Genomic DNA, 288,358 nt, shown 5'->3' with positions numbered 1-288,358 from the left:
TTCTATTTTAATGTGGTATGTTTTCTCTCAACCAGTGCTTGGAGAACTGGCATTTCTTGATCAGGCTAGAAAAAATGAATGTGAATAGAGTCTCAAGAAACAAATTCTCTCTAGTAAATCAAACATAAATAAATGTAACACTTTGCAATTTGGTCTCCAAAAGCTACCTGAGCATATGTAGAAAGGTTGAGAACGACATAGCTCCATAGATGCGTTTGTGAAAAATGTTTAGTAGCTTTAGTTACTCTTGATTTTAAGATATGTTGGTAATGTGACAGTGTAGTAAATATCAGCTAGGGTGATTGTCTGACTGTCACCTCTACTTTCTGGGAGCAGAAATAATACATAGTTAAACCTAGGTTGGTCATGTTGAAATGAATTACCCACAGCCAACTGGCCCTGATGGTACCTGACAAAGACTGATCAGACAAAGTCTGTTCCCGGGATCTGCCACAGGGAACTGTGAGAAGAGACAGTGGTTTTTGTTTTTGAGATAGGAGTACAGCACCTGATGGGGCTTCCCAGGTGGCTCAGTGGTAAAGAATCTGCCTACCAATGCAGGAGATGCATGTTGGATCCCTGGGTTGGGAAGATCCTCTGGAGTAGGAAACGGCAAGCCTTTCTAGTATGCTTGCCTGGAAAATTCCATGGACAGAGGAGCCTGGCAGGCTGCAGTCCACAGGGTGGCAAAGAATTGGACACACTGAGTGCACACACACAGATGCACGTATGGCACCTGACAATGCCCGTGTTTCGTGTCGCAAGAGTCCCGTAAGGAGCTAGTCTTTGTCTTAGTTGTCTCTTGGGACTGTTTGACTTTTCACCGTGGTTAAATAAGATTTTTAATCCCAGTTATTGTCCTCTGCACAAAACCCCTTACCTTTGCAGTGAATTTCTTTTTGCTTGAGTTCACGTCACTTGACTTTCTACTACTTGCAACCAAAGTTGAGATTAAATGCTGTTTTCAAAGGAACGAATGAAATCTTAGTTTACAGTATTTAGGACTGTGAGGATTTAGGATAAGAGAAGTGATATACACATTTTATTCTAAACTGTAGTGTTATGTTGATTCTGGATAATAAAGAGATTCAAGGTCACATCATATAAAAGAAGGTTGAAGGAACTGGAAATTTAATTTAGAGGAGACTCCACTGGGACAATGATTGCCTGAAATATGTCTGTTAGGTTTGTTTTATACTATTTCAAAGGCCCTTAAAAATTATTCAAAGTCCAACATGCTTTCAATGCCTAAATCTCTCTAGGATTCCTGCCTCTAAGACATTGGTGTATTTTTGACACATCCAGGAATTCAACAATTATTTAACAAATAGTCATTGTATACCTACTATGTGCCAACCACTATACTATAAACTTGTGTTTTAGCAATGAGAGTGATGTCTGTGCTCTCAGGGCAACTAGAGTCCCATTGAGAATTTAATTCCCATTTGAAATATTCTATCAGAAAATTCTTGCTGGGCCCAATGGAAAGAAATTGTGGAAACACACGATTTGAGTTGTTTGAAAATGGCCAGATCTGAGTGAGAGTAAATATTTAGATACATTTAGATAACTTTCTGGTTTTGAGATTATATGGGAATAACAACACTCTTGATATCAGTAGTTTCCAGTCTTTGGACTGCAGACCATGAGGGTTTCAAGGAATTATTTCAGATGGTTTAGGAACCAGGTGGCGGCGAGCCGGCGCACTAAGCGCGGCTGAAAGGAGCTACCCCACGTCCGAGGTCAGGGGCAGCAGCCTAGAGTGCCAGGCTGCGATGGCGCAGGAACGGCCGAGAGGAGCTACCTTGTGTCCGAGGTCAGGGGCGGCCGGGAGGAGACACCCCGCGTCCGAGGTCAGAGGCAGTGGATGAGAGGAGCTACCCTGCGTCCAAGGTCAGTGGTGGCCGGGAGGAGCTACCCCGCGTCCGAGGTCAGGGGTGGCGGCCGGGAGGAGACACCTCGCGTCCGAGGCCAGGGGCGGTGACCCTGAGGAGCCACCCCGAGCCCAAGGGCAGGGGCGGCAGCTGAGAGGAGCCACCCACACCCGAGGCCAGAGCCGGCGGCTGGGAGGAGCATCCCGAGGAGCGGTGGCTGCACAGGCACAGGAGGGCCTAGAGGAGCCATCCCACGTTGAAGGTCAGGAATGGCGGCGTAAAGAAGATACCCCTCGTCCAAGGTAAGGAGCAGCGGCTGTGCTTTGCTGGAGCAGCCGTGAAGAGATACCCCATGCCCAAGGTAAGAGAAACCCAAGTAAGATTGTAGGTGTTGCAAGAGGGCATCAGGGGGCAGACACACTGAAACCATACTCACAGAAAACTAGTCAATCTAATCACACTAGGACCACAGCCTTGTCTAACTCAATGAAACCAAGCCATGCCTGTGGGGCAACCCAAGACGGGAAGGTCATGGTGGAGAGGTCTGACAGAATGTGGTCCACTGGAGAAGGGAATGGCAAGCCATTTCAGTATTCTTGCCTTGAGAACCCCATGAACAGTATGAAAAGGCAAAATGATAGGATACCAAAAGAGGAACTCCCCAGGTCATTAGGTGCCCAGGCCCAGTATGCTACTGGAGATCAGTGGAGAAATAACTGCAGAAAGAATGAAGGGATGGAGCCAAAGCAAAAACAATGCCCAGTTGTGGATGTGCCTGGTGATAGAAGCAAGATCTGATGCTGTAAAGAGCAATATTGCATAGGAACCTGGAATGTCAGGTCCATGAATCAAGGCAAATTGGAAGTGGTCAAACAAGAGATGGCAAGGGTGAACGTTGACATTCTAGGAATCAGCGAACTAATATGGACGGGAATGGGTGAATTTAACTCAGATGACCATTATATCTACTACTGCGGGCAGGAATCCCTCAGAAGAAATGGAGTAGCCATCATGGTCAACAAAAGAGTCTGAAATGCAGTACTTGGATGCAAACTCAAAAACGACAGAATGATCTCTGTTCGTCTTCAAGGCAAACCATTCAATATCACAGTTATCCAAGTCTATGCCCCAACCAGTAATGCTGAAGAAGCTGAAGCTGAACGGTTTTATGAAGACCTACAAGACCTTTTAGAACTAACACCAAAAAAGATGTCCTTTTCATTATAGGGGACTGGAATGCAAAAGTAGGAAGTCAGGAAACACCTGGAGTAGCAGGCAAATTTGGCCTTGGAATGTGGAATGAAGCAGGGCAAAGACTAACAGTTTTGCCAAGAAAATGCACTGGTCATAGCAAACACCCTCTTCCAACAACACAGGAGAAGACTCTACACATGGACATCACCAGATGGTCAACACCGAAATCAGACTGATTATATTCTTTCCAGCCAAAGATGGAGAAGCTCTATACAGTCAACAAAAACAAGACCAGGAGCTGACTGTGGCTCAGATCATGAACTCCTTATTACCAAATTCAGACTCAAATTGAAGAAAGTAGGGAAAACCACTAGACCATTTGGGTATGACCTAAATCAAATCCCTTATGATTATACAGTGGAAGTGAGAAATAGATTTAAGGGACTAGATCTGATAGATAGAGTCCCTGATGAACTATGGAATGAAGTTCATGACATTGTGCAGGAGACAGGGATCAAGAACATCCCTGTGGAAAAGAAATGCAAAAAAGCAAAATGGCTGTCTGGGGAGGCCTTACAAATAGCTGTGAAAAGAAGAGAGGCAAAAAGCAAAGGAGAAAAGGAAAGATATAAGCATCTGAATGCAGAGTTCCAAAGAATAGCAAGAAGAGATAAGAAAGCCTTCTTCAGTGATCAATGCAAAGAAATAGAGGAAAAGACTGTTCTGGGAAAGACTAGAGATCTCTTCAAGAAAATTAGAGATACCAAGGGAACATTTCATGCAAAGATGGGCTCAATAAAAGACAAATGGTATGGACCTAACAGAAGCAGACAATATTAAGAAGAGGTGGCAAGAATACACGGAAGAACTGTACAAAAAAGATCTTCACGACCCAGATAATCATGATGATGTGATCACTAATCTAGAGCCAGACATCTTGGAATGTGAAGTCAAGTGGGCCTTAGAAAGCATCACTATGAACAAAGCTAGTGGAGGTGATGGAATTCCAGTTGAGCTGTTTCAAATCCTGAAAGATGATGCTGTGAAAGTGCTGCACTCAATATGCCAGCAAATTTGGAAAACCTCAGCAGTGGCCACAGGACTGGAAAAGGTCAGTTTTCATTCCAATCCCAAAGAAAGGCAATGCCAAAGAATGCTCAAACTACCACACAATTGCAGTCATCTCACATGCTAGTAAAGTAATGCTCAAAATTCTCCAAGCCAGGCTTCAGCAATACGTGAACCATGAACTCCGTAATGTTCAAGCTGGTTTTAGAAAAGGCAGAGGAACACATGTAAGAATTAAAGATTTTAAAATTAAAAAAAAAAAAAGAAAGAAAGAAAAGGCAGAGGAACCAGAGATCAAATTGCCAACATCCGCGGGATCATGGAAAAAGCAAGAGAGTTCCAGAAAAACATCTATTTCTGCTTTATTGACTATGCCAAAGCCTTTGACTGTGTGGATCACAATAAACTGTGGAAAATTCTGAAAGAGATGGGAATACCAGACCACCTGACCTGCCTCTTGAGAAATCTGTATGCAGGTCAGGAAGCAACAGTTAGAACTGGACATGGAAGAACAGACTGGTTCCAAATAGGAAAAGGAGTACGTCAAGGCTGTATATTGTCACCCTGCTTATTTAACTTCTATGCAGAGTACATCATGAGAAACACTGGACTGGAAGAAACACAAGCTGGAATCAAGATTGCTGGGAGAAATATCAATAAGCTCAGATATGCAGATGACACCACCCTTATGGCAGAAAGTGAAGAGGAGCTAAAAAGCCTCTTGATGAAAGTGAAAGAGGAGAGTGAAAAAGTTGGCTTAAAGCTCAACATTCAGAAAACGAAGATCATGGCATCCAGTCCCATCACTTCATGGGAAATAGATGGGGAAACAGTGGAAACAGTGTCAGACTTTATTTTGGGAGGCTCCAAAATCACTGCAGATGGTGACTGCAGCCATGAAATTAAAAGACGCTTTCTCCTTGGAAGAAAAGTTATGACCAACCTAGATAGTATTGTCAAAAGCAGAGACATTACTTTGCCGACTAAGGTCCATCTAGTCAAGGCTATGGTTTTTCCTGTGGTCATGTATGGATGTGAGAGTTGGACTGTGAAGAAGGCTGAGCACCGAAGAATTGATGCTTTTGAACTGTGGTTTTGGAGAAGACTCTTGAGAGTCCCTTGGACTGCAAGGAGATCCAACCAGTCCATCCTGAAGGAGATCAACCCTGGGATTTCTTTAGAGGGAATGATGCTGAAGCTGAAGCTCCAGTACTTTGGCCACCTCATGCGAAGAGTTGACTCACTGGAAAAGACCCTGATGCTGGGAGGGATTGGGGGCAGGAGGAGAAGGGGACGACTGAGGATGAGTTGGCTGGATGGCATCAGCGACTCAATGGACCTGAGTCTGAGTGAACTCCGGGAGATGGTGATGGACAGGGAGTCCTGGCGTGCTGCGATTCATGGGGTCTCAAAGAGTCGGACACGACTGAGCGACTGAACTGAACTGAACTGATGTGCTTCATTAATTGTTTAAGATGAAGTCAGTAATACTGCCACTGCTATTGTGTGAGAATCCACTGAAATTTTCATTCATTTATGCATTCATCCATTCAGTGTATATTGATGACCAGTCAGGTCCCAGGGACTGATTTAAAAGCTGAGGGAAACACAGAACAAAAAATATTTAGAAAGATTGGGAATCACTGCTTGGAGGTATTTGTAATATTCAGTTTTATGTACTGTATGCTTTCATCAGAAGAACAGAAGGCAAATCCATGATCCTGTTGGCTTTATTTTGGCAAGTGGGGGTGCTTCACACACTATATACTAGTTATTAGGATATAAATGATACTCTGCAAGCTGTGTGATCCAGGACAATTTGATAATTTTAAGAATTTTATCATGACCTTTGGTTGTGAATAAAATTTTATTTGACTGAAAGTCACATTATTTTGCTGTGTTCACAGAAAAAAGAATTTCTTCTTTTTTATGGCAGTTCCATTGAAGCTGACGTGTTAAAAAATAATGAGATATCTGTTTCCATGGTAGTAGTACAAGAACAGCCCACAAAGAGGAGGATTTCAAAGCTCCTGTAACTGGAATCCTTGAAAATCTGTAATTGCTTAATAATCTCAGGACACCCTGGAATCTTTGGACATCTAGAATCAGCAGAGGGAAAACAAAACATCAAGCACCATTCTTTGCCTCTTCCTTTACACAGTGCTAGCATGTGAGAGTAAGATTATAGAGACCCATTAACCAGGTTGCATCCTAGAAAGAAGGTAGTTAAAACTAGTGAATGGTGCTGGTTATCTTAGTGCTATGTGGTGGTCAGAATACTATTGAGTAACTCTGGTTTAAAACATTATATGTGTCATGTGAACAACATTAAATTTCTACTTCTGTATACCGTATAGTGTGCTTACCACCAAAAATTTCATTTCCATCGGTCACCCTACCAATTGATCCCCTTTACCTACTTTGCCCACCCGCCACTCCCTTTCCCACTGCTAACCACTATTCTGTTCTCTGTATTTACATGTTTGTTTTGTCCATTTATTTTGTTTTGTTTTTTATACCCCACATATGAATTAAATCATGTGGTATTTGTCTTTCTCCATTTGACTTATTTCACTTAGCATAATACCCTCAAAATCTATCCATGTTGTCACAAATGGCAAGATTTCATCTTTTTTATTTTTTTTGGTTGGGTAGTATTCCATTGTATATACATACCACATCTTCTTTATCCATTCATCCATTGATGGGCACTTAGGTTGTTTTGATACCTTGGCTGTTGTAAATGATGCCATGATGAACATGGGGCACATGTATCTTTTCAAATTAGTGTTTTTGATTCTTTGGATAAATATCCAAAAGTGGGGTAGCTGAATCATAAAGCACTTATATTCTTAACTTTTTGAGGGCTGTCCATACTGTTTTCTATAGTGGCTGCACTAATTTACATGTCCACCAACAGTGTATAAGGACTCCCTTTTCTCCACACTCTCACCAACACTTTCAATTTCTTGACTTTTTGATTATAGCCATTTTAACAGGCAAGAGATGATATCTAATTGTGGTTCTGATTTACATTTCCTTAATAATTAAACATCTTTTCATGTTCCTGTTGATCCTCTGTGTGTCTTCTTTGGAAAAATTTCTATTCAGATCTTCTGCCCATTTTTGGATCAATTATTTGTTTTTATTGTTGTTGAGTTGTATTAGTTCTTTATATAATTTGGATATAAACACCTTATGAAATTGTTTGCAGATATCTTCTCCCATTTGGTAGGTTGTCTTTTTGGCTTTCTTTTTACTGTGCAAAAGCTTTTTAATTTGATGTAGTCCCATTTGTTTATTTTTACTTTTGTTTCCCTTGCCTGAAGAGACATGTCTAGAAAGATATGGCTAAGACGCATGTCGAAGAAGGTATGTGTATTTTTTTCTAGGAGTTTATAGCTTCAGGTCTTACATTCAAGTCTTTAATCCATTTTGAGTTAATCTTTGTTTTTGATGTATGATTGTGATCTAGCTTCATTTTTTAAATTAGGTTTTACCATGACTTGAATGAACTCTCTCTCCAATTTATACAGTTCCTGTGCTTGCCATGTAATTTTTAATTTCTAAATTTGCCCCTTGATTAACCAGCTGCCAAGAAGCATACACAATATACTATTCATGGTGAAGGTATACACTCTATTGCAAATTAGTAGATTTTTATGAACTTAGAAGATCTTACTGTGCTTCATAGCCATGGTTTTCTACTATTATGTATCATTCTTTAAGAATTTGAGGTCCACCAGTTTGGATTCATAGATAAAATTAAACCAGGAAAGGAAACCAAAATCTTGGACAGTATTGTTACTTTATGAGAGTCTGCATAAGCAGCTAGTTTTTAACCCCAGGTGCATTCTCTTACACCCCTTTCCAAAGTAGTCCTTTGAACTAGAGATAAATCAGATTCTTAAAAGAGTGAAGAGTAGTCTTTATTTTTAGTTTCTTACTAAAAACAAAGCAAAACTAGAAAAAGATCCTTCTGTTTGGATATATGGTTTTATTTCTACCCCATCTAGTACTCTTGACTGGAAACTCCCATGGACGGAAGAGCCTGGTAGGCTGCAGTCCATGGGGTCGCTAAGAGTCGGACACGACAGAGTGACTTCACTTTGACTTTTCACTTTCATGCATTGGAGAAGGAAATGGCAACCCACTCCAGTGTTCTTGCCTGGAGAATCCCAGGGACAGCGGAGCCTGGTGGGCTGCTGTCTATGGGGTCGCACAGAGTCAGACATGACTTGAAATGACTTAGCAGCAGCAGCAGCATCTAGGTAAATCTAATTCCCAAACTGACATCTATCTATGTAGAGATGATTCAATATAGTATGCATTTCATTGAAGAGAATTGCATTTCTGCTTTGTAAATGCCAACTTAAAAATTCTCAGATTTTAAACATTAATCTTGAATGAACTTTAGAAACTTTGTTGTTATTGTTAATACTCTACGTGGTTTAATTAGAGGAATTAGGATCAATGAGTGAAAATGTTTTGAAGATTGTTCTCAGGCTTAAATTCAGTTGCAAATATGGCTTAAGCTGTGTTGATCACAACAGATTATCCATAAACTGAACTCTGGCTATGACAAGCTGTGTTGGATCAAATGATACACTTACAAATAGCTTTTAATTTTAAACATTTAATAAACAGGGTGAGGAATCCAGTACAGAGTGGGTTGCATCAACCAGGAAGCCTGGGGGTGCTCTTTTTATTGAATGATTGGTATATGATGTAAAGGAAAGTTAATGGCAGAAAAATCTTCATACCAGCAAGATGCTTTGAGTGTCTTATTATATCTAAATGTGATAAAAAAATTATGATAGCCCATTAATTACACATTCAGAAGAAAGCCATATTGTTCAGTGGAAAAACCCATTTCCTGGAATTGGAGTTACTGTTAGATATATCTTTTAATGGACTTTATTTTCAAAAATGAAAAAAGCTTTTTGTTTGTTTCTGATTATACAAGTAATGGGATTAATGGGAAAGATGGTGGTCTAAGTGTTCATTTATCCATGCCTAATGTTTACTGAAAAGAAGCAGGAGAACGAACTAAGAAAAAGAAAACTTCATTAGTGCTGAAACTAGAGCAGGCTTCATCTTCATGATATAATGTCTGGATAAAGGATGCCAAGAAAGGAACATGATTCTCCTGCTCAAGAGTATCGTGGGCTGGGCTGAGGGAGTGGGTGGAGATGATGCAAAACTCCTGTGGTACTTCTCACTAGAAGAGCAGATACCTGTGGTATGAGTGGGCTGCAGGAAGGACAGCAAACATCTTCTTTGCGTGGAGGGGATGCTGGAAGAGAACCATATGACTAAATAGTATCATTCTGTTTTTCTGACCTAACTTCCTAAGCCGTCTATGGGGTCGCACAGAGTCGGACACGATTGAAGTGACTTAGCAGCAACTTCCTAAGCAGTAGAAATCTACAGATGAACCTTCATTGAAGGTAGACCAGAAAAACAGGTTTCCCTGATGGCTCAGATGGTAAAGAGTCTGCCTGCAATGCAGACTCTTTACCCTGGTTCAGGAAGATCCCCTGGAGAAGGAAATGGCAATCCACTCCAGTATTCTTGCCTGGGAAATCCCATGGACAGAGGAGCCTAGCAGGCTATAATCCATGGGGTCACAAAGAGTCGGACAGGAATGAGAGACTAATACTTTCATTTTTTCACAAATTTAAATGTACACTAATCCTTTAAAGAGAAGTCTCAATGTTGAAAATAGATTCTATATCAGAAGCAATAAAATAAATATACATTTTAGGAGTGCCCTCCATAGAATAGGTAATATTCTATGAAATGGATAATAATGAAAGATTTTTAATAATTCAAAAAGAAAATACAATTTTCTTTCCCAGACTCTAAGTTTACATAGACACAGACCTCTACCCACCCACACACCTATTTGCCATAGGTAGCTAAGTAATAGAAGAGGGAATATTTACTGTAAAATCCATCCATTTAGCTCAAGTGCTAATCGAAAGATTAGTATATTGATGAATAAATAGGGAGGAAAGTCAAGTAGATTCTATCCATATTAATCTGGAACAAATATTAGACATATTATGAGATAAATGTTCAGGAAAATACCAGCTTGTGAATAAAAATTTTATAGCAAAAATGATTAAAGGGACATTTATGCAAAAGGACAAAAATGCATTTTGGTACATTTACTGTAGGGAACAGAGAAAATTTCAACTGTAACCATTTTGTGCTTGTGGTTTCAAGCAGGAGATTGTACAATAGTGTGAAATGAAAAAGCTACTAGAAAAACTAAGAAAAGAAAAAAAGGAAGATAAAGATCAACTTCTAGACAAATATTATACCAATGTTAATTTCCTGTTTTTGATAATTGTACTATTTATGTAAGTTGTTAACACATGTATTACTAACAAACAATGTGTCTAGAGTACTGCGAATAGTAGGTACTCCATAAATATTTGTTGAATGAATGAATCAATTTCATCCATAATGGTGTGCCACAGTAGTAAAGAATGATCATTAGAATTATACAGGAAGCTATTTAAAAGTACATAAATCTAGGTTCCACCTCATATCTATTTAATTAGAATCTCTGAGAAAGTGACAGAAGTTGATAACACAATAGTAATAAGAGACTTCAACATATCTTAGTTCTTGACAGATTTTGTAATTAAGAAAAATCCATAGAAGATCTTAATCATACAATTAACAAGCTTAATCTAACATTTTTAAAGCTGTGGAATTTTTCTTCAGAATATAGCTTATATTAAAGACTCTCAAGGATTAAAAGATATAATTCCTGTTTTGAAAAATTAATTAATTTTTATTGGAGTATAGCTGATTACAATATTGTTTTAGTTTTGAGTGTATAACACAATGAGTCAGTTATACATATACCTATATCCGCTCTTTTATCCACTCTGTTAGATTCTTTACCCATATATGCCCTTCCAGAGTACTGAGTAGAGCTCCCTGTGCTATACAGTAGGTTATTAGCTATATACCTTATATATAGTACTGTGTATATATCAATCCCTGTCTTTCAATTTATGCTTACCCTATGGTGACCATAAGTTTGTTTCCTACATCTATAACTCTATTTCTGTTTTGTAGATAAGTTCATTTTTACCCTTTTTAAAGATTCTACACATAAGCAATATCATATGATATCTGTCTTTCTCTGACTTACTTCACTCAGTAGGACAATCTCTAGGTCCATCCACGTTGCTGCAGATGGTATTATTTAGTTCCCTTTTATGGCTGAGTAATATTCAATTGTGCATGTGTGTGTATCTATCTATCTATTTATATATACCACGTCTTCGTTAACCATTCCTCTGTCAGTGGACACTTTGGTTGCTTCCATGTCTTGGCTATTGTAAATCATGCTTCAGTGAGCATTGGGCTGCATGTATCTTTTAGAATTATGGTTTTCTCTGGGTATATATGGAGTGGAATCACTGGGTCATATGGTAGCTCTGTTTTCAGTTCTTTAAGGAGCCTCCATACTGTTCTACACAGTGGCTGTACTCATTTACATTTCCACCGACAGTGTTGGAGGGTTTCCCTTTGCTCCACATCCTCTCCAGCATTTATAGTTTATACATTTTTGGATGAGCAGAGGAGCTCAACAGACATTTCTCCAAAGAAAACATACAGATGGCCAAAAAGCACATGAAAAGATGCTCAGCATCACTAATTATTCCGTTCAGTTCAGTCGCTCAGTTGTGTCTGACTCTTTGAGACCCCATGAATTGCAGCATGCCAGGCTTCCCTGAGAAATGCAAATCAAACTATAAAGAGATACAGTTCTGATACTTGTTATATAGTTATTGATTCAACAAATGCAGTATTTTCAATGCCCTTAAGTAAGGAGTATCACAAGCAGTTTTCATTCATTTGGGATGAACAATCAGTCCATATTTATGAATTTATTCTATGATCTGTGACTGCCCTCTGTCACAATATAGGAATCCAAAGAGTGTGATCATCTGGACATTGTACAGAAGATCACGTTGGTTTGATATATTGATGACATCGCATTATTTAGCCCTAATGAGCAGGAAATAGTAAGTGTTCCAAATGCCTGTCCCTGCAGATGGTGACTGCAGCCATGAAATTAAAAAATGCTTACTCCTTGGAAGGAAAGTTATGACCAATCGAGACAGCATATTAAAAAGCAGAGACATTACTTTGCCAACAAAAGTCCATCTAGTCAAGGCTATGGTTTTTCCAGTGGTCATGTATAGACATGAGAGTTGGACTATAAAGAAAGCTGAGTGCCAAAGAATTGATGCTTTTGAACTGTGGTGTTGGAGAAGACTCTTGAGAGTCCCTTGGACTGCAAGGAGATCCAACCAGTCCATCCTAAAGGAGATGGGTCCTAGGTGTTCATTGGAAGGACTGATGTTGAAGCTGAAACTCCAATACTTTGGCCACCAGATGTGAAGAGCTGACTCATTGGAAAAGACCCTGATGCTGGGAAAGATTGAGGGCAGGAGGAGAAGGGGACAACAGAGGATGAGATGGTTGGATGGCATCAATGGACATGGGTTTGGGTGGACTCCTGAGAAAAAAATGAAGAAAGAAAAAAGTTAGGAATTCTTGTGAATGGGATGGAATTGAATTTGGACTGACTGGGCAGACACAATGTCACTGAAATGTGAAGGACTAAAAGGAAAAGAAAGAGCATGTCCTGAGGCTACCTGGGGGAGGGGTGCCAGGTGGAATGGCCACAATATGCACCGGGCGGAGGTGGGAGTTTGTGGAGATAACTAGCAGGGCTGAAAAGAACTTTGACATGTTGCGCGCAAAGGACACCTGTGGAAGGTTTTGAGCAGAGAAGTGACGTGAGTGCTCTATATTTTAACAATGCACAGAACAGACAAAGTTCCTGCTCTTGTGAAACTTTTATTCTAGTAGAGGAGGCCTACAGTAACAAAATATAATAAATAAAACTAGAGAATGAAATGTGATATGTGATACAGATGTGATAAGAGAGAATGAGGCAGAGCAAGAGGACTTTCTGGCTGCAACATTGAAAACAAGTTGTTGAGGGGCCCTGGGGAGGGTGTGAGGGTGGATGCAAGGAGAGAAGTTAGAGGTTATGATAGTAGTCATGGCAGGAAGTGCTGAGAGTGAGTGGTAGCAATGGAGAACATGGGCCATGGCAGATTCAGGGCATATTTAGGAGGCAGAGTCAACTGGAACTTACTGCTGGATTGGATATACGGTGTGTATGAGAGAAAGAATTCCAGGCTGACTCCAGGGATTTTGGGCTGAGCTACTGGAAGGATGGAGTTGTCATTAACTAGGATGGAAAGACCATGAGAGGAGCAGGTTTTGGGGAAACTATGGGAGCTTGCTTGCTTTGAGCCCATTTGCAAGGCCATAGAGATGTTGAGGGGGAAGTAAAAGTTGGTGTGAACTTTTCCTTTTCAGCTCATACTTTATCTTGAAAGATACTTTCTCACTGGGAGAAAGTTTTATTATATATAGTTTAATTACTTGGGCTCAAATCTGACGCTAAGACTCACTATCCCTGTGCACCCTGTGCACCAGTTAGCTGGTGGCAGAGTTAGGGTTCAATTCCGGGCAACTTGGCTCCAGAATCCAGGTGTTTTGTACTCTCAAAACTCTCAGAACATGTTAAATATGGTTATCATTTCCCTGGGTTTTTTTTTCCTTGTATCAGGGCATCAATTCTTAATCTGCATCAATTCTTAATCACGCTTAAAATTCATTTAGAGTCTGATATTTGTCAATTGTACTTCTAAGGAGTATTGTTACTTTCGATATACTTTGTAAAGTGTAATTTCTAACTGCACTAGGAATGACCTATCTTTGCACTGGCCAGGCCCTGTGGTTTCTTGCCTTTCTCTAATTTGAGCACTCTGTCTTATGTATCTAGGTGACCAGCATTCTGCCAGTTACAGTGACAACACAGGGATTCAGTTCTGCCTGCCTTAGTGGGAAGAGTTGATTCCTGGTTGAGATTCGATCTCCCATGACTGCTGCCACGTGGGGGCATTCTTGTTTTATCATTTCGTGTTCATTCTTATGTGGACAATAGTTGAACAGTTGGGTTCACTTATGTTATATCACACACATCATTCATACATTGCAAATATTATTTGTAACAGTTGTTTATAAGCTCTCCACCCAGGACCTTGTTTGGTAAAATATGATATTTTAATAATTAGGAAAATCTTTTTTGACAATCAAGTAACTTTTATTTTATCTTTACTTATTCCTTCTTTGATGCTTTTTTCTTTTATGTAGATATGAGTTGCTTACCTGTATTATTTTCCTTCTAAAGAAATTTCTTTTACCATTTCTGGTAAGGCAGGTCTATTGGCAACAAGTTTCCTCAATTTTATTTATTTATTAAAAATATTTATATTTACTTATTTATTTGACTGTGATGGGTCTTAGTTGTGGCACATGGGATCTTCAATACTCATTGTGGCATGTGAGATCTTTAGTTATGGTATGTGAATTCTTAGTTGCAGCATGTGGGATCTAGTTCCCTGACCAGGGATTGAACCCAGGCCCCTGGCATTGGGAATATAGTATCTTAGCCACTGGATCACTAGGGAAGTCCCTTCCAATTTTAATTTGTCTGAGAAAGTCTTTATATTGCCTTCACTTTTGGAGAATAATTTCAAAGGGTACAGAATTCTAGGTTGATGGGATTTTTTTTTTTTCTTTTTCCCTTAACACTAAATAGTTCATTTCCCTCTCTTCTTGCTTGCATGGGTTCTGAGGAAAAGTCAGGTGTAATTTTCATCTTTTTCCTCTATAGGTAAGATGCTTTTTAAACTCTGGCTTCTTTCTTTATCTTTGATTTTCTGTAGTTGAAAACTATGTGTCTACTTATAGGGGTTTCTTTGTTGTTAATATTTGGTTGGTTAGTTTTCGGTTTTTTGTTTGTTTGTTTTTTTACAAGTAATAAAAATATATTTTATTTGAAATAAACAAAAATACTTACACAAATCAACAGGTCACTTAAATATAAACTCTTGCTTGACTGTATTACTCAGCAAAAACAAAGCCAAAACACAAACACCCTTCTTTTTTGACGTGTGTTTGGAGGAAGACACTACTCGGTTTTTAAAAAACTGACTTTCCCTTAAGGCCTGGTCATAGAAGTGTAAACAATGTAAATAAATCCACCATTACCAGTTGTCATATCATATCTATGTCACCTGTGTATTCTGAGCTCACACCTGTACCTGCCAATAAACCTGGGAAGGGTTGCTATATCACAGTTATATTTGAGTTGGCAGGCAGGACGGAGGAAGAGTAATTTGGAATAAGTATCACATCCTATTTAGAACAAATCACTAGTATTCCCTTAAACAATAGGTTACAATTGAAAGATACTGCCTTAAAGTTATCCTTTTCACTTTGGTTCATTTTTAGTTTTTTGTTTGTGATTAACATAGCTGTTTGATTCATTCACTTATAGTACAATCCTGCCACAAAGTATTAAAGCACAGGATACCTATTATTCCTTCAACATCTGCATTTCTTCAAGTTTTATACTCTACTATACCCCTAGTATGTCAGCAGTTTTCAAATATTAAAAAAACAGTAATAAAAATGGATAACACTCTTCTAAAAATGCATGTCTATAACTATAATGGTACTAGGTGGGAAGGAGACAATGAGGGAAAGGGAAAAAGCAAACATGTTGATGTAGGGAATGTGGTTCAAGTCTTTGGATTTAAAAACAACTTCCCCAGAGAAGTTGGCTATGATGGAATTTCCAGAAAACTTCCTTGGCCTCCAAAATGAACCTGAAAAGCCCCAATCCAAAAATATAAAACTACAGTTAAGAGATGTTATAAATGATGATCAAAGCAACTGGAGGGAGAAGGATGAATGTATCTTCCATTCAGCTACAGTTTGCAGCACAGCCTCTTTAGCTGTTGGTTAATCAGTATAAACCACTGAACAGCAGAAGTACTTTGAAGGATGGGGTGGAAAAGTATTGAATATATTACCTGTCTATGTCAGTAACAGGGCTTCATGGCTAGGAAAGTGTTCTAAACAGTAAAATGACTCCAGGGCAGGTATCTCTCTCCATCATTAAATGTGGCAGAATTAAAAAAGAAAAATTTACAACTAGATATAGTGAAAACAAAATTACAAGGCAGAAAACACAAAAGAATCAAGACAGTGCTCTAGGTTCAACAGTATTCTAATAGGCTAGAAAACCTGTTAACTTTTGAAAGCCCTAGCAAAATATCACTCTTGTTTATAAATCACTTATTTATCATATGACCACACATTGAATCCTTTCTTTCCATGTACTGAAGAATCCTACATTCAGCCTTTAAGTATTCTGCATTTCTTTGCCAATCTTGTAGCTGAGTATCTTGTTCCAGTCGACTTTGGTGTGGGTAACAGGAAGTTGCCGGCGCAAGGCTTTGAATGTGGTGTCTGACATTGTTTGATAGTTTTCACTAATTGCTGTCTGATACTCATTTTCTGCATGCTCTATGATTTTAATAAACTCCTTGGCAGTCTGGGCTTCATTCGAAACAGTTACTGAATCCTGTACATCTTTATGACTAACCAACTGAACATTGCCATCTTCATAATAGTGAACCTGAATCTTAAGTACTCCAACCACCTGGGCTGTAGATGGTGTGATGGTGAACTTCCATTCTGATCTCCAGCGACCATTCCAGAAGTTTTTAGGCTGAAACTGGTGGCTTTCAATACATGCAATAATGGTCTGTTGCCCATCTATAGTTTTAGCATAAACAGTACAAAAGCCGTTGGAATAATGATCTTTCACATAGGCCCTTAAAGCGTTGTCACAGGATTCTCTCCAAGACTTCAGACCTCCGTCTACTTCTTCTGGCTGGGGGTCACTTGCTTCTTTCCATAAGTGATCAAACTTAAAGGAAATTTTGTTTCTTGGATCTAAAAATCTGCTATTACCCAGGTCACCGTGTTCTGTAATTAAGACCTGATCTTCATATCCTTCTATCTTCACAGGCGTGAACTGATCCATGTTATAATGGGCAAATGCATGTGCTGCCCCTTCCCTGAGGAGATTATCATTATTAAGTAGTAGCCAGATATCGTTGAACACTTCATTGAATTCCCCTGGGGGTGCATGTGTGATACATTTAGCAGCTATGCATACCTTCTCCTCATCCGACACCTGATCCTTGAAGTCAGCCATCTTGGGCTGCTCCCTGGATTTTGTTTTTTTGCATTTATTCTGCTTGATATTCTCTTAGCTTTGTGGATCTATGGTTTGCTGTCTAACATTAATTCATACTAAGTCTCAGTCATTATTGTTTCAAATATATCTTCTTTCCCTTTCTCTTTCTCTTCTTCTAATATTTTTATTACACATATGTTACACCTTTTGTAGCTGTCCCCTAGTCCTTGGATATTTACTTTGTTTTTTTTGCTTTTCTGTTTTGGAAGTTTCTGTTGACATAGCCATGATTCTAAGATTCTTTCCTCAGCCATAGCCAGTTTACTAAGATCATTAAAGGCATATTTCATTTTATTACAATGTTTTATATCTCCAACATTTCTTTTTGATTCTTTTCACCTCTCTACTTAAATGTCTCACTATTCTTGCATGCTATCTACTTTATCTGTTAGTTCAGTTCAGTCACTCAGTCATGTCAGACTCTTTGTGACCCCATGGACTGCAGCATGCCAGGCCTCCCTGTCCCTCACAACTCCCGGAGTTTACACAAACTCATGTCCACTGAGTTGGTGATGCCATCCAACCATCTCATCCTCTGTCATCCCCTTCTCCTTCTGCCTTCAATCTTTCCCAGCATCAGGGTCTTTTCAAATGAGTCAGTTCTTCACATCAGGTGGCCAAAATATTGGAGTTTCAGCTTCAACATCAGTCCTTCCAATCAGTATTCAGGACTGATTTCCTTCAGGATGGACTGGTTGGATCTCCTTGCAGTCCAAGGGACTCTCAAGAGTCTTCTCCAACACCACAGTTCAAAACCATCAATTCTGCACTCAGCTTTCTTTATAGTCCAGCTCTCATATCCATACATGACTACTGGAAAAACCGTAGCCTTGACTAGACAGACCTTTGTTGGCAAAGTAATGTTCTGCTTTTAAAATATGCTGTCTAACTTTTCTTCCAAGGAGTAAGTGTCTTAATTTCATGGCTGCAATCACCATCTGCAGTGATTTTGGAGCCCAGAAAATAAAGTCTGTCACTTCTTCCCCATCTATTTGCCATGAAGTGATGGGACCAGATGCCATGATCTTTGTTTTCTGAATGTTGAGTTTTAAGCCAACTTTTTCACTCTCCTCTTTCATCAAGAGGCTCTTTTGTTCTTCTTTACTTTCTGCCATAAGGGTGGTGTCATCTGCATGCTGCTGCTGCTGCTTCTAAGTCGCTTCAGTTGTGTCCGACTCTATGCGACCCCATAGATGGCAGCCCACCATATCTGAGGTTATTGATATTTCTCCTGGTAATCTTGATTTCAGCTTGTGCTTCATCCAGCCTGGTGTTTCTCATAATGGACTCTGCATAAAAGTGAAATAAGCAGGGTGACAATATACAGTCTTGACGTACTCCTTTCCCTATTTGAAACCAGTCTGTTGTTCCATGTCCAGTTCTAACTGTTGCTTCCTGACCTGCATACAGATTTCTCAAGAGGGAGGTCATTCCCATCTCTTTATGAATTTTCCAGGCATCGAGCAAGATGGCAGCCTCCCAGACGGTTAGGCTATGGCTTCAATTCTTTACCCACCGCCCGGCGCCCTGTACTGCACGTCTTTCCGGCTTCTCATCGACCTGAACGGATGCCAAGTCATCACAGACCTCATCAGTCTGATCCGCCAGCGCTTCAGCTTCAGTTCCGGGGCCCTTCTGGGCCTCTACTTGGAGGGGGCACTATTGCCCCCTGCCGAGAGTGCGCATCTGCATTAAATTAGAAGAGAAAGGAATTGCTGAGAGTCCTGTAACAGTTAGTAATGGGAATAGTACTCATTTATTACCTAGAAAAGCAAAGAAGTGGGCATTTAAGTTGGACGAAGGTGAAGAAACTGATCTAGACTACAGAAATTCAAAGAAGCATTGGAAAAGGCATGAGAACAATAACAGTGAGAAGACCTTGGATTTAGAACCGAAGGCCGCCACAGACCAGAGTATGAGTAAAAAAAAACGAGGAAAAACAAAGCCACGTGTGATGCAGTGGAGGTTGATGATGGAGAGACTGCAAAAAAGTCGCCAAAGAAAAAGGAGAAACGTGAATATAAAAAACATGCCAAGACTCCCAAGTCTTCTAAAGCACAGTCTGTGAAAGAGTGGACCCTCCAGAAGTGCAGCCCTAAAGCTCTTCCTGCTAGAAACAGCCTTGTGGAAGCCAACAGGAAAGGTGGCCTGGTCGTCCGTACAAAACACAGTCCTGATTCCTCCTCGGAGTCTGAGTCTCTTACCATGAGCCAACCAGTGATGGTCTCAGCAACGTCATCTTAGAGGTCAGAGATTCCTCAGAGAAAATCTCGACTGACGTGTCAAAGGACGGATCCTCTGTGAAAACCACAGCTACAAACAAAGTGGTTCGCAAAACTGGTTTTACCTCTGTCCCTGTCAAGGGCAAGACCTCCAGAACATCATCTTCTTGTTCAGACTCTAGTTCAGAGTCAGACGATCAATGCGTGATGCTAAAAGCACCCCAGAGTGTACTGCAGAGTTCTTAAAGACTGTAGTCCTCTTTGTAGGAAGAAATCGTCCAGGGCCATCATCACAGGCTCCAAACGCCTCTGGATGGAAGCAGTCGGACCCAAACAGTCCTCTGTCCTCCTCCCAATGTGACTCTACCTGCTAGTCTGGGAAGAGGTTGGTGCAGAGGAGAGGACCTTCTTTCCTGGAAGGGAGCGAGGGGGCAGGGTTTGCGGGGCAGAGGTCGAGGAAGAGGGCATGCTGTTCCCTATGTTTTAAATAGAAACGCCGACTATCAGAAGCAACAACAGTTGAATGAAATGGTGACAAACTCATCTACCATCATCCAGAATCCCATAGAGACACACAAGAAGGACTACAGTCTCTTACCACTGTTAGCAGCTGCTCCTCAAGTTGGAGAAAAGATTGCATTTAAGCTTTTGGAACTAACATCCAATTATTCTCCTGATGTCTCTGACTATAAGGAAGGAAGAATATTAAGCCATAACCCAGAGACCCAGCAAGTAGACAAAGAAATTCTTTCATCCTTACCTGCTATGAAAGAACCTGGGAAATTTGATTTGGTTTATCACAACGAAAATGGAGCTGAGGTAGTGGAGTATGCTGTGACGCAGCAGAAGAGGATAACCGTTTTTTGGAGAGAGTTAATTGATCCAAGACTGATTATCGAATCTCCGAGAAACACATAAAGTGTGGAGCTTCCCCGAGTATGACCTCTCCACCTCGTGGTTTATAAATGTCTTGTGAAAGTGACTAAACCTGAACTGTTTTTTTTTTTTTTAAAGATTTGTGAGTTGGAAAAAAAACAAAAAAAAACAAAAAACCAAGAATTTTCCACAGTTTGTGGTGATCCACACAGTCAAAGGGTTTGGCATAGTTAATAAAGCAGAAATAGATGTTTTTTCTGGAACTCTCTTGCTTTTTCTATAATCCAACGGATGCTGGTAATTTGATTTCTGGTTCCTCTGCCTTTTCTAAAACCAGCTTGAACATCTAGAAGTTCACAGTTCATGTACTGTTGAAGCCTGGCTTGGAGAATTTTGAGCGTTACTTTACTAGCATATGAGATGAGTGCAATTGTGCAGTAGTTTGAGCACTCTTTGGCATTGCCTTTCTTTGGGATTGGAATGAAAACTGACCTTTTCCAGTCCTATAGCCACTGCTGAGTTTTCCAAATTTGCTGGCATATTGAGTGCAGCACTTTCCCAGCATCATCTTTTAGGATTTGAAATAGCTCAACTGGAATTCCATCACCTCCACTAGCTTGTTCGTAGTGATGCTTCCTAAGGCCCACTTGACTTCACATTCCAGGATGTCTGGCTCTAGGTGAGTGATCATACCATCGTGATTATCTGGGTAATGAAGATCTTTTTTGTATAGTTCTTCTGTGTATTCTTGCCTCCTCTTCTTAATATCTTCTGCTTCTGTTAGGTCCCTACCATTTCTGTCCTCTATTGAGCCCATCTTTGCATGAAATGTTCCCTTGGTATCTCTAATTTTCTTGAAGAGATCTCTAGTCTTTTCCATTCTATTGTTTTCCTCTATTTCTGTGCACTGATCACTGAAGAAAGCTTTCTTATCTCTCCTTGCTTTTCTTTGGAACTCTACTTTCAAATGGGTATATCTTTCCTTTTCTCCTTTGCTTTTCACTTCTCTTCTTTTCCAGCTATTTGTAAGGCCTCCCCAGACAGCCATTTTGCTTTTTTGCATTTCTTTTTCTTGGGGATGGTCTTGATCCCTGCCTCCTGTATAATGTCATGAACCTCTGTCCATAGTTCATCAGGCACTCTGTCTATCAGATCTAATCCCTTGAATCGATTTCTCACTTCCACTGTATAATCATAAGGGATTTGATTTAGGTCATATCTGAATGGTCTAGTGGTTTTCCCTGCTTTCTTCATTTTAAGTCTGAATTTGGCAATAAGGAGTTCATGATCTGAGCCACAGTCAGCTCCTGGTCTTGTTTTTGCTGACTGTATAGAGCTTCTCCATCTTTGGCTGCAAAGAATATAATCAGTCTGATTTCGGTATTGACCATCTGGTGATGTCCATGTGTAGACTATTCTTTTGTGTTATTGGAAGAGGGTGTTTGCTATGAGCAGTGTGTTCTCTTGGCAAAACTCTATTAGCCTTTGCCCTGGTTCATTCTGTACTCCAAGGCCTAACTTGCCTGTTACTCCAGGTGTTTCTTGACTTCCTGCTTTTGCATTCCAGTCCCCTATAATGAAAAGGACATCTTTTTTTGGGTGTTAGTTCTAAAAGGTCTTGTAGGTCTTCATAGAACCGTTCAACTTCAGCTTCTTCAGCATTACTGGTAGGGGCATAGAGTTGGATTACTGTGATATTGAATGGTTTGCCTTGGAAATGAACAGAGATCATTCTGTTGTTTTTGAGATTGCATCCAAGTACTGCATGTCGGACTCTTTTGTAGACTATGATGGTACTCCGTTTCTTCTAAGGGACTCTTGCCCACAGTAGTAGATATAATGGTCATCTGAGTAAATTCACCCATTCCCGTCCATTTTAGTTTGCTGATTCCTAAAATGGTGATTTCACTCTTGCCATCTCCTGATTGACCACTTCCAATTTGCCTTGATTCATGGACCTAACTTTCCAGTTTCATATGCAATATTGCTCTTTACAGCATCGGACCTTGCTTCTATCACCAGTCACATCCACAACTGGGTATTTTTGCTTTGTCTCTGTCTGCATTCTTCCTGGAGTTATTTCTCCACTGATCTCCAGTAGCATATTGGGAGACCCAGGGAGTTCATCCTTCAGTGTTATATCTTTTTGCCTTTTCTTTTTTTAAAAAAATTTTATTTTTACTTTATTTTGCTTTACAATACTGTATTGGTTTTGCCATACATTGACATAAATCAGCCACGGGTGTACATGAGTTCCCAATCCTGAACCCCCCTCCCACCTCCCACCCCATATCATCTCTCTGGATCATCCCCATGCACCAGCCCCAAAGCATCCTGTATCCTGTATCAAACATAGGCTGGTGATTCATTTCTTACCTGATAGTATACATGTTTCAATGCCATTCTCCCAAATCATCCCACCCTCTCCCTCTCCCACAGAGTCTAAAAGTCCATTCTATACATCTGTGTCTCTTTTACTGTCTCACATACAGGGTTATCATTACCATCTTTCTAAATTCCATATATATGCATTAGTATACTGTATTGGTGTTTTTCTTTCTGGCTTACTTCACTCTGTATAATAGGCTTCAGTTTCATCCACCTCATTAGAACTGATTCAAATGTATTCTTTTTAATGGCTGAGTATACTGCATTGTGTATATGTACCACAGCTTTCTTATCCATTCATCTGCTGATGGACATCTAGGTTGTTTCCATGTCCTGGCTATTATAAACAGTGCTGCGATGAACACTGGAGTACACGTCTCTTTTGATTCTGGTTTCCTCAGTGTGTATGCCCAGTAGTGGGATTGCTGGGTCATAAGGCAGTTCTATTTGTAGTTTTTTAAGGAATCTCCACACTCTTCTCCATAGTGGCTGTACGAGTTTGCATTCCCACCAACAGTGTAAGAGGGTTCCCTTTTCTCCACACCCTCACCAGCATTTATTGCTTGCAGACTTTTGGATCGCAGCCATTCTGACTGGTGTGAAGTGGTACCTCATTGTGGTTTTGATTTGCATTTCTCTGATAATGAGTGATGTTGAGCATCTTTTCATGTGTTTGTTAGCCATCCATATGTCTTCTTTGGAGAAATGTCTATTTAGTTCTTTGGCCGATTTTTTGATTGGGTCATTTATTTTTCTGGAATTGAGCTGCATAAGTTGCTTGTATATTTTTGAGATTAGTTGTTTGTCAGTTGCTTCATTTGCTATTATTTTCTCCTATTCAGAAGGCTGTCTTTTCACCTTGCTTATAGTTTCCTTTGTCGTGCAGAAGCTTTTAATTTTAATTAGATCCCATTTGTTTATTTTTGCTTTTATTTCCAGTATTCTGGGAGGTGGATCATAGAGGATCCTGCTGTGATTTATGTCGGAGAGTGTTTTGCCTATGTTCTCCTTTAGGAGTTTTATAGTTTCTGGTCTTATGTTTAGATCTTTAATCCATTTTGAGTTTATTTTTATGTATGGTGTTAGAAAGTGATCTAGTTTCATTCTTTTACAAGCGGTTGACCAGTTTTCCCAGCACCACTTGTTAAAGAGATTGTCTTTAATCCATTGATTATTCTTGCCTCCTTTGTTGAAGATAAAGTGTCCATAGGTGGGTGGATTTATCTCTGGGCTTTCTATTTTGTTCCATTGATCTATATTTCTGTCTTTGTGCCAGTACCATACTGTCTTGATGACTGTGGCTTTGTAGTAGAGCCTGAAGTCAGGCAGGTTGATTCCTCCAGTTCCATTCTTCTTTCTCAAGATTGCTTTGGCTATTCGAGGTTTTTTATATTTCCATACAAATTGTGAAATTATTTGTTCTAGCTCTGTGAAAAATACCGCTGGTAACTTGATAGGGAGTGCATTGAATCTGTAGATTGCTTTGGGTAGTATACTCATTTTCACTATATTGATTCTTCTGATCCATGAACATGGTATATTTCGCTATCGATTAGTGTCCTCTTTGATTTCTTTCATCAGTGTTTTATAGTTTTGTATATATAGGTCTTTATTTTCTTTAGGTAGGTATATTCCTAAGTATTTTATTCTTTTCATTGCAATGGTGAATGGGATTGTTTCCTTAATTTCTCTTTTTATCTTCTCATTATTAGTGTATAGGAATACAAGGGATTTCTGTGTGTTGATTTTATATCCTGCAACTTTACTGTATTCATTGATTAGCTCTAGTAATTTTCTGGTGGAGTCTTTAGGGTTTTCTATGTAGAGGATCATGTCATCTGCAAACAGTGAGAGTTTTACTTCTTCTTTTCCAATATGGATTCCTTTTATTTCTTTTTCTGCTCTGATTGCTGTGGCCAAAACTTCCAGAACTATGTTGAATAGTGGTAGTGAAAGTGGGCACCCTTGCCTTGTTCCTGACTTTAGGGGAAATGCTTTCAATTTTTCACCATTGAGGAAAATGTTTGCTGTGGGTTTGTCATATATAGCTTTTATTATGTTGAGGTATGTTCCTTCTATTCCTGCTTTCTGGAGAGTTTTTATCATAAATGGATGTTGAATTTTGTCAAAGGCCTTCTCTGCATCTATTGAGATAATCATATGGCTTTTATTTTTCAATTTGTTAATGTGGTGAATTACATTGATTGATTTGTGGATATTGAAGAATCCTTGCATCCCTGAGATAAAGCCCACTTGGTCATGGTGTATCTTTTTAATGTGTTTTTGGATTCTGATTGCTAGAATTTTGTTAAGGATTTTTGCATCTCTGTTCATCAGTGATATTGGCCTGTAGTTTTCTTTCCTTGCGGCATCTTTGTCAGGTTTTGGTATTAGGGTGATGGTGGCCTCATAGAATGAGTTTGGAAGTTTACCTTCCTCTGCAATTTTCTGGAAGAGTTTGAGTAGGATGGGTGTTAGCGCTTCTCTAAATTTTTGGTAGAATTCAGCTGTGAAGCCATCTGGACCTGGGCTTTTGTTTGCTGGAAGATTTCTGATTACAGTTTCAATTTCCATGCTTGTGATGGGTCTGTTAAGATTTTCTATTTCTTCCTGGTTCAGTTTTGGAAAGTTGTACTTTTCTAAGAATTTGTCCATTTCTCCCATGTTGTCCATTTTATTGTCATATAATTGCTGAGAGTAGTCTCTTATGATCCTTTGTATTTCTGTGTTGTCTGTTGTGATCTCTCCATTTTCACTTCTAATTTTATTGACTTGATTTTTCTCCCTTTGTTTCTTGATGAGTCTGGCTAACGGTTTGTCAATTTTATTTATCCTTTCAAAGAACCAGCTTTTGGCTTTGTTGATTTTTGCTATGGTCTCTTTTGTTTCTTTAGCATTTATTTCTGCCCTAATTTTTAAGATTTCTTTCCTTCTACTAACCCTGGGGTTCTCCATTTCTTCCTTTTCTAGTTGCTTTAGGTGTAGAGTTAGGTTATTTATTTGACTTTTTTCTTGTTTCTTGAGGTATGCCTATATTGCTATGAACTTTCCTCTTAGCAATGCTTTTATAGTGTTCCACAGGTTTTGGGTTGTTGTGTTTTCATTTTCATTCATTTCTGTGGATACTTTGATTTCTTTTTTGATTTCTTCTGTGATTTGTTGGTTATTCAGCAGCGTGTTTTTCAGCCTCCATATGTTGTAATTTTTAATAGTTTTTCTCCTGTAACTGAGATCTAATCTTACTGCATTGTGGTCAGAAAAGATGCTTGGAATGATTTCAATTTTTTTGAATTTACCAAGGCTAGATTTATGGCCCAGGATGTGATCTATCCTGGAGAAGGTTCCGTGAGCACTTGAAAAAAAGGTGAAATTCATTGTTTTGGGGTGAAATGTCCTATAGATATCAATTAGGTCTAACTGGTCTATTGTATCATTTAAAGTTTGCCTTTCTTTGTTAATTTTCTGTTTAGTTCATCTGTCCATAGATATGAGTGGGGTATTAAAGTCTCCCACTATTATTGTGTTATTGTTAATTTCCCCTTTCATACTTGTTAGCATTTGTCTTACATATTGCAGTGCTCCTATGTTGGGTGCATATATATTTATAATTGTTATATCTTCCTGGATTGATCCTTTAATCATTATGTAGTGGCCTTCTTTGTCTCTTTTCACAGCCTTTGTTTTAAAGTCTATTTTATCTGATATGAGTATTGCTACCCCTGCTTTCTTTTGGTCTCTATTTGCATGGAAATCTTTTTCCAGCCCTTCACTTTCAGTCTGTATGTGTCCCTTGTTTTGAGGTGGGTCTCTTGTAGGCAGCATATATAGGGGTCTTGCTTTTGTATCCATTCAGCCAGTCTTTGCCTTTTGGTTGGGGCATTCAACCCATTTACGTTTAAGGTAATTATTGATAAGTATGATCCTGTTGCCATTTACTTTATTGTTTAGGGTTCGGGATTATACACCCTTTTTGTGTTTCCTGTCTAGAGAATATCCTTTAGCATTTGTTGGAGAGCTGGTTTGGTGGTGCTGAATTCTCTCAGCTTTTGCTCCTCTGTAAAGCTTTTGATTTCTCCTTCATATTTGAATGAGATCCTTGCTGGGTACAGTAATCTGGGCTACAGGTTATTTTCTTTCATCACTTTAAGTATGTCTTGCCTTTCCCTCCTGGCCTGAAGCATTTCTATTGAAAGATCTACACTTATCCTTATGAGAATCCCCTTGTGTGTTATTTGTTGTTTTTCCCTTGCTGCTTTTAATATTTGTTCTTTGTGTTTGATCTTTGTTAATTTGATTAATATGTGTCTTGGGTTATTTTGCCTTGGGTTTATCCTGTTTGGAACTCTCTGGGTTTCTTGGACTTGGGTGATTATTTCCTTCCCCATTTTAGGGAAGTTTTCAACTATTATCTCCTCAAGGATTTTCTCATGGTCTCTCTTTTTGTCTTCTTCTTCTGGGACTCCTATAATTTGAATGTTGGAGCATTTCATATTGTCCTGGAGGTCTCTGAGATTGTCCTCATTTCTTTTAATTCGTTTTTCTTTTTTCTTCTCTGATTCATTTATTTCTACCATTCTATCTTCTATTTCACTAATCCTATCTTCTGCCTCCGATATTCTACTATTTGTTGCCTCCAGAGTGTTTTTGATCTCATTTATTGCATTATTCATTATATATTGACTCTTTTTTATTTCTTCTAGGTCCTTGTTAAACCTTTTTTGCATCTTCTCAATCCTTGTCTCCAGGCTCTTTATCTGTGATTCCATTTTGATTTCAAGATTTGGGATCATTTTCACTATCATTATTCGGAATTCTTTCTCAGGTCGATTCCCTATCTCTTCCTCTTTGTTTGGTTTGGTGGGCATTTCTCCTGTTCCTTTACCTGCTGGATATTCCTCTGTCTCTTCATCTTGGTTATATTGCTGTGTTTGGGGTGGCCTTTCTGTATTCTGGGAATTTGTGGAGTTCTCTTTATTATGGAGTTTCCTCACTGTGGGTGGGGTTGTATCAGTGGCTTGTCAAGGTTTCTTGGTTAGGGAAGCTTGTATCTGAGTTCTGGTGGGTAGAGCTGGATTTCTTCTCTCCCAAGTGCAATGAAGTGTCCAGTAATGAGTTATGAGACGTCTATGGTTTTGGAGTAACTTTGAGCTGCCTGTATATTGAAGCTCAGGGGTGTGTTCCTGTGTTGCTGGAGAATTTGTGTGGTATGTCTTGCTCTGGAACTTGTTGGCCCTTGGGTGGTGCTTGGTTTCAGTGTAGGTATGGAGGCGTTTGATGAGCTCCTATCGATTAATATTCCCTGGATTCAGGAGTTCTCTGATGTTCTCAGGATTTGGACTTAAGCCTCCTGCTTCTGGTTTTCAGTCTTATTTTTACAGTAGCCTCAAGACTTCTCCATCTATACAGCACTGATGATAAAACATCTAGGTTAAAGATGAAAAGTTTCTCCACATTGAGGGACACCCAGAGAGATTCACAGAGTTACATGGAGAAGAGAAGAGGGAGGAGGTAGTTAGAGGTGACTGGAATGAGATGAAGTGGGATCAAAAGAGGAGAGAACAAGCTAGCCAGTAATCACTTCCTTATGTGTGCTCCTCAGTCTGGACTGCTCAGAGATGTCTATGGAGTTATACAGGGAAGAGGAGAGGGTGGAAGTAGACAAAGGTGGCCAGGAGGATAAAAGAGGGAAATGAAAAGGAGAGAGACAGATCCAGCCAGTAACCAGTTCCCTAAGTGTTCTCCATCATCTAGAACACACAGAGATTCACAGAGTTGGGTAGAGAAGAGAAGGGGGAGGGAGGAGACAGAGACAACCTGGTGGAAAAAAAGGAGAGTCCAAAGGAGGAGAGAGTGGTCAAGCCAGTAATCTCGCTCTCAGGTAAAATTGGGTACTGAAGATTGGGTTTTTAAATGTACAAAATTGACAACAAATACCAAAAAGCAAAGATTAAAAATCTAGAGTAGAGTTCGGATTTTCAAAAATACAACATGAAAGAAAAGAAGAAGAACAAGAAGAAAAAAAAATCATGAGAATTATTAAAAAACAACAAAAACAACCACAAAAGTATATATATACGGCGTTTGCTTTAAAAATAGGGTCTTAAAAAGATAATAAAAAATAAAAATAGGGTCTTTTTTTGGAAATGTGATAGTAGGTTATAAAAATTAAAATTAAAGGAGAAATAGAGGACTTAAAAATTTTTTAAAGTTTAAAAAAAAGAAGAAAAAGAAGAAAAACAATCAACAACATCAACAACAACAAAAAAAATGAGAATGATCGTAAAAATAGTAAAGATATTTCTGGGACTTTCTCTGGTGTTGTGGGCAATGTGGGGTCACTTCCAAGGCAGTTCCTTCTGTTTAGCTTCTTCTGTTTGCTGGTCTCTTCAGTGTGTGACTTCTGCCCTGACACAAGGGGGGCGGTGGTGGACACTTTTTTTTTTTTTTTTGGCTCACTTGTTCAGTCACGCTGTGGGGAGGGAGGGATGCTGCAAACAAATAACACTGGCGTGTGCTTGCAGTGTCTCAGCCATGCTGGTATGCCCCTGCACACGGCACACACCACTCAGGCTCTATGTTGCTCTGCTGGGAACCGTCTGAGGCCGGCCCTAGGCTGCTTGGACCTCCCCGGTCTAAGCCACTCAGGCTCGGCTCTCAGGTAGCCTTTAGAGGCACAGATTCGATTGGGCCTGTGTTTTGTGCCCTTCCCAGGACCGAGTAGCTCAAGTGTTTGGCGAGCGCGGTCGCTGCGACTTATCACCTTTCCCTGCAACTTATCGCCTTTCCCTGCTGCTCAGTTTTCTGGGTGTACTGCTGGCACCCCTTGTCAGGCAGATGGTGACTGTCCAGAACCCCAAGAAGTCTTAGTTAGCAAAGAAGCTTGCTTGCAGTTTGGTAGGTAAAGTCTCTCCGGGGCTGCGATTGCCCCCTTCCAGCCCTTGTGGCTCTGGCTGCCTGTCACTGGCAGGGGATGGTCTGCAGCTGGCTATTTCTGTTCCATCCTTTGTTCTGTGCGCGGTCCTGGCAGTGTCTTATGTTAGAGCTTTTCGCGTGGTAGCTATCCCACAGTCTGGTATGCTAGCCCTAGTTAGTTTGCTCTGGTTACATTCGGGGCATTCTGGCCTGATTCTTAAAAAGCACTGCAGGCTGCACCTCCCTGCCCAGTCCCCACTTGCTAGTGGTGGATGCAGGCGTCTGCGCTGCTTCTCCACTGGGGGAGTTACCGTTGGGCTCATAATCTGTTGGTTTTAATTATTTATTTATTTTTCTTCCCTGTTATGTTGCCCTCTGTGCTTCTAAGGCTTGCCACAGACTCGGCAGTGAGAGCGTTTCCTGGCGTTTGGAAACTTCTCTCTTTTTAAGACTCCCTTCCCAGGACAGGACTCCCTTCCCGGGATGGAGCTCCCTCCCTACCTCCTTTGTCTCTTTTTTTGTCTTTTATATTTTTCTTACCTGTTTTTGAAGACAATGATCTGCTTTTCTGGGTGCCTGATGTCCTCTGCCAGCATTCAGAAGTTGTTTTGTAGAATTTACTCAGCGTTGAAATGTTCTTTTGATGAATTTGTGGGGGAGAAAGTGTTCTCCCTGTCCTATTCCTCCACCATCTTAGCTATTTCTCCCTCTTTTTGCCTTTTCATACTGTTCATGGGGTTCTCAAGGCAAGAATACTGAAGTGGTTTGCCATTCCCTTCTCCAGTGGACCACATTTTGTCAGAACTCTCCACCATGACCAGTCCATCTTGGGTGGCCCTACACAGCATGGCTCATAGCAGCATGTAGGACCACACAGAGTGGTGGCTGTGCTTTGCTGGAGTGGCCGTAAGGAGATACCCCACGTCCAAAGTCAGAGAAACCCCAGCAAGAAGGTAGGTGCTGGAGTGGCTGCGTGGCATTGGAACAGCTGTGAGGAGATACCCCACACCCAAGGGCAAAGGTCTAACCATTAGAGCCCTTAGCATATTAACCACAGGTGTTTTAAATTCCAATATCCCTGTCATGTCTGCTTCTGATGCCTGCTCTGGATAGCCATATTGTGTCTTTCAACTCTTAGTATGCCTTGAAATTTTTTATTGCTAGCTAAACATATTGCTAGCTAAACAGGCTTCCCTGGTGGCTCAGTGGTAAAGAACCTGCCTGCCAATGCTGGAGATACATGTTTGATCCCTGAGTCTGGAAGATCCCTGGAGAAGGAAATGACAACCCAACTAGTATTCTTGCTGACTGAGCTATTGTATTTAAAAATGATTCCTTTTCAGAATTTTTTCTTTAGTATTTACAATCAAACTTCTGGAAGTAAATCTCACAAAATTGAGTTCCATGCCCCCTCCCACATGCATGAGACCCCCTGGATTTTTTGGAGTTGTCCACATGAATCCTCCAGCAACTGATCAATTACGGTTAGGTTTTCCCACCCCAGCCCTGATTCCCAAAGAGGTTATCCTTTCTTAGTCTCTGTTTCAGTAAGCCATGACTCCTTGCCTGCCTGTCTGTCTCTCCAGTTTTGGAGGCAGCTGTTGGCCCTTGTCCTCAACTATCTTATGGATACTAGAGAAGCTATTGATTTTTCAGTCTGTTCAGACTTTTATTTGTTAGTTTGGAGTGACAACTTCCACACTCATTTTATGCTGAACCAGAAACTGGAAGTGGCAATTAATGACTTTAATGTAAAGATTTTAAATATTTAGGCATTATCATAGATTATGTACAATAAAAACCTAAAGCAGTGGCTTTAATGTGTGTTTCTAAAAATTATAGAACTATATTTGTATAATGAAAACTCCATGTTATGTGTTTAATTGAGAATAAAAACCTACTCATTGAACTCTATAAAATGACATAAACTAGAGATTGGCAAAAGATGAATGGTATTTTGTGAAACATGAAAATTACATATAATACATGCCATATGTAAAATAGATAACCAGTGGGAATTTGCAGGGAGGTCAAAACTAGTGCTCTGTGACAATCTAGAGGTGTGGGATGGGGTAGGAAGTGGAAGGTAGCTTCAAGAGGGAGGGGACATCAGCTTATGGCTGATTCACATTAATATATGGCAGCAACAACACAATATTGTAAAGCAATTATCCTCCAATTAAAACTAAATTTTTTAAAAAAGAAGTTTACTATATGTATAAATAAAGTTTTATTGGAACACAGTCACACTGTTACATCTTGTGGACAGAGCTGAGTAGCTATGACAGAGATTGTATAGCCTGCAAAGTCTAAAATAATTTACTATCTGTCCTTTGCAGAAAAAGTCTGCTGACCCCTTAAATAAACTAATACAAAGATAATGGGGCAGGCATTCTTGGTAAGACCAGGGTCCTGCATTGCTTGGTCAGGATCTGTTTGCCCATCTTTTCACAATGTGCAGCACTGTCATGCAACAGTGGATGCTGACTGCAATCAGAGGAGACAGTCAGAGAAAAACATTTAGCCTAATCCCATATAACATTCCATTCTTATCTTAATATGTATTTCCTTTGAAAATATGGTTCTTGTAAATTGTTGGTTTGTTTTCCAGAAATAAAACCATCATTGAATGTAGAATTGTATTTTGAAAGCCTAAGTAAGAGAGGATTTTTTTTTTCCAGAATGAAAATTGTTTTATTTTTCTCATTACAAAAATATGCATTTAGTGTAAAAAATTATAAAAACAGAGAAGCATAATGTAAAAGTGAAAATCCCACCTCTCAGAGATAACCACCATCTGACATCAGTTTATCCTATGTCTTAAAAGAAAGAGGTGATATTTATTTTTCAGCCTGCCAAAGACCACTTGATACTGGTCTGGATGCAGTTAAAGAGCCCTTTCCAAGGTGAGGGGAGCAGGTGGCCCAATGTCCTGCCCCAAAGGAAGCCCATTGGCTTTTGCAGTTGTCCAAAGGTCAGGCAGGAAGCCAACAGGTAGCTGTTTATATCAGCAATAAAAGCAGGAAAATGCTATGTAGAAAGCATTGGATATGCATGCTTTCATTTAACCATTCAATCAACCAGTGAATAGTAGGCATGCTGCTGCTACTGCTGCTGAGTCACTTCTGTCGTGCCTGACTCTCTGCAACCCCATAGACGGCAGCCCACCAGGCTCCTCCGTCCATGGGATTCTCCAGGCAAGAGTACTGGAGTGGGTTGCCATTACCTTCTCCCGAATAGTAGGCATACTAGTTCCCTATTGCTCTTGTGACAGATGACCACAAACGTAATGGCTTAGAACGACACAAATTTATTATTTTATAATTTTGGTGGTAACAAGTCTAAAATCAAGGTTTTGGAGGGCTGTGTTTCTTCCAGAGGCTTTCGGGAAGAATCTGTTTTCTTACCATTTCTGACTTCTTTCTAGAGGTAAACTGCATTCCTTGGCTTGTGCCTCTTCCTCTGTCTTCAGAACACATCACTTTAACATCTCTTTCTGTAGTCACATCTCCTTTTCCCTTGGTATCTTGCCTCCCACTTATAAAGACCTTTGTGATTACCCTGGACCCACCCAGATTACCTGGGATAATTGCCCCACCTCAATATCCTTAATTTAATCCCATCTGTGAAGTTCCTTTTGCCATGTAAGGTAGCATATTCACAGATTCTTGGGACATTTTTGAGAGATTATTATTCTGTCAACCACAATATGTGGGCACCCGCTTTGTTTCTGACACTGCTCTGGGCTCTTGGAAGTCAGAGTTGAATGAACACAGCTCCTCCCCCTTGAAAAGCTGACTTCCAGGTCCAAAGAAAGAACTTGGGGAAAGATATAGAAGAGTGAAGTGAATGGTGTAGCTGAGAGATGGTGATTAATTCAACATTTGGGAAATCTTTATATTGGTCAGTGCTCTTTGGCTGAAGCATTAGAAAGCAACTTGATCAGGCTTAAACAAAGGTGATTTTCTTAAATAGATGTACAGTGACAAAAGGAACCCAAGGGCAAAAGTGCAGCTGGGGCCCAGGAAGGCCTGAACCAGAAACTGGAAAATGGATCAAAACCCAGGCAACTTCTCTCCATGTGCCTGCTCCTGATGTCCAGTCCATATGGCTAAAATGACTACACCATAGCTTCTAAGCTTTTCTTTTCTCTTTTAAAAAAATGGTCACTTTTCTCACTATTCAGATCCTCAGAAGAAAATCCAGTGTACTGTTGATTTCTGGTCTAATTCTTTCTGACCTTGGCAATATCACATAATAATGTCCACAGGGGAATCTCTGAAAAAGTCTTCACCTTGGGTGTTTGAATATCATAGTGCACTGCCATATAATGATATTTTTTTTTCAAGGGGAAGTAGGTTGTTAATTTATTATCATTATTCTTAGATTATTGAAGGCCTAGAAACATAGGACAGATGTCAAAATAACATATCTGTCTGATTGCTCTGAGAGAAAATGAATAACATATCCTAATTCCTTTCCTTTGTTTAGTAATTTTGCTAGCTTCCTTTATTCAATGTGTATCTCTCTCTTATCCTGTGGTTCCTAACCCTGGCTGCAGAGTCACCTGGGAAATTTTTATAAAATATTTATGCCTCAGACCAATTGAATCAGAATCTGGGATGGTAGCAGACGTCTGTGTTTTTAGAAAATACACTGGGTGAAATGAGCGCATGTAACAACTGGTGAAAATTGAATAAGGCCTGTAGTTTAGTTAATAGTATTGCACTGATATTAATGTCCTGGTTAGATCATTGGGGGAAGCTACTGAAGAGTACAAGGGAATTCTCTGTACTGTTTTTGCAACTTCTGGTAAGTCTGAAATTATCAAAAGAAAAAGATAAAAAAAAAAAAGTCCACAGAGGCTAACACAATATTGTAAAGCAATTTTTCTTCAATTAAAAATAGATAAGTTTGAAAAAAAATCCAAATGAACGAAGAGCCAAAAGAATCCACACTTCCCCAAATAAAGAGTTGTCAATTTGAAAAATTCATGTTTGAAAGTATTAAAAACAACAACAACATGCCCTAGGTGATTCTGAGGAGGATTGGGAATGTTTCCCTTAATGTATTTAGTAGACCTGAGTCCCTTTGTGTAAGATCAAATTGGATTCCCCTAATGAGAATTTCAACCAAACCAAGCTTCAATGGGATTAAATTTGGGAGAGTTTATAGGTAGAATTTATCTTCTGTTCCCAATCTCAGGGAATGTAGTAAAAGGTCAGAGCACCTCTTTTGTAATGCTGTAGAAATGACTCAGAAATTTCCTGTAGAAGCTCAGCTGTAGGCTTCTGACACTCCAACCAATGTTATTTGTCCCCAGCATAAATGAGCAAACAGGCTTGGGGTTTAGGCTTCCTGTATAATTGACATTTTCTGCCTCCAGGCAGTGTGCTGAATGCTAAGAATGTGATACAAAAGGATTATTGAATATTATATTTAATATGGAGTAAAAGGAACATGTGAAACTCTCTGCCCTTTTGTTGTTGTTATAGTGTCCTGAGATTTTTATCTCAAAGAAATTTAGCAAGTCAGAGTGTAGTCAGGCCTGAAAAGAGCAATCATTTTTGATCTAGGGCAGATCTCAAATAGAGGGAGTTTTCATGGGTGAGAGAGATATTTTAGGATGTCACTTTGATTTCAAGAAATAATAAATTTCATTTCTAATAGAGCTATCGGTATTAGGAAGGTTCATGTTTTGTATTATTAATAGATTTCAGGCTTTATAAGCCACAAGTAGTACAACCATTTAAGTGCATTAGTGAGGAGTCTTTTTGTTTATAAGTGACAGTAGTTTAAAGGAAAAGATTTATTGACTCACTAAGAAGTTGAAGGCATCCGTGCCTTCGGTTATGGCTGGCATCCCTGCCTTTAGTATTGAAGCAATGTTATTGAATTGACTCCATTTCTCTCCTGTGTTTCTCTCTATGTTAGCTCATTTCTCAGGATATTTTTTCCCAATGTGGTGGCAAAAAATGTATGCCAGCATTCTCAGGCATACGATTTCCTTTTAGCTAATGACTCTAAAGAAAATGAGCTCTGCTTTCCCGGTGGTGTGTGCTAAGTCGCTTCAGTCGTGTCCTCCTCTTTGTGACCCTGTGGACTGTAGCCTGCCAGGCTCCTCTGTCCATGGGATTCTCCAGGCAAGAATATGGGGAAGTGGGTTGCCATGCCCTCCTCGAGGGGATCTTCCTGACCTAAGGGTTGAACCTGCCTGTTTTACATCTCCTGCATTGGCAGGTGGGTTCTTTACCACTAGTGCACCAGGGAAGCGTCTTTCCCAGTGGTGGTGGTGGTGGTGGTGGTGGTGGTTTAGTCACTAAATCATGTCTGACTCTTGTGACTCCATGAACTGTAGCCCGCAAGGCTCCTCTGGCCATAGGATTTCCCAGGTGAGAATACTGGAGTGGGTTGCCATTTCCTTCTCCAGGGGATCTTCCTGACCCAGAGATTGAATCTGTGTCTCCTGCATTGCCAGTGGATTCTCAGACAAATTCCTAGGCACAGCTCTCATTGCACTGGCTTAAGTCACATGTCCATCTCTGAATCAATCACTGTTTTAACAGGAATCGGACTGCTGTTGGTCAGGCCTGAGTTGTTGGCCTCTTCCTCAACCGAGATGAAGTCAGTTCTCCAGATTACCTGTGGAATGAAAATGGAGCAGAGATGGTTTCCCAAAGAGCTGCTAGTCAAATAGAAGGTGATGGTTCCCATTGAATGAGGTTCATCTGTGGGCATTGGCTATAGCAGTAGACATAACTAGATGGGTGACATTGGGGAGTGGTGATGATGCCCTGTGGTAACTAATACATCTTATTTGTGAGCATTCATGAGAAACTCACATTCATGAAACGCACATGGAGAAACTCCATCCCAGCGTCCCAGCAGTACCATGCTCAGGGCGGACATTGTTGGAAGCAGAAGAGATTGTCCATTAGCAGGTAAAGAGTCTGTGAAGCATGGATGAAACATGGGTGAAATCCTAATGAAAATCAAAGTGGGAATTCAAGGCCAGGCATTGTATAGCATGGCTTACAAGGGAACTGACTTTTTATGAAAAGCCTTATTTTGAATATTAGTCTATCTTATGAAGTTTCTTTTATACTATATACACTGCTGTTTGGGAAAGTGGAAACTAATTTCTTATGATGCAGAAGCAAGTTTTGGGGAAAAGAAAGAAAGAGAGAGTATCGAAGGAGCTGAAGAGAAGAGGAACAGAGAAATGATGTGTATTTAGATCCAATTTAATGTCAGATTCATGAATATTTATGAACGAACATTATACAGCAATAAAAGCTTTTAAAATATTAGTCTTTTTCAACTGACCTCACACCTCATTCTGGAGGAGGCATATAACTCAGGCCTGGCCAATAGGAGCCTCCAACCCTGTTAAAACAGTGGTTGCTCCAGAGATGGAGATGTGACTTAAGTCAGCACAATGAGAGCCATGCCTGGGAGCTTGCCTGGAACCCCTGGGAAAGTAGTGCTCCTTTTCTCAGGGGATAATGGTTTCCCCATAAACTGTCCATAGGCTGAGAAATTTCCAGACATTTGAAAAAGGGCCCCCCCCAAAAGCATCATGTGCTACTGCTGTTAACATGAACATGAAATGAAGGGAACCTTGGAGATCTGAACCATTGAAGAACATGCAGAAAGCCAGCAGCCACAATTTGATCTCCAAAAAGAACTTTAACAGGACGTGCTATACCAGATGCTAGTCCATGCTATAGGCTTGTAATATCTGAGAAAAAGTTGTTGTTGTTGTTCAGTTGCTCAGTCATGTCTGACTCTTTGTAACTGCATGGACTGCAGTACATCAGGCTTCCCTGTCCTTCACCATCTCCCAGAATTTGCTCAAACTCATGTCCATTGAGTTGATAATTCTATCCAACCATCTCATCCTCTGTCACCCGCTTCTCTTCCTGCCCTCAGTTTTTCCCAGTATCAGGGTCTTTTCCAGGTGGCCAAAGTATTGGAGCTTCAGCTTCAGCATCAGTCCTTCCAATTAATATTCAGAGTTATTTCCTTCAGGATTGACTGGTTTGAACTCCTAGCTGTCCCAGGGACTCTCAAGAGTCTTCTCCACCATCACAATTTGGAAGCATCAGTTCTTCAGTGCTCAGCCTTTATGGTTAGGAATTTTTAAAAATGGAAAGAGCAGTCTTTTGAGAAAGATGTAGAGAGTTATTGCAATCCCTTTCTAGGATCAATTACATATTCAGGTTTTATAAAAAGATCAAACAACTCTTTTGAGTACTGTGTGTTGGGTTTTCTTGGGCACTGAATTAGACCCACTTCCCTACCAAAATGTTCTCCACCCTTTTTTTATAGGAATCTTTGAAAATATGTCGTATATTTATTTATTTTTGACTGCACTGGCTCTTCATTGTTGCATGTGGGCTTTCTCTAGTTGCTGTGAGCAGAGACTGCTCTCTAGTTGCAATGTGCTGGCTTCTTTTGCTGCAGAGCATGGGCTTCAGTGGTTTTAGTGCATGGGCTCAGTTGCCCTGCAACATGTGGGATCTTCCTAAACCAGGGATCAAATCTGTGTCCCCTGCGTTGGCAGGCAAATTCTTAACCACTGGACCACCAGGAAAGTCCCTACAGGGGTCTTTCTGAGCAGATCCAGGTAAGTAGGTAAGGAGAAAGCTTATTTCTGGGAAGGTTTTCTGTTAATTAGTAGTGCTGGGGTAACTCTTGGATTTAATGGATACTTTTTAAGTACATAATCATTTGGCTACTTCTATGTTTTAAACCTTTGGTTGATTTATGAAACAGATGGAATTGGTGAAAAGAGAATGGAAATGGAATGCAAAGATTAAGAGTTCCTATCTTGGCTTTAGCTTGTACTAGATGTATATCTTTGGAAAGTTAATGTGTTTCAGCTTGGCTATTTCAACCTATAAAGTAGATATAATACTACCTACTGCAAAGGCTTGCTTTAGACATTATTAGATATTAAAGGAGGTGAATAATCTTTCAAGATGCCTGGCATGTTTTAGGAAACAAACACCTGCCATGGGATCATAGGAAAAATATCTCACATTTCAGCTATAACACAGATCTGTCTGTGACCTGGTCTTTTTGATGAAATTTCCGTAGAGCCAATGATTTACCATGTAAAGCCTCTAGGAGTGGTGATCTCAAAGTGGCTTTCAGGAAATATGTCCACCACAGGAATTTTAGTAGATTGTCCCAAACCTATTTAGTCAGGGTTAAAGATGCTGGACCATCAATCTGAATATAAATACATACTTCTTTTTAAAAACCCCAGAGACAAATTACAAATTATGACCTATAAATGAACCCAGGGCATTTATGCTTCTTCTTGGAAGATTTCCAAGATGCCATTAAAGAGATTTGCTGTTAGTTATTGGTGGATTTAAGCATTACCCTCCCCCAACTCACCATGCCAAGGAATAGTGGTTAAGAATTGATCTGCTTGTTCCAGAGGGACCAGCAAAAAATACTGTAAAAACTGCACAGGAAATATGCATATAACAATGTGTGTGATCTTATTGCAGGTGGCATTTGACTTAGTCTTTTTGGGCTGCCATAACAAAAAAAAATAAACTGGGTAGCTTAAACAATAAAAATTTATTTCTCATGTACTCAGTGATTGGAAGTCCAAGATCAAGTTGTTGGCAACAAAGATTTCATTCTAATGCCTTTCCTCTTGGCTCTTAGGCAGCAGCCATCTTGCTGTGTGCTCACATGACCTCTTAATGTGTGGAGAGAGAAAGCACTAATCTCATCTTATAAGGACACTAATCCTTTCATGGAGACCCCATCCTCATGACCTCATCTAAACCTAATTCCCTTCCAAAGGCCTTATCTCCCATACGAACACACTGGGGGGTTAGAGCTTCAACATATGAATTTTGGGAGGATACAAACATTCAGTATTAACAGGATTTTGAGTGTCAAAACGTGAGAGAAAATATGGCCACAAATCCAAAAGGCACATGATCTCTCGAATCTTGACACTTTACCACAAAAGTAATTGACTGTCTCATGAAGTTATCTTTACCTTCTCCCCTACCTATTTAAGTAATTTAAAAACCTATTCTACCTCATACCTGGAGGATTATTTTTATTTTAGTTTTATATTTGGGTGCACTGAGTCTTTATTGCTATTCACAGGCTTTCTCTCATTGCAGTGAGTGGGGGCTACTTTTTGTTACAGTGCCCGGGCTTCTCATTGTGGTGGTGTCTCTTGTTGTGGAAGTCTGTAGGCTCGAGGGCTCAGTAGTTGTAGTCCACAGGCTCTAGAGTGTGGGCTCAGTGGTTGTGGTACATGGGCTTAGTTATCCAGGGCATGGGATCTTCTCAGACCCAGGATTGAACCCATGTCCACTGCATTGGTAGGTGGATTCTTATCCACTGTACCATCAGGGAAGTCCTGGAGGATTATTTTAGAATTTACTCTATTACACAACCATCACTTATCACCAAGTATTGTGATTTTGACTAACAATACTACCTTGTTTTGGCGGGGCGGGGGGGGGGGGGGGGGAGCAAATGTGATATTTGCAATAAGTAAAAATTTGCATAAATAAACATAAACTTTGCAGTCTGTTTGAAGTTCTGTTTTATAGCCTTATTCCACATGAAGTCTTTAAAAAGGAGAACTGGAAGATCAGAATCAGTTCAGCATCTGATTCTGATCTGATCAGAATCTGATCAGAATCAGTGTCAGCATCAGTTCAGCATTACCCAAGGAGCACCAGCTGTATCTGGCAGAGAATTCTGACCAATGGATTTAAATATCCCTGTTAGGCATCAGATTTCTTGCACCTCAGTTTTTTCTGTGTTCTAAGAAAGATTTTGATAAATTATTTAGTTTCTCAGGTATCTTAATGAGGAAGAGTGACCTTCAGAGAGTGACAAAATTCTAGTCCTTGGGAAGAGGAAGTCATGTATTTCATTGTAAGTTACATTGTAAGTCTTTGATGAATTAATTCATGAGGGTTCTGGGTTAGTTCCCCAAGTCAATTCTGAGTATATTGAAAAAATATTTGAGTTTCAACACTTTAAAGATTACAATTAGAGTGTGTATATAAAGACTTCCCAGGTGGCGGTAATATAAAGAACCTGCCTGCCAATGCAAATGTAACAGATGTGGGTTCAATCCCTGGGTTGGGAAGATCCCCAGGAGAAGGGCATGGCAACCTACTCCACTATTCTTGCCTGGAAAGTCCTGTGGACAGAGGAGCCTGGTGGGCTATGGTCCATAGGGTCACAAAGAGTCGGACACGATTGAAGTGACTGAGCACATACACACCTGTATATCTATACACTATATAGTATACAGGTACACTGACCACAGTGAAACCTTGCTTAAATTTCTAGCCAGTGTCTCCATGTCTCCTATATCTTTTAACTTGACAAGTCTGAATGGGCATGTCATTTGCCACCTGCCAGCTGTTGTCATCTTCATAAACACAGAGATACCTCCCACTGCCAAGCCCACAGAACAGCTCTGCCCCATGAATAGAATATTTGGCAGAAGACACATGTAACTGTGCCAGAATTCTACAGGGCACAAAATAGAATTGTATTGTCAGGATCTGTAGTTAATTTCTTCATATGCTACATCTCACTTTTCCAAACAGTCTGCACAACAGCCCAGTTCTAATGGGACACTGTTTATACCAAGAACCAGTGAAGGTTTTGAGAAGCTTTAGGAAAAAAAAAAAAACTTCTATAAAAGTTTGGCGAGTCATGTATTTCTCCTTTGAGTGGAAGTTTATACATACTATAGTTATGCAGTGAGCCAAACAGGACCTCTCTCCAAGCATAGTAACACTTGAACTTATAAACTGTGTCCTGGGAGAAGATTCTGGCTAAAAACTTTGAGGCAAGTTAAGTAAAAGGTATTTGATTCATTCATATTGCAAATTAGACATCCTGGTAGCTTTTTGGCTACTAACCCATTTAATATAGACATTCTTATTTAGGCTTTTTGCTGGCACTTAAAAAATTTTTCTTTTCTTTAACAGAATCTTACTGTAGGTTCATTTTTATAACTCTTCAGGATACAAGTTCCATTGAATGGCATGCATTTATATAATCCTCTAACTTGAAACAGACCTTTGTCTTTTGAGCAGCTGTCTTTATGAATATTTCATTAGTGACTATATACTAGTAACACTTTTCAAACTTTCCTCTTATTTTTAAACAAGTTCCCTGTTCTTTGTTATTATTAGATTTATGTTCTTTTCCCTTATAACTCTTGCCAGAGATCATCTTTCAGACATCCTAGGAATTTATAGGTATAACATCCATAAATTTTCTCTAAGTAGAGATGTCAGTGGCATATAGTGTATGTTTATTGACATAAAATAACTCTACAAAAGAATAATTCCTCAAATAATGAAATAATGATTTTTTAAAGTACAAAAGGCAGAACTTAAGAATACATTTTCCAGACAGAAGTTGGGGTCCCCAAAATTTCTTTAAATTATAAGCATGGTGATTGAAGCACTGGTTCTCAGGTTGTTCACCATTCTCTCTTAAAAATGTCAAGCTAAAGTTCATTCTGGTTCCAACATCATCTATTAATCTGGTGATAAATGTTCACCCATTTGATAACTAGACTCTTCTGAATACTTAAATATTTCTGTCAAATAAGTTGTTCAATAGATATACCAAAAGCATAGATCGAAATGCTCGTAACACCTTTATGGCAAAAACAGCTTTACCACAAATTTCTCTCCAGCTTGATATCAATCAATCAGTACCCCTCAGATTTTTCTGTTTATCCAGTTGTCCTTCTGACAGTCCAACTGTCTAGTTTTTATTCTTCAGGGTTTTTTGAGATATGCTGCAGAGACAGGAAGCAAAATTTCTACAAGTTGGTTGCTGGGAGAAATGGCAGGAGGTGTCAATCCTACTTCCACCTCTTTGCTGCATTTCCTAGCTAATGAGGATACAGCACAATGTTGGTTTAATACATGTGTTGCATTCTGGAGGACAGCTCCCAACATGGCAGAAGGTCTCTGTGATGCTGCCTTAGTTCCTCAGATCATTCCACCATTGTGTGATACTTCTGGGAATAGGGGATTGTCTCAGCCAATACTGTGTGAGACACAATATCAAATAGATGAGGCCTTCTTAAGTCCTTGAGAAGAGGTGCTGAGCAGGGAAGGGAAACCCATATCCACAGTATGTATCCATTGTGATGAGGACAAATAACTATCCCTTGTAGGGTGTATGGTGTGTTCTCTAGACTGTAAAACAGGCCAATCCCATAAGATGAAACCAATAAAGTGAAGCAGATACTTGATCATCTCAATATTCAATTTCCTGCTGTTCTGCATCTTAGTTAACCACAACTGGAAGGCAACCTCAGTGATGTTGATGACCTACATTGCAAGGGTCATCACCACTCTGTTTACCACTACAATGCAGTTCCTGTCGCCTTTACATCAGTGAACAATCCAACTCCAAATCCCATTGTGAGATTTGTTTCCCCAGGGCCACTGCTGGGACTGTCTTAGCCTGGGTTTCCTAGAAAACAAGATCTGAGGCAAAAACTTAACATTCCTAGCATTTTAGAGAGGTGTTTAAAGTAGAAATGAAGGGAAACAATAAATGAGACAAGGGAAGGAGAGGGGACAAACACACAGGGATGTGCAACTGAGTTGGTCACTACCTCATGGATAACAAACCCAGGGGATTGCCTGGCCCACACAATGTCTTCAGAGGAGCCAAGTAAGCCCATGCTGCACCTTTGAAACAGTCCATGGTGTGGGGCCAAAGGAGGGTAGAGAAGAAAAGGCAGAGAGACTTGTTTGCTTTCTCCCATCTTCTCCCATGGCTTTAAGCCCATCCCAGGTGGCATTACTTGTTCTTTACTTCTCCAGGTAGCTGCTGTTCCCAGAGCAGCTGCAGGACTGCAGGACCCTCCTTTTCTATCAGCCCTGTATTATCTGGGGGCTCTTGATCTGTGTGTGTTGTGGCAGCATGGGGGATCCTGAGCAGGGTCCTGCTCTGTGACCATGGGAATTGAGTTAAGGCTACTTGGTTGGAGCACAAATAATGAAAAGTGGGTATGGCCATAAGAACAGGGTCTTGCATGACCTGGGTCTGTTCAGGAAACATGGGTGTGTTCAGAAAATAGTGATTTTCCCTAGACTCATACCCTACAGGATCCTTCTCTGCCTGGAAAATTCCACAGGCATAATCAAGAATACATTTCCAGCATGAATTCTTGTAAAACATTTATACTTCTTGCTTTCCTTAGGGGACCTAGCAAAGTGCCTGCCACAGAAAAGGCTCTGGGCAATTTGGCTTTAGAAGACTTACAGTTCTTACAAAGCCATCTCCAGTGTCTGATGGACCCAGAAGACAAATTATTGCATTTGTCTCTGTAATTAGCTTCTCACAAAGTGTACATATTAGCAGGAAAATGAAAAAAAAAAAAGCTCACTATTTCTGACATTTAATTTAATTACCTGAGTCATTTCTATAACTTAAATCTCAACCTACTGGAAATGATTTTTATCCTTTCTTGAACAAATCAACTGTTTTTTTTTTTTTCTTTGAACACACAGGCATTAAACCATTTTTATCAGTTAGGATGAAACATTTGAATTGTTATGTCTTTTTATAATTCAAAGCTGTTTAATATTGTAAAGTAATTAGCCTCCAATTAAAATAAATAAATTTATATTTTAAAAAAAGAAATTAAAACAAGAAGGAATACCCATTAGCTTAGACTATGTGTTTAGTAGGTGTATTTTATGTTTAGTTTCTGGGAAAGAGTGGGGATGGGAGGGTGGCCGAAGAGAAGAGGAAATCCAAGGAAGTCTAGAGATATATTGATTGGCATTTAGAAATGAGAGAATTGATTGTTTTTTGATTATTTTATTGATTGTTTTTTGATTGTTTATTTATTTGTTTTTTACAACCAGGAAATCCTGTGTTACAACCAGTTAAAATATTGAGATTTCTTATCAGCATTGGTAAATTAGTTTTCTCAATCAATATTTCATGTGCTTGAACTATCACTTTGTGAAATTCACCCAATGCCAGTAAGTTATATCTTTCAAGAATTCATATATTAATATGACAAAAACTATCAGTCACTGGGATCGTTTAGTTAGACAATGCCAATCACTTGCAAAAATTCATATTCAATAAAGATCTTCACTGTTCTTTCAGAGGTGAGGAGATGTATGGTATGGAAGGGAATGTCTCTCTGGTCTCAGACCACTGGTGAGGGAACTAAGACTTCAGTTAGTCCTACTTCAGTAACTCTTTCACAGTAATTTGAAAGGTTTAAATATTTTTTTCTTATTAAAGACACCAAGGCAGGGATGGCAAGGATGAACCATATGAAAATGGAAGCTATTTGGAATTTGCTTCCGTGTTTATTACATATATCCATATGTCCCATATGCATGCATGCTTAGTCGTGTCTGACTCTTTGTGACCCCACAGAAGCCTTTAGGCACTATTGCCTAATCTGTACAATAAGACAACATTGGAAATATACACAGTATATCTTATCTATAATATAAACTACATACAGAATATATTATAAACAAACGTATGTAATAAGGTTTCCCAGGTGGTAAAAAATTTGCCTGCCAATTCAGGAGTCATGGGTTTGATCCCTGGATTGGGAGGGTCCCCTGGAATAAGAAATGGCAACCCACTCCAGTATTCTTGCCTGGATAATTCCATGGACAGAGGAATCCGATGGGCTTTAGTCCATGGAGTTGCAAAGAGTTGGACGTGACTGAGCAACTGAGTACGCACACGCAGAGTGTATTGGGAGTAACCACTAACACCTTCCCATCAGGGAACTGAAGAAGCCTTTAACCAAAATTGTATGAATTTTAGATCCTTTCTAACCCTTCTTGTTTTTACCAACTAAGTTAGGAATCTCCATCCCATGCTCTGTCACCCAGACTGATCTTCCTAAACTGTGTACTCCTTGGCACTACTGATAACCTGTTTAACTACTGAAAGCCCATTACTGAGGATGTTCAGCCTGTCTGCCTGCAGTTGCCTCAGGTTCCATCCCTGAAGCAGAGTTTGTCAGAAACAAACTTAGGAGATGGGGTTTGGGATATACTTCCCTTCACATACCTGAGAAATGCCCTTTGCTGTGTGCTACCACTAAGGGAGTTGTTTCCACAGTTCCCCTATTCAACACTTGTTCACTTATTTACATTTGTCAATTTTATTGAGTTATAATTTTTCAGTTTTATTGAGTCTCAATAAGATTGTGAGATACTTAAAGTATATATCATGGCGACTTGATATACATAAATTGTGAAAGGATTTCCTCCATCTAGTTAATTTATATACCCATTACCTCACATATGTATGTATTTATTTATGTGTTGTGAGATTCAACACATATTCACTTTGTGCTTACTTTGTGCCAGGGGTTCATGACAGGTGCTAGGAATATAGACATGAGTAAGATGTGTCTGGGCCCTGGCCTCCCAGACCCCACACTTTAATAGACACTAGGGACAATTTAATAAGCAGTTTCAGTAGTGAATGCTGGGCCAATATGCAAATGACACCACCCGTTATGGCAGAAAGTGAAGAGGAACTCAAAAGCCTCTTGATGAAAGTGAAAGAGGAGAGTGAAAAAGTTGGCTTAAAGCTCAACATTCAGAAAACAAAGATCATGGCATCTGGTCCCATCGCTTCATGGGAAATAGATGGGGAAACAATGGAAACAGTGTCAGACTATTTTTTTGGGCTCCAAAATCACTGCAGATGGTAATTGCAGCCATGAAATTAAAAGACGCTTACTCCTTGGAAGAAAAGTTATGAACAACCTAGATAGCATATTGAAAAACAGACATTACTTTGCCAACAAAGGTCCATCTAGTCAAGGCTATGGTTTTTCCAATGGTCATGTATGGATGTGAGAGTTGTACTGTGAAGAAGGCTGAGCACTGAAGAATTAATGCTTTTGAACTGTGGTGTTGGAGAAGACTCTTGAGAGTCCCTTGGACTGCAAGGAGATCCAACCAGTCCATTCTGAAGGAGATCAGCCCTGGGATTTCTTTGGAGGGAATGATGCTGAAGCTGAAACTCCAGTACTTTGGCCACCTCATGAGAAGAGTTGACTCATTGGAATAGACTCTGATGCTGGAAGGGATTAGGGGCAGGAGGAGAAGGGGACGACAGAGGATGAGCTGGCTGGATGGCATCACTGACTTGATGGACGTGAGTCTGAGTGAACTCTGGGAGTTGGTGATGGACAGGGAGGCCTGGTGTGCTGCGATTCATGGGGTCACAAAGAGTTGGACACAACTGAGCGACTGAACTGAACTGAACTGAACTGAAGGGAACTATAGAGTGCCTTGGAGTTGAATAACAGGTTGGAGGGGGGGGGGGCATCATGGTAAGCTTCTGTGTAGGAGGACCAGTGTGTGACATGTGAGGGAAGAATGTGTAGAGATTAGCTATATGTGGAATGTTTTAGTGTTCTCAGAAACTCAAGTGATTATTCAAAGTTGGATTGTGTTGTCTGAAAGAACCCCCCTTTATTTAAGATTGTCCCTGTCTCCCCCAAACCCCAAGATAATTGCTGGACTCCAAGTCAGATGAGCTGGGGTTTGAATCCTAGCTCTCATGGTGAGTTTTCAGTTGTAGACCACAAAATTCCCTCTAACTCTAAGCAGAAAAGTATTTGTTCTGGGAGATTAGGTAGGTTGAAGACACCAGGGAGGCCAAGGAACCACACCTGGTTACTGCACAGCTAAGAACACAGCCACTTAGGGAAACACTCAAGCATACTACAAGTCTGTTTTGGGGATCCCCTGCCTCTAATGCTACTGCACCTATGATATTGGGGACCAGAAACTAAGTTCCCCCTCAGTTGCTCTGGAAGAAACACATGAAGAAACACCATGTACAGTCTCCACAGAGGGAGGCTGCTCCTTGTCACTTCTGCCTCTGGGTGTTGCTCATGAGAATCTAGGCTCCACACGGAATCTAGTTTCAATGCCTGGGTAATGCTGTTTCTCATTTTCCAGCCTCTGTGATGGCATATTATACACAAGACGAATTGTGTGTGTTGAATGAGCCTGTTTTCTTTATATGTCACATCCAATTACTAACCATCTAACCTTAGAGAAATTGCTTAATCTTTCTGTGTCTCAGTTTTTTTTGTTTATAAAATGGAACTGGTAAATGGACCATATCTCACAAGATTGTTGTGAAGATTAATAAAATATATAACACATGCTGTAAAGATTACACAATAGATAACAAATGCTAGCACTTAGTTTAGATATATGATATTACAAAATAATGTTATTTTCTATTCCTGCTATTATTATTTTTATTAGAAGTAGCCCTACTTCAAAAGGTACTGCATGCCCAGGGAAATAGCTGAGTCCGACTGGCTTTACTTTGAATTACCTTTTCTGAACATACGTATATTAGGTTGCCAAGCCCAGGGACTAAGGTACATTATTGATAGACAGAATGGATGAGATTGGGGATGAAACAGGAAAGGCTGGGCAAGACTTAACAACACCTAACAAAAAACTCCTGACTGCCTGTTAAACACTCTAAAATTCAACCATGAACTTTAGTCTTTTGGGTCTCTTGTGTTTTCTAGAGTTCTTTAAGAATTGCAACAAAACCACTGTCAGCCCCTGTCTTGTATTTGCCTGCTGCTTATTTTCATTATGAATCCTCCACAGTAGGATAGTCTCACCATGGAAGAATTCATCTTAATGGTGACCATCCTACCACCTTAGAGGGCCTGGAATTGTCATAATCCTCAAAGCACTTGACAGCTGTTTAGCTCCAATTAGGGTCCTTTTAGATCCTCTTGCTGGAAAGCATCTTTTTTTTTTTTTTGCTAATAGTTGTATCTAGAAATCTATGTTTCATCCAGTACCAATTAGTGCTCTCCCTACTTGTCTTATAACCTGACAGACACTTAGTCGTGAACTGTGTTGGTGTCCACAAATCAGCTGCCTAGCTCTCTACTCCATTTCAACAGCTTCAGGGTGGGAGGGGGAATTTTCATTTCCAAGTCCTCCAATTTTCTGGTTGGATGTTGGGGTGAGATACATACCCTATGATTGAAGAGTGACTCAGATTCCTGAGTGATCCTTCCCCTTGTGGAGTCCTGATCACTGTGTTTCACCAATGAGAGATCTGACACTCAGTGCTGATTGCTTTTAGGATTAAAAATCTGTCTTCTCAGATACTACCATGCTGGACAACATAGCCATCTTCAGCTAGTCTCTGTATTTAGGTTGTATTTCTCCAATCTCTGTATAAAAGTCTTCTACTCCAAGGTCCCAGCCCAGGTCCACCAGAATTATGACTAAAGTGAGATCTTTATGAGTTTCCTCTGGAAAATCCTATGAGAATGAGATGGAAACAGGGTAGATACATTTGGAAGAAAGGCCAGCAAGCACTATCTGATCTTTGTTTATATCCTTTGTCTGCATGATCAGCCCTGGCGACAACCATTGTTCAGAATTTGATGTACAGAGCAATTTGTATACACAGCAGCCCTTCATTTTCAAAAAGGATTTATTTTTATCCCCCAAATATCCTTCAATTTATTTATCCTAAAGGAGCCCTGCTTCTTTGGCAGTTTTCCTCTGGCTGCATTAGTTGGAAATCTCTGTGAGCACCTATCCTTGGCTGCTGATCCCTGTCTGACTGACAGCACCTAGGAGATGACCTCTCTCCGGGAAAAAGCAGAGGGATTTCTCAGGAATGACTAAAAGTCTTTTTAGAAAACAAAGCCTTCTTCCAACCACTTATAATTTTCCTCTGAGTACTCAGCAAAGAGAAATATCTCATGGAAATCTCCCTTCTTGCATTTACCCTTTGAAGGGCAGCAAACCACTTTCTGCCCATTATATAGGGCTCTTTGGCCAGAACAGTAACTTAGAGATGTCACCTTTTCATGGAAGGGTCCTGTCTTTAATATGCAGAGTAGATGGAAGTCTCTAGAAATGTGAGCACGATGTAAAAAGGATTTTGCATTGCAGTGTGAATGATGACAATATTTTTAATCGAGAAGAGCATTGCTGTGCATGAGCCAAGAGACTCTTTCTCTGGCTGTTGGGAGCCATTTCCTCCAGGACTCATCCCACCAGTCCGTCATCAGGTGAGAGTGTTTCTTGGGCTGCACGCCAGTTCTTGGATGGCTGAAACACTTGCCTGGACTTTGGCTACTCGCCCCATAGTGCTCTCTGAACACAGTCACCCCCAGTGACTCACAGAGAAAGCTGTTACCTCATTGTGTTGACTTCCATTGTGTGGGCTGAAGGTTGAGTTTAGTTGGAAGAAAGGATAATGAGAACCAGAGATGAGGTGGCTAATTGACAATCTCAATCACCAAATGACACATGAAACCATAGAAGCTCTTGGTAAGGAAGGAAAGGTGAGAGCTTTGCCCTCTACTAGATTTCTTTTGCAATCAGCTACTTGTGAGTCACTGATGATCTGGGGGAGTGAGTTCAATGGGGTTTGGGCAATGGAATGAAGATTTTTCAGTGAACAACTCCCAGTGGGGCCTCACAAAGGAGAAGGGTAGAGGAGGACTCACATTTCTACTAAGTGGAAGGTAGTAATCTGGAGAAATCTTTCACTGAGTGGCTGTTCCATGCTCGTGTAACCCAGATCTGAGCTGAAGTCTACCAATCTCTTACAAGAGAGTCAGTTCAAACCCTTATTTCATGCTTTATCATCTCTTGGTTCCAGTTTTTACATGTGCTGTCTTTGGTTCTGTGTCATGTGGACTCTGAGATAAAAAACTCAATGCCTTCTTTGATTTCCTCAAAAATAGTCCAACAAGATAGAAAAGATTATCATCAATTTTATTAAAGATATGGGGTAAAGGAAGAAGTCACAACACAGCTTGACAAGTTAATAAACTAAATTTTCATATTAAGCATTTTTGTTATTTTCCGTTTTCTGTCCCTTACCTCATCCCCTAACCACCAAGAAGAGTTTCTCCCCTGCTGTTTACCCTTGTGAGTTCTGGGGCTTCTGTTGTTTCCTCTTTCTCCTTTCACTTCCAGACTGCTCTATGGGAACTTCAATTTTTCATTCATCTATGCAAAACAATGCTGTTTCCCCTAACTCCAGATCACAAACTTGGATGTCCAAACATATCAACGATCTAACAAGGTGGTAGTGATGATGAAAAAACAAAACAAGCAAAAAAGCAAAAAAAAAAAAAAAGTTGTTATACCACTACTATTCATTTAACAAATACATGCTAAGTGCTTACTATATGCCAAGCATTGTTCTGAGCATTGTTTATCTCTCAGTAGAATTTGCATAGCATCTTTGCATTGTCAGGATTGCTACCTGATTTCAGTTGGAATATCACATTTGTTGCCCTAGGTCAAGACTTTGGTTAACTCTGACTCATGCACCTGATGGTTCATTCATTCCTTTAATTATGGAAGACAGATACCACGTCTGACCTATGCAGTCCATCCACTGTGGAGAAGTCGTCAACTAAGGAGAGACTAGGCTCTGGTCTTGGTTCTGGAGGCTTCCTCTCTGAAAAGTTCTGGGGTGTTGCCATGGTCTTCAGATATATTGGAAGGATGTGTGATGATCACAGGAATGTGATGGTCTATAAGGGAGCTGATTTGGTTCCCCAAGAGCCTTCTATAACAATTATGGCTGGGGCTGCCTACAGTTCATTCTGCTCTCCAGGCCCCTTCTATACAATTGAGCTCATAAGACCATTTATCAAGTGCTTCCTGTTGGTTGTTGTTGGTTGGGTCAGTTGTGTCCGACTCTTCGTGACCCCGTGGACTGTAGCCCACCAGGCTCCTCTGTCCATGAGATTTTTCAAGCAAGAAAACTAGAGTGGGTTGTCATTTCCTCCTCCAGGGAGTCTTCCTGACCCAGAGATCAAACCCGTGACTCCTGCATCTCCTGCATTGGCAGGTGGATTCTTTACCACAACGCCACCTGGGAAGCCAAGAGCTTCCTTCTTCTCCTTCAATATCTACAGTTGACTTGAAAGAGACAAATAAACATAAATATTTAAGTGTGGGCTCTGGAGTCAGGCTGTCTATACATAAATCCTGCTCTTAAGACTGGATATGACATTGAGCTAGTACTTAACTTTTCCATCTTTATTTGTTTCCCCAGATGGATAGCAAGCATACAAATATCTGCTTCATAACGTTGTTATTAGATGTGATAGTTAATTTTATGTAGCAGCTTGACTGGGATACAGGGTTTCCAGATATTTGTTGTATATTATTTCTGGGTGTGTCTGTGAAGGTGTTTTCTGGATAAGATCAACATTTGAATTTATAGACTGAGTAAAATATATTTCTTTCCCCAATGTGAGTGGGCTTCACCCATTCCATTGAAGCCTAGAAAGAATAAAAGGCTGAATAAGAAAGAATTCTTTCTTTCTTTCTTTCTTTCTGTCTGTCTTTGAGCTGGGCCATAAGTTTTCTGCCTTCAAACTCAGACTGAAACTGTCATCTGTTCTCCTGGGTCTTGGCTTGCTGACTGTAGATCTTGGACTTCTCAGACTCCCTAATCATGTGAGCCAATTTCTTATAGTAAATATGTATGTAGTTTCCTATTGATTCTGTTTCTTTGGAGAAGCCAGATTAATATATAAGGATTATGTAAAATGGTCTAAGTAGAGCTCTCAGCATCCTGTTAAGTGTTGTATAGTAAGCATTCACATACTTAGCGATTCTTCAGATATTTATCACATCCAACTTTTGTGCTGGGTACTGTTCCAGGAACTGGAGATACAGTGGTGAACAAGGTATTCAAGGTGACTGCTCTCAAAGAGCCTACATTCTAGCGAAAGAAGACAAATAATGCACAAATAAGTAGATTGCAGAGATAATTTCAGAGAGTGGTAAGTTCTGTAAAGGAAGTAAAACAGGTTGATGTCATAACGAGACTGGAGGGATTCCTTTAGATAAGATGGTTGTGGAACGTCTTTTTTAAGTAGGTGATTTTTAAGTTGCAAAATGAACAGTGATAAGGAGCCAGGCATCAAAAGTGGTGGTGATGGTGATGGTGGTGGTGGTGGTGGGGTGTGTGTGTGTGTGTGTGTGTGTGTGTGTGTGTGTGTGTGTGTGTATTGTGTGGTGGCATAGAAGGGGAGGATTGACAGATAAGAAAGACATTTCTAGCCAGAGGAACTAGCAAGTACAAAAAGTCTGTAGTGGAAAAGGTTTTGGTGTGTTAGATCTAAGACTTCCAAAGAGTCCAGTGTGGGTATCTGGATGAGGGGAGACTGTCATCAGAGGGTACTTCTGAGATGGATAGGAGCTAGACCATGTCTGTCTTAAAGCTATGGAAAAGCATTTAAATTTTTATCCTAACTATACTGGAGCACTGTAAGAAGAGAAGTAACGCAATATGATCTATGCTTTTAAAAGATCACTCTGCGCAGTTCATGGAAAAGGGATTACAGAGGCAACCGTCAAATCCAGGAGATTAGTTAGGAGACTACTGAAATTGTTCAGGCAAGAAATGATGGTGACTTGGACTATGGTCCCAAGTTGCCATGGTCTGAATGTTTGCATCCCTGCCCCCACCCTAATTTGTATGTTGAAATTCTAATGCTCAGTAAGTTAGTATCAGCAGTTGGAGTCTTGGGGAGGTGATTAGGTCATGAGGGCAGAGCCTTCATGAATGAGATTAAGGCCCCCGTAAGAGAGACCCCAGAGAGCTCCCTTGCCTGCTTCTGCCATGTGAGGATACTGTGAGAAGTCTGAAACCTGGAAGAGGGCCACCCCCTGACTATATTGCCACAACAATCTCAGATTTCCAGCCCCTAGAGTTGTGGGAAATAAATTTCAGTTGTTTATAATCTACATAGTCTGTGTTATTCTGTTACAGCTGTCTGAATGGACTAAGATATTGATGGAGACAGGGGTAAATGGATGGATTTGGTATGTTTGGGGGGCAGGGAGAGTAAATAGGAGTGGAGTAATTAGTTAATATATCTCATCAATGGATTAGATGTAGATGAAGGAAAAAGAGGAGTTAAGAATGATACCTACATTTTGAGCTGAATCTACTGATTATTAGTGCTACCATTTACTATGATGGGTAAAAGTGAGGGAAGGACAAATTTGGACAGAAAAAAACAACAACAAAATTCTATTTTGACATGGTTAGATAGACTTATTAGACATCCAGGTGAAGGTTTACATGAATTACTCAATCCTCAACCAAACCCCTTCTTGCAAGCCTCTCTATAAAGGTTAGAAAATTAAAGACATTTCTTCTCAGGTCCTTTTGGGGCTAGAATGCACACAAAGCTTGGGATCTAGCTATCAGAGGCATTTCTAAAGACTCGGAGGGCAAGCGTGAACATTTTGCAATAATGGCTGTATGACAGGAGAATGGATATTCTGAGGCAACCGTGGAAATTCCCTGGAGTCAAAGCTGCTATCGGCGAGCAGCAGTGGACTTCCTGCTATGACATTTCCACGGTGTGACTGGTTTTTCTCTTGGGTGTGTGACATCCGCACCTGATCCTCTGGCTCTTTAAAAAAATTGTGTAAGCTACTCAATACCTCGTAACAAGTACTGTCCTGTTTAAATTAGCTTGGAGAATTCTGTTACATACAACTAAGCACCCTAATGAACATAGTATCCAACGTTAACAATTAGCATTATTGCTATCAGTCATTCTGCCACCTCCCATAATCCTCCATCCTTTCAGGTATGTGTATGATAAATTAATTTTAACCCATCAAGATGGAGAGCTGAAAACACCCATTCATGAAAAAAGCCTGATATGATTATCTTCCACAATAAACAGAAGATATGCCCCAGTAATTTCTTGGCCAAGGAAATTTCTAAGCTGCTAGGTTTGAGAAAATAGGGTCTGTTCAACAAGAAGTAACAAATCAAGTCATGAAAACTAATAAATCAGGATTGGATTTATTTTCCTCCTACCGCCCCAAGCTCATCCAGCATTAATGAGTCTTTGGCAGCGTATCCCTTATATTTTCCTTTGAGTGGAAGTTTCTGTGTGTGTGTTTGAGTTATTGCTGCAAGAGACTAGAGGGCACTGATTTTTCTGGTGTTTGCTTACTGACGAAATGGGCACTGAAGATGATGGACCCTAAGACCCAGGGACCACCAAAGGCTTTCTAAATACTCTGAGCAAAGACCTTAAGAATCAAGTGAGTGGGAATAGTCAACAAAGTGACATCAGCATATCACAGCCTGTTTACTAATCTTTCAGGACACAGTACAGACAAGAAACGTATTTCTGTCTGTTTTTAGGGAGAGTCATTAAGCAGTGGCAGACTCTTTATAATAATAACATGGCTATAGCAGATTGTCCTAGAGCCTCATCAGTTTTTCCTATTGTATTTAACTATAGCTTTCTACTGCAAGCACCTGTGACCTGGGAATTTTCTCTGGCCAAGGACCCTGGCCATGCAGGACTGGCTAGATGTGCTGGGGAGTTGGCACCTGTGGGAGCAGTCCTAAACTGGTGATGGACTGGAGTTGGTGAATAAATAACTTAATCCTTCTTTGAGTGGAATAATTCTGAGGCTTTCTCTTTAAGTGTTCCAGAGGATCTCCAGCAGGATCAAGTTGCCTACAGCTGCAACCTGCTTATTAGCATACTCTGTAATGGTTATCTTCCCTCCCCTGTCTCATTTCCCTGTTCCCTTACTGGTACAACTCCCAAATAAATGGTTTGTCTTGAGTTCTGCTTCTGGAGAAACCCAATGTAAGACAATGGTTAACATGTGTATAGCACTTACTAGTTACCATACACGGTTCTAAGCACTTTAGGTTTATTACCCATTTAATCCTCATAGTAGCTGTGTTAAACCATATTAAATAAGTAATATTATCCTCATTTTACAAAGGAGAATCCTGAAGTACAGAGTGTTTGAGCTATTTGTCTATGATGAAACAGCTAAATAAGTATGAGAGGCAGAATTTGAACAAAAAACAGTCTGTCTCCAGAATCTATGCATCTAACCACTGCTCTATACAGTGGATTGTCATCTACAGTACTCTAATCACTAGCTAAATGAGGCTATTTACCTTTAAATTAATTAAAATAAATTAGAATTCAGCTCTTTGGTTGCACTAGTTATATTTCATGTGCACAAGAGTCACATGTGGCTTGTTGCAATTGCTCTGGACAGCACAAATTTGGAACATTCCCATTTTTGCAGAAATTTCTATTGGACAACACTGTTATGCAAGATCCATTTTAAAACCTATGGTCTAACTCAAACTTCCTCATTAGAGAAACACTCACTTATCCAGAAACAGGCTTCCCAGGTGGTGCTAGTGGTAAAGAACCCTCCTGCCAGTGGAGGAGATGGTAAAAGACCTGGGGTTGATCCCTGGGTGGGGAAGATCACCTAGAGAAGGAAATGGCAACCCACTCCAGTATTCTTGCTTGGAGAATCTCATGAACAGAGGAGCCTGGTGAGCTACAGTCCATAGGGTCACAGAAAGTCAGACACAACTGGAGTGACTCAGCACACACATATAGAACATATAGTTGAGGGTCAGAAAATACATCAGATCTCTCTGCCATTTCTCACAAGAGAGACACTCAGATCTTTCTCTTAACCTTTCTTACTTCTGATTTGCTCTAGCCAGTTCTATTAAGCATGCTTCTATTGTTTTCCTGATGATATTGAATTAGCAGGTGAAAATTCTGGTAAACTGGCCTGAGGCTAGAGGCAGATATATGAACAGTGACCAGCAGAAACCATCAAGAACCAAAAATGTGATCCTGAGATACTGACTATGTGGGTCTCATAGTCAGCAAAATATGAATAACTAACATGCTCACTGTAAACAATGGACCAAGAGCTCAAAACCACAGAAGTTGGGTTCAAAAGGTGTGGAGGTAAACAGTCCAACTAAGTCCAGCCCTCACATAGGATGCAACACTGTGACGGATGTTCTCTTGATGATGCCTGTGAGTCATTCAGAGAAGGTTAAGAGGAGAATGCCATGCATTTTAAAAGAGATTCCATCCAAAATGACTTTTAAATGCTTGTTTTCCATTTAAAATATGTTTCTGTTACCTGGGAATTTACTTTAGCAAAACCCCTCATTTTTCTGAGAGTGTTGAATGCAGGAAATTTTTCTCTAATGAGCTTAACAAGAAAGCTTTACCTGTATTTCTACTTCCATTGCAGTATGGAATAATGCTTTCAGACAGGTAGGAGATAGTCAGTTTGGGTTCAGTGAGTCTGAGCCAAGAAAGAAGCTTAATCATCTCAGAGGAACCCAACCTGAGTAATTCCTTGACGTCATTCACTGTCTATCTCTCAGAGTGTCCAGCTTGGGTCTGGGCCACCATGCCTTGCTCATTCTCTGGCAGACACAGACAACCCTAAAAATAATCTCTAAGAAAGGACTTCTGCAAGTTAGATGTTTGCATCTCTGTTTCTCTGGGATTTGGAGGAAGAAGCCTCCCAAGCAGGTTGCCTGTGATGGGGAGTGGGACTCCATCGAGGTCAAGTGCCCAGTGAATTGAATATAACTTGAGGGCTCTGCAATTACTGTATCTGCTACCCTTCAACCAGTCTTCTTAACTGGTTTAGCAGAAAAGAAAGCTGTGTAATGACATACATTTCTAGTGCAAACTACTCTAGTAGGCCAGGGAAAGCCATCAAGAAGCAAGGACTCCAGACAAGCTCTAGGCTCTGAGGAATTGGTTGCCTCTGTTGGTGGTGTTATAGACTGGGTTGAAAACTGGAGTAATTTCAAGCCTTTAAAAGGAGTAGTTAGACCCAAAATTTTCCTTGTATCCTATGTAGTTAGATGACTGGGTCCCAGAAAAGACTGGAGGATTATTATAATGAATGATAAAACTCTCAGTCTCCTTCTTCATTACTCATCAGTTTATACTCTATCCCCCAAGCCCCCATCCCGGTAATCCTTGCAGGATCTTCTTAGGTGATGAAGAGCCAAGAGGAAAGTCTTACAAGTTATTCTTAGTTTAGCATCCCTCTCCCAATAGAAAGGCAAGGTTGCTTCTTATCTAATCATTTTATTATATTCAGGTCTATTGATGGACAATTCTGCCATTCTCATTTTCTGAATAGCATATTATTATCCCTCTTAAATGTAAATCAGCAGCTAGGGAGAACTAGAAATATGAGGGTAATCTCTAAAGTGAGAAAAACAAAACAAATAACCTATATTTAACAGCTGCAGAGAGCTAGAAGATGATATTGTACCCATTAAATAAAAACAGGAGGATGTAAAAAGTAACACAGGATTTTTAAAAAGTTATTGCAAGTTAAAACTATGATCAAAAGAATTTAAAAACAATGTAATTTTAAAAAAAGTCTCCCAGAAAGTTAAACAAAAACAACAAAAAGATAAAATTATCAAAGAAATAAAGCAAGAAAATATCCCTAACTTGAAGAACATGAATTTTCTTATTGCAAGTGTTATTCCAGTACTTAGAACAATAAATAAAAATAGCCCACACCAAGACACAACATCATGGTATTTTAGAAGACTGGAACAGAGTGGGGGAGAGAGAAAGAGAGAGAGAGGTCCTAAAAAAATAGGAAATGGATTTCTCAACAGTCACACTGGGTATAGGAGACAAGTAGAGACTGCTTTCAAAATCTCTGGAAAATCTATCATATAATGGTGAGTTTGCTCCACCAAAGTGAGGTAGTAAACCAAGAATGAGGGACAAATGTGACACTGGAAAATGAAAAAACAGGTGATGGCAGAAAAAAAAATGAGACAAATGAAAAGAGAGGGAATTACTAACTAAAAGTAAGACACACAAGAAAATATAATCAAAGTACACTATGGAGCTCAGCTAGTCTGTACATTGTCTTAATCATATAAACCCTGAATATCTGTTTGACAGATAGATGATATGACTATATTGTGAGGATGTGCGTGGAATATGGGCTTCCCTCACAGCTCAGTTAGTAAAGAATCCACATGCAATGCAGGAGACCCCAGTTCAGTTCCTGGGTGAGGATATGTATGTGTTCCATTTGGGTGGAAGGTGATATACAAGGACTCCTGTTAAATACATCACTGTAATATAAGTATCAGGAGGGCAGGGGTTTTGTTTTGTTCACTGTGAATTGCTAGTGCCTGTAACAATGCCTGGCACATAGTGGGTTCTCAGTATTTGTTGCATGAATAAAACTTTCCCTTAAGGGATGTTTCTCCAAGAAAATTTGTAAAGAAAACAGAGAGTAAGTTAAAGTAAATAAAAATAAACTTCAAAGGCTATAGTACATGGAATCTGTTTTTTCTAAAAATTAATGACTCATTTTCAAAATGTAAAAAATAATTACATTAAAAAGTTAAACCGAGCATGGAAACATTTGAGACAATTTAAGAGCAAAAGATTATTCCTGGGAAACCATTCGCTGTAAATCCTCATGCTAGTTGGTTTGATTGGGATGCCTTGAAGCTCAGAACAGTTCCAGGAAAATCAAAATGTAATTTTCTCGATTTAGAAAACAAGGCATTTTATTGACTTTTTTCTTCCATTCACTCACAAATATAATAAAGGATGAGTTGAGGAAAAATGCCTTATTTTGCTTTTCAAGCTGGAGTTCGGAACCATTCCTCTCACGTTATATTCCAGAAAGTTTCCACCAGGACATCAGGATTCCTTTCATTAAATAAAAAGAGGTACTTCTTTGGATCAACAATCTGCTTTTCCATCTAATGGATCTAAATTGGGTGCCGTTCAACTTGGCTTCGAATTTCCTGCTGACTCTTACTGTAATGAACCCTTGGAACTGTTCATTCATTCATCCCCTCGCTCACTCCCCTGTCACCAAAATTTTGCTGTGCACCTGCTATGCTCCAAACACTGTGCAAAGACCCTAGTGGAGGAAGATTAGGGCAAATAATTCTGGGTACCCAACAAGATACTGAAAGTGAGGAACCGGGACTACTTGTGACAAGATGGGCCTCCAGGTAGGGTGCGCACTCCTCTTTCTTGACAGAGCACAGGGATTCGAGCCTCTGTGGCTTTTACAGAAACTTTCACCGACTTCACGCAGGCAGGAGCTCTGCTTGGGTTCTGGGCCACCCACCCTATGCGGAATGGAGGGCTCCCCAGGTATTGTATTGTGCTCAGGGCAGCCGCAAGGCAGTGGGTCCTAACACTTCAGAAAAGTCCAAGTGACACAGTCTCTGGAGAGGATGCCAACTTTTCAGCCCTTAACCCTAAGAGTTCAAAGTTTTCCTAAATTCATATTTTGGGGCCTCTAGAGAGGCAGAACCCCAAACCCGATTCCTCCTGCGCTCTCTGCGGGCTTCGAGCTTGGTGGACGCTGGGGAGCCCGGGCTCCAAGGTGAGGGGGCTTCCGGGTCTTTTCTCGTCCCCTGCGCTGGCCCTCTCTGGGGAGCAGGGGTGCCCGGGACTGCTGGGCGGGCTACACTCTGTCAGACCTCAGTGGTCCGGGATGAAGCGGGGAAAGGGGCAGGTATAGTCAGCTCCCAGCGACACCTGTCCACCTGGCAGCCCCCTTCCCCTGCCAGAATCCCGGAAAGGGACGCAGAAGTACATCATCTCATTTGCAGGACTCGTGCAGAAGAGCCCCCAAGTAAAAGGCCGCTTCGGTGTCACCGGTTACGAAACCGAGCCTAAGAACTGGGGCGCAGAGAGACAGTCCCTCCGGATCAGCCCCCCGCCACCTTCTCGGGGCCGCTCAGGCTTCCCGGGAGCAGGGGAGACTCCGGGTCCTGCGCCCTGTGCCTCCTCCCGCCGGCATAGCAAGCCCGGCAAGAATCGCTGTTTGGCCGACCTGATTCTTTGGGAGTTTCGATTGCCAAGGTGTTGGAGGGCAACCGGTCTTGTGCCCGCAAGCAGCGTTCTGTCCCAGGAAACCCGGAGGGTCTAGACTGACGTCCCCTGTGCTCCTCCCTGACCCGCAGAAGCGGTGGTCACCAGCTGCGGGTCTTCGGCGGGCCTCTGGCTTCGCTCCCGGCCCCGCACCTCTGGGCGAGGTCTCCTGAGAGGCTTCGCGAGCTCAGGAGGGCCCGGCGGGCGCGTCTGGTGTCGCCGCGACCACGTGGTGCGGGGCTAGTGAAGGTGGGTGCCTCCTTCACTTCTCCCCCACTGCCTCCCCCCCAGCCCCTATGCGACCCTTCCAGAGCCAGGATCTCCTCGCTGCGCCCGCGTGTGTCGGGCGCCCGCCTCGCGGACTCCAGACCCGGCTTTCCTTAAGGAAAAAGGAAAGGGCAGATACAGTCAGCTCCCAGCGGCACCTGTCCACCTGGCGCGCGTGTCTATATGCGTGCTGGGGGCGGGGGGTGGTGGGGACAACGTGCACCCCTGTGTACATAAAATGTGCCTGTTTCCGAAAGCAGAAACTCGAGGTGATACTTGCAGATCTGGTCCAGGTAGGGTTGGGTGGATGCGCGCTCCCTCCTTAGCGAACAGCGGGTGAGGGCGCGTCTGTTGGGGTGAGTGCTGGCGGTCTGCGGAGTGTCCGTTTGTGAGTGCGAAAGGAGAACGTGTGTCTGGGGTCCAGGTAGGTGAGTGCGGTGTGCACCTTGCGCGAGGCGTGAGTGCGCGCTCTGCCAGCCTGGGGCTTCGAACCTCTGTGTTCGAAGGTTGCCCTTTGGGCTTGCAGCACCCGTGGGTGGACGCTGACCCCCTTCAGCTCTGCAAGCTAGCGCTTCAGGAAAGTGGGGCGGGGATGTGGGGCGAGACGGGTAGAAACCCGGACACAGGCGTCCTGGCCCAGCAGCTTGGCAAACAGAAGGCAGAGGAGTGGGACAGCTGTGTAAACCAACTCCAGCGCCGCGGTGCAGATCCGCGGTTAGAGTGGGGGATACTGAACTAGCAGTCGAGAATTCGGGAGTACAAGAGGGGTGTCTAGCTCTCTGTGCAGGCTGTGCCAGCTTAGCCCCCTCCCCAGTCCTCTCGTCCACTCCCACCTCTGTCCCAGAGGAGTGAGGCAAAAGACGCGAGGTTACCAGCCTGGAAGCAAAACTACTTCGAGGGGCGGTTGAAGGAGAGTAGGGAGGAAGAATATACAGGATCACCCCAAATGGTCCAAAGAGGTGAATTTTTCAAAGACCCTTTCCTCTCACCATCCCCTTCCTCCAACGCGGTCTATTACATCTGAGATCCCTTCAGAATCTGAGTGACCCGGCCGGGGTCCCTACTGGAGTGGATGGAGGGGGTGCGAGGTCGGAGTTCAGGCGCAGAGAAAGCGAGAGGCACTCTGACCCTTCACCGTCAGTTACACCAGTCTCTCCCCCAGTTTGCTCCCACTTTCTGGACGTCGGACGCCCTCCACTCCCTCCCAGCCCTCCCGTTCCCCAAGCAATGACCTCATTGCGAATGACAGCCAGAGCGGACGGTTCCCCTCCCTCGTGGACCGGTGTGGGAGAGCGGGCAATGACGCAATCGGAGCTGGGTCGCTCCTGGCCACTTTGGATTGGCCGTGCGGACTCCTGGGGCCCTCCCCGCCCCCTATCACCCGCATAAGAGCCGAGAGCTCCGCAGAGAAGACGCCCACAGCAGGCGTTGTGTCTGTCCCCGGGACCCGCCGCTCGCCCTCTCCTGAAACTCGAGTTGCCAGGTGAGAACTTCCTATGCTGCTCACTCTGATTACCAGCCTCTGGATAGTTCATCTAATTTGCTCCATCCGCTTGCCTGCTTGGTTCTCCTTTACTCCTGAAGGCCATCCTGGCCCACCTATAACCAGGTGCTCCTAGCTGCCTGTCCCGCTGGGAAGAAGGCAGAAGGTTGTGGCTGACAGCTCATTTTCTTCTAACTAGCGCCAGTGAAACCGCAAGCATCCCCAGGGCTTCGCCTGGACGCTGGAAGCGCCGTGCGCCCAGCCCTAGCTTCCTAGCCTAACCTGGTCCTCGACCCCTGCTTTGGTGCCCATCCTTTGCATGCAGGATCCTGTTGGAGTTTGTTCTGGAAGTGCCCTGAGCAGTCTAGGTCCCAAGGAGAGATCGTGTTTGGTTCTCCAGCCGGTTAAGCCCTGAAGCTTCCTCTAAGGCGTTTGCAGCTCAGCTCGCTTGCGTGCCTGGGGCATTGGCATGGACTTGGGGCAGTGCAGTCAGCCGGCCAGAACGTGGAGCTCATCTCGGGGAGCTGGCGCCCAGCACCTGCTGCTAAACCGCATTTTAGCAGAGAAGGGATGCGCTGGCAGAGTCCAGGCATGATCCTGCACGTTAAATTACTCCCAAACCCAAACCCACAGACTGAGAGGTTAACGCTCCTTTCCAATTTACCCCTCCTGCCTTCCTCTCCCACCCGTTGGCAGCGAAGTCCAGCGGAGGTGAAGTGGTCCTAGGTTTCTCAGTCCCTAAGAAGATAGGCACAGTCTACAGCAAGGGTGGGTCCTCGCTTGGTTTCTGCCTGGGGCAAAAGGTGTGGCTTTATGTGCGCGTGTATAGCTTCTCCCTGGCTTTTCACAGAACAAAACCAGAACCCTCCCCCACCCCTCCCCAGCACACCTATTTCTACTTACCAAACTATTCAGTGTAACGTGTATTTTGAGATTCAAAGCAGCCTATCTGGCAAATGAACTGAAAAGAGGCGTGGGGAGGTGAAGTAACCTGCCTGAATTCTCAAGGCAGTTGTGGCCGGACTGGAACCTGGGTCTGTGGGCTCCAGACGGTGCCTGGTCTTGGTGCAGTGGTAACGTCATTCTCCCTTTACAGAGAGGCATCATGGGCTTCGGGAAATCCTCCCCCTTCCTGGCTTTCAGCATCTTGGTCCTGTGCCAGGCAGGCAGTCTCCAGGCGACACCACTCAGGTGAGACAGCCTGAAGCCACGAACTTATTCCCCTTCCACTGACCCTGGGATCAGGCAGTTTTTTGCCTCTGAGGTCACAGCAGCGGGAGGCTCCCAGTGAATCAACACCCTTAGGTGGACACTGGCCTTGAGCCCTGTGGGCTGGGAGTCAGGAGAGCCATGTCCTCTGGGAAAGCCACAGGGACTGGGTAGCCTGGGTGCTTATCCTGGGAAGGAGGCAGGCAGGGGCTCAGAGCCTCTTTGCAGGGGTTGCTTCCTCTCTCCAGGTCAGCTTTGGAGACCCTCCCCGATCCTGGGGCACTCAGTGAGAAGGAAGGGCGCCTCCTGCTGGCCGCACTGGTGAAGGCCTATGTCCAGAGGAAGACCAACGAGCTGGAGCAGGAGGAGGAGCAGGAGGAGACAGAGGACTCCAGGTAAGTCTCCCCTCCCAGCTCTGGCCTATTCAAGAGGGTGTAGCCCAGAGAAGCAGGAAAAACAACATCTGGCCAGAGTCCTGCAGGTTGTCCCTGATCACCAGGACGGCACCCAGTCATTCTCAGCCTCCATGGAAGACTGTGATCCGTCCAGATGCAGCTGGAGGAACTGTGGTTAGTTAGACACATTGAAAAGATCAACTCCTGAAAGCTGTTAGGAAATGAGATGGGGAGATGTGGAAGCACTTATTCTGGGAGTTGGTCTTGCCCTACTGAGGAGAACGCTCAGCACTGGATGAGATAGGACTGGTAAGTGTGGAGCCAGGGGATGGGCCTGTTGCAGCTCAGGATGTCTAAGGAACTTAACCTGTGTATGTTCTTTCGCACCTGCAAGGCACCTTCATTGCCCAGTTGCAGAGGGTGGGGTCAGGTAGAGCAGTGTCTGAGGTAGGTCTGGGGCCTTTAGACGTGTAGAATCTGTGGACACGTGCACGTTCTCACTGGGCCAGACACCCTTCCCCATCCCCACCTCCCTGTGCACCCTGAGCTTTGAGTTCACACCAGCAGAGCCATGTATTGCACGTGCATCCACCCTGAGGACCTGTCTGCAGAGCAGGAAGGACTGAGCAGCATGTGGAGTGCCAGCAAAGGTCACCCCTTCCCCACCGCAGCCCTTCCCCACTCTGACCTGGCTCAGCGAACCTCTGAGATCTCCTAGTGGAGGGTGTGTGAGCTGTGCCTCCTGCCTGTCCCTTCCACCTCTGCTCCAAGTGCCCCCTCCCTGGTCTAACCTTGTGCATGACTGCCCCCAGGAGCAGCCCTGGTGCATGGTATTGTCTGGCATGTCTTTTCCCTGCAGCCTGGACAGCTCCAGAGCTAAGCGGTGCAGTAATCTGAGTACCTGTGTGCTGAGTGCGTACTGGAAGGACTTGAACAACTATCATAGATACTCTGGCATGGGCTTCGGGCCTGAAACACCTGGCAAGAAAAGGGACATAGCCAACAGCTTGGAGAAGGACCTCTCCTCCCATTTTGGGGTGCCCCAGGATGCCAATTGAACTCCTTCCACTGCTTCCTGATTTCCTTTCTTGTTCCCATGGATGAAATTAATGCATGTGGATTTCACTCTGATTGCTCTTCAAGCTCGTATTGGTAGCTTTGCTTATGACAAAGAATGCCAGGAACCTCAGAATGGAAGGAAAGACAGCAGGACTCACAGATAAGGTTAGAGATGAGAGAGAGTGAGGGAAGTTTCTGAGATCCCAAGGGTATCATGGCAGAGCCCTCCAATTCCTGCTCATCCCTCACGCCTCGTCATTGATGAATAAATCTATTTTCTAAAAGGACTGACACTTTGGTGGTCATTACTCTGGTCCCCGTCCAAGGCCTGAGAGTGCCCAGGGCCTATGCTTAAAAGTAGCCTTCACCTTAGGGTAAGTGGGTTACAGGGTGTGGTAAGAGTCCTGTGAACCAGCTCCTGCAATGAGAACAGGTGTGCTGCAGAGCAGGTAAGCACGGCTGGGGGAGGATGCTGCAAACCCGGTGCTCTGAGCCTCTTCCAGGTAAGACTTCAGAAAATTTTCATTTTCCATATGAAGTGGTTTTGTTGGTGTTTTGGGCTGGGGTGTGTCCTCATATGCTCCTCGAGTGTTGGGGTGGGGAGAATGTAAGGGATGGTAAGTGTAGGGTTTTAGCACTTGTCACATGGCCTTGAAGTGCATTTTTTGTGAAAACTTTTAGGCAGGGCTTCTGGCAAAGGCTGCTAGGTCATTTCCCCTAACAGCCTTGATAATTGCATTTAGGAGAAATACTTATATTTAAGTGATATGTCGAAGAGCTACAATGCTCTTTCTGAAGGCCTGATGGGGTAGGCTTCTGCTGCAGCCTCTCACTGACAGGCCTTCTCTCCTTTCTCCATCCTGCAAACCAGCATCACTGCCCAGAAGAGGTCCTGTAACACCGCCACCTGTGTGACCCATCGGCTGGCAGGCTTGCTCAGCAGATCTGGGGGTGTGGTAAAGAGCAACTTTGTGCCCACCAACGTGGGCTCTGAAGCCTTTGGCCGGCGCCGCAGGGAACTTCAGGACTGAGCAGAGAAATGACTCTGGGAAGAAGGTGATTGCCTTGTACTGTCAGAAGGGAGGAGAAGGGATTTGGAGGTTAGGACTCGCATTTTGAAACCCGTTGGACATGGGTTCAGATCTCTTCTCTCCAATTACATTTTTCCTCTTGAGTTAGTGAGTTCCTACAACTTAGCTCAAAATCTGAGCACTAGAACAGGCTGTGCTCTTCCCTGGTGGCTCAGGTGGTAAAGAATCTGCGTGCAATGCAGGAGACCCAGGTTCAGTTGGGAAGATCCCCTGGAGAAGGAAATGGCCACCCACTCCAGTATTCTTGCCTGGAAAATTCCATAGACAGAGGAGCCTGGTGGTCCATGGGGTCGCAAAGAGTTGGACATGACTGAGGGAGTGATACACTCTTTCACGCACACAGGACAGGCTGTGGAGATGCAGTGTCATCTTTCTCAGAAGAGAAAAATAGCTTGCTGAATTCAGAAAGGGAAGGCCTTGCAAATCTTCGCCTGGGTCACACATCATTAATTAACCCAGTTTTGGAAAACCCTTCAACATTGATCAATGTTCACAGATTCAGACAAGAGAGCTATAACTGTAATACCGCTGCTAGCATTAATAGTGACCCCTGAATTGTTTTCTCATCCTTTGCCATAAAAGTTTTCTCATGTCGCATATCCATAATTTGTAAATAGAGTTCAGTTAAAGAAACATTTCTATAAATTTGTGTTCTTTCAGTAGTAATTGTGATTATTTCCTTCTTAGTCTCTTACTTCTCTTTCTTTTTCTTATTTTCCTCTTCCTACCCCTCTTCTTCTTTTTAATTTTATTTATTTTTTCATCTCAGGTTACCATGAAGCTAAACTCACCACTTCTGTTAATTTCTGTTGACAACCACTTGGTGAGGAGGCACCATGGAAGATATACATGTTTGCATCCTAATAGATATTGAAAAAAAAGCACCTTTATCACTTTAAAGGAATGAAACTGAATGCAAAAATAAGCTAATTCCATATTTGTTGTGCATCTTTTTTATATTTGATTCTATATGCAGTAAATGTGATGGCATCTCTCATTAGCTTATCTGGTAGCAAATTGGGTCTTTGAGAGATGTTCTGTTGACCATGGCATCTCTGCCAACTCTTAGGGGGACATTCAGTCACTGCCTCTGTGGCCTGTGGGGACACACGGTAATGGTGATGCTATGCTTTATTGTCCAAGAACATGATTGTATAATTTGTTTAAGGAAATGTCAATATTATGCCATTTGTGAACTTCATTAAGATTAAAAACATATTTTGGATACACTTGTTTCCCTGTTGGTTCATTTTAACATGTCTTCCTATTTGATGATAATAGTAATAATGACAATTATAATAGACATATTTTGGTTGCTTACTATGGGCCAGATGATGTTCTGAGATAGTGCTTCATAGCTATTAACTCAGTTAATCTTCAGGAAGACTCCATGGGGCTAGACCCCATTATCGTTTCCACTCTGCATGTGGGAAACAGAGGCATGAAGACATGAAGTCCAAGGTCACACAGGTGACCACTGTCTTGTGGCATACACAGGTGTTGATTTCCAGAGCCTATGGTTGAAACCATTGCAGCATATGCTTTTCAGCAATGGCTCCCGACATTTTCCAGAGGCCTGTGAGTCATTCTTTGCATTAACTGCCTCACACAGTGGATAGACGCTCAGATTTTTGAAGACAAACAGACATTTTAAAACATATAAACAATCTAGTCTTTATATAATAAAATGAATCCCTTCTATTTCTTGGTGCTATAGGCTGCATGTTTGTGTCCTTCTCAAAATGTTTATCTTGAAACCTAACCCCCAAAGTGATGCTGTTAGGAGGTGGGGCCTTGGGGAGGTGATTAAGTCATAAGAATAGTCTCTCATGAATGGGACTAGTATCATTATAAATAAGGCCTGAGAGAATGCCCTTGCTGCTTCCACATATGAGGTTGCAGTGAGAAATTTGCTGTGAATGAGGAAGTGGGCTCCCCACCAGATATTGAATCTGCAAGTGGCCTAGTCTTGGATTTCTCAGCTTCCAGAACTGTAAGAAATAAGTATTTACTGTTTATAAGTCATCCAGTTTGTGGTATTTTGTTACACTAGCTTGAAATGATGAAGACATTTGGCTTCAACAGTGATCAATTTGTGGCCAATGTTATTATATCTAGGAGCCATCTGCTTCCCCCAGACCTTCTCCCAGCACCCAATCCCAATATGTCCATAAATATTTCCACTTGTATCTCCAAATGTTTGACTCTTAAACATAAAACCAAAATTCAATTTAACAACTAAATGGTTCAAATCTCTCAATTACCTTATAGATATATATGATGTCATATATATTAATCATATATGAAATGATATATATTATGTAAATATATTGTGTGCATGTCTGTGTGCTAAGTCGCTTCAGTCATGTCTGACTCTTGGCGACCCTATAGACTGTAGCCCACCAGGCTTCTCTGTCCATGGGGATTCTCCAGGTAAGAGTACTGGAGTGGGTTGCCATGCCCTCCTCCAGGGATCTTCCCTGCCCAGGGATTGAACCTGTGTCTCCTACATTGCAGGAGAGTTCTTTACCACTGAGCCACCAGGGAAGCCCCATATTATATATATAAATATAAATCAAATTAGGTCTTCACTTTGCTGCTGGTTAATGTCTTAAGGCACTTTTCATCTAGAGGCTTCACCTCTATCATTTTTTTCCCTTCTTCAATTTATTTGTTGTAGAGACTAAGTTATTTGTCCAATAGAGTTCCCCATATTCTGAATTTTGATGACACTACACCCCTGTGGTGAAGCTTAACATACTTCTTTATCAACTGTATTTCTTGTGAGTCAGAGTTAGGGGAAAGAAAAGTAAAAGATGAGGCCAGAGATGTAATGGGCAGGATGGATCATGTAGGATTTTGTAGGGCATGGGACAGACCTGGGCTTTCTGTCAACCAATTTCTAGTCCATAGGACAGAAATCGCATCAGCAATTTTAACAGAAAGAATACTCCAAGACATTATTAAACAGGCAATAGAGTACTGAAGAGGCAAAAGAGAACGAGAAATAGTGCAAAGATTAAAAACCAAAGGAAGCAGTTACTATCCGCAGGGCTGGAAGAATAGGGGAACTGACAGGGAATTAGAATCTAGAAACTTTAAGAAGAATTCTCAGACCATTGAGAAGGGAGGTCATCTGATGCTGGTGTCTCTGAAGTGGTACAATAAGACTGTTCTAGGAGTGTGGAAAAACAAAGTAAAACTGGAAATAGGAACCAACTTCCCTGGCAGAATAAAGAAACTGGGTGATACTGACAGAGATCAAAATCAGATAGGAAGGAGCAAGTTTCTTCTTCAAGCTTTCTTGTCCCCTTTGAGAGCCTCCAATTGGCAAAGCTTAATGGGAATCCATTTGACAAAGAAAAAAGTAATTGGTAGAGAGTTCCAGCCCTGGTATGTCTTTTTAAGCATGTAACTTAAAATTTTTATAGAGAAAAGTCATTTTTGAGCATATAGTTCAATGGGTTCTGACAGTACATTTAGGTCGTGTAATCACCATCACAATAAAGGGGCAAAGCAATTTCATCACTGCTCAAGTCTGCCACTTCTCCTTTGCAGCCAATTGCCTCCTCAATCCTCAAACCCTAACAACCGCTATATTCTTTTTCTATAGTTTTTTTTAAATTTATCTTTTAAAATTGAGATCTAATTGACATATGACATTATATTAGTTTTAGGTGTCCAACAAAATGATTTGATATGTGTGTGTATTGTGAAATGATCACTACAGTAACTTCAGTTAATGTCCATCAGTATACATTGTTACAGGTTTTCACTTGTGATGAAAACTTTAAAATTTACCAGCTCAGCAACTTTACGGAATAGATTATTAACTATACTCACCATGTAATACATTACCTTCCCAGGGCTTATTTATCTTATACCTGGAAGTTTATACTTTTCAACTGTTTTCACCCATTTGCACCTCTGTACCCCCACCTCTGGCAGCCAACATTCTGTTCTCTGTTTCATGAGTTGTTTTTTTTTTTTTAATTTCATATAAAAGTGATATCATACAGTATTTATCTTTCTTTGCCTGACTTATTTCACTTAGTATAAACCCCTCGGGGTCCATTCATATTGTAAAACATGGCAGGATTTCCACTTTTTAAAAAAATGGTGAATAACAATGACTAAACAACAACCACAAATATTCCATTATATAGATACCAAGGGAACATTTCATGCAAAGATGGGCTCGATAAAGGACAGAAATGGTATAGACCTAACAGAAGCAGAAGATATTCAGAAGAGGTGGCAAGAATACACAGAAGACTTATACAAAAATGATCTTCACGACCAAGATAATCATGATGGTGTGATCACTCACCTAGAGCCAGACATCCTGGAATGTGAAGTCAAGTGGGCCTTTGGAAGCATCACTACAAACAAAGCTAGTGGAGGTAATAGAATTCCAGTTAAGCTATTTCAAATCCTGAAAGATGATGCTGTGAAAGTGCTGCCCTCAATATGCCAGCAAATTTGGAAAACTCAGCAGTGGCCACAGGACGGAAAAAGGTCAGTTTTCATTCCAATCCCAAATAAAGGCAATGCAAAAGAATGCTCAAACTACCACACAATTGCACTCATCTCACATGCTAGTAAAGTAATGCTCAAAATTCTCCAAGCCAGGCTTCAGCAATATGAGAACTGTGAACTTCCAGATGTTCAAGCCGGTTTTAGAAAAGGCAGAGGAATCAGAGATCAAATTGCCAACATCCACTGGATCATCAAAAAAGCAAGAGAGTTCTGCTTTATTGACTATGCCAAAGCCTTTGACTGTGAGGATCACAATAAACTGTGGAAAATTCTGAAAGAGATGGGAATACCAGACCACATGACCTGCCTCTTGAGAAACCTGTATGCAGGTCAGGAAGCAACAGCTAGAACTGGACATGGAACAACAGACTGGTTCCAAATAGGAAAAGGAGTACATCAAGGCTGTATATTGTCACCCTGCTTATTTAACTTCGATGCAGAGTACATCATGAGAAACGCTGGGCTGGAAGAAGCACAAGCTGGAATCAAGATTGCCAGGAGAAATATCAATAACCTCAGATATGCAGATGACACCACCCTTATGGCAGAAAGTGAAGAGGAACTCAAAAGCCTCTTGATGAAAATGAAAGAGGAGAGTGAAAAAGTTGGCTTAAAGCTCAACATTCAGAAAACGAAGATCACGGCATCTGGTCCCATCACTTGATGGGAAATAGATGGGGAAACAGTGGAAACAGTGGCTGATTTTATTTTGGGAGGCTCCAAAATCACTGCAGATGGTGACTGCAGCCATGAAATTAAAAGTCGCTTACTCCTTAGAAGGAAAGTTATGACCAACCTAGATAGCATATTCAAAAGCAGAGACATTACTTTGCCAACAAAGGTCCGTCTAGTCAAGGCTATAGTTTTTCCAGTAGTCATCTATGGATGTGAGAGTTGGACTGTTAAGAAAGCTGAGCACCAAAGAACTGATGCGTTTGAACTGTGGTGTTGGAGAAGACTCTTTAGAGTCCCTTGGACTGCAAGGAGTTCCAACCAGTCCATTCTACAGGAGATCAGTCCTGGGTGTTCTTTGGAAGGAATGATGCTAAAGCTGAAACTCCAGTACTTTGGCCACCTCATGCAAAGAGTTGACTCATTGGAAAAGACTCTGATGCTGGGAGGGATTGGGGGCAGGAGGAGAAGGGGACGACAGAGGATGAGATGGCTGGATGGCATCACTGACTCGATGGATGTGAGTTTGAGTAAACTCCGGGAGCTGGTGATGGACAGGGAGGCCTGGCGTGCTGCGATTCGTGGGGTCGCAAAGAGTCGGACACAACTCAACGACTGAATTGAACTGATATAAAATACTCCACACACACCAGCATCTATATATCCGTATCTCTATCTGCCTACATATCACATTCTCTTCATCTCATCATCCATCAATGGACACTTACGTTGTTTTGATGTCACGGCTATTGTAAATAGTTCTGGTATGAACATCAGGGTGCAGGTATCTTTCCAAGGTAGTAGTTTTACTTCTTTCAGATAAATACCCAGGAATTGAATTACTAGATCATATATTAGTTTCATTTTAAATACTTTTGAGGAACCTCTACACTGTTTTCCATATTGGCTGCACTAATTTACATTCCCACCAACAGTTCATAGTGTTTCCGTTTTTCTACATCCATGCTGACATTTGTTATTTTCTTTTTGGTAATACTACTCTGACAGATGTGAGGTGATGTGTGATTGACACTGTGGTTTTGATTTGCATTTCCCTGATAATTAGTAATGTTGAATACCTTTTCATGTACCTGTTGGCCATTCGTATGTCTTCTTTTAGAAAACATCCAATCAAATTCTTCTGCCTTTTCCAGAATGTCATATAAATGAAATCAGTACATAACTTTGTCTGAATTTTCTTTTACTTAATGCTTTTGAGGTTTACTCATATTATTGTACGTATACAGTTTGTTTCTTTTTCTTGTTGGGCAGTATTACATGTACTACAGTTGGTTAATCCATTTATTCATTGAAGAACATCTGGATTGCTTCCAGCTTTTGGCATTTATGGATATAAACTTTCGTGTATAGATTTTTGTGTGAAGATAAGTGTAATGGGCCAAACAGGAGCTCCCAAGAAGACATGACAATGTCTTGATCCCTGAAAACGGTGAATGCTACCTTATCTGAAAAAGGATCTTTGCCGATGTAATTAAATTAAGATTTTAAAATGTGCTCATCCTGGATTATCCAGGTGGGTCTTAAATCCAAGGATGTTCTTATAAAAGATACACCAAGAAGAAGAGAAAGTGAAATGAAGACACAGGTAGAGAGTCATAAGTCAAGGAAGCCAAGTCAGCCAACAGCTCTTGGAGGCTAGAAGAGACATGGAATAGATTCTCCCCCAGGGTTTCTGGAGGGAGTACAGCCTTCTGTCACCTAGATTTTGGAATGAGAGAATAGATTTCTGTCATTTGAAGCCGCTGAGTTTGTGGTAATTTATTATGGCATCTTTAGGAAACGAATACAATACATTCCATTTCTTCTGGATAAATACCTTGGGGTAGGATTGCTGAGTCATTTGACAAGTGTCTGTATTTTTTCCCTTATAAGTGTTTTATTTTTACAATTGTATCCTAATCTTGGTCCATATGTATTTGCATTCTTGATAATTTCTACCAAATAGTTTTCATGTGGTGTTATACATTATGCTTGTCACTGCATTCTATGTAATAAACATAATTGTATTGCTTAATTAAGTAAAGTAAGGAAAACTAATTACAGAAACTTTGAAAAATCAATATGTGGAGAATTTCATTTACAGAGGAGCCTGGTGGGCTACAGTCCATGTGGTTGCAGAGAGTTGGACACGATTGAGTGACTAACACACACACACATGATTTGCTTTTATTGTCTTCCTTTTGTATGCGTATTTCACTTAATTCTGAACTATATATCTCTTTAAATAAAAACATTTTTAGAGCAGTTTTAGGTTTGTAAAAAATTAAGAGGAAGGGACAGAGGTTTTCCTATACCCTTTGCCCCTACACAGCCATAGCTTCCTCCATTATCAACATCACTCACCAGAAAAATGTTTGTTTGTTTTTTAACTGAGGATGAACCTACACTGACACATCATAATCACCCAAAGTCCATAGTATACCTTAGAGTTCACTCTAGGTGTTGTATGTATCAGTTTAGTTCAGTTGCTCAGTTGTGTCTGACTCAGCAACCCCACAGCACGCCAGGCCTCCCTGTCCATCACCAACTCCCAGAGTTTACCCAAACTCGTGTCCAGTGAGTCGGTGATGCCATCCAACCATCTCATCCTCTGTCGTCCCCTTCTCCTCCTGCCCTCAATCTTTCCCAGCATCAGGGTCTTTTCAAATGAGTCAGCTCTTCGCATCAGATGCCCAAAGTACTGGAGTTTCAGCTTCAACATCAGTCCTTCCAGTGAACACCCAGGACCGATCTTCTTTAGGATGGACTAATTGGATCTCCTTGCAGTCCAAGGGACTCTCAAGAGTCTTCTCCAACACAACAGTTTAAAGGTGTCAAATCTTCAACACTCAGCTTTCTTTATAGTCCACCTCTCACATCCATACATGACTACTGGAAAAACCATAGCCTTTTCTAGACGGACCTTTTTTGACAAAGTAATGTCTCTGGTTTTTAATAGGCTTTCTAGGTTGGTCATAACTTTCCTTCCAAGGAGTAAGCGTCTTTTTAATTTCAAGGCTGCAATCACCACCTGCAGTGATTTTGGAGCCCCCCAAAATAAAATCAGCCACTGTTTTCACTGTTTCCCCATCTATTTGCCATGAAGTGGTGAGACCAGATGCCATGATCTTCGTTTTCTGAACGTTGAGCTTTAAGCCAACTTTTTCACTCTCCTCTTTCATTTTCATCAAGAGGCTTTTGAGTTCCTCTTCACTTTCTGCCATAAGGGTGGTGTCATCTGCATATCTGAGGTTATTGATGTTTTTTCCTGGCATCTTGAAAGCAGCTTGTGCTTCTTCCAGCCCAGCATTTCTCATGATGTACTCTGCATAGAAGTTAAATAAGCAGGGTGACAATATACAGCTTTGACGTACTCCTTTTCCTATTTGGAACCAGTCTGTTGTTCCATGTCCAGTTCTAACTGGTGCTTCCTGACCTGCATACAAGTTTCTCAAGAGGCGGGTCATGTGGTCTGGTATTCCCATCTCTTTCAGAATTTTCCACAGTTTATTGTGATCCACACAGTCAAAGGGTTTGGCAAGTCAATAAAACAGAAGTAGATGTTTTTCTGGAACTCTCTTGCTTTTTCGATGATCCAATGGATGTTGGCAATTTGATCTCTGGTTCCTCTGCCTTTTCTAAAATCAGCTTGAACATCAGGAAGTTCACAGTTCACATACTGTTGAAGCCTGGCTTGGAGAATTTTGAGAATTGCTTCACTAGCGTGTGAGATGCGTACAGTTGTGAGGTAGTTTGAGCATTCTTTGGGATTGCCTTTCTTTGGAACTGGAATGAAAACTGATCTTTTCCAGTCCTGTGGCCACTGCTGAGTTTTCCAAATTTGTTGACATATTGAGTACAGCACTTTCACAGCATCATCTTTCAGGATTTGAAATAGTTCAACTGGAATTTCATCACCTCCACTATCTTTGTTCGTAGTGATGCTTTCTAAGGCCCACTTGACTTCACATTACAAGATGTCTGGCTCTAGGTGAGTGATCACACCGTCATGATTATCTGGGTCATGAAGATCTTTTTTGTACAGTTCTTCTATGTATTCTTGCCACCTCTTCTTAATATCTTCTACTTCTATTAGGTCCATACCATTTCTGTCCTTTAATGAGCCCATCTTGGCATGAAATGTTCCCTTGGTATCTCTAATTTTCTTGAAGAGATCTCTTTCCCATTCTATTGTTTTCCTCTATTTCTTTGCATTGATCACTGAGGAAGGCTTTCTTACCTCTCCTTGCTATTCTTTGGAACTCTGCATTCAGATGGGTATATCTTTCCTTTTCTCCTTTGTTTTTTGCTTCTCTTTTTTTCACAGCTATTTGTCCTTTTAGAACTAACACCCAAAAAAGAGGGCTTCCCAGGTGGCTCAGAGGTTAAAGCATCTGCCTGCAATGCGGGAGGCCTGGGTTCGATCCCTGGAGAAGGGTCAGGAAGACCCCTGGAGAAGGAAATGGCAACCCACTCCAGTATCCTTGCCTGGAGAATCCCATGGACGAAGGAGCCCAGTGAGCTAGAGTCCACAGGGTCGCAAAGAGTCGGACACAACTGAGCGACTTCACTTTCACTTGCACTTTCATTATAGGGGACTGAAATGCAAAGGTAGGAAGTCAAGAAACACCTGGAGTAACAGGCAAATATGACCTTGGAGTACAGAATGAAGCAGGCAAAGGCTAATAGAGTTGTATGTATATCCATCATTATAATAGCATATACAGTATTTCACTGCTCTAAAAATTCTTTTGTGTTTTGCTTGCGCATTCCTCCCCACCATTCCCTGGAAAATACTGGTTTTGCCTTTTCCAGAGTGTCACATAGTTGGAATCATGCAATATGTAGCCTTTTCAGCTTGGTTTATTTCCCTTAGTAATATGCATTTACAATTCCTCCAAGTCTTGTCATGGCTTGATAGCTCATCTCTTTTTAGCGCTGAATAATATTCCATTGTCTCAATGTACTGCAGTTTATCAATTCATCTTCTGAAGGATATCTCATTTGCTTCTAATTTCTGGCAATTATAAATAAAGCTGCCACAAATATCTGCATGTAGGTTTTTGTGTGGACATATGTTTTCAACTTGTTTGGGTAAATATCAAGAAGTGTGACTGCTGGATCATACGGTAAGGGTATGTTTAGTTTTGTAAGAAACTACTAGACAGTTTTCCATAGTGGTTGGTAGCATTTGCAGTGCCATCAGCAGTGATGAGAGTTCCTGTTACTTCCTATTCTCACCAATATTTGGTATTGTCAGTGTTCTGGATTTTGTTCATTCTCATATGTATGTAGTGGTGTCTTGTTTTAATTTGCATTTCCCTGATGACATATGACTTGGATTGCCTTTTCATATGCTTATTTGTCATCTGTATATCTTCTTTGGTGGGGTTTATGTTAAGGTCTTTGGCGCCTTTTTAAAATTTTAAGAGTTCTGTGTATGTTTTGTAGAATAAGCCTTTACCAGTTGTGCATTTTCCAAATGTCATCTCCTAGTCTGCGGCTTGTCTTCTCATTTTCTTGATACCATCTTTTGCAAAGCTTTAAACTTGGTAAAGACCAGTCTGTCAATTACTTCTTTCATGGATCATGTCTTTGGTGTTGTTTCTAAAACAGCATCACCATACCCAAGGTCATCTAGGTTTTCTCCTATGTAATCTTCTAGGAGTTTTATAGTTTTGCATTTTACATTTTGGCCTATGATCTATTTTGAGCTAATTGTTGTGAAAGTTTTCTGTCTAGAATACTTTTATAACATGTGGATGTCCTGATCCTCTGTTGTCCCCTTCTCCTCCCACCTTCAATCTTTCCCAGCATCAGGGTCCTTTCAAATGAGTCAGTTCTTCGCATCAGGTGGCCAAAGTATTGGAGTTTCAGCTTCAGCATCAGTCCTTCTAATGAATATTCAGGACTGATTTCCTTTAGGATTAACTGGTTTGATCTCCTTGCAGTCCAAGGGACTCTCAAGAGTCTTCTCCAACACCACAATTTAAAAGTATCAATTCTTCGGCGCTCCGTTTTCTTTATAGTCCAGCTCTCACATCCATACATGACTACTGGAAAAACTAGATGACTAGATGGATCATTGTTGGAAAAGTATGTTTAATTTCAAATTCCACTTTCTCATTGTTGGTATATAGGAAAACAACTGACAGTATATTAACCTTGTATTCTGCAACCTTGCTATAATTACTTATTAGTTCCAGTTTTTTCTAATCAATTCTTTTAGATTTTCTACAGAGACATTCATGTTATCTGCAACAACAACAACAAAAAGAGTTTTATGTCTTCCTCCCCAATAGGTATACCTTTTATTTACTTTTCTTATTGCATTAACAAGTACTGAATGTTGAAAAAGGATGGTGAGAGGGAACATTCTTCACTTTTACCTGAACTTAATGGGACAGTTTTGAGTTCCTTTGTGGGATAGTTTCAAGAATGCTGTTAGCTATAGGATTTTGTAGATAGTTTATCTAATTGAGAAAGTTCCCTTCTATTTTACTGAGAATTTCCCCTTCTATTTCCTTATAGTTTTACTGGAAGTTTTTTTTTTTTTTTTAATCATGAATGGATGTTGGATTTTGTCAAGTGCTTTTTCTGTGTTTGTTGAAATAATCTTGTGATTTTTCTTTCTTACTCTGTTGATGTGATGCATTATGTTAATTGATTTTCTAATACTGAACCCACCTTGCATGGCTGGAATAAATCCTACTTCATCATGTTGTATAATCCTTTTCATACTTTTTGTTCCTGTGTACTATTAACTTACTGAAGATTTTTGCATCTATGTTCATGTGAGGTATGGTCTGTAGTTTTCTTTTCTTGCAGTGTGTTCATCTGGTTTTGGTATTAGCGTAATACTGGTCTCAGAATGAGTTAGGAATTTCATTTTCTATTTTCTGAAAGAGATTGCAGAGAATTAGTGTAATTCCTTCCTTAAGTGTTGGGTAGAATTCACCAGTGAACTCATCTGGGCAGGTAGTTTCTATTTTGAAATGTTAGTAGTTATTTACTCAATGTCTTTCATGGAAATAGGTCTATTCAGATTTGTTGTGTGCATTTTGGTGTTTTCGAGAAATGGGTGCATTTCATTTAGGTTATCAAATTTGTGAAAATAGAATTGCTCTTAGTATTTTGTTATTATCCTTTTAACGTCCATAGGATCTGTAGTGATGTACTTCTTTCACTTCTGATATTAGCAATTTGTGTCCTCTTTTTTTCTTCTTAGCTGGCCTGGCTAGAGGCTTATTGACTTTGTTGATCTTTTTGAAACAGCAGCTTTTGATTTTACTTATTTTCTCTATTGATTGCCTATTTTCAATTTATTGACTGATAGTCCAGTTATTATTATTCTTTTTCTTCTCTTTACTTTGGATTTAATTTTTCTTTGTATAGTTTCCTAAGAAAAATTTCAGAGAAGGCAATGGCACCCCAGTCCAGTACTCTTGCCTGGAAAATCCCATGGATGGAGGAGCCTGGTGGGCTGCAGTCCATGGGATTGCTAAGAGTCAGACACGACTGAGCAACTTCACTTTCACTTTTCACTTTCATGCATTGGAGGAGGAAGTGGCATCCCACTCCAGTATTCTTGCCTGGAGAATCCCAGGTACAGGGGAGCCTGGTGGGCTGCCATCTATGGGGTCGCACAGAGTCAGACACAACTGAAGCGACTTAGCAGCAGTAGCAAGAAAAATTTAGATGATTGATTTCAGATGTTTGTTCTTTACTGATATTTGCATTTAGTGCTATAAATTTCCCTGTAAGTACTGCTTTCACTGCAGTCCATGAATCCTGATAAATTTTCATTTTCCTTTAGTTCACAATATTTTTAAAATTTCCATTGCAATTTATTTTTGACTAGTGAATTATTTAGAAGTGTGCTGTTTAATCTCCACATAGTTTGAGATTTTCCAATAATCTTTCTGTTATTTGATTCCTAGTTTAATGGTGTGACAGCAGACACTGTAGGATTTTATTCTTTTAAATTTATTAAGGTGTGTTGTGTGGCCCAGAATATGGTCTCTCTTGGTGAATGTTCCTTGTGAGTTTGAAAAGAATGTGATTCTTCTATTGCTGGATGAAGCAGTAGCATATCAATGTTCTTTATATCCAGTTGATTGACGGTACTATTGAATTCAACTATATCCTTATTGATTTTCTGCCTGCTGGATCTGTTCATCTCTGATAAGGGGTGTTGAAGTCCCCAATTTTAATAGCAGATTAGTCTATTTCTCCTTAAAGTGCTATTAATCTTTGCCTTATGTAGTTTGATGCTCTACTGTTAGGCATATAAGTCAAGGCAAATTATGTGTTCTTGGAGAAGGAACACCTTTATCATTATGTAATACCCTGCTTTATCTTTGTTAATTTTCCAAGCTTTGAAGTCTTTTCTGTCTGAAATTAATATATCTAGCCCCACTTTTCTTTTGATTAGTGTTAGCATTTCCTTTTTTATTGTGGTATGCTTGGCATACGAAATTATTAGTTTCTGGTATACAACATAATGATTCGATATTTATATATATTAGGAAATGATTATTTCTAGATAACTTCTGTCACCATTGTTACAGAATTTTTTCTTGTAATGAGAAATTTAAGATCTACTCTCTTAACTTTCAATACATACTATTAATTATATTTGCCATGCTACACATACATCCATTTGTTTACTTTTAATTTTTATGCAACTTTATAGTTGAAGTGGGTTGCTTATCAACAACATACAGTTGGCTTTTGTTCTTGATCCATTCTGACAATCCGTGTTTTTTAACTGGTGTCTTCAGACTTGACACCAAAGTGGTTATCAATATAGTTGGATTCATATCTACTATATTCATTATGGCTAGTATATATTTAACTTTATAAGAAAATTCCAAACCATTTTCTGAAGTGGCTATACCATTTCAAATGTCCACCAGGCTTATGAGTGTTCTAGTAACTCCACTAATGTGTATATAGTAGTATATCATTGTGGTTTTAGTTTATGTTTCCCTAATGACTAATGACACTGAGTATCTTTTCCTTTGCTTATTTTCCATATATTTATGCCTTTTGCTGAAATGTCTCTTCAAATGTTTTGCTCATTTCATAATGGATTGCTTGCTTTATTACTGCTGAATTTTGAGAGTTCTTTGTATATTGTGGATGTAAGATTATTACCAGCTATGTTATACTGAAAAATTTTCCAGTCTGTGGATTGCATTTTCATTTTCTTAGCAAAAGTTTTTAATTTTCCTGAAGTCTAATTTATCATTTTTAAAATGGACTGTGCTTTGGTGTCATGTCTAAGAACTCTTTGTCCAACCTCAGATCCCAAGGTAGCAGCGGCTTTATTACATATGTTTTCCTAAAAGATTTTTGGTTTTATGTTTTACATTTAGGTCTAGGACCCACTTTGAATTAATTTTTGTATAAGGTGAGAGGTGTAGATTGAGACTAATTTATTTGCATGTAGATGCCCAATTGTTCAAATTGTTGAAGAGACTGTTAATTTAATTGCCTTTACATCTTAGTAAAAAATCAATTGATCACATTTGTGCAGATGTATTTCTGGACTCCCAATTCTGTCTCATCTATCAATGTAGTTATTCTTCTGCCAATACCACACTTTTTTAAAAAATTAATCTTTATTGGAGAATAATTGATGTACAATATTGTGTTGGTTTATGCTATATAGCAAAGTGAATCAGTTTTACATATACATATATCACTCTTTCTTAGATTCTGTTCCCACATAGGCCACTTCAGAGTATTGAGTAGAGTTCACTGTGCTATACAGTAGGTATAGTAGGTCCTTATTAGTTATCTATCTTACATATAGTAGTGTGTATATAAACATCAGTCTCACAATTTATCCCTCCCTCTTTTCCCCCTTGAATACCACACTGTCTTGATATACTTAGACACACTGTGGTGTTAAAGTAAGCATGGAAATCAGGTAGCATGGGTCTTACAAAATTGCTTATTTGTGTTATTACTTAAATATCTACAAGTCTATGGATCCATTCCAACTCAACTCTTACATAGTTATATACAAATACTGTTTAATGTGAGATGCAGGTGCTTTTAACTTAATGGGGGTGAAGATGTCAAAAATAAAAGTCAAGGGGCTGGCAGCGTCTTAAAATATCCAGTCTCTGACCCAGTCCCTCCCTGGGAGTGAAGCAGCCCCTTCTCCACCAGAGGGTGCACCAAGCAGGCGCTTAAGCTAGCTTTGCCAGGATCCCCTCTTCCCAGTCGGGCCCCAAGCTGGTCTCCCAGATTTACCTCTCCCTGTTTTCTGAGCCTGGGTTTTATATAGCTCAAGTATTTGGAATAACGACACCTCCCTCACAGGGGTGAGACAGTGTGCTACCAATGGCAGTCGGGATGCCAGGGGCAGATGGTAGTGCTCAGGGAGGAGGGAGGCTGGATGTTTCCTCTTGGCTGAGGGACCTGAGAAAAAAGCAGCCATAGTAAGACCCGCTTTGTTGCCTTCTTGATTCCCCTCAAAGGAAAAGGGCTGGGGCAGAGAAAGAGGAGTGGCAGGAGTAGGGGCATTCGAGACATGAAGAGGTGGTCTCCATGTTTTGACACAGTACTGGTCCTCTCGGGAGGTGAAAGTGAAACTGTTAGTCGCTCAGTCACGTCCTACTCTTTGCGACCCCGTGAACTCTAGCCCACCAGGCTCCTCTGTCCATGGAATTCTCTAGGCAAGAATACTGGAGTGTGTAGCCATTCCCTTCTCCAGGGGATCATCCCAACCCGGGAATCGAACCCATGGTCTCTGGCACTGCAGGCAAATTCTTTACCATCTGGGCCACCAGGGAAGTGTGCAGACAAAATAAGGGGGGTTTTTATGGAGGGGTTATTCTTGAACTCAAAGTAGAAAGGCCGATAGGGTTTGTTTTTTAATTGAAAAGTAACTTCTTTTTTCCTAATTGGGGAATTAAAATACTCAATATGGAAGATTTAGAAACTACAGGAAAGACAAAAAATAAGGCGTGTGTGTGGAGGGGAGGGGTGAGAATAGTAAATAGTATGTTTCCTAATTACCTCATCATCCAGAAAAATCCACCATTAGTAGTTTGGTGTGCTCTTATATATCTTATGTGTATATTTATAAAACTGCGTCACACCAAACTTACTTTGAAACTTGCCTTTTTCAGTGTCTTTCCATGCCACTCCATGTCCTTCTGCTATATAATTTTTCATGTCCATTTCACATTCTATTGAATAAATGTGCCTGCCAGAGTTTATTTAATCAGTCCCTATATACATGTAAATTATTTCTAGATTTTTATTCTTGCAAAAATGTTGTAGTAATCATATTTGGAGCTAAATTTTGTAAAAATATCCTTATTTATTTCCTTAGGGGAACTGTACATGGGCACAGTCTAGGATCACAATAATTTAATTTTAATCTAATGTGATACCATTTTTTATTCTTTCTTGCGCTGGGATTGTAGAGTCAGAGTAAGTGCATAATTTTGCTAAGTATAGGCAATCTACCATTTTGCATTCCCACCAGCCATGTGTAAGATTCTTATTTCTCCCAGCCTCACCAACTGGATATGTCATCAGCTATCTAGATGACCAGTCACAGGGAGACACAGACCAACATAAACAACAGAAAACAGAAACAGACCCAGAGGATCAAACATAGGGGAAACAAATGGGAAGAGAAATGCCAGCTCAACATGGGGAGATACTTTTTGATGGTGGAAGCTGCCTAATGATAGCAGGGGCTTCTTGGGATTTGATGGGCTCCCTGTCATTGGAAGCGTTCAAAGGCAGTCCAGATGGCCTTCCGTAGAGTGTGGTATAGATGTGCTTGCATTTGTATGCATGCTCAGTCATGTTCAACTCTTTGCTACCCCATGGACTGTACTCCTCCAGGCTCCTCTTTCCATGAATCTTTCAGGCAAGAATACTGGAGTGGGTTGCCATTTCCTACTCCAGATCTTCCTCACCCAGGGATTGAATTCACCACCCCCTGCATCTCCTGTACTAGCAGGCAGATTCGTTACTGCTGTACCACCTGGGGATCCATGTAGTACAGGAGACTTCAGCAACTTGGCTTCTGGATCAAGGATTTTTGACGCCTGAGAAAATTCACACAACTGTATTGATTGAGTGCCTCATTTTATTTTATTGGTTGAGTGCCTCATTTTAAATCCATGAGCATTAATTAAGCCTTTGTTGCTGACAAGAAATTGTATGTCCTTAGTCCATTCAGTCTTCCATTTACTTCTAGATCTTTATTCAAACCTTCTCCTCAAAACCCCAACACTTCCTCCACCATCCTTATTTCCTGACCCTGCTTTTGTGCATGCATGCTCAGTCACTTATCATGTCTGACTCTTTGCGACCCCATGAACTGTAGCCTGCAGGCTCCTCTGTCCATAGGATTTTCCCAGCAAGAATACTGGAGTGAGTTGTCAAGCCCTCCTCTAAGGGGTCTTCCCAACCGAGGGACTGAACCCACATCTCCTGCATTGCAGGCGAATTCTTTATCACTGAGCCACTGGAGAAGCCCAGGCTCTGCTTCCTACTTAACTGATAAAATGACATCAATTGGAAGAGAGCCTCCACAGACTCCACCAGAACACCTGTACACTACTGGTATCTGTTCCCAGGTACTTGTCTCCCACTAGTATTCATAGATGAAATTTCCATGCTCCAAGGTAGAGCCATTTCTTCCACTTGTATGCCAGGTCCCATCCCCTTTCCACTACTCAGGGCACTGCTCCAATAATCTCTATGTATCCCCTCCTTCATCTTCTCCTGTTCCCCCACTCCCTTGTTCAAACTGCTCTGCTTCCCTAGTCTCCTTACTCTTGCTCTAAGACACCAGGCACTCTTGCCTTAGCTTTGCTTTGACTGTTTCCTTTCCTTGGAAAGCTCTTTTCACAGAAAACTATTTGCATAACACATAACTCTTTTACCTCTAATTACATGGTGGCGCTAGTGGTAAAGAATCCGTCTGCCAGTGCAAGAGACAGGAGAGATGTGGGTTCAATCCCTGGGTCAAGAAGATCCCCTGGAGTAGGAAATGTCAACTCACTTCAGTGTCCTTGCCTGGAGAATCCCATGGACAGAGGAGACTGGTGGGTTACAGTCCATAGGGTCATCAAGAGTCGGTCGACTGAAGCGAAGCATTCTTCTCCTTCTAACTATAGGTGTCTAAAACATTCAAGAGGTATCTAAAACATAAGAATACAAAAAGGGCAAAAGCCAAAGAATGATCAATTTCCCCTGCAAACAGCAGCCAAAATAATGGTCGTATAATGATATTGATTTTGAATAAAGCTGACTTTAAGGCACAAAGCATCATAAAGATAATGAAGACCATCTTATAACAGCAAAATTTAAAAATTTCCAACAGATATAATAATTCTAAGTGTATATGCACCTCATAATAACTTCAAAGTATATAAAGCTAAAATGCACAATTATGGTGGGACATTTTTCACCTCTCTGATAATTATCTCCTAATATGAGATGGTGTATCTATATCTCTTTGTGCATCATTAGACTGTGAGCCTCCCAAGGTCAGAGATTGACTTGATCACTTGTATTCTGAGTGATGTGCAGAAGACTGGCCTTTATTCTTTTTCTTGCTGAACTAAACTTCCTTCCACAGTGATGAATAGCACATTCTTTCTTTGGGAATGCTCTTACTCTTAGAAGGGTCTTAGTTTTCTGGATTAAAACCTGTCCTTCCCACTCTCCCCAGGCTTTCTAATGTGGCCTAGGTGTGGATGGATTTTGGAAAATTTCCCTCCAGGAATGCGTATGTCTGAGGCCAGATCTTTTAAACCATAGGTGGGTGTCAATTGCAAGGAATTTAAAATTGACCAATTTTTTCTTTGCTACAAACTCCTGATTGGGCATTGTTTCTATTAGAAGAATCCTTTCTGGGTGGTTACCTACCAATCCTCAATAATGTATGTGGGGGTTAGTATTAAGCCTCCTCAGTTATTCAGATTGTCAGAATCTTTATTTCCTGGTGAAACTTTTCTGGAAGCTCTCATGGAAGCAAATTCATGTGCTCTGTGGCAAAGCTTTAGCTTTTGCCTTTGTCTCTGGCAGGCCCTTAGCCAAGGGCTATAAATCTAGGTTTGGATTTATTTGTAATGGTCTATCAAGACCATTATAACAATTCAGCGATTTTCTGGAGAGTTTAGCACTCTTATGGAGATTTAAATGAAAGGGAGGCTGTGAGGATTTAGAGGTTGCAGATCTTGGTTTTTCCCTGGTTCTAGTTATTATCCATGTGAACAGCATACCCTCCCCCATAGCTCCTCCATCCTTCTCTGCTCTGTGTCGGGAGGAGCTGGTCCTCAAATCATGTCACCTGGGCTACCTGGTTGGGCTTTGCCAATGGAGGCACTGGCTGGAGGTCAGAGGGAGGAGCGGAGAGAGGTTAGGGGACTTCTTTTCCACGTGGGTGCCATGGTTCTGAGATGACCTTGTCCATGGTTCCACCGGAGCACCAGTGAACTGTTTGCCCCCTCATCCCTAGACTTGGAGGTGGCAGCATCTTCCCACAGTCATCAGCACCTCAGTGCCTCAAAGTAAGTTGCTTCAGTTCTGTCCAACTCTTTGCGATTCTATGGACTGTAGCCCGCCAGGTTCCTCTGTCCATGGAATTCTCCAGGCAAGAATACTGGAGTGGGTTGCCATTTTCTTCTCTAGGGGATCTTCCCGATTCAGGGATCAAACCCAGTCTCTCGCATTGCAGGCAGATTCTTTACCATCTGAGCCACCAGGTAAGCCACTGCGGTGCCTCAAACCAGTTGTTATTATCTTAACCCTGACCATAGGTAACCTTTCCAATCTCTAAGTCCCACCTATATGAACTTCTTTTCCTGTTGGGACCTGACTAGGATATAAAAATATACAGAATATGCTTTCTGCCTGGAAGATGGCTCCTTCCTCTACTTTATGAGCTCAGAGTCCTTGTCAGATTCACCTGAAAGGACCCTTGGACTAGATCTCAGATGAGTGTCTGTGACTCAGAAAAGGAAAGACACTTACTTAGGGTCACAGAGGTAAGAGCCTCTGATCCTCCCGCGCTGTGCTGTGCTCCCCGCTAACTGCTGAGCTTCCTTTTGGTGCTGTGTTCACCAAGGAGACACGGGCATAGGGGTTACATCAGGACCTTTAACATGGTAGGCAAAAGAAAAAAAATTCAAGCCATTTTAAGAGAAATAAGAAAAACATTGTTAGAGTGTAGGAGTGTCTTTGAAGCAAGAGGGAAGGGGGCCGGACACAACTTTTAAAAGAATGACATGGCCACAGGACATGACAAGGACTGGTTAGAACCCACCGGGTCCAAGATTTGACTTCCAGTGGGCTTTGAGCCTCATTATGTGCTCATTGTAATATATTAGCACGCTAAATGATACACCCAGCAGCACCATGGCAGTTCTGAGGCCAACCGTAAAAGACCAAGAAGTGGGTGATGGCTGATTCCTGGAAATCTCAAACTCTTCCCCTAAATAACTGGAACAATCCTTGCAATTATTATCTGATGAAATGACCCAGCCCATAAAAACTAATCATGCCATATTTCAAGGACACTCTTGCCTTCTAAGCTGTGTTTGTGGAGTGTGTTTCTCTCTAAATAAATCCATTTTTTACCTGTCACTTCAGCTCTGAATTCTTTTGTGATGAAGCAAGAAAGTAAATTCAATGGCAACATCTTAAGGAATCTCAGGACAGGGAAGCTTTTGGGTCTCAGGAACCAGGGGTGCTAGTACCCTTCTTATGGGAAATTCTTGGAAATTCGAGTCCTCTTCCTTTCAGGTGCTGGATTTTCTGTCTGGCTCCCTTTACCTTCTTAGCCTCTGGTTCCTGGATGCTCTTGGCCACTCCTTTGTTACATTGTTAAAGGATGACTCTGGTGAATTTGTGGTTAAGGGGGTTTAGGTGGTCAGGGATTCAACATGGAGGTAGAGCAGAGAGGTCAGACAGACCAGTTGGCTATTGCAGGAAGGGGACAGTGAGATAAGAGGAAGGAGAAATGACTCAGGTCTTTGTTTTGATTAGCTGAGAAGAGGCGGTGCCAGTTAATGACTTGTCTTGATTTCAACCCAGAGCCAGCTCCAGAGCCTCCCACTCTCCAGCTGAGGAAAGTTCTTTCTATACCAGGCTTGCAGGTTCTGCCATGAATCCCAGTGCCCATCCTGACCACCTCTGTCCACTGGCCCTGCTGTGTTCGGGAATCTGGGCCATGTTCTACCAGAGCTGAGAAGGAAGTTCTTCAGGGCAGCACCAGGCAGTGTGAGGAGGGGTCCTAGCTGTTTCTCCCCTCACAACAGAGGGTGAGCTCCCTGCAGTCCCTGCTTGGAACACCTCTCAAACGTGGGCTCAGTGCTTGTCCCTAGACTCAGATCTGAGCCACTAAGTCTGGGTTGTGCGGCTGCTCTCATGGGTTCCATTTCTGATGAATGTTTTCAACTCTGGTCATCATTCCTAATCTGCTCATTGCCCTACTTCCCAGGGCCTCTGGGCAGGTCCTTCCTTGGCTCCTCAAGACCCTACTCCCATTTCTGGAGAGAAGGCAATGGCACCCCACTCCAGTACTCTTGTCTGGAAAATCCCAGGGATGGAGGAGCCTGGTAGGCTGCAGTCCATGGGGTCGCTAAGAGTCAGACACGACTGAGCGACTTCACTTTCACTTTTCACTTTCACGCATTGGAGAAGGAAACGGCAACCCACTCCAGCATTCTTGCCTGGAGAATCCCAGGGACGGGGGAGCCTGGTATGCTGCCCTCTATGGGGTCGCACAGAGTCGGACATGACTGAAGCGACTCAGCAGCAGCAGCATTTGCTTTGTGTTGCCTGGTCCCCTGCTGATGAAATGAGCCCTGCCCCACCCTTCCCCCAGCCCATCTGGCTAGCACCTGCCTTCCCCAGCCTGTCTCAGCTCGCACCTGGGCTCCCCTCTCAGCAGCAGGTGTGCCTCTGCACCTGTGTTCTTGGACTTCCCCCCCGGGAAACTTGTGGACCTACAGTCAGATAAACCTGGGTTTGAGTCTTCGATCGTCCAATCACTGGCTGTATGATCTCGGGAGAGCTACTTAATCTCTCTTGCCCTTGGTTCCTCACCTCTAAAGAGGGGATAGTAATAACTGCATCATTGCATCGTGGCGAGACACAAGCAAGGTAAATACATGGGAAGTGCTTAGTACATGCAGCAGGGCTGTGTACAGGAAGAAGTCAGTGCCTAGTAATGTAATAGTAATAGTTATTATTATTATTTTGTTCCTCTTCTCAAGACCTCACTTCTTCCATTACTCTTGAAGCTTATTTTTCTTCCTGAACCTGGGGAACACAGAAGAGGAAACAGATTCACGCTGGAGAGGCCAAAGTGGCTTCCAGAGCCAGGCCCTTGGTAGGCCTCCCTCCAGAAGGACACCTGAAGCTGTCTATCCCCAGGACCCCCTCAGAATCCAAAGGGCCAGGAATTTCCACTGTCATCCCCTTAATTAGACATGAAGACACTGACAGAAGTAGCATTTCTCTGCCATGTTTCTGGGGAGGTTGTCCAGATGTTTTTAGAAAGGGGTTGCCCCTTGGACTTTGGAAAGAAGGTCTTAATTCAGGATGCAAGGTCATACCTCGGTTGCCCAAGGTTCCTCAGGAGTATGGGGTCAAGGATGCTAGCCAGGAAGAAATGTGATTGGCCACGCAACTGGCACCCTGACAGCTGATAGCTTTTCCTCCCTGGGTTTTGAGTCATTGTGAGGGAGGCAGAAGCTACAGCCCCTCCTGCTAGAATGGTGGTCCTCAGTGTGTAACAGGTCAGAATCACCTGGAAGGCTTGTTATAACACAGCAGGCTGGGCCCTAGCCCCAGAGCTTCTGACTCAGTAGTTGCAGGAGGAGGCCTGAGAATTTGCACTTCCTGTACGATGCCAGGATATGCCGATGCTGCTGGTCTAGGACCACTCTTGGAGAACACTGCCCCGGAGAACTGTGTATCTGTATAGTCTCCTTCTGCATCCTATTTGAGGGTGGGAGACAGAAAGACAAAGGGGCAGGAATCTCGGGTTCTCATCTTCACTAACTTGCTCTGTGACTATGTTTCCCAAGGTGGGTTTGGTTGTAAGCAATGGGAAATACCTTGTTACTTTAAGTAACAGGGAACTTTTTAGGACAATACTCAGGAATCTTTCTGAATTTAACGAGAGTTGAACAATTAAGGCTTGGGGAAGGCATGGTAGCCCTAAAGCCCTCAACAGCTGGAGTTCACATGCCTGCTGTTCCAGGTGATCTGGCCACTAATAAGCTCTAGTCCAACCTATTCAAATTCCAAACGCTGACGAAAGGTAATCTGATTGGCTCACAAGGGGCAGGACCTCCCTGCCATTCTTCTCTTAGGCAATGAGCCACAGCCACCGTGTAGTGGAGAGGATGCAGGAGAGGGTCAAGAGGAAGGTAGGCTGCTTGTCAGCCCCCACTGTCCCGAACTGAGCAGCCACGATCCCACAAGGGGCCTACTACAGTGACCTCAGCCAAGATTCCTTTCCTCATCGGGCCCTAGTTTCCCTATCTGTCAAATGAGGGGTTTCAGTTAGAACCTAATTACTGGATCAGCATTTCTTCTCAAAAAGCCCTGCACTGTAATTGCTTAGGATCCTTGAAAATAGAGACCAACATGGCCCATGGTGGGAAGTCATCCGCAAGAGACTTTCCAAAGCAAAGTAAAACAAAACATAATGCCCTGATTTGTAGTACTTGCTCAATGTCTGTGGTGTAAATAAATACTCTCATCATGGTCAGTTTCAAGCTACCAGCATGAAGTCACTGAACACAGAACTGGGAAGGGAGGGGCACCCGGGCTCTGGCTCTCCCCCTACCCACTGAATCCGAACCTCTGAGGGAGCCTGATAACCCGTATTTCAACCCCCGCCCTCCCAAAGTGATTCTGGTGGGTAACAACATTTCAGAACCCTGCTCCCAGAGGTCTCTGAGGGCTTTCTGGTTCTTACATCCTTCATCCTAGTCACATTACAGGTTCTCACACTGGTTCTGGAAGTTGGGGGGAATTTTCCCTTTTGAGAGCATCGCAGAGGGAGACGTGGAGAGATCCATGGCCCAAGTGAGCCCATGGCGCGTCCTCACTAGCCTGTGGCCAGACTTCCCTCTCCCCGTCCTCCTTGAGTGCTCTGTCCCACCATCACTCCTGGAGGCAGGACAGCACCCCCACGGGCATGCCTTCAGGCTGCAGGAGGGGACTGCAGGACTTGAGGTCACGGCTGTGGGTACTGGGATCCTTGCCCATTGCTCATATCTCTGGGTGGACTGGCATTTCAGCTGTGATCGTCATGACCTTCTGATCTGATATCTCTGTCCCCAGAAATGAGAGCCTGTCTGGTCATCAGCTATTTTTGTGCAGGTCCCTCATCTTGATAACCTTCTCTGAGCGGGTGGAGGGCAGTGTGGAGGATGCCATGTCTTACTGGAGATGGACTGAGGCAGACAGGACCATCACAGAGCCCAGGAGAGACCAACAAACAGACAGCCGGGCCAGCGCAGAAGCTGGGAAGATAGAGGCAGATAAAGGAAAGTATAAACTGCTTACAGGAAGGGGCAGTCTTTCTCTAGGGGCCTTTCAGAAATCAGTTGCAATCTGAAGTTAGGCTGCACTTTTAGTTTTAGGTTGGAACATCTGACTTTCTCTTGTTCTGTAAAGCAGTGGTTCTCAGAGTGTGACCCCCTCACCCAGACAAGTACCATTCACATCCCCTGGGAACCTCTTAGAAATGCCAACTCTTGGGCTCCAAATGTCCCCTCCTCTTAGAGCCATTGCCTGGCTACATGATTCCAGGTTCAATTGTGCATTCCTCTGGAAAAATCCCTTTCCAATACAGATGCCCTACAGGGCTGCCACACTAAGCTGTCGTCAGACCACAGAGTGGATAGACTCTTGACAGCAGGAAGCACAAGGAATTGTGGGATGGGGATGAGATGGGAAATGAAGAGAGACAATAGAGATGGCCCTGGCTACTGTAGGCCTTCCAGAGCACTCTACTGGGGAGGAGGCCCAGGCCATCACTGCTCTGCTTCGAAATGTTTAGCTTAGCATGGAAAATTCCAGCAATGGACAAGTTCCTGGATTGCTAACTTCTTCTGTTCTCTTGTTTTGCAGTCCTGTTCCCCCAACTCCCAGGGCTGTGGACTTCATTACTTGTCCTATATGTAGCCCTGCCCTTCCTGTGCCCACCTCCCTCCCCACAAAGCCTTGCCATCTCTCTGCAGTATGGCATCTGTTCCCTTGGGCAGCCCGTGCTCTGTTCTGTCCGAGGCCAGGCTCCGGTGCCCTGCCTTGTCCTGAGAGTCCCGTGCAGCCTTATCTGGGCCTGGAAACCGGAGCCCTCCTTGGCCAGCCCCTGACAAGGCCCAGAGTCTCTGAGGAGCTCCCTGCATGAAGTTTGTTCATGATCCCTTCAGAAGAGAGCACCCGAGACTTCTTCCAGGGACCACAGAGGTGTGCTGGGCAAACTGGATTTGGATTTGGAGCTGAGGCTGGGGGTTGACGGTAGTTCAGGCTTACTGCCTGAATTGTAAACCTGAAATCTGCTCTCTGTTTAGGTTTAACTTGGCCTTGCTGAAGTGACTTGTGAAGTTGATGGGATGGACCATTTGGAAGGGAAGAAGAACATGGTGTCAGGCTAGAGGTTATCTTTGCCTGATGCAGCTCTGGACCATTTCTGTGGCTTCTCTATTGGTAGAAGAGTCTATCTGTGGTTGTGCCCCCTGAGAGTGTTCATGTATTTGTTTACTTGTGTTTACCTTTGTTCACCCATGAGGGCTCCCACACATATTTGTATAGAATCTCCCTTCATCTTACAATCTGTGAGGCCAAAGGCAGGTGATTGAAACCATCTGACCTCGATTTTCCCTGTCTGTATAATGGGAATAACAATAACTTTCACAAAAATGTTACTATGGTGGCAAAATGAAACCACATATCATGGTTCCTGGTGCTAATGTGTTAGGCTATTATTCAGTTCAGTTCAATCACTCAGTTGTGTCTGACTCTTTGTGATCCCATGGACTGCAGCACCTCAGGCTTCCCTGTCCATCACCAAATTTTGGAATTTGCTTAAACTCATGTCCATTGAGTTGGTGATGCCATCCAGCCATCTTATCTTTTATTGTCCCCTTTTCCTCCTGCTTTCACTCTTTCCCAGCATCAGGGTCTTTTCCAATGAGTCAGTTCTTCACATCAGGTGTCCAAAGTATTGCAGCTTCAGCTTCAGCATCAGTCCTTCCAATGAATATTCAGAACTAGTTTCCTTTAGGATTGCCTGGTTTGATCTCCTTGCAGTCCAAGGGACTCTCAAGAGTCTTCTCCAACACCACAGCTCAAAGGCATCAATTCTTCAGTGCTCAGCTCTTGTTATGGTCCAACTCTCACATCCATACATGACTACTGGCAAAATCATAGCTTTGACAAGATGGACTGTTGTTGGCAAAGTAATATATCTGCTTTTTAAAATGCTGTCTAGGTTGGTCATAGCTTTTCTTCCAAGAAGCAAGTGTCTTTTAATTTCATGGTTGGAGTTACCATCTGCAGTGATTTTGGAGCCCAAGAAAATATAGCCTGTCTCTGTTTCCATTGTTTCTGCATCTATTTGCCATGAAGTGATGAGACTGGATGCCGTGATCTTCATTTTCTGAATGTTTAGTTTTAAGCCAACTTTTTCACTGTCCTCTTTCATCAAGAGGTTGTTTAGTTCCTCTTCACTTTCTGCCATAAGAGTAGCTCATTTCAGTTCAGTTCAGTTCAGTAGCTCAGTCGTGTCCGACTCTTTGCGACCCCATGAATCGCAGCACGCCAGGCCTCCCTGTCCATCACCATCTCCTGGAGTTCACTCAGACTCACGTCCATCGAGTCCGTGATGCCATCCAGCCATCTCATCCTGGGTCATCCCCTTCTCCTCCTGCCCCCAATCCCTCCCAGCATCAGAGTCTTTTCCAATGAGTCAACTCTTCGCATAAGGTGGCCAAAGTACTGGAACATCAGCTTTAGCATCATTCCTTCCAAAGAAATCCCAGGGTTGATCTCCTTCAGAATGGACTGGTTGGATCTCCTTGCAGTCCAAGGGACTCTCAAGAGTCTTCTCCAACACCACAGTTCAAAAGCATCAATTCTTCGGCACTCAGCCTTCTTCACAGTCCAACTCTCACATCCATACATGACCACAGGAAAAACCATAGCCTTGACTAGACGGACCTTAGTCGGCAAAGTAATGTCTCTGCTTTTGAATATACTATCTAGGTTGGTCATAACTTTCTTTCCAAGGAGTAAGCGTCTTTTATCATCTGCATATCTGTAGTTATTGATATTTCTCCCAGAATCTTGATTCCAGCTTGTGCTTCATTCAGTCTGGCATTTCTCACGATGTACTCTGCCTATAAGTTAAATAAGCAGGGTGACAATATACAGCCTTGATGTACTCCTTTCCCAATTTGGAACCAGTCTGTTGTTCCATGTCCAGTTCTACCTGTTGCTTCTTGACCTGCATACAGGTTTCGAGGGAACAGGTAATGTGGTCTGGTATTCCCATCTTTTTAAGAATTCTCCACAGTTTGTTGTGATCCATATAGTCAAAGGCTTTGGCGTAATCAATAAAGCAGAAGTAGATTTTTTTTGGAACTCTCTTGCTTTTTCTATGATGCAATGGATGTTGGCAATTTGATCTCTGGTTTCTCTGCCCTTTCTAAATCCAGTTTGAACATCTGGAAGTTCTCCGTTCATACACTGTTGAAGCCTTGCTTGGAGAATTTTGAGCATTGCTTTGCTAGCGTGTGAGATGAGTGCAACTGTGCGATAGTTTGAACATTCTTAGGCATTGCCTTTCTTTGGGGTTGGGATGAAAATTGACCTTTTGTAGTCCTGTGGCCACTGCTGAGTTTTCCAAATTTACTGGCATATTGAGTGCAGCACTTTAACAGCATCATCTTTTAGAATTTGAAATAGCTCAGATGGAATTCCATCACCTCCTCTAGCTTTGTTTGTAGTGATGCTTCCTAAGGCCTTTATTACTTCCTAGGCTATTATCACTAGATGCCTAATGTACATTGTTGCTCCACGTGCCTCAGTTTCCCCATGTGTAAATTAGGGATAATAGCTAAGTTGCCAGCGAACCCAGTGTCATTGTGAGAATTAGGGAAGTTCATACCTATAAAAACTTACCACCATGCAGTAAATGCTGGTGATTATAATGCTTATTATTCTTTTGGGTATGTGTTTGGGTGAGACTCTCTGAGTTTGTGAATGATTCCGGGCATGTCCGTCTGCTGAGACTGTGAGCATGTATGTGAATCTGTGTGGATCTGTTTTTATATGGCCAGGGAGGCCTCCTGTCTCTGGGTGGAGTTTGCTGTTGGCCTAAGCCTGGACTCCCTGAGCCAGCCAGGGCCGGCGCCGGGGATGGAATTTCCATTAAGAATTAAGCAGGACAACACTGAGAAGCCAGGGAGGTGGAGGGGAGGGGGCGAGGGGGATGATGCTCCAACTCTGAGCTCCCCCCGCGGCCTCAGTTCTGAGCTGCCTTGGAGAAAGCCTCTGCCAACTTTGCCTGGATTTGTAGCTTTGCAGGGGCCATGGCCCAGAAGGATGTGCAAGGAGAGAGGAGCTGCCTGCTGGAGACTCTGTAGGAAGACCTGGAGCTGTTGCCAAGACTGGAGCCATGAGGAGACCCCCTGGGAATGGAGAGACAGTCAGCGAGGGTCCAGGCAGCTGGAGCCTATGGGGCCGACACGAGCCCAGGAGGCTGTGCTGTGCTGTATGTATCTGGGAACGCGGATGTGTGTGTGAGTGCAGGGTGGGGGACATACATACCAAGGGAACACAGAGAACATCTAGCAAACGAAATCTGTTCCTCTCTTGTCCTGAAACGCAGACCCAGAGTTTGGACCTGGGAATAAAAGATTTCTAAGGCTTTTTGCTAATATTTATCCTGTTCATGATCTAAGCTTCATTCTGTTTCTAGCATACTAAAAAATATCTTAGCTTTCCAGGTACTTTTACATAAATTCCTGATCTCATCTTGTAGTTTGAATAACGTATGAGCTAGGCAGAGATTATTACGATCCCCATTGTAAATATGGGAAAACTGAGCCTCAGAGAGATTAAGTGACTTGTCCGAGGACACACAATTAGAAAGTAGTCGAGGCAGGATGTGAAGTCAGGTTTCTTTGAGGATAAAATCCAAGCTATTTTATTTTTTTAATACCACTTGATCTACCAAAAGGGGCTTCCCAGGTGGCACCAGTGGTAAAGAACATAAGAGAAATAAGAGATGCGGGGTTCGATCCCTGGGTTGGGAAGATCCTCTGGAGGAGGGCGTGACAACTCACTCCAATATTCTTGCCTGGAGAATCCCATGGACAGAGGAGCCTGGCGGGCTAGTCCATAGGGGCTACAGCCCACAGGGTTGCACAGAGTTGGACACAACTGAAGCGACTTAGCACGCATGCACACGCGATCTACCAGAAATGGACACAACGATCCAGGAAACCGCCCATTTGAGGAAGTCTGTGGCTCCAGTGCTAATGCATAGCCAGGCCAATGGCTGGGGCTCCAAGCCCTGTCCCCAGGCCCTGAGACAGCCTTTGCTGAGATAGGAATTGAAGCGCCTCTCAAGGGTCTAGGGAGTAGAATCAGGCTGTCTCCAATGGACGGAAGCTGTGGTCAACGCTTGCTTGTCTGAGGAGGATGACAGAGCACCTGCAGAGCCTGGGGTCCCCAGAGAGCTGAGGGGGTGGAGCTAATGTCGGGAGCTGCAATGTGTCAAGGCCAGGGAGCAACTGTCATTTTAATCCAGGGCCTGAAAAAGGGAACAGGGATATTAGTATCAAGGAAGAGAGACTGAGATGGGACCTCGGTATGGTCATTGTGTCATAGAGACAGAGCTGGTTTTCCTGTCCTTGAACACAAAGGTGTGAGCATATTGACACAGTTGCACATGAGGGATTTAGGTTAGATGCCAAGGAGAACTTCCTGCCAATAAGTGGGTTCAAAATTGGGAACAGTGCCCTGGGGAGGCTAGGGTCTGCTGTTCCTTGGTGACCCCCAGTCCTCTCCAAAGTGGGTAGAGTTGGCCTACCCCCCCTTCCCAGCCTCTGGGGGATTCATGACAGGATGGAGAGAGTTGGATGGAATGACTTTGCAGCTTCCTTTCAGTTCAAGAATGTGACATTCCTGAGCTTTTGGGTAGGAATCAGCCTTCTTTCTAGACTTAGCCATCTGACACTAGGTCTGGAGGGGAAGTCTGACGTGTCCCCAAGTTAAAAGGAGCCTGTGCAACCATCTTCTGTCCTTTTTGGCAGGTCGGCAAACTTAGGGGAGTGACTTAGGTTCCAAAGGGAAGCACCTGCAGTAAATAAACCAAGTGGCCTTCCAGGCGTCTGGGGGGCTGCTCAAAGTTCAGAGCTTGCTCCGCAGAGCATGTGAACCGCACCCAAACCCCTCCTCGTTTTGTTTCAGCTTCAATGCATTCCTTTCCCTCTCCAGATGTTGGCATGTGGGGCACATGTGGGCACCCCCGCCAGGACGGCACCGAGGCTCCCGGGTGCTTACCAGCTCTGACTCGGCCCCAGCCCCGGGTGAGCCAGGTCTCTAATTAGACCTGACCACGTCCCCATTCCAGCGCGCCCCACAGTCCAGAGCGCGAGGTTTGCGCTGCCAGGGGCCCAAAATAGCCTCGGGCCGGCCGAGACTACGCGGGACAGGGGCTTGGCAGCGAGCGTGCCTTTGCCGGAGGTCCTGCGGCGGCGGCCCGGAGCGCGGGCGGGGGCAGAGCGGGGCGGGGGCGCGGGGCCGCGGGCGGCCCTCGGGCTGGGCCACCGGGCGGGTCACTCGCTCGCAGCCTGCGGATCCCCAGCTGCGCCTCCGCCGCCGGCCTGGCCGCCGCTCACAGGCGCTCTCACTCGCTCCGAGTCAGTAAGTAGACGGCGCTCCCCGCGCTGGATTCTGTGCCCAGCCTGGTAGGGGCAGAGCCTTCTTGTGATTATTTGGATAGTATGTGTCGGTGTGAGTGTGAGTGCTCGTGAGTGCAAGCGAGCTCCAAAGGGAGGGAGTGTGTCTGGGCTGGCATGTGAGCATATGGAAGTTTCTAGCATGCGTCTTAGGGTGTGAACGTGGGTGACAGGGTGTGCCTCTCTGTGCTTGTGGCCTTATGTGTGCGCGGACCTGGAGTGTGTCCGCAGGTGGCACACGCTGTCCTGTGTGGACTGGGTCAGTACTCTTGGAAGTGCAGGCTCAAGTGCGTGTAGCAGCCAGGCTCCACGGGGCTGAGCGAATGTGTGGATGGCTGGATGCCTGTGAGTGAGCAGATGAAGGCAGGGGCGGAGGATAAGGAGTGTTATCTGAACTCAGACTTTCTAGGGTGACCCGACTTGTCCCCAGCTGGGGTGTCTTCTCTGTGGGTCACGCTGCTTTGGTTTCTTAGGACTCTGAGCAGGGCAGGAGCTCAGCACCAGCACCAGAGAGAATGAGGTTCAAAGCCAGCTGTGGGGACAGCCCCATGGTCATGTCGGAAGGAGACAGGAGGACCAGGGCATGAGCAGACCACTCACCTATAGACACTCACAAGGCAGCCGCATGCTCACAGCTGCTCATGTGTGCACATCTTCCTACCACTCACATCACTCTCGCATGTGCTGCATCTCAGGACAGCCGTGCGAACACTCATGTGCTTTCAGCATGTACACCTAGCAATAGTGACACATATCCAACAGGTATCTCCATGTGTAAAACACATGTGTGCAAACTGGGTCACCCCAGTCTCAGCCTCTACAGTCCCTCTAGCCTCCATGTGGCACCTTGGACAAGTCTAAGAAACTGGGTAGGAAATATCTCAAGTCAGGGGCTTTGGCTGGGGGGTGAGGGCAGATGATACTTTCTCTTCCTTAGTGTTTATGGTTTGGTCTAAGGAGTGCCTGAGTTCTCATCCCACCAGCTTCTTCTTATGCAGGGGAGCAGATGGGCTGCAGCCATTTCCTGAGGATGTGCTGGAACCTAGCTTTCCCTGGCCTGGTCCTCCACCTGACCCTTGAGGATGGTTTAATACTGGCAGGCTGTGGTCAGTTGGGCAGCCTCTTGCAGAGTGAAGCTGATGGGGAAGGAGGTCTGTGTGCCTTCCTAGCCTTCTTGTTTGTGGGGGTCCCCAGCCACCTTAAAACTCAGGAAAAGACTCTGGAAAACTGAAGCACCCACCATGAGTCCTAGGCTGGTTCCCCAGTTTTTAATTCATCAGATACATACAACTAACAATCAGAATTTTAGAGCAACAGTTAGGACTCATAGGGCATCAAAGGCAGCCCTATTAAGTTAACATAGTTCCAACTTAAAGAAGAGAATTCAGACAACTACAAAAATGGTAATAGTAACAACTGCTATTAGTTGAATCTGTAATACATGCTTCATTTCATTTTCACAACAACCTTATTAGCTTAATAGTCCCCTCCCCCCTTGTTTTCTCTAACAAGGAAATCGAGGCTTAGAGTGCTCAAGAGATTTCTACAGGTCTGTGTGACTCTTGAGCTCATGACATAACGTGTATGTTTCCCTTCTTACACTGGCTTTCAGGAAGCTCTTAGTTCATCATATTTGCTTCATCCTAGTAAGTGTATTCACTGGAACCCTGGCTTTGACTTTTAATTTCTGCTTTAATAACTTTATACTACACCCATCTTTAACTGTAAACTCCTACATCCTTTGTAGAGAGAGATCAGAATAAATAAATGAACAATCAACAATTAAGCATTTTATTGGTCTCTGAGGATGAGAACCATGCTGCACAGAGTTTTGGGGGACATCTCCAATTTCAAATATTTCATCTGGCTTTCAAACCATATGTTTCAATTTTGGCTTCTATATTTTTGGCTTCTGATTTGTGACCATGTCTTGGGGCTTTTCTTCCTAGTGGCTCTGGGAGAAAATGTCCATCTCTGTGCTGGCTCAGACAATGGGGATTGTTGCGAATGAATTGGGCCATTGATAAAGTTCCCCTCCTTTGACTGCTTCAGCTGCCAGCTTCTCCCTGTCTCAAAAGCAGGAGTGTTTGGGTGCCCAAAGGAGTTTGACCTCTGCCCTCTGCCCAGCCCTGGCCCCATGGCCACCCCGCTCCTTATGTGATCCCGCCTAAGCCCCAGGCCCTGCTGGGAGGTCTGTGTCTGTTGGACCTGAGCTCTGCCTCCCTCGGTGTGGATCACATGGTCTCTGATCAGAGATGGCATTTCTGGAGCCAGAGCTCAGTATGAGGAATGTGGGCTTTGGAGTGTGGAACACACAAAGGGCCTCTCTGCCCCCTTCCCTAGATCTGGGAGACCATAGGCTAGTGCTCACTTATTTTTCTTTTTCCCCATGAGGGTCTCTCCTGTCTGCCACGTGGTCAGAAAGTCATTTGTCACCTCTTATCTGCAAGAGAAGTGTGTCACCAGAGTCATCTGAAAGCAGGGCAGGGCTCCAGTCACATTGTAAAGTTGGCAAAACTCCTAACTTATTTACTGTAAGACTGCTTCTTTTAGCCGACCTGAGACTATCGGCATTTGGAAAGGAAGGGAGTGGGAGTCAAGGCTTAGCACTAGAGATTACGGAGAAGGGTGCGACAGAAGATGAGATGGTTGGATGGCATCACTGACTCCATGACACGAGTCTGAGCAAACTCAGGGAGATAGTGATGGACAGAGAAGCCTGCGTGTGCTGCAGTTCATGGGGCCGCAAAGAGTCAGAACAACAACACCAACAGAGATTACTCGATAGGACTCCCGTGGTGGGCTTCAAGGCTTGTGTTGAGCTCTCACTTCTCAGTATGCATTAAATCAGCTGACGCTGGCATCTGTTTCCCACGTTCAAGCTGAAGTCTCCCAGAGGCACTCCCCTTTGTGTGGGAGGAATAGTTGCTGGCCTGGGGCTTTAGGAAGTGTCCGGTGCTGGGTGGTGTGCAGGTGGGTTGAGGTGGGTGAGGGGTTTATTCCTTCCCGGGTAAGTGCCGCCTCAAAAAGGTAAGACTTGGTTACATCACGACTGGGAATTTAAGCTAAAACAGGTTTAAAATCCAATAAGAGAGCCTCAGGTGAGGCAGGCAGGACTTCTGTGGGAGAAGGTTTGCTCAGTTACTCACATTCTTTAGTTTATCTACTAAAAGTCAACTCTCTTGTTAGGTTCTTTGCATCTTTTGTGAAGCGCAGCAAGGTTAAATGATTAGCCCGAAGGTAGAAACGGCAAAAGTTCCATCCCGGGTCTGTCTGATGCCAGGGCCTGTGGTGAAAAGTCTGTGGTCTGTGGTCCTTTGACCATTCCCCAGCTCCAAGACCCTGGAAGCAAGCAAGTCCGGGCCTTTGGACCTACTGGGGGAGAGCTGAAGGCTTGCCTTCTCTGGCTCTAGGACCTGAATATCATTGGTGTCATTAACCTTCCCAGCCTCAGATGGGGACTGCTGCTCTGTGGGAAGCAGGGGTAGGGTGGGGAAGGCCTCCCAGGAGGGTGGGGAACCCCCTGCCAACCCACCACCTCCCTGCCAACCACTCCCTCGGGGTGGTCTCCAGAGGCTTCACTTCTTCCCTGGAGCAATTTCTGTCTTGGGAACTGAGCTTCCACCCGGATGCTGTGATCCAGCCAGCCCAGTCTCCCCTCTTCCAGCTGCATGGTGCCCTCAGTGCCAAGCTCTGGGGGAGTCCTGAATCCTCTGAGGACGTCTCTGGGTACACCAGACCTCATTCGGCGTGAGGCAGCGTCTGTAGGCGTCAGCAGTTTGGCTGGGTAATTGTGTATAGTGTTCACTTTCTGCTGGAGAAATGGAGGTTTTGTCTTACAAACCAAATATCCTGGGTTTGGAAACCATGTGAAATGCATGTTGTCTGGAGGTGTGGGCTGCGTTGTGTGGTGCTGGTTTAAAAGACATGATCAAGGGATAGGCACTTGGCTCGGTGCTGCTTGTTGCCTCTGATGGAGGGTCAGAGGTGGGCTGCATATGCCAGCAATGTGCAGAGAAAAAGAGCATGGGCTTTGCTGTCAGATCTGACTTGGAGCCCATTTTTGAGTCTGTAAGAAGGGGTTCCTTATGACGCAATGGTGCTGCTAGAACTGGAAAGTTTATTAAAGCATGGTGTCCGGCATAGAACAGGTGAACTATAAATGGCATATTCTTCCTTCTTGTCCCAATTTCCTTCTGGAAAAGAACACTAGGCTGATGGCAAGAGATCCAGATATCAGCTCTAGCTCAGCATCTGGGTACGCTGTTTTATCTTACCCTCTCCAGGCCTCACTTTCCTCATGTGTAAAAAACTAAAAAGAACTTATTTCCCATATTCTTCTGTATTTTTTTGAGGATTGTGAAAGAGACTGAAGTCAGGGGCTCTCTTGGAAGATGCAGAAAAATTTGTCACTCTTGTTCTTGCATCTATGCTGCAGTATTAACTGAGATCCTGTGACGTGCTTGGACCCATGCAGAGCACCGAGCATGCAGGTGTCAGGAGTTTCCTGGTCCTCAAGTGCCAAGACAGGCTTGTGAACAAACAGTGACAGGCTTCTCTGTGGGACAGGATCATGGCAGGCACTGGTGTATCAGAAGCGGAAGCGTCTGTCACTCCCAACTGGAGCAATCAGGGAGGCCTTCCATGAGGTGAGAATTCCTGGTCTGGATCTGGAAAGATAATGGGAAGATTCCAGGAAGCTAAGAGGAGGGCCAAGAGACCAGCATAGGCTAAGGCACAGAAGCCTTGGCTTGTGTGGTAAAGCTCGGGGGATTTTAGGCAGTGAGGGTACTGGCTAGTGTGACGAGAAAGAGAGAGAGAGAGTGTGTCAGGGCTCGCTGACTGTACTGAAGTGTTCGGATTTTTATCATGACAGTTATGAGGTACTTTAAGCACGGGGAGGGTCATGGTTGGACATGGGCTCACTCGTTCATTCAGCAAATATAAAAATAATTTTATATCACCTTTAATTTTGATATTCAAAGTAGTGAAAATTTGCAAGACTGGTAAAAAAAAAAGATCCTTTATCTGCATCCTTTAATCAATTACAACACACTGCATTTACTTCATTTTTTTTCCTTCCTTCTCTAATAATATAAAATATGCTATTTTACTATTTATGTATATTTCAATTGGGAATTTTCCAGGTGGCTCAGTGATAAAGAAAATGTCTGCCAATGCAGGAAATACAGGAGACAAAGGGTTCCATCCTTGAGTAGGGAAGATCCCCTGGAGGAGGAAATGGCAACTTGCTTCAGTATTCTTGCCTAAGAAATCCTGTGGACAGAGGAGCCTGGTGCACCACAGTCCATGGGGTCACAAAGGAGTCAGACATGACTGAGAAACTGAGCATGCATATTTAAATTGTCTGTATAATTTATACTTTATTGTTCATTTATTATAATGCTATATATTTATGGTTTTATCATGTATATATGAATACATGTAACATATTCATATTTCTGATCAATTTGAGTAAATTGAAGACATGGTGCCTCTTTGCCCATAAATACTTAAGTGTGTATTTCATTTAAAAAAGGATATTGTCTGACCACAATACAATTATGTTCTAATAATGTCTCTATAGCTCTCCTGTCTTCCTTGCCCTGTACAGGGTCCAACCTATAGACTGCATTTAGTTGTCATGTTTCCTTATTCTCCTTTAATTTGGAGCAATTCCTCTGCTTTATCTTTCTTGATATTTGCGTTTTTGAATGGCACAGGCCAGTCATTATGTTGAGTATCCCTCCGTTTGGACTTATCTAATGGTTTTGCATGACTGGATTCAAGCTATGCATGTTGAGCAGGAGTACCACTAAGGTCAGGTTAGCATACCAGCCAGCACAGGCTGTGGGGACTGTCCCAGTACTGATGATGGGAGCTTTCGTCACTTGCTTGAGGTGATGTTCACCAGTTTCTTCACTGTGCAATTACTGCTTTCCCCTTTGTAATTGATAAGTAACTTATGGAGAGATACTTTGAGGTTATGTAACTATCCTGTTCCACATAAAATGTTTAGTCACTAATTTCATCATCATTGATACTTTTGAATCCGTCATTTCTTCCATACTTGTTGGCATTTTACTATAGGAAAAATCTTTCCCTTCTCCCTTTCTTTCTCTCTTTCTCTCCCCTTCCTTCCTTCCTTCCGTCTTTCTTTCATTACTATGAACTCATAGATTCTTAATTTATTCAGTGGGTGAATAAATTGTATATTTTATTTTGATGTTCAAACTGTCCCAGATTTAATCAGTGGGAGACTCTGCAAATTGGCTCCTGTTTCTTTCGAATTTCCCCCATCATTCTCTGAGCACTTGCTTACTGTTGCTCTGGCAGGATGTTCCAGGCTCATCTTGTTCTTTCCTTGCTCCAGCCCTGAAATTAGTCATTTCTCCAGGGAGTTCCAGGTCCTTTTAGTGGCGAATGGTATTTAGAACCAAAACCTGGGGCTGCATATGCTCCCTGTTACTCATGTGTTATTGCTTTTATGCCCTCTTAGGAAACAGAGCTAGGGTGTACAGTTATAATAAAAAATAAATCAAATTATTATGTATTTTTAGAAAGAAAAAACCCAAGTGACTGAGAGAGAGTGAATGAGAAGGTAGGGGTGCTTTAGATGGCTTTCCCAACCCAGGGGACTGAACCTGCATCTCTTGTGTGTCCTGAATTGTAGGCAGACTCCCTATCCACTGAGCCATAGGAGAAGCCCTAATAAACAATAAAAAAAAATTATTATATATTTTTAGAAAGAAAAAAATGCGAGTGACTGAGATAGAGAATGAGAGGGTAGTATTGCTTTAGGAGGGTAGGCAGGGAGGGACTCTTTGAGTAAGAAGGCAGTATTTAGAAAGACCTACAGTGTGGAATGGATGGATTGGAAGGAGAGAGAGCTTGGAGAATGTTTTATTTATCCAGGCAATAATCATTAGGACCTGAAATAAGTCAGGGTAGAGGGAAGGTAGAATCAGGTAACTGGTTGAATGCAGAAGGTAAGGGGGGTGAAGGAGGGAGGTTGACATTTCCAAGACCTCTCAAACTGAGCGTGTGCAAAATGGAAATTGTGCATTCTTGCTTGACACTGTCCTGTTCATATGTGGTCCTCTTCAGGACTGAGCGACTTCACTTCATTTCAGGTATTTCAGATCTTATGAATGGCTCCATCTATATATCTACGCGTGTGAGAGAGCTGGCCATCATCTTCAATACTTTTCTCTTTTAAGGCTCATATCCAATCCACCACCAAGTCTGTTGGTGTTCTCTTGAAAATCCCTCTCCAATCTGTCACTTTTGTCTCCATCCCCACCAATATGACCTAGTTAAAGGCACCACTTTCATCTTTCCAGAGTACTGTGAGAGCTTCCTAACTGGTCTACCAATACCCATGCTGGCTTCCTCCAATTTGTTCTCACACAACAGCCAAGTGCACTTCAAAACACAGCTCATGTCATTTCCCTCCTTGAAAGTACTTCAGTTGTTTCCTATTGATCTTAAGCTAAAGACCAACCTTATCTGTCCTGCAAAGCCGTGTGTGGCTAAGCCCTGCCTCCACTCCTGTGTCCTTCCCAGTTCTCGTTTTCCTCTCTCCTGGCCTTGTCTCAGACCCTTGGGCTCGTCAAGCCTCCTGCCACAGGCCTTTAAATTGGCTGTTTTTCCGCTTAGAACACTCTTCCTTCATGTCTTCACCTACTGAATTCCTTTTATGTCTCAGCTTTCAGTTCAGCTATCACTTCCATGGCCTCCATGATTAGGTCAAATCCCATTCTACAAAGCTTCACAGTACATGTGCTTCCTTCAGATGTATCGTAGTTGCGATTTTACATTTATTTACAATTATTTCATGGTAATTAATGCTTACTTTTCTTATTTGACGATGAGTTTTGCTCATTGCTTTGTTCTAGCAGTTAGCATGTTACTGACGCCTGCCACAAATATTTATGGGATAAATGAATGAGTAAAATTTTATCAGCCAAGCAATCAGATAGATGGTGGTGCCATTCAGTAGAATAAAAATTCTAAAGAAGAAGTAGATTTGGGGAGGATGATTATAATCCACTTTAGGACATGTTACATTTGAAGTACCTGTCAACCCATGGCTGCCTCCCAAACATCTTACTGTCTTTGGGCAAGCAAACTAGACTGCCGTTCAGGAGCTTTGAGAGGACTGGTGATAGATGGCGTCTAATTCCTGGATGATTTTAAGAAGTTCCTGGATAAAATAGCTAAGTCACATGGCCTCCCTAAGCTGTAGCTTACTTTCTGGGTTTGTAGAGGATACAGGAGATCTGAGAGGCCTTCGTGTGGTTTTATCTGTCTCCTTGCCCGCTACAAAGGATTTAACAAACGTTTATGAAGGCTTCTTGGAGACTGAGAATCACTTGTCTGATTCACATCAGTCAGGAGTTTCCAACCTCCTCGCCATCCCTGAGACTGCACTAGAGACAGGCTGAAAAGAGAATTCAGAGATAGGGTCTTGCCAAGCCCAGTAAGGTGTCCTTGCAAAGATGCCAATGGCACCAGGATGGAGAAGGCATTCAGTCACTCCGGCCCACCCACCGCTGCATTCCTCACTCACTCATTCTATATACGTTTCGCCTTCACAGTCACTTGCTCACCCACCCACCTAACCATCTGCAAACGAGAGTTTATGTTGGGTCTGCAGCAGTGCTCAGGGCTGGTGAGTTACCCTCACCTGCCTCTTCCATATGGTCCTCGAAGTCCAGGTGCCCAGGTGAGGCGACATCAGGGTGGGGGTGCATCACTGTGCTGGTGGAGGGGCCGGTGTGCTTGCAGGGTGTTAACAGCAAGAGAGGGAGATGTTGCCACACTGCCTGTTCCTCTTATTTCACTTCTTGCTTTTCTAGTGTCCCGTTCCCTCTATCGATGGTGATGACAGCTTAGGAATTAAGCTCCTTAATCAGATAGATAGGTGGTGGCAGATGGTTTCCGCAGAAGTACTCTGGGCTCAGGCTTAAAGGGGAAAGAGAGACACAGCTCCCCATGAGCCCCTTCATGGAAAAGAGGACGCTTTTGTTTTCTTCTTCATTTCCACCAGGATTGCCCTTTTAACCCTATGGAATTTGCAGAGAGGCTGGGGGTGGGGAGGACGGGACAGCAGGGTTTAAAATGTGGCATTTAGAAAGCAGGCAGTGGACTGATCCTGGCCCTGCCCCTCTAGAAGCTTCTCTTTCAGTTCTCTGGGGCTTGTCATTTACAAAGAGACCCCCAGAATGTGCGCTGTCCATCTGCCGCAACATCAGACAGGGCTGGGGCTGAGCAGACATGGGACAGTGGCAGCCACATCAGATAAGAGCATCTTGGAAACATGCCTGAAGGTGTCCAGGATCTAAGCTACAGACTCCTTCACTCATTCCCTCCCTCCCTCATTCATTCAACGATGATCTATCGATACTGTGCACCTACTCTGTGCCATGCATTGTTCTAGGCACTGGAAATATAACAGCAAGCAAAACACCTGCTCACAGAGAATTTGCTTTCTGTGGTGGAAAGACGGACAGTAAACTGGCTGATCTATGCCAAAGGGTGCTGAGTGCTGTGAGAAATGTGAAAGATACAAAGGGAGTTCCAAGGGTGGGACGGGACCACACATTTATGCTAGGTCAAGAGGCTCTCTCTGACATGTGGCTATTTAAACAGAGGCCACAAGGCAGGAAAAGGGCTAGCTATGTGAATATTGAGGGGGAGGAGCAGTCAGCACTTCAGTGTTCTGGGTACCCTGTGGTCTGGGTTGGGGTAGGGGGATCTGAGTAAGTTTCTAGGAGGAGACCGCATTTAAGCTGCATCTTGACGTGTGGGGACAGCGAGTCAGTCCTGAAGAAGAGCAGGAAACTTGCCTTGAAGCGTGAGCATAAGGAGAGGGTTTGGTAAGACCCAAAGAGGTGGGTGGGATGGAAACAGGACCCGGAGAGTGATAAGCACCAGGCTCAGGAGCTCAGATCTGAGATGAGAGACACTGGGGAGCCACTGCAGATTTTCAAGGAGATGATACAATGAGAGCAGTGTTTTAAGAGGCTGAAACTAACATTAGAATAGCGTGGGGGCTGTGCAACCAGCAAGAAGACAATTGCCTTGTGTGAGCCTACATGGTCTTATTGCCCACCAGGACCCTGAGATTGGGAGGAATATTGGGGTGGCCCCTAGATGCACAGCAGGTAGGGATGCAGTGATGTGGGGCTCTAATGGCCAACAGAAGAAACAGGTGATGAAGTAGGTTTCACTGGGTGTCCTGGAACTTGAAGTTATCTTTGAGCAAAGACCACAGAGAAGCCAGGGTTCTGGGCAGAGCAAGTTGCAGAAAAGACTTTGGGTCTGATCTCTGGCCATGAAGCTTCTGGGGAGGGGGTCCTTGGATTGTAGGAACATTATGTTAAGAGCAGAGCTTCGGAGATGGGAAATTGGAAGTCCAGAAAAGGAGCATAAATTATCCAAGGCCGTACAGGAGCACGTGTGGCAGAGAAAGGTCAAGCATCTTATTTGAACTCATCTTGGAGGAATTACTATGGCTTATTTAATTTTACATTTATATATATATATCTTTTAATGGAAGAGGAGATTCTAAGAAAAAGGAAATTGTTTTATGCATCTACTTCTCCATCATCTAGCTGCAGCCTGATACAGAGCAGATGCTCTCTTGACACAGACCAAGGCTGATGTGAGACTGCTCTCAGATGTGGGAGCAGAAAGAGCCGCCTGTGAGTCGGGGGAGAGCTTGGCTCTGGATCCCTCATGTACTTCATGGCCTGGCCATTTCTACCTCAGTTAGCCTCACAGCTCTTGGTCAAGGGGTCATGGATGTGAGGGAGTAAGGGGCTGTTCTCACAAGAGTGTCTGCTGAGAGGGAGAGGTGACAGGTGTGAGGGGCTGGGTGTCTTCTGTTTGAGGCCATTGCAAGAGAGAGAGAGAGGTCCTGCCCAGCTTGAGAGAACAGCCTTCAGGGGATTTCACAGCCTCTAGGTGGGCACCTGGGATGCATGTTTATATGTAAGTGCTGTGCTTGGTCTGGCCTGAGGCTGGGCTCCCAAAAGTTCACCAAACACACTTATCTGTTCCCCTCCTGTCCCAAGGAGCTGAAGGCCACACTTTTAAGAAGAGGTACTGTTCTTTGCCCACAGCATGCAGAGGTCTGACTTAACAGCAGGATTTCAGATGGAACTGTCCTCTGATATGCCTCCGTCCTCCCACTCAGGATCTTAGTGGGAAGGGATGAGCTGAGGACAGTTTCCTGAAAAGTCAGAGGGATTTGTGCTGTAGCTCTTGCCAGTCCAGACCCTGGGGTCTGCATCAGCTCTGGATGAGTCATTGCTTCTTAAGCTCTTGGTCAACACAATCTGTTTGTCTTGTACTACGGTGTTGACAGAGGGATTTCCACATGGAGATGAGTAATACACATCAGCAAACTGAACCTGTAGACAAAGGAGAATAAGTGCCCTGAGTCTGGCATCCCTCAGTGAATGTCCTGGAAGAGGCAGTGGGGTTTTCTTCAGCTGTGGGGTCATCACACTCTTGAAAGTAGTAGCATCATGAACTAAGACCAGGTTTTGGACAGAACCTGGGAGGAAGGGAAGAAGGAACTTGAATTCTAATCTGGGTTCAGCCACAACTTTCCCCTGTGACTTGGGCAAATCTTTTGCCCTCTCTCAACCTCAGTTTCCTTTGTCATGAACCACAGGGTTGGAAGGACCTGAGGACCTGTCCTATAACCTTCCCAGTTTATTGTTTACATAATGCTAAGGAATTTTGATTGACATCTTAACTTTGAGATTTCTATCCTGGCCCAAGTCTCTTACTTTGCCTGAAATTCTACCTTTATAAATTCATGCCTTTGGTTCTTTTAAGAGACTCATATCCATATTGACTACAAAATCCTTATTATTTTTATGACCTTGTATAAGGATATGAAGCTGTGTAATCTCCTTGTATTTCAGCCTTTATAGCAACTGTGCTGGGTAATCAAAGATACATTATTATTTCCAGTATGCACATGAAGCAAGAGGCCCCGAGAAGTTAAGTGGTTTTGACGAAGTTCACAAAGTTAGCTTAGATGAAGCTGCAGGTTTCTTGGCTGTTGGCTTATGTTCTTTGGTTCTACCATTTGGGTTTGGAAAGGGAGTTCTAAGGACTGCATGGGATGCGGGTTGTGTTTATCAGATGGCATAAGTTATCGAGATGACAGTATCCACCCCCACATACCTGGACCACATAAGCTAAAGTGTTCTCAGCCTGGGGCAGCCCCACCCAACCCAGGCACAGTAGTGAGGGGCTGTGCTGGCCTCTGTGCCTGGTTATGCAGAGGCAGGTCAGGGCAAGAAGCAGGTCCCCTGCAGCAGGTTTTGCACTGATGATCCTGTGCTCTTGTCTGCCAGACTATTTTAGCAGGGTGGTGGGTAACTGGCCAAGCTCAGGTCTGTCTTTCTATCCATCCCCCTGCCCCCTCCAGATTTATTGAGCTATAATTGACATAATGTGATGAGTTGATAGACATATTTATTGTGAAATGATTGCCACAGTAGGGTTAGTGACACATTTGTCTCCACACATGGTTACCTTTTTATTTATGTGGTGAAAATTTTGAAGATCTGCTTTCTTGGCAACTTTCAAACATATAATACTGTATTGTAAACTATAGTCACCATGCATACATTAAATCTCCAGGACTTATTCCTCTTATAACTGAAAATTTGTACACTTTGGTCAATATCTACCCATTTCTCCCAACCCCCAGCCAGCCCCTGGCAACCAACAATCTACTCTCTGTTTCTATAGTTCAGCTCTTCTAGGTTCTACATATAAATGAGGTCATTTGTCTTTCTCTGTATGACTTATTTCACTTTGCATAGTGCTCTCAGGGTCCATCTATATTGTCACAAATGGCAGGATTTCCTTCTTTTTACAGCTAAATAATATTCCATTGTGATATAGATACAGATACACACACACACATACACATGCACGTGTGTGTGTGTATATATTATTTTTCTTTTTTTCTTTATCCATTCCTTGAAGGACCCTTAGCTTGCTTCCATGTCTTAGCTGTGGTGAATAATGCTGGAAGGAATATGGGGGTGTAGATATCTCTTAGAGACAGTGATTTCATTTCCTTCAGACATATACCTAGAAGTAGAATTGCCGGATCACATGGTAGTTCTATTCTGAATTCTTTTGAGAAACCGCCATACCGTTTTCCACAGTGGCTGGGCCAATTTTCATTTCCACCAGTAGTTCCCACTAGTTCTCTTTTCTCCACATCCTCACCAGTGCTTCTGTCTTGTCTTTTTGATGATAACCATTCTAACAGGTGTGAGGAGATATCGCATTGTGGTTCGGATTTGCATTTTCTGATGATTGGTGTTAAACGCGTTTTATTTCTGGGCTCAGGATTCTTTTCCATTGGTCTTTGTGTCTATTTTTATGCTAGTCCCATATGGTTTGGATACTATTTGTCATTGTTTAGTTGCTAGTTGTGTCCGATTCTTTTCATGACCCTGTGGTCTGTAGCCTGCCAGGCTCCTCTGTCCATGGGATTTCCCAGGCAAGAATATTGGAGTGGGTTGCCATTTCCTTCTCCAGATGATCTTTCTGACCTAGAGATTGAACCTGCATCTCCTGCACTGGCAGGAGGATTCTTTACCACTGAGCCACCAAGGAAGCCCTTGGGTACTATAGTTTTGTAACATAGCTGGAAATCAGTAAGTGTGGTGCTTCTAGCCTTGTTCATTCTCAAGATTGCTTTAGCTATTTGGGGTCTTTTGTAGTGTAATATGAGTATTAGGATTTTTTTTTAAATTTCTCTTAAAATTCCATTAGGCTTTTAGTAGAGATTACATTGTCTGTAGATAGCTTTGTATAGTATGAACATATTAACAATGTTAATTATTTTCCTCCATGAACATGGGCCATCCATTTCTTTGTGTCTTCTTCATGTTCTTTCACTCATGTCTTATATTTGTCAGCAGACAGATCTTTCACCTCCTTGGTTAAATGTATTCCTAAATATTTTATTCTTTTTGATGCTATTGTAAATGGGATAGTTTTCTTTATTTTTCAAATGGTTCAAATGGTTTGTAGTTAGTAGCTGATTTTTTGCAAGTTGATTTTGTATCCTGAAAAAAAAATTTACCAAACTCATTCATTATCGTAGTTCCAATAGTTTTTTGGTGGGGTTTGGCAATGGCACCCCCACTCCAGTACTCTTGCCTGGAAAATCCCATGGACGGAGGAGCCTGGTAGGCTGCAGTCCATGGGGTCGCTAGGAGTCAGACACGACTGAGCGACTTCACTTTCACTTTTCACTTTCATGTATTGGAGAAGGAAACGGCAACCCACTCCAGTGTTCTTGCCTGGAGCATCCCAGGGACAGGGGAGCCTGGGGGGCTGCTGTCTACGGCGTCGCACAGAGATGGACACGACTGAAGCGACTTAGCAGCAGCAGCATACGTAAAATTATATCATCTTGCAAACAGACAATTTCACTTCTGCTTTCTGATTTGAATGACTTTGTTGTTGTTGTTGTTGTTTAACTGTTCTGGCGAGGACTTTTAGTATCATGTTGAATAGGAGTGGTAACAGTGAGTACCTTTGTCTTGTTCTTGACCTTAGAAGAAAAGCTTTTACTATTTCACCATTGAATATGATGTTAACTGTGAATTTGTCATATCTGGCCTATCATGTTGAGGTATACACCTTCTATATTCCATTTATTGAGAGCTTTTCTCATGAGAGGGCAACATATTTTGTTAAATGCCTTTTCTGCATCTATTGAGAGGATCATATGGTTCTTATCCTTCATTCTATTAATATGTATATTATATTTATTGATTTGTGTATGTTGAACCCTCCTTGCATCTCAAAGGATAAATCCAGACTTGATCATTCAGACTGAATTTAGCAGCATATTAAAAGGATCGTATACCAGGTCTTCTTAATTAACCTTCCATTTCTCATTTTCAGAAGCTTTCTCGTATGCTTGTCCTGGAGATGGGCTAGCCTTTTCTGTCTGCAGAAGGGCTCTCTGAGAGCAACCCTTTTAGCTGTTTCTCTCTAGCAAAAACCAGCTCAGTCTTTGCTCTGGGGCAATAAGTGTGGGCAAGAAGGAGCTCTCCCCTAACATACCAGGCAGCAGCAATGGTGGGAATCACCCTCCAACCCTCCCCAACTCACTTTCTGCTTCTGCTTTGGGATGGTCATGAGTGCTCTCTGTCTGTCTGTCCTGTTTCCCCCTCCTCTGTCATTAATCAAGTTTCTATACTTGCTTTAGTCTATTTTGGGGCTCTCTAATTCAATTCTCCAAGTTTATTCTAGGGTCAGTATCACATTGTATTTATTATTTGAAAATAAGTCTTTATTCTCTGGCAAGAAAAGTGCCCTGATTTCTTTTACTTTTTTCAGGGATAATCTTGGGTTAACTCATTAAGTCCTAGGAAAAAACTTTGTGGGGATTTGATTGGGACTGCACAGGACCTCTAGGTCATTTTATGGTGAACTGACATTTTCCTGTCTTATATACATGAAAAACTTCTTCATTTATTTTGGTCTTCTTTAGTATCTTTTAATAATATTTTGTAATTTTCTCAATAAAGAACTTATATGTTTTCTCATTTTTATATACCTTATATATTTTTGTTGCTCTTGTACATACCCTCTCTTCTAAATTTCACTTTATTTTTGTGCTGGTGTCTAGGAATATGTTATTGTTTAGTTGCTAAGTCATGTCTGACTCTTTTTGCAACCCCATGGACTGTAGCCCACCAGGCTCCTCTGTCCATGGGATTTCCCAGGCAAGAATACTAGAGTGAGTTGCCATTTCCTTCTCCAGGGCATCTTCCTGACCCAGGGATCAAGCCTGTGTCTCCTGAATTGGCAGGTGGATTCTTTACCACTGAGCCACCTGGGAAGCCCATCTAAGACTCTACTGGACTTTCTTATATCTATTTTTAGCCACCTTTCTAAGCCCTTTCATAAATTAAAATAATCTCTTTGTACATACTTTGGGGCTTTCTACGTTGACAAGGAGAGTAACTTGCTAGTTCATGGCACATTTTAATAGAAATTAGGGAAAGATACCTTTTCTGGGAAGACACAGACCCATGGTGGCTTAGTTTGTCAGGTGGACTTCAGGTTTGTGTGTGGTGGACTCAGCCCTGTGTAGGGTATACTGCTGGGTAGACACAGAAGAGACCAGCTGTAGCCTCCATTCACCCCATTGGCTGTGTGCTCCTGGGGAAGCCCTATGGAAAACCATACCAACTGTGAATAATGACAGTTTTGTTTCTGTTCTTACACATTTTCTTTCTTTCTATGCGAGCTAAGATTTGTAACACAATAATGAATAGAAGTTGGTGGGAGCTGGCATTTTAATTTTGTTTCTGATCTCACAGGAAATGCTTTCAGCATGTCTTCATTACGTATGTTGTTCGTGTATATTTTTTCTTGATAGACGCACTCTATCCTAGTTTTCTAAAAAGTTTTGTTATGAACGGTTGTTGAATTTTATGAAATTATTTTCATTTATCTATTGAGGTGATCATAGGATTTTTCTTCTTTAACCTATTAATGTAGTGAGTTTCATTAATTTATTTTCTAATGTTTAGGCAGCCATGTATTTTTAAGCTAAACCCAACTTGGCCATTATTTATTATTCTTTATACATATCTATATCTATATATAGCTGGATTCTATTTTTAATATTTTGTTATATTTTTGTCTATTGTCTAAACATGAGGTTGCCCTATATATTTCCTTTCTTGTGTATTTTAGTTTTGGTATCAAAATTATGTCAATCTTACAAAATAAATTGAAGTATATTTTCTTTTAACTTTTCATAGTCTATTTTTTAATTGAAGTTATATTTGATTTACAATGTTGTGCCTATCTCCTGTTTTCTATTATTCTTATTCTCTGGAAAAAGCTTGACAAAGGAAGAGTTATCTTTCCCTTGAATGATGGAAACTGCTCTGTGAACTTCTCTGTGCCTGGTGGTTTTCTTAAGGGAAAAGTTTAAACTATTGGTTAATTTATTCAGTAGTTACAGATCTACTTCTTCCTCAGTCAACTTTGGTAAATTGTATTTTCCTAGGAATTTGTCTAGTTTATGATTTCAGTAATATTGCAGAATACTTGTCCGTATAATATTATCCATCATATTCTCTTATTTCCGCTGCATTTGTACTAAAAACTTGCTTTTATTATGAATATTGATTATTTGCATCTCCTTTCTTTTTTCATTTTTAATCGGAGGATAACTTCTTTACAGTGGTGTGTTGATTTCTGCCATACATATTGTTTCCTTTTTTCTGATCTTACCAGTAGTTCATCTATTTTATTTGTTTTCAAAAACTAATTTTAACTCTATTGATCATTTCATTTATGCTTATGTTTTGTTTTGTGTTTTTGTTGTGTTTTGCATAATGTTTGCTTCTACCTTAACTATCTTTCTTTTTTTTAACTTAAAGGTTTTTCTTCCATTTATTTTTGGCAGTGCCGGGCCGTGGTTACTGTGCGTGGGCTTTCTCTAGTTGCAGTGACTGGAGACTGCTCTCTGGTTGCAATGCACAGGCTACTCATTCCAGCGAGTTTTCTTGTAGAGCATGGGGTTTAGGGCATACAGGCTTCAGTAGTGGCCATGCTTGGAGTAAGTAGTTATGGGTTGTGGGCTTACTATTTGTGGCCCACAGGCTTAGTTGCCCCGCAGCCTGGGAGATCTTCCCAGTATAGAGATTGAACCCATGTTCCCTGCATTGGCAGATGGATTCTTAACCAGTGGGCCACCAAGGAATTTCTTAACTATTTTTCTTTTGCTACTTTCTTTGAAATTATTCTTTTCTTTTTTTAAATTTCTTATGTTGTTAGAAGTTAGAATTATTCTAATTTTCATATTTCCTAATTTAAGACTGCAACCTTTGCTCTTAATCCTGATAATCAGCATACCATATGATTTTTATATACATGTTTTCATAATCATTCATGTTTATTTTCTAATTTCTGTTTTAATTTCTTCTTTGACCTCTGATTTGTGTGTTTAAATAATTGGGGATCTTTATATTGGGGTACAGATTATAGTCTATAGGATAACCGTCATTGGAAATTTGCTGAGATTTGCTTTAAGATCCAGTCACTACTCATGAGAAAAAAAATAGTGAATCACAAATCCTCAAAAAGAATGTGTATACCTGATAAGTTGAATGCAGTGTTCTATTCATAAACATTAACTCTAACTTTTAATTATGCCATTTATATCTTCTTTATCTTTACTGATTTTTTTTGACTGATTGAGCTGTCAATCAATGACAGAATTACATTGGAATCTCCATCTGTGATTCTTGATTTGTTCATTTCTTCTTCAAATTTTATCAGTTTTTACTTTGTATATCTGTCTTATTATTTTTCAGTACATGCTCATTATTATATTTTCTTCTTGTTTGTTGTTTCTCCAAAATATATTTAGGTGCTAATCTGACATTTCCCCACAAGTCCCCTTTTTATGCTCTTCTTTATCCAAGTGTAACATACACTTCTTAAACAGTGATTTCAATCTTCTTGATGGGCTAAACTGTTTATTTTTGTGCAGTGAAACTCTTCTCTGTAGTGCATATTGTCTTAAAGTTTGTTTTGTATTATATGAATATATTAACACCAGAATTCTTCAGTAAATATTCCTATGTCCTGTCCTATTTGTAGCCTTTAACATCAAGCTGTTTGGGTGTTTTTGTTTTAGAAATATTTCTTATACCCAGCACATAGCACACTTTCTTTTCTTTTCTCTCCCCCTCTCTCCTCCTCTTTTGCTTTCTCTTTCCTTTTCTCTTTCTCTCTGTCTCTGCCTATAATGCATGCTTTATAATATTTGCTTACAAGTGGCTGGTTTAGTTTATCTCTCCTTGCTGCTGCTGCTAAGTAGCTTCAGTTCAGTTCACTCATCAGTCGTGTAAAACTCTTTGTGACCCATGAATCGCAGCACGCCAGGCCTCCCAACTCCCGGAGTTCACTCAGACTCACGTCCATTGAGTCAGTGATGCCATCCAGCCATCTCATCCTCTGTCGTCCCCTTCTCCTCCTGCCCCTAGTCCCGCCCAGCATCAGAGTCTTTTCCAATGAGTCAACTCTTCACATGAGGTGGCCAAAGTACTGGAGTTTCAGCTTTAGCATCATTCCTTCCAAAGAAATCCCAGGGCTGATCTCCTTCAGAATGGACTGGTTGGATCTCCTTGCAGTCCAAGGGACTCTCAAGAGTCTTCTCCAACACCACAGTTCAAACGCATCAACTCTTTGGCACTCAGCTTTCTTCACAGTCCAACTCTCACATCCATACATGACCACAGGAAAAACCATAGCCTTGACTAGACGGACCTTAGTCGGCAAAGAAATGTCTCTGCTTTTGAATATGCTATCTAGGTTGGTCATAACTTTTCTTCCAAGGAGTAAGTGTCTTTTAATTTCATGGCTGCAATCACCATCTGCAGTGATTTTGGAGCCCCAAAAAATAAAGTCTGACACTATTTCCATTGTTTCCCCATCTATTTCCCATGAAGGGATGGGACCAGATGCCATGATCTTCGTTTTCTGAATGTTGAGCTTTAAGCCAACTTTTTCACTCTCCTCTTTCACTTTCATCAAGAGGCTTTTGAGTTCCTCTTCACTTTCTGCCTTAAGGGTGGTGTCATCTGCTTATCAGAGGTTATTGATATTTCTCCCAGCAATCTTGATTCCAGCTTGTGTTTCTTCCAGTCCAGCATTTCTTATGATGTACTCTGCATAGAAGTTAAATAAGCAGGGTGACAATATACAGCCTTGACGTACTCCTTTTCCTATTTGGAACCAGTCTGTTGTTCCATGTCCAGTTCTAACTGTTGCTTCCTGACCTGCATACAGATTTCTCAAGAGGCAGGTCAGGTGGTCTGGTATTCCCATCTCTTTCAGAATTTTCCACAGTTTCTTGTGATCCGCACAGTCAAAGGCTTTGGCATAGTCAATAAAGCAGAAATAGATATTTTTCCGGAACTCTCTTGCTTTTTCCATGATCCAGTGGATGTTGGCAATTTGATCTCTGGTTCCTCTGCCTTTTCTAAAACCAGCTTGAACATCACAGAGTTCACGGTTCATGTATTGCTGAAGCCTGGCTTGGAGAATTTTGAGCATTACTTAACTAGCGTGTGAGATGAGTCCAATTGTGTGGTAGTTTGAGCAGTCTTTGGCATTGCCTTTCTTTGGAATTGGAATTAAAACTGACCTTTTCCAGTCCTATGGCCACTGCTGAGTTTTCCAAATTTGCTGGCATATTGAGTGCAGCACTTTCACAGCATCATCATTCAGGATTTGAAACACCTCAACTGGAATTCCATCACCTCCACTAGCTTTGTTCATAGTGATGCTTTCTAAGGCCAACTTGACTTCACATTCCAGGATGTCTGGCTCTAGATGAGTGATCACACCATCATGATTATCTGGGTCGTGAAGATCTTTATTGTACAGTTCTTCTGTGTATTCTTACCACCTCTTCTTAATATCTTCTGCATCTGTTAGGTCCAGACCATTTCTGTCCTTTATAGAGCCCATCTTTGCATGAAATGTTCCCTTGATATCTCTAATTTTCTTGAAGAGATCTCTAGTCTTTCCCATTCTGTTCTTTTCCTCTGTTTCTTTGCATTGATCACTGAGGAAGGCTTTCTTATCTCTTCTTGCTATTCTTTGGAACTCTGCATTCAGATGCTTATATCTTTCCTTTTCTCATTTGTTTTTCACCTCTCTTCTTTTCACAGCTATTAGTAAGGCCTCCCCAGACAGCCACTTGGCTTTTTTGCATTTCTTTTCCATGGGGATGGTCTTGATCCCTGTCTCCTGTACAATGTCACGAACCTCATTCCATAGTTCATCAGGCACTCTATCTATCAGATCTGGGCCCTTAAATCTATTTCTCACTTCCACTGTATAATCATAAGGGATTTGATTTAGGTGATACTTGAATGGTCTAGCAGTTTTCCTTACTTTCTTCAATTTAAGTCTGAATTTGGTAATAAGGAGTTCATGATCTGAGCCACAGTCAGCTCCTGATCTTGTTTTTGTTGACTGTATAGAGCTTCTCCATCTTTGGCTACAAAGAATATAATCAATCTGTGCGATCCCATAGATGGCAGCCCACCAGACTCCTCTGTCCCTGGGATTCTCCAGGCAAGAATACTGAAGTGGGTTGCCATTTCCTTCTCCAATGCATGAAAGTGAAAGTGAAAAGTGAAAGTGAAGTCGCTTAGTCATGTCCGACTCTTCATGACCTCATGGACTGTAGCCTACCAGGCTCCTCCGTCCATGGGATTTTCCAGGCAAGAATACTGGAATGGGTTGCCATTTCCTGCCCCATATCTCTCCTTACACTGGTGGCTATTATTCATTGATACCCCCTCCAAACTTTTGTCCCATTTTGAATTTTTTCCCATCTACATATTGAATTAGAGATAGCAAGGGAATATTTCATGCAAGGGTGGGTACAATAAAGGATAGAAATGGTATGGACCTAACAGAAGCAGAAGATATTAAGAAGAGGTGGCAAGAATACACAGAAGAACTATACAAAAGAGATCTTCATGACCCAGATAACCATGATGGTGTGATCACCCACCTAGAGCCAGACATCCTGGAATGTGAAGTCAAGTTGGCCTTAGGAAGCATCACTATGAACAAAGCTAGTGGAGGTGATGGAATTCCAGTTGAGCTATTTCAAATCCTAAAAGATGATGCTGTGAAAGTGCTCCACTCAATATGCCAGCAAATTGGCAAACTCAGCAGTGGCCACAGGACTGGAAAAAGTCAGTTTTCATTCTAATCCAAAGGAAAAGCAATGCCAAAAAATGCTCAAACTACCGCACAACTGTGCTCATCTCACAGCTAGCAAAGTAATGCTCAAAATTCTCCAAGCCAGGCTTCAACAGTATGTGAACCATGAACTTCCAGATATTCAAGCTGCATTTAGAAAAGGCAGAGGAACCAGAGATCAAATTGCCAATATCCATTGGATCATGGAAAAAGCAAGAGAGTTCCAGAAAAACTTTTACTTCTGCTTTATTAATTATGCCAAAGCCTTTGAACTGTGGATCACAACAAACTGGAAAATTCTTCAAGAATGGATATACCAGACGACCTTCCTGCCTCCTGAGAAATCTGTATGCAGGTCAAGAAGGAACAGTTAAAACCGGACATGGAACAACAGACTTGGGAAAGGTGTACATCAAGGCTGTATGTATATTGTCACCCTGCTTAATTAACTTATATGCAGAGTACATCATGTGAAATGCCAGGCTGGGTGAAGCACAAGCTGGAATTAAGATTGCCAGAAGAAATATCGATAACCTCAGGTATACAGATAACACCACCCTTATGGCAGAAAGTGAAGAAGAACTAAAGAGCCTCTTGATGAAAGTGAAAGAGGAGAGTGAAAAAGTTGGCTTAAAACTCAACATTCAGAAAACAAAGATCATAGCATCCGGTCCCATCCCTTCATGGGAAATAGATGGGGAAACAATGGAAATAGTGTCAGACTTTATTTTTTGGGGCTCCAAAATCACTGCAGATGGTGATTGCAGCCATGAAATTAAAAGACACTTACTTCTTGGAAGGAAAGCTATGACTAACCTAGACAGCATATTCAAAAGCAGAGATATTACTTTGCCAACAAGGTCCATCTAGTCAAAGCTATGGTTTTTCCAGTAGTCATGTATGGATGTGAGAGCTGGACTATAAAGAAAGCTGAGTGCCAAAGAACTGATGCCTTTGAACTATAGTGTGGAGAAGACTCTTGAGAGTCCCTTGGAGTGCAAGGAGATCCAACCAGTCCATCCTAAAGGAAATCAGTTCTGAATATTCATTGGAAGGATGGATGCTGAAGCTGAAGCTGCAATACTTTGGCCACCTGATGTGAAAAACTGACTCCTTGGAGAAGACCCTGGTGCTGGGAAAGATTTAAGGCAGGAGGAAAAGGAGATGACAGAGGATGAGATGGTTGGATGTCATCACCGACTCAATGAACATAAGTTTGAGCAAGCTCCGGGAGTTGGTGAAGGACAGGGAAGCCTGGTGTGCTGCAGTCCATGGGGTCACAAACAGTTAGACATGTCTGAGTGACTGAACTGAACTGAACATATTTGAATGGTAATGTCTGTTTCTACCTCTGTGTATATTCTTTCGGTTGGTTACACTAAATACTACAACATTAATAATAACCTAATAATGCAAAAGTTAATTTACCTTTCCATTTTCCTCCTTCCAAATATAAGATTATTAGAATGCTTTAACTTACTTTAGTCATCCCCTTCTGAATTTATGTATAAAGTTGAGATTTATCTTTCTTTCCTTATCCCACAAATGAAGTATTATGATTGTTTCTTACAGTCAGTGTTTGGATTTACTCACATAGTGAAAGTAAGTTTGCTCATCATCCTTTCTTATGTTTCAAACCCTCCTTCTGGCATTACATTCTTTCTGCCTGGAATCAATCTTTTAGAATTTCCTTTGGTGTGAGATTCTTACTGGTTTGAAAATGTATCTATTTCCTTCTTATTCTTGGAAGGGTTTTCCTGAGGATAGAGTTTAAGGATAATTATTTTCAGTAATCCGAAATTTTTCCACTCTCTGCTGACTTTTATCATTGTTATCAAGTGGTCACCTGTAAGTCTCATTTCTCTTTCTCTGTCTCCTTTTTTCACCTTTGGATGCTTTCACAGCTTCTCTGTCTTTCGTGTTCTTTATGAATTATCTAGGGTGTGTAGATCTTTTGCATTCTTCCTGCTTGGGATTCATTGGGATTTCTGGATTTGAAAGTTGTTTTGTCTTTCAAAAATTCCGAGAAATTTTTCAGCCACTCTTTTTTTGGAAATCACTTTTTCCCTCCTATTATCTCTATCTCCTTTTAGAAACCTGATTAAATACTTGTGAGTCTATTTTGCTTTCTATTCCTTAGCTCTAATTCTCTTGTGTTTTGTCTCTTTCTCTCTCTGGGCTGCATTTTAGATTATTTCGTTTGTCCTACCTTTTAATACACCAATCCAGTCTTAAGCTGTGATTAATCTGTCCAGTGAGTTTTTCACTTTAATTATTGTATTTTTAATTTATGTAAGTTCTATCTGGTTCTTTCCAAAATCTGCGTGGTCATATTTTATAGCCTCTGTTCCTTGAAAATGTTTCCAAGACTCTTTTTTATTTCTTGAAGCTAAATTCTCTAATTGAGTTTTTTCTCCTCATAGATAATGTGAATTTAGGCTGCAAACCCTTTTCATATTGTGGTCATTAATTCTCAGAAAAGATTTTACTTCCCTTTAACCCAGCACCAAAGTTGGGACAGACAACTTTTCTTACATTGCTTATATAGGAGATTTATTTCTCATTCACCCCCGCATTGGGTTTTTGACCTTCTGGACCACTATTTTATTGTTTCTATAACCTCCTAGGCTTTGTCCCTTGTCTGCTCTTCCCCATACATGCATGGAACAGAATCTTGGGGAATGCAACATTCAGCCGACGTTCTCAGGGCAAAAACTCCCTTCAATCCTTGCTTGTTATTCCTGTTTGCTGCTTTTGCTTTCCTTTTGGTTTCTCCAGATTTCTTACATTTTTGCCAGTTAAGAGATATATTTTAAAAAACATGAAAACAATCTTTATCAATCCTTTAAAATTCTTCTTATGAAGAAGTGTTTCAGAATATTTGTTGTACCATATTGCTGTACATAGAATTATTATGTGAACTTTCTCTATAAGAAGTATAATCAGTTATCAAATCATAATCACATGCTAAAAGATAGGGGCATAGTATAGATTTTCTTAAAGAGAGGATGCAATCGTTACCCTAGCTCCACTTACTAGATATGTACCATAGCAAATTATTGGACCTCTGGATCTTCATCTCCATGTCTTCAAAATGAGGATAATAGTAGTACTAATTATTCTGATGCTTTTTTGTGAAATAAATTTAGTTTTAAAAAGAACCTAGAAGTGTACTTGACATACAGTTAAGTGCTCAATACCATTTCATTACACTTAAGATGCCACAGATTGTACGATGCCCTGTGATTTTGTGGAAAAGCAAACATGCTTTCTTTTTAAAGTCATTCTTTAATTTTTGGCTGCCCTGGGTCTTTATTGCTGCTTGCAGTCTTTCTCTAATTGTTGCAAGCAGGAGGCAGGCTTAGTGGCAATGGGCAGGCTTCTTTTGCTGTGGAGCAGGGACTCTAGGCACGCGGATTTCAGGAATTGCAGAGTTCGGGCTCAGCAGTTGCAGCTTGCAGGCCCTAGAGCTTGTGGGCTCCGTAGACATAGAGCATAGGCTGAGTTGACCTGTGGCATGTGGGATCCTCCCGGACAAGGGATTGAACCTGTGTCCCCTGCATTGGCAGGTGGATTCTCAACACTGGACCACCAGGGAAGTCTAAGAAAACATGTTTTCAATTAAACTGTGACACAATACAAAGATGCCATTGACTGAAATTGCATCCTAGTTTCATATATTAAAATACAAAATAATACATCTTAGAACCATCTGACAATACTAAATTTTGGCTATTATGAATGGATACATATGAACAAAGACAACAGTGAGTGAGAAATGGAACTTCAGTCTCAGAATTGGTAGGACCCAGGTATTTATATATTTGTAGGTATTTATTTCATTCGACCATTACCTTATCTACTTCTGGACTCTGGCTGTTCCACGCATGAATTAGAGTCAGTGTCCAGAAGGCTAATTGTCAGTAAACAAACACAATTCTACCATCTTCTCCAAGACTGAGGAGGGAGGGGAAAAACATATTTATTGAGAGACCTCTGTGCCTAGGACACTTATGAGTACCTTAAATATCACATTTAGTTTCATTCTCACAATTAGGTTAAGATTAATTGGCATAACAAACAACCCCTAAATATTAGTGGCTTAGCACATTTTGTTTAATTCTTGCTTATGCACTGACTGATATGAGTAGGGTGGTTCTACTTTAAACTGTGATCCACAACTCACCTTATTCCATCTTTTGGCTTTGCCTTACTGTGGCTTTCTAGTTGCTCTGTTATCACTGAGGAGGCAGAAATGGGAAGAGAGAGGGACCATGAAGAAAGTGTATGTTTTATTATAATATAATTTAAAAAACTTCAGGCTGTCAGAGTTTGATTTATTCTTAGGAAACCTGTTGGAGGGAGAATTTACTGTAGGTTAGGGTGGTTGAAAAAGGCCTCCCAAATGAAGTAGAATTAAAGCTACGTCCTGAAATATTGATATTACCTGGAGATAGATAAAGAGTGTTAAGATTTCCATCTGGATGTGCTGGAGTGGCATGACCAATGCATAGAATTATGGAAGAGCAAGATGTTTTTGGAGAACCATGCAACCCTTTCTTGGAAAATAACCAACATTTATTGAGCTCCTAATGCTGTGCTAGACACTGTTCATAAGCTACTGTGATAAACATCATTGAGCCTCCATAAGATAGCATTCTGGGAATGGGCTCTTTTTCATGTTTGATCCATTCTGTGGCTGGATTAATTCAAATAATCATATTTGGAACATGTGGTCCAAGTACCTGACACTGTACTCCCACATAAAGGATCTTTATCTGAGGATGTTATGATAATAACAGTAGGATTTGTTGAGAATCGTGTGTTGAACTCTCACTCTGGGTTATTCTATTTACATTCAGTGGCCCTGGAATGGGTTCTCGTTCTGTGTCTTTGGTTCCTTTGGTTAGCGAGCTGCTGAGAATCCTTTGCCACTGTTGCTGAGTCACGGTTCTGGTTCAGTCTGGACTCTCTTTTGAATGTCCCACACTATTTAAGTCACACAGGGCGTGAGCTGGGATGTTAATTGTTTCTTCATGGCTAATGTTACTGATTATGGAAAATGTCTTAATGTTGTTATTTGGACTTATTCAAAGCATGATCTTTGTATAGGAGATCTTTGTCAAATCTCCAGGGAAGGCTTTTCTTCTTCCCAATATATACAATATATTCTGCTTTTTAGTCCTTTTCTGTTTGAAGCAGCTCTTTGGGCCTGAGTTCTGGGTGGGAAGTGGATCTTTCACTGGGTACAATGATAGATATTCACATGAGACTTCCTGTGTGACACTGTTAACTTAACTCCCTGGGTCAAAGTAGCTTATGGTATTGTTATTTCACTTGCTCTTATAAGTATCATGCAGGATACATGGTCTTATGTGATTCTTATATGTGATTCTTATAACAATACTGAGAATAGATTAAATTCCTATTTTATAGATGAAGAGGCTAAAGGTCAGAGAGGCCTAGTAAGAGACAAAATTGGGGTTGGAATCCCAATCCTGAACTTTTGGATTTCCATAACCTTATCATGCCACTTTTCAGATGTTATTGAGCATCCCACAGTTTGGAGAATTTAAGAAGGAAATAAAATATGGCGGGTGGGGGGGGGGCTGGATTAGCATGGTTGATGATACAGTACTATTGTCTACTCCTGGCTTTAGAAGTAAGAGAAAATGGTATTTGTGAAACTACAAAAGATTGTAGTCTCTCTTCTGTCCTCTTTCCCAAGGGTATATAGAGCCCCCTCAATGTGGGCCCTCATCATGACTCAGAGAGGGAAATAGCTTGCCCAGTGTGACCTCTGAGAGTGATTTATGAAACAGGATATATCCAAATTTTCACCACATTGGAGCTATTCAATTTTCTCTAATGGCCTTTATCTGAGAGTTATGTCTATTCGTGGCAGCCACGACCAGTAAGTCATTAGCTTAAAGTATACTGATTGTTAATTTTAGCATCCTGGGACCTGGGCCCAGTGAGAGAGGACTCTCGCTTTTGCGAATCAAAGCTGAAGAACGTTCGAGCAGTTGGCTAACAGTTATATCAGCAGAAGTTAGAAAGTAAGAAAAGAGAATTAAAGAGTAAGAAGCAGTTGACTAGCTTGACATAGTTCAGGAGGTGGCAGAATGGCTTCCATTTGTTGGCCTCCCTACTGCTGGGTACTGTCCTCATCAGAAGAGAAAAATGGAACCAATCTTTATATCAAGCACCCTTGGGTGCCAGGTACTTCACATATGTGATCTCATCAATCTGAATAGCAGTGTTATGAGGACGGGACCACCCCTTGCATTTTGTCTTTACAATATACAAACGCCAATTTATAGACAAGGGCACATGGTACCCGAGGTCACACAGCTAATAACTGACGGAACTGGGATTTGAACCTGGACAATCTGCATTCTTAACCAACAGAATTCTGTATGGTGGTGGCCCAAAGGCCCAGCCAAGCCTCCCTTGAGGACTGCATGCCACTTAAGGTCTTGGAGGTCTGGCGCACCATTTGCTTACTTATGACCCTTAGAAAATCACCAGCTCAGGGACAGCTCCCAGATGCCAGTAACTGCAATTTCCTTGTGTGGTTCAAAGCTTGGGGCTCCTCTCATGGGCAGCTGGGGTCTGGGGCCCCAGAGCTGGAAGGAACCTACCCTGAGTCACAGGATGGGACACCATGGCTTTCCCGGCTCCAGCAGCCTGTGTCCCCTGCAGGACTGCTTCACATGCTCCTTTGGGGAGGCTGCTGGGGCTTGACTCTGACACGTTGAGCCATTTGGGGGATGGGTGGTCATGTTAATCAGGAATTGGGGCACATGGCCTCAGCCAGGAAAGTTTGACTCTGGGCTTGTTTTCCTCCAACTTTAGGGGACTCATGGGCACTTCTGAGTCAACCTGCCTGTCTCATTCCAAGGCTGAGCCAAATTAGACCAGGAATCCCTGGAACCTCCCTGTCCACTGTCCATTGCTCTGTGCTTTGTGATCACAGCAAAGGAGAGAAGCAGCTGTAACTATCCCTGTCTTACAGATGGGGTACTGTGCTGCCATCGATTTCCTAGGGTGAATTACTTTGAGCCTGGATGGGGCTCTCTGAGCTCTCACTAGCAAAAGCTTTCTTTGGATTTCCCAGGGGAGTTTATGGGAGTGCAAAGACCTGGGTGCCAGCCCCAGGAACAGCTCAGCTTACTGTGTGACATCAGGCAGATTTCTTCCCCTCTCTGGTTCTCTCCATCTGTTCATGCCAACCTCTTTGTGCTTCAGTTTCCTCATCTGAAAATGGGGGACAATAATAGTAACTTACTTCATAGAGTTATTTTGAGGATTAACTATAAAGCATTTAAGAGTGCCTGATACAAAGCACCTAATAAGTGTTTCTCCCTCTACTCCTCATTTTCATTATCATCATCATTATTATAAGGGAGTCTTCTCTTATGCTTTCCATTGGTTCTTATACTCTATGAAGTAAACTCCTCTAAGAAGCCTGCCTAGATTTTGACTGACCCTGGGGTTTATGGGGTCCCCCTGGGAGCTTGTAAGTGTCTCTTAAAATGAACTCCTGTTTGCTAGTTTTACCCCTGTAAAGCTCACGAACATTCTTGTGCATAAGTATGTCCATGAATTTCAATGTCCTGTTACTTTCCAGGATTATGGGATTCCTGTTACTTTCCAGGTTAGGGCTAGAAAGTGTCAATAAACATGTCCAGTTAATCAGGTGGAGGCTTTGGACCTTGTCTGTGTCTTGCTGAAACTGTTCTGGCCCCAGAATTGAAGACCAGGGCTGAAGTCTGGGTGGACCCCCTCTACGTGATGCACAGGCCACCTGGGTTATCCAGACAGGCTTTCCAGGGCTGGAGGGGACAAGGCCAGCAATATGAGCAATATGAGTTTGTTCTGCCTACTTGCTGGGCTCTGTCACCTGACAGCTGTGAAGGGCCCTCAGAGCCTTCTCCAGGGAGCTAGCGCTCTCTATATTTCATGAGACTTGGTCCGTTCAGCAGGGCTGGTGGCAGCTTCCTTGAGTTCTTGCATCTCCCCTGGGAATAAGGGTTTTTACAGTATCTGATTGCTGCAGGAGCCTGGCCACCGCAGCTAGCAATGCACAAGGATCTCTGATACTACTACCGCCTGTGGGAGACAAGTCACATAGAGGCCCGGAGTGGGGCGGGGGACCCATTATCCTTACTTCACAAAGCTCACTGAATCCCTTCTTTCCACCGTGGGTCTGTACTTCTCCAGCCCTGGGGCTTTCGGGGTTCTGCTAGGAGCTTGTGTTTGTCTCTTAACAGGAACTTCTGCTACTGGTCTCGCTCCCTGAGGCCCATCCACCCCATTGGTCACGATGGGAGTGGAAATTCCACTCTGCTTATTTTACTCGCCTGCTCACACACCTTTAGCGGAGCCCACAGGATAGAATCAGCTCCTTTTGTATGCAGGACTATAGAAGAGCCCTCCCTCCCCCACCCCTCTGCCCACCACCTCCCCTCCCCACAACAGGAGACCTGGGTCTCTAATACCTGCTGCATTTTCTGGTCTTGCCAGGGCTCTCCTGGCACTGAATGTCCTGTCCCATCTTCACCTGGCAAGATCCCACTCTGCATTTAAGACTCAGGTCAGATGTCTCCTCCTCTAAGAAGTCTGGCCTGTTCTTCAGCTGAAAGTGACCACTCCTTTTTCTGTATTTCCTTGCCACTGGGATAGCTTACTCCTGACTCCACTACCAGCCCAGAGGTCCCCCTTTCTAGAAACCCTGGTAGTTCCCTAACCGTATCATGCTCAGGATTCTGTGCTTTCACATGCCCTTCCCTCTGCCTGCACGTTCTTCCTTTCTGCCCCTTCTCCTTCCCTTATTCCCACATTCTTCTCTCAGCTTTGGGGTCATGTTCTGAGAAACTTCCCATGACCCCCTCCCCCTACCTTCCATTCTCACCGACTCTGCTTGGAGGTCCTCTGGACTCCCTTTAGCACCCCCTTGTGTGTGTGTGTTTAGTTGCTCAGCCATGTCTGACTCTTTGTGACCCTTTGGACTGTAGCCTGCCAGGCTCCTCTGTCCATGGGATTTCTCAGGCAAGAGTACTGGAACGGGTTATTTCCTCCTCCAGGGGATCTTCCCAACCCAGGTATTGAACCTGAGTCTCCTGTGTCTCTTGCATTGCAGGTGGGTTCTTTACCCACTGAGCCATCAGGGACGCTCTTGTTATTGTAGCTTTTGTGCAGTTTGGGGATTGTCTACTCATCCATCTGTGTATCTGGAGAACCTGATGAGCATAGAGCTGGTGGGAGGGAGGGAAGGTACCACCAGGCAGTGGGGACTGCAAGAACTAGAGAGGGGCAGGGGGCTCTTTCTCATGGATTTAGGAGGCAGAACCCTTTCCATGCAGTGTGTGTGGTTGCAAAAGGCCCTCCTAACTGTCTCACTGAATTCTGATAACCATGTGGTGAAAATAGGTACCTTCATCTCTGGTTTCCCAGTGAGGAAGCTGAAGTTCCTTCAATAAGAACTCACCAAGTCAATCAGCAAGTGTTAATTGATCTGTGTACCAGGCACTGTGTCAGGAGGGAGATGGTGTGGTGAGGAGTGGCGAGGAGATAGAGCAGTCAGCGGGGCAGACCTAGTCTGAACCCCTGGTAGGATCCTCAAGGGAGAAAGACTTTAGGCGTTAATTTCACAGTTAATTGTTTAATTACAATTGTGATAAATTCCATGGAGGAGAAATAATGAGGGGATGGGGGATGGTGTAAGGAGGGACTTGATTGAATCCCTGGGTCAGTGCCTCTCCTACCCACCGCCATGCCCGGCTCCTATTCCTCTCTCTATTGGTGCTGCTGCTGGAGCTTAACTGCTTCCCACAGTATTTACTGTCCAGCTCCTGTTGACAGGCCTAATGGATTCTTTAGATTAAACAGTCCCAGCCCAGCCTTGAGCTGTACTTGGATTGGCCCATTAAACAACAGCAGAAGCACCCCCCCACCCCACCCCCCGCCTTGCTCCTGGTACTAATTGAATAATTTACTGTAAATAGCTTCCGTTTCCTCTAGAGCCTAAGCTGGCTCCTTAGCCAAATGGAGGTGAGCAAGGGCTGCCTCTAATGGGATGCAAGAGCAGAAATGAGCTGTCCAAATGAGCAGTCGTTGCAGAAGGCATTGAATTAAATCAGAGACACTTAAGACTTCAAGTCCTTCTTGTAAACGAACCACTCTGGTGGGGAGACACCACCAAGAGACCTGCAGAACCCAGGCTGCAAACTCCAGGGTAGGATTTCCCATGAATTAGGAAGGCCCCTGGGCAGAGAGTGGAGGTAATGGAGTTTGTTGTTTCCTGATCACCCCTACATGTGTCCTTTTCCATTATCTCATGAGGAAGATAGCATCTCTCCCTGAGATATATTGGGTTGGCCAAAAAGTGCGTTCAGGTTTTTCCATTACACCTTATGGAAAAACCCAAATGAACTTATTGGCCATCCCAGTATTTCTCAGCTCTTTCTTCTATGAGGAAGAGTGCTCCTACTCTGAGGCTAGCATGTGCCAAGCACAAGATCTATTATTTTGAATTATATTATCTATCAGAGAATTTTATGAGTGATCTCATTTAACCCTCATGAGGCTTCTGGGAGGCAGGTATGATTGAGGAAATCGTATTCATGAAGACTGATGCTTTTCCAAAGGTAACATATTTATCAGACACAGAATCAGGATTTGAATCCAAATCTATTAGACTCCAAACTTTAAATTCGTTCTGCAATACCAGTGAAGACAGATGGCGTATAGTCAAGGGGTTACTTTGAATCCATTCTTGGTTTCCTGACATGCTCAGCAGCTTTGGAGGGGTTCTATTCTAACTCTCTGCTCAATAGGATGAGTTCAGCTTAGGTCAGTGGGAGGGGGAAACCACCCAGCAGTCTGTGGAGACCTGCCCGAGGGCTGCGTGATTGAAACGGGGCTCTACAAATCTGGTGACACTTTAGACTTTAGCTGGGACTGTCGTTTCCCATCCCCTGACCCCTTTGGGACCCGTGTGCATGTGCTAAGTCACTTCAGTTGTCTGACTCTGTGTGACCCTATGGACTGTATCCTGGCTCCTCTGTCCATGGGATTCTCCAGGCAAGAATAGTGCCATGCCCTTGTCCAGGGGATCTTCCTGACCCAGGGATTGAACCCACATCTCTTATATCTCCTGCATCGGCAGGCAGGTTCTTTACCTCTAGTGCCACCTGGGAAGCCCTTTAGACCCACAACTTTGTCCTAATGACTCACTAAAGGAACCAACCAATGAGGAACAGGAGATATCCTCCCCGTGCTCCCTTTGGTGTCCCACTTCCTTCTACCATTTGGCGCAGTGTTTGGGGGCTTCCTTCTTCCAAGGACTCTTCTGTCCTCTGACTGTGTCACTGAGGTCCGATACTTAGTGAAGCTGCTGATCTCATGGGTTGGGAGGTAGGAGCCGCGGGAGGCGCTGGTGAGAGGGTGAGGGCTGAGTGTGGCCCCCAGGGAATGGAGTCAGACTTCCTGTTAGCAGATGCTGGACTGTGTCACCGTTGTTGCTGTCATCATCTTCACCTGCTGCAGCACCTCACCTTCTGTCTAATCGTAAAACCCAGAGACCGGTCCTCTGTCACCTACTAGCTGTGTGATCTGGGGCAGTGCACGTGCTTCCACTGAATTTCAGAGGTCTTGTCATCACAGAGGGATGCTGATAATATTAAAGGTGCTAATACTATATGAAGCATTTAGGTGCCTGGCATATAGTACACACTCAAAAGGATACAAGCAATTATTATTATTATTTGCACTTCATAAACATCAACTAGGTTTATTCTTGATAGTCGCCATTTCATCTTTCAGATCTTCCCAGGTGGCTCTAGTGGTAAAGAGCCTGCCTGCCAGTACAGGAAATGTTAGAGACGTGGGCTTGATCACTGAATCGGGAAGCTCTCCTGGAGGAGAGCAGGGCAACCCACTCCAATATTCTTGCCTGGAGATTCCCATGGACAGAGGAGCCTGGCCTTCTACAGCCCTTAGGGTCACAAAGAGTCTGATACAACTGAAAGGACTTAGCACACATGCATCTTATTGATATGCCCTTACCTGTTCCCCGTCCCCAGTGATTATGAGCTGTGGCTCCTCTGAGAACTTATCTGACTCACCATCTCAGCTTCACCACGTAGCTTGCCCAGCTTCTCACTGAGCAAGATGGGACTTCAGACATCCAGGAGTTTGTCCCACTGAGGAAAAGAGGCATGAATAAAAGTCTATGCAGAGGCAGTGATACATGTCCTGCCTAGATGTCCCTACGTGGGCTCTCCAGCCTCTGGGAACATGCAGAGTCATGTGAACCAAGGTCTTGTCAGCAGACAGCCTCCACTGGCCTAACTCCTGAAAGGCTGTGGATGAAATAGGGCAATGAGGATCTCTCAACTGGGTCTTTCAACAAAATCAAGATACATTAGGTTTATTGCATCTCCTTCCTCTGAGAGCCCAGTGGTTCCTAATGAAAAGGAAGAAATTGTCTGAGCATGATTTGTTCCATCTGGGCTCTAGTTGGCTTCTGCCTAAAGGGCTCACAGACCACTGATTAGGAATCTGTTCTAGACTTTTGTGGTCACCAAGTGTTTCTGGAATCTCTTGGAAAGTCAGAACATTCTCCTGCCTTCAGGGACCCTTTCTCAGGGTCCCTCAGATTCAACTTGATCAGATCTAGAAGGGTCTCTAATGTTCACGGGTGTGCTCACAGAATCCTAACTTGTTCACACTTTTAAGGGCCTTGGAGCTTCGTGTGACCTTAAATTTCCCTTACTGTCACCTGCCTTAAGCTGATTTCCTCTTCAACTTTTACTTTGCCCAATTCTTCTCCATGATGAAGATGGAACTAAAATAAGATCTGCTTGCTCACTGTGCTCTGATCACGTCAGAGCATTCACTCTGAGATGCGGGTATTTCCCTTTTTGCTTCTTTCATCAGAGATATCGCAAAGGGAACAAATACCTCATTTTGTTGTTTCTAGCTTTTTTTCTTTTGTGCCTTTCTTTTCAGGTTGCTGACTCACTGGGTTCCAAAAATATACCTTCTCAATAATGAAAATAATGAAAGTAATAAAAATCGTGATGCTCCTGATGATAAGGAGCCCTCATGGAGCACTGTTATTGTTCTGGGTTCTTTAGATGCTGTGTTTAAAAGCATCTCCCCTGGCAGAGCTGACCACGGGGCTGAACACACTGCACACTCTCAGAACATAATAATAACTATTGATTTAGCTCTCAGCCTGGCCTGACACTTCTGCATTCCTTACCTTATGTCATTGTTATAATAGCCCTGTAAAACAGATACTATTATTCTCTGTTGCAGATGAAGAATTAGGGCTCAACATAAATATATTAAAAATTCATTCCACTCAGTATTTCTATAGTCATATCGAGTGTTTGCTAAGCGCCCAGCCCTTAGAACCAAGTGGTTCCTGCCCTCCACGGTCTCAGTCTAGTGGGGCCCACAGGGCAGGGAGTAGGCAGTGGCAGTGAATCTCTGGAATTATCTAAAGCCCTAATTTGTTCTGGGCTCCTCCTTCCCTATATTTTCAGATTCACTCTTTGTCTTTTGTTCCAAGCATCACAAGGGGGCTTCCCAGGTGGCACAGTGGTAAAAAAAATCTACCTGCCAATGCAGGAGGCTGGAGATGTGGGTTTGATCCCTGGGTTGGGAAGATCCCCTGGAGTAGGAATTGGCAACCCACTCCAGTATTCTTGCCTGGAAAATTCCATGGACAGAGGAGCCTGGCGGGCTATAGTCCACAGGGTTGCAAAGAGTTGGACATGACTGAGCACGCATCACAAGGGGTACTTCATGTCCAGCCACATCACTATTAATTAAAATCCTCCTCCACTCTTTTCTCATAAGGGTCACTTGTAACCATAAGGGTTTAATTTTTCTAGACCTGAGTTGCTGCCCTCCTCAGCTGTATCCTCCCACAAGTTCATGCCTGTGTTTTCTCTGAGGGTCTTGATCTGTTGTCCTCAAGCTCAGAGCATGATAGGTGACAGTCAACCCTCTCTTGACTATTGCTTTACTCAGATGAAGGGGGCAGAATCTTTATTTTCACCAAGGAGGGCTTCTTCATTGGCTTGGAGAAGGAGATGACAGAGAGAGGAGTGGGAAAGGATGGGCGAGGCAGGAGACAAACAGGTGGGCAGCTGATTTTATGGAGGAAGAAGGACACTATTTGACTTGGTCTAACCTGTGAGGCACAGGCAAACCAAGAGGGTGCTTAGTGCTGGGACTGGAGGTGCAGAACCTGGATCACTTTTATTTATTAGACTATTTATTGAGCCAGAATCCTCACTGAGACAATAACTTTACTATCTTACATACTGGGAAGCCCAGAGGTGGGCCAGACCCAGCACTGGTTGATTCAGTGGCTCCGTGATCAAGGATGCAGGTTTTTCCCTGTGTGTGTCCACTTTCTTCTCTAGCTGGGTCCCTTCTTGATGGCCAGGGAGTCTCTGACAGCTATGGAGTGATGTGCTTCCTTGTTCAGGTTCAGTGGGAGAGATACTATCTTACCTTGTGACTGGCTTGCAGTTAAGGAGAAAGTAAATTTTTCCTAGAAACAGTTCTTTCATGGCTCATTGGCTTGAATTGGGTCACATGCCTATCACTGAACCAGTTCCTGGAAGTTTGGGTGAAATGACATCATCTAAAGTGGAACAGATTTGGGGAAGCAACCACCGTGCCATTACAGGGTCACATTTCCCAGACATAAGCAAAGTGAAGAACCCAGTACTTTGACAGTATATGGTTAAGGAATTAGTATGCAGAGTTGCCAGATTTAGCTAAGAAAACAAGGTGCCCGGTAAAATGTGAATTTCAGGTAAACTACAAACTTTTACAGTGTAAATATTTCCTGTGCAATATTTGCTGGTCTGTGTGTCCCAATATTGGGTACAAAGCAAAATGGGTTAAGTATGTGTTTGGCAATGAAACCTAAGAAAAATTCTAGGGGTTCATGGTGCATCAGGGACTTAGAATCAAGATCAGATCTGAGTCTTGCATTGAGTGTGAGGTCAGTGTAATATAAACTGATTCAAACAGCAGAGGAGGGCCGGGGGGGCTTCTCTCCACACATGAGATGACCCCCTGTGGCCAGGATTTGGGAGAGAAAATGACTGGGCCTCCTTACTTGGGGGCCCTGGTTGACCCCATCCTGCCTTCTCTTTCTAGGGCCCCGATCGCTGTCAGCAGGCTTTGCTGCGGATTGGCGTCAACATGATGGCGCTGCCTGGAGGCCGCCACCTGGACTCCATTCCTCTGCCGGGTCAGCGGTAAGTCCCACCGCTGTGTCTCAGGGCCTGGCCTGCCCCATCTGGACTCTGGCAGAGGCCCAGCCCCAGCATCCTAGGGTTTTCAGGTGGCCCCATCTCTCAGTGCACTGTGCTGGGAGGAGGCTTAGGACAAGGTATCTGGGATACTGCAGTCACTCAGCAAATACAAATGGAACTGGGCTCTGAGACACAGAGAAGTCAGCCACATCCTGCCCTAAGGGGCTATTTTAAGATCCAAGCAGACAATGAAGCAAAAGATCAAGTGGGGTGTGCTGCTCACAGAAGGGACCCCAGAGGAAGCACCAGGAGGTTGGAGCCACTGAGGGGGCTTGGCCTCTCTGAGCCTCTTGGAAGACATCAGCCTACCATTAGGTGTCTTTCTCTCGAAGCACCAATGGGAGGAGTGGGCACAGAGCTGATCTTTGGGAAACACTTGTTGCCATGAGTTGGGCAGTGTGGTGAGGGGAAGGAAAGAATACACCAAGCATGGGGTGAGGCCTGGATGATGGGCGAAGGAAGACCTAGGGTTCCAGAGCTACCTTCACACAGGTGAAGGGGACGGGGAGGCAGGTGGAGATCTGACTGGCTGGTCCTGGTGGCCCTAGGCAGAAGCAGAGGTGGAGGCACCAGGGCAGCAAATCTCTGATGACAGCTATCCCAGTTTGCCTGGTACTGTGCTGATTTTGGCACTGACAATCCCATGTCCCTGGAAACTCCTCGGTCCTGGGCAAACTGAGATGGTGGGTCACTCTAACTTAGGTTTGGTCTGTGGAGGAACTTTGCAGTTTGAGGCTCAGAGCTTCCTCTTATCCTTTCAGTTCTTGCTTAGACGTTTTGATGGGACTGTTTTGAGGCAGCAGAATCCAAGCCCTTCCAAGGTTGTTAAATCATTGTTTTTTATTGCTTTATATATTGGGTTGGCCAGAAAGTTCATTCACATTATTCCACCCGATGTTATGGAAAGACCCAAACAAACATTTTGGCCTACACAGTATTCTGATACCACTACCATCTGATCTCTCTTTTTAACCCCCGCCTGAATTATAGGGGCTTCAACTATGTACAGCATGCATTGCTATATTTTTCTTTCTGTTTTTGAGTATTTTGGGTGTATGTCTTGCTTTTTAAAAATCAGAAGGATTTATTAAATATTTGCTAAGAGTCTACTGGAGTTGGATTAATCTCTATGACAGTATCGGTCTGCTCCCCCAAAGCCATTATCATAAAGAGGTTTAAGAAGATGAACATGCCTGAGGGCTGAGAACACTGTTAGAAATGTAGTTAAGAATTTCCTGTGTGGCCTGACACTGGGAGTAAGGTATAATATGGAGACCCAAATATTTTTCCACGTGGACTCTAAGGTAGAGCTCAGAGATGGTGTGATGCAAACCTGTAAGGATACATGCATAGTCTCAGAGATGGGATCTCATGATTTGAGCAGATGTTATCACCTCTGAACACATGACTGACTGGCTTCAACTAATTGTATGGTTTTATGTGAACTCTTCAACCCCATGGTTTCTTGGCTCCCTCATGTATAAAACAGGGGTAATAATAGTATCTAGACATAAGGTTGATGTGTGGATTAAATGAGCTAATAATACATGCAAAACATCTGCCATCCAGTGAGAGCTATATAAGAAGGGCCCTTGTTTATTGGGTGCCTGCTACATGTTGGAGGCCCTCTGTGGCTCTTCATGTAGGTGATCTTAGGGGGTTCTTCTAGAAATACTTTGCTTGACCCCTTACTATTGGCAAGTCACCTCTTTGAGAAAATAAGAAGTCATGGGCAGACACTCCCAGCAGCCTAATATTTTATAATCAGAAAAGAGCAGAAGTGCTCTAGATGCAGAGGAATCCCAGTCTTTCCATCGCCCATCCTGCCCAGGTTGAAAACCGTATACTCAGATGAGTAGCAACATCTGTGGCAACAGGGCTTTGGGACCCCTCTACAGATCTCACAGGGGTTGGAATTGTCAGACCAGAGCCTGTGCTGCAGTTTCGGAAACTGACATCACAGGGCAGTTTAGGACAGTGGTTAGGAATCTTGACCCCCCCCCCCGCCAACAAAAATTGATTCTTGGTTCTGCTGCTTATTAGCTATAACCTTGGGCTTCAGTTTATTGATCAATGAAATAGAGATATTTATGCTTACATCATCGGGTTGTGACGAGCCTTTAATATGTATATGTTGTTACTATTCACATATAAACTGAACAACAAATTGTTGCTGTATGCAAATAGCTTTTATGCTTTATTTTTGTGTAGAAGAAAATGTTTGAAAATAAATCCGAAGAGTAAAAAAAGAGATAATATATACAAAGTGCCTGTCTGAAACATAGGAACTGCCCAATCAATATTACCATCTCCTTTAGACAAAGAATAAGACCCTGGAATAGAGAATACGAGCCAAGGTGGATCACATTCTGGAACTCCGTCAGCCCCTGGGAGCCACTGAGCTCTCTCTTCCAACCTCCTCAGAAGTTTTTAAAATAAAAGAAAATTAAATTACATAAAAATGATTTAGGAATCAGATCATTATGCTTTTGGAGTCAGGACAGGCTTTCTAACTGACATTGTACAGCAAATATTGATACCTTGGGAGGAAAATACCAGACTAACATGATTCCGCAAACACCGCGACCTGCAAAATTGTTTGTTTAGAATGTCTTCAATCTTCTGATTCTGATCGGGGAGGCAGGCTGCAGAAAGAAGGTGGCACCTCCTTTACTGTATCACAGTCTCACGTTGCCGGCCAGGCCTACCCGGAACAGTGGGGGAATATAATCCTATTAATCGTCTACCACCCTGTTCATTGTCTGTGTTCTGGAGTGTGTGCCTGGGCCACGTTCACAGCGGGGGCTCATGTGTATTTACAGGATGTCAGAGGGGTTCATTTGTCCAATCTGATGCTTCATTATGAGCAGACAATAGCAGCCGCCTCTTCTTTCCTCTTGTTCCAAGCTGCAGAGGCCTCTCTCATGGGGAATAACACCATGGTTATTGTCTCCAGATAAATAATTAAGGCTGGATAATTGACTTCTTTCTGTTGTGTTCCACTGAGACTGAATTTCACTCTGGAGTGCCATTGTTCACATCGTTGTACAAGTTGCATGGGATCATCCCACAGCCCGGGTGAGCTGTCTAGGTTAGACCTTTGGTATTTGAGACCCTTCTGAGTAAATAGCATCAGAAGAGCTTTTCTAGGTATTGGCTCCTGGAAGAGAACAGAAGACAGAGAGCAGAGGTGTCTGAGGCCAGAGGTTGGGATTGTGAACTGAACTGGGTGATAGGAGGGGGTGTGATGGCTATCAACTATGACCACATCTGAATCTCCTGGGAGGTTTTCATATTTTAAATAATAATAATAATAAAAAATCCTACTGCTGATTCATGTTGTTATATGGCAGAAACCAACACTGTATTGTAAAGCAATTATCCTCCAATTAAAAATAAATTTTAGAAAAGCAATAAAATAAAGTAAACAAGCTGAAGAACAGAACCCTATTCTTGAAAACTCTAATGTAGGAACCTGAAGAGATTTGAAAGTATATAAGCCTCGGGATCAGACTTGGGCTCAAAGCCCAGCTCCGCTTCCTACCAGCTCTGTGATTTTGGCTGCTGCCTAACCTGTCTGAGCACCAGTTTTATCTTCTACAACAGGGTGACCGTGGTCATTGCTTTAAAAGGTCGTCTAAGTGCTGAGGTCTAAGAAGGAAGGTCTCTCTAGGCCTCTGTGTGCCAACCTACATTTTACAAGGCCATCCTGGTAACAGTAAGCCACCCCCCACCCCTAATCTCCCTCCCTCAGCAGTGAAAAATCATTGCAAGCTCAGGTTCAAATACTTCCCCAGAAGTTCATGAATTTTTTGGTGGGAGTGAAGGGGACAGGGGATCAACTCTCTGGGTAGCAAGAGACTGTGGCTGCTGTGTCTCTAGCTGATCTTTGCTTTCTTCTTGGGTCTCTGGGCTCCCATCTCTGCGATTGGTACATCAGTTCTTGCTGTTGGCTCTGGGCAGGGTGGTAGTGGTTTGGGGATTCAGACATGGTGGTCAGGGTGCTGCCACCTGTCTGCCTGCTCCCAGGGTTGTGCCCACTATCATCGTGCCCCCTCTTCTGCAGGAGGCCCAGGCCTTTGATTTAACAGTCTCTATGGAGAGGTTCCTGCAGGGTGGACTGGAGGCCAGTCTGAGGGATGCACACAGGGCCACATCAAGACATGTCTCCCACTCCCCCTCCCTCTTTTCCTCCCTCCCTCCCTCCCTTCTCTCCTTCCTTTCATTACTTCTCTTACCCACAGATCAAGCTGAGACACTGACATTTTCTCTCTGGTTTCCTGCGCGTGAGGGTGAGAATACTGATGAAAGGACGTCACTAACCCCTGTAACAAAATTGGCTGACTCTCATTCAGCACTTACTATGAGCTGGTCGCTTTTACATATAGCAATTCACTCAGTCCTCATCACAGCCCTTGTGTATACTTACTACTATCTCTGTTTTGCTAATGAGGGGGCCATAGGTTGGGTTCCCTGGGAAGCAGTCACTGAGATGGGGGTGAGAGTTCAGGATGGTCGTTAGGGAGTGCCTTTGGGATTGACACCTGTGGCAGGAGAGGAAGGAAGCAGGCATGGCCGGTGGGGTGGGAGTGGGTTGGGGGCAGGGTGCAGAATTGTGACGCTGGCTTGATGACGACTCAGCTGACCTCACAGGGACCTTTAGGATCAGAGTTGTTCATTGGCCAGACAGGCCAGGACCTTCATATCCCACCTTCATTCTGTCGGAGTGGGTGACTTTGGGCAGAGCATGACCTCAGGTAAGGTAGCTCTGAAAGTCCTGCCAGCTGGGGACAGCAAGTCTTTCCTTTGAGGAGGAACCCAGACGCCACATACAAATCCAAGCCTGATCACTTGAGATAAATTAACCTCATGTCCGTCGCATGAGAAAACTGAGGCTTGAGGAGCTGAAGTTGCTAACTTGTCCAGGACAGACTGACAAAGAACAGAGCCAGGATACATGTCCTCAGATGGTGCTTGAACCTGAGTGCCAGCCAGTACTCTATTGTGGCTGTCTTTTCCATGATGTTCTTGAGGGCATCACATGAAGAAGTCATTCATTCATTCATTCAGGCTGTCGTTTATTCATTGTTGTTTTTGTTTAGTTGGTGAGTTGTGTCTGACTCTTTGTGACCCCATGGACTGATGCCCACAAGGCTCCTCTGTCCATGTGATTTTCCAGGCAAGAATACTGGAGTAGGTCACCATTTTCTTCTCCAGGGGATCTTCCAACCCAGAGATTGAACCTGTGTCTCCCATGTCCCCTGCATTGGCAAGTGGATTCTTTGCTGCCAAGTCACCAGTGAAGCCCCGTTTATTCATTAGTATTCATTAAGTCTTCCACAAAATTTCTCTACGAGTACGTATTAAGTGCAGATCACGTCTCTGTATGGGGCTGTGTGCTTAAGGACATGATGGTGACTGAATCGGGTGTGGTGCCTTCCCTTGTGGGACTTGTTAATTTATCTCAAGTGATCAGGCTTGGATTTGTAGCAAGTATACAACCTGGGGCTTTTATTTGGGATGTCTCACTGGGAGGAAGAGATGTCTCTCTAGGTTTCCGATGAGTCAGCTGAAGCTTGTGGCACGCCGGCAGCCTCCTGGGTCACCCCTAGGCTGCTGGCAAGGGCCCGCCCAGCTTCCCTGAGCCAGTGAGGCTGTCGCGGGCCAGCCTGTCTCCAAGTAGATAATGGCTTGCATGTGTACGCCCTTGCTCTGAGGCTGGTTTTCTGCTGCCGGCTGCTTTCTGTGCCCGCAGTGAAATGTGCAGACTGTAATTGTCAATGGGATAATTGGATATTTTCCTGTTGTTTAAACCTAAAGGAAGGCTAGAATCAAATTCCCTTCCGTCTCCCATCTCCCAAGAGAAATCCACAGAAACATAGGGTGTGACCTTGTAAAGACATAGGAATAATGATTCCATTTTTAAGAGGGGAGGTTGGATTTAAATTCCCTTATAGTGCCGGGAACTGGGATCATAGAGGCATCGAATGTTGTTGCTGGAAGTTTCCTTAGAGCTCCCTGTATTATGAGATGGGGAAATTGAAACCCAGAGAGGGGAATGGAGCTGCTATAATACTCTCAGGCCCCCTTCCACTCTCTGTGGAGTCCTGCCTTCCCAGAGCTGTGTTTCTTAAGTTTATTATCCCAGCTAGCCTCCAGTGATTTCTAGCAGCCCTGTGTCCTAGCTCCAGTGGAATCCTCTTGTTAGCAGTGATCTGTAATAGATTTCAGTTTCATTCATTCACTCGTTCATTTGAATGAAATTTACTTTAGGCTAAGAACCTACTTTGGGCCAGGCCGTGAGTAGAACTATAATGAGTTATGTAAATGTCATCCTTCTGACTCAATAAATATCCTGAGGGTCAGTCATTTCTGATTCATATTTGTGCTCCTGTGGTTAAAATGCACACAAAAGAAGCTCAAAAACTGGTTGTTGAATGAATAAATGTTTAATAAATGACGAGTGACTAACCACTGAGGCGTCTCAGGTGACTGTGAGAAATTTAATTCCTTAGCTTGAAGTTTGTTCCTTTCTCCAAGCAAGCTGTTTTCATTCTTTATGGTAGAAAACTGCCGCATGGAGGGAAAGGATAAGCTAGAGTTTTACCTTGATTAATTTAAATACTGTTTCTGAGTGGCAGCCAAAGATTTAATTGGTTGAAGGAGTCAGACAGTTGGAGAGACTTTTTTTTTTTCCTCCTAAAGGATAGCAATTCAGAAATATTTTTAATCTTTTGGTTTTATGTTCGTTGGAAAAAATGTCTGCGATTTCATCATTTAATGTCTTGCGGGGGAGCACGGTGCAATGGGGAGCAGTGACCAGGGGCCAGAGGCTGGCCTTTCTCACATCCTGTTTTCCTTCCTCCCTTCCTTCCTTCCCAGCCCTGGTTCTGCACTAACCTGCTCTGTGTCCTCAGACAATCATTTCCCTCTCTGAGCTTTGTTTTCTTCATCTGAGGATGAGGAGGTAGGCAAACGTTTCCCAGGGACTCTTTCAGTGCTAATGTTCTAGGAGTTGGTGAGTGAGTTTTGGATAGTCTTTTCCCTTTTCTGGACAAAAAGGATCCCACTTGAGGGCCTCAGGGCTGTGAAAGAACCTCATTGACCAAAACAAACAAGGTCTTACTCCTTTCAGTGAGAAGCATGAAAAAGTTTTGTGTTGGCCTTGTAGCTGGGAAGGAAATTGTAAGACATTTCAGTTTGGGAGCCCCTTCCAGCATCTGAGGGTGTGCCTTGTTCAGGTTTTATGGAAGCCCTGTGGTATAGCCTGGAGAAGTGCTTTATGAGGGGTGGGGATAGAGCACCCGGCTTTGCTGGAATAAAATACAGATAAATCCATGAATCCCAGCATTCCAACACGCTTCTTGATTTGAAGTTCTTATTTTTGACTGAGTTCATTCCACCCCTCTGACTACTCTTAGCAACTTGTCATCTTCCCAGCATGCGGCTCCACGTCTCCACTGCTTTGCACATGCTGTTTGAAATCCTGTCGCTTTCCAACTCTGCTGTTTCTAGCGCACTTGAAGGCATCCTCCTAGCATTGGCCTGGGACACTTTCTCAGATCCTCTAGCTTGAGCTGAACTTCTCTGTGCGCCCCAAATTCCTTCTGGTTACTTAAAAATGCCACATGGAACATACTGAACTATAATTGCTTATTTAAAATCATTCATTTATTCATTCAGCAAATGTTTGTCGAGTGCTTATGACATGCCAGGTGCTGTGCTAGGTCTGAGGATTATGTCACACTCTAATGGAAGTTCCTGCCCTCTTGGAGATCACATCCTCACTATCTCTCCTATATAATCCCAACACCTAGCTTGGCCCACTGGGACGCTCAGTAAAATTTGGGGATCATTACTAAGTGTTCTTAGCATAGAAAAGTATTCTTTTACAGAAAACTCTCCGCTTCACATTAGCAAGTAGAATAAAATAAGGCAGAGAGATCGAAATTCCAGACTTAGAAGAAATAATTGAATTTTCATTCTGAGTGAAAAGATTTTAAAAGGAGCCAACAAGAACGTAGACAGAGATTTTCATAAACTATTGACCCCCAGTGTTTTGGGGGAACCCTGGATGCCAGATCTACAGGATTATCTGGCAATGAGACATTGATATCAGAAGCTAGGGGCCAGGGCATGGGTCTGCTGGACTGCGGAAAGCTGTTCCCTTTGGCATCTGAATGGTCTGGCACAGTTCCCTTCCCCCAGTGATGGGCTTTGAAGAGTGAGGCAGGATGCCCGAGGGGCAGGAGCAGAGGCAGCACGAGGATGGGAAAGAGTCCTCAGAAGGGCACTCCTACTTTGCCCCGTCTCCCTGGCTTCCCACCTTGGCAGTTCTTCTGGGGCAAACTTGTCAGACATCTGTGATGATGCAGCCAGTGGGCCAGTCCTGAATTTAAACAACACACACCCCATTCTCTCTCAGAAGGAAATAAGGCAGGAGTTTGAGAAATGAGTGGGCACACTGTAGTCTTTAAATGATCACAAGCTTTAAAAAGACTTATATATGGTAGCGATGAGCCTCTTTGCAGGGCAGGAAGAGAGGCACAGACATGGAGAAAAGACTTGTGGACACAGAGGGGAAAGGGAGGAGGGGACGACTTGAGAGAATACAGTTTACATGCATGTAGCACCATGTGTAGAACAGTGGGAAGCTTCTGTATAACACATGGAGCTCAGCTCAGTGATGATCTAGAAGGATGGAATGGGGGTGGGGGTTGGAGGGAGACTCAAGAGGGAGAGGATATGTGTACACATGCAAGGGAGTGGAAGTGGTAGTCTCTCAGTTACGTCCGACTCTTTGCCACCACATGGACTGTAGTCTGCCAGGCTACTCTGTCCATGGGATTCTCCAGGCAAGAATACTGGAATATGTTGCTGTTCCCTTCTCCAGGGGATCTTCCCAACCCAGGGATCAAACCCAGGTCTCCTGCATTGCAGGCAGATTCTTAAACACTATTGCCACCTGGGAAGCCCATACATATATTTATGAAAAAAAAGGCATTGATAGTCATATAAGAAGAGTTTAGCATGGGAGAAAGAGCCCCAGCTATGGATTTGAGGGTGTGAATATCAGTTAAATTGCTGAAGACTGTTAAAAAAAAAAAACATACTATTTAGGTAAGAGCAAAGCTCTACATAAATTCTTGTTTCCACTTATCCACCTTGAGATCTTGGCCAAGTTACTTCAACTCCCAAATCTGTTATGTGACCTTCATGGGATTGTTTTTGTTTGTTTGTTTTAATTTTTGCCCAAGTGTAGATGCTTTATAATGGTGTGTTAGTTTCTACTGTACAGCAAATTGAATCAGCTGTATATATAGATATATCCCCTCTTTTTTTGTGATATCCTTCCCATTTAGATCACCACAGAACATTGAGTAGAATTCCCTCTGCTCTATAGGTTCTCATTAATTATCTATTTTATACATAGTAGTCTGTGTATGTCTATTTTGAGGGTAAACTAAATCATTAAGATTGGACCAAGCATTTAGCACAGTGTCCAGAGTGTGTCCTCAATCCTAACCTCATTATGATTATTAACAGTGAGGTCTTAGGCAAGTTAAGTAATGCTTCTAAGCCTCAGTTTTTACTTCTGTATAATGGGTGGGTAATCACCAACCATCAAACCCCTGTGTGGGCTGAAGGAGAGAGTTGTTGGTTCCCAGAAGGTGTCCTATTGTTGGTAATTCTTCCTGCTTACTGTGTGGGTAGTTAATTACTTCTGATTTTAGATGCATCTTAGGAAGCCCATTGTTTCATTCTGTAATTCTTTGGTATATGACTATGCTACTTCCTTCCCCTACTCCAACTCCACCCTGGATAAATTCCAACTTAAAAAAAAATCTATCTGACCAGTAGCCTGGTATGTGGAGATAACTGTGGTTACATCTGGCTTTGGCTTTTGGAATCTGCCAGACTCCAGAAAACCCAGATTTGGGGGCTCAGTCACCTCCTTCCAGATGTCCAGGAAGGCCACCATCCAGGAGCAAGGAGCAGGGCGACTGGGGGAGTAGGCAGCTCTTGGGGACTCTGCTGGGAACTGCACAGGGCTCCTGTGAGCCTGGCTCACTGTTGGGATGCCCGCCTGCTCCCCGGGCACAGGGGCATCTTCCCAGCATCAGATTCCAGCTCACCACGGAGACAGAGGAACTCCAACCTCGGTCTTGGCCCCTGGCCCCTCCAGCTCCTGGCTGTGGAGGTTTCCACCATGAAGGGTATGTGACTCATTGCCAGTCCATCTGCTTTGACCTTGGTTTTCATTTCCTCCCTTTGTATGAGAAGCCAGATCATCTGTACTAGGAATGGGAAGATTTCATGTCCAGGTTCACAGCTGAGGATGGTTCAACCACTGGGAGTTGTGGGGTGTGGGGACAGCAGACAGTCCCCACTGCACAGCAAGAGCTGCCCTGTTCAACCAGACTTTGTATCTTGGGGAGTCAATCGGCAAATACAGTAGGAAAGGTGGCGCCCTGGGAACCGGACAGCTAATGACACAGAATCTGACGAGCTCTGCAGTTATGGGCTGAGTCCAAAGCCTCAGGAGCCACAGTCCCCGGACTCCAAAATTGAGAAGAACATCTCATTATGTGGCGGCACAGTGACCGCGGCTGGGAGTGGACCAGCTTGTGGCGGGGCCGTTCCGGGTTCTCCAGGCCTGCTCTCCTCCCTGGGAAGGCGTGGGGCCTCTTCGACAGACCCCTCTGTAAGGCCTCGCACCCACTTCTGCTGTGACCTTGTGTATCCTACTCATCATCATACCTCACCCTGAAACCAAGCAAGATGAAAACCGACTCCTCCTCTGGATAGGTTTCCCGTCTCAGCCAGGGCTGCACCGGGCACCTAGACCAGGCCCCAGGAGCCAGCCTTGCTGCTTCCCCTCCTTCACCCTCGCATCCTCTCGCCTCGCCCAACCACCCACTTCTTCCTGTCGCGTGCCACGTCTTTGTGCAGCCTGCTGTCCTCTCTCTGCTGTACAACCTTCGCCTCCTGGCAGGTCACCTGCTGGCAGGTCACCTCCTGTACAACATTCAGTCCACTCCAGTCCCTTCTCTACTGAGTCTCTGCACAGTTATGTCACTGCCCTGCTCTGATATGTTTTGAGTGGCTCCAAATTGCCCTCAGGATTAAATCCAAATCCAAATCCCTAATCATGGTATTCAAGGTCTTTAATCAACTGGTCCTCCATCCTTAGGCCCCTTCATCGGCCCCTGACTTGAGTCTAGTGAAACTTCTAGTTGTATTACTATTTCTGTGTCCCCAGGCGCTTTTGCATTTATGTGGAAGCCCTTTGGCCCTTGTCATCCTGGCCAACTCCTCTCCTCTAAGAACCAGGGCAAATGTCATTTCCTTTGTATACATATTCCCAGGCGAAGTCAGGCCCTCTGTCTCCTGTGATCCCAGACTCTCCTGCTCACAGCTTCTAACTCGCAGTGTGGTGTTTAGTTGATATGAGGAGAAGGCCTGTGCTCTAGAGCATGGGTCTGAGTCTTGGCTTCACTGCTTACTGCCATGTGACCTCTCCCAGCAGAAGTCTCTTTGTCTGTAAATGAGATTAATAACAGTCTTCTCTCCCAGGGCTGTGGGGAGGATTAAGGAGATAATATATTGAGAGAGCTTAGACCACTGCCTGGCTCATTGCTGGAACTCAATACATGAGCTACTGTTATAATTATGACCAGATTGGATTCTTAGTGCTTTCTTCCCTGTTTGGGATCTTGCCTGAGCTGTGTGAGCACTGGGATTTTCTTCTTTTCAGCTGTGTCCTCAGCTTCTATAACAGGCTGGTGATGAGAATGCACACAGATGACACCAGGGCACTAGGGTTCCCAGCCTGGCCCCAGCACGTGCTGCAGGACCTGGTGGGACAGGCAGCCTCTCCTGACCTCTGCACCTGGGGTCCTTTTGAAGCTAAAGCCTAAGGATGCCTGGAGTCTGCCCAAAACCAGGGACAGAGGACTCTTGGTCACAGCCTAAGGCTGGAGCTGATGTGAGAGTGTGGTGGAAGAAGGGGGTCAAGGTGCTGGGGGCTGGAGTCCACAAGTGATGGTATAGATCTGCTCTTGGAAGCCCTCTAGTGGTGACTTCTGGACTCTCACCTCCCTTTCCCGGAACCCCATGGAGGTACCAGGATGGCAGCTGTGATGCAGGATCTGTGAATTCTCCTAAATGTTTCACTTTGGCAAATGAAAATACTTTCCTTAAAGTGAAGAGGAGAATACAGTGGGAAAGATAAAGCTAAAACCGTCTTTAGTCTATGCTTCAGGTCCTGTGTTAACAGCCATGAAACTTGAGGCCAAGCAAGGACTCTGCCTGGGGATGTGAGAAGGCGTTTATATCTTTACCTGACAGGCCTGAACATGCCACCTGCACAGAGCATGGCCTTTCCAGTGCAGGTTAGAGTGGCATTTAAGAACAGACAGGGTCTAGAGTCTGATGGGCTGGTTTCTGAGCCAAACTTTGCCACTTACAATCTGAGTGATATCTGATAGTTCATGTAACCTCTCCAAGCTTCAGTTTCCTCATTTGTAAAAATAAGATAATTATGATGCCCTGCCCTCAGGGTCACAGTGAGATCTGCACAAAGCCATCCCCATGGTAGTTTGGCCCAGGGCCCAGTCTCAATAAATGTTAGCAGTAACGGTTATGGAGCTTATCACAATAACCCCATGAGACGGTACAGCAGTGCAGGTCATTGTTATCCCCATTTGATAGATTTTTAAACTTAATTCAGTTCCATAAATATATGCACTGAACATTTTCACTATATCAGGTCCAGTGCGAGGGGAAGGGTAAAGGGCAGGCATGACAAACGGAAGTCCTGCCCTGCTATGGACTAGTGCAGGGGTCTCCTACCCCTGGGCAATAGACAAATGCCAGTCAAAGGCCTGTTACATGGGTTTCACAGCAAGATGTGAGCTACAGGTGAGGAAGTGAAGCTTCATCTCTATTTACAATTGCTCCCTATCACTTGCATTACCACCTGAGCTCCTTCTCCTGTCAGATCAGTGGAGGCATCAGACTCTCGTTGGAGCGGGAACCCTACTGTGCTTGAGTCATCCTGAAACCATCCACCCCTCACCCCCAGTCCATGTAAAAATTATCTTCCATGAAACTGGTCCCTGGTACCAGAAAGATTAGAGACCTCTGGGCTAGTAGATAAACAAGATAGTTGAATAATTGAGACCTGTGTCATGATGGGGGAAAGACAGGGTGCTCCAGACACACAGGACCCACGGGAGGTAAGCTCACCTAGGAGTCAGAGACACTTGCCCCAAGAGTGATATTTGGGACAAGATTTCAAGGATGTGTGGGCACCAGCAAGGTGCAGAGGAGACAGGAGGAGAGGGATCAACAGCTGCAAAGGCTGGGAGGCTGGAAGTCTCAGGAGAGGCACTGAAAGAACTTGGTGAGGCTGAGACAATGGTTGGGGAATGAGGGAGAGAGCAGGTCAGGGAACTGAGGCTCAGAGAGGGCAAGGGTCACATGCAAGGCCACACAGCTGTTAAGCGGTGGAGTGGGATGAGGACACGTGATGGGGCCTCATCACGTATTCTTGCTGTGAGTAGCATCATGCCAGTTCTTACATGTGTACTGACAATGTGCACGCATACATGTATCCTTTTAGGAGGTTCAAAAATTAGTTGTTCCTGAGTTAAAGAAAGACCAGGGATTATTAGTAGCATCTTTCTCTGGGGGCTTCCCTGGTGGCTCAGACAGTCAAGAATCTGCATGCAGCCTAGGAGACCCCAGGTTTGATCCCTGGGTTGGGAAGATCCCCTGGAGTAGGAAATGGCAACCCACTCCAGTATTCTTGCCTGGAGAATACTATGGTCAGAGGAGCCTGGCAGCCTACAGTTCATGGGGTCACAAAGAGTCAGATATGACTGCAGGACTAACAACAGTTTCATTCTCTGAGGGCATCTAAAATGCCAGGGTTTCATAAAGTTAACAAGATGGGCTTGCAATCATCAGAGAGGAGGCAGCTGTGAAATGTACACATGAACTTGGCTCCCTGGACTGGAAATAGTCACCTGGAGCCAAATTCCTGCTCTTTGGCTTTCTGAAAGAGAAAACAGCAGTGCACTCATAGGTGCTGGACAGACTAGAGGGCTGAGCCTCAGTTTTCCTCCCCTGCAAAAGTGGGGATGATAAAATAGCATCCTAAAACTGCAAGACAGACTTCCCTGGTGGCACAGCAGTGAAAAATCTGCCTGCTAATGCAGGAGACATGGGTTTGATCTCTGGGGCAGGAAGTCCCCCCGGAGAAAGAAATGGCAACTCACGGCAATATTCTTGCCTGGGAAATCCCATGGACAGAGGAACCGGCCGGCTATAGTCCATGGGGATGCAAAAGAATCGGACACTACTGAGATTAAACAACGACAACTGCAAGACAGATACTGTATATGCCAGCACTTGATATGTGCCTGGATTGCAGAGGTACTCAAAAAATATTTCCTTTATAGCATGCTTGGAACAAGGCCAAATTTTTTAAAAAATTGACTTAATGTATCCAAATCTCTTTCCTACCTTCAAGTCCTTCTGTAGATCAGTGGAAGCCACAACCTGGAGAAACAGATGGGACAAAGTGACTGTCATGCCATTATCCATGTCCCCTTCACAAATTACTCCCTGGTATTAGCTTCAAGGTATATTGGTGGGCCATTACTCCTGTGAATATCTGAAAAGTAGGATCAACTCTCTAACCCTGTTATACTGGACAGTTCAATTAACAGAAAGACTTATGGAACACATATGTCAAAATGGGTAGGATGAATAATGAAAATGAGGACATCTCTACCCTTAAAATGTGAACTAGGAGCGGTCAGGGATGGAGAGGTAGAGAATTGTCTGCCCCTTTCACAAAAGCCTCAATGCACAGAAAGGCCTGTGCTGCTGCAGCTCTGCGTCGGTCAGAAGCAGGGCGATGAAGATGCTGGAAGATTTGAACAAGATCAGGGAGCAGCATTTCCTTGGTCTCAGCTGGCTGGGCTTCACTGGTTCACCAGTGCCCTACTAAAGAGGTACTGGAAGTGAATCTCCTAACCATACTGTAAATTATTTATAGTTTGTTACATAAATAATTATGCTTAAATTAACTGTTTAGTAAACAATTTATAGTTTACTGCATAGCAGAGGTTGTCATTCTAAATTAATCTATGTGTTGTTTCTATAAAACCCTTCGTGAGAAACTCTTCCGAGTTGGGTTGTAGAATGGCGTGGGGGCCGGGTGGACCCAGCTGATATCCGATGACAAGATTCCTCGGATGTCTCAGGACGAATTCTCATGTTTACTCAGAGTGAAATCCCAGAGTGCCTGCAGTGGCTTTCAGGGGCCTCCATGATCTAGCCTGAGTCCCTTCTCACCTCTTACTGATCTTTCGCTTGTTCACTCCATTCTAGCCATATTTTTTTCTGTACTGTTTCTCAAACACCCAGGCCTACTCCAGTGGAGGGTCTTTGTACCATCTGTTCCCTCTGCCTGGAATGCCCAGTACCTGTATTTAACCATGGTTGGTTTTCTCTGAAGCACTTACTCAAATCCTACCTTCTCAGTGGGTCCTACCCTGATCCTTTAAGTGGCATTACCTTTCTGCTTCCCACATGAACAATCTCATCCCCACTTACTCTTACATCTTTTGAAAAGAAATTATCTGCTTTTAATGCACTGCGTGTGTCCTTAGTTGTGTTTGACCCTTTGTGACTCCGTGGACTGTAGCCTGCCAGGTTCCTCTGTCCATGGGATTTTCCAGGCAAGACTACTGGAGTGGGTTGCCGTTTCCTCCCCCAGGGGATCTACCAGACCCAGGAATCGGAGCTGCACCTCCTGCAATGGCTCTGCACTTTTAAATTTATTGCAGTTTATTGCTATTGTCTGTTTTCCCTGCTAGAAAGTACCTTCCATGGGACAGGGATGTTTTTTGGCTTTTTCACTCTGTATCCCAAGTGGCTAGAAGAATTCCCAGCGCATTGTAGGCACTAAGGAAATATTTATTGAATAAATATTCAAAGTTGAACATGTGAAGGTATGGAGGCCACACACTCTGCATGGAGGCTGGAAGTGCCCAGAATTTGGGGGAATGAAGTTCGATGGGAGGGAGTCCACTGAGAAGGATGGGCCTTCTTCAAAAGAAGAGACAGTAGGTCCATTGGATTCAACTAGTCTCAAACTGAACCCACCTTCCTGTCTTCTGACCTGGTTTTGCCTGTCCATTCATCTGCTCAAGTCAAAAATCTGGGTCACTTCTTTGACTAGTTCCTGTCATTCATCATCTGTATGAATTGGTATCGAAGTCCTATTGATTTTATCTTAATTGTTCTTGAGTGATTGTCTTCCAACACCACTGCTGCCACAGGAATCAGGGCTCCTCCTTATACTTGAACGTCCTTTTGGCTAAATATAAAATCCTTGGTTTCCCTTAGTATTTTATATATGTTACTTTACTTTTTTTTTTTTACTAGTAAAAAGGATTGCTCTAAAAATATTATTATAGCCTAATTTCGGTCCTTTATAAGTAACATGGACTTCCCCAGTGGCTCAGCAGTAAAGAATCCACAGAATAAAGAGCAGAATAATAATAATGACTCTGCAGGAGTCACAGGAGACATGGGTTCACTCCCTGGGGTGGGAAGATCCCCTGGAGGAGGGCATGGCAACCCACTCCGGAATTCTGGCTTGGAGAATCCCCATGGACAGAGGGGCCTGGTGTGCTACAGTCGATAGGGTCGCAAAGAGTTGGACATGACTGAAGCAATTTAACATGTACACAAACGTAAGTTAATATGCACTTATTTCTAAATGCACAAAGGATTTTCTTTGCTTTTAAATAAAAGTCCAATCTTACTAGAATATGCTTTGTATGCTTGTTTTCATTTATGTAGTATACTCTGTATCTGTAATTTTCTTAAAAATTTAAACTCATTTTTGTAATGGTTATTGAAATAGTAAGTTATAATTTCCTTCTGTTTTGTGAGTACATTCTACTGGCATTTTCTTATTGTTATTATTCTGCTCTTTATTCTATTTCTAAAATAATTATACATGGGATGATACTTCAATAAATTTTTGTTGCTCATTTCTATGTGAAATTAGTTTTTATGAACATTTGGGGGGGGGTGCGCTTAGGAAAGCTGTTCTAACTTCATAGAGCTCCATCTTCTTTTGTTTTTGTATAGGGTTCAAAAACATAGTGATCTGCCTTCTAAGGTTCCTAGCTCTGTTCTGCCCTTCGCGTTGGACTGAACATCTCCCCCTCTGTCTCTGTTGCCTCTGTCTTGCTCAATTTTGATCTTACTCCCCAAAGTTTCTTCTTACTGTGGCTCTTTGTTGTAGAAGAATTCCTGTTGGTTCCGTTTTAAGAGTCTAGAGTAGTCGCCTTGCACTCACCTCAGAGAGGCAAATCCCTTCTGATTCCACTTACTACTCCTAAATCGTCACACTGTCCTTTCCAGTAACTATGCAGTGGCTCATCCAAGCTCTTATCCTCTCCAGATGCCTCCTTGTTGCTGCTTCTCATACACTCTTGTAACTGCAGGTGGTTCGTCCCCACCTGCTTGCAGTTTGAGTTTTGCAGGAATCCCTTGCCGTCTAGTTTTGTTGTAAATATTATCCACGGGGTTTTGGCTCTGCTATCTGGTTAGTCTGCCAGTTTTCATATGGGGAACTGGAGTGACTGAAAAACTACACGGCCACGACTGTCAGCTTTTCAGAATTCTTCCTTATTTCTCTGACTTTTAAGCAACGAAGTTCTGATAATACAGCTGCTTTAATTCAAATCACTCCAGAAATAATGAACGCACACAGTATTGCCTATCAGAAATTATTCTAAGCAAATATTTACATATAGTTGTATACATATGTATGTGGGTGAATATGCATATTCATACATTTTTTTTTTCACTTATTAATCAAAAAATGCCTAGGAGTTAGGTACTATCATCACTCCATCTTGCCAGTGAGGAAGAGGAAACTCAAACATAAGGAGACTTTCCCATAGTTGTAGTTAGCAAGTGGCCGACTAGTATTTAATCCAGGCAGTCTAGCTCCAGGGTTCATACTCAGAGGGGCGTAGTGGTACCCAACAGAAGCCACCTGATGCCTGGAATGCCCAGGGTCATGCCAGGCTCTGATGCTGGCACAGTGGCACCTAGAAGACGCAGCAGTAAGAGAAGAAGCAGGGACTGTGACAGTCCGAGACGTCTACTAGAGATCGGAGAGCATGACATCGCCCAGAAGGAAAGGCAGCCATGCTGGATGGACCTGGCAGGGCCTGGCAGTTAGAATAACACCCCGTGGAAGTCTGGTGAAGGAAGAAGAGATGACAGCATGACCCAATGCTGCCATGTGGTTGACTGAACCTGTGTTTTTTTAGTGGGTAGGGAGGAAGTATATAAGAGTTGAACTCTAGGGCTGCCTGGAAATACTTGACACTATGGTACATCATGTTGGAATGAGAATGAGGTTGGGCTGTATTTGTTTATGTCTGTTTTTCTCTTGGGCAGTGTAAGGGCAAGGGTTGCCAGCACAAAGCCTGGTATATGATCAACATCTGTAGCGTTTCATTGAATTGACCAGGGATTGTTTTAAATCTTATGAAACTGGTTGAGACTATTTTATGTTTGTTACAGGTATCATGTGGGGACAGGCACTTCCTATGGGAGCTCAGAGCTCCCTTCAGCCACTTCGCCAAGGCTTAGATATATATCCCCATCCCTCACTGGAAAGCCATTTGCCTGTAAGTTCTGAGAATCTGGATAATGGTTCGTAAGGGTTCAAGCTCCACCCAATCAGAGCATTGCTTCATGGAATATAGGAATGTTTGCACAATGCCTTTTACAAAGGTCTCTCTGATTCTGCTCACATCTGCTTTAAGTATTTCTATTTAAAGCACAAAACTTTTTTATAATGTCTTTTATAGTATCCAGTTACTTGGTCAAACTCAAATTTTACCCATAGGTTGATCTACATTTTTTCTGACATCTAAGCCAAAGACAGAGTACACATTGTCTGAAATATAGCCCCAGAACAGAGATGGAGTGATGTCATAGCTTCCGGTCTATGTTCCCAGTCAGGGCACTCATGCCTATCTTGCATGACACTCTGCAATTTCTGGAAATATTTCTGGCTGGCATAGCAAGGCTCATAATCTGTTTTCCAGGAACGCTTTGGTTTACCTGATTCAAATAAGTATTTATTAATACCTGCTGTGTGCTGGGTACTGGTGGTGCTGAGATAAATCAGAAAGTGCCTACTCTTGAGGGGAGTCTCAAAGTCTAGTGAACAAGAAAGACAGGTGGAGAAACTCTTTAGAATGGCCAATGTGTACATAGCTGATGAAATCAGGCAGCCTGCATGGAGTTCTGGCTCTCTTAAGTCTTGTAAGTGTTGTGCACCTCTGTGTTCATCTGTAAAGTAAAGGCAATAAGAACATTCACTTAACCAGGTTACTGTGAAAATAAAATACTACATGATAATTGTACAGCTATGGGGCACAGTAAGGGTCCAATACATGTTAGTCATAACTGGTGGCTTTTGTCTACTTTCTCTTTCCCCTTGACTTCAGAGCTGCTTTTCACCCAGTTATCTATTTAACTTATTTATTTAATGTGATTATATATTATCCCAATGGGTTAGTTGTAACTTGAGTAACTTGGAGGCAAAGCAAGCTGAGCAAAGTCAGGCTTTGTAGGTATATACATGCCTTTGTCATCAACCCATTTTGGCCTCTACCTGCTGGTGGGCCAGAGCCTCCAATGTCCTTCCTTCCCTGGTCAGAGTTGGCCTTGGACCTGAGTGGGATGTGCCTGCTTGTTGGGGCCTGGGGATGAGCCACGGAATGGGGTTAGGAGGAGGCAGGAGGCAAGGATCCATGGGCTTACTATCTGCTCGTTTATTCTTCTCTGTGTGTTTGGTTGCTGCGGGAGAGAAAGAGGAGGTATCTGTTTAAACAATCTCTAGAAACGGAAGTTATTTTAAGCTCATTCTTAAAGAAAACCAGATTCTTCTTGCCCCACAGGCGCCCCTTGTCTGTCCTCATCTCTGAGGCTGTCACCCGGAAAGGCAGCTCCTGGAACTGCGTGGCCAGGAGTGGGTTTGGCCTGAAAGCAGCAATTCCCTCTCTGGGGCCCGTGATCCTAGTCTTCCCGCTACCCAGAGCTTTAGGCAGAGCCAGTGGCTCACAGTTTCCCTTCATCTTCCTGTTGCCAATAAGCAGTCCCTGAAGTTCTTCCTGGAGAAAATAGCCCTGCTTGTCTTCCTGGGTTGAGGCATCTCATCCTGCTGTCTGCTTTTCACATTTTTTTGAAGGGGTGGGCAGAATGTGAAGCAGTGAAGCATAGCAGTGAAGAACAGACTCTGGAACCAGAGAGACTAGGGTTTACTGCTTTTGACCTGGGTGACTTTACTTCTCTGCATCTCAGTTTCCTCATCTGTAAAATGGGGATGATGATAAGACCCAACTCAGACAGTTGTCCTGAGGAGTAAGCCAAATAATTCGTGTAAAATACTCAGCACAGCTCTGTGCTCACTAAATTCTTGCCATTATTATAGTTATTAGAGGTGCTAAAGTGTTGCATGTGGGGAAGGGCAGCCAAGAGAATGAGCATTTTTGAGCATCTCCTTTGTGTTATGCAATGTCCTAGGCCTTTTGTGTTCACCATTTAATCTGTCCATCAACTCAGTGTGGCAGGTTCTATTATTATCTCAGTTTTACAGATGAAGAAATGGAAGCTCAGAGAGGTTAAGAAACTGACTAAGAAGGCTAATGTATGTTGTGAGGGTCAAGACACTGGTTATTGTGGTTGAGGAGTGAGCAGGAAGGGGTGCAAGGGTGACTTCTGGAATGCTGCTAGTGCTCTATTTCTTTGTCTGTTTTAGGATACCAGGGTACATTGATTTTATGAAAAGTCATCAAACTTCAGCTTGATATTATTTGTTTGTTTCTAAATATATATGCTGGGAAAGACTGAGGAAGGGAGGAGAAGGAGGCAACAGAGGATTAGCTGATTGGATGGCATCACCAACTGAATGGACATGAGTTTAAGCAAACTCTGGGAGACTGAAGAACAGGGAGGCCTGGTGTGCCGTAGTCCGTAGGGTGGCAGAGTTGGACACAGCTGAGTGACTGAACAACAACAACAAATATGTATGTTACTTCAATAAAAATATCAGAAAAGGGGGAAGAAAGCAGCAGCAAGGCCAGCCTGGCTTCAGTCCCTCACACAGATTATGAGCAGCAGGGCCAGCTCTTTCTACCACCGTGTGCAGGCGTGCAAGCCTTGTTGGCCTGGGCCTGCAGAAGCTCCTCTTATGCTCAAGGCCTTTACACGATAGGCTGTTGTGTCTGAGGAAACTCTGCTTCAGGCTCTGTTCAGGCCATTAAGGAGGGATCAGGATCTTCCTGAGCCAGTCTAAGGGCCTGGCTGCAAGAGTGAGGCCTCCCTGGGATCGTTAAGTGCAGAAGGCTCAGGTCTAAGAGTCTGGCCTGGGATCCAGCCATTGCCGGGCTCTAGGGCGGGTGATGGGGTCGACTGAAGACAGAGCCAACTAGGCTTGCCCTGTTTCTCCCCACCGAGAGGACAACTTCTATCTCCTAGCTGAGCCATACACCCTCTCTCCTTCGGCTTCAGCTTTGTAGCCAGGTTCCGTCTTCTGGCCCTCTGGAGCTTGGATGCACTAAGGCTTCCTGCTGTGAAGCTCGGGACACAAAGTCAGAGAGACGTACTGTCTCCGCCTGTGTTTCCGGTTGGGGAAGAAGCACAGGAAGTGAAATTCTTTCTAGAGGGATGGGGTGGAAAATCCTTGGCTTGTCATCTGAATTCCACCTCCCTGCCAAACCTCATCTTTTAAAAAGAAACTTAAAAAATTTTTTTTGCTTGATAGTTTTGGATTTGCAGAAAGTTGCAAAGATAGTACACAGTTTTTCTATATCCCATATACCCAGTTCCTCTGACTACTGTCTAATACCCACTTGGTCCATTTGTCACGACAAGGAAGCAGCATTGGTCCTTTACCATTAACTAAATTCCAGACTTTATTTGGATTTCACTAGTTTTTCCATGAATGTATTTTTTTTGGTTTCAGGATTCTATCCAGGGTATCCTGTTACATTTAGTCATCACTGCATCGCCTTAGTCTCCTCTTGTCTATGACAGTTTCTCGGTCTCCCCTTGCTTTTGGTGACCCTGACTGTTTTGAGGAGTGTCGGTCAGGTCTTTTGTACATGTGTGCTGTGTGCTTAGTTTGTGTGCAAACGCTTAGTTTGGTTTCCTGTTGTTTTTCCCATGATGAGACCGAGTTACGGGTTTCAGGGGAAAATTCACAGAGTTTGAAGTGTCTTTTTCACATCCTATCAGAACTGTGCTGAGCTGTGCTGTGTTTAGTCACCCAGTTGACTCTTTGCCATCTCATAAACTCTAGCCCGCCAGGCTCCACTGTCCATGGAGATTCTCCAGGCAAGAATACTGGAGTGGATTGCCATACACTCCTCCAGAGCATATCAAGACTACCTGCTATCAATGTGGCTTATCAGCAGTGAGGTTGATCTCTTGGTTAAGGTGGTATTTGCCAGGTTTCTCCATTGCAAAGTTACTTTTTTTCTCCACTTTCTGTTCTCTTTTCTTTGGAACTGAGTCATCTCAGCCCACACTCAAGTCCGACACCACCCCCATCCATTTTTAATCTTCAAGTTTCTCTGACACAAGACCAGTAAACACACAAACTCTACTGAGTATTGACTCAGGTAGGGATACACAGACTCTCACCCAGACACCAGCACACAGATGATATAGACAGATACCCAGATGAGTTCACATCTGCCGACAGGGACACACACAGACACAAATATACAAACACCGGGGAAATCAATAGTTTTGTCATTCCATTTCTCTTACCAGCAGAGTGATAAATCAACTAGGATTTTAATCAGCAAAGCTTCTGAAATCCCACTTTCCTTCTAATTTTTAAAGACCTTAACGAGCAAGAACTGAGTAATAACCTCCATGCAAGTTGGGGAGGAAGTGGGGAGTGATGAAAATCTTTGTTTGGGGATCTCATCAGACTGAGATGGGTTTCAGGGAAAAAGTGACAGGTGAAATGTCTTCATCATATCAGGAGTACATGCTATCAACATGGCTTATCAGAAAGGAGGTTCCCTTGTGGAATGGGCCCAAGTCATTGGCAAGTGGTGGCTTTGTCTCTCTTTTTCTCTCTACCTGGTTCTTCTGCGGCCCTTTCCCACCCAGACCAGAAGTAAGGAGTGTCAGTATCTCCCCCTGAGGACCCCAGAGCTCTTCCATGGGGAGATGAGCCAAGAGCCCACCTTAGCACTGTGGGTTTCCTTTGTGCTGGGTGCTGGTCCCAGCTGCTGTGATTTAGGTAGGAATCTTTCAACTCCACTGGTCTCTGCCCATTGTTGCCTAGCCTGCTGCCCTTGAATAGCTTTTCGGGGCTTTCAGCATAAATGCCCAACCCCTACTCTGGCTTCAAAGCTTCTCAAGCTCAGGGCTATCCCCCTTCTCCAAGCTTTCCCCTCTCTTTGCTCCCTCTCTTCCAGAATGTTTAACTCTAACCCCACTGACCCACTCATTGTCCTGTTGTCTGTTGCGCCCTGGAAGATGCTCCCACTGTCTTTAGGCGTTCCAACTCTGTTGCTAAGTTGTGTCCCAGCCCTACCCAGCTCTAAAGCCACCTTCTGCATGAACCGACCCTGATCTCCAACTGGAACGAACAGCTCCCAGAAAACCATTTTTCTAAGGGATGGCACTGACTGAACTCTGCTTAATTATCTGTGAACTTGTGCTTCAGAAAAGACTCTTTTGGTTGCAAGCAATAAGGATTAACTCTGGGCCTTGTTCCCCAGTCTCCAGTTGATGCTGGAGTTCCTCATGGAACAGCTGAAGTTGCCATCATGAAAGTAACTCACGTCCGGTACCTCCAGTCTGTTAACTGTTGGTTCTAAGTCTCATAGTTTAGGGAGAGGGAATTGGATTAGTGCAGCTTGGTTCAGGGGCGCACCCATGGATTAACCACCAGCTGTGATGAAGAGCATCTTCACACAATGCAGACAGGGTTTCTGGGGGACCACTTTATGTTTGGGAGCAGGGGCCCGCCCAAAGAGGAGGGAAATGCTGAAGCCTACATTGCCCCACCAAGAAGCCAGGCAGCTAGTGTAGCTTGCCTTTGCCATTGATGGAAGGAGGGAGGGTGCTGGGAAGACAAAAACAACAGATGTCCCCTCCTAAGCATTTATGGAGAGAATGAGTCAGTGAGTGACTGACTGGTTTATTTGTTGCCCCTTAAAAGCCCTAGGTCAGTTTGCCTCCAGGTCTGTATCTCTAGAACATGATGGGCATATATTTTTCCATCTCCTATATCCCCTTTCTTATCCTGTTGTCATGAATGAAAAATGTTGCCAGTGTATCAGTAAACAAAGGATACTGCAGTCATCAAGCCACTATAGCCGCCCCTGAAGGTGAGCCCTGAGGGAACTCAGAATGGAGACAAACGGGCCACCTGCTGCCAAGCCCTCAGCCTTTGCAGCCTCAGTCTGCAGCCAGTGGGCTGCCCTGGGGGAACTCAGGATGGAAAAGAACAAGGTACCAGCCCTAGATAGCTAGATAGCTGAGATGCATATCAAAAGAACGATTTCAGGAAGTCCTGAGTCTTGCATCTTCCTATACATAAAAAGTGCTATATTCATGAACTTGAGATGTCTGGTTTTCTTTATTTAACAGATGTCTTTTGACTACTTGGCCTTTGTTGCAAAACCCCCTATATATCCTGGCTCCTTCCTTACTTCTTTGGAGCAGTCCCTTGGAGCTATTCTGAAAGGCTACCTCCCAGACTTGAAGTGCTCAGTTTTGTCTGTCAAATAAAACATAATTCTCAGTTTTCAGGCTGTGCATGTTTTCGTCAGTTGACCTTGTTCTTGGGGCCCTTCCCTGGGAGGTGGAGTGGCGGAGTCGCGTTTAGTCCCCCTGCAGAGGTAGGGCAGTAGATGCCTGCCACTCATTCTAGGTGGAGCTGGGATCTGTCAGGCACTGGCGATAAACAAGATATGAGGGACTGTCCCTCATAGGATGTGCAGAGTGCAGACAGATACACAAATCGCAATAGAATGTTATTAGGCTCCAATGGAGGAAGCATGGAGAGGTGGGAGATGCTGGGGGGCAGCTGATGAACTCTGACTGAAGCTTTTCAGAGAAAGTAACATCAAAGTCCACTATCACAGGGTGAATAGGAGCTTGCCAGGTCGAGAAGAAAGAAAAAAGATTCCCATCTAAGGAACTATCTGTGCAAGGCAGGGGGATGGATTGTAAAAGACTGCCGTGTTTGGGAAACAGGGAGGTTTAGTGTGTTTATGGTGAGAGTGCTAAGATTGGAGGGAAGATGGAAAAGGGCGGTATGCAGAAAGGGAGGCTGGGGCCAGATCTAGGAAGCTCCCCATCTGAGCCTTGGGAATTTTAACTTATGGAAGGAGGTGGTTGGTAGGGGGGACTCACATAGGGGAATAACAACATATATGTATAGAAAGTTCTCCTGCATTGTTGGGGAATGCATTGCTTCTTTGGGGAACTAATGTGGCAACTTACTGAACTTCGCTCCTACTCATGGGGTCTATGGCATAGAATGAAGATACCAATATGTAATGGCACATGTATAATGGTGTCTGTAGTGGTCAAGAACTGGAAACAAATGAGTGCCCAACAGTGGGAAAATGTTTAATAAATTGTGGTATATCCATAAAGCGATTTTTCATCCATTTATCTTCTATTCAAATTCTTCACAAAATATAATAGCTATTTTTCATGAAGGGAGAGGGAGAAAGAAAGGTCATTGGTAAGCTCTTATTTTTAACAGTTTAAAAAGCTGTAAGGAACCACATGTATAACTTGCAGAAGTATAAGTCTTGTAGTTAAAAATTACATTTAAAAGCCTTATAGATAGCTGCATCACTGAGAAAGTACTCCTTCTCATTAAAAATGAAGATATGATTTTAGCCATGATAATTGGAGCATGCCTTCATCATTTCAGTCCTCCTTGGTACCTTGGGCCCACCTATCTACTCTCCTCCTTGCTTTCTGGGTGCTGTGATAACTCGGATTAAAAGCCAAGTCCTCATCTTGTCCTACACAACTCCTTAGGGTCTGCCCACCTCCACCCTCCACTGCTCTCACCTCAAGTCCTCCGTCTGTCTCCCTGTCAGGCTAACTCTGGCCTCCTTGCTATTTCTCACACATCTCAAAGACATTGTGTGCCCCAGGGCCTTTGCTCTTGCTGTTTTCTCTCCCTGAAACAATTTGCCCCCAGATATCCACACGGCTCACTCCCTCCTGTCCTTCAAATCTTGGCTTACAAGCCCCTTTCTCAGTGAGCCTTCTCTGACTCACTTATTTTTACAATGCAATAACTACTCCCCTTCCACCTCCACAACTCTCCAGCCTTTTTTCTTGTTCTTTTCCTTCATGGCACTTACTACTCTAGTATACATTGCTTATGTATCTTGGAAATTGCTTTGAAAGTTGACTGTCCTCTCACTTGAACGTAACTTTCACAAAGGAAATGGCTTTTTGCTACCTGTTGTTATAGCCCAGGGCTTGGAACAGTACTTGGCCTGTAGTAGACTCTGAGTACTTATTTGTGGGGTGAATGAATGACTCGTGGTAGATGGAGAATGGCTGGAGGCAGGTAAGATGCATGACAAAAGGCTAGTTGGAAGCCTGTCACAAGCCAAGGGCTAAGGGACTCAAACCCAGCCTTAAAGTTTAGCTGTGCATATCTTTTTCTGTCGTAACTTTCAAATGATGTTGAAGTCTATTATTTTTTAACTTCTCGTTAATGTGTCTTGTTTCTGTAGGCAGATCAGAAACTCCAGGAGAGGGGAGGCTTGGCATGTTGATCTCCACTTTTCCCACAGTGCCTGGCGGTTACATGCTATTAAATGTAATTCACTCAACCAATGCTCAAAGCTTCATTAATGATCTGATGTTACTTACTATTGTTTGACTAAGTGATTTTAGAGTGAACTTTATTTGACAAAGATCTTAGGATCTAACTGATATTCTTATGCTGTTGTATTAAATAGAGTTCATTTTTTTCCATTAAAAATGTAGTATGGGTCTTCCTGGCAACTGGGTGGTTAAAACTCCATGCTTTCAAAGTAAAGGGAGTGTGTTTGATCCCTGGCTGGGAAACTAAGATCCCACATGCTTCATGGTGAAGCCATAAAGTAAGAAAAAACAAAAAGAAAAATATCTAGCTTTAAAAAAAAGTCATATATATGCTTATGATAGAAAATTTAGAAGTTAGAGAAAAGTTGAAAACAATTGAAAAATTTTTTTCATTTCACCACCCATAAAGAACCACTAGCATTTTAATATTCCTTTTAAATATTTTTCTAGACATAGCTTTTTAACATAGTTATAATAGTTGTGTTTACATTTCTGCATACTGATTGCATACTTTGTGTTTATTAATGCTATAAACTTTTGGAAAGCATTATTTTAAATAGGTTCACATTATACAACTATGTCACTGTACTATAGCTTATTTGACATAACCAGTACTTGATACTTAAGGCTTTTCTGTTTTCTTCTTACTGTAAAAATTGTGTGTTACTCTGTCAGACTTCATGGCCTGGTTTGTCTGGTCATCTGCCCTTAAAACATCTTATTATCTATAAGATGGGCATAATGAGGAGCAAGAAGTTTAAGGTAAGTGAATGCAACAGTGATGAGCATAGAGTAGGTGTTTAGGAAACATCAGATGGCTTGGGATTGAAACTGTTGGAACTTGAGGAGTGCTAATAGCCTTCATGATGCTGTTCCCTGGCTGCAGGCTGCACCTAATGCAAGTGGACTCAGTCCAGCGCTGGATGGAGGACCTGAAGCTCATGACGGAGTGTGAGTGCATGTGTGTCCTGCAGGCGAAGCCCATCAGCCTGGAGGAGGATGCACAGGGTGACCTCATCCTGGCAGGTGGCCCTGGCCCTGGAGACCCCCTGCAGCTGCTGCTCAAGCGGGGCTGGGTCATCAGCACTGAGTTGCGCAGGATCGGGCAGAAGCTGGCCCAGGACCGCTGGGCGCGTGTCCACAGCATGAGCGTGCGTCTGACCTGCCATGCCCGCTCCATGGTCAGCGAGTACAGCGCTGTCAGCAGGAACTCCTCGCAGGAGATGAGCCAGGTCGGTTGCCTGGCCTGGGCATGGGTGGGCACTCAGAACTGGGAATGTCTTTTAAAAGAGTAGGTCTGAATTGCTTAGAGTCTGAAGTCTTCCTGCCCCAGGGACCTTCCTCCCCTTCCAATGAAGCAGGGAAGACAGTGAGGACCTTTACTGAGTATCTGCTTTGTGCTAGGAATTGTGTTAGACATTCTTATACACACCTCATTTAACTCACACAACCTGTGAGGCCAACATGACTTGTGAGGCCACAGTGCAAGATGCTGAAATGGCTAAATACACCCACTTTAATGCCAGACTCTCTGGGTTCAAATTTCAGTTCTATCTGCTGTATGACCTCAGCAAGTTACTTAATTTCTCTGTGCCCCAGTTCCATCATCCTAATGAGTATAATAATAGAATTTATTTCATAGCTCTGTTGTGATGACTGAGTTCTAATTAAATTTATTAAAAATGTTAGCTAGTATCCTCATTTTATATATGTGGAAATAGATAGTCTAAGTAACTTGCCCAAAGTTATGCAGTGAATGGTATAAATGGGATTCAACCAACAGCTTTCTAATTTCAAAGCCCATGATTCTGAATCTTCTTCAGGTCCAGAGTGAACCACTGAAAATCCCCGTTTATATCTGTTTCCTCTGGCATCATTTTGCACCTTAGTTCTCTACCCTTTTCCTTGCTCCCCTTTGCATAGTATACTTCTCTTCACTCTTTGAAACCCAGCTCAAATGCCCCTTCCTCTCTGAGACTTCCCTGATCCCCCAGCATAGTTAATTGTTCAGTTTTCTTTCCTTGAGCTCCCAGAGCAGCTGATGATGAGCTCTGTTGCCATCCATTTCGCACGGTTGTAGTTTATGTGCCTGTTTTCCAAATCGGATGATTTGATTCTTCATCTTTATGCCCCAGAGCGCCCAGCTCAGCAGTTGGTCTTCGACCAATGTTTATTGAATTGAATAAAACTGATCTATTTTTCTGCAGATTGAGAAGCTGCTAATGGAGAAGTGTTCAGAGCTGTCAGCGGTCACAGAGAGGTAAATCTGGCCCCTGGGTGAATCTGGACTGTGTCTGCCATCCTTAGGCAGAGGAAGGTGCTGGCGTCTGTCTCCTTCCATGGGAACAGTGGGGCTGGGCAGGGCTGGTGGTGGCCTGGGAGCTTCCTTTTGTTGACTTTTATCAGCAACCTTAAGAGACTCCCTGGGGATTTTCTGCTCTGTTTTCAGGCATGGGAGAATGTAGAAGGCAGAGGAGAGGCCCAGCCATAGGAAGAAAGAGGATTCATGAGGGTTGGTAGCAAGCAAAGTTTTCTCACAGCTTTGAGAAGCCCCCTGATCTCCATGGGGGAGACACACACACCTTATCCTCACATCCACACTGACCACTCACACAATCACAGTACATTCACACCTTCTCCATATCCCACATACATAAACCCACAGCGACACTCAGATACATACACACACTCAACCTGGTCTGTTTGCACACCCAAGAGTGTGTTGACACTCTCCCTCACACTTTACAGCCCCCAGGCTCTGGAAGAAAAACCTGGAACTTGACATTCCTAGGGCTGTGTGGGCTCTTCAGACTTCCAGCGTGAAACATTCTCAGGCCTGAAGGGTGGATTTAATCTTGATCTTCCTGGGTGAGGAGAAAATCCTCAAGGCTCCTGTCTGCACCGCTGCAGGCAGCCATTTCTTAAAGGGGCACGGGCATTGCGATACACCTTCAGAGTGAGCACAGCACACCAGCATCTCTCTGCAGCTCTCATCCCCCATCCCTAGACACTGATGGTTGCTTCTCCCAGGGAGAAGCCCAAAGGTATGGATTTAGCCACTTTTGGGTGGCCTTTCTTCCTGGTGACTTGCACTGTTAGCTTCCATTTTAGGCCAGCTCTTCTCAGAACGCTAGGAAGCCAGAGGATGAGCCGGTCTTGGAATATTTCCATTTCTGACTCCCCTGGAGCCAATATCCTCTTCCCAGGCCACTTGCACCACCACCAGGCCTATGACAGGCCCAGATTTGGCCCCAGAAGTGGCTCTGGGCTGACTGCCTGCTCCTTCCGGTGGCCCATCAAGGGTTTCTTTCCCTAGGTGCCTCCAGGTGGAGAATGAGCACGTCCTGAAGTCGATGAAGGCCTGTGTGAGCGAGACCCTGAGCACTCTGGGCGAGCACTTTGGCCAGCTGCTGGAGCTGGCCCTGACCCGGGAGGTGCAGGTCAGTGCCGGCTGGGCAGTGGAGGAGGGCTGAATGGTTCTGCTAGGCTTGGGGAAGCTCTGGAGTGGCCTTTCTTCTCAGACTGCCAAAGTGAACTCCAACACCTTAGAGACAGGACTGTCAGAGCTGAGCAGAGGCTTGCTGACCATCTAGCCCAGCTCTGCATTTTCCAGATGTGAAAATTGGAGCCCAGAGAGGGCCTAAACTGATCTAAGGTCACACAGCAAGGCGGTGGCAGAGCACACCATCTCCTAATTGTACTTTCAGTATTGCTCCCACCACCTTAAATCTTCTCTGTTGAGTTATTGTTCACAGCGCACACAATGAATCTTCATTGTCCCCAAAGACTTAAGGCACCTGCAGGGAGCAAGTCAATTCTGGATATCCTGGCAATAGAGAGGAATCTAGAAAGGTCAGATAGTCTAGCTCCTGCCTTCAGACAGTCTGATGCTTGATTCCAGGAAGAACGGAGGCTTTGGAACCTGACATCTCCTTTCACATTGTGGTTCATCCGAGACCTTGGTCAAGTTCCTTAATCTCGTAGCCTCCCTTTCCTCATCTATAAAGTGAAAATCTTCCCCAGAAGTAAAGTGAGAGGACTACGTAAACAACATCAGAAAAGCACTTAGCACATAGTATAGTTTAAATATGTGTTATTTCCTTCTCTTGCCTTTTCCTATTTTAAAAGCCTCCCAGAAAAGCTGATTCCATACGGTTTTCATTAGGAAAGGTATTTACATGTTATTTATAGTTACAGAAATATTGTGTTACATATTTGCCATTCTTTCCCACCATCAAGTAAAAGCTTTCCACAAATAACAAATCCCTTCCCGTATCGGCTTCTATCCAAACTCAGCCTTTTTACCTAACCCAGCATTTCCTTTTTCTTTTTCCTGTGTATCTGGCTCATTTTGTACACAGCACAGGCCCTTCTGATCTGGCTCACTTGCTGGTCGGGGTAGCTGGCCCTGTGCAACCCAGAAGGGTCTGTGAAGTTCACTCTCCCGGTCCCCAGAGCCTGGGACCAGGGGAAGGAAGGACCGGGGCCCTGGTGCTTAAAGCTGATGAGCAGATGCTGACAGTCACACGTATGGTCAGGTAGTAGTTCAAGCTGGGGCCAGTGTCCCCAGTGAAACCATCAAGAACCATCAAGTCCGGAGGGGCCCACTGGAACATGGGAGCTAAAGTGGGTAAAGAAGTTGGAGAAGTGACGAGCAGGGGTGTTGAAGTCGGTGGTAGGGACGAGGGGAGCCTGGAGGGATGCCTGAGCAGGAGCCCAGGTCCCTGTTGATGCTTTTAATGCTATTTCAATGCTTTGTTGCCTGGCAGTACCAGGCTCACGTAAAAGGGCTGAAGTGGAAGAGTTCTGTTGGATTGTGAACAGAAGCCAGCAGGGTTTGCAAGCAGTCAGTCCTTAGCTGTCTCTACTCGCAGGCAAAGGGTAGGATGTCTTTTTGATACTCTAGATCATAGAATCCTGCGGAAAAGCTCCTTAGGCTGTCGGGAACCTACCTGGGCATTGCGGACTATGTATCTGATTTCCTGGGGCACCTGGATCCATTCTGTTTTTCCTCAACCTGACCTTGTTCAGGGTGGAATTCCTGATCTGGTGCTTCGGTAACCGGGAAAGCTTACTTTTGAATTTATGTTGGATCTGCTTCTGTGACTTTAACCCTCATCCTGCCGCTCTTGTTATTGGAAGCATACATAATGACCTGCCTCAGGGAGATAACCTGAGCTGCCAGACTGTAAGGAATTGAAACTAACACATTCCCCTGCCTGAGGCTTGCCCATTCTAGAGAAGGTTTGCTAGGGTCGAATAGTCTTTTTACTTTGTTTCCTCCAGCCCTTCCCATCTCTGGTTCATAAAAGAACCTGACAACCGGGCCCCTTTTCAGCGCTACCCTACTATCTTCTCAGTCAGCCGGCTCCCCAGTAAAGTCCCTTCCTGATCCCAGCACCTTGTCTCAGATTCATAGACGGATTGTGCTGCTAGTTTGGACCTGGTAACCCTTCTGCTTCCCTGCCTGAATCCTGCCCCATCCTCAGATCTGCCCACCTGCATCACTGATGCTCAGCCTGAGAGCTGTGGTATCAACTGCTCCTGTATTAGAACTGAGTCCCTCACTGATCCGCCTCCCCTGGTGGAGGGGGCAGTGTCTGTCCTCCATTCCTCTGTGTATTTGTTAGTTTCATGACACCTCCTCCCTTCCTTCCCACATGTCCCATGGTGTCCTCTAATCCCTCCTATGGGCTGAGCTTGCTGTGCTCATAATATTTCTTGGCTGATCTTTAGCTTCTTTTTACATTAGAAAGTTTCCAAATGGGACAGTGGTGACATAAAGAGATACACCACCTGAAGGCAGGGTAATCTGTGTTCAGTGTTGTGAGCATGTGTTTCCTAAACAGGTGACTAAAATACTGTTCTCTAGAAGTTAGTAATTATACCAGGATCCTATGTTTGCAGTTGTTGTTATTAGTCACTAAGTTATGTCTGACTCTTGCCACCCCATGGGCCCCCATAGGGCCCCTGCCAGGCTCCTCCATCCATGGGATTTCCCAAGAAAGAATACTGGAATGGGTTGCCATTTTCTCCTTCAGGGGATCTTACCAACCAGGGATCACACTCATGTCTCTGGCACTGCAGGCAGATTCTTTATTCTTTATCATCTTGACATAATTAAAATTAAGTTTATATCTTTGTATTAGGATTTCTCTTATGACATGCTATTGTGAGTCTTCTTAAAGGTCCTCACATATTCATAGTATTTCTTGTCTGACCTGCAGTTTCCATAAACAGGGATTTTGGTTTGTTTTGTTCACTAATATATATCACAGTAGGCATCCAATAAAGACTTATTAATGCATGAATGTTAAGCAGTGTGTTCCAAACTTACATAGTTACAGATCTTTTTTTATTCTTAAAACACCCATCCACTTATTCTGGGATACTGGTGTTTTAGGAAATGCAATTTGGGAAAATTCCTTTTGTGTACAAGGGAGCCACGTAGGCTCTTAAGCAGAGAAACAGTGCTCTTTCCACCACAAATCACAATACATGGTAGAATGGTGCTTGTAAAGAGGGCAGTGATAACCCAGCACTACTTTGCACTGGTCTGCTCCATCCTGGAATGTTATGTCAAGCTCCAGATCCTAGATGTGTTATTGCCAATGATTGTGCTCAGGGAGGTCCCTAGAAGGATGAGTATGGGCAAAGATTAAGATATGTGGGGATTAGGTGGAGGCACTGGGATGCTTAATCTAAGAATGGACACTGTGTTACCTCCAAAGAGAGGAAACGAATTTATAGGACACTCCATGAAAGAAAGGAGTTGGCAAAGCAATAGGGCTGCCCCATAGTAAAAGGTCTGCCTTAGAAACTTCCCATCCCTGAGTCATGCCAGGAAGGGCATTGGCAGTAGATGGAGGTTGGATTTAATGACTTGCAAGGTTTCTTCCAATCTTGATAACGTATAGATCTATGAATGTGAGCCTTGTGGAGTGGTGAATTGAGCATGGCATTTGGAGGCATCAGGGTTCAAATCCTGACTGTGCTGCTTACTGGATCTGCAAACTTGGAGCCAGTTACTTACTTTGCTCAGTTCTTCATCTCGACAGTGGGTTGTTGTTGGCATTAAATAAGACAACACAGGACTAATTGGTGGCACGCTTCTGATTGTGTTAGTAGCTTTACTCATTAGACACCTAGCTACCTTGAGAGAAGCTAACAACAGGCTTTGCTAAAAAGAGCCTCCTAATCACCTAATTACTAATTATTTATTGAGATAATTTAACTACTTGGTGGGCATAGAAATTTAAGGCTTACCTGTTAGGAGTCACCAATGGAAAATTAATGAGTATTAAGGATTAGACTTTCTTGGCTTAAAGGATTAGCTGTGTGGGAAGTAAGAGGAAGAGACTTAACAGAAGTTGATTTACTTGGAGACGACTTCTAGGGGCCTCTATGGAATAAATCACCTCTCACCTGCACCTTTAAATTTCTTGACTCAGCTTCATGTGGATAGATGTTTTATATTCATCCCATCAATCAATATTTATTTTAGTTTAAAATATCACCTTTCTTCTAATAGAACTGGTTCGTGAGTTTATCTCTGACTCTGTGGCTGCGTGAACTTAAAACTTCATCTCACCCCTAAGTTTCCCCTCCCAGTGCCAGGCAGACCTGGGCAACTTCAGACCTCACCTGAGGCACAAGTATCTATCTTGTGGCAAAGGTCAGGTCAGAGGGACGCTTCCTAAGAGAAGAGAGGCAGGCGCTAAGCTGAGTATACCCGGTTCCTTCTTCCAAACTCACGAATGTATCCCTACCCTCTTGGCAAGTGACAGAGGTGTGGGGAGTGAGGCCAGCAGAGGTGGTGTTGCTGAAATCCCTCCCTAGCAGAGCAGGAGGACTGGTGACCAAGCATCACTCCTGAGTGTTCACAGTTCTTGTCCTGTAACCTTATTGAACTCATTCATCCACCTGTGGTCAGGCAAAGGTATGGCTGGGCCCTTTGGAAGAAGAGGTCAGCTCCCTATTAAGCCATCTTTTCCCACCTTCAGGAAGCTATCCCCCCCAGATAACAAACTCTACTCCTTTGTAGATCCTTCTGGAATCCCAGTGGGCAATTTAAACTTGGAAATGACTCAAAATACTACATTCCTTAAATTGACTCTAAGGAGATTTTGTAACTAAAGGTCATACTTTTCTTTCTTGTTCTTTTTCCCACTCTCAGATTTTGCTCAGCTATGGTACCTAATACAGGTAATCAAAGGCTTCAGTGCAATTCAACAGCAAGGTAAAAGTAATCCAAACATAATTGCCAAGAGAACTCATAGGATGTTCAAAATTTTTAAGTGGTCTTCTATCTCATTTTAAAGTTCCCTGGGAAAGAATAAAGTGAAAGGAAAAAAAGAAAAAAAAACCTGAAAGCTGAATCTTTTTACTCTTAGCAATAATTCAAAGCCCCCAGTTCTTAGATTAATAGGATTCTCCTTAATTTTCTTATTCAGCTCATCCTAGTCAGGAAGGTCTCATCCCAGTGTGTGTGTGTGTGTGTGTGTGTGTGTGTGTGTGAAATCATGTTTCCCTGGGTAACTACAGCCCAGGCTGTTTCCCCAGAAATAAGAAGGATTTCTGCAGGGCTTTTTGATTGGTACTGGTCTTTCCCCATGATACTTGAAAGGACCCAAAGAGTTGGTACCTTGCATACACTGTATTATCATAGCATTGCTGCTGTACTCACAGAAAGTTAACACAGGCCAATCCTCAATCCTTAGGGTGGGAATTCCAGTCAACATGTAGTCCCAAGACTGTACTTAGGGTTGCTGGAGACCTTAATAGGCATTCATCTGTGGCTGAGAGAAAGAGGGTGGATGACAGGTACCGTCTTGGTTGCATATGAAACAGGACGGCTATTTCAGTTGTCCACAGTCCACAAGGATTCCTGAACATACATTCACTGGAGGAAATGATTAACTGCAGGTTAATCGTGATATGATGGTTACCATATTTGGGAGAAAAATGTCTCCTTTTTCATGGAAGGGTATGTGATATATTTCTTCTTCGTGCAAAGCCAGGTATTTGGAATTCCTCCTCAAGGACTTGCTCAATTTGTATTCTTCCCCATCCAGTGTTTTCAACATTTGTTAATTTCAGACTCTCCTGTAAGCATTGTGCTTCTGCCGCTCCAGGCTGCACTGATCTGGGCTGCTTGAAGTGACTGAGCCTGGGATCTACCACTTCAGATGCATTGTATCCTCTGCGTTCCCAAAGATTTCCTAGGAGAAGTTCGAGCACACATATTTTTAAGGACATCAATTTCTAGATCGTCAATTTTCATTTGTTTTCTTTCTTAAAAACAACCCAATAATATGTAGTTTTTAGTAGCCCTTCTGTTATTTTCTGAAAGGAAGGCATACTCCTCACTCATCCCAAAACTATAGTGCATTGCCCTCCCCCCACCCCCTCAATTTTTAGCAAAAACCTTGGAGTGGGAGTGAGGAGAACAAATGAAGAAGAAATCTGTATTCATGAACCATAGATCTTCAGGCTTCCATGCATTTCCATGTTTTAAATATTTCTGTTGAGAAAAGCATTATAAATTATGTCTTTTTCCCGGTGTGGGAATTTTCTGAATCTAGAAATGTGGCAGAATGGTATAGTGTGTGTGTGTATGTGTGTGTGTGTGAGTCACTGAGTCATGTCCGACTTGTTGCATCTCCACAAACTGTAGCCCGCTAGGCTTCTCTGTCCATAGAGTTCTCCAGGCGTGAACACTGGAGTTGGTTGCTATTTCCTTCTCCAGGGAATCTTCCTGGATCTTCCTGATCCAGGGATCGAACCCTGGTCTCCTGCATTGCAGGCAGATTCTTTACAGTCTGAGCCACCAGGGAAGCCCATCTTATCCTGTTTCCATTTATTCTCAAATTGTGCAGAGCTCTTGAGGGATATTCTCCTTAGACAAAGCAAAGACAGCACAGGTAGGGCAAATCAAACACTGAAAATGGCTTTAGGCGTACTTTTCAAATGCAAGCAATTCTTTTCAGCTCTGTCTTACGCTCAGCTCTGAGAGATGTTATTAGCTGGAAAGAAAAGTATCTTTAAAGAACCAAAGACTTTAAAGGTTAATAATAATGATTCTTTTAAATGTAATTGAAATATTTTTGAGAAAGACCACATTTTTTGAGATATACTGGATAAAATTCACAGATACAAGTTTTGCATGGTTTTTCTATTCAGATTTGATGCATATTATTTAAGGCAGCAGTTAGATGATTTTGTCTAAACACTTTGTGAGATATTTACACTAATTTCTACTTCCTGTTAGCAAGAGATATAATTAATTTCTGGCAGCTGGACTAATTAGATTTAAGTATAAATACTTTTCTTCTTCTTTAAACACATAGGGAAAATTGCTCATAAGAGCTACTAAAAACAGTCAAATGATTTCAGATATTTTTATTCTCAGATCTTATTTAATTATTCCTTGAAATAAACACAAAAAGTTCAATGCATAAACACATCTATTTACTGAAGGAATACAGTGCCTTTTACATTTCCAAAGTTATAATTAATTTACAGTGTAAGCTATGTATTACTTTGCCTTTTTAAAAGTTTAATAGATTGTTTCATCTTGGCTTTAAAACGTATACAACTAAATCAAATTTTATTTTAAGTCTATATTATTTTAATACTGACAGTTTTTAGCATTTTCCCTTATAAAATGATTTCCATAATTATTTGTCAGCGTTTTTAGCATTTCTTGGAACACATATTAAAATTTTTTAATTAAAAATGAAGTCAGGTCTATATTGAGAAAAAGCTAAGTTGACTTGGCTGATTGGGCTGGCTTAAGAACAGTCTTTGCCAATTAAGTCATAGGGTGGGTATTTTCCATAAATTAAATAAACAAAAGCTGCAGATTCAAGCTTTTTATAAAACATATTTGAAACACACAAAAATAATTGATTAAAATGGTATTGGTGGTGAAATTAATAATATTTTGATTTTCTTAATCCTCTTTGAGTAATTTGGATAATCCAAGGTGCTCTTAGTGAAGGAGTAGTGGGTATAATTAAGAGTTATCTGATATGTCTTGGTAAAGTACTTCTGGATTTCTTCCCAGAAATTGAGATAAGTGAATGAATGAATCTAATGATTGGGTAAGAAATACTTTTGCAAGTCAAATGGTTTCCAATTTTTGCTTCTACAAATTTGTAGGCATTATCAGCTGGCAGATCATTAAAAATCGTGTTTGAGTGACTGCATAGCTCGGAATGTGCTCAAAGCGTGAACAACTTGTCTATACAAACTTTTCCCATTCGTCTTTTCATTTGATTTATAGAAAAAAGATTTTTCAGGATTTATATCATTAAGTCAATATTTAGTCATAGATAAATAAGTTAGAAAGCCTAAAAAGTCTGCAAAGCCTTATTTATCTCATTAGGAGATATAGTTATGATACTACTTTAATTTTTTTGATTTATAATTATTTATCAAAATTTATCATCTATGTTGTATTGACCAATTGTACTGATGATAACTGTAACACTAATTCAACTAAAAAGAGATTATTTTTAAACACTTAGAGCCTTATAGTCAAAGAAATAAAAGAAGATTTCAAATTTCAGTGATAAGCCTGACAAGGGTGATTAGTAAAATTCTTTGAAACTTAAATGTATTACATTAAGATAAAATTCTGAGGGAGAAATGGAATGGGGATGTAAATTTATAATGAAAAGATGCAAAATGGTCACATGTTAAAGAGATTACTTGTATATTTTTAAGCGTGATGATGGTATCAAGTTTTGGTATGTAGATTTCATGGAATACGTCTAAAAGAGTAATGCAGTCATTGTATTTTATGTCACTATTCATAGTCTGCTGGAAATCACATCATTTCCAAATCTGTTCTTTAAAGTTATGATGAAAAACTTACCTGTCAAATTAAAACTTTATAGGGGGACATATATTTTTAAAAATTATTTTAGGGCTAAATGAGAAAAAAAATTGACATAGGATATACTCTAGGATTATAGTTCTATAATATGATGGCCATTGTCTCCGCCTCTTGCTAAGAATCGCTTCAGCCTTAAGACCCTGTCATCTTGGCAGGGTTTTCTTGTGAGGCTCCTGAAGCCTGGTGCCTATGGGCCTAGTGAGAACCTTCCTTCTGCCATGTGCTTCTCAGAACATTGTCTTCCCAAAACTTTTGAATAGTTTAGTCTTAAGTAACGTTTTTCTGCTACATTTCTATTTTATTTTTCCCCCAATAATGAATTATGTCTGCAGTTTTCTCTCTCCTCTGTTAATCCCCCACTCATTTCAGGAAGACTCAGTGATTTTCTTACCATTTGCCCTGCTTCTCATGTGGGTCTCTTTCCTTACTTAATTCATAAAATGAACACTATTTGTTGGATCTGAGCAGTGTTTCCGCTTTCACTTCTCTTTACGTTCTGGCACATTCTTTTGTTTTTAAAGATACTCTTTTAGATTTTAGGAGTTCCTTTATTGTGAAAAATAAAATCAGTTAAGGTCTGGATCTGCCCCAGACCTCTGGTTTTAAGTGATCTTATACATTTTTGTCTTTCTAAACTGGATATTTACACCCAGGAGATATCTTCCCAATAGACCACTAGCTAATCCAAGCCTGAATTCAGTTATTATTTTGCCTGTCTCCTGTTTAACATGTCCAGTCTTTCTGTGCCTTTCTTCAAGCCCTAATTTATGCATTTCTCCAAAGTGTTCTCTTGGGCACAGGCAGTAGTACTATTTATTTATTTTAAAACGTTTTTCCTTGCAATTTATCTCATGATCCTTTGACTATTTTGTGCTGATATCTGTACTTTTCTCTTGTGTTCCAGAACTCTATTAACACATAACAAACAACCCCAACAACAATTTTCTTTACATCTCACAATTTTAAGGGTCAAGAATTTTGAGCTTGGCTGAGTAATTTTTCTGCTCCTTATGCCATAGATAGAGGTCACTTGGGAATATTCAGCTGGTTAATGGTTTAGCAAATCTTAGGTTCCTCATGCATATGGTGCTTTGGAGGAGATGGTTGAAAAGCTGGTCTCAGTTGAAAGTATTGATCAGGGATCGAACACATGGCACACAGCATCTCTAGCACAACAGTCTCAGAGTTATCAAACTTGTGTGCTCAGTTGCTCAGTCAAGTCTGACTGTTTGCGACACCATGGACTGTAGCCAGGGATCAGAAGCACGTCTCCTGCATTGGCAGGCAGATTCTTTACCACTGTGCCACCTGGGAAGCCCCGTTAAACTTCTTACCTGGTAGCTTAGGACTCTGAAAAGAATGTTCCAAGAAGCCTGAGTGGCAGCATCAGAGTTTCTGATGACCTAGCATTGGAAATCCTGAAATGTTACTTCTACCGAGTGCTGCCTTCTGTTGCTCAAGCAAGTTACCAAGACCAGCCCAGATTCCAAAGGCAGGGACATTAGAACCCACCTCTTTATAGGAGGAGTAGAAAAGAATTTGTGGCCATCTTTAATCTACTTGTGTTTATGCCATCCCTTTGCATGGCTTGGCTGCCCTGACTATACCTATGGGGTCTCTCTCTGAACCTTTGAAAGAGGCTTCACGATATTTCCTTTCTTCATCTGAGAAACTTATTCCAGGCTGATTTTTGATAGTTTACTCCTCCTAATAAATTTCACTGGACTGCAGTCACTCTTTCTGATGGACAAACAATTAAAAACATACCCCTCTTTTTACATTTTTATTTAGGGTAGTTATATTGTATGCATCTCCTAAACCCTTAAAAAAAAATCTCCCTCTTGTTCTTCAAGATCTTCCTTTTTGTTTCATATCTGCCTAATCTGTCTTAAAAAATTCTATCATTCAGTTTAATCTGTCTATCTGCCTTTATCTTGTTTTCATTGTTTCACCACTCTTCTCATGAGAGGGGAAAGCATATTTTTGAAACTTCTCTTTCCTCCTCCATTACTTGAAAAACTTGATTTTATAGACTGTGTTGGTTTGAAACTGACACCAAGATAGGATTTGATAAGGAACGTCTATGAGAGATAAAGGGAAGGGAGCAGGAGGAGGCGGTGGGAAAATTGCAAGTCTGACAGCTGAGAAAGAAAATGGAGACGGATGAATTGAGTAGGAAGAGCTGGAATTTTCAGGCTAAAGTCACCTGTTAGTGAGTTCCCTGCTGGCAGTCTTGGGTTTGCAGTGGAGCCCCTGCTGTGCTGAGTCACAGCTGGGAGTAGCTCATGGGGCTGTGTGCCCCCTGCAGGAACACGGTGGTGGGTCTAACAGGGCCGCTGGTGGGGCTTTCAGTCAGCTCTGCCCGCTGCACGGAGAAGCTCTGGCCATCACAGGGTAGAGCATTGTAGGTGCTAATGGAAGCCAGGGTGGAGAATAGTGCTGCAGTTTGGTGAGAGCTGCTCATGAGGCTGGATTTTCTCCTTATCTTGAGACCTCCATCTCCTCTAGTCCCCGGGAGATCCTGCTGGCACTGGGGACATGTTTTCACTGACTTTGGCAAGTAAGACGTCACATTCACAGGGGGCAAGGTCTACCTCTATCATGTACCACATGTGTAATTAACCTTGGTCAGATTTCTGTGTCTCAGTTTTTCTCAGTACGGAAGGAAATCTTGCACTAAACTTTCAAGAGCCCTTCTGGCTCTGACGCCTTCCAGCTCTGACACATTCGATACTCAGAGCCCTGATGATTCAGTGGAGCCTTTGATCTCCTATCTTTCCAAATTTATCCTTGTGAAAAGGATGCTTGCAACTTTTCATTGTCAGAGAGCTGACTCACTGAGACAGAGCTGAGGTGTAATTACGGTATATGTGACTATAGATGTTGATAAGAAATTATCCTCAGACATAAATGGTCTAACAGCAGCAGATGATTGCAAAAGACATTGGTTTTGAATAATTTAACATAATGCTATCTACTTCGAGTGCAAACACTAATCAGGAACATTAGGTAATTCTGATTTAGGTACAGGACCCCAATATATGAAATCTGCATTTTCATGTTAGCACCAATAGCACTTACATAACTGCTTGTGGTAACGACGGGGAATGAGTCTAAGAAGTACATTTGCTACAGAGATTTGCAGTGCAAATCCTGGTTATTAATTTTACCTTTTGCTAGATATCTTACAAGAGGCATCTACCCAATCTTAGGAAATAATTTTTATGTTTAATATATCGGTAGATTAATTACACACTTACTCTTAGACTGATGTATGTAGAAGATTAGCATATTGCTATGTGTGAAGAGTTCTGAGTTTGAATAAAGAAGCAAAAGGGAAGAGCTATTTACCTTGAGCTTCAAACCCCTTTAATTTAAATAATTTTACAAATAGGGAAATTGAGGCCTAGGTAGTTTGTCTCAACTGCCCAATATCACAAGATAATAACTGCTAAGAATTTTATTTTGCTTCTGTATGCCAGATAGCTTTATAGGTTCTTTATATATATGAGCAACTTTAAGAGATGGGTAGAACCACCAGAAGAGATAGACACTGTTATTTCTATCATCTTACACATGAGGAAGCTGAGGTATGAAAGGGTTGAATTATCTGTAGGGCACTTAGAAGTGGCAAAGCCAGGATTTGAACCCAGGCAGTTTGGCTCCAGAGTCCATGCTTTTAACCCTATACATACTTTACATACTTCCTCATCAGCATAGTGTGCTAAAAAAGGCAAGCTGGCACTGGAAATTAGATCTCCTGATTTCCTATGAGTCTTTTCCGTAACACCAGGGTTAATTAGAAACAAGTCTATTTTAATATTTTAAAATTAACACAGCAACTGAAACTGTACAAGTGGCTTCCCAGAAGTCCTACTTTCTCGCATGAGGACCCCAAAGGCAAGTCTCCCCAGTCTCTGCCTCCACACCTCCCAGGAGAAACTCAAGCAATGAACATTAATTAGCAGGTAGGAGTCATTTATAATTGATGAACCACATGCTTCAAAACAATTGACTGATTATGAAGTGGTTTCAGGTTACATGAAAAGCTTTTTCCCAGAAATAAGCTAAACTCTGCTAGGAATAATCTCCATATCTCATTTGTTGATGAATTTTCCATTTGCTCCTCTTCCTGAGTCTCCTGGGGTCCTATGCTTGATCCTTCCCAGCCCTCTCACCAGCAGCCCTAGACCTTTCAGCCTGCAGTCCTCACTGAGTGACCGACTCTTTGACAGGACCCCAGGTTGCTGTGTTGGCCTGGCTGTCCACCTAAGGCAAGTGTCCCCTTGTAGCAGGAAGTAGCAGGAAGCTACTGCAGAGAAGAATGCTTCTTTGGACTCAGCCCCTGAACCCATCATCCAGCTGGACTTTGCATGAGCTTACGGACATCCAACATCCAAACTGAGCAGCTTCTTTGGTCATCTGTGTAGCAACCCATTGATTTGCAACTTGATGGTTTATTTAACCAATGGTTTCTGTTCTCATTAGAAGCCAGTAGAATAGCAAAAAGGTACTTGCTGAGACTGTCAGTGGTGAAAGCTGATTTCCTCATCGACTGAGGAAGGGTGCATTGGTTGTCTCTGCCCCAATGGGGCTGTTTCTCAAACATAGCTCAGACCTCATCCTTATTCATGTCTTTTCAAAAGTTAGAACCTCATCACCCCTGCCATGGGGTAGTAGAGATGGGGGGCGGGATTACAAATTTCAGGGGGCTCTTAGGAGTGTGGACCTACCGGTATTCCATTAAGGACGATGCGCAGAGCAACCATTAGACTTCGCTCTCTTTTTGTAGGCACTGGTGAGAAAGATCGATGCCTCGGACAATATCTACACCACAGAGTCCACCACGGGGAATCTGTTCAGCCTGACCCAGGAGGGGGCTCCCTTGTGCCGCATCATAGCTAAGGTGAGTTTCATGGTTGGGGGCCAAGGTGACAGGCCTTGGGAGAGTGTGAGGAAGCTAGTTTGGTGGGGACAGCTTTTTTCCGTTCTAAGTATCGACTCTTCTCCCCCATCTTCACATATCTCAACAAATCCAAACCAATCGTATCTTCCAACTTAGGTTCTTGGCTGGATCTTAAAAATGCCCACTGTCACTGAAATACTGCTTGAGGAAAAGACAAAGTTGAGAAAGACTGTGGTTTTTTTTTTTTCAGTTACCATGGGCACTGCAATTCATTAGACTCACGGTCAATTTGCCCCTGAATTTGAGGCCCAAATGCTTAGAGCAATGGTAGGCAATCAGTATTCCTAGGACCTCACTAAGGTCTTCGTTTTATCTTTGCCTTTTCTTTCTTCCTTTCCTCCTTTTGACCCTCCTTCTTTCCTTCCTTCTCCACCTCCTTGTTCCCTCCCCCTTCCTTCTTTCCTTTTTTCTCCCTCCCTCTTTTCCTCTCTCCCTCCATTCTTTCGTTCTTTCCCTTGAGAAATGGTATCACCCCTGGGGATAGAATGGTGATCCAACTGGAAGCAGAGTTATGTCCTCTGATAAACTTCAGATGCCAGTCACAAGAAGATGCTCGAGTTTGGTGGTTCTCAGTCCTCACTAGGCATCACAACCCCTCAGGGAGTTTTTGGAAAACAGCCAGTTTGCCCCACCCAAGGTTTATCAAGGTCCTGGGGTAAGACCTGGGAATCCACATTTTAAAAAACTCTACAATTCTATCCCCAGTTTTTAAGGAATCTCTCTAGGACAACCCAGAAGGCTAGGGTCGGGAGAGAAGTGGGAGGGAGGCTCAGGATGGGTGGGACACATGTATACCCATGGCTGATTCATGCTGATATATGGCAAAAACCATCACAATATTGTAAAGTATTTATCCTCCAATTAAATAAATTAATAAACAATTTAAAGGCTCTTCAGGTGTTTCTGAGGCATGGCTACTCTCAGAAATCACTGCTCTAAGCCTTTAAAGAAATCTGGAAGAGCAGGGTACATGTCAACTTTGCTCAGGGGAGAAGTGGGTTGTATGGTACCTCAATAGCAAACGTTTGAGTGTGCTCTCCACTGAGCTTAATGCCTTGCAAACATTATTTCTTTTAACTTATAAGACCATCCTAATAAGTAGTTGCCGTGTTTTCCCTCATCTGTGGTTGAGGAAATGACTTGAGAGGCTTACTCAGGGTCATACAACTGATAAACAGTGGAGTCAGAATTAGAACCCAAGTCTCTCTAACTTGGAATTCATGATCCTAAAGCCCACAGTGGTGACTTCTGGTTCAGTCTTTGGCCCTTCAGCTTCTTGGGCCAAAGTGTGACTCCGAAGTTCTCAACCCTGTATGCATATTAGCATCACTAGGAAGCTTTAAAAATTTCCACTAGTAAGTGACCAAGCTGAATTTGAACCTGGCTGTTTGGCAGTGACGCTATGCTCTTGTTTGCTGTTCTGAACTTGCTCTCAGCAGCCAGGCTCTCTCTTTTTCCTCCTGCCTGCCCCCTCCTTCTCAGCCCTGTCCTCCCATGCCCTCCTCCCCTCTCTACAGCCTTCATTATCTCCTGCATCCTTACCACATGCCAAACACAGTGCTCGCTTTCCCTTCATCATCTCCTCTGACCCTCCTGATGATCTAATGATGTGTTATAATCATAATTCCCATTTTTAAGATAAGGGGACAGAGACTCAGAGAGAGGGCTATGTGCCCTGAATGCAGATGAGATTTTAACTAGATCTGCTGACTCCAGAGACTTAATCTCAGCCTTCCTCTGTCTCCAGACCTTGGTTGGGGGTGGGGGGCGGTGGTGGTGAGTAGACAGAGGTTTGAAGCAGAGAAAAGATTCAGTGGTGAGTCTCATCTTCCACCTCCAGCAGAATCACCCTTAGGTTTCCAGTCCTGACAGTGACATGGGGGCTGGGAGTCCCTGGTACGCCCTGCAGAGCATCCTCACCTTCGATGCTCAAGAAATGTGCCCAATCTGGTGACAGATGTGGGGCAGCTCCCTCAAGTGGCCTTCCTCACTCACCTCCTTGGGGAGCCAGGGTGTCTGTCTTCATTCAGGTCTTTCATCCCTCTGAGCTGTGCCCATGAGATGGTTTGGGCAACCTCTCTGGGGTCTATCTTCTCATCCCTTAGGGTTCCTCTGACAACCAGGAAATAAACCAAGTCCTCCCTATGAAGCTGGTGGCAAGTCCTATCCCTTCCTGAATGCAAAGCCCAGAAGACTCCCCTGTGTGTTGTCAAATTACTACCCCCGCCCAGCCCAACTCCTCTATTATTCCCCCTCCACTAGTCTACACACCCTACAAGTGGCCTCCTCCAGCTTTATGACAGCTTATCCTGAGCCTGTCTGAATAATGCATGCCATTATACAGCTGGGCTCTGAGCCCAGAGCTTTCTATAAAATTAAACAAGCTCCAGCCAACAGTGCAATTCTGCAAGCTCGGGCGACTCCAAGTCCCACTCGAAGCCGAATGCTGCTTTTCAGTCCTTGGTGGGTGGGGGCTCCACAGTGCTCCCCGCAACGACTCCATCTCACTTCCTACCTCTTCTCCCTGCCACGCACACCAGCCTTTGCGACACCTTTCATGAGGATGTCAGTCACGCTTCTAACCAGGGTGCCTTCCGCGGCCCGACCCCCACGAGGCGGTCCAGGCCCACCCTCACTGTGTGCTCAGCCCTTTTGCAACCTCACCCTGGTTCACCTCTGACAGCTGAGTCATGCGGCTGTCCCCACCCCATTTTAAACCAAAGATACCTGGCAGCAGAAGTAGGATTTGAACCAGAATCCCTTCAATCTGGGTTTGGGATTTCCCTCTTCCTCTCCTAGTAGCAAAAAATGCTAAGAAGACCATTTTTCACAGGCTTGGGAAAGGATGTAATGAGAATCCAAGGCAAATGGGTGCAGAGGCTTAAATATAGTTATGCTGGATCTGGCATCTCCCAAGCCAAAGGAAGGCTGCCACGTTGATCCTGGCTCTCAGCCTCTCATGCTTTGGCATCATTTCTTCATGGTCCGTTCCAGAAGTAAATATCTATCACTTTATCTATCTTTGTACATATATAAATAATATTCATACTACCTATGATTGAATATAAATATATACATATACAAATATGCATACTCATGTAAACATATGTATACAGATATTTACATCTGGTGGAAGGTCATTAATAGCTAGCAAGGCAGGCGGGGGAGACCTTAGGATTCTTGTTTTTTTCTTTTCACTTTAAAGAGTAATTTGATTTTATGTCAGTGACTCTCCGAGTAAGGTCTTTGTGTGGAACCTTTATTAGATGTCCCAGGAGCTGTGGGAAGGTAGGAAGGAAGGCTGGGATAAAGGATTGTGGAGCAAGAAATCAGAGGGGTGAGTGTCTTGTCCCATACTAGAGCATACATTTCGTGAAATGATGATGTGGCTTTAAAATCAGAGTGCTTTTCTTTGACCCTTCTACAGCCACCCCGCCCAGATTGTGTCAGGAGTTCCTGCTCCATGCTTTTTTAACCCATCCCCATTTCAGTGTACCCCTACCCAGATTTCTTCCTGGTTTTAACACTGTCTGCCCGACCAAGAGCTCGTTTTGGATGGAGACTGAGGCAGTGCCCAGCACAGGGTCTGGCATATAATAAACCATTAATATTTTTGTGCTGCATGAACAAAGTTACCCGTCCTAAGATATGATCTTTTCCCGCCAAATAAACTATCCTAAAAGGAAGTAGGAATATAGAAGTTGAAGGTCACTCTTAGCTAATTATAAAATGTCAGAAATCCTGAACTCCTCCAGAATTGCACACTTTGGTCTTGGTCCCTGATGTGATAAGCTGCCAAACTCTTAGACTGCAAAGGGCTCGGAGCTTATCTTTGTGGGGTACTGGGAAGGAGAGGTCTGGGGTGACTGATTTCAATGAGGCTGTGCTGGGCTGCAGCGGTCGTTACTGCTTCTGGTTGCTCACACACTGTGCTTTCAGTTACTCCGTACTGCGTCACTGGGACCCTCGACAGTGCTTGGTGCATAGTCTAGTTTTTGTTGAGAGAGTTCTCAAAAATCTGATGGGATGGCAGTTTTGCTGAACCCAGCTCCTTCTTCCTGTAACGTCTTTCTCAGTTTAGGAAACAGGGTGATGGGCTCAGTTAGAGCCAGGAGTGGTGCAGGTAAAGGCAAGTGCCCCTCAGGACCAGGTGCAGACCACTTGTTCACGTATTCTTTCCTGCTACTGGCCCCTCTGCAGCCTTCAGGGAAAGGAAGAGGGGGAAGCAGGGTAAAGCCGGATGTGGGGCAGCCAGCTTCCTCTGCTCTGGACGTGGACGTCCAGGGTGGGGTTGCCACCAGTTTGCTGGGCACGTGGTGAGTCACCGTTGTGATCTGTTGCCAAGGTGGCTTCAGTGATTTCTGTAGAATTAATCTGTCCAGTGAGGATGAGCGCCTCACTCCCAGCCTCTTCTCAGAAGTCTCAGAAATCCTCCCAGACTCCTGGGAAGTCACCACAAGGTAAGGGAGTCTCCATGAACTCCTCTCACAAAGAGGAAAATATAGGTTCACACTCAAGAGCTGGGCTGATCAGTTCTAAAGGGTTTTATTTTTTCCCCTTTTACAAACTGGAGTGAAGGAGTGGAAGCAGCACCAAGGTGGATTAGGGGGGGAGGTGTGACTATTTCACCCATCTGGACTTCCATTTTTCCCATCCCCAAAATGGAAAGAAATTACAGTACTGGTGTAAATAAAGCCCCTTTTTGTGTTCCTGCCAAGGTGGCGGGGAGGATCTGAGAATTAACAGGTGGTCGCTGGCGTAGTGAGAACCAGCACGAGGCATCTCGGTTTCAGCTCTCTCCATCTGCCTTGAGCTTGTTTCTAGAACTTATTTCTGACAGCTCCAGGCTTGTTCCCAGGCGGCTGCTGGGAGGGGGTTGCCAGGCGTCTGGAGCAGTGTTAACTGGGGTTGAGCCTGGTCCCAGCACAGGTGCCTCCCCTGGCCCCTCACCTCCAGTTTAGATTACCAAGGGTGACATTATAAAAAAAGTTTATTAGCATGTGCACTGCACTTACCCATGGGAACTGTCAGATGAGTAGCTCAAAGGGTTGATTACAACTTGGGCTTCTGTAGCATCTTAGCAAAGGAACAATACATTTTTAGAGATGTCATAAGACAAAGGAAGAGAACCTTGAGTCTCTGAAAGCAAAAGTGTTAGTTGCTCAGTCCTGTCCGACTCTTTGAGACCCTAAGGACTGTAGCCCACCAGGCTCCTCTGTCCATCTAATTCTCCAGGCAAGAATACTGGAATGGGATGCCATTTCCTTCTCCAGGGGATCTTCCCGACTCAGGGATCAAACCCAGGTCTCCTGTACTACAGGCAGATTCTTTACCATCTGAGTCACAGAGGAAGCCCCCTTGAGTCTTTAGGGGTGGCACACTGTGGGAAGACATGTATATGGCAAACTAATAGTCGCTAAAGACTGAAGTTTGCTATATGAGTTTCTTCTGGTGCTGAATCCAGGCTGATAAGGGTCTAAAGTTGTCTCCAGTGATTAACTCTTGTCCTTCTTAGTAGAGAGGAAAGAGAGAATGATCTTTTAAAATTTATGTCCTGCTTTTAGTCAAATAGGGGGAGAACGGATATCTTTGTTTTTTTTGTATCTGCTTCTTCTTAATTGCCTTCAGCTCAAGACAATGCTTAGACTAAAGTGGCATATTTGGGGGTGGCTATTCTGCCGCCCTGCAGACCCCAAAATGCACCAGCCGAGTGAGAGGGTGTCAGTTATTCTCGAGTCAGCCCCAAGAGAGGTGACATGGTGAGGTCATGTGACATTCTCTTTTCCTTGCCAGGAGGGTGGGGTCGTCGCGCTGTTCAAGGTCTGCCGGCAGGACACTTTCCGGTGCCTCTACCCCCAGGCGCTCCGCACGCTGGCCTCCATCTGCTGTGTGGAGGAGGGTGTCCACCAGCTGGAGAAGGTAAGAGTGCAGCTGGCCGGCTGCGTGGGGACTGAGGTCCTGGAGGGGGTGGGTGGCTGGGGAAAGTGACCTCTTGGTGGACATCTGAACCTCTTCCTGGAGCAAGTCCCCTGAGTCCCTCCTTTCCCCAGTATCATTCAGGTGGGGCTGCTGTGACCTTGACTGTGGCTGATGAAGACGTGAAGGGGGCAGAGACTGAGGAGCTTGGCTGGAGAAGGCAGGGCCCAGAGGGACACTCAGCACTTCCCGGGTGGAGCGCCCAGGGGTGGACCGCGGCAGGAGGCAGACGAATCGGATGGGGAGGGGGCGTCGAGGTTGAGGGCAGTTGGTTCTTCTCTCGTGGCAGGTCCCTAGCATGTAGAGAAGAGGATCCAGTTTCTCGGGGGACAGGAGAGGCAGGAGCAGGGTGTGCGTGGATGCCTGGGTAGGTGGGTGGGCTTCCCTCCAACAGGGCTTGGGGTAAGGGAAAGGGGCGCTTGAGTCCAGGGGCATGGTGGGTCACCACCGCTGGGGTGTCATGGGTTGGAGGGGTGGGGTGACCTGGCAGTCCCAGGTACCCGGCTCCAGGCCAACTTAGGGCAGCATGGCGGGTTCCAGACCCCCTCCCCACCCCCACGCCCCCCAGGTGGGAAGGCTGAGCCTGCTTCTCCCACTTGGCCTGAGTGGGCCCAAGCCTGCAGATAGCTCCTCAGGGATTCCAGCAGGAGGGTTGGAGGCTACGGCTGACACTTGGGGATTTTTCAATCATGTTTCAAGAAAAGATGCTGAAATTATTTTTATGGAAGAGAGGGAGAAAGTCATGGTGTATCTTGGTGACAGTTGCCATGTCTGCAGGATTGGGGGTAGGTACCTTGAGTCTGCTCTCATAGTTTGGTCTAAATGGGGAGGGAGCAAGCAAACTGCTTCTTCTCCGCTGCATCCCTGTCCCACAGTCTGGTCCCGGCTACCCAGGAAAACTCCACCCTCCCCTCAGCCTTTTCACTTTAGTGAGGACTCCTAGAGGGATAGCTGTTTTGCATTCTACCCTGCCTCTTTCCAAATCTGCTCAGGTTATGGGACAGAGTCACAGGGTCATGGGCTCTGAGGTGCTTTTAGCTGAAGATGGAGTGTTCATGGGCAATCTACTCATTTTACAGATGAGAAGGCTGTGACTCAGAATGGGCAAGTCATTTGCCTGGGGTCACACAGCAAAGTGGTGAAGGAGCGAAGGCCAGCCCTCTGGACAGAGTGTTTCCTTCCCACGAGTTCAGAAGCCTTTGTGTGTGCACTTGCTTAGGTGGCAAAAAGAAGGCAGTGGCTAGACAGACAGACTCCATGAAGTAAACGCCTTGAGCACGTCCAGCTTCATGCGCGGAATAATCCTCTCTTCTCCCATAAAATCTTCCTTCTTAGAGAGTGGAAAATGGCCAAATGGGTTTGTTTCTTGTCTTCTTTCCTGCTGGTTGGCAGAAAGAAGAAGGGAAGAAAGCAGAAGGGACTGGACTCAGCAGTCCTCCAAAAGCAGTGGATTTCTTGGCTTATGAGTTTGCAGAGCAGCAGGAAAACTTCAATCCAGGAAAGAAAAACAGCAGAACTTTTTTTGTTTAGAGTGAAAACGTGTGCAGCCAGGAAGGCTGGGGGCAGTTTTTCCTTCCACCTTCCTGTGCGGTTCCCAAGCCGGAAGGCGAAAATGTGTCTTTCCCAGGCCAGATGGGCCACTGGCCTGGGAGTCAGACCCCAACCCACCGAGCAAAAGGATGAGGGGAGTGCCCAGTGCCTGAGGGATTACTAAGCAGGCAGTGCTGACCTAGCCCCTTACATGCAGCCCTTCATTAAGGCTCCAGGACCTCCCAAGGTGAGCGCTCTTCCTATCTTCATCTTAAAGAAAGGAGCTGTCTCAGCCAGTGTAAGTGACTCACCTAAAATCACGTAGTAAGTTTTGGAGCTAGGATTTGGATCCTGTCTACTTGCCTAATGCTCAGTCAATATCATTGACTCAGTGGTTTAACAGATACTCTCAGCACACCCCCTTTCCCCCCCCAAAAAATTCCTTTAGCTAAACCCAGACCGCCTTGCTGTTTCCGGCCAGTGTCCTAATCTTCCCCCTCCCCTAACTGGCACAGGAGAAAGTCACCCTCTCTGGGCTCTCTCCTCCTCCCGGTCAGATTCGTTTCCATACACAGATATGGAACAATGCTGTGCCAGGTAGTGGGCGGGACGGAGACTTGTCAGAAAGGAGCCCCCTTGTGGTCAGAAACAGCAACTACAGCTGTGCAGTCACGGAGCTTGCCAAGTGTCTCCATGGACAGTTTAATGTCATTTGATGCTTACCTTGAACGTGCAAGCATACCCATTACACAGATGAAGAAACCGAGGCCCAGAGATATGAAGTGACATCTGCACAGACTCACACAGCTCATAATTCATTCATTCAGCAAACATTGATCAACTGTCTGCTGTTTGCCAGGCACTGTTTTATGTGTTGGGAGTATAGCTATAGCAGTGAATGAAACAGACGACCACCCTGGTCCTCTCAGAGCTTACGTTCTAGTTCATGGGGTGGCAGGTTACAACCTGTGGGCCGAAGTCAGCCTGTTGTTTTTGGCATGTACAGCCCATGAGTTAAGTCATTTTTTAAATGATTATAAAAATATGAGAGGAATAACATTTTATGTCACATGAAAATTATGTGAAGTTCAAATTTTTGATCCACAAAGTTTTAATGGAACACTGCCAGGCTCCTTCGTTTAGGTGTTTTAAATGTCTGGTTTCTCTACAACAGTATAATTGGATAATTGCAAGAGAACATGCAGTCAAAAATATTTACCAGCTGGCCCTCTACAGAAAATGTTTATCCACCCCTAATCTATCAGGTAATAAGGACATCATGGCCATGGCTAAAAATACGACGAAAGTGAAAATGAATTTGCTCAGTCATGTCCAGCTCTTTGCGACCCCATGGACTGCAGCCTACCAGGCTCCTTCCAGGCAAGGGTACTGGAGTGGGTTGCCATTTCCTTCTCCAGAAAAAGACAACAATTAACATTTATTGAGTACTTGGTTTGTGCAGTTGGCTAGACTGCTCCTTTCATAGTGTCACTTAATCATTAACCCATCAGTGCTGATACCATCCATGTCAACTATAGAAGGAAGGAAGACTCAGAGAAGTGAAGCAACTTGCTCAAGGGCGCACAGCTAATAGATGGCCTGGTGGTCATTTGATCCAGGATCACAAAGAGTCAGACACTACTGAGCGACTGAACATGCTCTGATGAGCTGGAGCCAGCCTGGGTTGCAAACCATCATGCCCACCCAGGATTCTGCTCCAGTGTGTGAGGTCAAAGTCCATGCTCTTTTCCTCCACATCACACTGTTTCCAAAGTTGTGAGAAGTTCTAGAGACGCCCAGGGGGTCCTGGGTCACCTGCCCCTCCCCCAGGTCCCGCTCACACTCTGTGATCTGCGTGCCGAGTGCTGGCCTCAGACACTCCGGTGAGGTCGCCACTGTCTGTGTTTAGGGTGGAAGGTGAAGAAGTCTGGGGATGGGCCGGATCGCAGAAGCCACAGCATGACAGGCTGGGTGGAGGCATAAGTGGAGAGCAGGTGCCTGGGGTTCTTGCCCACTGCCCACTCACCAGACACAGCTCATGCCTTTCTTAGATAATGTCACAGCCTCAGTCTCCCCTGATTTACTGGCCTTGCCTCCTCCCCAAGGCTCCTGTAATTAACTGCCACAAGAAAGGCGCTAAATTTGGTGAAATCCATCTTTGTCTGCAGCTACCCACCCCCTCCCCTTCCCGCCAACCTTGGAGCGGTTCATTAAGTCACGCACAGACCCCGGCAGAGTGTGAGTCTATCAGGTCACCAGATGCCCCATCCATCCTCAGCCCTGCTATGTGATGCTAGAGCTCTGTCGGGCTTGAGGCATTCACATGGCCATGGATTCACTTAGTCACCTGCTTCTTCTTTCTCTGTCATCCAGCCGTTCACTTACTTTCAAGTTGCTTGCTTCCTTGCTTGCCCACTCAGTCCATCACCATCTCATCCTGCTACTAATTCATTCTGTCATCACGCGTTTGTTGTGAACTGTCCAGCGTGCTGAGGAAACTGTTGCCTCTGAGAGTCAGGCTCTTCTGGATGCGAATCCAGGCTTGTCTACCTACGAACTTGGACACATTTCCCTGGGCAAGTTACTTAACTTCTCAGAGGTGCAGTTTCTTCATCCATCAACGAGCACGATGAAATCTACCTCCCAGGGCTGTCAGAGATGAATAGATGCACAGCAGTGTGGTTCCTGCCTCCCACTAGGCACTGAATAAATGGTGGCTGTTACGATTATGGTGCAGGTAATTCCAGTTGCGGGGGTTTCGGACATCAGTGGCCTCGGGGAAGTGATGGTCTGGTGGAGAAGGGAAGGCTGGCCTGTCAGCAGGAAGGGCTAACATGGCCAAAGATGCTGCCCGTGCACAGTGAGCAAAAGTGTGGAGCACGAGTCCCCACAACCTTTCCTCTTTACAGGGGAGGAAACTGAGACTCAGCTTGTGAAGGTGGAGTTTGGATTCAAAGCCTGGCTGGTTTCCAAAGCCCAGTTCTTTACACTCTGTGACCCCGGGAAGAGCTGGCCCTTTGGAGGTTGGTACCTCAGGGCAGTGGCTCTCAGGGAACCAGGCTCTGGGTATTGGTCTGGAAAAGGGGGCAGACATGGAAACTCCTGAGCAGTTGTGGAGCTGCAAGATGTCAAGACAGAGCAAAGTCCTCTCCAGAGTTGTCTGAAGGGTCTTCCAAGCCTCCATTCTTTCTTTCCAGAGGTCCGGTTCCTCCTGTTCTCCCGGGGGCAGTGGGTTTCAGGAAGTCTGTCCTCCCCTCCGTGTGCCCTCAGCAGACAGTCACCCCTCACTCCCCAGTCCCTGTGCTGGGCTCTGGGAGGAAGAGACAAGTAACTGTGTTCCCTGCCTCCCACCTGGGGTGGCCACGGGGTGGCCCCATGGGCATTGGAAGCCGCAGGCCAGTGGCCTCACCTGTGCCTGGGGAGCTGGTGATAGCAGCGGCAGAAGGCAGTGGAGCTGGCCAGAGGACCGAGGCGGAGCCCCCAGGCAGGCCAGGGGAAAGTGGCCTCAGCATAGGGAGTCCGCAGCTAGGTCAGTGGGGCTCTGAGTCTTTTAGGAGCTCAGTGAATTGGGGAAGCCCAGAAGAGAAGGCAGCGTTCTCTGGACTCACTTTGGAGAAGATGGGGTGAAGAAAATGAGGGCCAAAGAGAGAGTGAGGAGGCCAGAGCCACACAGCTGGGTGAGAACAGATGGACCCAACTCTGTCTGGTCATCAGGTGACCAAACCCACCTGGACTGGTCAGGCAGCCCTGGGGAGGACTAGAGCTGGGACGGTGGACTGGCATCACCGAGGGGAGGACTGCCAGTCTGCAGGGAGGACTGCCAGTCTGTGGGGAGGCTGCAAGGGGCTAGAGAGCAAGTGGTTCCTCTCTGAACCTCCCTTTCCTCTTTACGGGGTTGCCATGGTGAGGTGATGTAGCAGTGTGGGTGGGGCCTGCGTGGAGGCAGAACTCGCCTTTGTCTGTGTCCCTTCCTTCTTTCCTGGCCTGTTTGTCTTCACCTTTTTGGGTTAGTCTGGGGAAACCCTGCAACACCCCCCAGAAATCCTGAGTCCTGGGGTTTGACAGTGACCCTGGCAGACTTCCAGTGTTCTGATTGGCTCATGAGATGGCCAGAGCACTGCTGGTGCAGAGGCCGGGGTCGGACAGGGCTAGGGGCCAGGGTGGGGCTGCAGGTGGCTGGGGACTAGAGCCAGACTGGGGCCTGGGGTCCAGGTGAGGGGCTGGGGCTGTGGGGCAGGAACCTGGAGCCCAGAGCCATAGGGGTCTCTCCAAGCCTAGTGCTCAAATGGCCTGAGATAACCTCCAAGAGAGTTCTGGGAATTGCCTCTTCCAGCCGTGATACCAGAGACAATCTTACTTTCGAAAGATTGTCTTTTATTCCCCCCTCCCTCTTATTTCATTTTTTTTTTCAAATAAGGAGTTCATCCTGTGTTGGAGCCAAGAAGAGAGTTTAATGAAAATCGATGGAGAAATTAAAGATGAACAGCGGGGAGGGAAGGAGGGCTCAACTTCAAGTCTAAGAAGAGAACCATCAGTGATGAAGGATGGGGACACGGCTGCCTGTCTCCACGCAGCTCCCTTACCCTGTTTCCTGGGGCAGCTTCTTGGGATTGAGTTGCCCTGACATCTGAAGGGCCAGGCTGGAAACAGGGAGGCCTGGACCCAGAAACCCTGGGCAGGAGGGAACTGGGTGGGGAGGCTCTGTCTCTCCAGCTGCTGTCTTACAGGAGTTTCTTTCCACTGCCTGCTTCTTGTAGGGCTGCAGATAGTCAGAAATAAGTCACATCTGCAAAAAAAATCAACCAGTTTTTCTCATCCCTTTGCTCATTTGATCCACACAGTCATTTTACAGGGAAGGCACACAGAGATGGTTATGCCCATTTTACAGAAGGGAAAGTTGAGGCTACAAGGCATAAAGACACTGGCAGAGGCAGTGTCATGTCTGACTCTTTGCAACCCCATGGACTGTAGCCTGCAGGCTCCTCTGTCCATGGAATTTTACAGGCAAGAATACTGGAGTGGGTTGCCATTTCTTTCTCCAGGGAATTTTCTCAACCCAGAGACTGAACCAGAGTCTCCTGCACTGCAGGCAGCCATCAGGGAAAGCCCCCAGGATGTGGAGATGGGATAGAATTAGGCACTCTGCCCTGCTCCCCCTGTCTTTGAGATTCACTCAGATATTATGTAGGGGCCAGTATTATCCAGACAGAAGAAGGCCCTGCTGGCCCCGGGTCTGCACCGCACTCCAAACCTGAGTTTGAAGAGGGCAGCCTCAGTCCTGCATGTGGCAGCGGGGAAAGGCTCAGCTCAGCCGGGCCTCGGCTGGTTCCCATGCGCTGTCCAACAGCGCCACCTGGTGGACGCCTCTGACATGCGGCCTTGTGCTGTCTTCTCTACTTGGCAAAACTGCTCTGAACCAGTGGTCAGGGCCACAATGTGTCCTGAATGTGGCCTGATTTGCAAATTCAAGGCAACAGAGTTTTCTTTTTACTAAAGCAGCTTCCTCCCGGGGGAGTTTGGAGATACATCTTGTAATCTAGTGTTAGTTGCTCAGTTGTATCTGACTCTTTGCAACAGCTGTGGACTGCTAAGCTCCTCTGTCCATGGTATTCTCCAGGCAACAATACTAGAGTGGGAAGCCATTCCCTTCTCCAGGAGATCTTCCTGGTCCAGGGATGAAACCCAGGTCTTCTGAATTGCGGGCAGATTCTTTACAGTCTGAACCACCAGGGATGCCCTATTGTGATCTACCATGTCTCCAACCTGCAGTCTTCCACAGTGCTTGTCCTATGCCTTGCTGGAGCAGAAGCATTCCTAAACCCTGTGTAGTTCTCACTGCACAAAATCCACCCCTCCCCCCCCAACCTCACCCCAAGCCCAGCACTAAAGCTGCCCTCTGAGCAAGCCACTTGCAGCACACTGCCCCTCCGACACACAGACCCGGGTTGACGTCTGGCTTTCCGCCCACTCACTATGAGTTGACTTTGCCCCGCTCCAGCCCTGTGCCATCATGCATAAAGCGCAGAGATAATCCCTGCCTTGCAGACAGTGAGAGCCCAGTGAGTCAACATACCATAAGTGCAAGCTGTTTTCCCCTTCTTATCAAATTCTTCCACTAACCATTCTCAGGGCTTGCTTGCCTGCAGCACCTGCCTAGGCAAGGCTGTCCCAGTGGAGTGGCTCAGCGGTACTTGCTGATGTCGGTCGATGCCCATCTTTGAACGGCCTTCCTGGCGGCCCTCTCTTGGAGCTCACATTGTACTTGGTGCATCCCTGAGAGCATGACCTATACCCCTGACCTCAGAGCACTGTCTAAGCTTCCCCACAAGCATATGCTGTCTTGCCCACTCCTTGGCCCATCAGGGAAGTGGCTTGCACACACAGATGAATAATTTTTGCTGCATGGATGAATAAATGCAGTTGGAAGAGTTCTGGCGCATCCTTCCATTGCTAATGGCAGGATAGAGACTCAGAGAGGCAAAGTTCCTGCATCCCAGGCTCGCACTGTTAGCAGCAGGACGGCGCCCAGCAGGCTGGCTGCTGACTACTTGCAGATACAGCCTGTGAGCAGTTCCGGGCCCCTGCGTGGAGTGGGGTGTGGGAGTGAAGACATTGTAGATCCCTCGGCAAGGATGCACTGGCTGAAAATCTTTCTATGGGATTTGCCCTGAGCCCCTTTTTGTACCATCTGGCCCGAGTAGTTGGTTCCAGCTTCCTCTCCCCTCCCTTTCTCTCCCTCCTGTCACTCTGTGCCCAAGCTCTGGAGTCCGCAAACAGACCATGTCTCCAGACTGGCAATAGTGCAGAGAGCCTGGGGCCAGCTCCTCCTTAGCTACTGGTTTGCTGGGGAACCACAGGGAACTTTCCTCATCTCTGTAAGCCTTGGGGTTCTCATTTGCTGAGTGAAGAATCTGTTCTGCTGGTATCCTGTGCCCGATGAAGTGATCTTGGAAGATGAATGTGTGAACACAACTTAGAAGGTGTTGAGCTGGCTGGGCTGGGGTTCTGGGACCTCTTCCCTGCGGTCAGTGTGTGTTGTCAGAAGAGAACCGGGCACCTCTCCCTGTGAGTTCATAGACGGAGGCCTGTGCTTGGGAACCGTGTGTGTGTGTGTGTGTGTGTGTGTGTGTGTGTGTGTGTGTGTGTGTGTGTGTGTGTGCGTGTGTGTGTATGGTGGGTGAGGGGCAGTAAGCTCGGCAGGGTAAAACATCAGTAAAGTGCATTTCCTGGCTGTACTCCCAAGTGGTCTAGTGCGAGCAGGGAATCTGTCTGTAAGAATTCAGATGTAAACTTGATGCTTGTGTCGGGGAGAAGGGAAGCTGTGCCACAGGGAAGCGAGGGCTGCTTAGGACCCTGGATGGGGTGCAGAGGTGGGGCCTGTATCATCATGGCTTCCCCTGGGCTTCTGGAGCGGGGCCAGTGCCAGTTCAGAGGCCAGCAGGGGAAGGAAGCTGCTGCAGCAGGGACAGTGAGGAGACAGGGAAGATAGAGTGTGGAGGTTTGGGGACAGAATTTGACATGGGAGGATCCATTTCCTGGGAACAGCCTGGCACCAACAGCACAGAGGTGGAGGGGAACCAGGATCCACCTGGTGGCAGGTGGTAGGTACTCTGGTCACACTCAGAGACAGAGACAAGGAGAGGGAGGAGTAATGAGAAAGAGGAGGAGACACAGGATAAGAGAGGAAGGGGCAATGGGAGGACCCACACAGATAGTGAACACACAGTTTCCAAAGGAGTGTTTCATTCTCCCTTGGGCTACTTTAAAAGTACAAATCATTAGTTTGGGAATTCCAGTGGTTAAGATTCTGCACTTCCACTGCAGGGGGTGTAGGCTTGATCCTGGCTGGGTACTAAGATCCCATGTACTGTGTGGTGCAGCCAAAAAAAAACACAAAAAACAAAAAACCAAAAAAAAACAAATAATTAATCTGAAGCCTTGTGGTAACTGGACATGCGGTGCCCTGCTCCTGGCCTGCTTGGGCATACAGTGATCTCTCATGGTGATTTTAATTTTCATCTTACTGACAACTAATACTTTTGAGCTATTTTTCCATATCATTTCAAGCATTTAATGTAGCTTTTCAACCCCCAAAGGGTAGTGTCTTCAGATGGCAACTCTTAAAAGGCCCACCGATCCTATGTTTTAACTTACATGGTCATAAAATTCGTTGACAGTGCCTTCTGTCCATTTTTTTTCCTTCTGTCCATTTTTAATGCAAGCTTCGGACTTTTGTTGGGCCAATTATATTTGCTACTTTGCATATCTAGCATACTAAGAGGAGATCATTTTCATTACTCCATTCTATACCATTATTATTTAGGTCATTGACCTTTCATTGGAAAAACAGAAATATTTTAGGGGCTGAGGGAGCAGATTTTTGTTGTTGTTTCTTTGGCTGCTTCGTGTAGTTTGTGATTTTGTGGCATCTTAGTTCCCTGACAAGGGTTTGAACCCTCTCTCCAGGTGGTAAAAGCCTAGAGTCCTAACCACCGGATGGCCAGGGAATCCCCCAACTTTTGGTTTTTACTAAATTATCTTAAGTTGTTTCCTGCCCTTTGGACGGGAAGGAATTTGAATAAATGCTTCATTTAATTGGTTTGTGCCATGACATGCACCTCTGTGGGTTAAATTTTCCTTTGAAGTGTGATTAACAGTTTTGTTTCAATGGAAGTAGAGCACTATATAAGCAGAACAAACCATGGATTTCAGTATTTGTGATTACTGCAAAAAATTGTAACTTGTGTCTATTATATGTTATACACATTAATATATATAATAACATATATATATATGCACATATATATACACACATGCAAAACCAAGGGCTTCCATGGTGGCATAATGCTAAAGAATCCACCTGCAGTGTGGGAGCTGCAGGAGACGCGGGTTCAATCCCTGGGTTGGGAGGATCCCTTGGAGAAGGAAATGGCAACCCGCTCCAGTACTCTCACCTGGAGAATTCCATGGACAGAGGAGCTTGGCAGGCTATGGTTCATGGGGTTGCAGATTGTTGGACATGACTGAACTAACTGAACGCTCACTGACCATTTGGTTATCTTCTGTGAAATGTCTGTTTGATACTTTTGCCCTTTAAAAAAAATGAATTGCCTTTTTCTTATTGATTTATAAGCTTAAAAATATGTATTCTACGTAAATCCCTTTGTCAGATATGTGTTTTCAGAATACATATTCTCAGTCCGTGGTTTGCCTTTTCATTTTCTTAATGGTGTCTTCAGATGGATAGAAATTAATTTTGATAAAGCCCAATTTATTGATCTTTTCTTTTATAGTTAGCGTTTCTTGTCTTCATTTAAAAAAGGTTTATGTTCCCCCAAATCTTGAAAAGAGTCTCCTATATTTTCTTCTAGGAGCTTTATTATTTAACCTTTCACATTTAGTTCAATGGTCTATTTTAAATTATATTTTTTTGATGTTCAAGATTCAGTGTTTTTCCATATGATATCCAATGGAGCCAGCACCATTTATCAAAAAGATAAAATGTTATCTTTGTTGTAGGTAAAGTAATGACACGGGTATGTCTGTTTTTGGACTATTTTTCTGTTCAGTTAGTCTTTTTGTCCATCCTTGTACCCATATGGCCTTGGCTGAGTCCCTAAAATCTAAATGATTTTTCATATTTGGTAGTATAGATCCTCTAATATTGTTATTTAAGACTTTCTTGGTAATTCTAAGTTTTATGCTTTTCTATATATAATTTAGAATCAGCTTGTTACTTTCACCAAAGAAAGACACCTGCAGAGACTTTGATTGAAATTTCTTTAAATTTGTAAATAAATTCAGGGAAAGTTGACGTCTTAGACAGTATAGGGTATTCCAGTCAATAAATGTACACCTTCCTACTCTCTCTCAGCAATGTTTTGAGTTTTCAGTATTGACATCTTACACATTTTTTAGATTTATTTCTAGATATGTTTTTATGCTAATGTGTGTTATTTGAATTTTTATTTTCTAATTATTGATGATATATAGAAAATACAATTTTGAATATTGTATCTAATGATCTTGCTGAATTCACTTATTAATTTTAGTGGTATGTAGATGCTTCGGGATTTTATACAGATTTGGATTATGTACATTGAAGAAGTGAGTGCTCAGTCATGTCTGACTCTTTTGTGATCCCATGGACTATAGCCTCTGTCCATGGAATTTCCCTGGCAAGAATATTGGAGTGGGTTGCCATTCCCTTCTCCAGGGATTGAACCCACGTCTCTTGCATCTCTTGCACTGGCAGGCAGAGTCTTTACCAACTGTGCCACAGAGGTACAATCATGTCATTTGTAAATTATGACAGTTTCACTTCCTCGTTTGGAGTCATTATACCTTTTTATTTCTTTCTCTTATATTACCTAGGGCCACTGTAAAGTATTAAGTAGCAGTGGTGATAATAGCTATCTGTGTCTTGATAAGATTTCAGGGGGAATGCTTTTGATATTCATTCACTTTTTCCGTAAGTGTGGCATTATCACTTTAAGGACTAGACTACTGAGGCTTAGAGAAGATGAGTAGCTTCTTCATCTCACCAGGTCAGCAGTTAACACAGTTGAGCTGGGAACCCAGGCTTTTCCTGCTCCTAGGTTTCTGCACCTCCCACTGTACCATCGCTGCCTCTAGAAGAGTGGGCTGAACCCGGGATCTCTGCTAGAGTCACTTGGGGAAGCTTGAATATATTGAGGACAAGACTCCATCCCAGACCAGCTAAATCAGAATTTCTGGTGGTGAAGTGGAGACATTACTGTTATAACAATTCCACATATGATTCTAATCATCTGAGAACCAGATAACCACTGATCTAGAAGTACTTTGGTACAGTTCAGATTCCAGCTGTGCCAGGAATGCTTTGTGGAAAACTTGGTGTTTTCATATCAGCACATGCCTAGCAACCTTCACCCAAAGGGAAATGCACTTTTTCTTAGTGACCTTTGAAACTTTCTCATAAACTCTACCCCTTCCACCACCAAATGCCTCCAGAGCATCTTTTCAACAATCTACTTTAAGGAAATTCACTTGCTTATGGGGAAATGATTTTCTATTTATATTCTTAAGTGATTTAATTCTTGATTTCTTTCCACCTCAATAATTCACCTCTTTCTTCATCACTGACTTGGCTGCCAAACTGGTTATTTAATCCTTTTCATCCACTGTTCCATTCCCTATTTCATACTCATATTTGTTTTTGTCTGATTTGGCACTTGACTTTTAATCGAAGATTCTTGTTTGAAAGAGTAAAAGAGGTTGAGTGGGGTCCGGGTGTGTTCATTTGGGAGGAAGACTATATTTTCCTCCTGAAAGTGCGTTTTACTTTCTGTAACTTTCTATTGGGCTCCCAGCTCTCCCACCACTACTTAAACATGTTATTTTATAAAGTAAGCCTTTAACCCCTTACTTTGTTCATAGACTTTGTCCTGAACTTTGCCCTCATTTGGTTTATATTCCACATTCACATATTGCTTCTGGCCCGTGGGCTCAATTATTCCACCAAATACTTTGCCCTGTCCCTTGGCCCGCACTTGACCTTGCTTCTTCGGATGTGACCCTGCTTCCCTCTCTGACTGTGACTGGATTTTCCCTTTAGCTGTACCTCAGATATGCAGATCCATCAATGAGCAGGATTCCAAGTTTTTTGTGGTTCCCACTTGTCTTTTTTTTTTTTTTTTTTCTGCAGGCTTCTTGCGTCCAAGTGGACAGAAAGGTGAGGGAGGAAATTTGGGGGTTCTTTAGGTCATGCTCCCCTTCCAACCCACAGCTGTTATAGCTGCTTTCACGTGATTCTGTTGATCTGTTACAATAAGCAACTCCTGACTTTCCCTAAAAATGAAACATGCAAAAAGGAATTAGAAAGTAGCAGGCGAGCGCCAGTGATACATGACGGGCCTTTGTATACTGGCCCGTGTCCCTTAGAGATTCACCGAAAAGCCACCGCTGCTGCTTTTCTGAAGGTCAGTGGGAGGACATTGCTCATAAATCGGATGTGAGGTGTACAGCACACTTGGGATTCCTCAAGGGCACGGTTTCCACACTCCTTCTCCCACCTCCCAGGGAGACTTTCACAGTCTGCCTGTTCCCTCTTTGTCCAGGTTCAGGGTGCATCAGTCCTACAACCCAAGTAGTGACCAAGCCAGACCATCCTCAGCATCACCTGAATGCCATCCCATGAGGAAAGCTTGTCACCAGGCTTAGCCCATCCCACTCTACGTAAAAGCTAATTACCTCTCAGTGCTTCCAGCAGCAATCTCTTTAGGGATGTGAAAGTGCTTTGATTAGATTGTTCTCTTGGCATCATTTAATTCATGACTGAGGATGGGAAGTGGGTCTTTGGGGATGGAGGCTCTCCAGAAATGGGACCAGTGTTGGAGGAGCTGGTCTCAGGCTGGGCTACTCCTGGGCCCACCATAGGAGCTGAGTTGAGCAGCCCCTGCTGACCTGGCCCTCTTGCCAGCCTCTTCCTCTGCTGCCCATGTCAAAGGCCCCACAGATGGGCCACAGGGCCAGGAGAGGGGGAACCAGGATGGGAGTCTCGGCCGTGGCATCACCTTGCTTCGTGGTCTGAGCAGTCTTCCCATCCCTGGGACTCTGTTTCCTGATCATTCAGCCCACACTTCATGCAGCTGAGGTTGTCTGTCAGGCCTCAGCTGCCTACTAGACACCAGGAGCTGCTCCGAGTGCAGGGATGGGCATGTAAACTAGGCATGTACCAACACGGTAGGACTTCCCAGGTGGCTCAGTGGTAAAGAATCCACCTGCCAATGCAGGAGGCACGGGAGATGCAGGTTTGATCTCTGGGTCAAAAAGATCCATTGGAGAAGGAAATGGCAACCCACTCCAGTATTCTTGCTTGGAGCATCCCATGGACAGAGGAGCTTGGCGGGCTATAGTCCATAGGGTCGCAAAGAGTTAGACATGACTGAAGCAACTTAGCACACACGAGCCAACATGGTAAGCACTCTAGTTGTGGGCAGATCAGAGTGTGTGGAGGACAGAGATCTTCTGACTGGGGGAGGAAGGTGCATGTTCACGGAGGAGGTGATTTCTTACCTGGGTCTGAGAGGGAGTGAGGAGGGAAGGCAGGGAAGAGGAACACTTCAGCTCTAAGTGAATTGGGTTTGAATTGTCTATGAAATATCTGGGAAGATTAGTTTTGGAATTGAACATAAAGAGACCCAGTAGCAGGTTGGAAATGTGTACGTGGATCTCGGGGACCTTTCCCAAGATCAGGTCAAAGCAGGAGGGCTAGGTTTGACGGTCCCTATAGTGGGTCATTAAGGTCACTTGGGTTTGAGAGGTGTTGCTGACGTGGTCCAGAGTGGGCTGACGGCAAAATCTGGGGTTAAGAAGCAGTTAGCTAGGAGGAGATGGGCCCCAAAGTGGGTATCGTGGAGGCCCAGGAAGAGGAGAGGCCCAGATGGAGAGAGTTCTCAGCAAGGGGAGGTAATTAAAAAGGCCAAAAAAGAGAGGAATGGAGAGGCTGGGCTTTGCGCCAGTGAAGTTCCTAAATCCTTTAACGCGTATGACCTCTCTCTTTCGCTTCTCCCTCTCCCACCCGTTTCTCTTGGTTTCTGTATCTCTCTGTTTCTCCGTCTCTTTCTTTGTTTCGATTGATCTCTGTGTCCGTCTGCCTAGTTCAGCATCGGTCACGACGCAGCAGCTCAGTTGCTGTTTGCTGAACATTAGAGATGCACGGGCAGTACTTTTTCTCTCAGTTCTCTTCTGAGGAATGTATTCGTTCATCTTACTGTTCCTGGTTGGGCGTTAATACAGGAAGCACTGACCTTCGCAAAATTCTAGTTCTGGCCTGCATGATTCAAGGTTGTCAAGCCAATGAGAAAACTTGCAGGCCCCAATCCAGAGAGCTGAGGTTCCCCACGGGGTCACAACCTCAGAGGAGCCTGCAGAAAGGAGCCCTGGAGAGAAGTCCAGGTGGGAGACCTAAGCCAGGGTAGCGAAAGTGAAAGGACTCAGGGCCCCAAGTCTAGGAGAGATGACTGTACCTGCTAGAAGGGGCTAAGGTGGAATGACGGTGCCACCGTGTGGCGGGCACTGCATATGCAGCTCTTAGTTAATCCCGGAGTTCAGCACCCTTTGGGGTTTATCCATTATATGTATATATATAGAGAGAGAGAGGGAAAGAGGGAGAGCACTTCCCTGGTGGCTCAGATGGTAAAGAATCTGCCTGCAATGCAGGAGGCCTGGGTTCGATCCTCTTGGAGAAGGAAATGGCTACCCACTCCAGTATTCTCGCCTGGAGAATTCCATGGACAGAGGAGCCTAGTGGGGTGCAGTCCACGGAGTCACAAAGAGTCAGGCATGACTGAGAGACTTTCATTTTCATATATATGTGTGTGTGTATACACACACACAAATTAAAGGCTCAAAGTAGGTACCAAAATCGTCCAGCTAGTAAATATGGAGGCAGGATTCAGAACAGCTAGGTATGACTCCAGAGGCTGTGCATTTTCTGAGACTATAGGAATTGGTTCAGACACTGAGAAGCCCACAGCCCAGTGGTGGGGGCCCTTCAGGGCCTCCTGATGGTGAGCTGGGCTGGACTGAAGTTGCTGAGATGGTGATGGATATGGATATCAGTTTCGTTTGGTGGCTGCTTGCTAGCAGGAGGCCACGTGGCCAGTCACTGGCATCAGAGCCAGAAGCCCGGGAAATTGACCCAGTCAACAATTCAGGGTCACTGTCCAGGGGTCAGGAATCTGTGGGATCCAGTTATACATGCTGTCATGACAGTAGATGTGCCTAGATGTGAGCTCTGAAGAGGGTCTCCCTCCCCGCTCTGGGGGATCTGGGGTGCGGGCCTTAAGTCAGAGCGGCTTCCAGGAGGCCTTCCCGGAAGTCAGGTTGTACAATGGTCATTTGTGGGTGAGTCACTTGCCTCTGCCCCTCTGCTCCAGTACACAACCTGGCACTCAGCATGCGCTCAGGGAGGCTGTGCTTAGTGGGTTTGCCAAGTGGGAGTCTGGGCTGGTGAGTGGGCCCTTGGGGACTGTCCGTTCCCTGACCTCTCTAGTGTATTCAGATTGGCCCATCTCCCTGAACCTGCTGGGGATTAGGTCTGAATCTAGTTTGGGCCTGACCACATTCCCAGCTGGGGCTGGGATGCAACTCCATGTGCTTCCAAGATGAGATTAGGGAGTTGGACTGGCTGAGAGAGTCCCCCACTAGAGACCCTGTTGCTCTCGAGCCTTGGATGGTGCTGGAAGAGGGGAGGCAATGAACCAGATAAGCTTAAGAGGTGTCTTAGGTTGCAGGAAGAGGGTGGCTTCCAGTTTCTAGGCCCAGAGCAGCCCCTGTTTCTTCCCTGGGCCCAGGTAAGGTCCCTTCCTGAGGGCCTGTTAGCCAAACACCTGGTAGGAGCCCAGTCCTGCAGGGACTGCTGGCTGCTGTTTGCTCTCTTTTATTGAGCGCATCCAGGTGAGTTTTATTGTGGACTGTTCCCCAGGCTCCTGTTTCCACATTTGTCTCTTTTGAGTCTGAGATTGCCAAAGGCTTTCACTGCTAATGGCCCTTAGGGCTCCCAAGAGCATTTAAGGGAGGCCTAGAACATGACTGGGTAATTAGTCAGACTAAATGCAGCCCCTGGAGTGTGGCTGAAGCTGAGTGGCCAGAAGTAATGGTGTGGGGACAGGAGCCCAGGCCCAGGGCAGCTGCACAGGCTTCTCCTCACCTCACCTCACCTCACCTCACCCTGCCTCTGTCCCTGCCTTGCCCCTCTCCGCCCTGAGCCTGAACAAGGGAAGGTCTCCCTGGCCCTTGATGGCAGGGTCCCCAGGCAGGTGGGTGTCCTGGGTCATCTGAGGAGTACTGCTGAGCTGACCTTGGCAAGTTACTGCCTCTTTTTCTCTGAACAAGTCTCACTTGCTCACCCTTGCTGGAGGCTGAGCTCAGGGGTCACTTCTCAGAAGGCAGCACAGCATGACGCCTCTTCAAAACCGTGGGCTTTGAGACCAAGCCATTTTGGTTCAAATCCCAAAGCAACTGGTTTTAAAGTCTGTGATCTGGGGTAAGTCAATGAACCTTTGTGTGTCTCAGTTTCTTCATCTTTAAATCGAAGATAATGATAACACTGACCTCAGAAGGTTATTAAAAGGATGAATGATATAATAACACATGCACTGTGTATCATAGCGCTGACCTCGGAAGGCGGTTATGAGGATTAATGGTGTAATAACACTTGCACCGTGGTAGCGGGCATATATTAAGCTCTCAAGAAGTTACAGTGCCAAGAGCAGGTCTGTCTGGAGCAGAACTCGGGGGGTTGACGTCTTTCTCTGGCATTCAGGTCCCCTGTGCCCAGGTTTGCTTCTCTCTGGTGGGGCAGAGAGAGCAAGGCCTCTGTAGGGGAAGCCACGTGGTGGAGGACAAGATGGGGAAAAAGGATGCTGAGCTCAGCCTGCTGCTGACCTAAGGAGGGGAGGAGGGAGCCAACATTTGTCAAGCATCTTTTCTGGTTCCAGCATCTCCTGCTTCATCTCTTTAACTCCTCACACCTTGTTGCTGGATGAGGAAACAGATTGTCAGAGAGGCTGAGTGACCAAGCAGGAGGGAGCGAGAAGGGGTGCTTAGGGGTGTGAGATTCCTGAGGGACTGTTCTTTCTACTAGAGTTCGCTGTGGTGGGCGCCCTGGTCTAGCCCCTGGACACCTGCTGACGCCTGCTATCTAAGAAGCCCATGGGCAGTCACTGATCTCTCTGGAGCCAAAGGATAAGCCCCCAGAGCCCCTGGGGACCCAGTCTGGGATGTGAGTCTGTCTCATTATTGTCGTGAGCATCTGCTGTCTGTCTACTTGCAGGTGGATGGCGTTCTGTGCTTGGCTGACATTTTGACCGACGACAGCCACTCAGAAGCCACGCGGGCCGAGGCTGCGGCCGTGGTGGCCCAGGTCACCTCCCCACACCTGCCCTTCACCCAGCACCTCAGCAGCTTTCTGGAGAGCATGGAGGAGATCGTGACAGCTCTCGTTAGTGAGTCATCGGGGCGAGGAGGTGCTGTTGGGTGAGGGGGGCTTGTCATGGTTGTCTTTAGAAAAGGCTCCCTGGGCTCCTCACTACACCCCACACAACTCCTCCACAGAGGTGATATGTGCCAAATCCCAGTGGTTAAGGATCAGAGTCAGACTTGAAAGAGCTTTGTTGTCAAGTCTTCTGTTAGAATGCTTGTAGCCCTCTGAGAAACTACAAGCATTGACTTGAGTTCAGGCTAGGATTAATCGGCCTTTCTGAGTGGAGACCGGGACACGCTCCAGGGAAGCATGGGGACTCCAACGTTGAGGTTCAGATCCTTGGCCAGAGAGACTCTGATAGGCTTTGTTCCCGAAATCTCCCATCTGTGGTACCCAGGGGATGTGGCAACATTGTCTGGGGACTAGTGGCTTCTCAGAGAGCAGCCATTCCCCCCACCTGCTGCCTGCAACCCCAGCATGGCCTCGCTCCCTGGGGCCCTGAGAGCTTTGACTCTTCTAGAGTCCCCTATTCAGATGTGTGTGTTCCTGGCAGGAGAATCAGAGCCTGATATCCAGAATATACTCTTTCTGCAAAACTGCAGAAACTGGAAGAACTCACCTGGAGAGCAGTCCTCAGAAAGTTTGTTTTGCAAACCACACCCTTTAAGTGCTGGTGCTGTTGTGTATTTCTATTTCAATCCCTCTCTCTGTCACTGTCTCTCTATCTGTATCTTATTGAAACAATGAAAATTGATTTCGTCAGATAATGTAGGGTTGGTGTCAGGGCACTTGGGCTTGGGTTTTTGTCTTTGATTCATCCATCTGACAAAGAGCTCTTGATCGGTAGCCCTGGGCAGCCTGTGTGGGATTCCGCCCCTCACTTGCCGTATTGCATTGCAAAGCTCCCTTTATGGTGTTCCTACTGTAGGAAACGAGGGGTAAGGACCCGTTTCTCCCAAGGGTTCTCCTAGCTTTAGAATTTTCAGATCTCTAAGTACTTTGCACTCAGGAGGTCTTAGTGAGAGTTGACTTAATGGCTGATTCTAGTTTCTCTGGTCACGGCAGCTCCAGGCCAGGGTGGGAGAAATCAACTTGCTAAATATTCGCATTGATTCAAAGCTGAGAAAATACAGAAGCCGACTGTTGAAAAGCCTTGGCTGGAGGGAACTCAAGAGATCATGCCCACCCTATAAGGGAAGAAACCTAGGCTCAAAGCGGGTGAGAAACTTTCCCAAGGTCACGTAACAGTGTTAGAATTCCCTTCTGCCAAGGGTGTTATATTCAGGCATGCACTAGAGCTTGGCAGGAAACATAAATGAGGTGAAGAAGCCAGGTGGAAGAAGAAAATAAGGAGATTTTGAGTCCTGTATTGAATTTAAAAGCATGTGCGGTGGATGTTGTTGTTCATTCGTTCAGTCGGGTCTGATTCTTTTCAACCCCATGGACTGCAGCACACCAGGCTTCCCTGTCCTTCACTATCTCCCGGAGTTTGCTCAAATTCATGTCCACTGAATCAATGATGTCATCCAACCATCTTATCCTCTGTCAAGCCCTTCTCCTCCTGCCCTCAATCTTCCCCAGCATCAGGGTCTTTTCCAATGAATTGGCTGCTCCCATCAGGTAGTCAAAGTACTAGAGCTTCAGCTTCAGCATCAGTCCTTCCTTCCAATGAATATTCAGGGTTGATTTCCTTTAGGATTGACTGGTTTGATCTCCGGATTCACTTCTGCCAGGGGTGTCATGCTCAATCATGCACCAGAGCTTGGCAGGAAACATAAATGAGGTGAAGAGGCCAGATGGAAGAAGAAAATAAGGAGATGTGAGTCCTGTACTGAATTTAAAAGCATCTGCAGTGAATAAAGAGAGGCAATCACTGATAAACTCCGGTTGATTGTTGCCATATAGGAAAGAACAATTTTAAAAAAGACAAAAATTCTAAGTTTTATAGAAAATCTCCCAGTCTATAAATGATAGCAAATAATAAATCAAAAAATGTATATGCCAAGTGACCTTTCACTATTGCCATATGTCTATGCCAGCTTCTTTGCCTGGTCTGGATTTCTCCCCAGAGAAGAGTTTCCTTATTTATTTTGCCCTGATGAAGATACACTGTGGACTCGGCTCTGAGAGTCAGCAGATGGGATGTATCTTCTGGGCAGGTAGCCAGAGCTCTGTTCTTTGGTGGAAAATAGTCCTCCAGTTTCTTGCCATTCCCTGGAAACATTTATAAATGAATCACTGGGATCCTCAATTTAATCTTTCTAACACATCCCAGGTGACTCAGCCTGTAGCTCAAATAAATGTGCATCAAAATTAAAAGGCACTTAGACAGTTGTGTTAATAATTGCTATGTCTGCAGCAATGGTGATGGTGTTAAGAATGAGGGTAGGTATTTGAACTAGAAGAAATTGTAGCAAAGTGGGCTATGGGTTGTGTGATCGCACCCCAAACCCTGGACATAGGCAGGTGGCCTGGAAGGGCTGACCCTAGTGGTTCCCCTCAAATCAGAAGATAAAGCCATCGTTGTAAAGGGGTGGTCATAGAGTTCTTATTTGTTGCTGTTGTTTAGTTGCTCAGTCATGTCCAACTCTTTGTGACCCCATGGACTGCAGTTCACCAGGCTTCTCTGTCCGTTACCATCTTCTGGAGTTTGCTCAAACTCATGTCTATTGAATCGGTGATGCCATCCAACCATCTCATCCTCTGTCATCCCCTTCTCCTCCTTCCTTCAATCTTTCTTAGCATCAGAGTCTTTTCCAATGAGTTAGCTCTTCGCATCAGGTGGCCAAAGTATTGGAGCTTCAGCTTCAGCATCAGTCCCTCCAAAGACAGAGTTCTTAATTCCTTGGCTAATGTGCAGCCCAGGGAGGTTAGATCAAGATGCTAGGTCTTGTTGTGGTCACACCTGGGCTGTGGGGAGCCGTGCTGCCCGGAGGGTAGGCATTGCCTTCTTGATAAAGAGGAAATAAGATCTGCAGGAGCATCACTGGAAATGAAGCAAAGAAGCCTGGACACAAAGGGCAGCCTAGAATATAGAAAGAGTGGGGAGTTTGGGGTCAGGCAGACTTGGATTTGATTCTCGGTTCATTTCAGTTCAGTCACTCAGTTGTGTCCGACTCTTTGCGACCCCATGAATTGCAGCACACCAGGCCTCCCTGTCCATCACCAACTCCCAGAGTTTACCCAAACTCATGTCCATCAAGTCGTTGATGCCATCCAGCCATCTCATCCTCTGTCGTCCCCTTCTCCTCCTGCCCCCAATCCCTCCCAGCATCAGAGTCTTTTCCAATGAGTTAGCTCTTTGCATGAGGTGGCCAAAGTACTGGAGTTTCAGCTTCAGCACCAATGAACACCCAGGACTGATCTCCTTTAGGATGGACTGGTTAGATCTCCTTGCAGTCCAAGGGACTGTCAAGAGTCTTCTCCAACACCACAGTTCAAAACCATCAGTTCTTCAGTGCTCAGCTTTCTTCACAGTCCAACTCTCGAACCCCCAAATTACCATCAACCCTCAATTCCACAGTTTTGGGAAAATCATTGAACATTTTGATTTCCTTCATCTGTTCCTTCATCTATAAAATTGTCACAAAAAGTTGGGTTGTTGTGAGGATGGAATGAATTAGTGAGATAAAGAGTGCACAGCAGGGTCTGGCACAGAATGAACACTTGATCAGAGGTGGCTATTGCTACTAGCTTCTCTGAGTCTCAGCTTCTACATTGTAAATGGAGGCAACTACTCTCTGCCCTAAAGGTGCTCAGAAATTAATGGCATTGTGTAAACCACACTGCAGGGGGTTCAACTAATGCTATTTTCTGTCCCTTTATAGGCAGGGGCCAGAAATTGCTTTCACTAGAAGGTGCCACGAGGTGCCAGTTCTAATATCAGAACCTAAAAGTAGATTCTTTTGGAAGCAAGAACTAGAGAGCAGGATAGAACACAGCTCAACTCTTCCCGGTATGGCTTCTTTTCCTGTACTTTCATAGAGGTACTATCAGTAGGAGGGGATGTGGACCCAGGAAGCCCCTTGATTAGTGGTCATGTTGTATCTGAGGGTCGGAAGTCAGATCCATTCAGAGGGGTGGGCAGCACCGTGGACCCCTTTATGCCTTCTCCAAGGCAGGAGCCTATGGGGGAATGTGTTAGGTGGTGGAGGGGTGCAGGTTGGGGTGGCCCTCTCTTTCTCAAAGAACCTGCCAGAATACTGAAGTGGGTAGCTTTTCCCTTCTTCAGGGGATCTTCCCAACCCAGGGATTGAACCCAGGTCTCCCACATTGCAGGTAGATTCTTTACCAGCTGAGCTACAAGGGAAACCCAAGAATACTGGAGTGGTAGCCTATCCCTTCTCCACAGATCCTCCTGACACAGGAATTGAACCGGGGTCTCCAGCATTGCAGGCGGATTCTTTACCAACTGAGCCATCAGGGAAGCCCCAAAGAACCTTTAGTACAATTACAGATGGTAGTTGGGGGGATATGATTAGGATTGGGTTATGGCTCCTAGAATCAGTGAAAAAGAGCCTGACAGTCAGGGACATGATGTAGGACTCTTATGCAGCCAGGTGATCCTTATGATGGGACCCAGAGGAAATCCTGAAACTGTGCTGATGACAGTTGGAAAAGCAGTGTTTTTATATTTTAACTTCAGCTTCTCCCTCAAGGCTAACTTAGCAGCAGTCTAGTGCACGTTACTAGAGACACACGTGCGCTAGAGCTCTTTCCTGCCCCAGGGCCTTTGCACATGCTGTTCCTTTGGCTTGGAACATGCTCTTTCCCCCCACATATTCTCATGACTCGTTCATTTTCCCCCAAGGTCTCAGTAGGAAAGTCACTTTCTTAGGGAGACCTTTCTTACTCACCCAATGGGCCTCTATTGTCTTAGCACTTGTTTTATTTTCTCCCTCATATTTATTAGACTTTGCAGTTTTATATATATCAACTTTTTAAAAGTTTGTTTTCTCTTGCCCAGTTTTTTAGTCACTAAGTTGTATCTAACTCTTTGCAACCCTGTGAACTGCAGCATACCAGGCTCCCCTGTCCTTCACTATCTCCTCGAGTTTGCTCATACTCATGTCCATTGAGTCAGTCATGCCATCCAACCACCTTATTCTCTGTCACTCACTTCTCCTCCTGCCCTCAATCTTTCCCAGTATCAGGCTCTTTTCCAGTGAGTCAGCTTTTTGCATCAGGTGGCCAAAGTATTGGAACTTCAGCTTTAGCATCAGTCTTTCCAGTGAATATTCAGGGTTGATTTCCTTTAGGATTGACTGGTTTGATCTCCCTGCTGTCCAAGGGACTCTTAAGTCTTCTCCAGCACCACAGTTTGAAGTCATCAATTCTTTTAGGATGTAAGCTTAACAGGGGCAAATATCTGATCTGCTGTGTTCACCAGTCCATATGAAGACACTAGAGTGCCCAGTACCCAGTGTCCACTCAGTAGATACTTGTTGGATGAACGAATAATTAAAATGCACATATCAGCTCTGCAACTAATATAGAAAGATACATTTCCCTCTCCAGTAACTACTTTTTTTTTCATCTGTAAAATGGAAATTAAAACAGCTTTCCAAAATTTCTCCCAAAGCTATTGTGGGAACCAGATGAGGTAACTGATATGAAAGCACTTGGCAGTGAAGCTGTTTTATTCCTCTTCACCATCTAGAACTGTGCCAAGAGGCCTCGTCTGGGGAAGTCTTCCTGCTGGCCTCGGCGGCCCTTGCCAACATCACCTTCTTTGACACGATGGCCTGTGAGATGCTCCTGCAGCTGAATGCCATCCGCATCCTCCTGGAGGCCTGCAGCGACAAGCAGAGAGTAGACACGCCTTACACCCGGGACCAGGTGAGCTGCTCAGGGGGAGCCATGCCCGGAACCTGTAAGTGTGAAGGCAGAGGGCAGGAGGCCAGGGCTTAGGTTCTGGAGTCAGCATGGCCCGCAGCACAGAGTCAGTGCTGTTAGTCGTGTTCCTGGGGAAGGTGAAGGAATGTGTTCTCCACATGCCTCGTGCCCTTGGAGCATCTCCACAAGTCCACTGCTCACCCTCTTTCCCATCCCAACCTCTAGAGGGTCTTCCATCGTCTCCATCTGTCCATCCTAGGAGGCAGAGAGGCACCATGGGAAGGTCCCTGGACCTCCTCCAAAGGTCTGTGTCCAGATTTATGGGCTCCTGCCTGTCTGATCTTATACCTGCTGTGAGTTTCTTCCTTTCTTGGCCTCCATGAAACAGGGTCTTGGAGCAGACCCTTGATTCTGGACCTCAGCCCCTGTATCAGTCTCTCTCTCTCTCTCTTTTTTTTTTTTTGTATATTTGAGTTCCATGAAAAGTTTTGTTTGGGGAAAAATGATTTTACTACTATATATGTTTGAAAATATTGAATAAGGGGGTTTTCAAGGGCCTTTGTGCTCTGAGGTTATGGGAGTCTGTCTTGTCCGACCTCTGCTGTATTCAGCCTCTGATTTCCCTATCAGAGGTGGAGGTGGTGGATCTGGTGCGTTTTTGTTCTCTGTAAATCTCACCAGGTGTCTGAGCACTGTGTCAGATGATCCTCTAACCTCATCCTTGTCTGTGTCCCAGATCCCCAGTCCTTCCTATTTCTTCCAGTCTTGCTGCCTGGTCAAAGCTGCCACAACTTCACATGCCAGCTCCCACCCCAGCAACTCTGGGAAAGCCTTCCCAGACAGCCCTGGCCACACCTCACAATGCAGTGTTGACTGTTCCAGTGATATTTACTCTTTTCTAGTTAGTTCATGTCAGTTTATCCCCCTGAGGGCATGGTCCATGTTCTGTACTTCCCCAGGGTTTCTCAGGCTCCTAGCCCAGAGTGGGCACCCTTGATGCATTCTGTAAATGCTTGTCTAGGACATGAAAGGGAAGAAGCAGGATGGTACTTCATCAATTCTTTCTTGTCTTGAGAATCCCCTGTGGAAGGGCAGCCACAGAAATCCCCATTCAGAGAGAACTCTAGTATATAAGCATTTGCATATGAGGGTTCTACTAATGCCGTGAGGCTGGCAGTATCTGCCCCATTTTACCGATAAGAGTATTGAGGCTTGAGAGAGTATATCCCATATCATAGGGCTGACAATAGCCAGCACTAAATCCTGGCCTGACATAGACCTTGGTCTTTGACTCTTATCTGCTGCTGTCTCTGAAAATGAAGAGGAAATAGTGGGACTGTGGGGTCAGACTGAATGTTGATCTTGTCTGGGACCATTTATTAACTGGGTGACTTTGGGCAAGTCACAGCCTCTTGGGTGTTGGCCTACCTTGCACAATCATTGTGAGATAAAATACATGTAAAGGACCTGATATGATGCTTTTTCCTCACTAACTCCTTAACAAGTGATGAGTATCGTTATTTTTCAAACTTGATGTTATAAGGAAGAGCATAGACAGCGAGTTGTCCAAAGTCCTCACTTTGTCCTTCCAAACCTTGCATGATGTAGTTCTCGACTTCCTTTCTGGTTTAATCCCTCACTTCTTAGTTGGACAAGCCCCATAGAGACCAGGTAGGACAGTGTAAATAGATCGAGTGATGGCTCACTGGGCCGGCTTTTGGCTGTTTGGCTGACGCGGCAGGGCCGGCCATTTGCAGTCACTGTGCTTGGCTATGTGGGGGGCAGAGGCGACTGGAGGGCTAACTCTGTGTCATCTGCCTTGTTCCCCCTCTTTTCTTCTTCAGCTGGATGCCTCCAGTTGCTGGGTCTCTCATCTACCTGACATGATTTTAGGCCCCTTTCCTTTTGTCACACGAGTGTATGTTCCTCGGTTCTTTGTCTCGTCACAGCAAAGATCTGGAGTGACGGACATTAAAGCCCCCTCGGCGTGTCACAGCTCTCAGGTCTTGGATAGACCGTGTTATAGCTCTCAGGTCTCGAAAGGACCATGTTATAGCTCTTAGACAAATCAGTGTTACAGCTCTATTTTATTTAGAAGATAGCAGGAAAATCTATCTTCGAGGCGTGAGGGCACGTCGATCTAAAGACACGAGGAGAAGAGTGCCCCAGTGCGCGGGAGAGAGAGAGCTAGGTAGCTTTGGCTATTGTATTTATATGTTTCTCTCTCCCTGGGCCTGTCCTATGTAAATTGGGCCAGCCAGGAGTGTTGTTTGTTTTGCCTGAGGTCCTCACTCCGGTCCTCGGACCTTCTTTTGTTTCATTTTCGCGGGCTTTTCCCTTCCTTGCCTTGTAGCCACCGCCATTTTGGGCTCCTTTTCCCTGTTCTACCTACCTAACACTTTCAAGTGCCTCTTCTGTAGCCAACTCTAGCCATCTCGTGCAAGATCCAATAGTAAGGCAGAAAGAACGGGAGGGGGGGTTCAGATGACATGGCTTCAAAGCTTCTCTGCTGTATAATCATGTAGCTGGGCAATTCACTCGGAGCCTAATTTTTCTCATCTGTGGATGAGGTTGAATAATACATATTTCCTAGAGATAAAATAAGAAATGACTAAACTTACACAAACTTTTAGTATCAGTCCTGGCACATAGGAAGTATTACATAAATGAAAGCCTCTGTCCATGTGATTGTTATGATTGGCCTTTGAGTGTGTGGTACTCAGCCCTGAATGGGGCACCTTCAGAGGGGAGCATCCTTATCTGTAAAGGGGGATGGTCTCTTCCAGCATAGACATCCTGTGGCTCTATGTGCACAGACCCTTTTTCATCATGAGGAGTGACAGTCTCTTCCTTGGAACCTCACTGATTCCTTGGAACTTCACTGCTCCAAGTGGGGTGAGAATGGAGAATGTGGTCAGGTTCTATGATGATGACATTTCTTTCTGAATCTGGACTCTGACATTTCCTGGCTGTGTTTCCCCATCCCCTGTCTCCCCCATCCCCTACCCCCAACCCCTTCTAAACTCCCCACAGCTGAGCCAGGCTCTTCTCCATTGTCCTCAGGCCGGCCTCACCTTCTGCCCTGACTCAGAGCAGCCACTTAGCTAGTGAGAGTGGACCCATTAAAGAAACAAATGGCTTTTTCCTGTGGCAGAGGGAGGATTAAGGTGATCTGAGGGCTCCCAGTAATGAAGACAAAGAAGATGAATTAGACTCTGAAGTGCTCACCGCCTCCTGAAACACTTAGGAGATTAAATGCCCGTGAGGCTTCCGGTAACGCATCTGCCAGTGACGCCAGTGCTGTGCAGAGCCTCTGGGTCTTGCAACTGTATTTGTCCATCTTCCTCTGAACACCTCAGCGAGAACCCCTCCATCATCCCAGCAAACTGAGTCTACTTAACTTGCCCCACAGAAGCCATGATAGCCTCAGTTTGCCTGTCCTCTACCCACTCTTGGAGTGTGGATGGGGCTGAGGGCCACCTGGGGCCTGGGCTCTTCCACTACCACCATCCGCACCCCTCCCCCCACCCCCCAACCCCTGCTAATGGAAGGGAGTTGGATGCAGTTAACATTCAGAAGCACTCCCTGTCTAACAAGCAATCTGTGTGGACTGTGTTTTCATTCCTGGAAGTATTTTCTAGGGGTCACACTGCCCAGGGCATCCAGCTACAGGCATGACAATAGGGTGGGTACAGGGCTGGCTCACCTCTGCCTGCCTGTCAAGATGTGACAATCTAGGGTGAAAGGGATGTGGTTATCTTGTCTAACTCACAGCACAGATTTTCACTGAACATGACTTTGCAACCTTTAGAGATGAATTGCTTTCACAGAGGTAAAGGGTGCTGGTATATTTACTTTCCATGAAGATACACTATCTGTTTGACATTTTAGAATGTCCGGATTTTGTAGCATTTCTGAGCCCTTGCTGTGAGTATCATTATCATGCCTGCATGCTCAGTTGCTCAGTTGTGTCTGACTCTCTCAGTTGCGTTGTGACCCTGTGGACTGTAGCCCACCAGGCTCCTCTCTCCATGGGATTTTCCAGGCAAGAATACTGGAGTGGGCTGCCACTTCTTCCTTTAATATAATTATCAGGAGTCCATTTATCAGAAATGCCAGTTACTGAGGATTACAATTTTGACTTACATTGCAGAAGCTCTCTGTAGTTTATACAGCCCTATCACATACATATATGACATGGTAGAAATAGTAACAGGTTTTGGGTTCAGGCAGACCTAAATTCAAATCCTGATTCCATTTCCTAGCTGTATGACCTTAGACAAATTGCTTAGCTTCTCTGAGCCACAATTCCCTCTGTGAAATAGGGATACTAATATTTCCTCCCTCCTTGTGTCATTATGCCTTTGACTGTGTGGATCACAATAAACTGTGGAAAATTCTGAAAGAGATGGGAATACCAGACCACCTGACCTGCCTCTTGAGAAACCTATATGCAGGTCAGGAAGCAACAGTTAGAACTGGACATGGAACAACAGACTGGTTCCAAATAGGAAAAGGAGTACGTCAAAGCTGTATATTGTCACCCTGCTTTTTAAACTTATGTGCAGAGTACATCATGAGAAACGCTGGGCTGGAAGAAGCACAAGCTGGAATCAAGATAGCTGGGGGAAATATCAATAACCTCAGATATGCAGATGATACCACCCTTATGGCAGAAAGTGAAGAGGAACTGAAAAGCCTCTTGATGAACGTGAAAAAAGAGAGTGAAAAAGTTGGCTTAAAGCTTGACATTCAGAAAATGAAGATCATGGCATATGGTCCCATCACTTCATGGCAAATAGATGGGGAAACAGTGGAAACAGTGTCAGACTTTTTTGGGGGCTCCAAAATCACTGCAGATGGTGACTGCAGCCATGAAATTAAAAGACGCTTACTCCTTGGAAGGAAAGTTATGACCAACCTAGATAGCATATTGAAAAGCAGAGACATTACTTTGCCAACAAAGGTCCATCTAGTCAAGGGTATGGTTTTTCCAGTGGTCACGTATGGATGTGAGAGTTGGACTGTGAAGAATGCTGAGTGCTGAAGAACTGATGCTTTTGAACTGTGGTGTTGGAGAAGACTCATGAGAGTCCCTTGGACTGCAAGGAGATCCAACCAGTCCATTCTAAAGGAGATCAGTCCTGGGTGTTCTTTGGAAGGACTGATGCTGAAGCTGAAACTCCAATACTTTGGCCACCTCATGCAAAGAGTTGACTCATTGGAAAAGACCCTGATGCTGGGGGGAATTGGGGACAGGAAGAGAAACGGACGACTGAGGATGAGATGGCTGTATGGCATCACTGACTTGATGCACATGAGTTTGGGTAAACTCTGGGAGTTGGTGATGGACAGGGAGGCCTGGTGTGCTGCGATTCATGGGGTCACAAAGAGTCGGACATGACTGAGCAACTGAACTGAACTGAACACTTGTTATATCTGTGTATTTAGAGTTTTCATCAAAATTGGATAAATTCCAACTCCCTTCCATTTTGTCTTTTGCTTCAAGGATAAGAATCTTATGTATCAAAGGCCTCTTGAGGTTGTTCTACAAGTCACTAATGCTCTTTCTTCTTTCTTTCCCCACCCCGTGTTTTATTTTGGATAGTTTCAACGGCTGTGTCTTCACAGTTAACTAAACTCAGTGACCTGGGCTTCCCAGGGGGCACGAGTGTAAAGAACCTACCTGCCAATGGATGAAACTTGCATCTCCTGCATTGGCAGGCAAATTCTTTACCTGCTGAGCCATTGGGAAGTCCCAACAGCTGCTCTGAGTGCTTGACAAAACATTAATTCACTTAATACTCATCACAGTCTTATGAGTTCTCTTTTTTTTCTCTTCTGCAGTAGGCCAAAAAATGCCCCCTCCAAGAATGTCTACATCCTAATCCCCAAAACCTGGGTAGGCTCCCTTACATGGCAAAAGGGATATCTTCAGATATGACTAAGTTAAGGATCTTGGTATAGTAATAATATTCTGGATTATCTATGTGGGCCCAATGTACCACAGGGATTCTTGTAAGAAGGAGGCAGAAGGGAAGAGTCAGAGGCTGAGATGTGACTGAGGAAGCAGAGGTCAGAGTGATGGGCCAGCAGGGGCTAAGGAGTCTGAGCAGCTTTTAGAAACTGGAAAAGAACAGGACATGGATTCTCCCCGAGAGCCTCCATGAAGGAGGAATGAAGCTCTGTCAACACCTTGACTTTAGCTCCATCAGACCCACTAAAGGCTTCTGACCCCCAGAATTGCAAGATAAAATTATGTTGGTGTGTGGTTACTTGTTTTAGCAGCCATAGAAAACGAATACACCTTACTCACCAAGGCAGAGAAAGGTTGAATAACATGGTCAAGATCAGATGGAAAATGATGATAGAACCAAGATTTGGAATAGGCTGGTCCATGCATTTAGCCATTACGCTATACTGTCTCTTACCTAGGGCCTCTCTTGAGGGAGATACCCTCTGTATTCACAAATAACTGTAGAGGGATCAGTACCCTCTCACTTAGGAGGAATCAGACTTAATTAAAAAATCGTCAGACGGGAACGAATTGGCTTGGGCCAGGGGGAAAACTGTCATCTGGCTCTTGTCTTCTGTCCCCTGATAGCATTGCTACCGTATAGCTAACAAGGTAAACCAGTTGTCCCTAAAATCCCAACTCTGGACTTGACTGTAAGGAGGAACATTGTTCCTCCTTGATCTGCCTCCTCTCTATTACAGTACGTACAGACAAGGATGTTTCAAAGGTGGGGGCTCAAGGCAGGGCCTAATTGGCATTTATTCAAATTGTGCTTAATTGAATACTTCATCTGCACCTCAGAAAACCACATGGGGTAGAGGTTCTGTAAAGAGGAAGTAATTTTCATTAACAGGATCTAAATTAGTCTGACACAAAGACCTGCCTGTGCTGTGACACAGCTAATAATTGCTGTGTAATGAACCTGATGCTGCAGACAGAGGTTTCCTTTTTTATTTTGCCTTTCTTTCCCTTCTTCCCGTCCTTCCTGGCTTCCTTCCTCCCTTCTCTTTTGGTTCTGTATGTCAAGCAACCACCTGTATTCAGCCGCTAGGCTGGTCATGGTTGGAGGATCGCTGTCCCTGTGCTGTAGGAACCGAGGCCGTGCACCCTACTCCTACTCACATCCCAGAGAAGGCCAGTGGAACTGCAGTCTGGCACGGGCTTGGCCTTGTGTCTCCTTCCTCCCAGATGGTGTGCTTTAGGCCTCTTGGGAGCCTTCTGCTTTTGGCTGTGTCTTCTACCTATATTTTTCTTCTACCTCTTTCCCTTAGCCCACAAACACTCATAATCCTGAAAGGGTGAGGGAAAAGAACGTCCAAAGACAAACACTTCTTTAGTCCTATTATCTTTCGAAAATGCAACTAGGAGTTTGTCACTCCCCTCATGAAGTACCTTGTGGTGCAGAGTGACCTTCAGGACAGGTTATGGCGCCTGTCCTGTCCCTCCCCTGGCTACCCTACCCATCATGCTTACATCCAGGCCCCTGGCCAGGTCCAAGCTGGGATGGCTGATATGACAGCCTAAGAAGACATGTCCCTTTCTAAAATGTGTTTAGTGGGGAATGGAGAAGATAGATACTCTATCAATGTGGCATACTTTTCCCTTCCTGTTTAAGAGGTTTGTTATCTGAATTTATTGTCCAGAGTAATATGCCAATATTGAACCAGTTAAAATCTAGATAATACTCTTTGTTAGTCAATACCTTGTTACTATGCATCATCCCGTTTCAGAACTTAAGCTGCCGGAACTGTGTCAGGAGACTGTCAGCTGCTGCCTCCGAGGTGGGGCACGGCCTCCAGTTATACCGTGTGACAGGCTTCGCAGAGAAATAGGCCTCCACCAAGGAAAAGTGTTATTTTATGATTTAATTACTACTTGAGAGTGCTGTCCACTTCCATGGTAGTGGGTGGATTTTCATTTTGCTAAATTTAATGTTAGGCTCAGTGTCAGGAGTGGCATCTGGGTTAACAGGTGCCCCGTTTCCAACATATTCCAGTCGTGTTTGGCACCCTCTACAGTTTGGGGTCTGCAGGAAGTCCCTTCCTGGCCTGTTCCTTAATCCAGTTTTGAGTTCTCTGTGCAACCTTGACTTTGCCAGGGGGTAGGGCTGGGGTGGGCTGTTGGCTGCTCAGCCCAGAAGTTGTAACCAAGGTTCAGTGTTTACCTGGCATCAGCATTCCTTTCCTACAGGCAGAGTCCTTCAGCCATGACTGACAAGCAAGGCTCTGCAGTCCGCAGGCTTGTAAAGTGTAGCGGAGCATGAATCCTCATCAGATTCCATACGATACCTGAAGTTTATGGTGCAATGCTGCCTTTAGTTTCCTTGTCATGATCTCTATCTTAACCTTGGTCTCCATTCATTTCAGGTTGAGAATAGGTGGGGCTTAGTAACAGGGCAAGAACCTGGGGTGGAGGGAACCCAGTCCAAGACAGGGGCTGGCCAGGAACCTGCCAATTCTGTCTGTATTCCAGGAGCTGGGTTCAAAGGGACCCTGCTGAAAGGTGATTGAGGCTCCATCTTCATTCAGGTGATTTTGTTCAGTGGTGTCCTGGGGCCCCTGAGGGCCGTCCCAGGGCCACATGCTGATGAATGGGCATCAGTCACTAGGGAAATATATCTGAGTGCCAGAAGCCTGTGAAGATGGAAGAAAATACCATGGAAGGCTGGGCCAGGTAGACTGTAAGGAGTCATGGGCTAAAGGAAAGCTTTGTAGCCCCTGACTCACCTACCTGTACAGAGTACCTTTGGCTCAGGAGTTCCCATTTTCTTAGCTTCTCAATTCTCTTTTCCAGATTGTGACCATCTTGGCAAACATGTCTGTCCTAGAGCAGTGTGCCTCTGACATTATTCAGGAGAACGGTATGTCTTTTCAGCGGCGTGTGCGCTGTATGGGTTATGTGGCTCTGTGGGACCTTGCGCCTTTGTGTTTGTGTGAAGGCCTCTGTGTAGGTATGTAAATGTGTACACGTGGGTCTCCACATTTGCAAGGGCACATGAATGTGTGCTTATGTGGGCAATGGGCCAATAGGTAAATGTTTGCTTGCTTCCATAGCACTTTGATCTAGTGGGAGGCAGACACGGAACAAAAGATAGGGAATGTCAGGTGCAGAAAGCAAAGCCGGGAAGAAGATAAGGTAAATCCAAGGTAGAAGCATGGCAGCTGCTATTTTAATTAGTGTGGTGAGGAGAAGACAGAGACTTCATTAGGATCCCAAAGTAAAAACCTATGCCCATAAAGGATGCATTCCAACTTTAAATTATTCTCATCATACTGGGTTTGGCCACAGGAGAAAGCTGACAGGTGGGGGGTGGGGGTCACGGCAGATGGATCCCTGGATGCCTCACCTGAGGGCATCTGTTTCCTCTTGTTCCTTTGCTCCCACCTTGCGCTAAGAGTGTCACCATGTCCAGGTGAGGTGCCCAGGAGCTGATCTAAGCGGTCTCTACTGGAAAGCAGATCAGCTGGCGGCCTTGCAGCTGGGAAAGGAGGGGAGAGGGCTTCCTGTGACTGAGAAATAGAGGAGCAATTAGCAACCGGCTGGAAACGAAGAGATGCTAATGAGGAGTGAGCTGGGAGCCTGGACAGCTGCCTCTGCTCCTATTAAGCCCGCTTCTCCCAGGTTGCCTTGCTGTTTTAATACATGTATACATCCCCCATCCCCCTTAGTCTATTGAAAAAATATCTTTTTGTGATAATTTTATGGATTAGGCTAATAATGAGAAACTTTTTTTGGCCGCACTTCATGGCTCTGTTACTTACTAGTTTTGTGACCTCCATTCTTCCATCTGCAAAATGAAACAATAATATCCACCTCACTGGGATGATGTGAGGATTAATATAAAGCTTGTTAGAAGAGGGTCACACACAGAATAAGCTCTGTGCTATGTGTATCTGCTCTTTCAGGAACCAGTGTTCGTCTCATAAGGTTTAAGTGAAGAGAGTTTGATGAACAACTATTTACAAAAGTGGGGCAGAATTTGAGGGTTCAGCAGTGGTGGTAATTCAGCCAGGGGCCACTGGAAGACTGTAGAACTCCTTGGTCTGGAGAGAGCAAGCTTTGTGCTGTGAAAGGCAATCCTCCACTCAAGACACTTGAGACTCTGACATGCCTTGCCCTGAAGCCTGGTGATTTTGCCCCTGTCCTGCCCTGAATTGTGTGTGAATGTTGGTGGATGCATGGGCCCTGCTGGAAGGTCAGGAACTGTGATCACTGGTCACCCTTACACTGGGAGGTGGGCCAGGGCAGTCCAAGCTCATTTTTATCAGTCCAGTTAGTTTTGCTTCTTCCTCAGGGGCTGGGGCTGAACTGGAGAGAATACTGGGGAGGGAACATGGCTTTGGGACCTGCTCTCTAAGCTGTAAAAACCTCTCAACTCTTGGGTGACTCTGTGGCACTGAGCCTGGCTAGAACTTAGAAAATACATTCTGGATTTTTGTTGGTAGCCCCCATTTCATTGCCTCTTATCTTTCTCTAGATAAGATTTACATATATTTAAAGGAGACTTTGTGTTTTACACAATTGTAAGACTTCTCACATGAATATATCCGCATTCATTCATTTGATATTCATTCACAAACCTTTGAGCTGAGCACTATTCTGACACTTAGGAGACACCCATTCAGGAAATGGACAAACATCCTTGTCCCCACAGTGCTCACCCACTCGTATAAGAGAAACTGGTTTTTTTTTTTTTTTTTTGTCAGGTTCCAGGTACAAAACTGGGTTAGGGTTAGGGTTTGGAAAATGACTTCTTTATGGGAACCCTGACCATGAGGTGTCTGTAAAATTTCTTAATTGTGTGGCCCTTCCTGAAGTTGTCATCTTGGTGCCCCCTGTTTATGTCACCGCAGGTCACAGTATATACCCAGGACAATCAGACCACAGCTCTGGTTTCAGGGGAAGGTGGAGAGGTTCTCAGCTGACCAAACTGAAGCCTAAACATCTCAGTCCAATTATTCTACCCTCTTCTAGTCATGAAACCCCTCTAAGACATCTGATCTAGTGATTATCCAGCCTAGGGGTAGGTCACCTCCCACCAGGGAGACCCATTACCCCTGGACCTGTCTCAGATGCAACCAGCATCGGAAGTGAGGCAGTGATGCAGGGTGACCAGTTACCTGAGTTTTCATCCCTAGCTACTTACTGCGTGACCCTGGGCAACAGACTTCGCCTCTCTTTGGGCCTTGAAGGGAATTATAATAAATAGTACTTAGTCTCTGAGGCTGTTAGGAGGTTTTAGGGATCATGCATTTACTGTGTATTTAACAGCATCAGGGATGTAGTAAAAGCTCAGTGATAGCATTAAAAAAAATTTTAAAGGATGTCCTCCAAAGGTCCCTCCCAGGTATAGTGTCTTGGTATGTGGAAGCAGAGACACCCTCAGAGCAGATGGAGCCAGAATGGCCTTGTCCAGGTTCCTCCTGTGGTTGTGGTTGAGACCCCTGAGTCACCCCAACAGCCTTGGCTTGAGCCTGCAACTCCATCCAGCTGGCCCTGCTCAGGCAGCTACCAACTGTTCCTCGCTTTCCACTCAGGGGTCCAACTTATCATGGGGATGCTGTCTGAGAAGCCAAGGTCTGGGACGCCCGCCGAGGTGGCGGCCTGCGAGAGAGTTCAGCAGAAGGCTGCAGTGACCCTGGCCCGTCTTAGCCGAGACCCGGCTGTGGCACGGGAGGCCGTGCGGCTGAGCTGTGAGTGGTGCTGGCCGGGGCAGGGCTGGTGGAGGGGTGGTCCGGGCTGGGAGCAGTCCTGATTGCACAGTGGTGGTGGCGATGGGTGACTCAGAGCAGGGCTGGCTGTGCTGGGAAACGCTGGTGTGGGGCCCCAGGATGTGCCCCAGGTGACCTTCCTTTCCCCTGGGGCTGAAGCTAGAGAGAGGAGAGTCTAGAGAGGTTTAAGCTGGCCAGAGAGTGACTGACTTAGGGGCTTCCTGTTAATGAGGACCTCATTCTTTCATACTCTCATTCATCTCCTCATTCATTCACTCAGTTATTCACCTACTCTTATTTACTTAGCCACTCATTCATTTACTCATGAATTCATCCTTTTGGTCATTCATTCATTACTTCATTTATCCACCACTATTTCATTCATAACTCACTCATTAAATCCCTCACTCATTCCTTCATTCAGTCAGTCCGTCATTTATTTACCCAACAAATGTTTCCAGAGCACCCACTATGCTAGGCTCTGTTCTGAGTGCTGGGCATAAAACACTGGTTATAACCACAACCTGATGACAATGGTTTACAATCTAATGCAGGTAACAGATACAGAAAGAAAAGTTTGCACTTGAATAGCATCAAGTAAGGCTCAAAGGATGTCAAAGGCATGATTGGCACACAGAGGAAGTGGTCTACATTTACCTGGGTGGGGCAAATAATGTTTTAACACAGAAATGAATCCTCAGCTGTAGTTTGAAGAGTTATTCTGGTGTGAAGGCTAAGAAGGAGTGCCCCAGGTAGAGGCAGGAGATGGCAGTGTTCCTGACCATCCAGGCCCTGGAGGACAGCAAGAGGTGGCCCTGGGGCAGCATAGAGTCCTGGCTCCATAGTGACTTTATGGAGAATAAACATCAAGAATCTGTCTGCGCACTTTTTATTACTATCTTATGAGTTTTTCCCTGTTGTTTTTAGAGTTTGAGAGAAGTCATTTTGTATTGAAAAACAAGGTCATTTATTTTACTTTTCTCTGTAAAGGCTTAGGAAATATTAGCCTACTCAATCTGTAGTCTTCTTTAATTTTAGCCACAATATATTTTCTGACTCAAATGGGCAATTGGGGAAGAAAAAGTTACTAAGATGTAAACATTGAGTTTCGCTCTGATAAAGTACCTGCATGGGAAGTTCTTTCTTAGAAGGACCTGCAGTATCTCCTGTGGCTCGTCCCTCTCCACTGTGGGTGAGCTCCATCCTGGCCAGTGTTCTGATGCTCAGGGAAAAGGTTTTGATGCTGCAGCTAATTCTGGGCCTGACCAAGGTTCATTTACACCTAAGGGAGCAGAAAATCTCCCCCACAGACTCCTCAGAGCGGTTTATCCCCCTTCCCTATCAATTGGCGGCCACCTGCCTCTACCCGGCTCCATGCAGAGGGCTGTGGTAAGAGACTGGAACACCTTTGGGTCAGGCCTGGCCACACCCATCCTGACCCAGGTGTGAGGGTCTCCCCATGTCTCTTGCAGGTATGTCCCGCCTCATTGAACTCTGCCGCTCGCCCTCAGAGAGGAACAGCAGCGACGCCGTGCTGGTGGCCTGCCTGGTGAGTTCCCAGTTTCCCCACCTCTTCCTTCCTGGGCTTTGGGGTTGCAGACCAGGGGCCAGGGGATCAGGCTATGCCACGGTTGACTTGGGTACAGGCAACTTATTCTGGGTTTCCACTTTTCTCTTTAAAATGGTAGCAAGAATACTTGTTTCACTAAGTTCATAAGATTGTGATGAAAATTATGCAAGGTCGTATAGGTAAAAGGCAGAGGCCTGGAGAACCTCAATTACACATGTTTAGTAGCTATGAACCTTTGCAGTTCTGGGGGATCTAATAGCAGGTCAAGACCAGAGGGGCTGGCTGGCAGGGTGCCGGGTGGTGTTAGTGATGCTGTGGTGCTTGCAGCATATGGTTGCTAGGGTCTGATGTCTTCTGCCTGTTCCAAAGAGGACACTGTAAGAAAGCCTCCTTTCCTCCTCAGGTAGAGCCCCTCTACTGGTGCTCTTCCAGCTTGTAGCTCCCTTCTTCTTTGTGGAGCAGGACAGGGTAGGACAAAGTATTATTTGGCCTGTCCCCAGGATCTTCACCCAACCAAGCTAGCACATCCTGAGCAGTCCCTACCCAACTTCTTGCTGCTTGGGTCCACCATGAAAGTACCAACGGCACCAGATGGGGAACAGGTGCCTTGTCTCTATAATCCTCCCTGTTAGGCTGCATCAAATCCTAAAGCAGAGCAGCTAGAAGCATCCAGGAGCAGGGAAGCCCATTGTGAAAACCCTTTAACTTCTAGAAGGGGGTGCAAGATCTTTGATTGGCCTTCAAAGACTGTGTAGGAGAAGGGACGGACCTCGAGGTTCTTCAGGCTGTTTCACAATAAAGCCCGTCCTCACTCCATCCTTTTCTTTCAAACGGATCCCATCCCATTTCTGGGAGCTCCTAACAGGCAGAGTGTGGTGGTAGGAATAGCAGGCATTTTAGTCAGACACACCTGTCTTGGTTTTGCCATTAGTGAGCTGTGTAACATTGGGTAGGCCACTAAGTGCTGTAAACTTTATTCAATAAATATTTGCTGAGTGATTATATGGGCCATGTACTCTTCTAGGCTTTGGGGATGACAGATGTGGGGAAAAAAAGAAAAAATCTCAGCTCTGATGGGGCTTTTATTTGGTACATGCAGAACAACCTTCATCTCTTCTGTGCCTTGGGCAAGCTGGTGAAGCTTATGGAACCCTTCTCGGTATTAGTTTTAGTCAGGCATAAAGTAAAATATATAGAATTAAAAGGAAGGCAATCATATTAAAATAATTATTAGGCTATTTAAACAGGTGACATAGTAATAGCAGTTCAGTTCAGTCACTCAGTCGTGTACAACTCTTTGGGACCCCATAGACTGCAGCATGTCAGGCTTCCCTGTCCATCACCAACTCCTGGAACTTGCTCAAACTCATGTCCATCAAGTTGGTGATGCCATCCAACCAAATCATGGATGTTGGAGTTGGACTCATGGAATCTTGACTACCAATGAGCATAAATAATATTGAAAGTACTTCCAAAAACTGTAATGGGATGTGAAATTGTTACTGAACCAAACTTGGGTCCATATGCCCATGGGCAGTAAAGCCATTCACTGACACTGGGTTGTGGAGAAAGAAAGTGCAGTGTTTTTGCAGGTACCAAGTAAGGAGGTCAGGTAACCAGTGCTTAAAAGGCCCAAGCTCCCTAAAGGCTTTCAGGGAAAGTTTTTTCAAGACAGAATAAGGGAGGGGGGTTTGTAGGGTGTGTGATCAACTCATGGACATTCTCCTGATTGGTTGGTGGTTAGGTGATCTGGAGTTGGCATCATTACCCTTCTTATTTCAACTGTTCAAGAGTCAACGTGGGCAGCATAAAGTTAACTTCTTCCACCTGGTGGGGGTTTCAGTATCTGTAAAACAATTCAAAGGACATGGCTCAGAATATTACACACATCCACTGAGGAGAAACTAAAGGCCTCTGACTTTGTTTAATGGCTTAACTATCATCATTTTGTCTTGCTTGACTATTTTCCTTTTCTTTCTGCATTTCTCTTCTCTGATTAAATGTACTCTTTGGAACTCCGGAAAGTCTAGGAGACTAAAGTTTTTCTACAGACAAGAGGCAGGTAGAGGATACGCGGGGAGAGGTGTGCTGTTCCGCAAAGGCTCCATAGGCTTCTGAAAGTGAAAGTGTTAGTTGCTCAGTCATGTCCGACTCTGCGATCTCATGGACTCTGGCCCGCCAGGCTCCTCTGTCCGTGGAATTCTTCAGGCATATTGGAGTGGGTTGCCATTCCTTCTGCTTCTGGATCTTCCCGACCCAGGGTCCTGCTCGGTTACAAAAGTCCCTATGATTCCTGTTGGTGAACAAGTAACAGTTATTGCTGAGACTTCTTGATCTGTCACTGCATTCACAGCTGAAGGAAAGGCTATTTCATTCAATTGGAGGGCAGTGAATGTAAAAATTTTTCATTGCTCTTTTCCCCACAGATCGTAATTCTGTCTGGTCTGCTGAGTACATGGAGAGAGTTAATACCTGCAAATGCATAGTCACTGGTCGCAACGACTGCATCTTCACAACTTGGGTGGCCAGCAGCCGCCTGACACTGAATAAGCCCTAAAGAAATGTTGAGCAGTTATAAAGCTTCATTCAGACATGGGGGCTTATTATGACTCATTTTCCATCTTTATCATTAGGTTGAAAAACAGCGCACAGACGGGCTTGGCCTCTATTTTCCATCACTTGAAGGACTTTCCGGTGGAAAAGGGATTCAATTTCTCCCTTGTGGACAGGTTTTTGGATGCTGAATAGAGGCCCTTCCTCCAGAATCCATCCTTTATGTGGCTGCTGGCCTGATTTTCCTCCTGACAGTTTACAATCAGGACCTTTCCACGAGCAGCCCTTCCCTGGGGCCCCCTTCCCTGTGGCCTGCTGTCTATGTGCTCAGCCCTTTGTAGCCTGGCTCTGACCTCTGAAGACCTCCCACTGCCTACAGGCCCTTTCCAGCTCAGGTCTGAGTGCCCTGAACCACCCTGACACTGAGCTTTGTTGCTTGTCCCAGGCAGATGCCCTCTCTACGGCTCTGCCTATACTCCCTTCAAGGCTCGGATCAAAGCCTTCATGAGGCTCAAATACAGGGAGTACACAGTGTGTACCTGGGCCTTCCTGCTTGGATTTTGTTTTCCCCCGTAGAAAGCAGGCTGTGTTCTCCTGTGTTCTTCGCATTATGAGGGGAGGCCCTTGGAATTCCAAAGGCCTGCCTGATGCTGAAGGTCTTGACTTTTTGCCCAGACCTTCTTGTTTCCAGCCACGCTTTCTCCTCTTATGCCTAATGGCCCAGTCATGCTACCTTGGCTCATGGGAGGGGATCTGTACTTCTCACCCTCTACCCTAGAAGCTTCTCAGGGCTGGGGTTCTTTCCCAGCTCTTGTGTTTCCATAGGACCTTAGGTTTGGTGACTGTTTCTTGCCTGGCTGAGGAACCAATGGACTTGTCTGCCCACCCCCGCTCCCCAGTGTTGGAGGGTGTTCACGATTTGACCCCCAGACAGAGCTCTATGCTGCCTGGCTTGTGAGCTGGGGGCCACTTGGAGCCTGGCCTGATAGGTGGAGTTGGGGGTACCTCTCTTGGCCCTCCCTAAGCCTTCTTCCAGTGCTCTTCAGGTGAAGGGAGAACACCTCACTTATCTCCCACATCTGGAAAAGCAGCCACACAGACTGCCTCTTGCAAACAGAATTGATTTTTCCTTAATGAAGCGGCTGTCAGAGGGCTGCAGGGCTTGTTTAAGACTTGGCTGTTTTCAGACTGTCTGGGAATGAGGTCCTGGGAATATTGGCTATTAACAACCCTCTGAGGAAAGGAGAGGCCAAGGAAAAGGCTTCAGATGGGGAGGGGTCCTTTGAGCTCCTGGACCCTGAGGAGGGGATGCTCTGGGCTCATTTGGGTTCATGTCCTTCTGAGGACCCTGGAACTGGAGGATGTCTATTTGCCCTTGTGGTTTTTTGGGTCTGTCTCTAATTCTCTCGTGTATTTTGTTTTTGCTTTTCTCTCCTTCTAAAGGTTGCCTCCTCCCTTAGGGATGTTGCTCTCTCTTTCTCTGCTCCCCCCATTCTTATTACCCCGAGTCCTCCCCCCTGTCTCGACTCCCTCCTCACCTCCTCCCATGTATCATCCTCCTGTTCCCCGGGTGTGCTCTTTTTTCTCTGACACCATCTCTTTCTCTCTCCGTCTCCCTTTCATGCTTACTCTCTTTTCTATCCAAGTTCATCTATGTCCCTCTTTTTATAGTTCCTTCTCGTTCTGTTTTTCTGATGCTCTTTTTCTCTGTGTGTAATTTCCTCCTTCTACCTCATTTTTTCTTTTCATAGATCTATTTTCTATTTCTTTGTCTTCCTTTTGCTTTATTTTTACCCTTGATAATGTAAAATACATTGATGGCCTCATATTCTTGCATCTGTGGAAGATCCCTGATTCCATTTTTTACAGTGACACCTTGAAGGCAGTGGGGTTATTTCTCCCAGTTAGAGCCAAGAGGAATCGGAAAGGGTAATGGAGTTCAGCCTTTAGCCCTTGGGGACATCATACCCAGGAGAGGCAGGACGCACTAGTTAGAGACAGTATCCTGGGATCTCCCTCCTGGCACCAGTGGCTAAGACTCTGCTCATGAGCAGAGATGCATGGCCCTTATCCTTGATCCAGCTTGAATATGGCAATGCCTGTTAGTCCAATAGACAAGCCATCCTCTCTTTACAGCAACTTGGCAATTTCTCAGCATTAGGTTACCTCTTACGTCTAGATAATGAGCTACATGTTTGCTCTGTACTCAGTATAAGCTAGTGTTTTGGTCTTGCAGCATCCTGCCTGTGTTTAGGTCTGAGGGCCCTGGAATTGGACTACTGTGTGGTCTTGGGAAGGCCAATTTCCCTCTCTGAGTCTTAGTCTCATTTCTAAATTAGAGATCATGATCCTTACCTTGCTGTATCCTGTGGGGATTAAATGCAATACTATGTAGATACTCAGTAAGAGTTTGCATTCCTCCTCCTTTGCTTCTCTGCCATTCCAGAGAGTCTCCTCTCTGTTTTCCAAGGGAAGGGCATCCTTAAACTCCCATCTTGTTCCCTGCTGTATTTAGGTTTGAGAAGAGGGAAAGAATTAATATTCACTGAACACTTAGTGTGCATGGCTTCAGCTAACCAGCAAAGAGGTCTGGGTAGGTACACAGCATACATTTATAGTTTAAACGTTGCTCTAGCAGTAAAACTCAGTTTAATATTTGTTCATTTTTTTTCCCCAGCAAGCATTTATTATTTATTTGAGTCCTGTGGCAAGCCTTGTTCTACCTGCTGTAGATAGAGCAAAAAGTACAGCAGTCTCTGTTTTTGAGGAGCTTGGAGTCTGGTGTGGGAGATAAACACCTAAATAACAATTGCAGTCGAGTGTGAGAAGGTCGAGGTAGACAGGAGAGAGGGATTTTCTCTGCTTCCAGGAATCAGGGAAGGCTTCACAGCAAAGGCGACAGTGGGCCAGGCCTTGCAGGATGAGGACACCTGCTGGGCAGAAAAGCGTGGGTAGGGGTTTCGTGTCAAGAAGAAAATCAGAGTAAGGGCACATGGACATAGAATAGGATGGCATACTCAGGGAAGAGCGTGACACTCAGTATATGGGGACCTGGTTTCACTCTGCTTGCACCTCTTTTTCCTGTTCATCCCCATCTTGGTGGCAGAATTTCCATCTCCTTTAACTTCATGACATTGTTTCTTCTATCTCTTCCCTCCTCTCCACTCCTAATACTTTAGAACCTTGCTGAATTCACGGATGAATGATTAGTCCTTGTTGTTCTAATGTCCCTCTAGGGACCTGGAAATGAGAATATAATTCCACGAATGCTTCTGGCAGTTCTAGTCTCTAAGAGAAACAAATCTTGAACTTAAATATGTCGCTAAATTGACCAAATCCTTAAAATGACAAATCTTCAAAACAATCAGTTTCCTAAGATGACTGAAAAACCAAGATGGCAAGATCATTAAGACCATGAAAACTTTCAGAAGACATCCACCCTAGAGATCAAGGTACCAGTGAAGCAAGATGACTGTGTCATAAGGTTGCTACGGTGACTAAGTGACCAGAAGGACCAGCCCACTAAGGTATCAAGGTGACGATGAGCTCAAATTGGCTGATAAATGAGCCACATACTGAAATGCATCTCTCAGGGAAGTTGCAGGCCTACATGAACCTGAGCAGACCCAGTGTGACCTCTTCTGTTTTCTCATTAGGCTGCTCTGCGTAGACTGGCCGGTGTCTGTCCTGAAGGCCTCCAGGACTCTGACTTCCAGCAGCTGGTCCAGCCCCGGCTTGTGGACTCTTTCTTACTCTGCAGCAACATGGAGGAGAGTTTTGTGTAGCAAGTGTGGGAGACAAAAGACATCCGGCATCATTCTCGAAACCCTATCTGAGTACATTCTTGTGAACGTACCTGATTATATGCCAGCCCTTCACCTCCTTATTTATACTTAATTTATTTTTTATGTGAAATGAACAGAGGGCTAAATGTTCTGGCAACATCATCAGGCAGTCTGTGGCCTTTGGGAGTCTTTTTTTTTTTTAATTTTTTGACTTCTGTGACCTTTTAGTTGCAGATGTTGAAATGCATAATGGCTAATATGACAGATTGTCATGGGTGATTTCACTTCCTCTTGCTTTCTCTACTCTCAGTATATAATCTTGCATCCTTTTAAAAAAATTTTGAGAACCAGAGTATTTTAGCTGCCCAGCAGTTTTTTTAAAAGTTAGATTTGTTCTTTCTAAAATATTGTAAATGAATTTCATAGTTGCACAGACTATACTGGAAGGAAATTCTAGTTTTATTCTTAATAAATGTAATCATATAAAATGTTTCTTGAATTTTCTGATTGTATTATGTCTTAGACTAAGTTCTTGCTCCCCAAAGTTTCATGGCACAAAAACTTTCTCAACTGTTAAAACTGCATAGAAGCTTATATTGTCTTCATAGTTGTGTAAATGGGTCAAGTTCTGAGTGATTTAGTGAGAAAGCAAAAGATTTCCAAAGGCCCAGGAACTCAGTTTCCTTTGGCTTGCTTTTTTTAACCTCATGGTAAATAGTATCCTCAGATGAGGTATTAAGTAATCAAAACTTAACTCATTGACACCAACACAGACATATGGGAAGATCAGTGGAACAGAAGAGAGAGCCCAGAAATAAACTCACATACCTACAGTCAGTCTTTGACAAAGGAGGCAAAAATATACAGTGGAGCAAAGACAGTTTCTTTAATAAGGGCTGCTGGGAAAAACTGGATAGCCACATGTAAAAGAATAAAATTAGAACATTCCCTAATACCATATAAACAACACAGAAATAAAATAAAACACAAAAATAAACCCCAAATGGATTTAAAGACCTAAATGTAAGACTGAATACTATAAAACTCCTAGAGGAAAATACAGGCAGAAAACTCTTTGATGTAAATTGAAGCGATACTTTTTTGGATCTGTCTCCTAGAGTAATGGAAATTAAAACAAAACTAAACAAATGAGACCTAATTAAATTTAAAAGCTTTTGTAAAGCTAAAGAAACCATAAGCAAGGTGAAAAGACAATCTACAGAATGGGAGAAAATATTTGCAAACAATATGATCAACAAGAGATTAATTTCTAAAATATACAAACAACTCATAAAGCTCAATATCAAAAAATATAAACAACCCAATCAAAAAATAGGTAGAAGATCTAAATAGATATTTCTTCAAAGAAGACATATAGATGGTCAGTTGGCACATGAAAATGTGCTCAACATTGCTAATTATTAGAGAAATGCAAATCAAAACTCCAGTGAGGTATCATCTCACACTGGGTAAAATGGCCATCATCAAAAAGTCTACAAATATATGAATGCTGGAGAGGGTGTGGAGAAAAGGGAACCCTCTTACATCGTTGGCGGGAGTGTAAACTGGTGCAGCCACTGTGGAGAGCAGTATGGCCAGTCCTTAAAAAACTAAAATTCGAGTTACTAAACGATCCAGCAGGCCCACTCCTGGGCATATCCAGATGAAACTCTAATTTGAAAAGATACGTGCACCCCAATGTACATTTCAACACTATTCACAATAGCCAAGGCATGGAAGCAACCTAAATGTCTATTGGCAGATGAACCGATAAAGAAGATCTGGTATATATGTAGGAATGGAATATTACTTCTCCATCAAAAGTAATGAGCTAAAGCCATTTGCAGTATTATGTCAAAAGAGCAAGACATATACCATATGGAATTGCTTATATGTCGCATCTAAAAAAAATTGAACTAATTTATAAAACAGAAAGAGACTCATGGACTTCAGAAACAAACTTATGGTTACCAAAGAGCAAATGGAGGAGGAGGGATAAATTAGGATTTGGGGTTTATCTAAATTTGGGATATATTAATTATACACATATACACTTTGCTGTTGTTTAGTCGCTAAGTTGTGTCTGGCTCTGCAACTTCATGGACTACAGCCTACCAGGCTCCTCTGTCCATGGGATTTCCTAGGAATAATACTGGAGTGGGTTGCCATTTCCTTCTCCAGGGGATCTTACCACTACTATATATAAAACAGACAACCAACAAGGACCTACGACTGTACGGCACAGAAAATGAAACTCAGTTTTCTGTAATCACCTATAAAGGAAGAGAATCTGGAAAAGAATGTAAATGTGTATTACTGAATCACTTTGATGTATCGCTGAAGCTGACACAATGATTTACAATGCAGCTGTGGTGATAGCTGTAATTGTAAATCAGTACTATTGTAAATCAATACTATTTTAATAAAATAAATTAATACAGAATAAAAAGGAATAAAAATTTTAAAAAATGATTCCATTTATATCCTCCATTATAGATGGGGAAACTGAGGCTTGAAGAGGTTAAGTATATTGCCAAAATTAAATAGTTATTACTAATGTGGGGACTGAAATCACATCTCTCTGACTTCAGAGGCTAACTGGGAAGAAAGCAGGAAGTTAGCACCAGGTCCTTACTATAAGGTAATATGGATCTGGACCTGTGCTGACCCAGCATCCTCTAGCAAACGTACTGTGAGGGTCTGTTCTGGGCCCAGGGAAGGAAAGTAGAAATGAGTAAATGTTGGTATCACCTGTGAATTTGGACTGGAAGGTGGTTGGTTAGTTGTCAGTAAACCAGTCACTTGAAAACCTATAAAGTATACTGGTTAAAAAAAAAAGTATGAGCTCAGCAGCCCACCTTGGTTTGAATCCTGGCTCTGCCACTTGCTAACTGTTAGGTAGGGCTCATATCCTCTCTGTGCCTCTGGTTTCTCACCTGTAAGATGAGGTAATGATGGTGCCTTAATCCTAGAGCTGCTGTGAGAATTAAATGTGTTCATACTTGGAAAAGGCTTAGATTAGTGCCTAACGACAAGTGCACAGTAAATGTGGCTACAGTTAAAGTCAACTAAATCCCATGTTTGCATTTATGCCAGTTCTCTGAGCTGTTTTACAGTGTCTCAGATATGGGACTTGTTAGAAACAGAGAATTTATCCTGCAAAGGATGTAGGGACCATCTAGTCCCATCTCTACATCCTTCACTTAGGAGTAAAGACACTTGCCTAAAACGACACAGCAAATTAATAGAAGAGCTGGGAAAATCCCAGCAAATTATAACAGCTATCACCACAGCTGCCTATTTTGAGCACCTGCTCTGTGCTAGGCACTGTAACATTCACAACTTCATTAAATTTCTAAAATGACTCTAAGTAATTATTATTAACTTCTTCTCACAAATAAGGAAACTGATATACAGAGAGACTCTGTGTCCTGCCCAATATCACACAACTGGTAATGGGAGATAGGACTGAGCAAAGACTGTCTGACACTAACCCCATGATCGTTCCTCTTTAGTGCACAGATGTTTTATGCATAAACCCAAACATCATGCTCTATCTTAAAAACAGAAGTATAACACTTTGGCAAATTCTGAACTTTCATTTTATTTGAAAAATATATATTAATATTTTGCATTTAAAAAATTTAATTGAAGTATGGTGGATTTACAATGTGTTTAATTTCTGCTATATAGCATAGTGACTCAGTTATACATATATATATTCTTTTTCATATTGTATGCTATTATGTTTTATCCCATGATATTGAATATATCAATAGTTCCCTGTGCTATATAGTAAGACCTTGTTAGTTTGCATTTTTAATTACATAATTTTAATCTCTGATAAACTTTAGTTATTCATTAGTTAAAATTAGAATAATAGATGTGAAGATTATTTCAGAGAGCAAGTGAATAGGAATGAGACAATGAAATATAACTTAATCAAAGCAGAAATTCTATGCCATTTCTGATCAATACCAGGAAAATCTCTAAAATAGCTTCTCCTTAGCCTAGTTTCAGAGTAAAGCATCAAAGACACGTCAAAGCAGGTGCTGTATGTTTTCATTTCCAATTTTAAAGCAGTGACAGCTTTTGGGAACAATTGTTTTAAAATTCCTTTTTGTTAGAGATTTCTGATGGTCCTTTTGTAGAGATTCTGTTTGTGTCCACATTCCCTCTCTCCTTCACTGTGATTTTTATCTGTGATTCTTTATACTGTTTGGGGCTACCCATGACTGATAAAAACAGAAGTTAGAGGTTATTTACATGTGTGTATTCATGAGTCTCCTACCTGAGGCCTTGAAGAAAGCCAAGGAGTCCAAATAGAAATCCATGAATGGCTATTTGCATATTTTCACTTTCAACAACACATAAAAATGATATTGTCAATTTACTCACATCATTTACATGGTATTTTCTTTAAAGTCCATGGTCTCTTTCCATCCTGGGACTAAATTGGTTGCACTGCAGGCGTATAAACCTTTGAAATGGAGTCATTTCTCACTTTGGTGGGGGCCATGATGACCTTGAATGACATTCAGGATAGTGGGGTAACACTCCGAGTGAGGCTCCCTGGGTTTCTGCCCTCAGGGAAGGTTAGGAAAGAGAGAAAGAGAAGCTCTCCGGGTTAGGAGCTCTCAGCTCCATTTTTCAGGTCAGGTTTCTGCCACTGCTCCAGGCATGCGGTGCAGTCAGTCCCCTGGACCCGCAGGTGCCTTGAAGTTCGAGGTGGAGGAGGGGCGTGCTAAGTTTTGAGGTCTTTGAAAAAGTTATTCTTTACATTTCAAACATATTAAAATTTAATAATGAGCTTACCTATACTTCTACAGTGCTTCTCAAGTTAAAAGTTCATTTGGGAAGTTCCATTTCGATGGTTCGTCTTGAGAAAAGCACCATGTGACCCATCTGATGGCTGGATGGCATCACCGACTTGATGGACGTGAGTTTGAGTGAACTCCGGGAGTTGGTGATGGATAAGGAGGCCTGGCATGCTGCAGTTCATGGGGTTGCAAACAGTCGGACACAACTGAGCGACTGAACTGAATTGAACTGACCCATCTGAGGAAATTCACTGTCTCATACCAGGTTGACACTTTCCTTATGGATGTCCTTGTAGAACAGTTTCCAAATTTTGAATAAGACATTTCAAAGGCCCACATAGCAGACAAGGAAAGTAGAAGTCTTTCTTTAAAATTCACATCCAACTTCACTTTCCACCTCCAGAAAGCAAATTCTGATTTTCCAGCATTTTCCTCAAGAGCCTAGTATTTGGATCTCTTCCACAGCTGTTCTTCAGAGGGTAATAAACACAGAGGACTGCAAAAGCAGAAGGCACCTTTGTATACCAGATGTCACACCACCAAAAAGGAAGAAAGTGACCTTTGGTAAAGGCAGTCAATCTCTCTGCCATTCCGCCTCAGGAAGGCTCCCATCACTCCTCTATGCTGGCAGCTCTGAGTCAAATGACCAGTGGACGTTTTCAGTTTCTCTTAAAACTTGCCGATGTTAGCCATTTGTTTTATCTCGTGGCACCTGAGTTTGATGGCCTTGTGGAGCACTTGCATGTACTGGCGGGCTTTCTTCTCCTCCCTGCAGTGGGCCAGATGAGCTCGCTTCAGCTCCACTGTATCTTTTGCCTTTAAGATCAAGATTTCCTTCACTTTGCTGAATCTCATATCAGCCATGGCATAAGCCATGGACAAAGGAGACCATAGAGCTGACGATATTCTAGGCTGTTCACTTGCAAGAATATCTGGGAGCCTTTCTGTAGTTTACAAGTTACTATTTAACTCACTTTTGTAGGATTGGCTACTCACTGTGACTTCTGACCAAAGGACAGTGGTGTCAATTTCCTGCCCCAAAGACCTGTCCAGGAGAGTCAGGGAGTGGGGCACATACCTCATCTCCAGCCTCTGCCTTCCTCCTACAGGCACATCCCACGTGCTGTCATTCTAGGGCTCTCTCAGGCCAACTTGAATTTTTATAATTATTCATCAATTAAAGTATCTTCCCTCGCCATCTTTGTTGTTTAGTGATATTCCTTAATAGTTGAAATGGCTCTCCTTCTACTGCCTGTAACTTCCTTAGCAATGGAATCTGCTAAACCCTGAAATCATAAAATTGCAGAATCACAAAATACAATTGATGATCTACATAATCTTTGCAAAGACGGGAACCAGGGAGCTCATGTAGTGCAAGCCCAATACTCACATATGTGTGTGCTAAGTTGCTTCAGTCATGCCTGACTCTGGGAGACCCTATGGACTGTAGCCTGCCCAGGTTCCTCTGTCCATGGGGTTCTCCAGGCAAGAATACTAGAGTGGGTTGCATTTCCTCCTCCAGGGGATCCTCCTGACCCAGGGATCGAAGCCACGTCTCTCATGTCTCCTGCATTCACAGGCAGGTTCTTTTCCACTAGTGCCACCTGGGAAGCCCCAAGACTCATGTACTTGTTGTTATTTACTGTTCAGATGACATTGTTCTCTGTACTTTTCTTAATGTGTAGAACAGTCCAAAACGAATCAATAAGATGTTAAGAGGAGTGTATCAGCACACCTAGGACAAGCATGGCCTGTTGTCTGGTTACTGATTTTAAGGCTGTGATAAACCCAAAGCCCTGCCTCATCTTTGGTGATAAAGGGAGAGGTTGCTGGTGACTAAAGAGGCTAAGGATCCATCCAGATGGGCTTCCATCCAGAAGAAAGCCAATAGCTGGCTCAGACTATTATTTATTTTTAGAAATAGCCACCTTATTCACCGGTTCATCTTTTGAAGTTTTTTATAATTGAAAATGCATTATTCGTCTTGCTCTGGAGTCAAGATGTAAGATCAGAATGTCACCAATTAAAGGAGCAGGTCCTGGAAAATATCATTGCTGATGCTAACAGTCATACAATACCCATCCTAGAGAGAGCTCTCCAGGGCAGTAGCTGATGTAATTTGATGTGTTAATACTCGGCCTGGACAGACTCAAGAATTCATATTGACATCTGCTGAACCCTTTGAATACGTCCCAGACTAAGTTAGAACTAGAATTCTGAAGCAGAACTCCCAACAGTATGCTTCAGGTGCTGTCTGCCCTGGGGCGGGTCTGGCGGCAGGCTGAGATATGCAACTTGAAATCAAATTTAAGAACTTTTGCTCACTGCCCACATTTAACATAACACATCCATGGCAGAATAAGGCAGGACATCTAGGGTATAATTAACAATCACTATTCCGTGGCAGACTCAGCAACACAAATGCCAATTTGCTTGTCAAATTCCAAAGAGAGAGGAAGGGGCCATGTGGTAAGCATACGATACAAAGTCCTTGTTGTCTGGGCCCAACTCAGCAATTGCTTTGTCCTTGTGTAGCAGGAAAGGAAATCGTGTCAGATACTGGTCCACTGGGCTCTAGATCACTTTCTGAACAGCTCTCCAGTATCAGATACTGATTCAGTCGAGTTCTATGGGTCAGTTGGTGAATCAGTAAAGATGTAAATAGAGATCATGAACCCAAGGAGAGGCAGTTCAGAGAACTGACACAAAGTTCCTTTATTTGGGGCTTGCTGGATACAGATTGAAAGCACTAATAGTCATTAGACTTTGTTATTGCTTAATAAAGACAAGAAAGTGACTTATTACTTAATAATTGCACTTTGATAGGATAATTTTATCTAAAAGTGAGGTTATTTTTACAAATGAATGAGGAGAATTCCACTGTGGTATAAATGTTGAAAGCTACTTCTGTAGCTAATCATGAAATTGTTTCTTTTTCCTCTGAAAAGGAATTGATCATGCCATAAATAACTAAAATTTTACCTCTTTTACCTCGTATTCTCTCAATGTAAAGAAGAGTTGTATTACTTGAGTTGAAATGAGATTTCTAAGCAGATTTCAGCCATATTTTTCCTATTGTTGGATAAAAGCCAGTTCTCAGAACTTTTCTGTTTAGGAGACAGCTCAGATAATTGATTGTAGCTTCCTGTATGGCTGTATTGGTGGGAATTCTGAGAAGGGCAGGATGGTATACTCTTCTCGTAGAGGCAGCATCTCAGAGTAGCTGAAGTCTTGCTTCTGGAGCCAGGCTGTTCTGTTGCTTGATTAATCTTGGACAAGATTTCTCTTCATGTTTTAGTGTCATTAGCTGTAAAATGCTAAACAACACTTTTATCATGGGATTATTGTTAGGAGTAAAATGAATGAATTTGGTAGAGAGCTTTAGAAAAGTAACATATTTAGCTATTATTACTATTTTCATCATCATTAATTAGTAATGCCTGCCAGTGATGAGGGCGGCAAGAGTAGTGAAGAAATGACAAGGATTTTACCATTTGATCCTAAAGGACAATATTTGCCTCTCCTGTTGATCTGTTTTCATTCTGCCACATTCTCACATTTTCGTTTTTTCATTCTGTCTTTCTACACCCCCACACTAGGCCAACTTCCACTTTGCCTCAGATAGTTGACTCTACTTTCCTATACCAGGACTGTGAAAGTGCTGCACTCAATATGCCAGCAAATTTGGAAAACTCAGCAGTGGCCACAGGACTGGAAAAGGTCAGTTTTCTAAATCCCAAAGAAAGGCAATGCCAAAGAATGCTCAAACTACCGCACAATTGCACTCATCTCACACGCTAGTAAAGTAATGCTCAAAATTCTCCAAGCCAGGCTCCAGCAGTCCATGAACCATGAACTTCCTGATGTTCAAGCTGGTTTTAGAGAAGGCAGAGGAAAGTGAAAGTGACGTCGCTCGGTCATGTCCGACTCTTTGCGACCCCATGGACTGTAGCCTACCAGGCTTCTCTGTCCATAGGATTTTCCAGGCAAGGATAATGGAGTGGGTTGCCATTTCCTTCTCCAGGAGATCTTCCCAACCCAGGGATTGAACCTGGGTCTCCTGCATTGTAGGCAGATGCTTTACCATCGTAGGCAGAGGAAACACAGATCAAATTGCCAACATCATCTGGATCATCATAAAAGCAAGAGAGCTCCAGAAAAACATCTATTTCTGTTTTATTGACTATGCCAAAGCCTTTGACTGTGTGGATCACAATAAACTGTGGAAAATTCTGAAAGAGATGGGAATACCAGACCACCTGACCTGCCTCTTGAGAAATCTGTATGCAGGTCAGGAAGCAACAGTTAGAACTGGATATGGAACAACAGACTGATTCCAAATAGGAAAAGGAGTACATCAAGGCTGTATATTGTCACCTTGCTTATTTAACTTATATGCAGAGTACATCATGAGAAATGCTGGGCTGGAAGAAACACAAGCTGGAGTCAAGATTTCTGGGAGAAATATCAATCACCTCAGATATGCAGATGACACCACCCTTATGGCAGAAAGTGAAGAGGAACTCAAAAGCCTCTTGATGAAAGTGAAAGTGGAGAGGCAAAAAGTTGGCTTAAAGCTCAACATTCAGAAAACGAAGATCATGGCATCTGGTCCCATCACTTCATGGCAAATAGATGGGGAAACAGTGGAAACAGTGTCAGACTTTCTTTTTTGGGGCTCCAGAATCACTGCAGATGGTGACTGCAGCCATGAAATTAAAAGATGCTTGCTCCTTGGAAGAAAAGTTATGACCAACCTAGATAGCATATTAAAAAGCAGAGACATTACTTTGCCGACTAAGGTCTATCTAGTCAAGGTTATGGTTTTTCCTATGGTCATGTATATATGTGAGAGTTGGACTGTGAAGAATGCTGAGCGCCGAAGAACTGATGCTTTTGAACTGTTGTGTTGGAGAAGACTCATGAGAGTCCCTTGGACTGCAAGGAGATCCAACCAGTCCATTCTGAAGGAGATCAGCCCTGGAATTTCTTTGGAAGGAATAATGCTAAAGCTGAAACTCCATTACTTTAGCCACCTCATGCGAAGAGTTGACTCATTGGAAAATACTCTGATGCTGGGAGGAATTGGGGGCAGGAGGAGAAGGGGACGACCCAGGATGAGATGGCTGGATGGCATCACGGACTCGATGGACATGAGTCTGAGTGAACTCTGGGAGTTGGTGATGAACAGGGAGGCCTGGTGTGCTGCGATTCATGGGGTCTCAAAGAGTCGGACACGACTGAGCGACTGAACTGAACTGATACCAGAACTGAAGTCTAACAGCAGACTTCTTGTTCTTTCTGTAATTACTCAAAGTCCAGTCTTCACAGTAGACAGCAACACAAACTCAAGCAAAGAAACCTCATAAACTTTATATCTTTTGTAGTCACCTGCCATTTGGTACCTAACTAAATACCTGTTTTACATTAGATACTGTATATATTTGCAGTGATCTGACGAAGATTATTTACAAATGAGGAAACCAAAGTTTAAGAGTTTAAGTGGTAATTCACCTACAAAAGAAAGATCTGGGTTGTAAATGTTGATATTTTTGAGCCATGAAGTTTGTGCTTCTTTCTTTCTTATCAGTTGAGTTGAGTTGCTCAGTCGTGTCTGACTCTTTGCGACCCCATGAATCGCAGCACACCAGGCCTCCCTGTCCATCACCAACTCCCAGAGTTTACTCAGACTCACGTCCATCCAGTCAGCCATCTCATCCTCTGTCGTCCCCTTCTCCTCCTGCCCCCAATTCCTCCCAGCATCAGAGTCTTTTCCAATGAATCAACTCTTTCCATGAGGTGGCCAAAGTACTGGAGTTTAGCTTTAGCATCATTCCTTCCAAAGAAATTCCAGGGCTGATCTCCTTCAGAATGGACTGGTCGAATCTCCTTGCAGTCCAAGGGACTCTCAAGAGTCTTCTCCAACACCACAGTTCAAAAGCATCAATTCTTAGGTGCTCATCTTTCTTCACAGTCTAACTCTCACATCCATACATGACCACAGGAAAAACCATAACCTTGACTAGACAGACCTTTGTTGGCAAAGTAATGTCTCTGCTTTTCAATATCCTATCTAGGTTGGTCATAACTTTTCTTCCAAGGAGTAAGCGTCTTTTAATTTCATGGCTGCAGTCACCATCTGCAGTGATTCTGGAGCCCCAAAAAAGAAAGTCTGACACTGTTTCCACTGTTTCCCCATCTATTTGCCATGAAGTGATGGGACCAGATGCCATGATCTTCGTTTTCTGAATGTTGAGCTTTAAGCCAACTTTTTGCCTCTCCACTTTCACTTTCATCAAGAGGCTTTTGAGTTCCTCTTCACTTTCTGCCATAAGGGTGGTGTCATCTGCATATCTGAGGTGATTGATATTTCTCCCGGCAATCTTGACTCCAGCTTGTGCTTCTTCCAGCCCAGCATTTCTCATGATGTACTCTGCATATAAGTTAAATAAATATACTTTGATGCAATCTCAGAAATGACAGAATGATCTCTTTTCGTTTCCAAGACAAACTATTCAGTATCACAGTGATCCAAGTCTATGCCCCAAGCACTAATGCTGAAGAAGCTGAAGTTGAACGGTTCTATGAAGACCTACAAGACCTTTTAGAACTAACATCCGAAAAAGATGTCTTTTTCATTATAGGGGACTGGAATGCAAAAGTAGGAAGTCAAGAAACACCTGGAGTAACAGGCAAATTTGGCCTTGGAATACGGAATGAAGCAGGGCAAAGACGAAAAGAGTTTTGCAAAAACAGAAGCAGAAGATATTTAGAAGATGTGGCAGGAATACACAGAAAACTGTACAAAAAAGATCTTCACGACCAAGATAATCATGATGGTGTGATCAGTCACCTAGAACCAGACATCCTGGAATGTGAAGTCAAGTGGGCCTTAGAAAGCATCACTACGAACAAAGCTAGTGGAGGTGATGGAATTCCACTTGAGCTATTCAAATCCTGAAAGATGATGCTGTGAAAGGGCTGTACTCAATATGTCAGCAAATTTGGAAAACTCAGCAGTGGCCGCAGGGCTGGAAAAGGTCAGTTTTCAAAATCCCAAAGAAAGGCAATGCCAAAAATGCTCAAACTACCACACAACTGCACTCATCTCACACGCTAGTAAAGTAATGCTCAAAATTCTCCAAGCCAGGCTTCAGCACTACGTGAACCGTGAACTTCCAGACGTTCAAGCTTGTTTTATAAAAGGCAGAGGAACCAGAGATCAAATTGTCAACATCTGCTGGATCATCGAAAAAGTAACAGAGTTCCAGAAAAACATCTATTTCTGCTTTACTGACTATGCCAAAGCCTTTGACTGTGAGCATCACAATAAACTGTGGAAAATTCTGAAAAAGATGGGTATACCAGACCACCTGAACTGCCTCTTGAAAAACCTATATGCAGGTCAGGAAGCAACAATTAGAACTGGACATGAAACAACAGACTGGTTCCAAATAGGAAAAGGAGTACGTCAAGGCTGTATATTGTCACCCTGCTTATTCTTTCTTATAGCATGCTGCATTCTGTAACCTACAGCTGTCAGCACTTGGTTCTAGTACAAGTTAGGATATAGAGGGTTCTGCAGTGTTTGTTCCAGTGAATACTGGGAGAGATGGAAAACAGGGTAGACCTCCCAGAAAAGAAACAGACAGCTAGAGCTGGAGTGCACTCAGGTGTAACCCACTTCTGTGCCTGGTGTGGGTATCAGGCTGGACTGATTTGGGTCAGCAGAAAGGAGAAGGTAAGGAAGATCCAGAGCTCCAGATCAGGCATGGAAAGAACATCAGATAAGGCAGGAACAGTGGGACTGGACTTCAGTGCAGGGGCAACAGCATGAATCGAACAAGCCTATCCTGATTACTGGAGGGTAGGATGCGGTTCCTATCCTACTGGGTCCTAGAGCCTCAGAAGGTACAGAAGAGAGGAAAGAGACAGGTGGCAGTTTGCCCTCCCCTTGGAAAATTCACCTTGCAGAAGAGTAAGAGCACCCGGAACTTTCATTTCTATTAATAGCAATGTGCCAGACACAGGGTACTCACTGAAAACAGTAAATACACTATAGACAACACCTTATTAATGGCTCTAATGAGCTGGCGAGGGAATAAGAAGCTATGAACTAAGTGAAATTAGAAACCCAACTGGCAGGCTTTTACCAGGAAGGTATTTGCCAAACCAGATGAAAACGAGCTATGGTTTTCAGAGCCTTGCCTGGTATTGCTGAATTAAAACCATGTCCGGAGACTGCCTCAAGTACAGAGACTATAGAGAATGAAAAGTTGGGGCTCTCAAGTATTGCATCTTCAGTATAAGTGTGAGCTAGAAATAAGCCTAAACTTCTGACCTACAAGACTGAAATGAAATTGCCTATTTTGATTCTTGGCAGCAATAACTATGGAAGTTTATGCCACACGTGGTTCTCACATGAATTTGCCGCCTGAACTTATGTTATTTGGGTGAGTCAAAAAGAAAAAAAATCCAATCCAAGGATTTAAAGTGCTCCTTTAATGAGATGAAAATACAGTTTTCTCTGAATGAAACAATTTCAAAGACCTCAAAGCCTCTCCATAGACAAGGTTCCAAGATATATAAACATAGTTTAAAAAAAAAATCCATAAGCCCAACAAAACAAAAGGAAATTAAGCACTCTAAAAGGGCCAGAAGAAAACAATAGAAGAAACAGACCTACCCTGAATGCAGATATTTGAATCATCAAATATAGATTATAAATGAGAATATTTAATTTTTAGAGAAATAAAAAGAGGGTTCACAATTTTTGAAAAGAGCAAGACAAATGATGAAATGGGCTTAAAACAGATACAATAAAGCTTCTAAAAATAAAAAATGAAATTGAAATAAGAATTCAATAGGTGGCTTTCAAAAAGTGATCATTTTGAAATGTATGATGTGTTGTTGTTATTGTTTAATTGCTAAGTTTTGTCCAACTCTTTGCAGCCTCAAGAACTGCAGTACTCCTGGCTTCCCTGAGTTTGCTCCTGGAGTTTGCTCAAACTCATGTCCATTGAGTTGATGATGCCATCAAACCATCTAATCCTCTATCATCCCCTTCTCCTCCGAACCTCAGTCTTTCCCAGCATCAGGGTCTTTTCCAGTGAGTCAATTCTTTACATCAGGTGGCCGAAGTATTAGAGCTTCAGTTTTAGCATCATTCCTTCCAATGAATATTTTGGGTTTATTTCCCTTAGTATTGACTGGTTTGATCTTCTTGTAGTTCAAGGGACTTTCAAAAGTCTTTCCTGCTGGCTTAGACAGTAAAGAATCAGCCTGCAATGCAGGAGACCTGGGTCTAATCCCTGGGCCAAGAAGATCCCCTGGAGAAGGGAATGGTTACCCACTCCAGTATTCTTGCCTGGAGAATTCCATGGACAGAGGAGGCTGATGGGCTACAGTCAATGGAGTCACAAAGAGTCAGACATGACTGAGAGACTAACACTTTGAAATGTATAGAAATCCCAAATTGCTATGTTTTGTAACAGAAATTAACAGTGTTATAGGGCAATTATGTGTCAAAAAACAAACAAACAAACAAATTCATAGAGATAGCTTACGGTGAACAGTGTTAGATTGTTGACCTCCAAAGAAGAAGATTTAGCTCTGGGACCAGGGACCAGACTTGATCACTCAAAAGCTTTTGTGTAGCAGAGTTTTATTAAAGTGAAAAGGTAAAAAGAAAGCTTCTGACATAGACATCAGAAGGGGGACAGAGAGTGCCCCAATCCCTAGTCTTAGCAAGGGAATTATACACTTTTAAATTGGTTATTACGAGGGTCTCAAGGTTTTAAAGATCTTACTAGACCCACTCCCATAATATACATTTTAAGATTAACAGGATTAGTCAGAAGGTTTTCAGGAAGGAGAAACCTATCCTCAAACAGGATACATTATTGTTATATAATCCTTGCTAAGGAATGTGGAAAAAAATGTTTTTCCTTTCCTCCTCCTTGAGAATTCCAGACCCCTATCTCCTGCTTGAGAGCCCGAGACCCTTTTCTACTCCTCAGGGACCCCGGACTTATCAACCTGCCTAAGAATTGACTTTCTCAATTGAAAAAGATCAGATTTGTTACCATGGTGGTGGTGGGGAGAGGTTATTGGGTGAAGGCAGTCAAAAGATACAAAGTTCCAGTTATAAGATAAATAAATACTAGGATGTCATGTATAACATGATAAATATAATTAACACTGCTGTGTGCTGTAAAAGTCAGTAAACGAGTAAATCCTAAGAGTTCTCATTATAAGAAAACTTTTTTCTCTTTCTTTAATTTTTGATCTATATGAGATGATGGATGTTCACTGATAGCTTCATAATGTATGTAAATCCAATCATTTTGCTGTATACCTTAAACTTACACAGTGCTTTAAATCCATTGTATCTCGAGAAAACTGAAAGAAAAAAAAAGCAGAGTAGAATCCACTAAAGCGTGAATGGATAAACTGAAAGATATATGTGAAAAAAAGTGTACTTTGGAGGTCTTTGATGGACAATATGGAAGTGAAGTTAAAAAAAACTAAATACCAAGTCAATTGGTTCAATATATATCAGACTGGAATTCCAGAAGAGGAGGAGAGTAAATATTTGAAGATGTCAGGGCACAAAATTTTCCAACCCCATTTCATCATGACTTCCTGGCAGGAAAAATAAAGTCCACATGCAGGTATATAAAAATCAAATCAAGACAAAGATCTTACAGGTAGGCAAAGAAAAAATACTTTAAAAAGAATGGTAGAACAGATGGTTTTTCAACAGCGAAAGTGAAAGCCATATGTGAAATGATATTGTCAGTGTACTGAGTATTAGATTCCTACAGCTGTCATAACAAATGACCACAAATATAGCAGCTTAAAAAAACACAAATGTATCATCTCACTGTTCTGTGGTCCATAGTTCAAGTTGACTATGCCAGTTTCTCTACTCTGTGTTCTATAAGGCTGAAATCATCCTGTCAGCAAGCTGGCCTCTTACTGGGAGGTCGAGGTTGTTGATTATATAAGCTAGTTCCTGGCACCTGTAAACAAAGTTCCTGTTTTCCTTGCTGGCTATTAGCTGGGGGCTGCTCTCAGATCCTAGAGGCTCTCTCGCGTCCTTGTGTATGCCTTCCTCTATCTCAGAGCCAGCAACAGTTTCAAATTCTTCTAAAGCTTAGTATCTCTTGTCTTCTTTGACACATCTCTTTTCCTTCTTCTCTTACATATCTCTGACGTCTAGCCAGTAAGTCTTCTGCTTTTAAAGGCTCATGTGATTAGACTGACCTCACCTGGATACCACTGGATCCTCCCCACCTCCACCCACACACTTCTCCCCATTTTTAGGATCAATGACCTTAATTGAATCTTCAGACTCCCTTTTGCCATGTGATGCAAACTAGTCACAGTTTCTAGGCATTAGGATGTCAGCCTCTTTGGAGAAGAGGCATTATTCTGCCTTCTGTGCACTGCGAGAAAATAGCTACCTGAAAATATTTTTCAAGAATAAAAGGAGAGCTAGCAGAAAAAAAGAATAAAGGCAGAATAACACTTTTAGATAAACAATATCTATGAGAATTTGTCATCAAACAGCTGTCACTAAAGGAAATTCTAAAGAATGTGTTTTAAGCAGAAGAAATGTCATCCTAGAAGGAAGGTCTGAGGGATGAAGGATAAAAGGTAAAGAAACTGGCAAATATGTGGGTACATTTTACCGAACATTGTATAAAATGATAGTAAGAAACTTTTGTGGATTATGAGCACTACAGTTAAAATATCTGTCAACAGTAATGAATAAGTTGGGCGGAATGAGTGTATTATTAAATCTTTGTGCTCTTTGAATTCAAATAGACTTTGTGTAGTCTCTTTTCCACCAAATTTCTTTCTTGTTTTATCCATATAAGGTTTTTTTTTTTTTCCTTAGTTTTTTTTTTTTTTTTTTGACGTGGACTATTTAAAAAGTCTTTATTGAATTGGTTACAATGTTGCTTTTGTTTTATGTTTCAGTTTTTTGGCCATGAGGCATGTGGGATTTTAGCTCCCTGACCAGGGATTGAACCCACACCCCTGCATTGGAAGGCAAAGTCTTAACAACTGGACTGCCTGGGAGGTCCCTCCTTATAACATTTTGAAATTGAGGTCATGTTATATCAATGAAAGTTATATACATTTCTTTCTGAAATTTTTAAAAATATTTTGACTAGTCAGTACAACTAATCAATAAGACATTTGTGAGGTTGTTGTTTTTGAATCATCATTCACTTTGTTTAAAAATTATTGGATTATTCATCTTAAAAAATGTTTCTAGAGTCAAGTTTGGTAAATTGCATTTTTTAAGAGTTTTATAATTCATATTTCAATTATTTATTGGCATAAAAATTTCATAAAATCTCATTATCTTTTAAATTTTACCAAATTCAAATTATATCCTATTCTTTGCTTCTAGTATATCTGAGCTTTTATTTTTTATATCAATCAAGTTTGCAGAAGTTTATAAACTTTATTAGCATGTTCAAATAACTAATTTTTGATTTTATGTATTCCCTTAATTTCATGTTTATTTCGTATTTCATTGAAAAAATATTATTCCTTTAGTATGGTATTTGTAAGATACATTTTTTCTTCTTTCTTTTTTCCCTTAAACTTTAATCTATTTGTATTATTATAACAATTATTTTTTTTCTTTCAGTTACCATAGTAAAATTGATCTGAAATTTAGAAGTAGATGCTGCTGCTGCTGCTAAGTCGCTTCAGTCGTGTCCAACTCTGTGCAACCCCATAGATGGCAACCCACCAGGCTCCCCCGTCCCTGGGATTCTCCAGGCAGGAAATCCTTTGCTAAATGAAATTTTCCAAGAGACTCATGATTTTCTCAATCTAGAAGTATCTGCAGGGACTCAGGAACAAAGTCCATTAGGTCAGAACACATACTTGTTCAAGTTCTAACATGATTTCCAGTAAATGGAGGTGTTCACCAGAATATGAGGATAAGGTCTCAAAATGCTTCTTAGATGTGGAGAAAAAGTGAGAATCCACCCAAGAGTTAATTTTATCCTCAGAGGCAGATTTTTTTTATTTTTGGAGAAGGGAATAAAATAGGTTAAAATAAAGATCTTTCTAGAATGGCACCAACAGCAGAGAAATTTGTTGTGTAGGTTCTAAAGTTACCAGTCTATAAAAATGGCGGAGTCTAACCAACCTATAGTCTCATGGTGAATATAAGATATGCTCTTTTGAGTCACATGTCTGTACATAATGTGTGAAGAGATGAGATACTCTAATACCAACAAACGAAGAGATAAAAGAGATATTGGGACCTCTGTTCTTTGATGAAACATCATCTGATGTTCTTCAAGGCCCACTCTGATATTTTCAAGGCTATATACAAGCATTTCCAGGAATATTTATACTATTAAGATTAGAAGAGGGAACATCACAGTTTTATCATATATCACACTGAGCCAAATGCTAAAGCAGCATCTTATCAACTGTTCATCAAAGAAGTATTATCAGGGCTCACATGAAAGTAAGATGTTTTATGAGGTACTTTGGATATCTCAGCACCAGGAGAAGATCCACATAATGAACCTAGATCATCTCTTTGGAATGTTTTTTTCCAATTCAGAGTAGAAGAGTGAAATGTTGCTTTTCTTTTTTTTTTTAATCAGTGATAGGGGATTTGAATATACTATGGACTTCTCAGCTGGTGCTAGTGGTAAAGAACCTGTCTACCAGTGCAGGAGTTTGATCTCTGGGTTGGGAAGATTCCCCTGGAGAAGGGCATGACAACCCACTCCAGTAATCTTGCCTGGAGAATTACATGGACAAAGAGGCCTGGTGGGACAGTCTTTAGGATAGCAAAGAGTTAGACATGACTGAAGCAACTTAGCATGCAGTGTAAGTGCCATAGAAAGGAATATTGACCATTCCTTGTTAATGAGGACTGCACCCAGATTAGATAGGACATAGAAAAGAGGAAATTTTTTTTTCCTAAGGCCCCATTGGAATAAAGGGAAGCTCTTGTCCAACCTTTAATCTGGGACACACTTATTTTAGAGAGAATGTTCAGAGTTAGATCCACCTTCAGTGACAGATACCACAGTCATTTACAGGGAGCATACTAAAGAAGGAAGGTGGATAACGGTCATTCAGGAAGCCCTGCAATAGACAAAGGCAGCTGTGGATTCATAAACTCCAAATGTTCCTTGGGAAGTAGTAGAGGCCTTCCACATTCTTTAGGTAAGTTCTTGAGCTGTATTCTAAGTTATAAGTTGAAGAAACATGTCACACTTGCGCTCATATTTGGTCAGAGATGGAATTCAGTAGATGGATGACATGGTGTGATCTCAAAGACCCACTTTGCACATTAACCAAGATTTGAATGTCAGGGACACATCAGAACAGAAACTTTCCCAGATGGCTTGGAATTGCACTGGACTTCATAGGAGTCCATCAGAAATTTACAGGTCAATATTGTGACATCAGTCCAGTTCAGTTCAGTTGCTCAGTCAAGTCCGACTCTTTGTGATCCCATTGACTTCAACACACCAGGCCTCCCTGTCCATCGCTAACTTCTGGAGTTTACAAAAACTCATGTCCATTGAGTCAGTGATGCCATCCAACCATCTCATCTCTGTCATCCCCTTCTCCTCCCACCTTCAATCTTTCCCAGGATCAGGGTCTTTTCAAATGAGTCAGCTCTTCACATCAGGTGGCCAAAGTATCGGAGTTTCAGCTTCAGCATCAGTCGTTCCAATGAACACCCAGGACTGATCTCCTTTAGGATGGACTGGTTGGGTTTCTTTGCAGTCCAAGGGATTCTCAAGAGTCTTCTCCAACACCACAGTTCAAAACCATCAATTTTTTGGCACTCGGCTTTCTTTATAGTCCAACTCTCACATCCATACATGACTACTGGAATAACCATAGCTTTGACTAGATGGACCTTTGTTGGCAAAGTAATATCTCTGCTTTTTAATATGCTGTCTAGATTGGTCATAACTTTTCTTCCAAGGAGCAAGTATCTTTTAATTTCATGGCTGCAGTCACCATCTGCAGTGATTTTGGAGCCCCCAAAATAACGTCTGACACTGTTTACACTGTTTCCCCATCTATTTGCCATGAAGTGATGGGACCAGATACCATGATCTTAGTTTTCTGAATGTTGAGCTTTCAGCCAACTTTTTCACTCTCCTCTTTCACTTTCATCAAGAGGCTCTTTAGTTCCTCGCTTTCTGCCATAAGGGTGGTATCATCTGCATATCTGAGGTTATTGATATTTTCTCCTGGCAATCTTGATTCCAGCCTGTGCTTCGTCCAGCCCAGTGTTTCTCATGATGTACTCTGCATATAAGTTAAATAAGCAGGGTGACAATGTATTTAATTAATTTAATTAAACAGAGACATCCTGGTGATGTCCCTCATCTATGAGAAATGAACACTAAGTTTAACAGGGAGTGAATTAAAGAAGGACAAGTAAGAGCTTCTGTTAAATGAGTGGAACCAGGGACCAGAAAAAGGCCAGTATTTCTCGCATATACCTTGGTTGTGATTTTAGACTCTATAAAATCCCACATTTGATTACAAATTATCTCAGTGTGCATATCCTATTGGCATGAGTACACTTTCACAGTTTTATCTAAGATTACTGAGCAATGGGATACCCCAGCTCACACAGCAAATGGTCAGTTTGAATACTGTTCAACATGGAGTGGAAAAGTCTCCGAAAAAAAGGTATGTTTTTCTCCATATATTCCAGAGGTCCCACTTGTAACATCCAACCTACTTTCCCAACTACCTCACATAATTTTTCAAGTAAGGTTTCATGATTGACTAGTAACCTGATTGTTCAGGCTCTATCTATGTCATACGTCAGTCACTCTGTCACAGCATTTTTGAAAATTAAAAAAAATTAACTGGAGTATAATTGTTTTACAATGTTGTGTTAGTTTCTGCTGTACAAAAATGTGAACTAGCTATCAGTGTACATATATCCCCTCTCTCTTGAGCCTCCCTCCCACCTCCCCATCCCACCCATCTAGGTCATCATGGCGCACCAGGCTAAGCTCCCTGCATTATACAGCAGCTCCCCACTAGCTGTCTATCTTATACATGGTAGTGTACATATATCAATGCCACTTCCTCAGTTTGTCCCATCCTCCCCTTCCCCTGTTGTTACAGCATTTTAAGAACAGTCCTACAACCTCAGTCTAACCCTCTCAATGGCTGTCATGGAAGCCAAAATGTATATGATTATATGAACAGCATATATACTATGGCAGTTTTTCTTATAGTTTTCATTTCCTGGAGAAAAAATGATGTTTGAAAGTAAGAATTACTCTAAATACCTGCATTACTAAATTCAAATTGATACAGAAACTGTAACATCTGTTATTCATCGAGAAATACAGGGTAATCTACAATTTTTACATTTTTGCATTCATTTGAATCTGAATTCCTTATGATAAAATATCCTAATTAACTAGTAGTCGCTGCTTGTGAAACAATGATACTCTACTCGGTATGTCAACAATTTTGTCTTCAAAGGTATAGATATTTCATTAGTAGTTATTATTCTATCAATACTGTAATACTTTTCCCTTTCTAGGTGCCCATTCAGAATTCTCAGTTATCCTTTTGGAATGGGTACTTTGATTAAATCTTTGCCTATTACATATTAAAGTAACCTATTAAATATTCAATAAGCCACAATTATAAGACTTCACCGCTTTTTCTACATGTTCTTAGCCTTCATTCGAGGCACTGATGCCTATTTTTTAATCTGTAATCAAATGGCCAAGGTCTCTCAACGATCTTTAAGGCACTTACAGTGTAATGTTTCCAGCATCTCCATACTCTGGCGGCCTGTATTTCTTCCTCAGCTGTGATAAAGTCCTTTTCTCTACCCATAGCCAATTGGAATTCTTGGTGTCTTAGATTTTGTTTCTGTTTTTCCCCAAAGACTCTCATGGAAATTTCTTTAATAGCAGTTGGTGAAGAAGAACTTACTGTGAAAATAAGATGGTTTGCCATGGTTTAAAATAGGTCATCTTTTGAACAACAACTCACATGACATCTTGTTTCTTTTGTTTAAGTCTTCATTGTTCAGACATGTCATTATAATCAGCTTTATCACAATACTAAAACGAGGAGACTGTAACAAATGAGATAAAGAATATCACAAACCCAAATTGCACACACAAAACCCAAATTCCTTTTGTTCTAAACCACATCATTTTAATATGTCTTTCCCCCCCTCTTATTTGGTCCCAAGCATTGTTACTAATAAAATGCTTTTGTTTTAAAAACAAATGGACACAGTCATCAATTTGAGGCCTTAGCAGTAGTCCGCTCCTTTAAAAATTCCAAGCAGATTCAGAGATCAATAAGGAGAATGCATGCATGTTAATAACACTAATGACAATAATTCCATTAGTGTGGATATGGCACAAGCCCAGGCACATCATGCCGCTGTGCACAGAATGGTGAACAAAGCCTCAGGATCTTACAAGACCCATCAGTCTGAGAACTGAGCTTTGCAGAATCTGCAAAGCATAGCCACAGTTCTCTCCTGCACTCAGAGCGTCCTCCAAAATGATCCCCCCTAAAACAGTTTTCACTCTTAAGCTCCACGGGAATCAAAGTTTTGCCCATGTAGCTGAGATTGGTAGTTTTTCAGGAAATAGAAAGCAATTTGTCTACATTGTTGATGGATTAGATTGGTTTTTAAGCTGACCCCAGACTTCATTCCATGGCAAGTTTCAGTCCATGGCAGTTCACGTTTGACAAAAGTTCAAGGAAGCCATAAAGTTCAAGGAAGCTCTTCATTATAGGTACCTCTTGTAGAGGTTCCCTCTCCTTTCTCTCCGCAACTCTTCCCTGTAGAATCAAGCCAGGGCAACTGCACTGCACACTTCCCAGGGGCATACTGTAGCAGAGTTAAATGATGCCTCTGGGGTGTTATCCAACACTGTATCCTTGGACCAGTTTCTCCTCGGATTCCCTAGGGCCAAATTGTTGACTATCTGTATGCATGATCTGTATGCAAATCACCATGGGTTTTTGGTATAATTAACCAAATTGAATCTTCTTAAAGAGGGATAATCTTTTGGATCTTCACAATGTTTTTACAGTATTCTGAACAATATTCCATTAAATATTTTTATGTAAATGCACTTCATGAGACAGAAATCTCTATATCAGGTGGCCTGGATGCTTTACTGTATCCACGAGGGTATTTTCCTGTGCTCCTCAGGTGCTCATGCTAAAAGGCTTTGATGGGTACCTGATCCTGTATTTCTCTTACAACCGATACTGAGTTCAACACCATATCAGCTTATCTCCAACTTCCACATAAATATCTGTATTAGTTCTTTTGGGCATGGTTTTCCTTTACTACAACCATGAGAAAACTTTAAAAATTTCATCTAAATTAGATGGTTTGAGAGCTGAGTCAGAGCTAACATTTAAAGAAAAACATGAGACAATAGTGCTGAAGCCATTCCAGCACACACATGGAAGTCTTTCCACTTATTTGAAGAAATTAGTTTAGCTTGAGGACAAATTTTGTCCTGGAAGCCTTGAACCCACAGCCTGAGGGTAAATGTCCCACGTGGGGTCACACCTCAGATCTGGAAAGCCCTGTGTGTGGACCCATTCTACTGTTGGACATACCTCCTGGTCGGAGATTGCTGTTTAATTTTTAAAAATCAGTCTGACAATGTTTGTCTTTAAACAGTTCTTGTCTTTAAAAAGTTATGTTTATTATAATTATTTGTTTCTACCACCTTATTTTGTGTCTTCTATGTGTCAAAAATGACAGAGTGATCTCTGTTTGTTTCCAAGGGAAACCATTCAATATCACAGTAATCCAAGTCTATGCCCCAACCATTAATGCTGAAGAAGCTGAAGCTGAATGGTTCTATGAAGACCTACAAGACCTTCTAGAACTAACACCAAAACAAGATGCCCTTTTCATAATAGGGGACTGGAATGCAAAGTAGAAAGTCAAGAGATACCTGGAGTAACAGGCAAGTGTGGCCTAGGAGTACAAAATGAAGCAGGGCAATGGCTAACAGAGTTTTGCCAAGAGAACACACTTGACATAGCAAACACCCTCTTCCAACAACACAAGAGAAGACTCTACACATGTACATTAGCAGATGGTCAATACCAAAATCAGATTGATTATATTCTTTGCAGCTGAAGATGGAGAAGCTCTCTACAGTCAGCAGAAACAAGACCAGGAGCTGACTGTGGCTCAGATCATGAACTTTTTATTGCCAAATTCAGACTTAATTTTTCAGGTATGAACTAAATCAAATCCCTTATGATTATATAGTGGAAGTGACAAATAGATTCAAGGGATTAGATCTGAGTTAGACAGAGTTCCTGAAGAATTATGGATGGAGGATTGTAGCATTGTACATGAGGTGGTGATCAAAACCATTCCCAAGAAGAAGAAATTCAAAAAGGCAAAATGGTTACCTGAGAAGGCCTTACAAATAGCTGTGAAAAGAAGAGAAGTGAAAGGCAAAGGAGAAAAGGAAAGATATACCCATCTGAATGCAGAGTCCAAAGAATAGCTTGCAGAGATAAGAAAGCCTTCCTAAGTGATCAGTACCAAACAAAAAAAAAAAAAAAAAGGAAAACAACAGAATGGGAAGGACTAGAGATCTCTTCAAGAAAATTAGAGATACCAAGGGAAAATTTCATGCAAAGAGGGCACAATAAAGAACAGAAACGGTATGGACCTAACAGAAGCAGAAGATATTAAGAAAAGGTGACAAGAATACAAAGAAGAACTATACAGAAAAAGATGTTAATGACCTAGATAACCACAATGGTGTGATCATTCACTTAGAGCCAGACATCCTGGAGTTCAAGGTCAAGTAGGCCTTAGGAAGCGTTACTATAAACAAAGCTAGTGCAGGTGATAAAATTCCAGCTGAGCTATTTCAAATCCTAAAAGATGATGCTATTAAAGTGCTGCAGTCAATATGCCAGCAAATTTGGAAAACTCAGCAGTGGCCACAGGACTGGAAAAGGTCAGTTTTCATTTCAATCCCAAAGAAAGGCAATGCCAAAGAATGTTCAAACTACCACACAATTGCACTCATCTCACACGCTAGCAAAGTAATGCTCAAAATTTGCCAAGCTAGGCTTCAACAGTACATAAACTGAGAACTTCCAGATGTTCAAGCTAGATTTAGAAAAAGCAGAGGAACCAGAGATCAAATTGCCAACATCTGTTGGATCATAGAAATAGCAAGAGAATTCCAGGGAAAAACATCTACTTCTTCTTCATTAACTGTGTAGATCACAACAAACTGTGGAAAATTCTGAAAGAGATGGGAATACCAGACCACCTTACCTGTTTCCTGAGAAACCTGTATGGCGGTCAAGAAGCAATAGATAGAACAGGACATGGAACAACAAACTGGTTCTAAATTGGGAAAGGAGTATGTCAAGGCTGTATATTGTCACTCTTCTTAGTTAACTTATATGCAGAGTACATTATGTAAAATGTTGGGCTGGATGAAGCACAAACTGGAATCAAGATTGCTGGGAGAATTGTCAGTAACATTAGATGTGTAGATGACACCACCGTTATGGCAGAAAGTGAAAAGGAACTAAAAAGCCTCTTGAGGAAAGTGAAAGAGAGTGAAAAAGCTGGCTTAAAATACAACATTCAGAAAACTAAGATCATGGTATCTGGTCCCATCACTTCATGGCAAATAGATGGGGAAACAATGGAAACAATGAAAGAGTTTATTTTCTTGGGCTCCAAAATCACTGCAGATGGTGACTATAGTCATGAAATTCAAAGATGCTTGATCCTTGGAAAAAAAGCTATGACCAACCTAGACAGCATATTGAAAAGCAGAGACATTACTTTGCCAACAAAGCCTGTGTAGTTAAATCTATGGTTTTTCCAGAAGTCATGTATGGATGTGAGATTTGGACTATAAAGAAGACTGAGCACTGAAGAATTGATGCTTTTGAACTGTGGTGTTGGAGAGAACTTTTGAGAGTCCCTTGGACTGCAAGGAGATCAAATCAGTCAATCCTAAAAGAATTCAATCCTGAGTATTCATAGGAAGGACTGATGCTGAAGCTGAACCTCCAACACTTCGGCTACCTGGTGTGAAGAGCTGATTCATTGGAAAAGACCAGATGCCGGGAAAGATTGAAGGCAGGAGGAGAAGGGAATAGCAGAGGACAAGATGTTTGGTTGGCATCACTGACTCAATGGACATAAGTTGGTGCAAACTCCAGGAGATGGTGAAAGACAGAGAAGCCTGGCGTGCTGCAGTTCATGCGGTTGCAAAGAGTTGGGCATGACTGAGCAACCGAATGAAAACAAATGTGTCTTACCTTTTCTTTCTTTTCTTTTTCTTCTTGCTGATTTTGAACTGGATATTTTTTCCCTCATGTATTTCACCTTCACTTAATTTCTCTTCTTTTAGTAGTTACCCTGGAAATGTATCATGCATGGTTAACTTGTCAAAACAACAAAAATTTAAACAATATTTTACTACCCTCCCAAGGGCTTCCCCGGTGGCTCAGCAGTAAAGAATCTGCCCGCAATGCAGGAGCCACAGGATATGCGGGTTCAATTCCTGGGTCAGGAAGATCCCCTGGAATTGGAAGTGGGCACCCGCTCCAGTATTTTCCTGGGTCAGGAAGATCCCTTGGAGTTGGAAATGGCCACCCACTCCAGTATTCTTGCTTGGAAACTTCCATGGGCAGACAAGCCTGGCGGGCTACAGTCCATGGGGCTGTGAAGTGCTGGACACAACTGAGCAAGTGAGCTACTGAGCTTTACAAGGACATCAGAATATTTTGCCTTCAATCAATCCTTGCCAGACAATTTTTATGGTTTTGGCATATTTATCATTTTTTATAACTGATAAGACACAATTATATTGTTTTATACTTGATCTTAGCCAAAAGGCCGAGAAGTGATATATATTGTTTTATGTAGTTAAAATTTTTTAGTTATATAATTATCGACTTCTATGCTCATGCAGTCACAAAGATTCGGACGTGACTGAGCACACACATACACATGCTAATTATTCCTACTTGCATCTCGGACATTCAATCTTAGATAACTTTCTGTAAAGAATTTTTGCTCACCTCTACCAGAGACATGTACAAGGATGTATATAGCAGCATCTTATATAATATCACAACCTGGAGAAAACACTGTCAACTAAAAATATAGTCACAACTTAAAAGTAGAGTTATTTTATTTGGTGGGAACATTTAGGACTCGGAGCCTGGGAGACAGCATCTCAGTAGCTCTGAGAAAACTGCTCCAAGGACACAGGAGGGGAAGTCAGGGTATATGTAAGTTTGCAACAAAGGAAGCAGGCAGTCAGAACATCAAAAATCAGGTATCAAGTTAAGGAATTTAGCATTCTATGTATGGGAAGATGCAAGCCTCTGGTCTCACTGAATTCATTCCTTTCATATGCACCTTAGCCATCTGGGACCAACCCTGTTTTCTTGTTCACTTTGCTTCTTGCATTCTTGCAGCTCCTCAGCAATACCGTTGGGGGTGGCAGCATCTGCTGGATCACAGTTTTGGGAGCCATCATTCACATCCGGAGGCCAGAAATTGCTGATGGCTGTGACATTTCTTGCTTATTAATATGACAGGAGATATTTTTATTTCACAACCCAAATGTCCATTTAACAGTAAAATGGATAATTTGTTAGTATTCCTTCCATGGAAATCTATAAAACAGTGAAAAATGATTGAATTCTAGCTATGCAGAAAAATGAGTAAATCTTGTTGAGCAAAAAAAGAAAAACCACAAAGTTCATGCATCCATTTATATGAAGTTCAAAGAATGGGTAGCAGAATACTATGTTGTTTAAAGGCACAATAATACGCGATATCCCTGATGCTGGGAGGGATTGGGAGCAGGAGGAGAAGGGGACGACAGAGGATGAGATGGCTGGACGGCATCACCAACTCGATGGACATGAGTTTGGGTAAACTCTGGGAGTTGGTATGGACAGGGAGGCCTGGTGTGCTGTGATTCTTGGGGTTGCAAAGAGTTGGACACGACTGAGCGACTGAACTGAACTGAATATGCAATAAAATATAAAGAAAAGCAAGGAAATAAGAAATACACAATTCAAGATTACAGTTACTTCTGAGGGGAACAAAAAGGGGCTGGCAACTGAAACAGGGATTCAGGGCACATATACTAATAGTTTTCTTCTTCTTAAATTTGTTGATGAGTACGAAAGTGTGTGCTCTCTGCTTGCAAGTCATAGCAGAAACATTTCATCTGTTTCTTCCCGGTCTCTTCCCACTTGAAGTTAGCCAAGGCCATGTGACTGGTTCAAGCCAATAAGGTGTAGACAGAACTGGTGTGTGTGTGTGTGTGTGTGTGTGTGCGCGTGTGTGTGTGAAAGCGAGAGAGATTTCTGGGTCAAAGAATGAAAAAGTTACTGCATAATTTCCAGCTGATTCATTCTCTTCTGTGGCTTCATGTTGAGATGAAGGGGCCACAAGATCAAAGCAGCCTGAATCACTGAAGTTCATTATTTTCCAGAGTTATCATGAGAAGGTGTATGGATCAGCAGTGGATTTTGCAGAGTAAGAAATCCATGTTTGTTATGTTAAGCCACTGGCATTTCAGGCTTGTTTCTCACTGCGGTATAACCTGGCCTATATAGACTAATACAGATGCTTTTACAAGTGCTGTTTTGTGTTTACTTAATATTGAATAAAGTCAGTTTAGAAGGCCCACATTCACTGTTTCAAACAATGAAAACAAGTAAAGAAAGAGTGCCACCCAGGACTTGAGTATAAATCATTCCTATCTACTTACAAGTTCTTCAGCTTTGAATGATAATGAAAACTGATTGATAGGCTGAATTGCCCACCTATTAGTCTAAACATGAGTGAGGAGGCAGAGATAAGTGGGCATTCAATAGAATCAGCTTGATGGGAGGTTGGCCTGGGATGGCCTTTGCTGCCTCTGGCCTGCTTTGCATCCTTATTGAACTTGGCCACATGTGTACATCTGGACTCCCCAGTGAAACTGAACATTCTTTAAGGCAAAGATCAGAGTGTCTCTTGTATCTCCCTGCTGGTTTCCCCATCTGGTTTGGAGCCTGTGAGTGACCCGGAAGTACTTGTTGCATTGAGCTCAGGAAGTCTACCTGCCCACTTCAGCTGAAATTCTTGACAGCCGCCACATCCTCCCTGCCTTCTCCTTGCCTCACACCTTTGGCCCGGGAGGCCTGCCCAACGAGACTCAGGGGACACAGTTTTCTAAGAAAAGCTGACTTCTCCAGCAGGGGGGATTTGCCAGCCGGTGGATGTCATGCGAGACAGATTGCAGACGCCTCGCCTCCGTGGCCATCAGAATCAGAAATGCTTGCCTGCCAATCAGCATTACGGTGAGGAGCTGTGACATGACAGTTGTCTGACTTGTGTTAATACGTTCTAATCTTGCAAACTAATTTTTCTCCCCCACTTGGCTGTCCCTGCATTGTATTTGGCCCACCAGGGCTCGCACCATCCATCAATCTTAGTTAGTGGGACCGCTCCTTCCACCCTACAGCTAAGAGTGTACCCGGTCCCACTGAGACACTCGTAACCCCGTTGACAAAGCTTTCTTTGCCATCAGTCCTGTAAGAATGTGATCATCTCGTTCAGAACTAAGATGCATATCCTTGTCTAGGGGGGCCGACAAATGGGCATTGTCTGCTCATGTTTTTCAAGATGGCTTTTCTGGGGGGATATATTCCCCCTAGCATACGGAGACCATTGTGGGCCTGGTTGTCATTTATGAACCAGTGAAACATGTTAAATTTGTTGAAGTCAAACTCACTGACCTTTCCTTGGACTTAGTTTCCCCATCTGAATGCAGAGTTCTGTGCTACAACATGTCTGAGGTATTTCTTGTCTCTGAACGTCGATGACTTCAGTCTGTCATTTTACGGCTACTGATTCTCCTGTGTCTGCAAACAGTCATTCTCTTAGTTCCCTTTAGGGTTCTGTTTTAATATTTTTGAGGTGCATAGGATATTACAAACTCCTTGAGAATCTGATAAAAATAATAACTTCCTCAATAGACAAATGCACTAACAGAGCATTTGTACTTAAAACTTCCTGAGGTTTGTAACTCTTAAAGTCCATGCATAGTCCCAGGTTGAAGGATGGTAATTTTTATTGTGCCCTGATTTTATTTTTTGCTCTGACATTTACATTATTTTATCACTTTTTTCCCCTGCATTTTTCTCCATCTTTTTTTTTGAAAAATTTCAACACTATAGAAAAATGGAAAGAAAAGCACAATGGCTGTCTATATAGCCTGCAGCTGGATTCGTCAGCCGTGACATTTGTCATCTTCTCTTTCCTTTTTTAAAAAAATATTTACTGATTGTTTTATTTATTTGGCTATGCTGAGTCTTAGTTGTAGTATACGGGCTCTTCAATCTTTGCTGAGGCATGCAGAGTCTTTCGTTGTGGCATGTAAAGTCTTAGTTACGGCATGTGGGATCTATTTCACTGACCAGGGATAGAACCAGGGCTCCCCTGCATTGGGAGCAAAGAGTCTTAGCCACTGGACCACTGGGGAAGTACCTCATCTTCTCTTTCTTTTCCCTCTCTTCCTTCATCCCCAGCTCCTTCTTCATCATTTTCTTCATCTGCTCCTTTTCCTCTTCTCCTCTCCTCCCTCCTTCCTTACCTTCCTTGTCTTCTGAATCACTTGAAAATAAGTTGCAGAGATCATTTAACTATTTTTCGAATTCAGGTAGGTGCTACATTTGAAATGGAGTCAGAGATGACCGTAATTGCCTTTGTCTAGGAAGTCCTCATGGAAAGGAATGGATGCGCTTGGGGACTCCTGGACCCTCGGATCCAGGCTGACCTGGCCCCTCTACCGTGGAATGGAGACATTCACTGCATGAAGTCACACATCCCAGTGCACAACCAAAGAGCATTCAAACAGTATAGTCTACACACTTACATAGCCAGCCTTATGCTCGAGGCTGCGTCTTCAGAGGTTGATGAAACCCTTCCCTTTCCTCTTCACTGTCTCATGGGATGGTAAGACAGAGGCGCATAAAATGGCACCAGAAAGCAGTCCTGATCGGTACCACATAGTAGTGTCCTAGATAAGGTGCTGTGGGGAGAGACAAGATCCTTCCACCGAGAATAACGGTCTGGGAGGGGATAATAAAGATCATGAAAAGGGTAACGACATTTACCCTAGTTCTTGAAGGATGGGCACTTGGTGTAGGTTACAGTGTGAACAGACACAAAGATGGCTTGGTCATTTTTCCTCCTACTGTCCTGTCCCCAAATGAGTCCACACCCTTCCCCAATCCCCCTCACCCCCCATCAAAACCCCTCTGGGGGCATCCTCATGAGGAACTGCCGCTCATTTCTAGAGCTCTTCTTTCATCGTGAGAGACAGAAGCAGGCTCATTCTGCTTGCAGGACACTTGGAGAAGGAGCAGGCAGAGTGTGAGGCCTGGCCTGCCTGCCCCGGACTTGACCTAGGTGCCTCTACCAGGACTGCCAGCCTTGGGGGTTCACCAGTTTTGAAATCCGCTGAAAAGCAAGGAGCACCTGTGATTTTCTGATGAGCCACAAGAGGGAGAAGTGTGAACATAAATGAAAAAAGGAAAGACCCAGGAAAAGAAAAAAAGAAAAACCACCCCAGCTGGAAAATGAGCAGCTTTTCTGAGGCCCTCTTTCCTGCTGCCAGGCTAGCAGCTTCAATCTGTTCTGTTTCTCTATCTCTGTCTCTCTGTCACTGTTCTTTCTCTGCCCCTCCCTCACTTGGCCTCTCACTTTCTCTCTGGAATTTCTTTGGAAAATATGCAAATTCACTTTGCTGCCTCTAGGTTCAAAAATCAATTGCACAATTCCGACATAGGGAAAGTCTAAGATCCGAAGGGGTTTGACTTTAATCTTCATATCAGTCGATGGAGAGTTTTAGCAGCTCACGAAAACCAAACAGAGAAACCTAAATGAGAACCAGTACAGATTCAGTCACAATAATAGTAACAGCTAATACTTGCCTAGACTTCTTTGTGCCAGAAACTGCTATAAAAGCTTTACATGGATGAACCCTATTAATCCTTTTAGCTATTCCCTGAGGTGGGTACTATCATTATCACCATTTTTTATCTGAGGCACAGAGATGTCAAAGAGTTTGGGCAATGTTACCCAGCTTTAGTGTCAGAGCTGTGATTTCAACTGAGCAGTGTGGTTCAAGGCTCTCTGTTCTCTTAACCTCTCCACTGTAACTGGATCTTAAGATTAATGAGTGTATGATGTCCCCAACAAGGGAGGTGGTGGCCCTATAACAGCCTGCCATAGTCATAACAGATCCAGAAGCGTATTTTAAGAGAAGTCCTTATATTGGGACCTGCTTCAGACGAAGGTAACCGGTGTGATGGAAATAAAGTCATACGGGACTAGTTGAATCAAGTGTGTGGGGGCTGGTGTTATTCTGGCAAAAATGAAACTAAACAAAACAAATTGAGTGAGACCAGGAAAACCATTAGAGTTTATTTGCAGAGACTCTGAGATCTTCTTTCCCAGAGACTCAGGGACTTCCATTCTGAGGCTCTGGAACTTTGCTGGGCGGAGGATCTACCTTTTGCTTATTTGGTCCAGGCTTTCTCATTCTGATCTGTCAGTGGCTCAGACAGTAAAGAATCTGCCTGCAATGCAGGAGACTTGGGCTAAATCCCTGGGTCAGGAAAATAGCCTGGAGAAGGAAATGGCAACCCACTTCAGTTTTCTTGCTTGGGAAATCCCATGGACAGAGGAGCCTGGCAGGCTGCAGTTCATGGAGTCACAAAGAGTCAGACACAGTTGAGCAACTAACACGTTCTGACTCTGATTTGCCCCAGACAGGCTGGTATTTCATGCAGATTTGGGAGGGAGATTGGCCAGAGGTCATTTTATGTCTGATAAGAGTGTGTATCTGTCCTGTCCTGTGTGCTCAGTCATGTCTGACCCTTTGTGACCCCATGGACTGTAGCCCACCAGGCTCCTCTGTCCATGGGATTTCCCAGGCAAGGATACTGGAGTGGGTTGCCTTTCCTTCTCCAGTGGACCTTCCCAACCTAGGAATCTGTGTCTCCTACATTGGCAGGTGGTTCTTTACCAGCTGAGCCACTGGGGAAGTTTATAAAGGCGTGTATACCAATGATGAAACGCAATCTGAGATTTACTCATGTGTCATTGCAGATGGACCAGGACAGCCTTTCTCTTTTAAAGAGTGCTGTTTTATTATTATAAATACAATGCATGTTTAATAGAGGAAATTTGAGAATTATAGAAAAGTATGGAGAAGGACCTCCCACACTGGCCCACCACCCTGAGAAAACCAGGGTTAACACTTTATTATATTCCCTTCTGTTCTTTTTCTTTTTTTTCTGATGTGTATGTCTTTGTCCACACTCTTCTTAATGGTCCTGAAAGGGAACCTTCCTGGAAGGGTCATAAAGAAAGCTGAGAGAAATGTCACAGTTCATTATGGAGCAGGAGGCAGAGCTTCCTCCGGCCTCAAAAGAACATCTCTGGTGGAAATATTTCAAAATCATTCTGAAAGAAAGCAGTGATGTGATTTCTTGTAGGAGCTCCTGTAGAGAATGGGGATTTCTTGGGCGCAGAACAGAGTGTGGAATTTTCAAACATCACAGGACCAGAAGAGGACAGGGATAAGAGGACACATTGCCCTGAGGCTGTTGTAGGCCGGCACAGGGCTGACACTGTACTCATCTATTTATTCAAGCAAGATCTGAGTACCTATAGTGATGAGACCTACAGAGATGCACAGGCAGCCTGCATGGACCGTGCCCCAAGGAGCAAACAGTCTCCAGAGGAAGGCTGCCAAAATCAGTGGAGGAAACAGCCAAGAAGATAATAGAGACAGATCTGGTCTAGCGTGAGACAAGGGTGGAGGTGGTCAGGAAAAGCTTGCCCAAAGAAAGGGGGACTGGATCCAGATTCTAAAGACGTCCTTTAATCCTTCCACTTTGCTCTACAATGGAGATATCCCATCAGAAGTGGGGGGCCAACTTCTCATGGGCTCTGTAATGCCCAAGATTCTAATTTAGTCTTTGAAATTCCCACAGAGTCATGAAAGGAACATAAAAATAATCAAGATGGAAGAAGCTACATGCTTAGTTTGAAGCATAAACTAAATAAACGAACAAAATGTCAGTATCCAGTAGAGGGAGCAACTATATCTTGGTGGGTAGGGAAAACGTCACAAAGCAGGTGATGTTTGATATGGGTTTTAAAGGATGAATAGGAGTTTGTCAATCAAAAGTTGTGGAGAAAGGTAATTCAGTAGTAGGAAAAAACAAAACCTATGGAAAGGACACAGACATAGGAGACAGCAGGACATGCCAGGGGAACAGGGAGTGGTGGAAGGTAGGGGTCAGGGTAGCAAGGAGAGGTAATAGGACGCGCACCTGGAAAGGTAGTCCAGCTCCAGGATAAAGATCTCTGGATGTCACTCTAAGAAGCATGAACTCACATGCGTGGGAAAAGGAGGATTAGCAGTTTTCCTTTTTAACCTTTAAGTTCTCTATTATAAGAGCAATATACATATTTGTTTTTGAAGAATTAGATAATACAGATAAATAAAAAATCACTTGTAATTCTACCAAATATTGTTGTTATTCAGTTGCTCAGTTGTATCCAACTCTTTGTGACCCCATGAACTGCAGCACACCAGGCTTCCCTGTCCTTCACCAACTCCTGGGGTCTACTCAAACTCATGTTCATTGAGTCAGTGATACTATCCAACCATCTCATCCTCTGTTGCTCCCTTCTCCTCCTGCCCTCACTCTTTCCCAACATCAGGGTCTTTTCCAATGAGTTGGCTCTTCGCATCCTGGGGCCAAAGTATTGCAGTTTCAGCTTCAGTATCAGTCCTTCCAATGGGTATTCAGTGTTGATTTCCATTAGGATTGACTGGTTTGATCTCCTGGCTGTCCAAGGGACTCTCAAGAGTCTTCTCCAGTACCACAGTTCAACAGCGTCAATTCTTCAATGCTCATCCTTCTTTATGGTACAACTCTCACATCTATAGGTGACTACTGGAAAAACCATAGCTTTGATTATCCAGATCTTTGTAGGCAAAATGATGTCTCTGCTTTTTAATACACTGTCTAGCTTTGTCATAGCTTTTCTTCCAAGGAACAAGTGTCTTTTAACTTCATGGCTACAGTCACCATACACAGTGATTTTGTAGCCAAAGATAAACACTACAAAAATTTAATCTTTCTTTCTCCAGAATTCTATCTCTCAATCTATTTTTATCTATCTATATTTTAAATAGACTTGGATTATTGTGATATTGAATGGTTTGCCTTGGAAATGAACAGAAATCATTCTGTCATTTTTGGGACTGCATCCAAGTACTGCATTTTGGACTCTTGACCATGATGGCTACTCCATTTCTTCTAAGGGATTCCTGCCCACAGTAGTAGATATAATGGTCATTTGAGTTAAATTCACCCATTCCAGTCCATTCTAGTTTGCTGATTCCTAGAATGTCGACATTCACTCTTGCCATCCCTTGTTTGACCACTTCCAATTTGCCTTGATTCATGGACCTGACATTCCTGGTTCCTATGCAATATTGCTCTTTACAGCATCGGACCTTGCTTCTATCACCAGTCACATCCACAATTGGATATTGTTTTTGCTTTGGCTCCATCCTTTCATTCTTTCTGGAGTTATTTCTCCATTGATCTTCAGTAGCATATTGGGCATCTACTGACCTGGGGAGTTCCTCTTTCAGTATCCTACACTTTGCCTTTTCATACTGTTCATGGGGTTCTCAAGGTAAGAATACTGAGGTGGTTTGCCATTCCCTTCTCAGTGGACCACATCCTATCAGACCTCTCCACCATGACCTGCCCATCTTGTGTGGCCCCACATGGCATGGCTTAGTTTCATTGAGTTAGACAAAGCTGTGGTCCTAGTGTGATTAGATTGACTAGTTTTCTGTGCGTATGGTTTCAGTGTGTCTGCCCTCCGATGCTCTCTTGCAACACCTACCATCTTATTTGTGTTTCTCTTACTTTGGATGCGGGGTATGCCCCAACCAGTAACACTGAAGAAGCTGAAGTTGAACAGTTCTATGAAGACAAGACCTTTTAGAACTAACACCCAAAAAAGATGTCCTTTTCATTATAGAGGACTGGAATGCAAAAGTAGGAAGTCAAGAAACACCTGGAGTAACAGGCAAATTTGGCCTTGGAATATGGAATGAAACAGGGCAAAGACTAATAGAGTTTTGCCAAGAAAATGCACTGGTCATAGCAAACACCCTCTTCCAACAACACAAGAGAAGACTCTATACATGGACATCACCAGATGGTCAACACCAAAATCAGATTGATTATATTCTTTGCAGTCAAAGATGGAGAAGCTCTATACAGTCAACAAAAACAAGACCAGGAGCTGACTGTGGCTCAGATCATGAGCTCCTTGTTGCCAAATTCAGACTTAAATTGAAGAAAGTAGGGAAAACCACAAGACCATTCAGGTATGACCTAACTCAAATCCGTTATGATTATACAGTGGAAGTGAAAAATAGATTTAAGGGACTAGATCTGATATATAGAGTACCTGATGAATTATGGACAGATGTTCGTGACATTTTACAGGAGACAGGGATCAAGACCATCTCCTTGGAAAAGAAATGCAAAAAAGCCAAATGGCTGTCTGGGGAGGCCTTACAAATAGCTGTGAAAAGAAGAGAAGTGAAAAGCAAAGGAGAAAAGGAAGGATATAAGCATCTGAATGCAGAGTTCCAAAGAATAGCAAGAAGAGATAAGAAAGCCTTCCTCAGATATCAATGCAAAGAAATAGAGGAAAACAACAGAAAGGGGAAGACTAGAGATCTCTTCAAGAAAATTAGAGATACCAAGGGAACATTTCATGCAAAGATGGGCTCGATAAAGGACAGAAATGGTACAGACCTAACAGAAGCAGAAGATATCAAGAAGAGGTGGCAAGAATACACAGAAGAACTGTACGATAAAGATCTTCATGACCAAGATAATCATGATGGTGTGATCACTCACTTAGAGCCAGACATCCTGGAATGTGAAGTCAAGTGGGCCTTAGAAAGCATCACTACGAACAAAGCCAGTGGAGGTGATGGAATTCCAGTGGAGCTATTTCAGATGCTGAAAGATGATGCTGTGAAAGTGCTGCACTCAATATGCCAGCAAATTTGGAAAACTCAGCAGTGGCCACAGGACTGGAAAAGGTCAGTTTTCATTCCAATCCCAAAGAAAGGCAATGCCAAAGAATGCTCAAACTACTGCACAATTGCACTCATCTCACACGCTAGTAAAGTAATGCTCAAAATTCTCCAAGCCAGGCTTTAGCGATATGTGAACCGTGAACTTCCAGATGTTCAAGCTGGATTTAGAAAAGGCAGAGGAACCAGAGATCAAATTGCCAACATCCGCTGGATCATGGAAAAAGTGCTCAGCTTTCTTCACAGTCCAACTCTCACATCCATACATGACTACTGGAAAAACCATAGCCTTGACTAGACAGAACTTTGTTGGCAAAGTATTGTCTCTGCTTTTGAATATGCTATCTAGATTGGTCATAAGTTTCCTTCCAAGGAGTAAGAGTCTTTTAATTTCATGGCTGCAGTCACCATCTGCAGTGATTCTGGAGCCCAGAAAAATAAAGTCTGACACTGTTTCCACTATTTCCCCATCTATTTCCCATGAAGTGATGGGAACAGATGCCAAGATCTTCGTTTTCTGAATGTTGAGCTTAAAGCCAACTTTTTCACTCTCCACTTTCACTTTCATCAAGAGGCTTTTCATTTCCTCTTCACTTTCTGCAATAAGGGTGGTGTCATCTGCATATCTGAGGTTATTGATATTTCTCCCGGCAATCTTGATTCCAGCTTGTGCTTCTTCCAGCCCAACATTTCTCACGATGTACTCTGCATAGAAGTTAAATAAGCAGGGTGACAATATACAGCCTTGATGTACTCCTTTTCCTATTTGGAACCAGTCTGTTGTTCCATATCCAGTTCTAACTGTTGCTTACAGAGCTGCCATATAGGTTTCTCAAGAGGCAGGTCAGCTGTTCTGGTTCCCATCTCTTTCAGAATTTTCCACAGTTTATTGTGATCCACACAGTCAAAGGCTTTGGCATAGTCAATAAAGCAGAAATAGACATTTTTCTGGAACTCTCTTGCTTTTCGATGATCCAGAGGATGTTGGCAATTTGATCTCTGGTTCCTCTGCCTTTTCTAAATCCAGCTTGAACATCAGGAAGTTCATGGTTCATGTATTGCTAAAGCCTGGCTTGGAGAATTTTGAGCATTACTTTACTAGCATGTGAGATGAGTGCAATTGTGTGGTAGTTTGAGCATTCTTTGGCATTGCCTTTCTTTGGGATTGGAATGAAAACTGACCTTTTCCAGTCTTGTGGCCACTGCTGAGTTTTCCAAATTTGCTGGCATATTGACTGCAGCACTTTCACAGCACCATCTTTCAGGATTTGAAATAGCTCAAGTGGAATTCCATCACCTCCACTAGCTTTGTTCATAGTGATGCTTTCTAAGGCCCACTTGACTTCACATTCCAGGATGTCTGGCTCTAAGTGAGTGATCACACCATCATGATTATCTTGGTCATGAAGATCTTTATTGTACAGTTCTTCTGTGTATTCTTGCCACCTCTTCTTAATATCTTCTGCTTCTGTTAGGTCCATACCATTTCTGTCCTTTATCGAGCCCATCTTTGCATGAAATGGTCCCTTGATATCTCTAATTTTCTTGAAGAGATCTCTAGTCTTTCCCATTCTGTTGTTTGCCTCTATTTCTATGCTACTGGAGATCAGTGGATAAATAACTCCAGAAAGAATGAAGGGATGGAGCCAAAGCAATAACAATACCCAGTTGTGGATGTGACTGGTGATAGAAGCAAGGTCCAATGCTGTAAAGAGCAATATTGCATAGGAACCTGGAATGTCAGGTCCATGAATCAAGGCAAATTGGAAGTGGTCAAACAAGAGATGGCAAGAGTGAACATTGACATTCTAGGAATCAGCAAAGTAAAATGGACTGGAATGGGTGAATTTAACTCAGATGACCATTATATCTACTACTGCGGGCAGGAATCCCTCAGAAGAAATGGAGAAGCCATCATGGTCAACAAAAGAGTCCAAAATGCAGTACTTGGATGCAATCTCAAAAATGATGGAATGGTCTCTGTTCGTCTCTAAGGCAAACCATTCAATATCACAGTAACCCAAGTCTATGCCCCAACCAGTAACACTGAAGAAGCTGAAGTTGAACGGTTCTATGAAGACCTACAAGACCTTTTAGAACTAACACCCAAAAAAGATGTCCTTTTCATTATAGGGGACTGGAATGCAAAAGTAGGAAGTCAGGAGACACCTGGAGTAACAGGCAAATTTGGCCTTGGAATATGGAATGAAGCAGGGCAAAGACTAATAGAGTTTTGCCAAGAAAATGCACTGGTCATAGCAAACACCCTCTTCCAACAACACAAGAGAAGACTCTATACATGGACATCACCAGATGGTCAACACCAAAATCAGATTGATTATATTCTTTGCAGCCAAAGATGGAGAAGCTCTATACAGTCAAGAAAAACAAGACCAGGAGCTGACTGTCAGACTTAAATTGAAGAAAGTAGGAAAACCACTAGACCATTCAGGTATGACCTAACTCAAATCCCTTATGATTATACAGTGGAAGTGAAAAATATATTTAAGGGACTAGATCTGATCGATAGAGTGCCTGATGAACTATGGACAGAGGTTCATGACATTGTATAGGAAACAGGGATCAGACCATCCACATGGAAAAGAAATGGAAAAAAGCCAAATGGCTGTCTGGGGAAGCCTTAGAAATAGCTGTGAAAAGAAGAGAAGCAAAAAGCAAAGGAGAAAAGGAAAGATATAAGCATCTGAATGCAGAGTTCCAAAGAATAGCAAGAAGAAATAAGAAAGCCTTCCTTAGTAATCAATGCAAAGAAATAGAGGAAAACATTGCATGTAAGGTGCTTAAATTAAGATGGAAAAGGCATTGATTTTGTACAATAAGATGTTGAGACAGAGAAAGACCACACTGACTTAACTTTTATTACAGTATAGTTTTATAATTTTCCTATTTCTTATTAGCTATTGTTATTAGTCTTTTACTGTGCCTAATTTATAAACTATCTTTTATAATATGTATGTTGGTATAGGAAAAAGCCTAGTAATACTGTCCCTCAATATGCACAAGGGATTGGCCCCAAGTAGACACCAAAACCCACAGGTGCTCAAGTCCCTTATATGAAATGTCATAGTATTTGTGTATAACCTATGCACATCCTCCCTTATACTTCAAATCATCTCTAGATTACTTATAATACCTAGTATAATGTAAAAGCTATGTAAACAGTTGCTAGCTTATGAAAAATTCAAATTTTGCTTTTGCAGCTTTCTGAAACTTCTTTAATATTTTCCATCCCTCATAAGTTAGATCAATGGATGTACCACTCATGGATGAAGAGGGCTAGCAGTATATTTAGAGTCTGATTCTGTCTATGGTTTTAGGCCTTCACGAGGGGTCTTGGATTGAGTCCCCTGTGGAATAAGGGGGGGGCACTTTCCTGTGTTACAGTGGCCCTCATAAACTAACATCACTAGAAAACAAGGAGAAGGAGAGAGAAGGGTGGGTTGTAATTTAAAAATGTATTTTGATCTTCCTTCTACATTTTCTTCTTAGCTACCAATAGGTTTGTAATATTTCAGTAGAAAAGAAACTCAGCAGTATAATCAAACTGTGTTTACTAAAGATACAAAAATAGTACAACTAATCAAATCAAAATGGTATTATCAAAGGAATTCCCATCAAGTTTTCTAGCCATTTACTAGATAACTCTCATTTGATTAAAATTTTTTTCTTTCTTTTGTGAGCAATTGATCTTTGTGAATTTTCTGTGTGTTCCCAAGGTTAAGTGTTTTAGCATATAATTATTCTACATTGTGTTTGTGAACCTCCAACAAGCAGCCTTCCATTCTTTGTAGACAATTTCAGCCTTCAGTTTGTTTACCTAAGATTATTAACATATTTAAATGGAACTGCAGAATTCTGATGCTTAATTTCAAGTTGATATGTTGAGATGTTTCAAGAGGAAATTAATGTACCCGATAAAATAATTTCTATAATTTTCAGGCACTTTGATAGTGTATACAAGGGTACAGCAAGAGTGTTATAGAATGCAATTTTGTTCATGAGATTATTAGAAACTCATTTCTGTCTAGCCTAAGGATTTCTGCTAAACATTCTGTAAAATGTTAGTATACAGGAAGTCCTGGTAATTTCAGATGAAAGTGACAGATGATACTTTTATTGTGTGATGGCGACTTTGGGTGGGGGGAGTGTTATGAAGTGGTTTGTTACTTTGGGTTCTGAAAGAGGATTCATAGGCCCTCACTGTTTCAGAAGACACTAACTCAATCGTCTTCCAAGGAGGAGTAGCTTTTATCCAAAGCTGATGAACTTGAAGTTATTCAAGTTTCTTCTGGCAAAATCTGTGTTCTAAATTGAGCTAAGTTGGACTCTGAAGAAACACTCTCATGGAAATTCCTTTACCTTCTCTGTGCTGGGAAAAGTCCATGAGGCCTGGGGCTATGATTTATCGGTGACTTAAACTCAGGACATTAGCTTCACACTTCAGGTGGTTCCACTTCACTAACATTTTCTGAGCACTTTGTGCCAGGTGTGGTCCTGGGCACTGGCAAGACCAAAAGAAATCACTCTGCAAAGAACTCAAAAATTTACCAACACTTATATCATTTTCCTTATTGTCTCTGCAGAACATGAGAACTGGGTGATACGCTATTAAAAAAAGATGTTTCCTGTCAGAAACATTAAGAAATGTCAGAAATTTAAGAAATGCCATATATTTTATCTGCCTTCTAAGAGTCATACTACATAAGAACATGCTAAAGTTTCTGCAAAGATGCTTACTTCACAATTTCTAGGTAAAACATCTAGAAAGATCCCAAGGATTACACTTTAAAAAATGCTAACCTTGTGCTGCCTTCCCATTCTGGAATTTCGGCTGCCCTTGGTCCTATCGGTAACTCTGTCAGTTACATCTCATCTAGTCTTTTGCCCAGCATTCTTGGGTTCTCAATTACGCAGCAAGTGTTTATGTAAGCCAAACCTTTTTATAGAGACCCCAAGGGCTTCTTTGAATTCTTTTCCTGTTACGAGGTAGTTTTATTGTTTTAAATATTGCTTATAGTCAGTGCGTCACTGGCTGGGAATCTTTAGTTAAACTGAGATTTCACAGTAATAGGAACTGATTTAGTCTCTGGAGTTCATTGTGCACATTGTCGGTTGGGTTTTCACTCAGGTTTACAAGGACGATTGCAGTCCTACTGGGTTTTAACCTCTCATTAGATGACGAACTCTCTGAAGGCAGGGACTAGGGTTCCTTTTCTATCTGTGTGTTGCTTACCTGCTCATCACTAAATCCCCTCCCTTCCCTCTGTGACTCATACAGAACTTTCCCTATCTGATGTCAAGACAGTCATTTCTCTCAAGGCTGTGAGTTAGTAGCTCCTGCTTGTATGATTGTAACAACACGGTATTCATCAAAGTCATAGCATCCTTTCTCCTACCATTCTTATTTTTAAGCTTAAATGTCCTTTTTTCTTAACTGAAGGCTAGATGGAAGAAAGCTCTAGAAAACCTCAAACTTAGGCATCTTTCCATTTTCTCAGCCTCCTTATGATTTGGGAATGTTATTTCCTGTTGTGTTTCTAGGCTCCTGAGCCCTGTTCCTGCCTCATCACCCCCTATTCCTTCAAACCTCATGTGTGTAACTTGGTGAGCCACCTGTGAGCCCTAGGTTAGTGAAAGATGCAGAAGAAGGAGAAATGAGACTTTGAAACACTGGGAACTAATAATACAAACTCATGTGTGGATATGAAAGTTGTTCTTTATTCTGCCTCATCAGTTCATATTTTGAAGCTATATAAATCTGAAATGACTCTGTCTTGGGAAACACAGACAAGAAGCAGACAAGCCTGAGGTGACTCCTCTGAAGGTCACAGGTGACACCACTCCGTGAGCTAGCAGTGTTTGGCCTACAAAGTTTGTGCTTGCATATCTTTGTGGCTCAAGGTATGATCTATCATCTATTAGTCAGAACTTATTTAACTTATATGCAGAACTTATATAACTTACATGCAGAGTACATCATGAGAAACGCTGGGCTGGAAGAAGCACAAGCTGGAATCAAGATTGCTGGGAGAAATATCAGTAACCTCAGATATGCAGATGACACCACCCTTATGGCAGAAAGTGAAGAGGAACTAAAGAGCCTCTTGATGAAAGTAAAAGAAGAGAGTGAAAAAGTTGGCTTAAAGCTCAACATTCAGAAAATGAAGATCATGACATCTGGTCCCATCACTTCATGGGAAATAGATGGGGAAATAGTGGAAGCAGTGTCAGACTTTATTTTTTTGGGCTCCAAAATCACTGCAGATGGTGACTGCAGCCATGAAATTAAAAGACTCTTACTCCTTGGAAGGAAAGTTATGACCAACCTAGAGAGCATATTCAAAAGCAGAGACATTACTTTGCCAACAAAGGTCCATCTAGTCAAGGCTATGGTTTTCCCTGTGGTCATGTATGGATGTGAGAGTTGGACTGTGAAGAAGGCTGAGCGCCAAAGAATTGATGCTTTTGAACTGTGGTGTTGGAGAAGACTGTTGAGAGTCCCTTGGACTGCAAGGAGATCTAACCAGTCCACTCTAAAGGAGATCAGTTCTGGGTGTTCATTGGAAGGACTGATGCTAAAGCTGAAACTCCAGTACTTTGGCCACCTCATGAGGAGTTGACTCATTGGAAAAGACTCTGATGCTGGGAGGGATTGGGGGCAGGAGGAGAAGGGGACGACAGAGGATGAGATGGCTGGATGGCATCACTGACTCGATGGACATGAGTTTGAGTAAATTGCAGGAGTTGGTGATGGACAGGGAGGCCTGGCGTGCTGCGATTCATGGGGTCTCAAAGAGTCGGACACGACTGAGCGACTGAACTGAACTGAACTGATGGGAGAAGAGCAAAAGAAGAAAATACATTTCTTTCCCTTGAAGGCCTCACAGTCCAATGGTGGAAGCAGATCCTTAGCAGGTCACTGCAGTGTGTGACGAGGGTGCAGAAGGGCAAGGATGGCGGTTGGGCTGGGGACAGAAAAGATTGTGCCCAATGCAGCTTGGGATCGGGGGTGTTAGCATCAACATCCCCTTTAACTGGATCTGAAAGTAAGGGCCAATACAACTGGCAGACAGTAAATAGTTTAGGGTTTGGGACCACAGTGTGTGTCACAATTGTATAACTCTGCCAATTGTAGCAGGAAAGCAGCCTCAAACAATATGTCAGCAAATGGATGTGTCTGTGGCTGTGCTCCAGCAGAACTTCATTTATGAATACAGGTAGGTAGATTTGGTCTGCAGGCTGTGGTTAGCTGACATTTATCTTAAAGGATAATAATAATGACAACAACGAGCTATATAAAACTTCCTATATGCCAAACACAAACAGGTGCTCATTTAATCCTCACACTAACCCTAGGATGGAGGTACAAGTTTCATTTTATATTGAGGAGTCTGAGGTATTAGGGGCTTCCACAGTGGCTCAGTGGTAAAAGAATTGCCTGCAGTGCAGGAGATGCGGGTTCGATCCTTGGGTTGGAAAGATCCCTGGAGAAGAAAATGGCAACCCACTCCAGTATTCTTGCCTGGGGAAATCCCATGGACAGAGGAGCCTGGCAGGCTACAGTCCAAAGAGTCGGAAGGAATCGGGCACTACTGAGTGACTGAGCAGCAGCAGCTGAGGTATTAACAGGTTAAATTTGCAAAAGTGAAACAACTGGTGAGCAGGGCTTCAAACTCTAGGCTGGCCCTGGGGCCTATGCGCATGGCAATGCCACTGCTCCTCTCAAGAATATAAAGGCATGGGCATCTAGGCAGAGGCAGCAGCAGCAGAGACGCATAGTCAGGAGGCTAGATGAAGAGTGCATGGAGGGGCAAGTGGGAGGCAGAGAGTGGTGAGAAATGAGGTAAAAAGGGGCCAGGTTGCAGGGGGCTTTGTATGCCATGCTAAGAAGTATAAGGCTGTTAAATATACAAGGCAGCACCCGCTGCGGGCGAAGAGGTGATACATTATTCTGAGATTTGACCCTTCTCACTTCCATTCCTGGGAGCAGTGCTTTGACTGGAGGAGGCAGGAGTGAATGCCAGGTTCCTGCAGAGGCAGGGAAAGGAGCCGGAAGGAGAGCCTTTTGGCAGATCCTGGGTTTCCCAAGGGCCAGTGCTGTAGCGCTGTTCAGAGGATAGTCTGAACCAGCAGCTCTGGAAAGGTGGGGGCAGTCTGAACACAGTTTCACTGGCCTCCCTCCTGGGTTGCCAGCCTGTTTGGCTTGGCAGAGGTGAAGTAGTGCAGTTAGCCCATAAGGCCAAAATTCCTCTGCCAGACGCGAAGTTTAATAGGCATCAGAGCCCCATAGCAGGCGAGAGTTTATAAATTCCCATACTTATTACACGCAAGGCACAAGACTGTTTATTGAGGAATTTTTTTTTTTTTAATTAAAACTCCAGCTCAAGCCCCACCCACACCATTACCTTACTGAGTGAGTTATTTCACTCTCCATCTTTTTAATGGGCCACAGTCACCCTGGTCTCTTGCCTCAGGCACACGGTGAGCTTTGCTGGAAATAAAAGTGTCCAGCTTGGAAGGGAGCAGCCAGCTGCAGGCCAGGCTGGACTAGTAATTGGCTGAGATGATACTGGAGGCTCGGCTAACAGGCCCAAATTGGTACCTAATCAAGTCCAACCTGAGAGCTGCTCACTTCCCAGGACTGCCAATTTTCTTCTCAGGGAGAAAGAGCTGCTGGGCAGGATTCCGGGCTGCCTGCATGGATGGCCTGAAATGGTGAAGGGCAGGAACACAAGCCCTCTTCAGAATCCATCAGAGCATGTCATCTGCTTTGTCCTGGAAGGGATTCGGCTTCATTCATCCCCTGGTTTCCTGGTGCCAAGGCCTCCGCCAAGCTTCAGGGAACACTGGAGAGGCTGGAAGCCCATTTGATGCCAGGGTTGCTGGCCATTGTAATCATCACCTTGTCACCCTTGGCACTCGCTGTACATCAGGAGACTCTTCACACACGTGGACCTGAGGATGACTCTGTGCTGGCCCATCAGGCGTTATAATTCCCATTTTACAGATGAAAGAGACTCTCCATGGTGCAAATGTGAGGGAAATCTCCAGCTGGGGGATGAAGAAGCAATAACTCAGAGAAGTCAAACAGCCTACCCAAGGTCCCACAGGAGCAGGTCTTGTGTGAAGCTGAGACTAGACTCCAAGTCTCCCCGCTCTTGGTCTGGGCTCTCTGTCTTTGTTGCTTCTCTTCCATGAGAGCAGGCAAACTTGTGGATTTCTGGACTGATGTACTCTGATTAAATGGGCCCTGGGCCTGGCTTAGACAGGGGCTTGGGGTAGCAGAAGGTGTGTTGCTGGGACAGGCGATGGCCTGTGGGAGGGAATGTCAGCAGAGGTCAGGACATATGAGTGTGTACAGGATTAGAGAGGTGGGCATTGTTGCCAGGCAACTAATCCCACTTTGCCCCAGTTACCTAGGTGATGGTGGAATGAAAGGATCCAGATGATCCCAGGACTGGGTGTGAATTACAATCCTTTACTGCATCCAGGACTTGGGGGGAAAGATTCCTCCTTCTTCTGCTGATATCTTTCTCTAGTTACCTTGTTTTCCTTGTAGCACCAGGATGCCCCTTCCTTCCAGTTATCCTCTCACTTCCTTTACCACAGGAATGAATCTGCTTGTAGACCCTTCGCCCACCCCAACCCCTGCCTCCCAGCTTGTCTCAGTGCCTGCCTCAGATTCTGTGCCTTGGAGGACAGGGCCCAAGCAAAATAAAGTCAATGTACACTTATCAATTTCCTGGTAAACAGAAAACCTCTTCTGAGCCTTCACAATTGTTAACTCATCTAACATGAGAGGTGGGCTGGTGTTGGCTCAGACTGGCTTGCAAGAGCCAACTGTGCACAACTTCCCAACTCAGCATCCAGGAATGCCATAGTGGCAACTGGAAGTCAGCTGTGATGAGAATATTTACATCATGGAAGCCAACACCACAAACGCAGGGCTTTTTTTTTCAGTTTAGAAAGCTGGTTGTTAAACATTTATCAGCATACCATTTTAGTACTCTTCAGAACTCAAGGAGAAAAGTATTGCTAATCTCACCTTATAGATGAAAAAATAAGAATGAGTGAGTATAATTAGTTTGTTCAAGGAAATTCAAATTGTAGATTCAGCACTTGAACCGACACCAATCTGATCCCAAAGACTGCTCTTTTCATGCTACTCCATTCATGGCCCTGGTATTGCTTAAATTACATGGACCCCAGGTGGGGGTGTTACTGGGCGAAGTCACAAGCACATGTCACATACAATTTTGACAGCGTTTTCACACATTCCAAATACTTTAATCCTCATGATATTGCTTGATCTCCACAACCATCTTGTGAAGTATCATTAGTTCCACCTGAAGTTGAAGAAATTGACACCTGATCACACCTGTAGCAGATGATGAATTTGAGGCTGGAACTCTTGTAACTAATTCTTGGTTTAGAGTTTTTTTCCACCATACAATGTGACCTCTAACCTTGACAAAATAGATCCTAGCTGATCAAACACGTCACTAAAATATAAGTTGACTTTTTCCTTCACTTTTTTGGGAGGAATACAATGTAAAACACAATGAAGCAGCCTCACATAAAAGATTTATTAGTAAGGAAGAAAAGGTACAGGCTAGGATCAGGCCATATCTAAGTCAACCAAGTTCCTGCTTCTTTCTAGATCCTAACCTGTAACGGAGGGGGAGCAGGGGTGTAGGGAGAGAGCAAATTAGCCAAGATGGTGTGGTCAGGCTCTCTGGCCCCAAGGCCTCTCGCCCCACATTTTGTAAATAATGGTTATGTAATAGCTGAGCTCACTTAATAGCACTGTGCCTGCGTACGGCGTTGTACCCACTTGGCCACAGGCCACGTTTGCTCTGTACAAGTATATAAGCCCCACCTGAGGAGACCCCTTTTTGCTGTTGCCTGGAGAGAATAAATGTGTCTGTGGCTCCTTGAGTCTTCTTTCAGCTTCCCTGCTCCAGCCTTGCCTACCCTGGGTTCAGCGAAAAGTTCACCCAGTGAGATACTGCAAGACAATTGGAGTAGTTGGTGTGATCAGCAAGATGAGTAGAAAAGGGAGAAGTGGCAAAAAGACAAAGGCCCAGATACGAGAACCTAGACATTCAGGGATTCTGGGATTCCCACTACTCTTAGTCCTAGACAGTGCAAAGTGTGTTGAAAGAGGACATTTTTGCAAGTGGTTCCTTCCTAGGAAGACTCTACAACATTCTCTGCATACGCCAGTGGAGAAGAGAGATCCAGACATTGTACTAAATTTATCAACTAGCAAGGTTGAAATAGGAGAGTTTTCTCTTTAACTCTGAGTAACAGGAAGAAAAACATTCAAGAAAATCTCCAGGTGCAAGTTCTGGTTAACTGAGGTTTGTTGTTGGTTCAGTTCAGTTCAGTCTTTCAGTCGTGTCCAACTCTTTGTGACCCCATGGACTGCAGCACACCAGGCTTCCCTGTCTATCACCAATTCCCGGAGCCTACTCAAACTCATGTCCATCATGTTGGTGATGCCATCCAACCATCTCACCCACTGTTGTCCCCTTCTCCTCGTTCCTTCAATCTTTCCCAGCATCATGGTCTTTTCCAATGAGTCAACTCTTTCCCCAAAGGTGGCCAAAGTATTGGAGTTTCAGCCTCAGCATCCACCCTTCCAATGAACACTCAGGACTGATTTCCTTTAGGATAGACTGGTTGGATCTCCTTGCAGTCCAAGGGACTCTCAAGAGTCTTCTCCAACACCACAGTTCAAAACCATCAATTCTTTCGTGCTCAGCTTTCTTTATAGTTCAACTCTCACATCCATATGTGACTACTAGAAAAACCATAGCTTTGACTAGACGGACCTTTGTTGGTAAAGTGATGTCTCTATTTTTTAACATGCAGTCTAGTTTGGTCATAGCTTTCCTTCCAAGGAGCAAGTGTCTTTTAATTTCATGGCTGCAGTCACCATCTGCAGTGATTTTGGCGCCCCCAAAATAAAATCTCTCACTGTTTCCACTGTTTCCCCATCTATTTCCCATGAAGTGATGGGACCAGATGCCATGATCTTAGTTTTCTGAATGTTGAGCTTTAAGCCAGCTTTTTCACTCTCCTCTTTCACTTTCATCAAGGGGCTCCTTAGCTCTTCTTCACTTTAACTGAGGTCAGACCATGACTACATGAAGCCAGAACAAAGAGATGAGCTGTCTGTGGGCTTAAGAGAAGAGTTCTGGGAGTGGAGTCAGCTTTTACCACTGCAGCTCTGCCACAGATCGACCATGGGACTTTGGGCTAAGCACCTGGGCTTCTCTGATCTCCAGTTTCAGCCTTTATGAACATGGGTGAATAAAATGGGCCATATATATTTATTTTGAGAATTTAAGGGAATGAGATCATTGATACAAAAGCTCACAGTGGGTATTCTATAAATAATAAATGTTTTTCAACTAAGTCATTCCATGACTTGGTCTTGAGGAGTTAACTGTTGACTCTTCTTTGTCAAGAATCCACTTAATGTGGCATTGAAAGGGTTAAGTTTGATTCAGCAATTCAATGGGTTGTCCTCTTTTTTGCAAGCCTGTTTAGGGAACAAGGCCATTCTGCTGCCACCTCCCTGGTGGCATGGTGCCCAGCTGCTTTCTGTAGGCAATGGTGTGAAAAAGATTTTAATAGTCAGTCATGCCCTAGAGTGGGCAGAGCTTATAATTTTCCATGACTTACTATGCTCAGCCCCAATTACTCTTGATTGAATATATATATTTTTAAATCATCTCATTAATAGCTGTCCTTATGATTTCTCCTTCTATTTCTAATAGAAATCTACCATTTTTCATCTGACGATTTCTTAGCCAAGTGGGAAAAGGACAGCTAGGATAAAAATTGATCCACTGACAATGGTTTATGAAAAATCTGGGCAGGAAAATGTTTAAAAACTCATGTCAGTGACACAAAGAAGTTACCCCGAGACTCTGTCCTTCTTACTGTTTCACTACCCCAGCTATCCATTCATCTTTAGTCATTTTGGTAATCCTTTAGCCCATGAATTACTTTATTTGTGCAAGTAGTGAGTCTAAGAGCTGAAGGAAAAGAGATTAAAAGAATTAGCTACTGTGAAGAGCTTGCAACTGTGCCCGACATGCAGAAATCATTTCATCAGCGCTCAGCCACAAGGATCTCCACTTTGAACGTGAGTGGATAGGCCTTCTAAGCTTCCAAGGTGGCACTAGTGGGAAAGAATCTGCCTGCCAATACAGGTAGACTTAAGAGAGGTGGATTCGATCCTCGGGTTGGGAGGATCCCCTGGAGGAGGACATGGCAACTCACTCCAGTATTCTTGCTTGGAGAATCCCATGGACAGAGGACCTTGGCAGGCTTCAGGCCATAGGGTCTCACAGAGTCAGACATGACTGAAGCTACTTAGCATGCATGCATGGATAGGCCTTCTGCAAATTAAGTTGTTGGTATAGTTTGTCTTCTAAGCTTTCAGCTTGCTATCTTTATGTTTCTATACTTTCCATCTCTTCCCAACTTTAACCAGATTCCCTTAAAATTTCACTCTTAGGAAAGACTCTGATGGATTTATTCAGTGAGATGTCAAGGAAGGATATTGGAAGAATATTGTTCTGCAGGAGCCTTAGGTAGGAATAAGATTGGAACCAAAAGATTCCCTTTAGAGAGCAAATCCCATTTGAGTTTCAAGCTGAGTTGTAGGAATTCAGTACTGGGAAAGTCACATAGTTTGGGAGTAATAGAATAGGGATGAATTTACATAATTTCATTGTCACTGCAGCTGTCCTTCTGGGCTGGGCAGGTCTCACTGAACCATGAGGAAAGGAAACAGAATGGATGAAGCAAGGTCAGCTCACAATGTCACACACACCAGTGGCCTCAGCATTTAATGAAAAATACATTCTTCTTCTAGACCATGGCCGAATATGATGCCTTCCCAACACTCATTGGATATGACTAGAGTCTTCCCATTTCCCCAAAAGAGCTTTAGATAACGTTCCTTTGCTATAGTGCTCAACCAGGCTGTATCTCCTGAGTTTTCTGGATTCTGCATCCGCCTTGATGAAACACTTTTTTGAGGGCTTTGTATGCACCAATCTCTGTGTCATCAATTCTCCAAATAAAATTTATCCCAAGAAAGCCACAGAATGAATTTACCCTTTCAACACTGCTCAAGTATAGGCCTGTACACTTTGCAGGCTTGGTGTCCTTTGTCCCTGTGTCAACTCCTGTGCCAGTGGGCTTCAAGCCACCAGCAAGTGGCTGTAGTTACTCCTGTTGCCACGGGTGCAGTGTTGCCATGGAGGCCCATCTGGGAGCACTTGATGGGAAATTGGAAGATAACTGAGTCCTGAGTATAGCTGAGAAAAGCTACTCATGACATCTGTAGAGTCTGGCTGGGAGGAGTGTGGCATACTGAGAAGGACACAGGCTCTGGAGTCAGGAGACCTGAGATCAGATACTGACTGCTTGGCACAAATCCTGTGTGGCTCTGGACCTCAGTTTTACTTATCTGTGATAAGTGAATGATTATCTCTGCACGGACAACACTCAAGTGTTGCTTTGAGCTTCAGAGATCCTTCTCTGATGCTGTGGTCAAGCGGGAGGTGCCTCTTGGCCCTGGGCTTGAGTTTTCCAAAGAGGTTGCAGAGAATCAGCTGACAATGCCTGAAGAGCATGGAGGGGATAAACTTGACCGGCTGCTCTTCTCTCCACAGGCCCATAGAGCTGGACAGAAAAGCATCCCAAGAAAGTCTGTCCTGGCATCAGGTGAGATCTGCAAAGATGGGACCCTTGGGCTGAATCTAAGACCAGATTGTGGAGGGAAAATTGATAGAAATTACAACTGACAGGTCACAGATTTAAACATTTATTGACTCCAGCTAACTATGCATACTTATTCCAGTGCTACATACACTGACTTTGATCTCACACACACTCTCTCTCAAGATGTCACAAATGCTTGGATGTTACACACACTCGGCCTGTTACACAAACACACCCATGCAGATGTTACCCATAATTTCTCAGATGTCACCCACACTCACTCAGATGTCACAGACACTCAATCGTAGACTAGACATACGTGTTCTTTTTGTCTTCCCACTGTCTTAGGTATTATTTGGTTACATGAGATCAAGCCCACTCAAACCAGTTTATGCAAAAAGAGGAAAGATTAAAGCTATGTCACAGAACTCAGCCAGGTCTTCTGAGGGAGTTGGGGGCCAGGGTGTGACTTTTTCTGCCTCTCTTTTTCAGGGTATAGAGGGGACACAATGCTCGGCCTCTCTCTGAGCATATGGTTCATTCTGGACAGTTTTATTTTCTCTGCTTCATTCAGATCATCATAGCTGTCCCTATATGTTAATTTGACTTTTATGGTTATTATTAATATCATGATAGAATATTAATATCACCATTTGTCTCTATTCTCAGACATGATCATGGGCTACCCACAGGTCTTCTGTTTTAACATTTAAACTGCATGCATTTTTCACCATGAGGCAAAACTTTTCCTTATAGAAAATTAGGAAAAAAATATAGAAAATCAACCAAAAGAAAAATAGTACCTATTGTTATGTTCAAGCATAACTTCCACAAAAATTTTACTTATTTTCTGCTCATCTTCATTTCTGTGAGGTTATTTTTATACTTGTAATCACATAAAATAGTTTAAGAATAACAAAATTTTCCTCTTCTGCAGAAGTGCAGTTGAAGATATCTTCCCTGAAGCACATACTATCAGGTGAGTCAATCAAAGGCTCTCATGCCTTAGGATGGGCCCTGGTCCACCTCTGAAGTGAAGGACCAGGGGTCTTTAGGCATCTCAGTAAACTGAGTTTGATTACGGTTGGTCATCTTTCTTAACTCACTGACATACCTGCATGCCCAGGAATCCTGATAGGCCTTCATCTCCACATTATTTCTGATTTTAGCCATTCCTGGCTTCCTAATCAGGGGTCCAGAGCTGAGTTTCAGATTCTCAGGAAACACTCCAGAATTGTATGCTTGCATTTTCTAGGTTTTCTGGAGATGAGACGCCATAGTTTTCATCAGAGTCTCAGAGATATCCACGATCCAGAAATTCAAGAACTCCTTGTCCACCATCAATGGCAGAGACCTTCCAGGCTGTCGAGGTCTCTGACATCCTGGTTTATAGCCAGCCCAGCCCAGCCCCAGAGAGAACAAGTGAAGAATCCAGCTTATCCATTCTTCCTCCATTTTTTTTTAAATTTTGTTTTCATTTTGAAGGTCTGATGCACATTATTCTAAACTGTTAAAAGGGGTGAGAACCTTCCCACACAGAAGAAAATGGAATTGGTATGCAAAGTAGGCCCAGTCTTGAATAATTAATTCTGATTTGCATGTTCAGATGAGCCTGAGAGCTGCCCTGGCAGCCAGGAGGAAATTCAGATGCAGGAAAGTAGAGGGTGGCTCCCCAGTGAGGGAGATTCAACTTCCCTGGGACCTCCATTGCCTTTCTCAAGTCAACTCTGTGGTCTAATGGAGCTTTAAAAAACCCTAGGTGATTCAGAATTGAGGCCCAGAGAGGGAATTCTCTTGCCCAACTCACATTGCAGGCTAGTGACAGGAAGAACCACATAGTAGTTAATAGTATAGATTCCGGGACTCTTGGACAGCCCAAATGCTCATCCCATTACTGTTATGTGGCCTTGGCAAATTATTTAATACTTAACCTCTCTAAGCCTCAGTTTCCTCATCTGTAAAATGAGGCGAATAATAGTATCCACTTTACAGAGTTGTTGTATGCATTCAATTCTATGTGCCTGGTAGAAATGGTGATTGATCTTGTTGGGACCCTTACCATCAAAATCCTCCTCGTCATCATTTTTTAACAGTGGAACTATAATTAGGACTCAGAATTTCTTATCAGATTAAAGTAGGATCTTTGGTGAGTCTTAGCGCCCCCAGCCCCCTTCTAATTACCCTGGGGTTCTATTACCAGGTGGGCTTCCCCGGTGGCTTAGTAGTAAAAGAATCCGCCTGTAATGCAGGTGACTCAGGGAATATGGGTTTGATCCCTGGGCTGGGAAGATCTCCTGGAGAAGGAAACGGCAACCTGCTCCAGTATTCTTGCCTGGGCAATCCCATGGACAGAGGAGTCAGGGGAACTATAGTGCATGGGATTGCAAAGGGTTGGACACAACTAAAGCAACTGAGCATGCACTATTATCCAGTAGCAACAACAATAATAGTAACAGTAATAACATATACTCAGTGGGCACTCAGGTAATTTGCAAAGGACTTAACAGATCTTTAGACCCACGGGGGTGATAATTCACATGGGTCCTAGACTCCAGTGTTGAGACTGAAGAGGAGGCACTGTCTGATGGGATGAGACTTTGTTGGAAGGTCTGGCCAGCAGAGGATGTAGAGGCTGAAACCTAACCAGAGCACAGGTCCTTCCCTCAGTCCTACTGAAGAGGGGCATTGGCCAGATCTTCTCAGGGCTCAGTGCTGGTCTGACTGCTGGACAGTCCTCAAGCCTGAGACCCAGTGAAGCTCAGGGAGGAAAATGGAGACATCAACAGACCCCAGGTATGCATCCTGAGGAGGAGCACACACCCTCACTGCTTCTACATTTGGAATGGAAAGGGGGTCCCATGGAGCAAGGGCTCAGTGTTGGACCAGTGGGTAGAAGCTACAGAGAGAAAGAGAGATTTTAACTCTGTTTTAATTCTGTAGAACAAGAACTCTCTATAAAGTTAAGAATGGACAGCAATTTGGATGAATGTAGCCACTGAGAGGTTTTTCAATAGAGGACCCTGGGATGCTGCAAAGAGATTAGACAAGATGATACTTGGCATCTGTAGATCCCTGCAGTCTCTGTTCTAAATCTCCAGGATGGATGATGAGTCTGTCTTGGTTTCAGAAGGCATGGAACTAAGTCTTCTTTCTGTGTCCTGTAAGACTCAGGAGACTCTAGGACTGGAGCTGTGCTGTCCCAGTAACCCATGATGTGACCATCAACCTTCTTTCTCTGTATCATAGACTCCAGACTGGACAGATCTTGGCAGACATGATAGGCTTCTCCCCTCTAGGCCTGGGGCTCATTCTCGGAAGGGTGAATAATATAAGTGAAAGAACACAGGGCTTAGAGTCACACATCCTGTGTTCGAATTCCAGCGTTAGCACTCCTAGTTTTGAGGCATTAAGTAACTTGCTAAACCTCTCTGCACCTCAGATTTCCTGGGGTTGTTTTACCCTCTTGCTGCATCTTGAACAATAGAGATAATGCTTGTGTGGTGCCTGGTACAGCAGAGGGCTATTCTATAATGTGCACATATGGACATGTGCACATTATAGCTGTATGTGTTTACAAGACCATGGTGCAAACTAAATAAGAGAACACACAGAAAAGAGTGCATATCACTTTCCCTCCCCCAAGCCTTTTTGGTGTGTCAAGGAGTTCGTGTCCTCTGATGCATCAGTCTGGGTCATCTAATATTTCTTAAAGTTTTATTTTCAGAAGTCCCTATTTCTGCTGATCCTGAGAGAGAGACCAAGTGAGAGCTACAATGCTGGCTGAAGATCTGGATAAACGCAAAGGTAAGAGCACCTCTCAAATAGTGATGGCTTTACTGCTGGCAGATGTGTGAGGAACTTTCAAGCATCTGTTGTAAGACCTCAAATCTCTGGAACTCTGGGACAATTCGTTTTTCTGGAATAAGTATCTAAGAGCAGACAGAGTGAGAGCCAGAAGAAGTGAGCCTTCCCTTAACTATTCAACCTCTTTCTGCTTCTATTTCCTCTCCTCTAAAATAAGTTCTACTGGGTTGGCCAAAAAGTTTGTAACATCTTACAGAAAAACCTGAATGAAACTTCTGGCCAACCTACTACTTCTCAGAATTTTGATAAGGATTCTCTGAGATGACCGGTGGAAAGACTTAGACCAGTGCCTAGCTGGCACTTAGTATATGATAGTGAATCTGAACCGAGGTATTGTAGTTGAACTTTCTGGACAGCCAAGGGCAAATCCTTGTAACATTTACATCTTTTAAAAATGATTTTGCTGCAGAACTTCATACCTTTCTTCACCAGAGGAAACAGAATGAGTTAACCTCCTCTTGGAGACTCAGGGTTATCATGATGAACACCAACCATGGCTCAGAGAGACCCTTGAGGAGATAGGTCAGACTGTGTGCCTCCATGATAAATGGCCCCAGAACAGGCCTCTGCCTCATCACTTCTGCTGATGCGTATGCAAATAGCAGCTTTCTCGACAAATGTAATTAACTGTCTCTCCTCTTCTGCAGGCTAGGAAAAGAGCTTCCAAAAATTTTGTTAGTAAAGTGAATTTTCAAACGCCTGAAAATCTCCCCATGGATAAATTACATGGCTTGTGACAGCTCTTTTGGCCCAGTAGCTTCCTTCCTTATACCTGGAAGTGCTCTGAACACATGTAATATCAGTTTTAACCTATCTTCCATCTGGGAAACAAAGTGTGCAATCTTAAACTGCTCTGATACAGCTTGCCTATGAGCAATGCTAACTCCTCGACACTTTTTTTAAACCATAATAGAATCAGAAATTTTTCTTTTGTGTCCATGCATGTGTGCACAATTGTATATGATTGAGATACAGCTATGTTCAGAAGTTACTGTAGTTTGGTTCATTTGCCTATATCTGACACTCTTACTTGTAGAAGAAGATTGTTTAGAAGCCCCTGACTTGAAAATTCCTAAGCTACCGAGCTTGTGCTCAAAATCACAGGGTAAATTTACCTTCTGTTAGCTTCTGGGAAGTTCTGCTGCTGCTGCTGCTGCTAAGTCGCTTCAGTCATGTCCCACTCTGTGCGACCCCATAGACGGCAGCCCACCAGGCTCCCCCGTCCCTGGGATTCTCCAGGCAAGAACACTGGAGTGGGTTGCCATTTCCTTCTCCTCTGGGAAGTTCTATGCTTCCATAAATAAGAACCTCAGACAATTATAGGTATATGAAAGTTTGACTTACAAACGTGGGTTAGATTAGAAATGGGGATGATAGATGTTTTTAATCCCAAGTTGCTGCCCTGAACCTTCTGAAGTCATGGTCCTTTGCTCTACATTTGCATCATTTACAGTCCAGATGGGTGATGTCTTGAGATAGTTCCTACCAGGGAGTGATGTGATTCTTGAGACACTAAGGCCTGGGTGTACAGAAGTTTCTCAAAGTACATATACAGACACCACAGACACTGACTCACAGCTCACGTATGCATACAAAGGCACCTAGATGCATCTTCTCACCTGTTTCCCTCTTTTTGCCTGGCTAACTCCTCCTTATCTTTGGGCCTTGGCTTATACCCCAGTGTTTCCAAGAAGCATTTCCCAATTTCTTTTACTTTATGTTATATGTCCCTATTGTGTGTGTGTGTGAGTGTGTGTGTATTCAGTTGTATCCGACTCTTTGCAACCTCATGGACTGTAGCCCGCCAGGTTCCTCTGTCCATGGAATTTTTCAGGCAAGAATACTAGAGCAGGTTGCCATTTTCTTCCCCAGGGGATCTTCCTGACCTAGAGATCAAACCCGCATCTCTTGCATCTCCTGAATTGGCAGGTGCATTCTTTACTACTGCACCATGTAGGAAGTCCTAGTATAGTACGCAAACCCAAAATACTGTTTCTTTTTCCCATCTTGGCACTTAGCCTGCTGTACTCTGATTAGATACTAATTGACATATAGAGTCTCCTACCAGATTATAGTGCCTTGAGTAGAGATGCTTTCAAAGATTTTATAACCACTGTAACTTCACAAGGTCTAGTACATAATAGGTGCTCAGAAAATACTGTTGAATGCATTCAAGGAATAGTCATATGAACACAAACAAATACATAAAATCATCCCCATATATACATTTGCAGAGATAGAAATGTATAGACACATATACGCACAGAGAAACAAGTTTTGCACTTTTACACACCCTACCCCCACGGGTTCATGTATACAAGGCAGCCACACACGCCCCCAGGCACAGAGATGCACACAAACAAAACAGGCCCACCCAGGTTCTTTCATACACACACCGACAAGCAAAACACACACACACACACACACACACATACACACACACAAATATATATGCACTTCAGGGAAGATATTTTCCTTGCACTTGTACTCACAACCTGTGCATGCAAATTGGGTTTTCAGAACGTCCTAATCCTTTGTTGACACTTATTAAGACAAAACAGAGGTAGGCAGACACAGTCTTTTGGCTGGGCGGATGAGTCTTTGGTGCGATGTAATGTCAGAAACTGTTGATGCAGAATTAATGCTCACTTTTACGAGTTTATCTTATGTCATAGAGTTGAAAAAAACCTCGGTGTAAATATTCATCATATGGCTTAATTGGTTTGATGTACCGTAGCAACAAGCACAGCACCAGACGCTTGCTATGGAGGCCTCTGCGTTGTTTCAAAGTCTTTATTATTATGACAGCAAAGTCTTGTTCATTAAAGTTTCACAATCCATTTTCATTAGGTTGAAGCTGAGTCTGTAAATGAACAGTTGCTCTGAAAAATCAAGCCCTCACAGTTCTCGCTGGGGAGGCAGCGCGTCTGTATTAATTATCAGGACGCTGGTGTCGATCGACGATGTTAATTGCACTGATGGCTCGTTATTTGGGGAATTGCCATGCATTTCATGCAGGGATAATAAAAATGAATTTTTAAACAAAGAGACTTAAAATAATATCGAATCTGCAGAGAATACCAACATCAAAGGCGTATCTCAAAGCTTTGAATTTTATCTTTGTGGTCCAAAATGTTAAAGAGGCGCCCGCAATGCAGTTGGTTCCAGTTTGCAGTGAAGGAAAACAAAACAAGAGTTAATTAACTGTTATTACAAACCTTTTCAACTTTAATTTGACTTTCAAATATTAGCATTTATCTATGAACTGTGCTTCTGGGTTTGACAAATTAGTTTTCACAGAACAAGTTTAATTAGGCGTCATTGTGCTTTTATGTCAGTTTTCAGAGCTCCAGACAATGAATGGATTAACTTATTAAAAGTCATCTGTTTAAAAGACTTTGTCGAATGGCAAATGGGTGGGCAAAGTTGCTTGGCTTAGCAAGAAGATGGGGAAAATGATACTGCTGGTTGGGTGTCAGGGGGCTTGTAGATCAGATGAAAAGAGAGTTGGCATCCCTCCCAGATGAAGTCTGCTTTTGGGTCACCTCCATCCTCCTCAGGTGGGGAGGAGGGGCCTGTGGTTAATACAATACCTAGGAAAACTGAGCCGAGGGGGCTATCTGTACTATAGAGGAAAGAAATAACATGGAGAGAAACTTCACCATAGATAACATTTAGGGGCTGTTCACAGGGCAATTCATACTTGACTATGCATTACATTCCATGATTCTCTAATTCAGAGGCCAGCAAACCTTTTCAGGAAAAGGCCACACAGTCTACAGAGTAACCGCTCAACTCTGCCTTTATCCCCTGGAGGCAGCAGTAGATAATAACAGAAAGAAAAGTGAAAGTGAAGTAGGAGTTGGGAGCCTCCCTTGGCCTGGGGCTCTGGTTTGCTGTCTTGTGCTCTAGTTGAAAGTCTTGCATTGGGCTGGCTGCACTGACCAAAATACATTTATTTTATTTATTTATTTTTTAAAAAATTTTAAAATCTTTAATTCTTACATGTGTTCCCAAACATGAACCCCCCTCCCACCTCCCTTCCCATAACATCTCTGTGGGTCATCCCCATGCACCAGCCCCAAGCATGCTGTATCCTGCGTCAGACATAGACTGGCGACAAAAGGGAGTCTCTTACGTTCTCATGTTCTCCTAAAGAAGACCCATAACTTTTCACACATCAAACATTTTCCCACTTTCATCGAAGATACTAGGCATTGCTGGGCAACTGATGGTGCACAGATAGTTGTTGTTTTTTATGTCCTGACTTCAACATCATTCTCCTTCTAATGGTGAAGAGCTTCCTTTGAAATTGGCTATTATAGTGCCAGGATTTATTTTGTAGGAGAGCAAAATTTGCCACCCCAAATGTATCTCTTTGTCATAAAGATTATTGGGGCTTGATTATTTTTAAGAAATGCAAAACTCAGGAAGGAGCTT

General features: G+C 43.5%; 3 protein-coding genes and 1 pseudogene across 3 annotated transcripts; 3 read left to right on the top strand and 1 right to left on the bottom strand.

The window, feature by feature from the left end:
* Nucleotides 1-16,239: 16,239 nt before the first annotated feature.
* LOC138092918 (F-actin-capping protein subunit alpha-1-like) lies at nt 16,240-17,322 on the bottom strand. The gene has a single exon (XM_068988980.1). It carries the CDS (start codon nt 17,320-17,322, stop codon nt 16,462-16,464), a length of 861 nt encoding a protein of 286 aa, XP_068845081.1. The 3' UTR covers nt 16,240-16,461.
* A 1,510-nt stretch (nt 17,323-18,832) lies between these two features.
* Nucleotides 18,833-20,504, top strand: LOC138092340 (coilin pseudogene; annotated as a pseudogene).
* A 42,918-nt stretch (nt 20,505-63,422) lies between these two features.
* Nucleotides 63,423-64,979, top strand: LOC138093174 (calcitonin). The gene is made up of 3 exons (XM_068989287.1): nt 63,423-63,508; nt 63,775-63,921; nt 64,781-64,979. The coding sequence occupies exons 1-3, from the start codon at nt 63,423-63,425 to the stop codon at nt 64,977-64,979; spliced, it is 432 nt and encodes a 143-aa protein (XP_068845388.1).
* A 29,995-nt stretch (nt 64,980-94,974) lies between these two features.
* On the top strand, nt 94,975-228,198 carry INSC (INSC spindle orientation adaptor protein). Its single transcript, XM_068988692.1, has 13 exons — nt 94,975-95,070; nt 134,276-134,376; nt 162,272-162,617; nt 163,593-163,645; nt 164,702-164,825; nt 178,080-178,193; nt 184,047-184,172; nt 202,579-202,750; nt 208,388-208,566; nt 217,373-217,439; nt 220,117-220,272; nt 221,763-221,839; nt 228,070-228,198. The coding sequence occupies exons 1-13, from the start codon at nt 94,975-94,977 to the stop codon at nt 228,196-228,198; spliced, it is 1,740 nt and encodes a 579-aa protein (XP_068844793.1).
* The last annotated feature ends 60,160 nt before the right edge of the window (nt 228,199-288,358 follow it).

This window comes from Capricornis sumatraensis, chromosome 16 (genome assembly GCF_032405125.1).
Source record: "Capricornis sumatraensis isolate serow.1 chromosome 16, serow.2, whole genome shotgun sequence".
NCBI lineage: Eukaryota > Metazoa > Chordata > Mammalia > Artiodactyla > Bovidae > Capricornis > Capricornis sumatraensis.
Note: the sequence above shows the minus strand (reverse complement) of the source record. Positions and strands in the feature narration are given on the sequence as shown.

Coding starts and splice junctions, on each gene's coding strand:
- LOC138092918 (XM_068988980.1), bottom strand. CDS start 17,322: ATGGCTGACTTCAAGGATCAGGTGTCGGATGAGGAGAAGGTATGCATA.
- LOC138093174 (XM_068989287.1), top strand. CDS start 63,423: ATGGGCTTCGGGAAATCCTCCCCCTTCCTGGCTTTCAGCATCTTGGTC. Junction 63,509..63,774: donor CTCCAGGCGACACCACTCAG/GTGAGACAGCCT, acceptor TCCTCTCTCCAG/GTCAGCTTTGGAGACCCTCC. Junction 63,922..64,780: donor GAGGAGACAGAGGACTCCAG/GTAAGTCTCCCC, acceptor TTTTCCCTGCAG/CCTGGACAGCTCCAGAGCTA.
- INSC (XM_068988692.1), top strand. CDS start 94,975: ATGAGGAGACCCCCTGGGAATGGAGAGACAGTCAGCGAGGGTCCAGGC. Junction 164,826..178,079: donor CCCTGACCCGGGAGGTGCAG/GTCAGTGCCGGC, acceptor CTCTTTTTGTAG/GCACTGGTGAGAAAGATCGA. Junction 202,751..208,387: donor GATCGTGACAGCTCTCGTTA/GTGAGTCATCGG, acceptor TTCACCATCTAG/AACTGTGCCAAGAGGCCTCG.